At 43.5% G+C, this 288,358-nt stretch overlaps 3 protein-coding genes and 1 non-coding gene across 4 annotated transcripts; 2 read left to right on the top strand and 2 right to left on the bottom strand.

The window, feature by feature from the left end:
• Nucleotides 1–7,822: 7,822 nt before the first annotated feature.
• On the bottom strand, nucleotides 7,823–80,504 carry LOC126187697 (carboxypeptidase B-like). Its single transcript, XM_049928939.1, has 9 exons — nucleotides 80,422–80,504; nucleotides 75,633–75,842; nucleotides 32,650–32,746; nucleotides 29,679–29,984; nucleotides 21,319–21,406; nucleotides 20,818–20,963; nucleotides 15,310–15,366; nucleotides 15,088–15,172; nucleotides 7,823–8,089 (listed from the first exon to the last, which is right to left on the bottom strand). The coding sequence occupies exons 1-9, from the start codon at nucleotides 80,496–80,498 to the stop codon at nucleotides 7,899–7,901; spliced, it is 1,257 nt and encodes a 418-aa protein (XP_049784896.1). The 5' UTR covers nucleotides 80,499–80,504; the 3' UTR covers nucleotides 7,823–7,898.
• On the top strand, nucleotides 68,718–68,791 carry Trnap-ugg (transfer RNA proline (anticodon UGG)). The gene has a single exon. It is a non-coding gene; the product is annotated as a tRNA-Pro (tRNA).
• A 45,802-nt stretch (nucleotides 80,505–126,306) lies between the features above and the next one.
• Nucleotides 126,307–160,012, top strand: LOC126188706 (c-Myc-binding protein-like). The gene is made up of 2 exons (XM_049930314.1): nucleotides 126,307–126,519; nucleotides 159,809–160,012. Exons 1-2 carry the CDS (start codon nucleotides 126,307–126,309, stop codon nucleotides 160,010–160,012), a joined length of 417 nt encoding a protein of 138 aa, XP_049786271.1.
• Nucleotides 160,013–163,137: 3,125 nt separating this feature from the next.
• On the bottom strand, nucleotides 163,138–252,871 carry LOC126187804 (carboxypeptidase B-like). The gene is made up of 9 exons (XM_049929089.1): nucleotides 252,795–252,871; nucleotides 237,087–237,296; nucleotides 227,081–227,177; nucleotides 224,010–224,315; nucleotides 212,280–212,367; nucleotides 200,239–200,384; nucleotides 182,537–182,593; nucleotides 182,366–182,450; nucleotides 163,138–163,447 (listed from the first exon to the last, which is right to left on the bottom strand). The coding sequence occupies exons 1-9, from the start codon at nucleotides 252,869–252,871 to the stop codon at nucleotides 163,257–163,259; spliced, it is 1,257 nt and encodes a 418-aa protein (XP_049785046.1). The 3' UTR covers nucleotides 163,138–163,256.
• Between the last annotated feature and the right edge of the window lie 35,487 nt (nucleotides 252,872–288,358).

The following is a 288,358-nucleotide window of genomic DNA, read 5'->3' as shown; positions in this document are numbered from 1 at the left end:
CATCGGGGATAGGCTACAGCACTGTCTCACTCCCTTCCCTCAACTCTTATAGCTGCCATCTGGTTTCTGTACAAATTGTAAATAGCCTTTCACTCCCTGTATTTTACCCCTGCCACCTTCAGAATTTGAAAGAGAGTATTCCAGTCAACACTGTTAACAGCTTTCTCTAAGTCTACAAATGCTAGAAACGTAGGTTTGCCTTTCCGTAATCTATTTTCCAAGATAAGTCGTAGAGAAGAAAAATAGTATTATAGGAACCGAAAACTTAGTTCAGTATTTAGAATATAGAATACGAGGTAAATTTGTATATGTCTGTTTCATAACAAATTTATAACACATAATGTATGGAACAGATGTAAACATATAAATATCCGAAGAAAAAGTATGGTATGTTTTACACGAAGCACTAGCTAATAGAAATCTATGTATAATATGTTAGCTATTGACCAAAATTAAATCTAAAAATGAATGTGAGGACCATTTTAAAAGGAATGCGATTGATGTTTGTGAGTTTTGTTTCTTTGGATGCTCGACAAACCACATCAAAACGTAACACTAATAAACACTGGGAGTAGAGACTAAAGCCTCTGCACTAAAGGAAAGGCGAAATCATTTTCACCTCTCAGAAGGTTTATGATCAGTACGTCCTGGGATGCAAAAGGACTCTTTTTATTTGTAACGCAGCACAAGATAAAAGGATAACCGATGAATGCTACATAAGTCTTCTAGACTGAATGAAAAACGATCCAGAGAATACACCTGCATTCCAAAGGGAAAAAGTAATATTTAGTTTTTTCTGGTCATCAGCCTTCTGGCTGGTATGATGTGGCCCGCCACCGAATTCCTCTTCTGTGCCAACCTTTTCAACACAGAGTAGCAAATGCTCCTACAGTCTCACTTATTTGCTGGATGTATTCAAATCTCGGTCGTCCCCCGCCCTACAGCACCCACTAGTGTCGTGGAAGATATCCCCTGATGTTTTAACAGATGTTCTATCATTCTCTCCCTTATTCTTGTCAGTGTTTTCCTTTCCTATCCGATTCTGCGGAGAACCTCCTCGTTCCTTACCTAATTGTCAACATTCTTCCGTAGCACCACATCTCAAAGGCTTAGATTCTTTACTGTTCTGGTTTTTCCGCAGTCTATGTCTCACTACCGCATAATGCTGTGCTTATTTCTCAAATCAAGACGTATGATACTAGCAGACTTCTCTTGGTCAGGAATGTCTTTTTCCTGAGTACTAGTCTGCTTTTTATGTCCTCCTTGCTCCGTTCGTAATATCTTATTCTGCTACCTAAGTAGCAGAATTCCTTAACTTCGTCTACCTCGTGATCATCAGCTGTTCACATTATAATTACTTCTCATCACTTTCGTCTCTCTTCGATTTACTCTCAATCCGTATTATGTACTCATTAGACTATTCATTCCATTTGACACATTCTGCAATTTTTCTTCACTTTTACTGCGAATAACCATGTCATCGGCGAATCTTATCACTGATAACCTTTTATCCCGAATTTTAATCCCTCTCTTGTACCTTTATTTCCCTCATTGCTTCTTCGATGTATAGATTGAACGTTAGGGGCGAAAGACTACATCCCTGTCTTACATCCCTTTTAATCTGAACACTTCGTTCCAAGTCTTCCCGTCTTATTCTTCCCTCTTGGTTCTTGGTCATATTGTATATTAGTCGCCTTTCCCTATAGATTACTCGTATTTTTCCCAGAATTTCGACCATCTTTCACCATTTTACGTTGTCGAACGCTTTCTCCAGGTCGACATATCCTATGAACGCATCTCGATTTTTCTTCAGTCTTGCTTTCATTATCAAACGCAACGGCAGAACTGCCTCTCTGGTCCCTTTATCTTTCCTAAAGCCAAACTGAGCGTCAACTAACAGATCCTATGTTTTCTTTTCCATTCTTAATATTTTGTTATGATTGTGAAAGTACAAATTGTTAGAACTTAAGCACCCACCACTTCCAGCATTATCTGACATTTTGAAACGAGAAAATTGAAGGCTGCAGGACAAGAAGCATCATATCTCAGAAGCGAATGTATTCTAATGTTAACGTACATATCCACAAATGCTCGTTTCATCAATTACAGCAACGTCTCTCTTCCTTCGAACAGGTTATGCCTAACATTTTGCCACAAATCAAATGAGACTGTTACCATCATCATGGGACTATTTTTCATGACATATTAGTGAATTAACTGAGAGGTATGGCAAGGAATTATGAGTTACATAAGCGTCCTTGCACTCAGCCAAAGATGAGAGGGGGGTGGCGGGGAGTAAGGGAGGCGAGTTAAGGTGCGGAGTATCTACACAGCATCACGAGAAAAATCCCGCAGAAATTTTTTGATGATCTGGGTGTCATTCTATACACCACGCAATCTCGGTACTCTGTAAGGACGTAACCCTGTCAGCAACTGTTGGATGAGTGACATATGCGATGAAGATAATGCACAGCAACATGTAGTGACGAATGTACCAGCCTTTTTCAAGGAACGATGGTTCCAACCTTCACAATCGCTGACGTGTTTCTCGTCGATGATGGCACAAAGTAGGCAGTTTGCCCACACTGTCCTCCAGTAATCATCACTGTCGTTCTATGGTTGGAGTTCGCATTGTTAATGTCATCTTTGATCCATGTAAGAATTTGATTGCAGCACGTGCCGGCTTTACTCAATACTGAATTCTCAAAGTCAGTGATCACATGGAGTTTTATTAGTGTGATCAATTGTGTATACCAGGAGCGGCCAAGACTTCAGCTCGTTAGCTGTGCCCTGGCACGAGTGACATAGTGTTCAGCCTCGCTGCACACTCCCCCCCCCCCTCCCCGCCACTCCCCCCACCCCACCCCTCCGCCGACGCGACGCCACGCTGACTGGTCGCGAGGAGGGAGAAGAGGGGGAGAAACTGTGAATGGGCCACATTTAAATGCCAGTGCAATCACAATGCATACAACTTGGTATTACATTTCACATTTCTCAAAAACAGATCACAAACAAACCAAATTTTCATTGGTACTTAATTACACTCATATTCATAAGAAAAAAAAAAACAGAACACCTTGAACGATTAGAAATAGTGCGTTCATATTCACGGAACAGACGGCCGCTGGTGGCCGTGTGGTTCAAGGCGATTCAGTCTGGAACCACGCGACCGCTACGGTCGCGGGTTCGAATCCTGCCTCGGGCATGGATGTGTGTGATGTCCTTAGGTTAGTTAGGTTTAAGTAGTTCTAAGTTCTAGGGGACTGATGACCTGAGATGTTAAGTCCCATAGTGCTCAGGATTCGAACCTGCGACCGTAGCGATCGCGCGGTTCCAGACTGTAGCGCCTAGAACAGCTCGGCCACACCTCGCATAGGTCACACTGGTTATATTGTCCTCGACACGCACGAACTGTACCCAGTAGCACCACACACCATAAGGTCTTGAGCTGGCGTTGTGTGTCTTGTGTGAATGCAGTCACTGTGATGCCGCTCCCCTTGTTTGCGGAGAACGAAATTCCGGCCATCATTTTCAAACAAATGGAACCTGGATTCGTCCGAAAACACTATCTGATGTTATTCCTGTCCCCAGTGACGTCGTTCGATGCACCATTGCCGTCTATCACGTTTAAGCACATTCGTCAAAGGTATGCGGAGAAGTGGGCGATGCGCACGTAACCCATGCCGTAATAAACGGCGACGGACTGTTAGTTCTTCCAGTGTACGATGTGTTACGCTGTTCCACTTTTGCGTCAGAGCCGAGGAGGACGCTTATCTGTCCTGCAATGCCATTCGGACGAGGTGTAGATCTTCGGGGGAGGGGGTGAGGGAGGGGGATACGCCCTGGTCCTGGCCCATCTCGTCGTCTTCTACGGCCTTCCGTGAACCACTGTGCTCACACGCAACAGAGTGCCGAAACACTTCGTCCCACACGAGAAGCAAATTCCCGGATGGATACATGACAGTCTCTCATGTCAACAACGCGCCCTCTTTCAAACTCATTGATTCGACTGTACGGTTTGCTCATACGTCTGCGAGGCATCCTGCACGTGTCCAAGTCACACTGATTCATTACTTCAGATTTATAGCGACAACGAGAGTCGCAGTTACGCCGTGATATCGATGTTGACCTTGAACCCATGGGCCTTCGTGGTTCAAATGCTAATCATTTCTGCAGAATATAATAATGTATATATTCTGTGAAAATGAACGTCCTATCTCTGGCCGTTTGAGGTGTTCTGTTTTTTCCTGAACGTGATTTTTGTTGCACTGGAGACACAATATAATTTTTTGCTTCGGACAAACTATCACATACAGGCGGATGCAGAGTGTTTCACTGACGTTGACACATAATCATGACTAATTTAATTTCATAACGAAAAAAGATCTTCCAAGAAAATACGTCGATGGAAATATTTTAGCACCTTCGCAACCTCATTATGGAGACATAGAAACGGCGAAAGCACTGTAGGCGTCCTGGACAGCTGTAACATAAAACGATTTTTCATTGAAACTGGAATTATCTTGCAGATCAATCAGTTACATATGAAAATGCAAAGGTTTGCTTTCAACTGGAAAGGCAAACGGTCTCGGCAACACGCGAAAAGAGATGTGACTTAGCACTGCTTCAAACCGTTTTACAAACGATCCTCGTAATTCTTTCAAGGCCACTATGAATTCTTCAAATCTTTCATTTTCTTTAACAGCAGTGCGTTCAGAGAACTGAACTGTGTTTGTCAGACTGTGTCTCTTCTAGAACGTGACTTTCTTTTTATATGCATCCCCATCAAACCTGAAAGAACTTGTTTCACACCTTGCAATGTCTTACTGTGGGCAGTGTGCAATCAAGTCTAGTTAAAATGCGTTATCTGCAGTCCACTCCGGATGTTCTAATTTTCGATCCTGCAGTCCTATTTCCTTCATAAATCAATAACAACGAGTTTTAAATTGAAGAACCGTTCCAGGTATGTCCCTTCACTTAAACAACCTACAGTGAAATAATTTATAAATTCTCCATACTCTTTGTTCAGTTCCTCGGAAAACAGCTGCAACTGACAATGGAATAATGCGTGCGACTTTAGAAGTTTTACTCTTCACACCACTAATTCCTTCGTGTGCTCCATGTTGGAAATTTGGCACAAAGTGCTTCTTGATGTGTAGAGCAATGAATTCCGTTCTGTCGACCGTAGTAATTTTTTGCTTTTTCATTGTCAACTAAATCCTTAACTTCTCTGTGCACGGTATTGTAACACCGTTTCCTACGGAATTTGCACTACCCGTCGCTACTGTGGCTGCGTAACATATATTGAGAATTCTCATCCCTCTATTCTCTCATACCCAATCATTCTTAAAGGCTTGTGATGATTCATTGTTAGACTACCTCTCTTGTTTCTTTTTGCAATAAGTCGCTACACCTTGAACGTCTTCATACCACGAACAGATGCTGAAGTGAAAACAGTGCTGACAGCAAGATTCTGCCGAACTGAAGAGTGTTCTGCCGACTGAAAGATGCCACAGCGCAGTATTAAACGAAATGTGGCCCTTTACCGTGTACTACCGGGAAGGATCGATACGTGACAGGCCAAGCCTTGGTCCGCACGCAGTCACACCGTAAAATGTGGCACCCCGTTGCCAGCGCTGGTGTATAATTACTTACCTGATCTCTAGAACAGGGTGAGGCAAATGAAAGTGGCCCGAACGAGTGGACACAATTGGACGTGAATGTATGCACATAACCACTCCCCGTCACCATGACACCACGTGTACGTCCTCCACTTGATCCACACTGATTCAGAGCGTAGTGCAGGGTGCGTCAATCTATGGGGGAGCAGTGCAAAAGGGACGTTGGTATCCAATAGTGGCGCAGCTGGTGTTCCTTTTTGAAAAGTTACGTGGCAACTAAGTCTTGGAAACGGTGTGGTCAGCTGTTTGCTGAGAAGTTTAATGGTGTCAAAGTGCCAGCAAAGAGCACCATGCAACGCTTATTCCGAAAATGGCGACATACAGGATCTGTTTCGAACAAGCCAAAAAACATTCTGAAACGTGTCTGCACTCCAAAAAAACGGGCTGCAGTTCACCAGAAAATGCTTCAGAGTCCTACCAAATCAACCTGGCACCTTTTACAAGAGCCCAGCACTTCATGTCCATCATTTATCCTGGAAGTCTTTTATCCGGGCCATTTTTATTTGCCCTAACATGTATAAACCTTTTTTCAGACAGTTTTATCCACCTTGGTGTTACAGTTTTTACAAAAGTTAGTGCAATGTGGTGAATTTACCCTGAGTGGGCGCATTTTCAAGGAAAATATTTGTCATTCATTCACTATTGTATCCTTCTCGCACGTAATGTAACTTATTACTGACTATTTTTCTTTCTAAGTCATCCGTGCATGTATGGGAGGAGACATCTTGCAAAATCGATATGTTTTTTGCGGCTACAAAATGATTATGCCACTTTTAATTCATACTGTTTTTTAACTAATGAGGAAATTATTTACGATGTTATTATAGAACTACAGACATTCGCCATATCTCTTGTTACTAAATGATAAGTGTAGGTGACCAATTTCCTTGTAGCAAGCAGATTATCGGCATTTATTAAGTAAATTGTACTCTATTTGCTAAATGTACTCTATTTGTGCTAGCTTGAGAAACAGGAAGATGGGGGACTTTTGGTTCCATAGGATGTTTGAATACTGTTGGTCAGGTACTGTGGTCGGCGCGTACTTGATTTTCAGTGGCTTTCTATCATCAGTTTACGCTAATACCAAGTTATTCCCACACTTACGTTGTATGGGGGCTTAATTACAAAGAAAGGACTAATATTAATCAATAAATGCAATAATTTGAGTAGCTGTGTGACCGGTTGCGAAGTCTCGTAACCGGTTGGCCCTGACTAGTGTTAGCATGCAATCTGACTGCATAAAATAAAAATAAAGAATGACAAGGAATTTCCGTTAACACAATTGATTAATTAAGTCCCCTGCAACTATACAAGGTACGAAACAGCAAAGCACAAGTGTAACTGTTCTGTATGTGGTAGTGTGACTCAACGTACATGTATCTGGCTCGGATGAGGCAGCATAAGGTGCAATCAAATGAAACGGAACAGATAGAAAAAAGTAAGTGAACTGTTTACTATTTCAAAAGTAATCGCCTAACTGGTAATACATTTATCTCCCACTGTGAGACAAGACAGCCAATGCATTCACGGGAAAGAAAAGTTAGCAGTTGCCTAAGGATTCAAGATTGTAGCCAGGCCAACATGATAGCGATTTCTGTATTTTTGGAGCCCTGAAGAAAGGTATTCGTGGCCGTCGATTTGCTTTAACCGCGGGAGTGCACGCCTGGGTACAAGCATGGTTCTGTAGGCAACCGCAAACGTTTTCCTGTGAAGACACTGATCGTCTTGTCTCAAGTGGGATAAATGTGTTAACTGTTGTGCCAATTACGTTTGAAATAATAAACAAGGTACTTACTTTTTTCCATGTGTCTAATTTTCATTTGATTACCCCTTATAGAATCAAAAGCCAGAAACACCATGGGCAGTTGCAGACTCACGAATGAAAGCGGCCTTACTGAAGGAAAAACAAAATGCGGTACTTCCTTGTTGGTAACCTGTTGTCTGTGGCTCCTTAAAGCAAATGTGTGTTATGAAGCTTAAAAATATTGATAATTCCTGTCAGATTAATACTGTATACTGAAACGTTTTCGAGTCCCTGTGCAGCACACAGTTTTAATCTGTCAGGAAGTTTCAAAACGGTACGCACTCCACTGCAGAGTGAAAAATCCATTTTGGAGATTAAGAACACTAAATTTCCATGCAGTCTTCCTTTATTCAGGACAAATATATCTCAAAGAAACGTAATCAGTGTACATGTCCATCTACATGAGGGAATCTTCATCCAAAGTTGTTACTGACGTACTGGCCGAAGACTCGTATTGCTTCGAAGAATGGCGTCACGATGCCGATGATTTCAGACGCTGGAGGGTCGAAACCCTGGCTGCCACCACCGGGCAGTTCGATGGTGTAGGCGAGCTCCACTCCGCCGACGGCTTTCGTCCAATCGTCGCTGCTGCCGGCTGACGCATCTGTTGAAACAGCACGTCGACCTCATAATTAGATCAGACATTTTCTAGCCATCGAATCATGGAAACAATTGTAATAGAGAGAAAAAAATAAATAATGTTAAAAAAATGAACGACTACCCATCTATCTGTAGTGATTTGCTCCAACGACGAAGCAATCATTTCGAACTGTATGAGTTTGGTTTGGTTTGTGGGGCGCTCAACTGCGCGGTCATCAGAGTCAAATTGTATGAGTTGTTTATTCAAGACCGTATTTTATTAGTTTATATTTTTTCAACCGGACTTCGTATGAAAATTTCCCAGATAACACATCATTAAATATCCTGAATATTTTTTAATAAATAAAAACAGAAATACCAAAATGTCGAGCATCAAATTACCGAAATGAAATTAGTAGCAATAAAATCATAATAAATGATCAACCTATTAATTTAGAGCATTTTAAAAGGCGAGGTAAAGTAAGGAATGGGGAGGGTTTCAGTTATACCCTCTCACTAGCTGTAAAATGGAATGATTTCAGGAGACCGTGGAAAATCCAAATCAGGATTACTGGGAGATGTACAGCAGGCATACAACTGTCGTAATTACTGTCTGACAAACCGGTATAGTTCTCTTAAACTGACTAAAAATGGACCTAATTTGGCTAGCAGAAACCGGGACACCTCTTCAAGCTAGAAAAAAGTGAATTAACTAATGGAAGTATTTAGTATGTGCTGTGATTACTAGAGGCTATGGTTACACAAAAATAAGGGACCTTTGAAAAATCGTCGCCTATTTGTTTGACCGTATCGCGCGCTAACACTGATCTCACAATTGCTGTTGATTTTGTTCTGTCCAGCGTCACATTTTTGCTGCTCCAGAATCATTAAAAAGTGCGGAGCTTAGCGTACAAGTACAGTCCACTAATTTTAAACACATATGATATTTAACTGTATGATAATACTTTGATAATTCTGCTGCTGTTACTAATTTGCTTTTGTAAATGAATTTGAAACAAATTAAGTGTCCATTTTTTAAGTGCTTGCAGAGTACGCGTTGGATTGACGCTTTACACCAGGTAAATAATCTTTAATAATCTGCTGTTCCCCTATTTGGAATGGAAACGTATCACAAATTACACGTTCTACTTCATACCCACTTCTCTGTCGTTTCACGAAGAACCGTTCTTTCTTCAGATTTTTTTTTTTTGAATTAACACTACCCCGTTGGCATTTGAGGTCACTTGAAACAGTCGAACATTTCTATAACAAATTAGCTGCTACACAGAGAAACAGAGAACCACATTAGTGCAAAGCTTAAACTGAATTGACATAAGGGAAGATAACAGAAACTCAGCAGCGTTACTGTGAAAAAATACCCGTTAAGGAATTCAGTCAGCTGCGATAATAAAAGCTTTCGTTATTTAGATTGAGAGCGGGAGCTGAGATATAGATCTACGCAAGACTCTGGACAAAAATTTGTAGTGTGAGAATATTCCTTTGAAATAAAAAATCCGGACCAACTGCCTTCCCGAAAGGAATGATGCCAAACAATGCACTAGGAAAAAAATAAAGAAAACGAGGGTGGTTTGATAAGTCTGGTAAATTTCCGTGAAAAAATTGAACATTTTCATTGCGCCTTCATAACTGTTTGTCGTCTCGTATAAAGAATTTCAACAACATACAGCATACAGTTTATTGTTGTCAGCTGTCTGTATTTGTGTGTCGGCTACGATTGAAAAGGGAAAGAATCGAATTTCGTGCTGTTATTAAACATTTTCATTTGAAGGGCTCGACAGCTGCACAAAACAAAACAGAATTGGACGAAGTTCAGGAGGGCTCTGCACCATCATTAAAGACCATTTATTTTGGATTAATTAATTTAAGCACCTAAGACGATGCGCGTTCCTGCAGTCCAATTGAGGTCACTACAAAGGATGCCAGTGACAAAATCAATCATATTGTAGTGCAAGACCACCGTAAAAAATTTCGTGAGATTACTGAGACCGTAGGCATCTCAACTGAGTTAGTACATGATATTGTGCACACAGAATTGTCTGTGAAGCAACTACGTGCGATGTGGAAGTCAAAGACCATTTTTGTCACCTGGTAAGGTGATGGCCACAGGTTTTTGGGATTCCCAAAGAATAATCCTCGTTGTATACTTGGAAAAAGATAGAACCGTAACTGGATCCTTTTATGCTTCATTGTCGGATCGTCTGAAACTTGCATTGGTTCAAACTGGTACGCAAGAAATTGCTTCTTCACAGGATAATGCGCCATTCCACACATCAGCGATAACAGTAGCGAAGGTGCATGAACTAGTCTTTGGATTGGTCCCTCATCCACTCTATTCAACAGACTTAGCTCCAAGCGACTTTATTCTGTTCCCTAACTCGAAGATTGCCGGGAAGAAATTTTCATCAAATGAGAATATAACAGTTGCAGTCAAGAGTATTTTGCAGAGCTTGACAGAAACTATTTTTCCGATAGGACGAAAAGGTTGGGGGATTGGTGGACGAAGCATACATCCCTAAATGGAGACCATGTCGAGAAATAATGTGAGTTAAAAAAAGGAAAATTTACAGTCTTATAACATCCACATATTTAAAAAATTCTATGCCATATTGCGGCTTGAAACCTGCAAATGATTAACACAAGCTTACGCAGAGTGTTATTCGAGTCAGTAATAACGTCTATTGACTTTTTTATTATCAACGGCGGTCACAATCCAAGAAGTGCGTTGTTATTTTTTACATTTATATTTAACAACAAAGTTGTACGCCTAAAGGTATACCGACCAATGGTGTCCAATAAGAAAGACAAGTCAGCGAATGCGAAAAATATGCAGTTGGGAGGGTACTGAAATACTGCTCAAAGAATAAGGAGCATGCCTGCAACGAGTGGAGCGAACGAAATAGGTGTTGTGGCAGCTGTTGCTCATAATTCACGTGTTAGCTCCAGGGAAATTACGTGTGCTTCTGGAATAGGATAGCCTGAGCGCTTCACATTTTGCTTGGAAACAGTTTCCATCCGTAACACGTTTTATTTCACCAGCACGTCAACCAGCGCAGTTGTAGAAGAATGGAATTTTATCCCTAGATTCTGTTGCGACATATAGACAACGAACTCTATCCTCAGAGAATTCTCTTTTCCGAATCATGGAAAGCTGAATGTAAGAAATATGCATTATTAGCCCGCTGAGAACCAGTACTGGATGAGGCAGTGGAATGCGAACGTTTGGTGCGGTATTATTCGAAATTATGTGGTGGTTGGTCTTTACTTCATTGAAGAAACCTTAATAGGTAAAAGATAGAGAAAATTTCTTCCCGAAGCACAGATTAAATTTATAAAGAGTTGCAATTACGTCTTTTAGATAACTCTTTTACGATACAAATCGGAATTAAAAGAACCTTGAGAAATCCACGACTTTCTTCTCTATCACCCTGCCGTGCTATTCTAGTCAGCTAGTTTTCCTATAATCTTATAGTAATAAACTATCATGTTAATACACATAAACAATAAAGCGCAATAGTATCAATAGTAGATGCTCAGGGTAGCCTTGTTTTGTAACTGCGGAGATTATCTGGTCTGCTATTCCTTAACAGTAATATGGGATTTTATTTACAACCGATTCCTCTTTTGCCTTTAGTAGGATGTCAATAGGATCATTCTATAGCTGTCATCATTCTCTTTTACATCGTAAATCAATTGCTTACGAAATTGTTAGTTATCGTGAATACCTTTGCTAGAATCAATTTACGTGTAATTATTAATTACATTCCTAATATTGGTCCTACATAAGTAGTGACAATTGTACTGCAATCGTCCTTTTATGACGAGATCAATAATGCATTCAGAATCGCTGTAGCTAATTTGTAACTAACTTTACACTTTTTGGCGAATATTTCAAGTATTCGCATTTTTATATTGCAGAGAACATCGTAAACACACAGGCACCGCAATACAGTATTTCATACGAAGACAAGACCGTGACAGTTATCACAAGTCACTTCCTGTGCGGGAATCACAGCAATTGGGCGAGAACCGGACACTGGATGGCGGTGACTCGTGGAAGTTTTGGGCGGTCCAGGAGTCGTGCTAGGATGGCCGAGGCGCCGGCACGGTAGCTCAGCGTGTTCGGTCAGAGGGTTTAGCTTCCCTCTGTAATAAAAAAACTGAGTGAACGGATCAACAAACAACCTGAACGAGTGTCACCGGACGTCCGCCACGAACACATTAAAAAAAAAAAAAAGGCTGGGTCCGAGTCCCTGTTAGGTACAAATTTTCGATGTCACCAACACAGTGTGTAGCTCCAGTCTGATCGTATTCGCAATTGTAAATACATTTCTCGCGTTCACATATCAGCGCTGATATTCTCTCTCCATGCTTGTGTCCCTTGCGAGAAGGCACGCAGACCGCATAGTTAATCGTTATTGCCTTCCAGTTCCCGTGTCTGTCTCTCTCTGTTTCACTTGGGTCTAACTGGAGCGCCCATCAGCCTGGCGTGGCAGCTCCGTGCAACAACACGGGATTCCTCATTGGACAGCAATCGGTTTCACGTTTAAAGCAGATAAACCTGAAGTCCTAAATGTTGTAGTTACGCCAAAGCTACTAATCGGAATATGAAGAGTGAAACGCTGTTGAACGCACCTGTCTTAGAACTACGATGCTAGCAGCGAAAATTAGCTCTCCCTGAAAAAGCGAAGCTAATATCAATATCTCTGTAATTACTACATCTATGAAAAGAGACTTTACGTCATTTAGTGGGCTATTTTTCACATTTAATTGGAGCGAAAGAGAATTACGTTGCTTTAAACGTTCCGTAAATATTTGAGAACAACTTAGCTGAAGCATCCTGTTTATCAGGACGATGTAGAAATGGTAGAAATTTATTGATGCTTTAAAAGAAAATGAAGAAGACCTGGTCATTATTGCTTCTTTAAGAGTAAGTGGATGTCCACATTATCGTAGGCTCCGACAGTATCAATAAAAAGGGGTCGTATGTACTTTTTCCTAATGAAGGCCTCTCTGATTTCAATAGAGCCATGCTATTTTGTGCTGTCACTTTTCCTAAACGCGTATTGAAATTTAGATACTTTATTATTAAATTCGGGCTCAAACGTATAACTGATTTTCGCTATTCTAAGGTACTGCTGTTACATGAAGTTAAAGGAGCTGGACGCAACGCTGAGACCAACTATAAGTCCTATCCTGGCCTCAGAAGATGTATTACGATTTGGATGGTGCAACGCGGAGGCAAAACTTAGCACTATAGTAGGTGAGTCAGGAGAAACGGAACATGCTTTGAGGGGTGATAGAGGAGGTGATCCTCAAACAAAAACGTGTTATGGACATATGCCCTATCCCGAATGGTTTCCGAGATGGAATTCCTTTAATGTCAATTTTGTACATTTTTCTTGAATACCTCGAAAACCACGGCCTCTAGCGAAAACGTGTCCCAGTACAAAATTAAAGTACATTAAATTTACTACAAAAAAGGCCCTATTCGTTTTTTCTCTAGGGCTAATAATTTGAGGGAAGAGAGCGAGAGAATATTCAAAATCTCGCGTGACGCGCATGCACTGTAACTTCGTTAGTTTTTGTAGGACAGTTTGAGGTAATTTCTTGACTTGACAGACCAAAAAGTCTGGCATCGAATTGTTCGTTTTGAATCCCTCTACACTACTTTGACACGTTGTAAACAATGAAAATGTACTGAATAATACAAAAAAACAATGCAGATTAAACGTGTTCTCGGAAACCATTCGGAATAGGGCATATGCCCAAGTGAAATGTTCTGCTCAGAATCACCAATACTATCTCTCCTCAAAGTGTGTACCTTTCTTCCTGACTGACCCTGTAAAATTTTTCAGCAGCAGCGTTTTTAGCTAGGTTAGGGAGCTTGTGAAAAATACGTAGAATACTTCATAAGGACTCTGCGTGGATATGTACAAGAGATTATATTTAAGGCCTCTGCTTGTTCTTATGGTTCGAACTTTCATCCGGATTACGAGGTTCGGGAGGCCTAACTATCATTTGGGCTGTCAAAAATCAAATATCCTTTCCACGCACGGTAGGGTGTAGTCCTTGGCACATACTTCCATACTTCTTTCACAGTTCAATATGCCGCAGAACTCGACCCTACAGTCCTTTATTTTCTTTTTGAAGAAACTAATCTCTTCATCTCTTCTTTTAGATTCTAAGTGAGGAGGTTCTGATTGAGAGTTGCGTCAAGACATTTCCTGTACGATTACTGTTATGAAGCATTCACTGTCCCGCCGTACAGTCTGTCTCCTTCCAAAGAAATTCATCGGCTCTTTCTTTGCGATACATTTTCCATCTTCTTCCTTCATGGGCGACGTCAGACAAATCGATACCTTTGCGTATTTACCAAGCCGTTTGACTCTGTGGATACTAATTCGCTGAATAAATCCCGTCGAGGCTTCTAAATGTTCTCTTCGGCAAAACTAACTTTACATTTGTAGGCGTGGAGTGCGAGAACCCAGAGAAATTTCAGTGCGAAAGTGATTTGATCCCGTGGGATGCGATGAAAATTCCAACTGGATATCAGCGAAAACTCAAGAGCGGACAGCTTTAAACGTGAAATGTAGAGCCGGTGGAGCGGAGTAGGGACTAATGTTGGTATTTAGTAAAACTAAAGCCTACCCAGAAGGATTTCACTCCTAGTTAGCTCAGATCACTTGCTCAAAATCAAGTGCGCAAATGGATGCGAAGATATCATCCTCGCAAGTATGCGACATGTATGGCTTGTGATATTTAATATGCACTTATGAGGTTGATGAGCCCACATCCATTTGCGCACACATGGAACTAGCTAGCTGTCCTTAATAAATTGTTCTGTTAAACGAACAGCCTGATGTAAATGATGTTGCTAGTTAAAATATCTAGCAAGAGGTGAATTACTCGACAATTCTTCAAAGAGGACGCATGTTTGGGCAATCACTGATCGCATACGCGTTCCATTTCTTGAAGGAAACTAAAAGTAAGATGAATACTCACACAGGACGACTGTGGACTCTCCAACCGTGTAGGTGGGACCACCCGCTGCCTCCTGGGCAGCATTGGCTGCGTCACCCAAGGCTTGCTGCGAGGATAAAAAAACAGGACTGTTGTTTAGTATTAAAATACAAAGATGAATGCTCTCGCTGTGAATTTATTTATTTTTATTTACATCTGACATAAGATTTAAAATGAATGATGAACGTAGGAAAAATTGCTCACCAGTGTTTCCCAGTTATCAGGCATCTCAGCAGTGTAGCTCCACGGGTAGAGTATATACTGCAAAGAGAAAAAAATTTGTTTTTTCATTGTTTGGGAAAGTGCACGCAGAATGTGATACTATTGAAAAAGACAAGAGCATCTCTTCAGTCAACTAAGTATCTCGAAAAGGACGCATCGTACAAAAAAAAATTTCTAGATGAAAAGTTAATTTTAGTAAAGGGAACATCGGTGTGGGCTCCACCTGGCCACCTCGTAATCGCCCCTCCTGCGTGGGTTGGGTCAATTTTACATTTTTACTGCATATTTGGATTCTACGCCAAAAAATACGTACAGTGCACTCAATACCATTGTTTTCCATTCGTGGTAGATGGCACTATAGTGGGCGTATACAAAATGTGCCAGTTTTTGCAATTAAGAACCGATGCATTTGGTTCTACACTTCATTTATGATGTGAATGTGAACCTTTGTGCTTTAACGGTTGATATATTTATATTCGAAATGTACTTAAATGTTGCAAATTTGGTCGTACAGTTAGCCGTACCGATGTCTGGTTAAAAACTGCGTTTTGTGTGATCTAGGAACAACAACGGGGATGTAGTAGTTTTCTGTTTCCATCGGGATGCTTGATGTCTGTGAGTCCCCTTGCCTCTCGCCATCGGGATGCTTGATTGCAGTGAGTATCTATGGCAGGTGCGCCTGACATTATCACTTCAAGGACATTTTACGTAATTACTCGTACAATGGTTATGGTTTGTCTTCAGCCGGCAGCCGCGTAGTGGTCATCCCGATGGCGGCGTTCGAGGGCAGCCACAGAAATCAAGCATACCGACGGTTAGGGAAGTCGCCACAATCAACCGAGTAGAATCATGAAACTAAATTACCATACAAGTACCTTATTTGCCAGAAATGTCATTGTCAAGCCACAATATTTGTACTGTACAATAACATTTGCAACACTCAAGTAACGTTTGAACAGCAATATAAACCGTTAGAATACAAAGGTTTACATTTACATCGTAAATAAGATGTGGAATGAAATGCATCGGATCTTAATCGTAAAAACAAGCACATTTGATATTTGTTGATTATAGCGCCATCTACCACGACTGGGAAACAATGATTTGATTAAACAGTAGAATTTCTACTGCTTGCCTGCAACTCGCCTAATCTCTCCCCATTTGAGAACGTTCGGAACATCATGAGCAGGGTCCTCCAACCATCTCGGGATTTTAACGATCTAACGCGGCAGTTGGGTAGAATTTTGCCCGACGTCCCTCAGGTGGCCACCCAACAACCCTGTGCCAAGCCTAGCAACTGCTTGCATAAGGGCCAGAACTTAAACAACGCGTTATTGTTTTGCTGAATTTGTGAAACTCTTTATCTTGAATAAATCATCGACTTTATCTGAAAATTTAACCATTTGTTTGTCACTATATGTACGTCATATCTATCGATTTAAGTCTTATTCGGATAAATGGTTCAAATGGCACTATGGGACTTAACTTCTAAGGTCATCAGTCCCCTAGAACTTAGAACTACTTAAACCTAACTATCCTAAGGACATCACACACATCCATGCCCGAGGCAGGATTCGAACCTGCGACCGTAGCGGTCGCGCGGCTCCAGACTGTAGCGCCTAGAACCGCTCGGCCACTACGGCCGGCTCTTATTCGGATAACTCCTTCGTGGTGCGTCGTTTGTTTTGTGTTACAGTGTACGAGGGTTATTCATTAATTGACCTCCGATTGGCTATTAAGAATAAAATGCTCGTTTTCTGATGGCGCTTGCCTGGTTGGAAAGGGAGACTTTGAAGGTCATCTAACGTCTGTCATCTCTCTGCGTTCGTCAGTGTGTAAACCTCAAGCGATAGTAATGGGCGGTGTTATTGGGTCTCTCGCCATTTGCGACGTGCGTTCTGTTATTCGCTTCCCGCTCAGAGAAGGAGTCAACGACGCCAAGATTTATCGTCTATTGTGGCGTGTGTATGGGGATGGTCCTGAATATGACGGTGTTGTGAAGGGTCGGTCCAGAAAATTCAAGGCTGGTCGCCCAGAGTACATGCTGAAAGTGAGGACGACATTCAGAATTGAATCATGAAGTTGTACAAGATGTTCACGAAATGACGCGTGCATTTATTATTTCCCATCTTTCTGACGATGAACCTTAGACTTCAAGGAAAACCCTCTTTAAAATTGTCTCAGGGAGATTAGGTAACCATAAGTGTTGTGTGCAGTGAGTACAAAAATGTCTAATTGATGTTCCATAAAGCTGAAAGGACGTGTTCGGCCTTGACGTTCCTTCAGCGCTACCACGATGGAAAAGAGGAATTTCGGAACAGAATCGTGTGGGAGAAAGCGGAGGGTGCAGTGTTTCAATTCTGAAACTAATAAATAGTCCAAAAGTGGGTGCACAATTAGCCCTAAAAATTCGAGCACACTGCAAAATACTGGTTACAGTTTTCTTTGTAATCGCCAAGGACTTTTGAGAACAGCTTTCATGAGAGCAACGCGTGGGAATATTGTGATATCACAGGTTTATTGTGAGATTCTTACAAAACTCGGTAGGTCAATTCAAAATCGGTGCAGGATGATTACCGAAGGAATCGTTCTCCTTCATGGCAATCCACAACCCTATGTTGCGAATCGAACAAAGGAAAAACTCGGGCTTTTAGGCTGGGAGATTTTTCAACACCGCTCTTATACGAGTAGCTCGGACTTGGCACCAAGCGACCTTTATCCTTTCTTCAATATGAAAGATGGGCTGACTTCTCAGCACGACCAACGGTGATCTCAAGGACGCTGTCAACAATTGGCTGAAGCACCAGAAGGAACCATTCTTTAATCAAAGCATAAGCTGGTGTCACGGTACGACAAATGTTTGAATAAACAAAAGCCAAACGAAATTAAAATTAGTGTAAGCAGGGCTATGCGCGAAGCGTCCAACGAATGCGAAAGTAAAACTCTAGCTAATAACTTGACGGAAAATCATAAGAAGTTCTGTCTTTAGTTAAATCAGAAAACCGATCGAAGGGATGTGTCCAGTCACTCAACAACGACATTGAAACAAAGAATAACACGGAAAAAGCATCTTTTTTTTAAAAGTTGTATCAGAGAGATCACACTGTGATCCCTTTTTAAATCGTCACACAAACGACAAAATGTCACATATAGAAATAAGTGACCAAGGGAGAGAGAAGTAACTGAAATCGATCATCAGAGGAAAGGCCACTGGACCTGACGGGATACCAATCCGATTTTACGCAGAACTTTCCCCTTTTCTAGTAGCAATGTATCGGAGGTCTCTTGAGGAGCGAAGCGTTCTTAACGATTAGTAAAAAGCGCAGTTCACTCGCGTTTTCAAGAAACTTGTCGAAGAGGCGCACAAAACTATACGCCTACACCTCTGACGTCCGACTGTTGTAGGATTTTGGAACATAACTTATACTAGCGTGTCATGACATTTCTGGAGACCGTGAAGCTCCTCGAAGACAACGAGGGCCCTGTTCATCCACGAGATACAGAAAGCAGCAAACACAGGCACGTACGTTCCTTGATTTCCAGAAGGCGTTCGATACAGTTGTGCACTGTCACCTAACGAATAAAACACGAATGTACGGAATATCAGACCAGCTATGTGATTGAACTGAATAATTGCTAGCAAACACAACACAGCACGTCATTCTGAATGGAGAAAAATCTTCAGAAGTAAAAGTAACTTCGAGCGTGCCCCACGTGAATGTTATAGAACCGTTACTTTTCAGAATATATCTAAATGATTTAGCAGACAATGACGGAAGTTCCATTAGTCTTTTCGCGGATGATACTGTTATGTACAGAGAACTTGAAACACTGGAAAATTGTAACGAAATGCAGACTGGACTGTACAGAGGCTCGACACTTGATGCAGCATAAACAGATGTAACGTACTGTGAATATGTAGACAAAAGGAGCCTTTTTGTATGATTAAAAAATTACGGAACACTCACTGTAAGCAGTTACTTCCATACGTATCTAGGAATATGCGTATTGCAATTTGAAGTGGAACGACCACATAAAATTAATTGTGAGTAAGGCGGAAGAATCTTCAGAAATTGTAGTCCATCAACAAAGGAAATAGCTCACAAAACACTCGCTCAGCCAGTACTTCAATATTAAACTTCCTGGCAGATTAAAACCGTGTGCGAGACTCGAACTCGGGGCCTTTGCCTTTCGCGGGCAAGTGCTCTATCAACTGAGCTACCCAAGCACGACTCACGCCCCGTCCTCACAGCTTTAATTCCGCCAGTTGCACTTGCCCGCAAAAGGCAAAGGTCCCGAGTTCGAGTCTCGGTCCGGCACACAGTTTTAATCTGCCAGGAAGTTTCATATCACCGCACACTCCGCTGTAGAGTGAAAATTTCATTGTAGTACTTTAATATTGTTGATCATTATCCGTACCAAATGGGGCCGATAGGGGAAATAGAGAATATTCAAAGAAGCGGAGCACGTTTTGTTACAGATTCATTTAGCAAGCGCGAAGGCGCACAAAATGCTCAGCAAACTCCGGTGGCAGACGCTGCAACAGTCACTCTGCATCACGTTACGGTCCACAGTTAATGTTCTGAGAGTGTACATTCCTCGAAGACTCAACCAATATATTGCTCCTTACTACGTCTATCCCGCGAAAAGATCATTAAGGCAAAATTAGAGAGACGCGAGCCCACAGGAGGCTTACCAGTATTCATGGTAACGGCTAGCAATGGTAAAAATTTTTGTTGTATTCTGCTTCCATCATTTTGCCTTAGTCTCAGGCAGTGGCATGAGCGGTTACGTAAACTACTCCACGGTACTTGTTGGCGGCTCGCACCTGCTATTAGCTGACGTAGGGACGCCACCACGGTGTTGCTGAGTGAGGGACGCCAACTTCCTGCCACAAACCCGTCAATGGGAGGACTCGATGTTGTCACGTGAGGTACGCAAGAGTGTCGACGAGGTAGCGGCCACAACAGCGGGTCGCTCTCTTGCTTGCCAGCTTCCTTACCCACCAGTCCTTCCTATTGAGGGTGAAATGCTCTTCCCGAACCATGTACGGTTCACTCAGCAGCCGTAGCCAGTTTCCGTGAATACTGTACCCCTTTGCTGCAGTTCTTGGGAATAAAACCCATTTTTCTTTGAATCCCGGCATTTTCTTTGAATCCTAGCATTTTCTACGTGTAGGAAAACCCTCCCGGATGCCCACCTGAGCTCCTGATACTATCTTGACCATGTACACCAGCAGCCTCCCTACCCGCGAACCTTAAGCGATGGAATGGAAAAAGGGGGAAATGACACTGATTCACAAAGTACACTCCGCCACGCACCGTAAGGTTGCTTTCGAAGTGTAGACGTACACGTGAATGTGGAGAAGTAAACATCTAAGTATAGTTTGGATATAAAAATTTGTCAACTTCTCCCTTTTTTATAATCGGAGGTTAATTTACTAATAGCCCTCGTACAGTATTGTTAGATAAGGAAGTTTTGGTCACTTACGGGGCCGTAGCTGTGGAATGAAAGGTAAAGCTGGATGCGGCTGCTGTCTGCCAGGACATGATCCCTCAGGGCCCTGGTTTCAGACTCGGAGAACGCTTCCGGGCCGGCGTACGTCTCACTGCAGGGGATTGAACTGGCACCAACCTCTGAAACATGTGTGACGGATGTCAAGTGAAATTTCACAACGTCGTTTATGTATTGAAAGTCATTGTGTGCATCCATGACAATTTCAGGTAAACGTAGATCATAAACTATCTGCAGATCTCGAAAAATAATCTGTTGAAGCTATATCCGATGAAATAGCACGAACGGAACGTCTAAAGTTGAAATGTAGGATAACAATGAGGCGAGTAACCGCTCATCTACAATATGTCTCCTCAGTGAAGCACTGGAAACTCGATTAGAGGACCCAGATTTTTCAGCAGCAAAGAAAGAAATTTAAGTGATAATTATATAAAATATAAAACAAGCCTAAAATTTTAAACATTATTATCTTCTTACCCATCCAATGGAAATCATAATTTCTGTTGCCATCGACACCTACGCACAGAATCGACTCTGTAGATCGGGTCTTCCTCCACATCCGTTCCTGTAACATTCAGAGCAGTTATGGAAATATATTACAATGACGTAACCTTGAGAACCAAGAATAAATGATAAAAATATACAGAGAGGCTCTTTTTCCACAATGTGCTCTGTTCTGTTGTCCATTGTCTGAAACGTTTGGATGTGTCAAGTAAATTCTTCATACAATATAATTATTTAAAAAGAGATTTACGTTAGGTATTTGCGGAATTCCAGTATGGAGGTTTCAACCTTTCTTACATGTTTACCGCAAACGGGGATAAAATGTGTATTTAGGTATGTAAGCTGCATAGTTTGCAGGACTGCATTCAGATTTCAAGCAAAATGGGTACCGAGTCACTAGCGCAATGCTTTCAAATGACAACAGCTTGTGTCAAAATGTGCAAGCGTTGGAACTACGGAATATGGATACAGTTCTGAATTAAATACAACAGTAATTCGAGAATTTGCTGGATGCTAAGAGGAATGAAATAAACTTAAAAAGAATGTTAAACTGTTGTTTGAGCGATCTTCTTTTACGTGAAGTATTTTTAGTGACTAAATAAAATCATTTTACTTGTTATCAAAACGTCTTCATCTTTATTTTCAAAGCATTCTCACTGTGCAATTTATTGTCTACTACCCTTATGGAACATATTTTCCGTGTTAGTTAATTATCTGATTGAGATTTTAATTTGGGGAAGCGTAGTAAAGGAGTGAGGGACTGCTGCAGCAGAAGGTAAACAGTAGAGACATGAAAACGTAGTTTTTAAGCAATTGTTTCACTTAGTTTTTGCGTCACGGTAGGTTTGTAGATGTTTAAGAACTTGGGGCACTGACGCTCTCCGATTTGTCAAATATTGTTAGTTTCTCTTACGACAAGAGGAGTCTCATAAATGACATAGACCGTGAAGTTAGGATGATGATGTTGCAATTTATTTCCGTCTCTGTGTGTTGTTAAGTTCTGACGTTGTTCTTATCCTCGCCCCTTGCTTTGAACGCTGATTGTTGATTCCCATTCATTTCGTCTTTTCTGATAAATGATGCTTGATACCATGCTAACACTTTTTTCGAATGCTACCTGTTTAATGATAGAGAGTTGTAATGCGCACTCATTGAAATTAAAGGCAATTTTACGCAGATTACCGATCTTCAGCAGCAGACAAGGATCCTTACTAAGCTGCAATCGTTACAGAATGAACATTCACTCTAGAATAATCACTTCCTTAACAGAGTTTTCGTTGTTTCTATTAGCAGTTAGTTAATTACCAGCTGAGAAACCCGTCATTGCCCCGGTATTTATTTATTCCAGTCTTCTATTAGTCCATCGTCTCCTTCCCCTTCACTCTGTATATCTTCTTCCTCCTTTCTTCGTACATTTTCTCCTTTCCCCTCTCTCTGTACACCTGCTCCTTTGCCCTCTTCTCCTCTTTCTCCTTCTCCTCTTGCCACTTTCTTTGTCCATGTCCTCTTGCCCCCCCTTTCTGTCCTTCTCCTCCTGCCCCCTCTATCCATCTTATTCTTCCCCTCTCTTTTTATCCACCTCACCTCCCTCCTATCTCCATCCTCCCCTCCCAGTTCCCTGTTCATCACCACTACCATCCCCTCTCTCTGTCCATCTTCATCATCTTCACCAACCCCTCTCTCCGTCCACGTCCTTCCCTACACCCTATCTCCTATTGCCCCCATCCCCCTCTCTGTCCATTTCCTCTTGCCCCTTCTCTATGTATCTCTACAATGCGTTGTAGTTCTTCTCATCTTCGTTGTACAATTATGTCACGGCTTGTGTTTCATTGCCCGTAATTACGATGTCGACGTCTTCTATCTTCTTCTATCTGAGTAGCATTAAATCGACTTTCGTGTTCTCCAGGTGGCCTTTTGTTAGCTCGAATTGTAGCTTCATAGTCATGAGAAACCATTCGGTCCAGTGCTGTTTTGAATATGTGCATCAGTAGACTGTATTAGTGTAAGGTCATCTGTCCATCTAGAATTACTTCTCGTCTCAGTACATTGATATTTGTGCATTGTTGATCAATTTGTGTTTCTTCATTTCCGATGAAATATACTTGTAAAAATGTATTGCCTTCGTTGCGCAGTGGTAATAATGATCCCATATTGTGACGTATTTGTCCTTGGATGGAAAAAGGCGTAGTACGCTTTTGTATTTAGAAGAAAGTGCTTTGATTCTGGAGGTTCCCCTCTCATTAATGTAAAAATTCCTGTGGAGGTGCTTCCGGTGGCAGTGGTCGAATTTTTCCAATCATGCAACGGAATCCTGGTGTTTCTCTACTGCAGTTTTTCGCGTTGCAAAATTGGCTGACGCTATCCATTTTTACAATTACGACGTGTTTGTGTTTATCTTCTTTCGTCGGGTCGTAGTGAAATGTTTCATTTGTTAGGTTGTACTGTTTACTTGTCCTCGTTAGCGCTTCTCGTAGGGTGATATTTTCATGGCTGGCTTGAGTTCGCAGTCTTCCATTATAAGATAGCCTCTCAATTATTGATCCTTCAATCCGTCTATTTCGTTGTTCTTCGGTTTCTCTGCTTCACACGGTGCTCATTGGGTACTTAAACGTGCTTCGCGCTCTTCGTCTGTTTCGATAGCGATAACAAAGCAACAAAAGGCGTTTTACGATCTCTGTTTCAACTGGTACAGTTAAGTTACAATGGTACGCAACGATTTTCGACGGATCGGACGTGGGCAAAGATATTGCGTTGCCGTTTTGCCCTCCAAGGTCGCCTGGGGTTTCGTTAAAGACTCTGCCTGAGCCCCTTCTGGTGCGACTTTAAGTGAATCGCGACTCAGCGCAGAGTCCGCACTGTATGCTCCCGACATGCTCACAAGGTTATGCCACGAGGATAACTATCTAGAACGAATATTTCACTCTGCAGCGGATTGGGCTCTGATATTAAACTTCCTGCCAGATTAAAATTGTGTGCGGAACTGATAGTGGAACTCGTGACCTTTGCTTTTCGCAGCCAAGTACTCTATCGACGGGTTACCCAAGCACGTCACAGGATCCTCCTCAGAGCTTTACTTCCACCAGCACCTCATTTGTCGCCTTCCGAATTCCGCCGTTCTCATGCGAAACTTGCCGGACTAGCACTCTTGGAAGAAAAGATATTTCGGAGCTATGGCTTAGCCACAGCGTGGAGAATGTGATTTGAGACTTTCTCGGCGTATTCCATTCGTGAAATCTTCTCGGGTGATCAGCCGAGTAAAGGCGTCGTCTTCTCGCAACGTTTCGAAGGGTTTCGTACCCATCATCTTCAAGCGAAGATGATGGGTACGAAACCCTTCGAAACGTTGCGAGAAGACGACGCCTTTATTCGGCTGATCACCCGAGAAGATTTCACGAGCGTGGAGAATGTTTCCAGAGTGAATTTTCACTCTGCAGCGGAGTGTGTGCTGATGTGAAAGGGCAATAAAAGCTTTGACCTAAAGCGTATGTGGTATAGTCAATGCCCACACCGTGGCGCCTGCAGCTGCGTGGCCGCGGTGTTTACGTCACACAGCCAACGGCCGGCACGCCCCGCTTATGCGCAGCTCTGCACAGCTGTACAGCGCAGGCGCGGGCCTCTCACACTGAGTGCCTCCGCACTGTCATGGCAACCTCGGCCGGCTCCTCCCGAGAGATATAGTTACGTGAGGCCGCGACGGCAATCATATCAGGACACGACCAGCGGACTCGGTTACGGCGGTCATACTCCTCCGCCACTCGCCCTATACAGGGTGAGTTATCTAACGTTACCGCTGGATATACAGGGTGATTCAAAAAGAATACCACAACTTTAAAAATGTGTATTTAATGAAAGAAACATAATATAACCTTCTGTTATACATCATTACAAAGAGTATTTAAAAAGGTTTTTTTTTCACTCAAAAACAAGTTCAGAGATGTTCAATATGGCCCCCTCCAGACACTCGAGCAATATCAACCCGATACTCCAACTCGTTCCACACTCTCTGTAGCATATCAGGCGTAACAGTTTGGATAGCTGCTGTTATTTCTCGTTTCAAATCATCAATGGTGGCTGGGAGAGGTGGCCGAAACACCATATCCTTAACATACCCCCAAAAGAAAAAATCGCAGGGGGTAAGATCAGGGCTTCTTGGAGGCCAGTGATGAAGTGCTCTGTCACGGGCTGCCTGGCGGCCGATCCATCGCCTCGGGTAGTTGACGTTCAGGTTTCATAACTAACCTTTTTCGTAGGACTCTCCATACAGTTGATTGTGGAATTTGCAGCTCTCTGCTAGCTCTGCGAGTCGATTTTCCTGGGCTGCGAACAAATGCTTGCTGGATGCGTGCTACATTTTCATCACTCGTTCTCGGCTGTCCAGAACTTTTCCCTTTGCACAAACACCCATTCTCTGTAAACTGTTTATACCAACGTTTAATACACCACCTATCAGGAGGTTTAACACCATACTTCGTTCGAAATGCACGCTGAACAACTGTCGTCGATTCACTTCTGCCGTACTCAATAACACAAAAAGCTTTCTGTTGAGCGGTCGCCATCTTAGCATCAACTGACGCTGACGCCTAGTCAACAGCGCCTCAAGCGAACAAATGTACAACTAAATGAAACTTTATAGCTCCCTTAATTCGCCGACAGATAGTGCTTAGCTCTGCCTTTTGTCGTTGCAGAGTTTTAAATTCCTAAAGTTGTGGTATTCTTTTTGAATCACCCTGTATTTCGTAAACCACATCAAATACTGACGAACCGATTCCACAGACCGAACGTGAGGAGAGGGGCTAGTGTAATTGTTTAAATGCAAACCATACAAAAATGCACGGAAGTATATTTTTTAACACAAACCTACGTTTTTTTTAAATGTAACCACGTTAGTTTTGTTAGCACATCTGAACATATAAACAAATACGTAATCAGTGCCGTTTGTTGCATTGTAAAATGTTAATTACATCCGGAGATATTGTAACCTAAAGTTGACGCTTGAGTACCACTTCTCCGCTGTTCGATCGTGTGTATCGGAGAGCACTGCAACATACATCGCGTTTCTACAGAATGATCTGCCTACGTTGCTCGAAAATGTCCCACTGGAAACGCGTCGACGTATGTGGTATCAGCATGATGGTGCACCTGCACATTCCGCAATTAACACTAGGCTGACCCTTGACAGGATGTTCGACGGGCGTTTCATAGGACGTGGAGGACGCATAAATTGGTCAGCCCGTTCTCCTGATCTTACACCTCTGGACTTCTTTCTGTGGGGTACGTTAAAGGAGAATGTGTACCGTGATGTGCCTACAACCCCAGAGGATATGAAACAACGTATTGTGGCAGCCTGCGGCGACAATACACCAGATGTACTGCGGCGTGTACGACATTCATTACGCCAGAGATTGCAATTGTGTGCAGCAAATGATGGCCACCACATTGAACATCTATTGGCCTGACATGTCGGGACACACTCTATTCCACTCCGTAATTGAAAACGGAAACCACCTGTGTACGTGTACCACACCCCTCATGGTAATGTACATGTGCGTCAGTGAAAAAGACCAATAAAAAGGTGTTAGCATGTGGACGTAATGTGCTGTTCCAGTCTCTTCTGTACCTAAGGTCCATCACCGTTCCCTACGTAATTCGGTGCTCTCCGATACACACGATCGAATAGCGGAGAAGTGGTACTCAAGCATCAACTTTAGGTTACAATATCTCCGGATGTAATTAACATTTTGCAGTGCAACAAACGGCACTGATTACGTATTTGTTTATATGTTCAGATGTGCTAACAAAACTAACGTGGTTACATTTTAAAAAAAACGTAGGTTTGTGTTAAAAAACATACTTCCGTGCATTTTTGTATGGTTTGTATTAAACAATTACACTAGCCCCTCTCCTCACGTTCGGTCTGTGGAATCGGTTCGTCAGTATTTGATGTGGTTTACGAAATATATCCAGCGGTAACGTTAGGTAACTCGCCCTGTATAGCGGCATACACCGCCACGCCTGGCAGGCTGGCTCGCGTTGGGCTACCTCTGCTACGTCGACGTCGCACCCAGGAATGACGCTACACTGTGCTACGACTGTTTACCATACCAGACTTGGACTCTGCAGCCCAGTCGCTGCTCTGGATCAAGCACCAAGTTGTGTTAGTATTTTGGAGCTGATGACAATAAACAGAATTTGGAGCTCACGCCAATCGTTATTTGTTGTTTATCCAATTCCGGATACAACAGCGTAATTGTTATAAGTTCCTCAAGATCGTGTGTGCATGCATGTAAAAGATACACTTTTGTAAAACTGGGTGGTTCTTCTGAAAATAAAAACTCTGTAAGCCTAACTTAATCATAACTTAAAATATACTCCGAGTTTCTTTTATTCATGTAGAAGATACAGTCTTGCGAAATCGGATAAATCTTTTTGAAACAGTGTTTATTTATATGGCCTCTGATTTCTAGTGTGCTGGGTTTCTTAGGCCGTATACACGTTGGCAGGTAGAAAGTCCAGCGCCTGCACAACCACGGAGGGAGGTGCCCCTTGCCTCGTAGATCCACGGTCTGGTCGATGCGAAATTTACTGTTAATAAGAAGCTTGCCTACCCAATACTCACTTTCAAGGCGGAGCAGGCCTAACGACATCTCAGTCACGTGAAACGGCAACAGCGCCATTCGTTGTGGCGACATCTCTCTGTCCTATGCAACAGCTATCTCTAATGCAATGGCTTGTGTGTGCTGTCTCAAACATGGTGTGCAGCAATGGCATCTATGCATTAGTTAGGGGGGGGGGGGGATATGCAGTATTTTAATATTTTGGAAGATGAATGGCGACTCGCAAGTAGCCATGAAAAGCTCCATTTTCGCAGCTGTTAAGAACCTGTGTAATACCGACTTTTAAATCATTTTCTTGAAAGAAAAAAATGTGAATACACTATATTTTTTGCTTTCCCTGAGATCTAGGGGAGAGGCACCAGCCGCCCTTGCCCCCGGGTATAGGTGCTCTTGGTGTACACCGAAGGAGTCCCTGATTTTAAACTTAAGCATCTCGAAAAATAAGATCTATAGACGAGTACAACAAAACATATGTTTATTGTGAAAGCTGTAAAAATTTCATGCAGAAGTTTAGAAAAGCTGCTAACGGATGCCGCTGTACACAGTGCAGGAGTTACAGTATCAGCATGCACAATTCAACTCGTCCTCAGCAGGCAGGCTTTGGAGTCAGATCACAGTCTTTTCGAAAGTCCACCAGTCGCAGTACGGAGGAGGCGCAAACGAACGATGAAATTTGCCACTTCATCCCATAGTGTGTCAATACAAATGGACTCAGATGCCAAACAGATCGCTGATTCAAGGCTAGCCGTGTGGCGACGAATTGATCCAAAATTCTAGCGTTACGTTCACTCGTGATTGCTTCTCGGTTGAAAAAGGGCCAATAATGCCTGCTGCAAACCCCAGCCAAAACAGTAACTTTGGAAGAATGCAGTGATATCTTTACACACAAATGTGAATTTTCGGAACCCCAAAGCCGTCAAAATTTTGTTTATTCACGACTCCACTCATGTGGAAGTGCAGTTGACCTGTGAACCAGTTGCAGCCAACATCATATCCTTCATTATCAAATCATTGTGAGAATCTGGTTCGTAAAGTCATTTACCTGTCACATAGCTCGTACAGTTACGGCCTTGTGGCTTTGGATTTTGAATGGAAATATAAGTAAGCTCTGTCTGAATATATAATCCACGCGGGAATGCTTCATGCCAGACTATGCAGAAATTGTCTCGGATTTTGCTGAATAATTCAAGAAACCACGGCGACATTTTCAGGAGTAACTGCAGTTTGTCTGGGGCCAATATTGCCCGCTAGATCATCAGCCACGCTGCGTGTCCGTTGGAATATGGCGAAGAGATTGCGGATGTTTTTCTTTTGGAACAGTAACTTGTGTTTGAAAACTGCGTTTGTAGTCATATGACTGTGTTCCAACCTGTGGTATTCCACTACCATAAAAACACGTTGTTGGATGGAATACATGATTTCAATCTCTTCCTTTGGTAGGCTAATCTCCTTCCACGGTATAACGGTGGATCTGATCCCTCTGAGCTGCGGGGCGATATTTGTAGGCACGACGTATTGTGAATACACCGACATCTATTGGCAATGTACAACATTTTTACAGCCTTCACAATAAACGTACCGTTTGTTGCACTCGTACGTCGATCTTAGTCTTCGAGGTATTTCATTTTGAAATCAGGGACTCCTTCGCTGGACACCCTGTACAACACCAATTCTAAGGTCAGAAATGCTATAGTCAAAAGTAACAAGTGTTAACATTACCGATGTGAACGTGTACTCGTAACCATCAGGGTTGAGCACGGGTATGATGTGCCAGTCGACGCTGGCTGTGAGCGCGCTCTCGGCTGCATTCTCAACCAGCTGGTTGATGACGTAGAGGGCGGCAGCTGGAGCGATCCACTCCCTGGCGTGGATGCCTGCGTCGATTACGATTACTGGACGGGTGCCGTCGCCACCCGATGAAATCTTGATCATGTCTATTGGCCGACCCTCGAAGCTCTGCCCAATGGTCTCCACGGACACCAGGCTGGGGTAGCTTGAAGCCAGGTCTGACAGGTACTGCCGAATCTGTAAACCAGAGGTACAGCGTAGACATAACTCATTGCTGTAGGCAATTTATTAATTTAATGAATACACCTTGTAAACTCCATAGCAGTATCTACCCCTAAGGTTCATTAAAATTTAAACATATGACTGTTTGAGTAACAGGAGGACTCACATCTATAGATCGCATCTCTTCTTAACAATTTCTGTATGCCCCAACAAATGCAATCACAGCTAGGTTTCCAATCAACATTATCTACATCTACATCTACACCCATACTCCGCAAGCCACCTGACGGTGTGTGGCGGAGGGTACCTTGAGTACCTCTATCGGTTCTCCCTTCTATTCCAGTCTCGTATTGTTCGTGGAAAGAAGGATTGTCGGTACGCCTCTGTGTGGGCTCTGATCTCTCTGATTTTATCCTCATGGTCTCTTCGCGAGATATACGTAGGAGGGAGCAATATACTGCTTGACTCTTCGGTGAAGGTATGTTCTCGAAACTTTGACAAAAGCCCATACCGAGCTACTGAGCGTCTCTCCTGCAGAGTCTTCCACTGGAGTTTATCTATCATCTCCGTAACGCTTTCGCGATTACTAAATGATCCTGTAACGAAGCGCGCTGCTCTCCGTTGGATCTTCTCTATATCTTCTATCAACCCTATCTGGTACGGATCCCACACTGATGAGCAGTATTCAAGCAGTGGGCGAACAAGCGTACTGTAACCTACTTCCTTTGTTTTCGGATTGCATTTCCTTAGGATTCTTCCAATGAATCTCAGTCTGGCATCTGCTTTACCGACGATCAACATTATATGATCATTCCATTTTAAATCACTCCTAATGCGTACTCCCAGATAATTTATGGTATTAACTGCTTCCAGTTGCTGACCTGCTATTTTGTAGCTAAATGATAAAGGATCTATCTTCCTGTGTGTATAATACATTATACAGTATTAGCAAGCACTCTCTACCCTATTTTGCGATATTACAATTAGAGCTGCCATTCTTTGAACTTTTTCGATGTCCTCCGTCAATCCTGTGTGATACGAATCCCACACCTCATAGCAATACTCCAGAAGAGGGAGGACAAGCATAGTGACAGTAATTTCTTCAGTAGATCTGTTGCATTTTCTAAGTGTACTGCCAGTTAATTATAGTCTTTGATTTGCTTTTCCCACGACATTATCTATGTGATATTTCCAATTTAAGTCATTCGTAACAGTAATCCCTAACTATTTAGTTGAATTTATAGCCTTTAGATTTGTGTGATTTATCGTGTAACCGAAATTTAGCGGATTCCTTTCGTCATTCATGTAGATGACTTCACATTATTCATTATTTAGAGTGAACTATATTAGAGAATGATAGCAACTTCTGAGTAGTTCGTACATGGCCCTTATCAGAAAGAGTGTTGGAAATATCTGCATGGTATTCCATTCCAAAAACACTTAACTTGGTTCGAGAGATGCCAATGCATACACAATTTACGCAGTCCCTATACTATAAAACAAAAAATAAATTGTCTTAATTAATTACCACTTTTTTAATGGAGAGGGTGTACGCACGTAGAGTTGGAGGAATATGAAAACATACCGTATCTATAATCCGTTAAGGCTGATTGTACTCAATTGTGACTTGTCTAGTGTTTAAAAGAAATTAAAAACGGCATATACAACACATAATAGTGAAATTTAGAAGACAATTTCACAAAACGTGACGTAGAGATTTCGAAATTTTATCCGAGGAGCTAAAGGTTTATTCAGGATACCTTTGTTGTACCTATTCATAGTTTCATAGACAACGGAAAAAGTGCCTTCGAAATCGTAAACGTGTAGCCATCAGTAGCGATGTTTTGTGATCCTCTGCAAACGGAACAATAAGAACTGATCTGTCATTCTATTTTTAATAATTGGACTAGGTTTGAACTGCGAATTTTGGATTTACATTATTTTTACTGCTGTCCCTCCCGTCTAGGCTCTATTTTGAGCTGTATATTCTCTTTCAACATTACGTACTGGTCAATGAAGGTGGAGTCGCCTTGGTATATCCATATCAGAATTCTTCATCCAGAATGCTCGTGAAAATTGGATGATTCCTTTAAGTCATTGATCACATGTGGTTTTTCCTTCCACACCATTTAAATAGCATTATCTGCAAATTATTGAAGACACTCTTAGCAGTCTGTAACAGCACGAGTTTTATATCTGAGGTGTTTGAACAGACTCAATTTTTGCTGTCGGATACGTCCCTATGTGAGCGACGTTATCAATGTCCATTTCATTACCAATGTGTTTTAAAAATGGGAAGCCTTTCACCGCCTGTCAAAAATATATTTTTCGCAGCTGAATGTTATTGAGATTTTTTATTCATTAATAAATACAAGGTTTTTATATCTTATTCCACTTTAAAAGAATATTAACAAATTATTTCGTTTTTTAGCTTTACATTTTTCTCCCAAAGTCCGTCAGATAAGGGTATCTTAAACTAAGTGGATGCTTCATTATCCATAGAGTCTGAAGCTAGTAACTCAGTAACGTTATTCGCGCTATCAGATCGCTTGGCAACATACTGTAGACTTTTTAGAACTTTCTGTGTTTACGCTAAACCCTCTGAGAATCGCGTCAATTGCAATTGTCACTTTAGGGTCACGGCATTTGTGTAGTTATTTAAATCATGGGAGATACACACCTCGTCGTAAGTTTGGTACTCCGTGAACGATATGCGGGACTCAGGGCGTCGAGGCAGTGCCTTGTGCTGCGTCAAATTCCGCTCCTTCTGGAACACCCTGAAAACCATAAACATCATCATTACAGCACACACATTTGACTGGGACGAAACTTTACACTGCTCACACCACCATCATCATCAGTCATTTGACATTCACTGATGGATAAAGACTTTGGAAAGAGCTTTCCATCCATTACGGGCATCCAAATAATATGGGTTATATACCGTCTTTTGCGACTCTAATGCAATGTGTTATTTAAACCACATGCGTTTCACTTTATGACAACGCATTTCCAGTATCTGGATGTTTGTTTCCTTCTACACATTAGGAATGAAGCAGCAAACAAAATATCGAACCACTGAAGACGTTTGAAATAAAGTGAAATGCATACAGTACCAAAGGATCGCCTGTGACCTACACTGAAGGGCAAAAGAAACAAATGTTCAAACGAAATGTGTGTGAAATCTTATGGGACTTAACTACTAAGGTCATCAGTCCCTAAGCTTACACACTACTTAACCTAAATTATCCTAAGGACAAACACACACATCCATGCCCGAGGGAGGACTCGAACCTCCGCCGGGACCAGCCGCATAGTCCATGACTGCAGCGCCTGAGACCGCTCGTCTAATCCCGCGCGGCGGCAAAAGAAACAGGTATGGGCATGCGTATTCAAATACAGAGATACGTAAACAGGCAGAATACAGTGCTGCGGTCGGCAACGCCTATATAAAACCGCAAGTGTCTGCTGCAGTTGTTACTTCGGTTACTGCTGCTACAGTGGCGGGTTATCAAGATGTAACTGAGTTTGAAGGTGGCGTTATAGCCGGCGCACGATCGATGAGATACAGCATGTCCGAGGTAGCGATGAAGTAGAGATTTCCTGTACGACCATTTCGCGAGTGTACCGTGAATATCAGGAATCCGGTAAAACATCAAATGTCCGACATCGCTGCGGCCGGAAAGAGAATCGTTCAACGTGACGTAAGTACAAAACTTCCGACTCAGATTGCTGCAGATTTCAATGCTGGGCCATCAACAAGTGCCAGCGCACGAACCATTCAACGAAACATCATCGATATGGGCTTTCGGAGCCGAAGGCCCGCTCAAGTACCCTTGATATCTTCACAACACTAAGCTTTACGCCTCTCCTGGGCCCGTCAACAAAGACATTGGACTGTTGATGACTGGAAACATTTTGCCCGGTCGGACGAGTCTCGTTTCAAATTCTATCCAGTGGATGGACGTGTTCGAGTATGGAGACAACCTTATCAATCCATGGACCCTGCATGTCAGCAGGCGGCTGTTCAGTATGGTGGAGGCTCTGTAATGCCGTGGAACGTGTGCAGTTGGAGTGATATTGGACCCCTGATATGTCTACATACGACTCTGACAGGTGACACGTACGTAAGCATCCTGCCTGATCACCTGCATTCATTCATGTCCATTGTGCATTCCGAAGGACTTGGTGAATTCCAGCGGGACAATGTGACATTTCACACGTCCATAATTGCTACAGAGTGGCTCCAGGAACAGTCTTCTGAGTTTAAACAATTCCGCTGGCCACTAGACTCCCCAGACATGAACATTATTGAGCATATCTGGAATGCCATGCAACGTGCTCTTCAGAAGAGATATCCTCCCTCTAGTACTCTTGCGAATTTGTGGACAACCCTGCAGGATTCATGGTGTCACTTCCCTCCAGCACTACTTCAGACATTAATCGAGTCCACGGCATGTTGTGTTGCGGCACTTCAACGTGACCGCAGGGGCCCTACACAATATTAGGCAGGTGTACCAATTTCTTTGGCTCTTCAGTGTATATTACTTGTATAACTGCGACTGAAGAAAACAGGCCTAAAAACAAAAACAACATATACGTACATCCATGTTCTCAGTGCATGTTTTATGAAGTCATCTCCGTCGTTTAAGTCCTTCTCTCCAACACCTACCGTCCATATGCTTGATTCGCTCACTTCCATTTTATTTTAGTTGATCATCCAGTCTTTTATCCTGACACATTTGTTTAAGAATTTAAATAATTTTCAAGAGACACTCTCAACTACTCGCTGATGAACGTTTTGATTATGAACAGTTTTTATTTTGAGATTGTTCATAAACAAAACGTTCCTCAGCGAGTAGTTGAGAGATGTATCGTTATGAACAGTTTTTATATTGAGATTGTCCGCGGCTAGTCGTCTTGCGGTAGCGTTCTTGCTTCCCGCGCACGGGGTCCCGGGTTCGATTCCCGGCGGGTCAGGGATTTTCTCTGCCTCGTGATGACTGGGTGTTGTGTGTTCTTCATCATCATTTCATCATCACTGACTCACGCAAGTCGCTAAAGTGGCGTCAACTAAAAACAACTTGCAATACGGCGGCCGAACTTCCCCGCATGGGACCTCCCGGCCAACAATGCCATACGATCATTTCTTATTGAGATTCCATTTCTTACTTCCAAAGTCATTTTATGATTTCCTTCACAGTCATAAAACCTTAGTTTTGAAATCGATTCTTAATTTATCAGTTTTTGTTCCTCTTAAATTTTTGTTTTTTGTTTTTCCCCACTTGCAGTCGAAAATACGAGGGCATACTGAGAAGTAATGCCTCCGATTTTTAATGTGAAAATTCTTAAGGCCTTTTAAGTATAAGAAACGTCATTAACAATCTACATCTTTCTTGTTCACGTCTGCATATTTATTCCTCAACATAGTCATCCTGGCGACGAATACATTTCTGCCAATAAGAGAACAATTTGTTGATACCATTGCTGTAGAACGTCAGACTTCGTTCCCGGAGCCACAACCTCACCTTTCCTTGCACCGCTTAATCACAGTCAAAGTGAAGTGGCCGAAGGCGTTCTTTAAGTTTGGAAAAACATGAAAATCGGATGGGGCCAAGTCGGGACTGTGTGGAGGATAATCGACGACAGTGGCCCCAAGGCGTCGTATTGTTGCAGATGTCGCAACGCACGTCTGTGGCCTGACACTGTCACGCTGGAGGAGAGGGTGCTCCATGTGTGGCCGAACTCTTCGAATCCGAAACTCGATTACAGCATGCTCTCTCTCACTCACCGGCATAGTTGCTTTGCACATTGCCGTATTACACGCAACAGTTCGGAGCCCTCTAGCGACGAAGAACTGCAAATACGTAGACACGAAGAATAAAGACGTAGAATGTTAATGTTATTTGTTTTACTTAAAAAGTTGCAAGAGTTTTCACATAAAAAATAAGGGGCATTAATTTTCAGCACGCCGTCGTATATACTAGTACAAATACTTTTGCATATTGTTCCACGTAGCCTATCTATTGTAGTTTGCTAAAAGCCCTAATCTTATATTTAATAGATACCTCGTTGCATTTGAGATTTTCTTTTATTTTGCTTTTACCGTAACTGCAAAATTTTTGGCTGTTTTGCATGAGTACCTTAGTTTAAGAATACAGGGTACTTTTCTTACTCAAAATTATGTAAAAATCAACACCTATTTCTTTCAGGCACTATTTGTAATGTATAGGTTTTACAGATTTTTTTGTTGATTTCAGGTAATGCAGCACACTTTCTAAACAAATTAAAAGTATTTTGAATATATTCGAAACTGCTTAGGGTTATTACAAAAATTACAAAGAAATTTACGCAATTTTTTTAAAAATGTTTCCTCAAATTGAGGTACCATTTAATGCACTGTTGTACTTTTGAAGGAGACCAAACGTTTACCGGATATGCATGACATGATGGCTGAGATACTAGACCTATTTAATTCCACCTATCATGCATATAAAAATATCACATCTTACATTTTAATTTTTATAATTTTTTCCTAATAAAAATGTTATTTTTTCTATAATTTAGTTGATTCTGCTATAAAGCTTAGGTCTACTACATATACATACATGGACTATATACATACATGGACTATTGCAAGTTACAGAAAAAGATTACAGCTATGATTTATAAACTTTAGGAAATATTTGCACCTCAATTCTGAAAAGTACAACTTGCGGGAAATTGCAAATGAAGATATGTGTCCAATTAAACCGTGCCTCAGCCGAAGCAAGTCTTCATACTGCAGCATTTCTTCACCTTCAGGCTTCCTCTTGGCACTTCTTTTGGCACTTATTGCTCCTATGGTAACCTGAAGAGCGAATCTTTCAGCTTCCTCCACCCTTTGTCTGTCACACGCAAGCAGTTGATCTTCTGTATTAGAGCCACATTTTATGCCTAAATTTCTCAGGACTTTCAACCTTCCTATCACACTAGCACTGAAACATATGACTCCATCTATTACATCATCTTTTATTGTATTTAGTCCTACAAAAACGTTCTTGGGTAATCTTTTCCATATGCAATGGTTGAAACTTTCAGGTGTATTCTGAGTGCCTTCATGAAGACATTTACGAAGCAAAACAGGGTCACTCAGCTGTCTAAAAATTGGTTTTATTTCATTCATAACAGGCTCAGGAAGAGAATTCTTATGATGGTGTATTTGATCACTTTCTTTTGCTTTTTGGTAACCACACCAAGAATCTGCTCCTTTAGGGCAAAGACCGTGAACTGGGTGGTCATCTGTGGACAACTTATGAAAGTAGGTGTCCCACAGAGCTTTTCCCATTGCTGTAACATCATTCAGAGGTGCAGTACGTCCAATGGCCAGTCCATAATAACTCTGAAGAAGGTCTGTTTCAGTTTCTGTCAATCTGACTCGGCCAGACAGAAATTTTTCATCACATAGCACCTTTCCTTTCTCTTCGTAGGTTCCTCGATCTAGCACCCACCCTCTTTTGCACATGTCCTCAACACTCCAGTTGTGTTACCAAGGTATCACCATAAACATTGAGCTCATTAATTTTATTGAAAGCTTTAGAGTCCCCATCGCCTAGGTACTTCGTATATCTAACGACCTCTTAAATTTTTCTTAGAGGTCCCTCACTCTCCATAACTCCACTGTAACCATCATAATTCTTAGAACACTGCTGTTCAATATGTCCTTCAGTGTTACCATGTCACGTGTGGCAGTACTTAGATAAGCACTCAACACCAACAACTTTTCCATTCTCCAGAAAAGTAGCACTTACAACACCATTCAAGGAACGATCTCCTCGACGTGGCAATGTCCCATGAAGTATAACAGGAATGTCCCTGGTTCCACTAATATTTACAGTTTATTCTACTGCACGTTTCATAGAGCACTTTCTTTTGCTTTTTGGTAACCACACCAAGAATCCGCTCCTTTAGGGCAAAGACCGTGAACTGGGTGGTCATCTGTGGACAACTTATGAAAGTAGGTGTTCCACACTCAACCGTCAACGCACCTAAAAGTATTTTTATGTACGTGCTGAACCTGTTGGGAGGAGGAGGAAGGTCCATCAAACCACAAAACGTTTGAGCAGCCTTTTTTCCTTTTCCATTGCACGCTAACTTCAAATGAATTATGCACAATGTTCGAAGTCATTTTCTTATTGCAGGATCTATGATGATGATGATGAGTCCCATACTTCTTTACAGAGCGTAGGGGAGCGGCGCGGGAGAACCGCGCCGCCTTACTAGACGAGGTCCTAGTGGAGGCGGTTTGCCATTGCATTCCTCCGACCGTAATGGGGATGAATGATGATGATGAAGACGACACAATAACACCCATCATCTCGAGGCAGGAAAAATTCCTGACCCCGCCGGGAATCGAACCCGGGTCCCCCTGCTCGGGAAGCGAGAAGGCTAACGCGAGACCACGAGGGGCGGACGCAGGATCTATACAGAACAACTAATTTTGACGCTAAACACTTCCTGCTACTTTGTTCAGTTATTATTACAGCCTACACCATAGCATTGTTTACATATCGCCACTTCCTTTATCAAAGAAGATAAGATGCCCACATCAACAACAACAAATCCACTACAAACAGCATCATTGTTAACACAAAAATTTGAATCTCTATGGGGCGTGCCATGTGGGAGTTTCTTCCCAGAAGAACTGATACATAGGCTACTTTCAACAGTGTGGCTTGCTTCGTTTGTGAACTGGTCACCACGGAATTTCCTGTTTTTTTAAAATTTCTTGATGCGTCGCACAGTTCGCATTTATCGCACACTAAAAGATATGTACTTCGACTAATATATGTAGCACCTGGGCAACAAACATTCAGTAACACGTGAAGAAACTGCTTCAGCGAAACAAAAGTAATTACTAGCAAAGATAATCATTTACAGACACTAGAAACCTGCACTGTTACCAACATATACAATGAATCATATGTAAAGTCACTGGAAACAGAAAGTTCACAGTGCTTTCCGAAATAATACTGGTTTCTGTAACAGAAATGAAGGGAGCGTGGCAGCATACATGGCCGTAACTTTAAAATCTGGTACATGTAGCTCATCTTTCATTTGAAATCCTATAATATATATATCAATGTAATCAGGAAAAACTATAGAATTTAATAAAGTCATAAAAAAATTCCATTTTTCCACCATTTATAAGTTCTCTGTATCCTTACTAAGTTTTCGTTTTGTCTATGTCTGTACAACCTTTATCTTCCAAGATTTCGTTACCTCTCTGTCTTTGGATAATTTTGGATTCTTTTGATTTATTTCCTGTTTCATTCTAGCTTTATACTTTTTTTTTAAAAATGTGCATCTTACAAATTTATGATTACCTACAATCAGAAAGTAGTTTAGGTGTATCATAGCATATATATCATCATTATTTAATAAAATGTGGTGAACTTAATTTGTTGTTCCATTTGGTCTTCACCAAGTTCATTTTCTATTTATTTCTTTCTGAAAGAAAGCGTAAAGGACAAACTGTTTCAGCAAATTCTTCTAACTTAGATATCGTGCCCAAGGTTTTCCATTGAAGAATCGTCCTTTACATCCTCCTTTCCCAATTAAATTTACAATCAATATCCTGTACTTAGATTTGCTGTTTCTCCTCCGTTTCTGTAATTCTTCGTAGAGATTCAAATAACTGTGTAGCTGAAGCTTGCATCTCTGTTCAAATAATCAGATCGACCCTTACCTTTCACAAATAATACCTAATACTATAACGCATATGCCTTGCCTTTCCTTTCACATCCGATTACATTTCACACGCAAATCATTAAATATGCCATCGAATACATACAAACTGTAAGAAAGCGAATTGTTTCGTTGTTTGTTCTGTATCAGCACATTCCTTCATCTCTTCAGCTCCACTCGCTCTTAAGCCTTTTACTAGTGCAACTTCCGAATAATGAAGTTCGTTACATCATATGTTGTTTCCTTTCATTGCTTTCCCTGACTTTCTGACAATGTTTTCTCCACGTAACACTGAGCTCCAAGCTCCATCCCTCCCGCTCTGTAACGCTCGTTTACCTTCGGACAACTATTCAAACTTCCTTCTCCAAACTACTTTTCTACGGAACGCGCCCTTGATCCGAGTGCAGTGTATCGTCATCGTCTTCATCGTACGTTAGCACTAAGTAAGAGTGGTATAATCGACATCGATGGTCACAGGCGTTTTTCAGTCTCTTCAACATCAATACTCAGTAACTGAAAATATAAATAATTTATTCTTTATAAGCTGAATGGTAAACAGTGTTATTATCAAATGTGTCCAAGCGGATAGAGGAATTTATACTTGCGGCACACGCTCTTCCACAATGGTGAAGGAAATGAATGAAAATGGAGAAAATAAGTAGAAGCATATCTAGTGTGAGAAATGCACGAAAAAACGGTTTATTTGCCAGAAAAACCACGATTTAGCTACATCACAGGTGTATAAAGCGATAGTTAACTTCCTGAGAAATGAAATGAGTGTTACAAAGACAGCCATTTATGTAATTTACGTCTTAACAACCCTGACCGAGGAAGGTATGTATACGTTTTCTGCTGTAGAGGCTATATATGGGGACTGTGAATGTCTGGAATTTGAAAATTAGAATGTATGTTGACATACAAGATGACTAAACCACCATTGTTATTGTTATCTTTGTATCAAGATATAAAATGGAGCTAAATATACAAGCTTTCCTAGTGAGATCAAATTCTGTTACCTTGGATGCAGAGATAAACTAAAAGAAAATTTCCATATTATTCAGATGGTTGAAATTACATTGTTGAACTGTCTGTGTCGCCACTTAATGTTGTTTTCCGTTATTTCCGTTATCAGAATGACTTTCATCGGGAAAGATACGTCGCTATACATATACAACCAAACATTATACTGAGGAGACTGTTGAAGTTTCTGCTTCCATCCTTTGGAGACAGTCGAATGGATGCAGTTTCTCAGAGTTCAAAGGGTTACTAGAGCATTTTCCACAATGTCATTCGTGCATGCTACCTAAAACAATGTAAATAAAAAAACGACTAGTATACATGGAAAGCAAACAAATGAGGGTATTTATAATCTAGAAATTTATCGAAACTTCCTGGCAGATTAAAACTGTGTGCCCGACCGAGACTCGAACTCGGGACCTTTGCCTTTCGCGGGCAAGTGCTCTACCATCTGAGCTACCGAAGCACGACTCACGCCCGGTACTCACAGCTTTACTTCTGCCAGTATCTCGTCTCCTACCTTCCAAACTTTACAGAAGCTCTCCTGCGAAACTTGCAGAACTAGCACTCCTGAAAGAAAGGATATAGCGGAGACATGGCTTAGCCACAGCCTGGGGGATGTTTCCAGAATGAGATTTTCACTCTGCAGCGGAGTGTGCGCTGATATGAAACTTCCTGGCAGATTAAAACTGTGTGCCCGACCGAGACTCGAACTCGGGACCTTTGCCTTTCGCGGGCAAGTGCTCTACCATCTCAGCTACCGAAGCACGACTCACGCCCGGTACTCACAGCTTTACTTCTGCCAGTATCTCGTCTCCTACCTTCCAAACTTTACAGAAGGTCTCCTGCGAAACTTGCAGAACTAGCACTGCTGAAAGAAAGGATATAGCGGAGACATGGCTTAGCCACAGCCTGGGGGATGTTTCCAGAATGAGATTTTCACTCTGCAGCGGAGTGTGCGCTGATATGAAACTTCCTGGCAGATTAAAACTGTGTGCCCGACCGAGACTCGAACTCGGGACCTTTGCCTTTCGCGGGCAAGTGCTCTACCATCTGAGCTACCGAAGCACGACTCACGCCCGGTACTCACAGCTTTACTTCTGCCAGTATCTCGTCTCCTACCTTCCAAACTTTACAGAAGCTCTCCTGCGAAACTTGCAGAACTAGCACTCCTGAAAGAAAGGATATAGCGGAGACATGGCTTAGCCACAGCCTGGGGGATGTTTCCAGAATGAGATTTTCACTCTGCAGCGGAGTGTGCGCTGATATGAAACTTCCTGGCAGATTAAAACTGTGTGCCCGACCGAGACTCGAACTCGGGACCTTTGCCTTTCGCGGGCAAGTGCTCTACCATCTCAGCTACCGAAGCACGACTCACGCCCGGTACTCACAGCTTTACTTCTGCCAGTATCTCGTCTCCTACCTTCCAAACTTTACAGAAGCTCTCCTGCGAAACTTGCTCAGATGGTAGAGCACTTGCCCGCGAAAGGCAAAGGTCCCGAGTTCGAGTCTCGGTCGGGCACACAGTTTTAATCTGCCAGGAAGTTTCATATCAGCGCACACTCCGCTGCAGAGTGAAAATCTCATTCTGGAAACATCCCCCAGGCTGTGGCTAAGCCATGTCTCCGCTATATCCTTTCTTTCAGGAGTGCTAGTTCTGCAAGTTTCGCAGGAGAGCTTCTGTAAAGTTTGGAAGGTAGGAGACGAGATACTGGCAGAAGTAAAGCTGTGAGTACCGGGTGTGAGTCGTGCTTCGGTAGCTCAGATGGTAGAGCACTTGCCCGCGAAAGGCAAAGGTCCCGAGTTCGAGTCTCGGTCGGGCACACAGTTTTAATCTGCCAGGAAGTTTCATATCAGCGCACACTCCGCTGCAGAGTGAAAATCTCATTCTAGAAATTTATCCTTTATTTCCCACTTTTATTCTGTACCACCACAAAACACTTACTATCTGTAGCACACTGAACTACGATGACAATAAGTCAATATTGCCAGAAGTGCAAGTATCTGTATCCTCTTGTGTTGTTCAAGAACGTGTGATGGGACTGTTAAGAGCCCACGATATTTATAAATGACCTGGCAGATAAGGACTACAGCTTTCTGTTCAAAATCGTCAAATGGCTCTGAGCACTATGGAACTTAACTGCTGAGGTCATCAGTCCCCTAGAACGTAGAACTTCTTAAACCTAACTAACCTAAGGACAACACACACATCCATGCCCAAGTCAGGATTCGAACCTGCGACCGTAGCGGTCGCGCAACTCCAGACTGTAGCGCCTAGAACCGCTCGGCCACTCCGGCCGGCGTACAGCTTTCTGTGTTTATTCGCAGACGACGATGTTCTGTAGGAAAGGGCCTACCACCAAAAAATTATTTGATACTACAGGTGATCAGAACTTGGTGCGCAGCCAACGTTCAAAGAAAAAACAGGAATTATTGTTTTTAAGGAAGAATTTTATTTATTCGTCTACATCAATGTTGCCACCTTAAAAATAGTCCACTTTAGGTATTCTACACATTTATAAGCGAAACACTTATGGATCTCGATCTGTAAGGTAACTTTTAACTCTCTCAGTGATGCATTTTTACCCTCATCTATGTTTTTAAAATGACGCCCCTTTAAGATTTTTTTTTATTTTTGCGTACAGACAAATGTGACATGGTAACAAACTGGGCGACCAGGTGACTGGGGCGTCATTACGGTATTGTTTTTGATGGTGCCAAAATCGCAAATTGCTTCAACACAAATCTCCTTGTTTCTTTCTAGTTGTTTCACGGCGTTGAACATGTAAGTAGAACTCCACACTGATGATTGGTACTTGTAACAACAATTCGTGTAACACTATCCTCTTAAAATCTAAGTGCACAGTGATCATAACCTTCAAGCTTGACCAAATTTATCGAGCTTTTTACGGTCTTGGCGATCCAAAATACTTAAATAGGGATGACTGAACGTTAGTTTCAGAGTTATATGTGTAAAACTATGTTTTGCCATGTGTTGCGACACATTTTAATTGTACCGGATCATCGCTGACTTCAACTAGAAGCTGAGCGGCTTACATTTTCCGCTGTTTTAGCTCGAAATTCAACAATTTTGAAACAAATTTTGCTGTCACACATTTAATGCCGAAAACAGAGAAAAACTAGAAGAGACAGTTGATACTCCAACATGATCAGCGATTTCTCTGATAGTGGTTCGCCGTCATTTCAAAACCATTTCTTCCATTTTTTTCAGCGATTTCATCGGTTAATGATGTGCTTGGTCCTCCAGAACGCTTATCAGCTTCTTCGAAACTCTTAGACTATTCGTAAGTCCTTGCTTTGCCCATGATAGACTCACAAAACGCAATATTTAACATTTCTAAAACTCTGCTCACTTCACTCCCTTCTAATGGCAAAAGTTAATACAAATTCTCTCATCCACTTTTGCACAAAACACAAATAATCGTGATATTACCAAAAGCATATGATCATTTTGACAGCTGATGATAGACGTAATATCCAATATGGTGAACACTGTACACATACGTTTCAGACATCTTTACCAAAACAACTACGAAAATTCGCGCGTACTGGACTAATGCAAAACGCAAAATTACAAAATTTTCGCTCCGTTCTCAAGACATTACGTAATTGTAATTCATTGAGCGTAAATATGCGGAAGTATATGCTATCAGTTATTTCAGATCGGCGAAATTATGGGAATTAGTTACGGAAGAGAAGCCAGGAGCAGTATAAAGTGGCATAGCCACATATTTAGCTGTGTGGAAGGCGTTTGCCGTACCGGAGATATAGTGGAAAAGATCCTTTCATGCAACGTCGTTCGACCCGTTCGGGAGAGTTGTTTCCGTTTTGGGACTCTTACCAAATTTTATTAACGAAAGAGAATATGAGGGTCCAAAGCATAGATGTCTCAGGTTTGTGTTGTCTGTGTGTCATAGAGGAAGGTCTTCTCAAAAAATTCAAATGGGCAAGATAAGAAGAAAGGCATTACTGCAGACAGCATGCAACTCATGCACTAATAACGTTCGCAAAAAAATTAAAAATACAGATAAAATGTTTTGTGAAAAGATTCGTATAAAAATAAGAAATACAACAGATGAGAGAAACATTCTACCCTCCTTTGAATGGTATTGGAAAACGTCTACACAAGCTTAGATGCTCAGGCGTCCGACATAAGGAAACCACGGACAAGGAAACAATGAAAACTTGGTCGCATATTTTAAGGGAAAAAAGTACACATGCAAGATCTCAGCCCCAGCAATCGGTCCCGCGCGAAAACTTGTGCCATAATTCTTATACATCACAGTTATGACCTTCTGAATGTACAGCTTTTAAACTTCGTCTGATTTGGCGAGTACAAATGTAAATACAAATCTTATAAAATAAGTTATATTTATGTTGTTCTCAAATTGACTGTGCTTTATTTAATAGCCTCATTACCCACGTCACTGCTTACAGCTCCTCCTCAGACAATAACTGACTAAACACGGTCATCCTATTTTCCAGGGTTTCTAAGCCGCTGTTTCTACATAACAGATTGCCAAATTGGTCGATACGAAATGGTAGCAAGAAATCTCACAACAAAAATGTATTTCGCCAGCAGTTGTAATGGCGCAGCATAATGAGTAATAGATAGTTACTACTTTCGAGCACAGTCAGATTATTTGTAAAAGCAGACACATGGTTGCTCCTTTGGTTTATCAGGGCATCAGATATGACAAAAGCTTGCGCTTGTTTATAGTAAACTTCTTCCCTCTCAAATGCTTCAACTGACCTGGAGAAACTGTGACCTCTGCTGTGCAGTCGTGGGCAAAACGAGCGAGACCCCTCGCCTTTTCGTTATGCTGATCCGCACAGCTTTAAAGTCTGCTACACAGCATAACAGGCAAGGCGACGAAGTGCTACGAACATACTATGTACGTTCGCTCAGCTGATGTGCTGAGATAGCTAGCACTGGAGAAACTAGCGCTTCGAAGATGCCACAGCATCGGCTGCCACCACTTCGTGGGAAACGAAATACCTCAAGTATAAGCCAATGTGTTGTATTCGCATTCTGTTACCTCAAGTATAAGCCAATGTGTTGTATTCGCATATCTGTGACTATGACTTGGATCTAAAGTGTGGTTATGGATAGCATGGATGCTCAGATTGCGAATCTAACATCGTGAATAAAGACAAGGGGAAATGAATTAGGCGTCCTTCCTCTTCCGTAACATCAAATATATTTTAGTTATTCTTTCTTAAATGGACTGCGCAGAAAATCATTCACCAGAAGTGAATAACTTTTTAGTAACACCAGATGATATTAACAGCGTGCTGCCGCGGGTCAGCCATGCGCTCAACGGCGTCATATCGCGGACCGCGCGGCTCCTTGCGCCGTCAGTTGGAATCCTTCCCCGGGCATGGATGTGTGTTAGGTTTGGTAGGTTGAAGTAGTTCTAGGTCTAGGGGGCTGTTGACCTAAGCAGTTTGTTGGCCTAGCTCTTACAGTCATTTTTGAACTTTCGCGTAAATTTTCTTTACATAAACGGCCGTATCTTTAGATTGCGCTGACATAGCTCACTTTTTTACACCACCAAGGGACCGTATACCGCAAGAAGTGCGATAGCTTTCCGCTTATTATGTCCACCCGAACTCGAGGTAAGCGGCTTTTAAGGGTTGAATAGGCAGATAGACGGTCAAGAAAGTAAGACTAGTAGGGTTCCATTTTTACCGATTTACGTGACAAAATCCTAATAACGAAAATAGCTATCACTGTTACTGAAGATGAGGGTCGCATAATCATTCCCCCTACTCTTTATTCGAAATGTTCCAGTTGCAGTCGATACATCAGTATATTAATCATAGCTACGTTTTCGATCCAAATCACGTTTACAGGAATGCAAATGAAATCCATTTGCCTATACACGTGGTAATTCAGATGCCACTATTAATGCCACCGCGTTTTAGACGTGCGAGCATTTCCATTGCTAGCTACCTTAAGGAACACTTCGGCTAATGAAGGTTTTCTGGCTGTGGCACGTCTAATGGAGAATTCAAAACATTGTAGAATACGTTTGGCACCTACTTTGCCGTTTATTTCCTGGGGTGGTGCAGAATTATCCTTCTAAATTTGCTCGCTAATAACAGTTTTTTTGTTATTTCGATAAACATCGCGAATGATTGTCACATAAGCGGTGACATAAAGGTAGACAATTCATGTTTTTGAGTCCAGAAAGCTCTATGCAACAGAAACTGCAGATAATTTTGCCATTTTCATTGCGAAATTGCCGGATTATTCGTGTCTGGTGTAATAATAGAGTGAAAGGTGTTTGCTAGTGCAAGGGAGGTCTGGTTTGTTTTCGGTTCTAATCTCGATGGAGGCAGATAGACAATCAGTAAAAGAATTTCATGAAATTCTCGCTCCCCCAATCCGTTTTATTGCTACCTTTATTCTGTACCGGCGCCCTATGGATGTCGATATGAAACTCTTGTAGAATTTCATACTTGTTACTGCCTACTTTTTCCGCTTCTCTCAATAACTGGATTGACTTAAGTGTGGCACTGAATGACTTTTAACTGAATTTCATTATGAATCTTCACGCATTGCTAAATTTGCACACTTTCATGGTAGGTCAGCAACGGTAATCCAGTATGACTGGTCTGAACTTTGACACAGGCCATTTCGAGGCCGAATGCCCATAATATTTTGCTAATTCGTAACGATCTGGGGTACTTTGTCTTACTAAAAAAGTTATGTTATCTTGATAAGCTGAAATTCGTTTTTATTAGTACAGTTCATACTAATTAGCGTTTCTTCTTTCATTTATATCTTATATTTAGGTGTTGTGGTTAACGCACTAATCAGCATTAATATAGTCTTACACATGACTGAAAACACTCTGACAAATTTCGGAAAGTTTTTCAATTTCACGCCTGTGCATAGTATGTTGATAGCACTTCGTCGCCTTGCCTGTTATGTTGTGTAGCAGGCTTTAAAGCATAACGAAAAGGCGAGGGGTCTCGCTCGTTTTATCCACGACTGTACATGTGTAGACTGAAGCGACGAATGAAAACTTGTACCAAAGGCGGAATTCGAACCCAAATCTCCTGCTCACTACGCATATTCCCTATCCACTGCGCCACCCTGGCGCACTGGCTTTGGACAGCTCAAGGATTACCCTAGACATCTCCCTGCTCAATCCCAACTCACATTCACGGCTCAGCCCACTTGGTAGCCCGCCTAAACTCGGACAGCATTGCTGAGATTCTCCAAGGGGTATTGGCACAGCACCTCAGCATCAAACGAAACGGGAGACCCTGCCTGAAACACAGGAATAGTGTCTCTGGTAGGCTTTCAGTCAGGATCCGCAATTTCGTTTGATGCTGAGGTGCTGTTCCAATACTCCTGGAGAGTCTCAGCAATGCTGTTCGATTTTAGGGGAATACCAAGTGGGCTGAGGCGTGATGTGCCAGGGTGACGTAGTGAATAGCGCATCAGCCTAATGAGCAGGAGAGCTGGATTCGAATCCTAATCTTGATATAGATTTTCATTTGTCGCTTCATTCTGCATATATACATAGTAGATGTTTGAGGCTCTAATAGGTGTCTGAAACCATATAGTTCAATGTGACATCTGATACCACGTTCCATACTACTCAAAGTGCCGAAACGAGAAACAGCGGGAAGATTGGGTTCAGCCACCCTTCTAAGATGAAGAGACCACTGGAGCACAATCTAGGATTGGGGAAGAATGGGAAAGAAAATCAACCATGGGCATTTAAAGGAACCACCTTGGATTTTGCGTTAGCGATTTAGCAAATCAAGAAGAACCTATGCTGAAGAGTCGAAGCAATAAGATCACTACCTACCGAGAGATAGATTGTCACCCGGTGGCATTTTGAGGAAGGTATATAATCGGAGCAGAGACGAATGGGAAATCATTCTGGCGACGATACGGGCCACAATTGAGAAAACCACTGACATAAGCTGGATCTGGAGCAGAGTCAACGATCTGACTGATGCCATAGGTCTTCCATTGGGTTCAGGCTGTGACTTTTGGTTGTGTAGCCCATTACATAAATGTGGCTGTCCACAAAGAAGTACATCACGGAAGCTGGTTTATGAGATGGCGCGTTGTCATGCTGATACAAATAATTGCTGTTCTCTTATTGCTTCTCTGTTGCACGCAGTACACGATGCTGCAAAACGTGTCCTTATCCTTCCGCATTTAGCGTTTTCTTAAATGTAATAAGGGGACCGCACGCGAACCACACGAAATAAAATCACTTCCTCCGTATTGACAGCTGGCACTACACACGATGGCAGGTAATGTTCTCCACGCATTTGCCAAACCCAAGCCCTACCATTGGATTGCCACACGATATAGCATGATGCATCACTTCAGATCACTCGTTTCCAGCATCCAGCGTACAGTTGCGTCGCTGTTTATATCACCTCAACCGTCGCTTAGTGTGTTGGCTACAGAGATATGTGGCTTACGACGAGTCACTCGACCACTGTACCTCGCTCTTTTTACCTCCATAACCACAGTCGTTATGCTAGCTGCACAGCTGGTAGCACTTTTGAACTTACGAACGGTTCCTTCTACTGATTTCATGCGATATTTTACAACCCTACATCGGACACTGTATAACGTAGGTCCGACAGTACATGAGATCTCCCTGCTCTTGATTTAGCTGTGGTTGTTTTTTCGCATTTCGTCTTCACAGTCATCACCAACAGTCGACTTTGGCACCTTTACATGGGTCGAAATGTCGCTGATGGATTGTTACTCAGGTGACATCCAGTTACTACTGCACCATCGAGTCCCTGAGATCTCGTGTCGGGCTTTCTTTGCTGTACTCCTTCTCTCCTGATGACAAAGCCCTCACCGCCTCCTTTCATACTGAAGTGTCTACCTTTCGTGAAATCTAGCGGTCAATTCCACATTACATAAGGGAGCCCGCGTGCTTTTGTTCGGATAGTATACTTAAATACCACTCTGAGACATTTCAGTTGTGGTCGATGCGAGAAGAACGTTTAAATTCCGCCGTGGCCTGTAGGTGTGTCCGAGCGATTCTAGGCGCTTAAGTCGGGAACCGCGCGACCGCTACGGTCGCAGGTTCGAATCCTGCCTCGAGCATGGATGTGTGTGATGTCCTTAGGTTAGTTAGGTTTAAGTAGTTCTAAGTTCTAGGGGACTGATGACCTCATTTGTTAAGTCCGATAGTGCTCAGAGCATTTTGAACCATTTGAAATCCCGCCGTTGTTATCGAACTGATATCGTTTTTATATTGGTTTGGTGCGGCAAGATTTGATAGTAACTATCACGGCAAAATCAGAATGATTAGTACTCTGTACCGAGGTCATTGAGCTCAGTGGAGCTCAGTTCTGTACTATCCAACAGTGCTTACTACCTACTATCCAACAGCGCACAACATTTGGCCAAGGAATGCTTAGTTTTGGCTTCAAGCGGAAGGACATTGATACCATTATTAGGTGAAGAGCAGTTCACATTGGTATCAATAACACGAAGTACCTGTTAAGATTAATACCTTCTCCGAGCTGTCATTATTATGCAGTTAAAGAGGACTACTTAGGTGTTACTGGAGGTAAAACAAATGAAGAGCAAAATACTACACAAAGTTCTCAAAATTGTTAATTACTTCTCACACTGGTTATTTATAACGTGTAAATATATCTGGAAATTCATTAGATTCAGTAAAGCCAATCATTGATGCTAATTTATGGCTTCAATTTCATTTGATTAGTTAATGGTATAAAATTTAAATGACGTAGTGTACGAAGCGTATAGAAATTAAATTTCAATATTTTCATCGTACTCTGTGTCATACCTACGAAATAAACTTAATTCGATCTTGTTACACGTGTTTTATATTTTATGTTTGGTTGAAAGTGCCCTTGTCTGAAGTAATTTAAAACAATAATAGTAATTTAACAACGACAGTATTTCGTTACTGTTTCACTGACGTGTCATGAAGAACATAAATCTTGTCAGTGTGTCTGCAGCACATTTCAAGACAATGAACAACATATCAGAAAACTGTCGAATTTTTTTGGACCACATTTACGAATGTATGGTTTCATCACGCATTTAACTGTGAAGTGTAAGTGTGGCAATAGTGGAGCGATATACTCCGACTGTAATAAAAACTGTGTTGAAACTGATGTGGACCGATAAGATTACTGCCAGTTATCGGATATCAAATACTGTTGTGAAGTGCCAGCATTACAGATATTGTGCAAATACGTATCCTCTAGCCCTTTTCCACGAAAGTTTCAAACTTTTGTTCCACTTTTGGAGAGCTACTGGCTGTTACACAATCAGGCGCAATGCTGCTACCGTAATTATGGTCGGTAACACGTGGCTGCAAACTAAAGACTATCAAGGCCGCAGACTGTTAGATTGCCAGGATTCGTGTGACAAGGGAAGAGGACGTGGTGGGCTGCAGTTCCTGATGATCTACCTGAGGGAACAAAGTTAGGTTCTAAATATTGCGCAGCGTCTCATGGACTGAGCGCATATAACGCTGTTGACGAATGGGGGCGCTATTCTGGGCAGCACCGGTGGTGCTATTCGAGAGGACAATAGCTGGTACAGAACGACAAAGAGACCGACTACTTGTTGTTTACAGGGCAGTTTCCATGGTAATAACCGACTAGAAAATTGGCGTGATCACTCCGTCATGCAGCCGTTAACTGTACCTGTAGTGATTTCTTTCCGTTTTGTGAGACGTATGTATTTTATACGGGAGGATGGCTGCAAATGGCTGCGAAAACGTGCACAACAGTGACAGAACTATTGTGACTGTAAACCGAACTCAGTCCAGCATCTTAACTGGGAAGCTGTGAATGATTTTTAGTAGGGAACTATACTGCTGTAGCCTGTATTAAATGTCAAATATTTCCGCAATATCTCATGAACTGAAGGCGTGTGATACCGTTGACTGTGATCCGTTCTTAGGATTAGGACGTTTAGCCCGGCTGCCGCCTTGATGCTGTTAGAGAGGAGTGGGCTATGTGCCACTCTTCCAGCGTTAGCGGCAACACAAATAAGGGACTACAGTCTCGACGTATTCAGCAACGTCCCTCGCTTCACACAGTCACACTTAAAGACGTGTCGCTAACGCTCTGAAAAGCAAAGGTGGCCGATGAGTGTGTAAAACGCAAACCCGAGTTAGACAGATGAAGCGCTAGGGCATATTCCTGCCGTGTATGCCAAACAACATTTACAATTACCTTTCTCCTTGTTGTTTGTAATACGGAATATGTTACTTGATCTACATAAAAAGCTGTAAAATGAACGACCTGTTATAAAATGTAAGGAAACAAGCCTCTAAATGACCAAGAAACCAAATTCGGAAAATTCAGTTATCCTTCACGTATCCCATGAATAGAATCAAATGCGGTAAGGCCACTGACACATTACATTGATTCCCTACTCGGTAAATCCCGCTTGTATAGGTTGGGGAAATAAAAGAGGCCCAGACGAGTGAATACGATTGGACGTGAATGTATGCATATAACCATATCCCGTGAGGAGGAAGAGAGCTACAATTACTTCCTACAGGCTGGATCAACTGCCCATAGAGACAGCCGAACCTTGACACACATTTACACAGCCTTCACGCCTGATAGAGTTGTTAGCTATCTGATCGCGGCCCTAGCTGGCTACCCAGGTCACCTGATCTGTCAATGTGGGACTACTTTGTGTGAGGTGCCCTCAAGTCTAAGGTGTATGCCAACAACCCTCATAGTCTTCAACAACTGCAGCAGAACATTTTGGATGAGATAGCAGAAATCCCAGCAGTCCCGCTTCGATATGTCTTCAGCAACTTGCTGACCAGAATCCAAAAGTGCCAAGAGATGAATGGCGGTCACTTTTAGCATCTGCTACAGTCACATTAGTACTATATTTCCTTTCCTCTGCTGTGTTTCTTTCTACCCTAGAACTCTGTTCCCTGGGCCACCTTTATTTGCCCCACCCCGTAACAGTGGTTGAGTTTTGATTTTGCCTGACTTCTAGACAGCAATGAGGTGAAAATAACAAAACAAACATTGTAACACAGTTATTTGAGTAAGCAGGAATATAACTACACTCCTGGAAATGGAAAAAAGAACACATTGACACCGGTGTGTCAGACCCACCATACTTGCTCCGGACACTGCGAGAGGGCTGTACAAGCAATGATCACACGCACGGCACAGCGGACACACCAGGAACCGCGGTGTTGGCCGTCGAATGGCGCTAGCTGCGCAGCATTTGTGCACCGCCGCCGTCAGTGTCAGCCAGTTTGCCGTGGCATACGGAGCTCCATCGCAGTCTTTAACACTGGTAGCATGCCGCGACAGCGTGGACGTGAACCGTATGTGCAGTTGACGGACTTTGAGCGAGGGCGTATAGTGGGCATGCGGGAGGCCGGGTGGACGTACCGCCGAATTGCTCAACACGTGGGGCGTGAGGTCTCCACAGTACATCGATGTTGTCGCCAGTGGTCGGCGGAAGGTGCACGTGCCCGTCGACCTGGGACCGGACCGCAGCGACGCACGGATGCACGCCAAGACCGTAGGATCCTACGCAGTGCCGTAGGGGACCGCACCGCCACTTCCCAGCAAATTAGGGACACTGTTGCTCCTGGGGTATCGGCGAGGACCATTCGCAACCGTCTCCATGAAGCTAGGCTACGGTCCCGCACACCGTTAGGCCGTCTTCCGCTCACGCCCCAACATCGTGCAGCCCGCCTCCAGTGGTGTCGCGACAGGCGTGAATGGAGGGACGAATGGAGACGTGTCGTCTTCAGCGATGAGAGTCGCTTCTGCCTTGGTGCCAATGATGGTCGTATGCGTGTTTGGCGCCGTGCAGGTGAGCGCCACAATCAGGACTGCATACGACCGAGGCACACAGGGCCAACACCCGGCATCATGGTGTGGGGAGCGATCTCCTACACTGGCCGTACACCACTGGTGATCGTCGAGGGGACACTGAATAGTGCACGGTACATCCAAACCGTCATCGAAACCATCGTTCTACCATTCCTAGACCGGCAAGGGAACTTGCTGTTCCAACAGGACAATGCACGTCCGCATGTATCCCGTGCCACCCAACGTGCTCTACAAGGTGTAAGTCAACTGCCCTGGCCAGCAAGATCTCCGGATCTGTCCCCCATTGAGCATGTTTGGGACTGGATGAAGCGTCGTCTCACGCGGTCTGCACGTCCAGCACGAACGCTGGTCTAACTGAGGGGCCAGGTGGAAATGGCATGGCAAGCCGTTCCACAGGACTACATCCAGCATCTCTACGATCGTCTTCATGGGAGAATAGCAGTCTACATTGCTGCGAAAGGTGTATATACACTGTACTAGTGCCGACATTGTGCATGCTCTGTTGCCTGTGTCTATGTGCCTGTGGTTCTGTCAGTGTGATCATGTGATGTATCTGACCCCAGGAATGTGTCAATAAAGTTTCCCCTTCCTGGGACAATGAATTCACGGTGTTCTTATTTCAATTTCCAGGAGTGTAATTTTATCTCTCATTAATAAAATAGCTGGTAACCAAAACTGTCTGTAGAAAGAATCAAAATTCATATTTTTTGTTGTACAGCACATATTGTACAACTCTCATTTTTCTTTGTTGAAAATCATTTATATTGACCAATTCAGACAGTATGATTGCTCCCTACTTCTGTTCACACTATCGATTTCTCTGTCCTGATAGTTAGAGAACTGCAGCACGAGTTTGATGTCGTTTGTTACGGTCTCCATGAAACAATTTACGCTCTCTGATCAGGAGTATCCAGACACACCTATGCAACGTGGAGCTGACCTTTCGATGCTACGAGAGGCGGATCCACCAATATAAATGGTGGCGGAGAATATTGTGTTGCCAGCTCAGAAGCAGTAACAGGAGAATGGGTCGGCCTGGAGAACTAAGTGGCTAAGGGTTTGGTCTACATAACAAATCATTCAGGGATGTTTTAACCCTTCTAAAGCTGCCAAAATGTTGGCTATTGGTAATGTGAGTGTAAAATGAAAACGCGAAGGAACAATCACGGCTAAACCAAGACCACACAGACTTCATTACTCATATACAGGGACCGTCAAAGGGTGGTTTTAAAAATCACATGACATCAACGGAAGGAATCACTCATGAGTTACAAGTGCTACCAGCAGTCCAGCTAGCACAATGACTATACGTAGGGACTTAAAAAGTTGTTGATGTTGTTGTTGCGGTCTTCAGTCCAAAGCCTGATTTGGTGCAGCTCTCCATGCTACTCTATCCTGTGCTAGTCTCTTCATCATCGAATAACTACTGCAACCTACGTCCTTCTGAACCTGCTTGCTGTGTTCATCACTTGATCTCCCTTTACGATTTTTTACCCTCGATACTTCCCTCCAGTACTAAATTGGTGATCCCTTGATGTCTAAGACTGTGTCCTTCCTTCTTTTGGTCAAATTGTACCACAAATTTCTTATCTCCCCAAACCTCTTCAGTATTCCTAATTACACTACTGGCCATTAAAATTGCTACACCAAGAAGAAATGCAGATGATAAACGGGTATTCATTGGACAAATATATTATACTAGAACTGACATGTGATTACATTTTCACGCAATTTGGGTGCATAGATCATGAGAAATCAGTACCCAGAACAACCACCTCTGGCCGTAATAACAGCCTTGATACGCCTGGGCATTGAGTCAAACAGAGCATGGATAGCGAGTACAGGTACAGCTGCCCATGCAGCTTCAACACCATACCACAGTTAATCAAGAGTAGAGACTGGCGTATTGTGATGAGCCAGTTGCTCGGCCATCATTGACCAGACGTTTTCAGTTGGTGAGAGATCTGGAGAATGTGCTGGCCAGGGCAGCAGTCGAACATTTTCTGTATCCAGAAAGGCCCGTACAGGACATGCAACATGCCGTCGTGCGTTATCCTGCTGAAACGTAGGGTTTCGCAGGGATCGAATGAATGGTAGAGTCACGGGTCGTAACATATCTGAAATGTAACGTCCACTGTTCAAAGTGCCGTCAATGCGAACAATAGGTGACCGAGACATGTAACCAATGGCACCCCATACTATCACGCCTGGTGATACGCCAGTATGGCGATGACGAATACACGCTTCCAATGAGCGTTCACCGCGATGTCGCCAAACACGGATGCGATCATCATGATGCTGTAAACGGAACCTGGATTCATCCGAAAAAAATGACGTTTTGCCATTCGTGCACCCAAGTTCGTCGTTGAGTACACCATCGCCAGCGCTCTTGTCTGTGATGCAGCGTCAAGGGTAACCGCAGCCATGGTCTCCGAGCTGATAGTCCATGCTGCTGCAAATGTTGTCGAACTGTTCGTGCAGATGGTGGTTGTCTTGCAAACGTCCCCATCTGTTGACTCTTGGCTCGGGACGTGGTTGCACGATCCGTTACAGCCGTGCGGATAAGATGCCTGTCATCTCGACTGCTAGTGATACGAGGCCGTTGGGATCCAGCTTGGCGTTCCGTATTACCCTCCTGAACGCACTGATTCCATATTCTGCTAACAGTCATTGGATCTCGACCAACGCGAGCAGCAATGTCGCGATACGACCAATCGCAATCGCAATAGGCTACAAAACGACCTTTATCAAAGTCGGAAACGTGATGGTACGCATTTCTCCTCCTTACACGGGGCATCACAACAACGTTTCACTAGGCAACGCCGGTCAACTGCTGTTAGTGTATGAGAAATCGGTTGGAAACTTTCCCCATGTCAGCACGTTGTAGGTGTCGCCACCGGCGCCAGCCTTGTGTGAATACTCTGAAAAGCTAATCATTTGCATATCACAGCATCTTCTTCCTATCGGTTAAATCTCGTGTCTATAGCACGTCATCTTCGTGGTGTAGCAATTTTAATAGCCAGTAGTGTAGTTACGTGATCTGCTCATTTAATATTTAGCATTCTTCTTAGCACCACATTTCGAGAGATTCTATTCTCCCATTTGTCTAAATTGTTTATAATCCATGTTTCACTTTAATACATGCCTACATTCCAGACAAATACTGTCAGAAAAAACTTCCTCACAGATAAGTCTATAATCCATGTTCACAAATTTCTGTTCTCCAGATATGCTCTTGTTGCCATTGCCAGTCTACGTTTTATAGCCTGTCTACTTTGGCAACCATCAGTTATTTTGCTGCTCAAATTGCATAACTCATCTATTACTTTATGCATCTCTTTCCTAATGTAATTCCTTCATCATGACCTGATTTAATTCGGCTACATTACTTTATCCTTGTTTTCCGTTTTTTTTATGTTCATTATACATCCTCCTTTCAAGACAAAGTCCATTCCATCCAACTGATCTTCCAAGTCCTTTTCTGTCTCAGACAGAATTACAATGTCATCGACAAATTCAAAGTTTATATTTCTTTCTCCTGAACTTCAATTCGTACTCCAAATTTTTCCATCTACGTCCACTTCCCTTTCTGTAATATTGCCATCATGTTCATCTCCCTTGTATAGACCTCCTATATGCTCTTTCCAACATTTAGCTTTCCCTTCTTTTGGTGGTACTGGTTCCCCATCTGAGCTCTAGTTATTCATATAGCTGCTCCTCTTTTCCCCAAAGCCTCTTTCGTTTTCGTGTAGGCAGTGTCTGTCTTTCCCTTAATAAAATATAATTCTAAATCCTTTTCCTCTAACGATTCCTGTCAATCTGATTTTTTAAACACGTACATTTCATTTTTCCTGCTTCATTTGCTGCATTTTTATATTTTCTCCTTTCATCTGTTAAATTCAACATGTCTTGTGATATCCAAGGATTTCTACTAGGCCTTGTCTTTTTACCTATTTGATCCTCTGCTGGCCTCACTGTTTCATCTCTTAAAGCTACCCAATCGTTTTTCACTGTATTCCTTTCCCTGTTCTAGCCAAATGTTGCTTAATGCTTCCTCCTAAACTCACAGCAAACTCTGGTTCTTTCAAATTATCCAGGTTCCATCTTCTTAATTTCCTAACTTTTTTCAAATTCTTCAGTTTTAATCTCTATTAAAAATTATGGGGTACAACAGTCGCGCTGCTCCTGACACGCCACACATTTCTCTGGGCGGTGCTAAGCGACCATCTATGCTGTGTAAAGAGGGAAGCCTCTGGCGAGTGGATAGCTAGAAACGAGTGATTTGGAGTGATGAATCACACTACACCCTGTGGCAATCCGATGGAAGGGTATGGGTGTGGCCAACGCCTAAATAGCCTTAGCTGCCATCATGTATAGTGCCAACAGTGAAGTATGGAGGATGCAGCGTTATTACATTGTGTCGTGTTTTTCGTGCTTAGGATGTGACCCCCTTATTGCACTTGATTTTATGGCAAATGCAGGAGAGTATCAACACATTTTACAGCATCGTGTACTGAGTTCCATAGAGGAACAGTTCTGAAACGATGATCATCGTATCAGCGTGACAATGCGCACGCTGGCGTAAGGCAACATCAGTGAGGCAATGGTTTGTGGACAACATCCGAAACGAAATGGTCTGCCCTGCTCAGAATATCGACTGAACGCAATGAAACTTCTTTGGGATGAGCTACAACGTCGACGTGATTCAAGAGTTCAGCGACCAAATTTCTCTGGTTACGGCCCTTTAGGAAGAAATGGCTGCCATTCCTCGACAGACATTTAGATGTTTCACTGGAAATGACAGCAGCAGATTTCTGGCCGTCATAAAGGCAAAAGGTGGATAAGTTAATGTGCACTGGTAGGAGTCCGGCTACTGCTGATCAGGTAGTGCTTACACTCGCTGTTGATATATACACCATTTTATTATATTGGAAAATACAGTTTCATGGTTAGGGGAACAGTAGATTTGGGGGCTTCGAGAGTACGTCTACTACATCTATGGCACTCAGCCTCTACATCTGCATCTAACCCTCCCCCCCCCCCCCCTCCCCAGCCCATCCATCCCAAAGCCAAGGTACTGTGTGCTGCAAAAAATTCCCTGCGAACGAATAGATTACTGTCACATTTCCCTCCTCCTCCTTAATTAGGTTCCGGACTACTAAAACGAAGAAAAGCTGTCGGCAGCCCTCTGTATGATTCTACGAGGGTAATCCCAAAAGTAAGGTATTTCTACAATGGTTTACATCTGTTTACAGCTTGAACATTTAGCTATTTTCGACATAATCACCATTTCTATCGATGCATTTTTGTAGACGCTGGGGTAGTTTATGTATGCCCATGTCATGCCAGCTCGCCGCCATACTGTTCAGAAAGTTATGAACCTATTCTTTTACCTCGTCGTCGGAGCTGAATCGCTTTCCGGCCAAATGTTCTTTTAACTTAGGGAACAGTCACTGGGCGCCAAGTCAGGACTGTAGGGTGGGTGGGTGATTATGTCCCACTGAAACTATTGCAGGAGAGCAACGGTTTGCCGAGCGATGTGTGGGCGAGCGTTGTCATGGAGAATGTATACGCCCTTGCTCAACATTCTTCTTCTCCGGTTCTGAATCGCCCGTTTGAGTTTTTTCAGAGTCTCACAGTATCTGTCAGCGTTAATTGTGGTCCCAGTGGGCATAAAGTCGACCAACAATACCCCTTTCCGATCCCAGAAAACGGTTGTCATGACTTTACCGGCAGACTGTGTTTGTTTCAATTTCCGCGGCTTTGGCGATGAAGGATGCCGGCACTGGCGTGATTGTTGCTTGGTCTCAGGTGTAAAGTGGTATGCCCAGGTTTCGTCACCGGTGACAATTGAGTCCAGGAAGTTGTCCTGTTCGGCTGCAAGGCGGTGAAGAAATACGCGGGAAGCACCAACTCGTTGCCGCATGTGGTCCTCAGTCAGCATGCGTCGCATCCATCTTGCGCTCACCTTCCGGTAGTTCAATGTTTCCTTTAAAATTCTGTGAGCAAGAGACTTCGGGAAATCTCAGGAACCAACATGCAGAGATCATCCAGGATGACCCGCCGATCTTCACGCATGCTTTGCTCAGCCTTCAACACTGTCTCCTCACAAATTGACGGTCTCCCGCTCCTTTGTTGGTCGTGAATTTCGGTCCGACAAGCTGAAAACTCTCTAGACCACTTACGAACATTTTTGACATCCATGCACGACTCACCATACACTTCAGTCAATTAGCGATGGACTTCAATCGGTGCATTGCCCTTTGCGTTCAAAAACCGAACAACTGCGCGCAATTCGCACTTGACGGTAACATCCAACTGGAGCTCCATTCTCAACGGCTGAGCGACTCAGTGCGGCGTGCGTATGTTTACACACAGCGCGTGAAGCACTCTTCGTAACAGTGTGACCAACTGCCACGCAAACAGAGTTCTGTACTTATAAAAAAAAATAGAAGACCTTACTTTTGGTATTACCCTCGTAATTCTACCTCCATGGTCAACACGCGAGACTGGTAAAAGTAAAATTTTCTAGGTCCTGAATTTGGTGATTAAGGTTCTGTGCGATACCCCCGCCATTCATGTAGCTTTTCCAGTAGCAGTTTGTTGACTGTGACTCTCATTGTGTGTAAAAAATCCTCTGACGTACCGGGAAGCTCTTCTCCGCGTGCTTTCTACACTGACGAGCCAGAACATTATGACCACCTACTTAATAAATGATGACTAACTGAAACCCTCAGCTGCCGACAGGTGTTGTTAATATACATCGATGTGGACAGCTGAAAATGTGTGCCCCGTCCGGGACTCGAACCCGGGATCTCCTGCTTACATGGCAGACGCTCTATCCATCTTTTTTTTTTTTTTTTTTTTTTTTTTTTATTTTTAAGCTTACACACTATTTAACCTAAATTGTCCTAAGGACAGACACACACTCATGCCCGAGTGAGGACTCGAACCTCCGCCGGATCAGCCGCACAGTCCATGACTGCAGCGCCCTAGACCGCCTTTTTTTTTTTTTTTTTTTTTTTCTTCGTAAAATGAGTCGCCTCCGTCTTATTATTGGCGAAGCAATCGTTTGGAACAAAAAAAAAAATTTTTCAAAGCCAAACTCAAATTGTGAGGAATAAATAAGGAAATTTTTTTTTTTTTTTTTTTTTCAAAAGAAAACAAAGACTCCAATTATACTGGTTTCGCCTTCCAGTAAACAAAAATGAGTCTCCTTCATCTTGTTGGCGAAGAAGCAATCTTTTGGAACAAAAAAAGTTTCTCAAATTCAAAATCAAATTTCTTGTTCCTTTAAGAACAAACTATGAAGAATAAATAAGGAAAAGCGTTTTAAGTCGTCGTGCGACTTGTAGTTAAAGTCCAGTTCTTACAGGAGCTCCTGAAGTGTCCGCCTACAGCATGCCAGCTCGTCCAAACGTGTCTTCTCATGGCGTAGGCGTGGGTTCCGGGTAGCAGATCTATTCAGTTCGGTTCGTTTTATACAGTTTTCAGCTTCTCATGGCTTGGACGTTCCAGCTACTAGGTGGGTCATCGAAAGTGCTCCGTAAGAAATTGGAAAAATATTGTTTATAGCGTGGGTTGCGTATCAGGACGCAGTGTCGTTCGTTGAGATAAGTCCAATATCCTAGCGTAGACTTGTCGCCAGAAGTAAAAAGATAGCGGATCGTGTGGCCACAGATCCAATTCACAGAGTTAGTTTTGGCGGAGGGGTAGAAAGTCTTATCGGGGTGCAAAAGCATGTGGACGTCGATCTGAGCCGGTGTCTGGCGAGTAAGAAACGCCAAAATTCGCCGCGCAAGTGTCCAGACGTCTAGCGCTGTGCCACAGTGGAACCGGTGGACATCCGTGTCATCCACTCCACAGTGGGTGCAGAGGGATGAATCGGCGAGATGGATGCGGTGCAGACGATCTCGGTTAACTTGTTTGCCATTCACGGTGATGTACCACGCTGATTGAACGTCTGATTCGAGAAAACGCGCATGGATCGCCTTCCATATGTGTCTCCACACGTACTGTGGATACTTACGTTCGATGGGGTTGGACGGGCGGCACTGTTGTAACAATTCGGAGACTGTTTTCGTGAGGTACAAACGTGTAAGTGGTAAGGACCGGTAGATATAACTGAACTCTAGGAAAAATCGTTGGATGTAATAAAAGGGGGTTGGAATGGTCGATACCAGTACTGGGGCGGACAAGGAGGCCGGTGCAAGGTTGTGAAGCAGGAGGCTAGTAAGGCTCTGCGGGCAACGATGCCAAAGTTTTAGTTGGGAGCTGACGTATAGTGCCTTGACACGAGTCGGCACGTGGATGAGTCCCAAACCGCCACGATCTCGTGGCAGTGCAAGGGATTCATACTGCACCTTGAATAACATCCCCGAGCTGACGAAGGAACCGAAAGCCATCAACAGTCGTCGCGCCAGGAGATTTGGGACTGGTAGTACTTGAGCCACGTGTGGTATACGGGAAGCATGATACATGTTCACGTATTGCGCGCGTTGGATAATGTCGAGAGCTCGTAGCCGGTGATCTGCGAGATTTGCTCTGATTGTCTGTAGCAAGCGTCTACCATTGATAGTCGCTGAGCGGCGCAGGTCTGCTGTGAAATCAAGTCCAAGACACCGTATGGTGGCGGAGACACTAAGCGGGGCAGCGCATCTCTCCGGCAAGCCCTCACCAATGAGCAGGACCTTGGATTTTGACACGTTGAGGCAGCTCCCCGACGCTTCGCCGTAAGTCGCCACCCATGCCAGTGCTGCTCGTACTTCATCTTCACTGCGCAGATATAGTACTATGTCGTCTGCGTAGGCTGTACAACAAAAACGGTGGCCTTGCACAGCCATGCCTTCCAAACGTTGGCGCATGCCCTGGAGCAGGGGTTCCAAGGCGAAAGCATACAAAATCGTGGAAAGAGGGCATCCTTGTCGTACAGATCGTGCGATGACCAGGGACGGTGTAAGACGACCATTGTACATGATTTTGGAGGTTGCACTACTCAACAGGCGCATAATCACCGTTACAATACCGCCAGGAAAACCCATATGCTGAAGAACTGTCCGTAAATAGAAGTGGTCAACACGGTCGAAAGCCTGGCTAAAGTCCAGTGAAGCCAAGGCGCCAGGGAGACGCTGATGATGCGCTAATGCTATCATGTCTCTGTAACGGCAAAGGGCCATACGGATGTTGTTGTCGCCTCCTAGGGAAGTCTGGTCGCAGGATGTGACGTAACGTGCGACCTTCTTGAGACGCGATGCCAGTAGCCGTGTGAATATTTTCATGTCGCTGTTGAGCAAAGTAATTGGTCGATAGTCCTGGACCCTCGATAACCCACGCGGTTTATGTACGGGGATAATAATTCCTTCTAGAAAGGCGCTCGGGATCACTGTCATCGGTGACATCAGCTCTTGTGCGATTGCCGTCCACGTGGAAGCCAACAAATAGTGAAAACTTTTATAAAATTCGATGGGGATACCGTCAGGTCCAGGAGATCTGTTATCGGAACCCACCTTGATAGCGTCTAGCACTTCATCGGTGGTTACGTCGTCTTGGAGGTCGTGCACTGCATCCTCTGGAAGAGTGGTCGTAGTAAGCTGAGCGACTTCTGTGATCAGTGCTGCAGAATGCGGTACGGCTGCGTATAGCCCGGCAAAATGAGCATGGAGAGCACGACCGATGCTTTGTTGGGTGTCGTGCCGGCGCCCTTCCACATCATTGAGGACTTGGATCAGAGCTCGTCGTCGTCGTTGTCTTTCCTGAAGGAGGTGGTACATCGACGGACGTTCTTGAGGGATTCGATTAGAAGCTCGAGAACGGACTACAGTGCCTTCCAAGTTACGCCGCATGATCATGGAGATCTGCGCCTTCGTGCGATGGACCATCGACTGCCGGGCTGGCGAGAAAGGCATCGTCGTACAGTCACGTAGAATGGTGTAGTAGAAGTGCAGGGTATTAGTTTGCCACGCCTTTAATTCCTTCCCATAACTCATCAGAGTCTTCCGGAGGGTCGGCTTTGCACAGGAGATCCACCATGATAAGGTGGAGGCATAGGCTTCTCGACGATGGTGGCAGCGTGCCCACGCTTCTTCGACCGTACGGCGACAGTCTGAGGAGGTCAGGTGAGCGACATTGAGTTTCCACAGACCACGACTATGCCACACTTGCTGTCGGGCGAGAGTGACGTCACAGATGTACGCATCATGGTCTGAAAAGGCCAAGGGCCAGATTTCCGCATGACGTGTGCCATCAGCAAGGGAGCGGGTAACGTAGATGCGATCTATGCGGCTTGACGAGTGAGAGGTGTAGAATGTATAGCCCGGTTGAAGTCCGTGGAGCTTCCGCCATGTGTCAACAAGTCGGAGACGGTCGATGACCACTGAGAGAGATGCACAAGGGGAATGTCGCGGGAGTTGGTCCGCGGGCTCCTGTGTCGAGTTAAAATCCCCACCGAGTACCAAATCGTCCTGCGGACCAGTGAAAAGGGGCGTGACGCTTTCGGCAAAAAAAGTTTGTCGGTCATGACGGCGGCCAGTGCCGGACGGTGCGTAGATATTAATAATACGCACGCCGAACAGTGTGAGGGCCATACCTCGCGCAGTGGGGAGGTAGATGACGTCCTCTGCAGGGAGGCCGTCGCGTAGCAGGATGGCGACGCCGCTACCGGTATCGGATGCGGGGGAAACATGGGCGTTGTATCCGGTGGGAACTAGGAAGTCAGCCACAAACACCTCTTGTAAGAGTGCTATATCCACATCCGCAGAGTAAATAGTCTCTCTGAACATGGCCAGTTTATGGGGGGCACGAATGGTGGCAAGATTCATCGTGGCGATACGATATTGCTGTGTGCGGCCATCCTCAGTATTTGCAGAACGTGTGGTAGAAGTAGCCGGCAGGTGGAGACCCGCCGGTGGTGCCACAGTGGTGATAATTACTGGCGGGACGCCTGCCCCAGTGTCGCCGAGGTGGACTCCTGTGCAGACACGCTGGCAGTCTGCTCCGCTTCTTCTTCAACGTCATCGGCCCAGGAAGCTGACGACGTGGACATGTGACGGTCACGTACTTCCGGAACGGGTGTTGTGGATTCCGTAACATGAGTGGCAGGGGGATCGCCGTCATCATTCGTTGACAACGGCGAGGACACGTCCCTGGCCGGGAGAGTAGGCGTCACAGGAGGGGCGCCTGTTGCTGCCACATCGCGTGACTGGACGCAATGTGGGAGATCACCGTCAGACATCAGGTCGACATCTCGTGGGGCCGTCTGAGAGAGGGCGTCATCGGAAGGCGTTCGTCGTCGTTTCCTGTGTTTGCGAGGCGACCGCTGTTTCCTGATGTGGCCTTCTGAATCAGAATGTGGTCGCCCGTCGTCTGACGCCGAACCCGTCTGGACAAAGGCAGACGTCGGCACGACACCGAGGTCGACGTCCATGGTTCCAACAGGAACATCGGTTTCGGTCTGCAAACCGGACGGTCCTGAAGCGAGCACTGGAGGCGACGCCGTGCTTGTGTCCTCGGCGCGTTGTGCTGCGGCGGGTGGCGTTGACGAAGCTGCTGGCGCAATCGAGATTGGTACGACGGGGTCCTGTGCAACCTTGGCGTAGGTGATGGGTAAGGACGTGACCGTCGAAGCCTGGGTCTCTTCACGTAACGGCGTCTGTATTAAACGGCGGTGTAAGCATTCGGAACGTACATGTCCCTCCTGGCCACATCCTGCGCACGTTCGTGGCTGTCCATCATACATGACGATGGCCCTCACACCGCCAATCAGCAGGTACGATGGGACATGTTTCGTCAGCTCAATTTTTATTTGCCGGACGCCATTTAATACGGGGTAGGTCGTAAATGTTTGCCACTTCTCCGCGACGTGACCTAAGACGGTGCCATATGGTTGGAAGGCGGCAATGACCACATCCTGAGGCACCTCGAACGGGAGCTCAAACACCCGCAATGTCCGGAGACCGAATCCAGCATGGGCGACTGTCACAGCACCCATATGTCCATCAGAGTGTTTAAATTTCAGTCCGGTGGCATGACGGTGAATTATGTCATTGCAAATTTCCTCCGTCGACATCTTAATGTAGACAACACTTCCAGTGATGGAAAAATGTATGCCGATTACGTCCTGGGGGTTCAAACGTAGATCCTCACGTATAAACTGTTCGACTTCGAAAGCTCTGGGTCGTGGATGTTCGGCCTGAAACGTTACTTTGATCGTTGCACGGCGGTACGAGTGCGCCATGGTGTACGTTAGTACTGGACTCGATAGACACAAACACCGCGACGCGGAAGTAAACACCACCGAGAGCGGAGCGTCGGACGGCGCGCGGAGCAGCTCCGCACGCTAGCACGGCTGAGAGCCGACTGTCCATCTGAGTCACCGAGGAAACAGATGAATAGCGCGACTGCAGGGACTTATCCCTTGCACGCTTCCCGTGCGACTCACATTCCCAACTGTCCACAATTCTACATATGTAATGTACCTTATAGACATTTGCCCATCCACTCATTACTCGCGCACGCTTTGGCGATTCCCGTAAGAGTTTGGGCAACCTGTGCGCATTCGCACAGACGAAGGTCAATGGCTGGATAGCCTTTAACTATATACAGGGTGAGTCACCTAACGTTACCGCTGCATATATTTCGTAAACCACATCAAATACTGACGAACCGATTCCAGAGACCGAACGTGAGGAGAGGGGCTAGTGTAATTGTTTAATACAAACCATACACAAATGCACGGAAGTATGTTTTTTAACACAAACCTACGTTTTTTTAAATGGAACCACGTTAGTTTTGTTAGCACATCTGAACATATAAACAAATACGTAATCAGTGCCGTTTGTTGCCTCGTAAAATGTTAATTACATCCGGAGATATTGTAACTTAAAGTTGACGCTTGAAACCTCTGACGTTCAGTTGCGTGTTGTAACAAACACGGGCCACGGTCGGCGAGCAGCATCTGCATCTGCAGGGACATATTTACGATGACGACCGTGTTTACGAGTGTGGCTGTAGTGCACTGTTGTGGTTTGGTCTAGCTGTCGCAGTGTCCGCATGTAGCGCTTGCTGCTATTGTTATTCTGCATTCGTCTCCGCACGCAGACCAACTGTAGTACACCGTGTTACCAGACGTCTGTGATAGTGTAGTGTTGTAGGAACTGTGACCATGGGGTATTCGAATTCTGAAAAGGCGGAGATGATACTCATCTATGACGAGTGTCGACGAAATGCAGCTGAAGCCTGCAGGGTGTATGCAGAACGGTACCCAGACAGAGAGCATCCAACGTGCCGCACATTGCAAAACATCTACCGCCAACTGTATGCAACAGGTATGGTCGTAGCACGCAAACGGATCCGTAACAGGCCCGTCACAGGAGAAGCGGGTGCAGTTGGCGTGTTAGCTGCTGTTGCCATGAACCCACACATGAGTACACGGGACATTGCGAGATCCGGTGGACTGAGTCAAAGTAGTGTCATGCGCATACTGCATCGTCACCACTTTCACCCGTTTCATGTGTCGCTACATCAGCAATTACATGGTGATGACTTTAATCATCGAGTGAAATTCTGTCAATGGGCATTAACAGAGAATGCGTTGCAGTTCTACCTGTTTACCGATGAAGCGGGTTTCACAAACCACGGGGCAGTGAATCTACGGAACATGCATTACTGGTCCGTGGAGAATCCTCGCTGGCTCAGACAGGTAGAGCGACAGCGACCGTGGACTGTAAATGTATGGTGCGGAATCATTGGCGACCACTCATTGGTCCTCACTTCATTGCAGGGGCCCAAACAGCTGCAACATACATCGCGTTTCTACATAATGATGTGCCAACGTTGCTCGAAAATGTCCCACTGGAAACGCGTCGACGTATGTGGCATCAGCATGATGGTGCACCTGCACATTCCGCAATTAACACTAGAGTGATCCTTGACAGGATGTTCGACGGGCGTTTCATAGGACGTGGAGGAAGCATAAATTGGCCAGCCCGCTCTCCTGATCTTACACCTCTGGACTTCTTTCTGTGGGGTACGTTAAAGGAGAATGTGTACCGTGATGTGCCTACAACCCCAGAGGATATGAAACAACGTATTGTGGCAGCCTGCGGCGACATTACACCAGATGTACTGCGGCGTGAACGACATTCATTACGCCAGAGATTGCAATTGTGTGCAGCAAATGATGGCTACCACATTGAACATCTATTGGCCTGACATGTCGGGACACACTCTATTCCACTCCGTAATTGAAAACGGAAACCACGTGTGTACGTGTACCTCACCCTCATGGTAATGAACGTGTGCGTCAGTGAAAAAGACCAATAAAAAGGTGTTAGCATGTGGACGTAATGTGCTGTTCCAGTCTCTTCTGTACCTAAGGTCCATCACCGTTCCCTTTGGATCCCTACGTAATTCAGTGCTCTCCGATATACACGATCGAACAGCGGAGGAGTGGTACTCAAGCGTCAACTTTAGGTTACAGTATCTCCGGATGTTATTAACATTTTACAATGCAACAAACGGCACTGATTACGTATTTGTTTATATGTTCAGATGTGCTAACAAAACTAACGGGGTTCCATTTCAAAAAACGTAGGTTTGTGTTACAAAACATACTTCCGTGCATTTTTTTATGGTTTGTATTAACCAATTACACTAGCCCCTCTCCTCACGTTCGGTCTGTGGAATCGATTCGTCAGTATTTGATGTGGTTTACGAAATATATCCAGCGGTAATGTTAGGTGACTCACCCTGTATATGAAGACAGTAACTGTTCTCGAAAGAACAGAATACTATTGATGACCGTGCAGCTTTTCCTTGGAATGAATGATGACTAACTGAAACCCTCAGCTGCCGACAGGTGTTGTTGATATACCTCGATGTGGACAGCTGAAAATGTGTGCCACGACCGGGACTCGAACCCGGGATCTCCTGCTTCCATGGCAGACGCTCTATCCATCTGAGCCACCGAGGAAACAGATGAATAGCGCGACTCCAGGGACTTATCCCTTGCACGCTTCCCGTGAGACTCACATTCCCAACTGTCCACAATTCTACAGTTGGGAATGTGAGTCTCACGGGAAGCGTGCAAGGGATAAGTCCCTGCAGTCGCGCTATTCATCTGTTTCCTCGGTGGCTCAGATGGATAGAGCGTCTGCCATGGAAGCAGGAGATCCTGGGTTCGAATCCCGGTCGGGGCACAAATTTTCAGCTGTCCACATCGAGGTATATCAACAACACCTTTCGGCAGCTGAGGGTTTCAGTTAGTCATCATTGATTCTACTTAATAGCTTGTTTGTCCGTCTTTGGAACGAAATAAATCACTGATTCTGCATATCAGGGATCTGACAGTTTGTTGGTAAGATTGTGAAGGTATATGGAATTAGACGTCATAATTCGTATAAATAACGGGCCGCTGATTTGCGTACGCGGTGATGGCGCCCGATGGCGATGGGGTTGGGTTCCATACGATTTACATCAGGTGAACTTGGCCACCAAGACATCAACGTGAGTCAAACCAGTGTAGCACGGTCCTGGAACAGAGACACGGACAGTTATACTGCTGAAAGATGACATCGCCTCGGGTAAGACATCAAGCATGAAGGGATGCAGGTGGTTCGTAGCTGTCAACGTGTCTTCGATTACTATCGCAGCTCCCGTGCAAGTGCAGGTGTATGTATCCCGTAGCATAATACTGCTCCCACCAAGCCGCGTCCGTGGCAAGCTGCACGTTTCGAGCCACCATTCACCTCGATGACGGCGTTTGTGGAGGCGACCATCGACCTAGTGTAGCAAAAGTGTGATTCACCCGAAGAACCGACGGTCGAATCCCGATGGTCCCATGCCCACTGAAATCGCAACTGACAATATCGTTGGGTCAACATGCGACCACGTAAGGGTAGTCTGCTGTAAAACTCCATGTTCAACAATGTACGATGAACGGTGTGCTCCGAAACCCTTATGCGTGCACCAGCGTTGTGCCCTTTTGGCAGAGATGCCACAGACCACAATCTATCCTACTCTACAGAGCAGACAAGCCTCTGAAAACTCGTGGACGTCAAAGCATTTAATGCCTAGTGATAGTTTCACTTTGCTGTCTCTTTCTCTAGTTGCTCACGAGAGTAGCACTTGAAGATTTGACCAGGTTCGCCGTTTTCGAGATACTCTTTCACAGAGCATGAGCAATAATAATCTGCTCTTTGTCAAAATCGCTTATCTCAATGGATTTCCCCATTTGCTGTCCATGTCTTTGTTAGCGCGTCACGTTCCCGCAAAATTACCAGACGCATCCAGTATCGCGGTGGGCAGTCGTCGTAATGTTTTGGCTTATCAGTGTTCATCTTCTGATAATCTAACCTGATGATGGTCCCGTGACAACGAAGGAAGGAAGATTAGAGTTCAGTATTCCATCGGCAGCAAGGTCTTTAGAGACGAAGCACGAGCTCGCATTACAAAAGGGCGGGAAAGGAAATCGGCCGCGCCCTTCTCACAGTGCGCCACCTCGCTCGTTTATCCCAACGAATAATTCTCAAAAATCCATCGAACAAAGATTTCTCCTTCGTGCATGAATTACCCACCCTTATGATTCTTCTAATAAATACGAGTCTGCCACTTGCCTTCCCCTGGCTACATTTATGTGATAGTTCCACTTTAAATCACCCTTCTTCTTCTTCTTCTTCTTCTTCTTGCGTTACGGCCTCTGTAGGACCACGGGTAGCCCCTTCGTGGACTGCATCTTCCTCTTCTTCTCCCAGAACCTCTTCATTCTTTCTCTTCTTCTCTCCCGCTCTTCTTCCGAGATCTTCAGTTTCCGTTTCTCTTGTCGGCTCCACTGGTGACACTCTAATCTTTCCCTTTATTCTTCTCTGTCATTGGTATCCGGCATATTGGTCGGTGTATGTTTGTTCCTCCAATTTTCCTTTCCTTCGACCTTGATCCCCAATTCCAACCAGGCCTTCCGAAGTTCAACAACCCACTTGGTTCCTGTCTTTCCTCTTGTCCTCCCTGTTGTTTCCCACACTCTCTTCGTCATTCTGTCCATACTCGTTCTAACTACATGTCCAGCAAACCTTGCCCTTTTGAGTCTGATTTCCCCGGATATTGTTCTGATGTTCCGGTACAATTCTTACCTATGTCTTCCCATCCACCTCTCTCCACTCTTTTGGTACCTAGTATTTTTCTCAGTATTTTTCTCTCTTCTTTCTCTAATTGTTCTGCCCTATTTCTTCCTAGTGTCATCCCCACAGCAGCATATAATACTGCATTCCTCACCGTTGCCTTGTAGTGGCTTATCTTTGCCTCTGTGGATATATTCTTTTTATTGTACGTCTCTCTCGTCATGCAGAATGTTGACCTCATCTGCTTTATCCTCTTTGTTATTCCCTCCTTGCATCTGTTCCTTCCTGTTAAAAATTCTCCCAAGGTATTTAAATTTCTCCATCATTTGCACAGTGCCTTCCGGTGTTTCCCAATCTGCAGTGGTATTTAATGTCTTTGTCTTGTTATAGGCGATCCTCAGTCCCACCTTTCCTATACCTTACTTAAGTTATCGAGTTGTCTCTTTGCGTCTTCTTCCGTTTCACTTACTATTGCTATGTCATCTGCAAAGGCTAGGCAGTCCACTTGAGCCCTGTTGTTCTTTTTGTCCCTCACATGGGTCTCCCTCACATGGGTCTTTGGTATTCCCATTCCCTCGTTTATTGCTCTCCACTGCCTGATCACTTCGTCCAGTGCTATATTGAACAACAATGGTGACAATCCATCTCCCTGTTTAACACCAGTCTTGGTCTGATTGAATGTTCCTTTTCTTCTACTTACGTTCTCTGAATTACATTTATGTTGACACTTGGTTGCCTGTCTTTAAGTTTGTCTGCGTTTCGTGAAAAATTCCTAATGATTTTACTCACCTGTCTGTATTTGCGTAAGCCGGCCGGTGTGGCTGAGCGGTTCTAGTCACTTCAGTCTGGAACCGCGCGAATGTTACGGTCGAAGGTTCGAATCCTGCCTTGGGCATGGATTTGTGTGATGTCCTTAGTTTAGTTAGGTTTAAGTAGTTCTAAGTTCTAGGGGACTGATGACCTCAGATGTTAAGTCCCATAGTGCTCAGAGCCATTTGAACCATTCTTCTGTGTTTTTTTTTTTTTTTTTTTTTTTGTATTTGTGTAATCTGTGAACAGTTCCAGTTGCCGTCATCTGCATGTCATTTACATTCAACTAGCGATCTTGTGCCACTACTAGGAGATGCGCCAGACGCTTCCGCTTCGTCATCTGTGTTACTAAACTGTTAACACTTAATACGGGACGCATTCCTAACTGTTGACTGCCTACCTAACGGCTTCCAGACGCAATAAAAATTATATTTTCAGTATTTTATACGGTTACTGACCGCGTTTAAAATCTTAGAATGCTGTCATAATTTACTAATTAAGATGTGCATTCTTATGCTAAAGTGTTGACGCAATAAGACGAATAATAGTCAGAAACCGTATAATTATGTCTCTTGAGGCAGCGTAACCCATGAAGCGAAAATTACCCACAGTATATAAGTCCAGTATTTGAAAATGAGAGCACTTAGCGACTTCCAACAAACTTTAAAACATAATTTCAAACCTTTACGAAACCCCTTCGCTGAAAACCCTCCAAAAATGATGGAAGGCAAAGAGTTCATCGCTTACTAAATTTTCGCTGTTCGTGCAGTAAATCTGCAGCATTAGGTATGACATTTTAATTTATTTCTTCTTTACTATTAACTCTGGCAACGGCTTTGCCGCAGTGGATACACCGGTTCCCGTCAGATCACCGAAGTTAGGCGCTGTCGGGCGTGGCCGGCATTTGGATGGGTCACCATCCGGGCCGCCATGCACTGTTGCCATTTTTCGGGGTGCACTCAGCCTCGTGATGCCAATTAAGGAGCTACTCGACCGAACAGTAGCGGCTCCGGTCAAAGGAAGCCACCATAACGACCGAGAGAGCGGCGTGCTGACCACATGCCCCTCCCAACCGCATCCCCAACTGAGGATGACACGGCGGTCGGATGGTCCCGATGGGCCACTTGTGGCCTGAAGACAGAGTGCTTACTATTAACTCTATTAGCAACACCTTTTGCAGGTAGTATCCGCAAATACCACTGAATATACCAGCAAAATTAATATCATAGTTGTGAAATGCATGTAAGACCAGCTTTAGCTTAAAGTGGGGCACAACTTTTTGCAGGCTTTTTCTTACTAACCCGCTTAACATCAAATATTTAACACATTAACTCATTTTTAAACTAATCAGAGGTTTAAAGACGTTTTATATGCTCGAGTTCGATTCTTTAAAAGAACCGTGGATAGTGGGATCCCCGGTTTTCTTTTAAAGGAAAAAGGTTTTGAAGTGATTATGGAAGTCAAGTTGCACTTAATTACAGACGCACTTCTTTCGAATTGCGGCCAACAAAATCACTTCTCACTTGATGTCATCTTCACAATAAGGCAATGTTCACAAACGTAAACAATCATCAACGCTAGTCCTGGTAGTTATCCGAATCACTAATCAAACATACACTGCGTAGCGGTTTGAAGACTGTGTTTGTTCGACAAAGTTTTTATATACTACAGAGTTTCATTCATAAACAGCACCTTACGCCAGTCGTGCGGCGTCCATTCTGTTTAAGTTGTTGGCCACTTGTAACGAAGTCCATGGTGTTGTGGTATACGACATGGTGCTCGCCATGGTCATCCTGTACATCCTTCAGCCTCTTCGAACGTTGAATTCAGTTGTAGAGCACTAAGCCCATGCTTGTTCGAGTCAAAAGTCGTATATATCGATCATCCTGTGCACCTGTCGAACGTGGACAACCTGCGCGGTGTAAGTCCTCAACGCTGCCCGTCACTTGGAACCGATTCCATGACCACACAGTATCACCTTGACTCCTGTGCACACGTTTAGCAACGTCCCTGATTGATGAAACTTCAGCGCGAACATTATGCAGACCCATTCGTAGGTCGCGATTGTCTTTCGTGACGTAATGGACGTTCACTGCACAGAGTGCTACAGAGATGGTAATGAATTGCTGTTTGTTATTGTTTTCGGTGCTGACATACATCTATATCATGGTTTATGAGTCCACTAACACTGTGGAGAAACGAATGGTAATGAGTTCAGCACGACTTCACGGTAAGTTTTTTTACTAACCTTCCCCGCCAAAACCAACAGTTTTAAAGTGGGAGAGACGGCATTTTGAAACTGGCGCATAAAATATAAGCCCCGCTCAGGACGACAATCGTCAAGAGTGGAAACGTGTATTGAGGCCTCAGCATTTGTCGAACGTTCGCCAAAAACTCCATTCGTAAGCCGACACAAGAACTGGGAGTTCCGCACTCGACATTGCAAACACATGTAATAAAGAATTATTTGAAGTTAAAGGCTTTTAAACTTTCGTTTTCAAACGAAATGAGTGTTAATATCATGCAAAAACGTCATCAGGCCTGTTGGCGAATGCTCGACATCATTACAACTCTTCCTACATGGGGAAAACTGTTTTTCTCGGACAAGTGTGTAATATATCTTAGTATAAAGGCAAGAAACATTTATTTCTGGAGTAAGAAGACCCACATTTTTATGAAGGACCTGCACTCAGCCCTTCATCTGGGCTGCAATGTCCGCAACCAAACTGGTAGGTCAATATTTTTTCAATGGTGCTGTGAATCTCATCACGTTACGTGATTTGTTTGAACCACAGCTGCAAAATCGGGAGCTACTCGGTCGTATATGGTTCCAGTAGGTTCGAGCACCAGCCCATTGTGTTATTGCCATTAGAGAATATTTCAAGGAGATATTTCCTGATAAGTGGATCTGACATAGTTCTGTCCACTTTCGTGAACGTTTGGAGTGTGTAGCACGATGTTCTGAGCTGACATCTTGCGACAATGCATTATCGGGGTTGTTTCCAAACGTTACGAGATAGTTGAGGAACTTAAGAACGCTGTTCGACATGTATTTACTGCCTGCCTCCAGGCAAGCAATGTTCAGAATTTCACATCGCGCATAGAGGAGAATCATACTCTGTTTTGAAAGCTACAGTGTACACACAACAATTCGGAGTAAATAATACTGAATAGTGACACTACCTCAAAGTTGTCGCACATTAATACGTTGGAACCATCTGTGAATACGTAGACACGCGATAGCGGGTATTGGGTCTTTGCATTCACTCTGTGCTGTTCCACAGACGTCTTTCACGCACAACCACTGGTGCTTTACTTCCAACTGAAACGCTGCAAACCATCCGAGTGCCACGTGCTTCCCTCCGGTAGCGTTTATAGTAACTGCTTGTATGTTTACAAACAACTTCAGGGGTGATCTTCCGATCGGTACAATAACAACATACCTGCACAACATAACGGCATGATTCAGAACTGGCCGGCCGCTGGTGGCAGAGCGGTTCTAGGCGCTTCAGTCTGGAACCGCGCGACTGCTACGGTCGCAGGTTCGAATCCTGCCTCGGGCATGGATGTGTGTGATGTCCTTAGGTTAGTTAGGTTTAAGTAGTTCTAAGTTCTAGGGGACAGATGACCTCAGATGTTAAGTCCCATAGTGCTCAGAGCCATTGTTTTGATTCAGAACTTTTATTGATGCGTGTTTTTGTCCATTTGCCTGCACTTTTGGCGTAGCTACCTCAATGTCGTGATCTGTCATCTTGTGACACTGCATTATAAGGGTTCATCAAACGGAAGGTGGTTGCCACATGTTACAAGAAAGGCAGATAAAAATAAAGTTTTAATGCTAACTTTCGTAGATCGTTTGAGTTTTTAAACACACTGGTCAAGGGCACAAGAGTAATAAATTAAGCTATAATAAGGGGGAGGAAACCCATTTTTTTCATTTTGGTCTTAATCTGTGTAGAAGAAAGAAATTCATTAAGTTTCGATCGCTGGTATTTCAATATAAAGACGTTACGGATAACAAACTCCTCTCCAGGTCATGTTGACCGAAAGGTAACAGCAGGCTTTATGGAATACATTCGATTATTGTACGTTGATAAGAGGCTGGAATACTTACTCTTCGAGATCGGCAATGAGCAGCTCGTGAGGCACACTGTGGCGGTCGAGGTGTTGACGGAAGGAGTGGAGCAGCTGCGGCGGCACCCTCACGTCCACAGGGTGGCCGGCGAGGTGGGCCCGCGACCAGAAGTCGAGGCCCATTCTGCCCCTCAGAGCCGCCACCGCCGCCAGGTGCTCCTCCGCGGGCTTCAGCCGGTAAACTTGGTGCCTGTCAACAATACGCTACCTCTTAGACCATCCCCATTTCTGCTTCCTCGAGGCAACACTGTGCAGCTCGTAACACGTCCAGATAAAAATAAGTGCACCAGACTTTCGTGTATACATACTGCCCGACAAAAATAATGAAGCAGTCAGAAGACCCAGTCAGCTGTCAACAGAAAGTCGGACACGTACATGGCATCAATGGGTACGTACGAGGGGTGTTCGATTAGTAAAACAGAATTTTTTTCTGAAAGCAGGTTGGTTTTATTCGGGATTCCAGTACACCACATTATTCTCCACTCGTTTGGCTACATAATCTCCGTTCCTTGCAAAAGGCCTTATGCCACGTTACTGGGAGGGCCTGGGTGTCCGCATGGTAGTACTCAACTGGTCGACGTCGGACCAACGGCTTGGTGCGTCAATAACCAAACAATCGTCCATGAACTGCTGCCTGCAGAGTGCATCCTCCATTGGACTAGACAGGTGAAAGCAAAGGCTACAGGGTGGACAAGAAAGAACGGCCCAATGAAGTTTTGTAAGCTCCTCTCGGGTACGCAGACTTGTTTGAGATCTTGCCTTGTCATGGAGATTGGGAAGTTTGTTTGCATTTTTGCAGTGAAGGACAGACACCCTGAAGCTTACCCCAACGTAAAGTCCCGAGCGACTGGAAAGAAGCGCAGGTGACGCCTGTATATAAGAAGGATAGAAGGACGGATCCTCAAAATTACAGACCAGTATCCTTAACATCGGTTTGTTGCAGGATTCTCGAACATATTCTCAGTTCGAATATAATGAATTTCCTTGAGACAGAGAAATTGCTGTCCACGCATCAGCACGGCTGTAGAAAGCATCGCTCCTGCGAAATGCAACTCGCCCTTTTTTCACATGGTATATTGCGAACCATGGATGAAGGGTATCAAACGGATGCCATATTCCATGAATTCCGGAAAGCGTTTGACTCGGTGCCCCACTGCAGACTCCTAACTAAGGTACGAGCATATGGGATTGGTTCCCAAGTATGTGAGTGGCTCGAAGACTTCTTAAGTGAGTGTTTATCGGAGGTGAGGGTATCAACTGGAGTGCCCCAGGGAAGTGTGGTAGGTCCGCTGTTGTTTTCTATCTACATAAATGATCTTTTGGGTAGGGTGGATACTAATGTGCGGCTGTTTGCTGATATTGCTGTGGTGTATGGGAAGGTGTTGTCGTTGAGTGACTGTAGGAGGATACAAGATGACTTGGACAGGACATGTGATTGGTGTAAAGAATGGCAGCTAACTCTAAATAAAGATAAATGTAAATTAATGCAGATGAATAGGAAAAAGAATCCCGTAATGTTTGAATACTCGATTAGTAGTGTACCGCTTGACACAGTCACGTCGATTAAATATTTGGGTGTAGCATTGCAGAGCGATATGAGGTGGGACAAGCATGTAATGGCAGTTGTGGAGAAGGCGGATAGTCGTCTTCGGTTCATTGGTAGAATTTTGGGAAGATGTGGTTCATCTGTAAAGGAGACCGCTTGTAAGACACTAATACGATATATTCTTGAGTACCGCTCGAGCGTTTGGGATCCCTATCAGGTCGGATTGAGGGAGGATATAGAAGCAATTCAGAGGCGGTCTGCTAGATTTGTTACTGGTTGGTTTGATCATCACGCGAGTGTTACGGAAATGCTTCAGGAACTCGGATGGGAGTCTCTGGAGGAAAGGAGGCGATCTTTTCGTGAATCGCTACTGAGGAAATTTAGAGAACCAGCATTTGAGGCTGACTGCAGTACAATTTTACTGCCGCCAACTTACATTTCGCGGAAAGACCACAAAGATAAGAGAGATTAGGGCTCGTACAGATGCATATAGGCAGTCATTTTTCCCTCGTTCTGTTTGGGAGTGGAACAGGGAGACAAGATGCTAGTTGTGGTACGAGGTACCCTCCGCCACGCACCGTATGGTGGATTGCGGAGTATGTGTGTAGATGTAGATGTAGAAGTCGTTTCTTGAGTTTCGTGAGGGTAGCACACTACACTTTAACACTGGTCGTTGCAAAATGAGGGACGACAACGAACAGAATAGCCCGCTCAGAACCAGAAAAGACCGTCGTCACGACTTTACCGGCTTAGGGTGTGGCTTTTTACTTTTTATTCGAAGGAGAGGCAGTGTGGCACCACTCCATGGATTGCCGTTTTGTTTCCGGCTCGAAGTGACGAACCCATGTTTCACCGCGTGCGACGATGTTCGGCAAATAATTGTCACGATCAGCTTCGTAACGCGCGAGCAACTCCACAAGATGGTCCTTTGTTGCTCTTTATTGTTTTTTGTTCCGTGGCGAGGAACACAGCGAGCACACACCCTTGAGTACCCCAATTGGTGGACAAGTGTCAACCCTATCAACAGAGACGTCCAGGTGTGCAGCGAGGTGTTTGTGATCCTTCGATCACTTCAAATGAGAGTGTCTGCACGTTCCAACATTGCACGTGCCACAGCTGTGTGTGGCCGGCCGGCACGCAGGAGATCGGACAGGTTTGCGCGACGTCGATAACAGACGCTTCGTCCAAAGACTCACCTTGCTTTTGTTCACTACCAGGACTTCGTAGACATTCTGCAAGTACCTGTAAATATCTGCGAGGCTATGCTTTTCCGCCAAAATAAGCTTAATGAGAGCCTTCTGTTTGGAATGCACCTCTGTTACAAACGTCATTTTGAAGGCAACGTATAGCGCTGTTCTATTCTATCGCTTGAGCCTTGTCCCGCAGTTGTGCAGGGTCAGCCATTGTTAATCGGATTTGGAATGTTTAAGGGGTGGACGGATGCCCTTCCTGCCGCCACACCGTACCCCCCCCCCCCACCCCCGGGACGGAATTAGTGTCCCCCAACTGTCTGCGTCGAGTTTAATCCATGGAATAGTGCGAAAATGTTCAGAAGTCGGCGAGCCGTGGAACTGAGGCGGAACATGGGGACCAGCCCGGTATTCACCTAGCGGGATGTATAAAACCGCCTAAAAACCACATCCAGGCTGGCCACCACATCGGCCCTCGTCGTTAATCCGCCAGGCGGATTCGATCCGGGGCCGGCGCGCCTACCAGAATCCAGCGTTAGCGCTCTCGGCTACCCTGGGGGGTCACAACGTATAGCGCTGTAACCTATCGGAAATTCATGAAAGTATAGGGGCTGACGCATGAATATTCCACAATGTCCTGCAACAAATTCCGCATTTCTTCAACCGAAATTGGCCGAGAGAACAATGTGTCGCATTACTTATTGAACGCCCCTCGTAAAAGATGAGAGCTGCAAATCTGTGTGACGGGTAGAATGGCCAACAGCGTTGATTAGTGTTGTTCGTGTTTAGTTTTGTTATCAGGCCAGTTAGGGTACGTAAGTTGTGTGAATAGCGTCTGACATCGATTGATCATTGTGAGGAACACTGAGATGCTACGTACACATTTGAGACAGTTCTATCAGCATCTGGCACAGTTTCAAAGGGGCCTCAGTGTGGGTCTGCATTGATCGAGTCGTGCAATTTCCAGAATTGTTTGCTATTTGTATGTGACAGTGCCCCGGAAATGGACTATATGGGATTGTGAAGGCGAGCATACTCGTCTTCAAGGTTCTGCTCGATTACGTCTGATTATCACAAGGGATATTCGCTGTACTGCGTACAAGCACAACGCAGCTGGCTCACATCTGCACCAGGCATCTGAGAAGAAGTAATGGACTCTCTCCAACCTTCTATGTGCTGCCGTTAACACCACAACACAAGTAGCTGCGTTTGGAGTGGTGCCATAATCGGGATTCATGAAGTGCTGAAAACGGCGCCGCATTGTGTCCAGCAATGAGTCACGGTTCTGCAGTACTTCGGATAACAATCGTCGGCTAGTATGACAGCAAGCTGGAGAGAGCTCCAATTCGTCCAATATTTTGGAGAGATACGGCTGTGTTACTCTTGGCGTCATGGTATGGGAAGCAATCGAGCATGACTTCGAGTCAGGGCTAGTAATAGTTGAGGGAGCTGTACATCGCGAACATCCTGCGCCCTCGTATGTGACGTCTCATATGACAGAATCGTGGCGACATTTTTTAACAGCACAGTGCTCACCCATAAATGCCAAACAATGCAATTAAAAAAAAGGAATACAAAGAAAGGAAAAGTAAGAAGGGATAGATGACGAAGGGATAATACTTATGGGTCTACAAGAGTGATGCAAGAAAATTGGGATTTAAATTTTATTGATTAAGGAAATTGCAGTGGCTCATGGAGCACATGGAGCGGAATTTGAGACTGGACGACACTCGGTTAAAAGCATAATGAAACTGAGGAGTTGATTGTTATAGTGGAAGTACTAAAGCTATAGGCTAAAAAACAAGAGAGGTGTAAAGAAGAACTCAAAGAATACCGTATGTGAAGGAAAGAAAGCCATCATACAACGCATTGTATTGGATATTAAACTGCTTACTACGTTTTTGAGACAAACACTTTTACTCTAGGAAGAGAAATTTTTCTTTCAATACTTGCACTAATTGAGAAAGCAGCTGCACCTCCGTTGAGAGATTACCTTTAAATGGACAAATAAGAGCGTGATATTTTTAACTCACCCCCGGTAGGAGACGGCCGCCAGCGCGGAAGCCAGCAGTGCTGCCAACAGCAGCAGACTCAGTCCAGAGGAGCGCATCGTAACGTTTGTCATCCGTGATGGATGCCCGCCTTTATATACGCGACCTTATCAGTTCAAGTGAGTGTTTCCGTGATGCCTGCTTTCTTAACAGTCTCCTGCGAAGGTGCGGTGAAAAAAGTTTTAAGTTTCACTTTGGTTTCGATAACTTCCAATTTCGTCTGCAGTTATTGAATTACTATTCTCCAGAGTGATTCAATATATTTACTTTCCGTGTAAAATTCGGCAGACCGAAATGCCGCCAACAAACGTAGATAATGTTGTCCCAAATGCAATGGATCTAACTAATCAAAGAAAAATAAAACCAAACAAAAATTATAAATGAAAAACATTACGCACGTAGAACACATTCGACGTAAGGACATTTCAGAACGATCCACCCCTTTTCAGCAGACTAAGTCTTCTGCACGAATAAGTATCTGCACGTAGCCTGAATTTTACCTTACATGTCGACAGTAAAAGTTTTCGTGTGTCCTAATTGCAAGTTGCCGATCCATACGGGTGCCGCTGTGTGTCTCCCTTGTAAGCTAGTGTCCTTGAACATTCACTGTTCATGTAATGGTTTACAACGTGCGTCGAGTTAGCGATAGCGCAACAACAGAAGGAGTTTTGCATCTGCCATTTCAACAGGCGCATTTCATTTACAACTGTGTGGCGTGATTTTTGTCGAGAGATACGGTACTGCCCCTTCTGCGGCTCTAAGCATGGTTTATGTAAGACATGTCTGGTCTCGCTACCACGATCCATGGCCATTGCAACCATATTGAATCTTTAACGCGAATGTAACAGTCTGTCCTCGAGTAGCGTTCGGTGAAGACAACACTACAAGCAGTTCACGAACGGAGAAAATCTCCAACCCAGCCGGGAATCGAAATCGGGTCCACTGCATGGGAAGCAAGCGAGTTACCACTTAGCTACGTAGGCGGTCTCAGGTACCAGAAATACCTCATTGAGTGACGTGCAATGTTGTTGATGGTAGTGTGCACCACAGGAAGCACGTTGCACTTGCAGGAGTGCTCTCAGTGCAGCGAGGGCGTGAGGTGAATTACTGCTAGCAGAGACAGGCCTCTACAAAACATAGCGAATCTACTCTGTGGTGGATCCAGGTCAAGTAAAGATTTTGCCTGCTCGCTGCACTCAGTTGTTTTCTGTTGAAGATGATATTTGCGAGACTTAACGTGTTTGGCGATAGATATCTTCTAGCATAAAATCATCATCTTCTGCTGAAACGTAAGCCGTAGGTCGCAACTTCAAGGTATGTTTACAGAAACATTGGCCCGTCCGATGGTACGTCAACTACTCCTCAAGCCTTCTCTGTTACATTCCCGAACAGGGCGTGAGAGGAAAGATTGTTGGCAAATTTCCGTATCAGCCAATTTTTCAGATTTTCCCGTCGTGCCGATCAAGCAAGACGGACGTGGGAGGAAGTAATATGTTGCCTGACTCAACCCTGACAATAGTCACTCGGAAATTCAATAGTAAATGTCTCAGTGCCACACAGTACATCATTTACACACATCAAAAAATAAAATTTGCATCACCCCGGTTCCCAGAACTCCTGAAGATAGACTGTGGATACTGTATCACAGAGAGAGTCCCTTTGACAGTTGAGAGATGTCACTAAACTCGCCCAAAGATGTAAACAACCATGCATGAGCAGCTTCCAGTCATTCCACCAGGAAGGAGATACACGGCTCGTGATGTCTGTAGTTCAACGATGCCTAGACGGTCTACACCGCGGTTCGATCGCGTCCGCATTGTTACTTTGTGCCAGGAAGGGCTCTCAACAAGGGAAGTGTCCAAGCGTCTCGGAGTGAACCAAGGCGATGTTGTTCGGACGTGGAGGAGATACAGACAGACGGGAACTGTCGATGACATGCCTCGCTCAGACCGCCCAAAGGTTACTATTGCAGTAGATGACCGCTACCTATTGATTATGGCTCGGAGGAACGCTGACAGCAACGCCATCATGTTGAATAATGCTTTTCGTGCAGCCACAGGACGTCGTGTTACGACTCAACCTGTGCGCAATAGGCCGCATGATGCTCAACTTTACTCCCGACGCCCATGGCGAGATCCATCTTTCCAACCACGACACCATGCAGCGCGGTACAGATGGGCCCAACAACATGACAAATGGCCCTCTCAGGGTGGGCATCACGTTCTCTTCACCGATGTCACATATACCTTCAACCACACAATCCTTGGAGACATGTTTGGATGCAACCCGGTTAGGATGAACGTTTTAGACACACTGCCCACCGAGTGCAGCGAGGTAGAGGTACGCTGATATTTTGGGGTGGCATTATGTGGGGCCGACGTACGCCGCTGGTGGTCACGGAAGGGGCCGTAATGGTTGTACGATACGTGAATGCCATCCTCCAACCAATAGTGCAACCATATCGGCAGCACAGTGGTGAGGCATTCGTCTTCATGGACGACAATTCGCACCCCCATTATGCACATCTTGTGAATGACTTCCTTCAGGATAACGACATCGCTCAACTAGAGTGGCCAACATGTTCTCCAGACATAAACCGTATCGAATATGCCTGGCTCAAATGGCTCTGAGCACTATGGGACTTAACTTCTAAGGTCATCAGTCCCCTAGAACTTGGAACTACTTAAACCTAACTGACCTACGGACATCACTCACATCCATGCCCGAGGCAGGACTCGAACCTGCGACCGTAGGGGTCTCGTGGTTCCAGACTGTAGGGCCCAGAACCGCACGGCCACCCCGGCCGGCGAACATGCCTGGGATAGACTGAAATTGAAAAGGGCTATTTGTGAACGACATGACCAGCTAACCACTCTGAAGGACAATAAGGACCAACAGTACGTTGATGACTTGTGGACAGTATTCCACAACGAGCACAGGCATGCATCAATGTAAGAGGATATGCTACTGGGTATTAGAGGTACCGGTGTGCACAGCAGTCTGGACTACAACCTCTGAAGGTCTCGTTGCATGGTGGTACAACATCCAATGTGTGGTTTTGATGAGCAATAAAAAGGGCGGAAAAGATGTTTATCACAGAGACAATCCCTTTGACTGTTGAGAGATGTCACTAAACCCGCCCAAAGATATAAACAACCATGCATGAGCAGCGCCTATTATACGGAGGGGGTCCGACAGCCGATCAGTTCCAGTCATTCCACCAGGAAGGAGATACACGGCTCGTGTTGTCTGTAGTTCAACGATGCCTAGACGGTCTACACCGTGGTTCGATCGCGTCCGCATTGTTACTTTGTGCCAGGAAGGGCTCTCAACAAGGGAAGTGTCCAAGCGTCTCGGAGTGAAGTGATCTCTATTCCAATTTTCTTTACAGGTTCCGGAGCTCTCGGATCCGAGGTGATGCAAAACTTTTTTGATGTGTGTAGTTTCCTGTCACCCGCCGTTGATAAATAAACCAAAGAGTGTCTTGTTGGAAAAACAAATTCTTGAAATCGCATGAAACTAGTATCTCTTCCGATTTTTCAATAGGAACATAAGAAACTTATTGAAGCATCATATCAAATTTCTCTTTAATAGCAACAACGGAGAAACCTCATACTTAAATCAAATCTTACATTCTTAAAGGAACCAGAATTGTGTTCGGAGAAAAAAGCGAAAAACTGACGAATACGTCTCTTGTAAAACAGTGTGCAACGTAGGATAGAAGACAGTACAGCTAGTTAAAAGGCTGAAAATGTCTCCACTTTTTACCTTGTAGTGTGACAATTCCAATGATATAGTTCAACAATATTACTTAACAGTATACTGCCGATTTGTGGATGAGAAAAAAATAATGGGAGAACACTCATTTTCTAAAAAATTGGAAACAACATCAAAACATTCTGATGTGCTTTCTGCCGTTAATGAATTTTGGATTGTAAATTATTTGTCTAGGGACAGAGTTATCGGAATTTGTGTTGTCAGAGCACCAGCTTCCTAAGTATTGCCAAAGAAAAAAAATCCTGATCTTACTGGCGCTCACTGTATGATCCGCAGACAGGTCATAGCTTCTAAAACTTTGCTTAAGAAACTGAACACTGCACTAAAAGTGGCTATCAGTGACGTTTATAAAATGACGTCAAGTGCTGTCAATATTAGTTTTTTTCGAGTCCTATGTATCTCAATGCTGAACACCAATCTTTCATACCCAAGTCAACTGACTTTCGGAGGCGATATACTTAGCAGGCTGTATGAACTGAAGTCACAGTTAGAACTGATTCTTTTGAGTCAAGGGAAAGCTGAGCTTCATTACTCCACTGATGACAGTGTCGCCTGGATGCTCCCATTACTAACTTTTCGCCATTTCCACCGATTCAGTGAACATACGGATAGGCAACAGTGCGATGTGAACGAGTGTAGAGTTATCATCAGGGAACACCTAGAACGGCTCTAAGAGGAGTTCAAACTTTATTTTCCCCATTTGTCTTCAGAAGACTGACAGTGCAGATTAGCAAGATCACCCTTCAAATCTGATGTGCTTGCACTTACTGATGTAACACAAGAGGATGCGATTGAAATAAAATAAGATTCGGTTTCTAAGAAGCAGTTTCAAGCAAATATTGTTGCAAGAATTTTGGGCTAGTTTCCTTCAAAAAAAAAAAAAAAAAAAAAGGTTCAAATGGCTCTGAGCACTGTGGGACTTAACATCTGAGGTCATCAGTCCCCTAGAACTTAGAACTACTTAAACCTAACTAACCTAAGGACATCACACGCATCCGTGCCCGAGGCAGGATTCGAACCTGCGACCGTAGCGGTCGCGCGGTTCCAGACTGAAGCGCCTAGAACCGCTCGGCCACTCCGGCCGGCTAGTTTCCTTCCTATTAACCTAGGAGTCGTAAAGGAAGCCTTAAAAGTCCTGGTGCAGTTTTCATCTATGTGAGACTGGATTCTCGACACTAGAGATCATGAATAGGAAACACTGCAATCACCTGAACGTGGAGAATGACCTCAGATTTGCTTTAATTTTGAAACTAAACATTCAGGAACGGCTTAAAGAAAAACAATTTCAACCATCCTACTAATTGGCTTTTCAAATGGCTCTGAGCACATGGGACTTAACTTATGAGGTCATCAGTCCCCTACAACTTAGAACTACTTAAACCTAACTAACCTACGGACATCACACACATCCATGCCCGAGGCATGATTCGAACCTGCGACCGTAGGGGTCGCGCGGTTCCAGACTGTAGCGCCCAGAACCGCTCGGCCACTACGGCCGGCATCCCACTAATATTCTACATTTTTCTCGTGATTTCTACCACATTAAAAAAGGAATGCTGGATGTGAAAATTTTTGCTCAAGTGAAAACAATATAATTAGGTTTTTAAGTAAGACATAAAGACATTTCTATTTCGGCTACTAGTACTCTGAAACACTAGAGTTTATACTAGTCAAATTTGATAGTCCTGACTCACTAAAGTGAGAATTCCAGATTATTGACAAATAAAGTTTTTGGATAGAAGCCAAAAATAAATATATAAATGAAAATAGGAGTGGAGATGAGATATCCCAGGGTTGCAAACACAACACGAGGTGGGGAAGTTTGGGAACCACGGGGCTACGCGATCTCGCGACGAAATGTGCCGCTCTTCGTTGTACCTTCTATGCCTTTCCTATTAATCCAACCTGACAGAGGCTCCAGACTGGCGAGCAATATTCAATAATAGGTAGAACAAGTGTTTTGTAAGACAGTCTTTCGTGGATGAATTACTCGAACATTTCCGTAAGCTTCCTCCAACGAATCTCATCCGGGCATTTACTTTCTGTACAATCTGTTTTGTGTGGTCATTCAACTTTATGTCCCTCCGAATGGTTGCTCCTTGGTGTTTTTCCATTGTTACTGTTTCTACTGATGTGCCGCCAATAGTGTAATCGTACAGTGGTGGATTTCTCCGCATGTATATGCTTAACACATTACATTTATTCACATTTATAGTAAAGTGCCAGTGACTTCAACGATCATCGACCCCTCTGGACGTCCTTCTGCAGTTCTTTATAGTCTTCTGGAGTTACTACTTTACTATACACAGTCGCATCATCTGTGAATAGCCTTATGGAACTTCCGATGTTATCTACTAACTCGTTTTCGCTACTCTCAGAATTTCTAGGAGTATTGATGCAATCACATTTATATCTATCGAGCTTGTTATATTGAGAGCACCTTGTTAAGTTCTGTCTGCAAGGAAGTCACGAAGCCAGTCGCAAATATGATCAAAATCTCGGTGATCTCGTTTCATAATTCTATATATCAGTGCGAAGCATCAACCAGGTCGTCGATGACTACGGCGCTCTGGATCTCATGGAGGAACTGAACAAGTTGAGATTCACAAGATCTGTTTCCGAAATCCAAGCTGATTTTTTTGAGGAGATTTTCTTTCTCCAAGAACATCTTGAAACGTGTTGATAGAACATGGTCCATAATTCTGCAGCAGACAGATGTCAGTGATGTAGATGTTAATACAGATATCGGCCTGTTATTACCTGCATCTGTCCTACGACCCTTCTTTGAAATGGAAATGTTCTGCACTTTTTTAGAGTCTCCAGGTATCTTTAGCTGCTCCAGCGACGTACAATAAACCATTGCTACAAGGGGAACAAGTTTTTTCACATGATCCCTGTACAATTTTCCAAGTTATCTTGTCCAAACCATAAAAAGAATTTTGGAGAGTCGACGAGAATTCAATTTAGAGATACATATAGATTTTATTGACCTCGAAAAACTTTTGAAAGTGTGGAGAAACTATGGGACATGATGATTAAAGCTGATATTCTGGACATCTTATTAAAGCTATAAATTCATTATACAAGAACACAAAAATAATAGTAGAAGTTGGTAATAATAAAACTGAAGCAATCACTATGAATAAGGGCAACCTGTCACCAACTTTACTTAATGTACGTACAAATGATTTGATTATAATCTTCGGTATACAGATCTATAGAAATAAATATTTTAATATCCTTATGTAAGCTGATCCCTCCATCCCCCCCTTCCCCCTTCGCCATGGACCGTGGACCTTGCCGTTGGTGTGGAGGTTTGCATGCCTCAGCGATACAGACAGCCGTACTGTAGGTACAACCACAACGGAGGGGTATTTCTTGAGAGGCCAGATAAACGTATGGTTCCTGAAGAGAGGCAGCAACCTTTTCAGTAGTTGCAGGGGCAATCATCTGGATGATTGACCGAATTGGCCTTGTAACATCAACGAAACGGCTTTGCTGTGCTGGTACTGCGAACGGCTGGAAGAAAGGGGAACTGCAGTTGTAATTTTTTCCGAGGGCATGCAGCTCTACTGTATGGTTAAATGATAATGTCATCCTCTTGGGTAAAATATTCCGGGGATAAAACAGTCCCTCATTCGGATCTCCGGACGGGGATTACTCAGGAGGACGTCATTCTTAGGAGAGACAAAGCTGGCGTTCTATGGGTCGGAGTGTCAGATCCCTTAAACGGGCAGGTAGGTTAGAAAATTTAAAAAAGGGAAATGGACAGGTTAAAGTTAGATATAGTGGGAATTAGGGAAGTTCGCTGGCAGAAGAAACAGGACTTCTGACCTATTGACAGGGGAGGGATAGAGGGGGGGGGGGAGGGAGGTTGTACAATTCTCCACCTACGGCGGAGGTCCAGAAATTCGCATCCGATGTCGTTGCAGAATCGTCTGGCCTTCACGAACTCAGTCAACCGCCTAAAGAAACCGAGGCCGGCACTAGGTATCATTCGTGACACATGAGTTATGATTTTCAGCCTCTTGAAGGTACGTTTTCCTCGGTCTTGGATGAGATAGTGACCAAGATGGACTAAACTGGATAAGACAAGATGAAAGCAATGGTGTTCGCAGATGTCTTTGGAAACGGGGAGGAGCAGGTTCAGGAACAAAAGGAGGCCTGGGAAGAAACACTGAGAGTATGGAACGAAATTTAACCCAAACAAACGTGAGGTCCTGGTAACAACTAGAAAGAAAAGGCATACAGACTAACAGAGTAGGGATTCGAGGTGATCAATTGAAGAAGGTGAAAGTGTCGAATATTTGCAACGTGTGATACAGGAAGGTGGAAGAAATGAGGAAAAGATCAGTGAACGTGGTAGAAAGGCAGAACCATTCCTGCGAAATGTTAGGAACCTGAAGTGAAGACGTCCCACAAAAAGCAAAGAAGTGATACCTAGAAGATAGTACATGTACTGAAAATTGGGTAATAAAGAAAAGAGATGTAAACAGGTTACAAGCAGATGAAATTTAGTTTCTCAGAAGTAGGCTAGGAGTAACAAGGAGAAATAAGACGAGGATTGAAAGGGTAAGGGAAACAGTGAAAGAGGAACCCTTGCAGAAAAGGATAGAAACATCAAACCTAAAATGGTATGGCCATTTTAAGATAATGGTAAACAAGAAAATTCCAAAGAAGGTACTAGAAATGGAGATGCGATGGAAACAATCAAGAGGAAGACAAAGGGACAGATGGCTGAAAGGTGTGGAGAAGTCTGTTGAAAAAAGCGGCGACGAATGGACGAAAATGAACACAGATGGCGAGGCTTATGTTCCAAACAGATCTAGCCTAGGCCTGAAAATTGTTCAAGATGATGATGATGATGATTACCGCGACGATTGTTCAAGATGACTCTGGACGATTAAACATTGAACGATAGTCGTTGGTTACCGTCTGCGATTTATTGATTTTTACTAGTCTCTATTCTCAGTCACATTGCTCTAGCGATGAGCTTAAAGTTCAGTAAGCATAAAAGAATGTTACTTAAATGCCTTTCGATTGATGAGATGTAAAACGAAGAAATACTTTACCAGATGTATAGCTCGAAAAGAGCTGAAATACAGCACATGCTTGAGATAAAAAACGAAGAGGGACAATATCGAACACTGATCATCACCCATACATTAAAAAGTTCTCCGAATTTTTCCTTCTTTCTGTTGGCCAATTTCTTTCGTTCTAGGATTAATAAAGGCTGCATCTACAAAGAATCATACAACAGAGATTTGTATCGTTAACACCGGAAGAAAAACTTGCTACTACCTTGAGGTAAGTGCTACTGTTATTTACACTCTGAAATTCTATTGTGTTGTATTTTCAAAAATTACACATGTGCAATACAAATAAGGATAATAAAAAGCAGTGTATAGCGAAAAAATTAATTGAAAGATAAAGTTCCAAATATCCAAATTGTAGGAAGCAAAATATTCTACATCCATTAATTTATGTAAGAGCTTCATCTCCGACGGGAAAACTTTTTGGAAGTTCAGAAGAAATGTCAGGTTGAGATAAAAGAATTATCTCTGTTAGCGTATCGCTTTGACTTGAATAATTTGCTTCATAATTTGGCGGTAACTACGGAGGTGAAACAGTAGCTCCATAATTACTGCAAAGCTCTGCTATGGGAAATACAGTAGGAGCCAAACTGTGTTGACTTACTCATTTCAGTTTCCAGCCTTGGTATTACGTGTAACGTTTCAGTTTTTACTCTTTGCTGTAGAGCAGGTGTTAATTTTGTTACGGATTAGACACGCTTTTGTAAAATAGGTCAACATCATCCTCACTTTTTCTACAAGCAATGCCGCCAATTTCATTTCGCCGAGACTGCCTCTTTTCTACGAGGGTAAGTCGATTATTATCTGCAAAGTAGTTATAAAATTTTATTGTGATGAAATAGGAAACTTACAAGTATATCATTTTTCCACATAGTCTCCTTGCGTTTCAACGCACTTGGTCCATCGTTGTACAAGTTTTCTGATGCCTCATAAAAGAAGGTTCTCGATTGAGCTGCGAGCCAGGAATGCACAGCTTCTTTCACTCCTTCGTCCGAGGCAAATCGACGGCCCCTTAATGACTGTTTGGGTGGACCAAACAAGTGATAGTCAGAAGGGGCAAGATCGGTACTATATGGAGGATGATCCAGTACTTCAAATTTGAGGTTTTGGATCGTTTCAGCAGTGTGGGCAGCAGTATGCGCACGGGCAATGTTGTGCAACAGCACAACACCTTTTTACAGCAATCCTCGACGTTTGCTTCGAATTGCAGGCTTTAGCCTGACACTAAGCATCTCACTGTAACGTACACTGTTTATTGTTGTGCCCTTTTCCCCGTAATGTTCCAGTACTGGACCTTGTGCTTCCCAAAAACCGTAAGCATCAGTTTTCCTGCGGATGGCTGGGTCTTGAAATTTTTCTTGCACGGCGAATTTGAATGTTTCCATTCCATACTCTGCCGTTTACTCTCCGGCTCGTAATGATGGATCCATGTTCCGTCACCAATAATGATCCTGTCTAAGAAGTTGTCCCCTTCGTTACCACAGCGATCCAAATGTTTTTTTGCAGATGTCCAAGCGCGTTTGTTTATGCAACTGTGTGAGTTGTTTTGGACCCATTTTGCACAAACTTTATGAAACCCAAGTCTGTTGTGGATCATTTCGTAGGCAGAACCGGACTAATTTGCAGATGATGTACTACTTCGTCAATAGTTACTCGTCTGTCTAAGAGAACTATTTCACGTGAACGCTCAATGGTTTCTTCATTTGTGGCGGTAAACGGTCGACCGGCTCCTTCATCGTGCATAACACTTGCGCCACCATTTCGGAATTTTTTAGTCTATTCGTAGACACTCCATTGTGGCTAAACACTGTTCCCGCTCTGTACTGAAAGTCTTTGATGAATTTCGGCCCCTGATACGCCTTCCGACCACAAAAAACGCATCACTGGACGTTGCTCTTCTTTAGTGCAAATAGACAGCGGAGCAGCCATGATTAACAGCACGGCAGCGATAACGAATCTAACCTAGCAGCTTGAAAATTGCAAAGATATAACATCAAATAAACAAAGCATGCGTCGTCAACGTAAAACGATAGTACTACCAAAATAAACAAAAATATAACTAAATTGCGAATAATAATTGACTTACCCCCGTAGACTGTCTGCAATTCTTTCTCTATTGTGTGATATTCTTCCTCTGTGTGTTGTGGTATTACAAGAGTACGTAATCGGAATGGTTTCTGCTGTCGTTGTTGAAGTTTGCGTAAGTTTACCGTTGATGTTGAGGTTTGTATCAGTGAAATTTGCTCTTCACCTGGCGAAAGTGAATCTAACCCATTTTCTTGTGACAGATTGAGACTGGAGAAGTTCCTGAAAGGAAATCTTTTGCAGTAAATGTCATACGTAATAGTTTTAGGATTTATTTATTTTAAAAATTGGCTACTAACCCAAGGTGTATTTATATGTTCTTAGAACTGAGAATTTTTCCTCTAGAGGTCATTTTTTTCCTTTTTTCCTTGGAGCAGCTGCTATGCCGGTGTTCTTTTCTCTCAAAGTTGTCTTTTATGTTCCTCCAGCGTGCTATGCATTGATCAACTGCAAACAAATATATAATAAGTAAACCAACATACATTATTAATTTAGAATGTAGTAACCGATAGTAAATTAGTAAGTGACAATGATTTTCTCGTTATTATTTCCAGGTATTTGGCAACTGGTGATTCCTTTCATTCGCTGCAATTTCAGTTTCGGTTAAGCGTAAGTGAAATTCGTAAAATAGTAAAATACATGTCGGGCAGCATTCAAAGACTTTATTGTCATTAATTTTGCCGCCCCTGGCTCAAGAAGACTTGAAAAGAAAATCAAAAGAATTTGAGTTGAAAAGGGATTCCTGCTACTGTTCAGGAGCCATTGATGGAAAACATATTCGAATTGTATGCCGGACAAATTTCTCTTCTCGTTTTCATAACTAGAAAAGGTTTTTTTTTCAACAGTGCTTCTGCCTATTGTCGACGCAGATTGTAAATCCATTTATATCGGCGTGGGATCCTGTGGAAAGGAAAGTGATCCAGGAATTTTCGAACGCTCTTCTCTGGGAGAATGTTCTATAATCGAGCGCTGCTTCCACGCCCAAGCAAGCTGCCCATCTCCGATCTGGTGTTATCTCACGAGCTCGTCACGATAACGCTTTTCACTTGCTCCAAGACATGCTGGAGCCATAATCACGAGACACCTCGAAAGCTGTGTTTACTTACAGTTTGTGCGGCGTTTGTCGAACTTTTGATAATGCGTTTAGATTATTAGCACAAGTTTTCCTTATTTTCTGTAGCCCAATAAATTTACTGCCCGAAACTATCGACGGAGCTGTAATAATTTCCTGCTGCTCTCACAACGTACTGTTAAATGCCTGTGCCGAAAAAGTGAACTTTTTACTATGGACCAGACACTTCGCAAAATTCACTCAGTGGCAATTTGTATAAAATGCCATATTTAAACCATCAGATGTTTCTATTTTAAACTCAAATTCTACCGGTTTGGTCATAGACAACATTCACAGATGAAGTGTTAAAATGGTTGAAACCAAGACTGAAGACCGAAAACAATAGAATTTGGGTTTAGAATAAAAACAGCTGGTGCTTCGAATATGCACTTTACATATTACTTAACGGCTGTTGGCAGTCATCATCCAAAAATGTTTTAGAGACGATTTGATCAGTTTGGCAGGTGCTCGTGCGTAAGCAAATGTTGAAGGATTTAAGTAAGAGATTCATTTGCTACACATTTCACCAGCGACGGGAGGCTGGGCTGGTAAGATCAACAAGTTAATTGAACCGATGGAAATTAATTATCGGTACGGTACTATTATTTTCTTCCATGTATTACTGCTATCTGAAAAACCTTGCTCTATTGATCTCAGTTACGAACAAAATGTCACGAACGTTTAATACTGAAGTTTTATTATTATTAAGAGTGTGGCTATTATAATCATCCTTATTATTTTTTCTAAGTTTTTACACGAATTGCACAACATTATGTAATGTAGTTACTGAGTATATTAAAATTTTCTGTAAAATGAAAGACCATCCAAAGTTACAAATTTCACTTCTTTTGTTCGCTCAATAACTAATTTCAGGCCATCTTCAAATCTTCGTAACGTAGTCAAAAATGTGCAAACGAACAGTTACAGCGCTGTTTTCACATTTTTGACACGATTACATCTTTGGAAACACCATTTTTGACTATGTTAAGATGATCTGAAAATGGCTCCCGGCCCGAAACTAGTCATCGAGCGAACAAAAGAAGAGAAATTTGTAACTTTGCCTGGTTTTTTTGTTTTACCGATTAACAGAAGTTGCTGACCCACAATTATTCCAGCATGCTGGATGTTCGTATTAAAACTTTGCTCATTACGTAGTGCCTTTTCGTCCGCAAATTTTACATTGCAAATTATTTAAGGTAAATACCTGTACTTAAACAACAAAGAATAATTTACTTGATTTTCCATCTTCGTTGGCAGTCTGAGCCCATATATTGTCCTTGACCCTTTGATCCTTGCAGGACACATTTGACAGCTGCCACAGTGACGAAAGATTCGCTGCTTCTTCGACAGGATTTTCATCATCTGCGACAGGGAACGAAGGAGCCATCATGCCAGTGGTCTTTTATAATAGAAATCAGCAGAGACTGAAGCCTAGTCATCTTTCTCCCGTACTACTATTCGAGACGTACTGTCGTCGTTAACGACTGTCATCAGACACTCGAAGTAAAACAGCTCCATAAGAAAAGCAAAGCAACAGTGTTCTACGATTATTGTTACACGATCATTGTTCAAGGATAATAGTGATAGTTGCATCGAGGAAAACGTGTCTTAAAGGTTTTTCCAACCCTCCCGCTTTTTGACTTTTTGTTCTTGAAGACATTTTTAGCCTCTACTCAGATTTGATTAAGCTTAATAAGATTTTTCTGCGTAACTTGCTGTTCGTATTGTTTATGAGAATTTCTTCTTTCGATGACGGTTGTACTGCGGTTTTTGTCCCACCACGAAGTAGATATTCTCTGGGCAAATGTATGGTTTATGTAAAGGAACAGATGTCCATGGTGCATGTCCAATACATACTACGTAACTAGTGTAGCTCCTTGTGGGGTCCCACGTTACGGTCGAACTCTCAATTTTGTGCGCCTCATTCTCCCTATAATCCACTCCAGTTTCCTCTCTTTATAATCCACTTTATGTTGACTGGACTGAGTTGCTGTCGCTATCGTTGTTTCACACGAACGTATTAGAAGAAGCAGATGGTCCGAAGCAAGAGGCTCCTGAACCTTTCTTTATTCAAGTAATGGATTGTGCAGCAATGGGATTGGCAAAACATATGCCTACCACTCTGCTGATTTTCAGTAACCGGTTTGTTTTGGTCAGTGATCCGTCATTAGGTATTATTTTCTTCCTTTATTACCTCAGTTATTGCTTTTTCTAGCCTGTTCTCACTTAGGTTATCCCAGTTTGGACAACGAGCTCTGACGTTCTCCACAATCAACTTGCTTTTAACAATTGACCTTGACATCTGATATGAGGGGGCTCTGTATGCAGACAGTATAATCATCGTGAGGTTTTTCCAGCGTATTGTGGTCCCACTGCTTGTAAATACGTTTCTTCGAGGACGTAGTCAATTTGTTTGTACTATACACAGTGCATAAAAAGTATCGCAGTGCCTCCATACCCGTCAAACCTATCCGTGCACAATACTTAGTGACCAGGTACATTAAAATATGTTTGTGGCCGCAGACAAGGTTATCAATCACAAAGAGTGATATACAGTGTACACCCAAAAATACGAAGCTTTTTTGTTTTTTACAGAGAGAGAATCCCAAAACACTATTTCGCTCAGGAGTGGTTGCCTACTTATTAGTTACACACATAGAAATAGATGTTACGTATAATAAAGTTTAAATTAAAGGTGAACCTAATAATTTCATTATTATGTTTTCTGTTAGTTGTCTGAGAGAACTTGTTTCTTTGTTCTCACATCGTCAGTTTGGGTTTCCTTATTCGTCGGTAAGACCGCTCACATTTGCTTTACTGCGTCTTTGATATTGTCAGGTAGTTCCCAGGCGCTGTTCTAAGTGGAGGAGGAAATAATCTCCATAATATTATCCCAGATCACATAGTTCAGAACAACAAAGCCCTCAAAATTGCTTTCCACGAAGCAAATACATCCTCGTGCTTAAGCAAAGTCACATCTCAGAGACAGAAAACACTTCAAGACAGAATTGTTGGAAATTTTTAAGGAAAATGAACGTAATCATGTGCACATCGTTGACGGGATTTATTTCAAAAAAGGATTTTTCTTTTCTACGATTATGTCTCTATGGTCGAGTAAATTTAATCCAACAGCTTTAGAATGTAATTTAAGAAAAGTTACGAGCAAGAAGTCGTTGCTTTCATTGAAAGCAATGTAGGGACTGGCAGAAAGCTGCATAAAACAAGTAACTGTAAAAGAATGGGTGAAACCTTATCCACACGTTAAAATCATTGAAAGGTGACGATTCAATATGGCAGGACCTTGAAACGGTTTTAACACGGGTTTTATCTGAAAGGAGTGACCAGGACAGCTAAACCGCCAGTCCAAAAAATTCCAAGACTGATTTTATTAGTGACGTCTGAGTGATGTCACCGCAGTAACTATGATGACAGTTTGAACTAACAATTCTAAACAATAGTCAGTTGTGAGCAGACAGGGAAATAGCGGTCATGAGGCCGTACCGTGCCGACATTGTTGCTTAACAAATCATAGAGAAGTATAATCTCCAAATCGAGGGTTCAAGACATTCTCCAGAATGTTTTGAAGAAGATGAAGTGTGTGCAAAGTTAGCCCCGCACAGGTTGACTCCGAAAAAAAGAAAAACGTCTTGTGGATGTCTGCTGCGACTTCATTGAAGAACGCATACAATCCTTTCAGCTCAAGGCACAGTGGCGCACAAGTTGAACAATATACCAGAGAAAGACTTTTCCGACAGTGTCACAAGGTTTTATTGTAGTGTCACAAGGTTTTGTTGTAGACCTAAACCTAAAGGATTAAAACCATGATCTGAAATTTTTTTTTTATTAATCAACTCTAGAAACTTTTTGAATGTTGCCTCAGCCAGATAATCGGAAGGAAGTTGCATCATTTGGCCACGGACTCTGATAAATCTGATGAAATCACGCTTTAAAGACACTGTATTACTGTATATACAGAATTTACGATTGGGTACAGTACTCAATAAGAAGCTCTGTGCGTGAGCAATACGTTTCTGTATAGGACTTACTAGCGTGCTACGTATACAGCTGGTAAACTTCCGTGAGAGAATTGAACATTTTTGTTGCGCCTTCGTCGTTGGTAAAGATCTCAACGATGTAAAGCGTACAGTTCACTGTTGACCACCGACTGAATTGGCCGGTGTGTCGACTAAGATTGAAAATGAGAAATCTGAGTTTCGTGCTGTTTTTACTTTCGTTTGAGTGATTAGACTGCAATTGTATGACGTTCAGGGGTGACTTTGCACCATCATTGAAGAAGATTTGTTTTTTGATTAATTAATTTAAACGCGGTCGGATAAGTACCGAAGACGAATCGCACTCCGGCCATCCAACTGAGATCATCATAAAGGAACCACTGACAGAATCCATGGTATGGCAACGCAAGACCACCGAATAAAAACTTGTGAGATTGGTACATCTACATCTACATTTATACTCCGCAAGCCACCCAACGGTGTGTGGCGGAGGGCATTTTACGTGCCACTCTCATTACCTCCATTTCCTGTTCCAGTCGCGTATGATTCGCGGGAAGAACGACTGCCGGAAAGCCTCCGTGCGCGCTCGAATCTCTCTAATTTTACATTCGTGATCTCCTCGGAGGTATAAGTAGGGGGAAGCAATATATTCGACACCTCATCTAGAAATGCACCCTCTCGAAATCTGGACAGCAAGCTACACCGCGATGCAGAGTCTGCCACTTGAGTTTGCTAAACATCTCCGTAACGCTATCACGCTTTCCAAATAACCCTGTGACGAAACGCGCCGCTCTTCTTTCGATCTTCTCTATCTCCTCTATCAACTCGACCTGGTACCGATCCCACACTGATAAGCAATACTCAAGTATAGGTCGAATGAGTGTTTTGTAATCCACCTCCTTTGATGATGGACTACATTTTCTAAAGACTCTCCCAATGAATCTCAACCTGACACCCGCCTTACCAACAATTAATTTTATATGATCATTCCACTTCAAATGTTCCTTACGCATACTCCCAGATAATTTACAGAAGTATCTGCTACCAGTGGTTGTTCCGCTATCATATAATCATACAACAAAGGATCCTTCTTTCTATGTATTATCAATACATTTCATTTGTCTACGTTAAGGGTCAGTTGCCACTGCCTGCACCAAGTGCCTATCCGCTGCAGATCTTCCTGCATTTCGCTGCGAATTTCTAATGCTGCAACTTCTCTGTATACTGCAGCATCATCCGCGAAAAGCCCCATGGAACTTCCGACACTATCTGCTAGGTCATTTATATATATTGTGAAAAGCAATGGTCCCATAACACTCCCCCGTGGTACGCCAGAGGTTACTTTAACGTCTGTAGACGTCTCTCCATTGAGAACAACATGCTGTGTTCTGTTTGCTGAATACTCTTCAATACAGCCACACAGCTGGTCTGATACTCCGTAGGCTGTTACTTTGTTTATCAGGCGACAGTGCGGAACTGTATCTAACGCCTTATGGAAGTGAAGGAAAATTGTATCAACCTGGGAAGCTATATCTAATACTTTCTGGGTCTCATCAGCAAATAAAACGAGTTGGGTCTCACACGATCTCTGTTTGTGGAATCCACGTTGATTCCTACAGAGTAGATTCTGGGTTACCAGAAATGACATGATACGCGAGCAAGAAACATGTTCTAAAATTCTACAACAGATCGATGTCAGAGATATAGGCCTATAGTTTTGCACATCTGCTCGACGACCCTTCTTGAAAACTGGAACTACCTGTGCTCTTTTCCAATCATTTGGAACCTTCCGTTCCTCTAGAGACTTGCGGTACACGGCCGTTAGAAGGGGGGCAAGTTCTTTCACGTACTCTGTGTAGAATCGAATTGGCATCCCGTCAGGTACAGTGGACTTTCCTCTGTTGAGTGATTTCAGTTGCTTTTCTATTCCTTGGACACTTATTTCGATGTTAGCCATTTTTTCGTTCATGTGTGGATTTAGAGATGGAACTGCAGTGCGGTTTTCCTCTGTGAAACAGCTTTGGAAAATGGTGTTAAATATTTCAGCTTTACGCGTGTCATCCTCTGTTTCAATGCCATTATCATCCCAGAGTGTCTGAATATGCTGTTTCGATCCACTTACTGATTTAACGTAAGATCAGAACTTCTTAGGATTTTCTGTCAAGTCGTTACATAGAATTTTACTTTCGAATGCACTGAACTCTTCACGCATAGCCCTCCTCACGCTAACTTTGACATCGTTTAGCTTCTGTTTGAGAGGTTTTGGGTGCGTTAAAATTTGCAGTGAAGCTCTCTTTGCTTTCGCAGTAGTTTCCTAACTCTGTTTTTGAACCACGGCGGGTTTTCCCCGTCCCTCACAGTTTTACTCGGCACGTACCTGTCTAAAACGCATTTTACGATTGCCTTGAACTTTTTCCATAAACACTCAACATTGTCAGTGTCGGAACAGAAATTTTCGTTTTGATCTGTTAGGTAGTCTGAAATCTGCTTTCTATTACCCTTGCTAAACAGATAAACCTTCCTCCCTTTTTTTATATTCCTATTTACTTCCATATTCAGGGATGCTGCAACGGCCTTATGATCACTGATTCGCTGTTCTGCGCTTACAGAGTCGAAAAGTTCGGGTCTGTTTGTCATCAGTAGGTCCAAGATAAGACCCTAAGCATCTCAACTGAGTGAGGTGCATAGTATTTTGCACCGAGAATTGGCTCTGAAGAAGCTGCGTGTGAGATGGATGCTGCGACTTCATACAGTCGACCAGAATCGCATCCGACACATTTCAACACAATGTCTGGCAACGTTTAATTGTAGAAGATTTTGTACCGATTTTTGACTGTTGATGGAACCTCGATCGATCATTACACACCATAGTCAAAAACAGCAGTCAAAACAATGGAGAAAGGGTGGTGAAAGTGCACTGAATAAGGAAAGGAACATTTTGTCTACTGATAAGGTGACGGCTACTGTTTTTTGGGATTCAGAAGCAATAAATCTCACAGATTACTTGGAAAAGTCATAACCATAACTGGAATCTATTGTATCTCATTGTTGGGACGTTTAAAACTTGACTTGGCTGAAGAAAGGCCAAGATTGTCACGCAAAAACCTACTCTTCCATCGGGATAATGTACGATCCCACGCATCAGCCATAACAATGGCAAAAGTGCATTAATTGTGCTTTGAATTGATTCCTCATCCACCAATTCATCTTTTTCCTGTTCCCCAGCTTGAATCTTTAGTTTGCTGGGAAGAAATTTTCATCATATGAGGAAGTGATAGTTACAGACAATGAGTATTTTACAGACTTTGACAGAATCTGTTTTAACGACGGGATAGAAAGCTGGAGGATCGCAAGAGCTAGTGGATATCTTTCAGAGGAGGCTACTTCAAGAAGTAAGGTGAGTTGTTTACGAAAAAAAAAGTTTCTTTCATTTTTAAGAGACTTATAAAACTACCCTCATACACTTACATTTAGGAAAAGTCGACACCTGCAGTGACCCACCATCAACTCCCATCCCTCAACCAACTGCCTCAGCAGTGTTGCCATGTCAGCAAACACCAGTGCCCTCGCTACGCATGATTTACGTCAGCCAAGAAATAAAAAGCTTTTTTGTTTCGCAACACGTCAAATATACTCCAAGTTCGTTTCCGCAGACAAACTTAAGTGGCATAAGTAAGCTGACACGTCCGGGCAGGATCATTTTAGAAACATCTTGATTATCACTGCCCGAAAATCATGCATAATAAGCATGTCATGATGAACGATGTCCAAAGCGAAGCACGATGGACGACAGCACCTTTGAAGCATTTGATGATGAATTCAGTGAATTAACTAACAGTATTTGAACCAACATTTGCCATGAGGATGAGTTCGAAAGTTTGACTGCTTCACTGTGTATCTGGTGTTACGGAGATTCTGCTTTCAGAGCTCTTTAATTTCATAAAGAGGCTGAAAGTTCATTTTTGTTTGTTGGTGGAGTTACACAATTTGTTATTTGATTTATTCGATAGGCGGATATCATCATGGAGTGCCACTCGTAACCACTTGAGCTCCACCACTGAAATGAAAGATCCAGCCAGATCAAAAGTCACTCTGATAACATCGGTGTACAGTGTACGTTATTCAGACCACTTTTTAAAACCTAGACTACTGTGCTTTCTGGCCTTAGTATTAGCTTTTCAGCTATGCTGGGTGTTCCAATATGAATATTGTGGTTTTAAGGCTTTGTAGCATTTATTTCATTTAACTTAAAATTCTAATTAATACATCAAAAGAAAGAACAACTCAAAAAGTTTTTCTTAGGAGTGTTTAGTGTGAACACCATTCCTCACAGGGCCCACAAGAGTCACCGAAGAACGTGATGAGCAAGTGAGAGGGTCTTCCACGAATGGCTCCAAGAAATCAGTTCGGAAGGCTAGTGTAACATGTACTGCGGCCATAGAATAACAAAGGGTGGAAACGACTGATTGAGTCATGGCTGCATTAACAGAAACCAAACAATTAGCAAATTATTAAAGCTGAAACCATGATAATTTTTCACTACAGGAACCCAGAAATAAGCAAATAATCAACATTGCTCAAAGAAATAAACTTGGCACCTATTCTGGAACCTAGCAGATCCACGGGAATTAAAATTTATTGAAATTACTTTAGAGGGATCAGAATGGAAGACGTATTCACAGAAAAACCACAGTTGTACAGAACTCTTTAGACTTTAATTAACTCACAAATAAACATTCGAAATGACTTTGTATAGCATCCACTATTAAACGTATAATAGAAGTAATATTTGGAACGGTTCCTTTCTTTGTGCGTAGCTTTCTTACATTCGAGACGCTGCACCGCTATATGCAGCACTTATATCATGAACCTTGGAGTTCTTTCATAAGACGGATAGAAGTCAATATATCATAGCGTATTTGAAACAGGCCAGTGTTAGAAACAATCACTACAAAGTTTCATTGAAGCATGCGCCCTGCACAAGAGTTTTATGAACTAAACAAGCATACACTATACACATTTTAATGAAATATGTATAATACTACACACAGAAGCGGGTGCTAAAATGGTTCAAATGGCTCTGAGCACTATGGAACTTACTGCTGAGGTCATCAGTTCCCTAGAACTTAGAAGTACTTAAACCTAACTAACCTAAGGACATCACATACATCCATGCCCGAGGCAGGATTCGAACCTGCGATCGTAGCGGTCGCGCGGTTCCAGAATGTAGCGCCTAGAACCGCACGGTCACTCCGGCCGGCGAAGCGGGTGCTACTGAGTAGTTTAAATCAGGCAAATACCTCTACAATAATGTTTTGTACCCGAAAGTGTTGACTCTCTACAGTCAGGTAGCACGTGAAATATACACGATTGGTTTCGTGAGCAAATTAAATATATCATAAGATTGAGAAATCATGAAGTGGCGAGACAACCAACAGTACACAGTACCCGAAGGAACTGAATGTTCCACACACAGGAGACACAAAGTTTCTTTGCGTCCGGCTTATTCACACGCAGTAAGCACACAGCGCTTTCGTGCCCAGCATACACAATGACTCCGTGCGACAGACCACGGTTCCTTCCGGTTAGACAGAGCCAAGTAAACAAACCGTTTATCCGCGTCGGGTGTGACTTCACGCTCAGCGACAACTTTCGGTCTACTCGCAGTATTGATTCCAACTTACCGTCGCTATCAGCCCCTTTGCATGCTGCGTGGAAGCGTCGATAGGGAGTGTGGTCAATCTAGAACAACAGTTCGTGTGTGGTCAACCAAGGTCATAGTGTCAAACGCGACACCCTAGTCATGAATTACCTGTTCCAGTGACGTCTTTAAGAAGACGCTTACAACTGCGTCGTTATCAATTGGTTCAAATGGCTCTAAGCACTATGGGACTTAACATCTGAGGTCATCAGTCCCCTAGACTTAGAACTATCTAAACCTAACTAACCTAAGGACATCACACACATCCAGGATTCGAACCTGCGACCGTAGCAGCAGCGCGGTTCCGGACTGAAGCGCCTAGAATCGCTCGGTCAAGGCGGCCAGCTGCGTCGTTGTCGTTTGCAGTTTTTGCTGGCTTTACAGTCTACAGACTACGGTTTACGTGCTAACTTTGCAAACGAAATATTGCTGCATGACGATTCAGATTTTCTGGATGGTGTCGTGTTCGGCATTGAATCGATATTTCACCTAAGTGGAAATGTGAACACAAATAATATGCGCATCTGGGGGGTCAGCAAATCCCCAAGAGATGGTGGAGTTCCAACGAGACTTCTCTATAATGAATTTTTCTTGTGTCACATATCGGGGGAAAGTTTGTGGGTGTTTCTTATTTGGTGAAGCAACGGTAATTGGTGTTCCTTATCCTGATGCGCTAGAACTATGGCTCTTTCCTCAGTTGGAAGAAGCTGTAACACAGAACTTTATTTGGTAGCAAGATTGTGGACCACCTCACTGGCTTTAGTCGGTATGCAGCTGGTTAATGTACATTGTACTCGGAATGAAATATTCACTCTTCAGCGGCGTGTGCACTGTTATGAAACTCCATGGAAAATTAAAACTGTGTGTCGGACCCAGACTCTGCCTTTCGCGGGGAACTGCTCTACAAACATTTTTTTTAAATTGTCGTGACCAGGATTCGAACGTAGGTTGTTGTGGCCACTTTTTCTTACATTGCTTACCTCTTTTTCTTTCTCCTTCAGTTTCCTGATTATTAAGAAACCTATAAAAAAGGGCTCTATTTGCCACCGCCACTTTGACCCTAAAAAGGAAAATGTCTGCACCACTCCAGGCGTTGGCCTCTAACTGCATCTGTCCCAACATCACTTCTACCTAAACTAAGAAAGAAGGGGACGAAAGGAGGGAGAGGGTAACAAACGTATTTAACAAAGAAAAAGTGTTTTTTTTCCTCGGACCTATTGCGTGAAGTACGTGAAAGCCCCCCCCCCCCCCCCACAGCTGTGGAGAAATCGATAGACTCCTTCTCGAAATACGGGAATACCGTTGGGGATCGTAATAGCAAAAATTAAAAATTGTGCACCAGATGAACTGCTCATTGCGGGGACATTCCAACTGCAAGGCGGGTCGTAGAAGGCACTCCAAAGGAAGCTGTAAAAGTATTGCTTGTATTTCGGATTATGGAGAATGGCACAATGCCGTTCGTTAGCGTAAGTCCAAAAATCGAGAATACTATGCTCGCCAGTGCAAAAAATAACGAACTGCAAGGTCGCGGAACCAATTCACACAGTGAGTCTTCGTCTGCGGATAGCAGTCGTCATCCGGCAACAACATTGATTGCGTTGTTGTCCGGTCAGGAGTGACACGTGTGAGGAGTGTCAGAATTCGCTGGACAAAGGGCCAGACGTCTACTGCTGGACCACAAAACAATCGATGACCGTCAGTATCCGGCACCCCGCACGCGACGCAAAGTGGAGAGTCGGTGAGGCTAATTTGGTGGAGTCGAGAACGATTCGTTTATTTCCCGTTGGTGGTGACGTACCACGCGGAGCGTGCAGCAGTGTCAAGAAAAAGAGCGCTCAGCGACCGTTATATGTTGTACCACCTGCAGTGCGGGTACTTCTGTTCTGTCACATTGAGAGCATGGGGTAGCTGGACCTCAGTGTAGGCTGGCTTCGTTTACAACAAGCGCACAGGCGGCAAAGGGCATAATGGCAGCTGTGCTCGAGAAAAAAAGAATTTGGGATGTCCGACAACGTCATCAGAGGAGCCGACGAGGTTGGCACATATGCATCAAGCAGTAAGCTGGTAAAGCACGTCGGACAACGCCACCACACCGTCGTCTGTTAACTGACAAAAAGAGCCCAAGCTCCACCCAGAACATGGTAGAGGCCCACACCCCCTCGAGCCTGGGGAAGGTGAAGGACTCAGCGGGCGTTGGAGATCTTCTTCCCCTGGCTAACAAAGAAATCCATCGCAGCCAACAAGCGGCAAGTCAGTTTGTGTGGGACCAGAAGAGTTTATGCCATGTGAAGGATCTGCGACACTATGTAGTTGTTGACATAGCGCTTACGTTGCAAGGGGTCATGGGAGCGGAGGCGATGTTCAGCGAGTTCAAACCTGATCCGCTGCAACAGGCGTCTGCAATTGAGGGCCATAGAGCACTGCGGGTCAGCCATAAAATAGATACGAAGGCAGGCCTGTACCGATATACATAGCTCGTGATTTACGTACATTAAAAAAGCTACCCGACGCCTCACTGTTACTCGCCATCGACGCAAGTACCGCCAGGGTTTCATCGGCACCAAATCGTCCTCATAGGCGGTGCAACAAAATTGATATCTACCTAGCGACCTCCCGATCGGTTGTTGCCGTAGTCCACATGACAATGATTCTAGGGAAAAGATGTACAGCAGCGCCAACGGGGACCATCCCAGTCATACTGAACACGTGATCAGGATCGGTTTTGTTAGCCTATCATTATATGGCACCCAGGATGACACGCCATGCAGGGGACGTATGATCACCTCGCCAATAGTTTCTGGGTATCCCATACGACGGAGGCCAGCCGTAAGAAAAGAATGATCGACCTGATAAAACACCTGGCTCAAGTCTAAGGATGCCAAAACTGAGGCCAAATGTTGAGCTCGGCGAGTGCAATCAAATCCTTGTAGCGGCAGAACACTATCTGAATGTTATATGCTTCCCTAGCGACGCCTGATCGTAGGACAAGACATGATGGGCCGTCCTCTTAAGTCGCGCTGCCAAAACGCGTGTAAAGACCATGTCGCTGTTTAACGGGGTCAACAGGCGTTACCCTCCGATGTGTGGACAAATGGTTCAAATGGCTCTGAGCACTATGGGACTTAACATCTGAGGTCATCAGTCCCCTAGAACTTAGAACTACTTAAACTTAACTAACCTAAGGACATCACACACATCCATGCCCGAGGCAGGATTCGAACTTGCGACTGTAGCGGTCGCGCGGTTCCAGACTGAAGCGCCTAGAACCGCTCGGCCACATCGGCCGACGATGTGTGGACACCTATGCGGTTTGTGAATAGAGACAATGAGGCCCTCAGGAACCCTCAACGGGTGGAAGGGGGGGGGGCATCAGTTCTCCACAGATAACAGTAGCTTGTTCACAGTTCCCACTCGGATAGCAATGAGGACTTCGTCTTCTGCTACTGGTGCCTTCAATGATAATGTCGCGTCTTTTAGTATTGGGCAGAACGTGAGCTGAGATTCTTCTTCAATGAAGAATGCCTAGCACAATGGACATGAAGAGCCGTATTAGATGTCATGTTGTCTGCCATTGTCATCAGTTATTTTTCGTATCAGGCCTAGTGACGTTGTCTCATGTCTGCTATATGGTGGTACATCGACAGATTTTCCAAAGCCATATGGGCACAAGTGCCGGCTTGGACCGCAGTCCCTTCAAAACAATTTTAATCTTCCAGGAAGTTTCATATCAGCGTACACTCCGCTGCAGAATGAAAATTTCATTCAGGAAATGTCCCCGAGGCTATGGCTAAGCCACGTCTCCGCAATATCCTTTCCTCCAGAAGTGCTAGTCCCGCAAGTTTCACAGGAGAACTTTTGTGTAGTTTGAAAGATGGGAGACGAGTTATTGGCGGAAGTATAGCTGTGAGGTCGGGTCGTGAATGGTGCTTGGGTAGCTTAGCTGGCCGCAATCGGCTCAAGCCGTGACATGAGTCAGACGTGCTCGGTGCTCTGAGCAGCGCTCCGCAGGCGTGTTTCTGTTTTCATGTTAGCGCGCGGTGCTTTAACTTCTGACCTGCAATGGCGTTATCACACTGCCGTGTGAATATAAAAAGCACCTTTAAAGGGGAACGTGTACAACATCGAGCGCAAGGAATGGAACAGTTCATACGACGAACTTCATTTTGCACGTCAAGATATCGTAGGATTTCACTTTTTCACCATCACGAGTAGCGTCATTTATATCAAACTGCGGACGGAAGAGGTTTGCGCTGATGTTTTGTGACGCTGCACCCAGGGACTGAGATTCAAACATCCTGATGGACGTGTCGGAGCTGTTTCAGTTTATCTTGGAGCTTTCAGCCTCCACACAGTGTGTGTTTTCGAACTTTATTTTGAGGCACTGCAAGACGTGGTTGTATTTGCCTTTCGATGTTACAGAAGCGTCATCAGCCACGTCGCGGAAAAATGGTAGATCTTCGAGACCTACCACATCTTAAATGGAGTGCGTCAGATCAAACTTGAACTGACAAAGCACATGTCTTGTTGTAAATAGTCTTCACGGGTTTGCCGCCGGATCACGTTGTGCAAATTCCACAATATTTCCTCGGTACAACTGTCCGTCATCTTCAGGTGATTCAACCTTGCTGGTGGCTAGGTACGTACCTGAGTGATTTTAATTCTACCCTCTGCTCCAAAGATCAGCTGCCGCGTCGTTTGTCTGTGCAGAGCTTGCCACGATCGTCGACTGTCTCCAACTTGCGGCTCAAATGGTTCAAATGGCTCTAAGCACTATGGGACTTAACATTTGAGCTCATCAGTCCCCTAGACTTAGAGCTACTTAAACCTAACTAACCTAAGGACATCACACACATCCATGTCCGAGGCAGGATTTGAACTAGCGACCGAAGCAGCAGCGCAGTTCCAGACTGAAGCGTCTAGAACCACTGGGTCACAGCGGCCGGCTCCAACTTGCGGACATGTCGAAACACTTTCGTTGTGACTGCTCTGGTTTCACTACACATTCTTCCAGTCACTACGATCGCTTTCATCTCTCACGCTCGCTGGTGGGAGGAACCCGACTGGCTGAGATTTAGCCTGAAGTTTTTTCCGACCATGCAGAGTATGTCTGCACCATCACACTCGACTGCCAGACGGTGTAACATGGTTGGGTGTTTGGAAGCTGCATGTGGCCCTTTTGGCGTCTCCTTAATATCGGAAACTAACCAAGGTGACATGGTAATCACCGCTGCCGTGGTGCTTACACGTCTACGTCGTCGTGGTGACTGTCCCGTGAAGCCTGCCCTGCGCCAGGCCATATTGGCGAATGACTGAGATTCGGCAATTTGGAGGAGGCAGTCCCTGAACTTATATTACCAAGTATTGAGGGACTTCTGTACGACGCCCTTTCCGCCTGAAAGATGTACAACTGTGAACTGCGTCAAAGCACAGATCACAGCACTCATGCGCCGTCACCTTGAAGGGACGGTCGTGCGAGCCCGCACTTGTCACCATATGGCCTTACACGAACAAGTGCTCTACCAATTGAGCTACCGAAGCACGACTCATGACCGTCCCTACAGCTTTACATTGTCCTCGTCCGCTGGTTTGGTCACAAGGGGCTGGATGAGAAGGCTTGTTTCGCGTGGCCTCCACGTTCACCCGATCTGACGTTATACGATTTTTACCTTTGGGGAGTTCGAAAAGGATCATTTGTATGCGCCTCCGTTACTAATTGATCTACCCGTCTTCAGAAACAGGGTTGAAGCAGTTGTTGCAGCTATTATTCCAGACACACTGTTCAAGGTTTTGCCGGCCGGAGTTGCCGTGCGGTTCTAGGTGCTACAGTCTGGAACCGAGCGACCCTTACGGTCGCAGGTTCGAATCCTGCCTCGGGCATGGATGTGTGTGATGTCCTTAGGTTAGTTAGGTTTAATTAGTTCTAAGTTCTAGGTGACTGATGACCTCAGAAGTTAAGTCGCATAGTACTCAGAGCCATTTTTTTGTTCAAGGTTTGGGAAGAACTCGTCATAGATTCGATGTGTGCCCTGTGGCAAACGGTGTTCACTTCGGACACTTGTAATAGCTATTTGAGTTGCTCTTTCATTTGTTTCATTATTTATGATTGTAGGTTGAATGTAATAAATGCTACAAAGGCTTAAAACCCTGACATATCCATTTAGAAACACCTGACATAACATAGTTCTATTAGGGAACATTTTCCGGTGCTGGGTAACTCTCAAACTGTGTATTTGCTCCATACGGGTCTATCTCTGGCTGCTAATGTCTCCTAGATGGAATGTTGTCCTATTAATCTGTTCAAGAAACGACAGCGTTTCTTGTGGCGTTTAACGTAACGGAGGATCTCACGAAAATAATTTCATTATTTGAGAAAGATATGTAAGGAACAGTTGTGCAAGATAAGTGGTAAGGGAAATTTTTTTCAGAGTGTTTGTTAGGCTTTACAGGAACATACAGTAATGTCAGTTGTAGGTAATACACATAGTACAACGTACGAAACAAAATCGTGCAAGAATGTTTCATTATGGTGGTGGAAGTATTATTGGGTGCTCTTACATGACTTGTACAGTGTATACCAGTGAACGATGATGTCTGAAATTCATTAGTCATTTCGCAACACTCACTGGTGAACGATGAGAAACAACCTTCTCTACACGAGTCGCATGGAACCGGATTTGGATGAAGCATTCAGAGGGCAGTCAAGGCAATGGTATTCCACTAATCGCACTGCTTTGCGGTTAGAACAGGAATCATACAATGACCACGGAACCGCTGAACGCAAAATATCAATACAAGATCAAAACGATACAGCTGGAAGAGGGTCGTAAACTGAGTATTTTGAAATAATAAATAACGATTGGAAAAGAATATTTAGTGTTTTAGTTGCATAAACGATTTACTTTATACTACCAACTTAATTTCAGAGCAACTGAGCAACTGTTCAAAGTGTCAACCGTTCGTTCCAAAGCAAACTTCATTGCAGCGGATAAATTTGTCCACACTCTCTCAAATGTTCCTGCTGTCTGTTGGACAATGAGACGACCAGCTGGGATCGTACCAACCAGTTGCTCTTAGGTTTCCGGCGGGGTGTCATACAGCGAAGATTCATGTAATCCCACATGAGTGAGATGTAACAACTATACGCCGGCCATGGAACAGGACTACACCTTCCAGTCGAAAGGCTGGCTATTACCAGTAGCCCCAATTCACGTAAAAGAGCTGTAAGCTACTAGCGTGAAAAAGTGTAGAAAAGATTTGAAATCATGTTTAATCTGTTGGAAGTCGTGAAGTACTCTCAGCATCGTTTACCGGATGAGTGCAGTCTGTGTAATTTGCGCTCCGTTTTAAGAAAAGCTAGTTTTTCACGCACCTCATGTTATGGCGTCATATCTCCTGAACTTTGTGTCGTACATTGATGTAGTATTTCAGGTACGTTCAGTAGTACGAGTATATATGGATACTGACTGCAAAACGTGTTGCGAATAGATTCAGTAATAAAGAAGTTTTCAAAGGTAGGAATTATACAGCCAACCGTTTGCAAATACCTGTTTGATGCAATTGACCTATTTTTCAACACTTACTAAGGGTGTCTTCATTAGAATGAAATTTTGAGGAATCTTAAAATTACATTGCGAGAAAGCAACGGTCAGAATATAGAGCAGCAACGCTCGAGTCAAAATTAAAATAAAACACGTTCCTTGAGAAGGCTGGAAGGTATTTTATTTTATTTTTGACTTGATCGTAGCTGCTCTAAATTCTGACCATTGCTTTCTCTCAATGTAATTTCACGATTTCTCAAAATTTCGTTCTGACGAAGACACACTTAGTAGGTGTCGAAATCTAGGTCAATTGTACCAAACAGTTATTTGCAACCGGTAGGCTATATAATTCCTATGTTTGAAAATTGTGTAGGATTGCTGAGAATCAGTCCTGTTTAAAACTGTAAAAAAGAAGTAATAAATTAATATGTGTTCCGTGATGCTGACGTTTTACTGCATGAACAGTGAAAATGTAGTAATTCATAAACTTTTTTTTCCTTTCGTCATTTTCTGCTGGGCGTCGGCAAGAAAAAGTTTTGTAGAGGATTCCTATTACGTGTAGAGTTTATTGGAAGTCGTTATGTGCTCTCGTTTCAAATATCAGACGAATGAAGTGTGGGTCATATGTGCGGCAACAGAAACTGAGAGACCATTTTAGCGGTACGGTAATATAAAGGAGAGGACAAAAATATGGAATATCAAAAACACAACACATTACCGTGCCCAATTCAGTTCAGGAAAACCGTTGGCATTCATAATAACTTCCATTCACCTCAGAATGGGTAAATGTAGGTCATATGTGGTTTTCAGAGGAATCTTATACCGTTCCTCCTGCAAAGTAGTGGCAAGTTCGGGTAACGATGACTGAAGTGGACAGATATCACGCACCTTCTCTCTGCAGTAGACCACAAAAGTTCGATGATGTTGAGATCTGGTGATTGTGGTGCCAAGGAGAGATGCGACAGTTCATCCTCGTGCTCTCAATACCAGTGCTGGAGATGTGAACTTTGTGAACAGGGGCCCTGCCGTCTTGGAACACAACATCACCATTGAGGGTCAAACACTGTACCATGGGATGAGCCTGATCAGCCAAAATGGTCACATAATCCCTGAGAGTCATACGATCTCTCAGATTAGTCATAGAGCCGATGGAATGCTACGATATGGCTGCCCAAATCGTCACCGAACCACTGCCATATCTTAGGACGAAAACTCGACCAGAAGTTGGAAATAATGTGAAACGAGACACATCCGACCAAATGACTCTCTTCCACCGCCCCACAGTCTAGTTTTCCTGTTACGGTCATTTAAATAACTGATGTCTGGTTTTGGAATTCCAACTCACCTTGCAATTCCGTGCTTATGGCGCTCCCTTCGAGTTGTTTTGGTGCTGACAGTATTCGCGAGTGCGACGTTCATTTCAGCAGTCACTTTTGCAGCTGTCTCCTCATAAACTTCGTCACAGTTCCTTTCAAAGACCCTGTCACTATTATCAATACACACTTGTGTCCCCATTGTGACTTTGTGGATGATGTTTCTACGCTTTCTCTTCTGCGGTATAAATCTTCTATACGGTACATCGTGAAACACCAAACACTTTCGGTCCCTTGGCTACGGAAATACCCACCATACGAGCACCAATAATTTACCCACGTTAGAATTCCTTTAGCGCCGACATAATACACTCATAGCAACGCCAAACAGTGCTCAGACCGAAACCGACATTTGCAACTATTGAGGATATTGCCCAAGTGCCGTTCGTGGTCAAATAAAACAGCGCAACCTGTAGGCTTGCTAGCATCGCCATTCATGCACAATAAAATTCTTCTGCCTATGTGCTGACTGATTCTAGACAACACCCTGAAGAAGGCCACTTGCAACAGTGGCCGAAACGTTAGAGAAATATATACACTGACAATGCGGTCATGTACCTAGAAGAATTCTATTGACAGCGAGAAAGGCTGCGGAAGCCTACGCTTACATCTGTATTTATGTTCAAGCATGCATTTCTCGCGGTGTTCCCAGCGTTTTGTCCAACCACTATAGATGTTGTTGAAGTGTTCTCGGATATTAATATCGAGATGATGGGACAAGTTCAAATGGCTGTAAGCACTATGGGACTTAACATCTGAGGTCATCAGTCCCCTTGACTTAGAACTCATTTAACCTAAGGACATCACACACATCCATGCCCTAGGCAGGATTCGAACCTGCGACCGTAGCAGCAGCGCGATTCCAGACTGAAGCGTCTAGAACCGCTCGGCCACAGCGGCCGGCGTGGGATAAGTGCATCGTTGTGTTGAAATCACACACTAAGGGGGGAGAACAAGATACACTGTGGACAATTTGCCTGTTGGCTTGTGTCTCGGGTTCTTCGGCGGACGTTTGTCAGTTGATTTTTCTGACGTTTCGCCGGCGGGAGTCAGTGGGATTGTGAGTCATTCACCATTGCTAGTGGCTTTCAAATGCAAACCACTCGCGCTGATTAAACGGCAGAAAAATCATTGGATGAACGTCAGCCGAAGAACCCGAGACAGAAGCCAACGGGCAAATTGTCAATAAGTGATCACGTAAGACTGAACAATTTTGTAAGGAATATTGTCTCCAGAAACTGCGGCAACACTTCGGAAACTAACCCCGGGTAGTGTTACTATTCAAGCGGGGGAGCAACATATTGGTTATGTTAGTTGATCTTCTAGGACTCCAGTCCACAAGTTGCCTGATACTCTGGGATGAGCATGGCGTATAGATTTTCATCACTTCAGACATGGCATGTCGCGCCAATTGAAATGACAGTTACTGATGAAGAAGGCCCCATTTGCGAAAAATACGTACTGCATGAAGTTCCGTGCTTTGGCACTGCTCTGGACAATAAATTGCACAGATTACACATTTCCCGTAAATTACGGCCCGTTGGTGCTGGGCTGACGTTCGGCAGAGTCCCATATCTGTTCCATCGGGTTCCAGTTAGACGAATTTGGTGGCCAAGACGTCAGCATGAGTTTACTATCACGCTCCTCAAATCACTGTCGCACGATTCTGACGCTGTGACACGGACGGTTGTCTTAATGGGAGATATCATTACCGTTGGGGAAGACATCAGGCACGGAGGTATGCTGCTGGTGCACAAGGATGTGCATGTAGTCCATTGGTTTCATGGTACCTGCGTCCGTGGCGCGGTGCATGTATCAAGGTGCCGTTTGGCTGGTTGACGACTTTTGACCAGGAGACACGTTCACTGGTCCTTCGTCCAGTCTGGATAGTCTCTTGCCCGCTGCAGTTGTAATTGACGTTGGTGGTTGCGTCAGCACGGAAACATGTAGGAGTCATCTGCTGTGGAACACGACGTTCAGCATTGTGTGTTAAACGGTGGGCTCGGAAATACTTGTGCCTGCACTAGCATTATATTCTATCATCAAGTTTGCGCAGATCGACTCCTGTCCTACATTACACAGCGGGCACGCCTCCGAACTCTGTGTCTGTCATGAGGCATGTCCGAACGACACCTTTCCGCCTACTATTGATTTCATCATCCTTCAACGTAGATAGTGGCACATGAATAGCTGAACAGCTACGTCGTCTCGGAGATTCACAGGCGCCGGCCGTAGCTATCTATTAGGGGACTGATGAACTCAGATGTTAAGTCCCATAGTGCTCAGAGCCATTTGTAGCTATCTACCCTTCCCTCAAAGACGCTTATGTTAGTGGATTTCTCCCATTTGGGACCTGTACCGCCATTAGAATGATCCCCCGTTCTTCTCCGCCACCCCTACAACCTTTCCTTACCGTGCCCGCAATGACATCAGGCAACTTTCAGTCTCGTGGTGCGCGGTGGTCAGTATATTTTAGCTCATCACTGTGTGCTACACACTATTTCGCATAATACACACTTCAAAAAAAGTTTTGCATCACCTCGGTGCCGGGGGTTCCGGAACCTGTAAAGAAAATTAGAATAGAGATCAACATAAAAATTATTTCCGCCCTTCTTCTTACTCATGAAAACCACACATTGCATATAGTACCACCATATAACGAGATCTTCAGAGGTGGTGGTCCAGATTGCTCTACACCCCGGTACCTCTGATACCCAGTAGCACGTCTTCTTGCATCGATGCATGCCAGTACTCGTCGTGGCATACCATCCACAAGTTCATGAAGGCACTGTTGGTCCAGATTGTCCCACTCCTCAATGGCGATCCGGCTTATATCCCACAGAGTAGTTGGTGGGTCACGTCGTCCATAAACAGCCCTTTTCAAACCATCCCAGGCGTGTTAGATAGGATTTATGTCTGGAGAACATGCTGGCCACTCTAGTCGAGCGATGTCGTTATCCTGAAGGAAGTCATTCACAAGGTGTGCACGATGGGGGCACGAATTGTCGTCCATGAAGACGAATGCCCCGCCAATATGCTGCCGATATAGTTGCACTATCGGTCAGAGGATGGCATTCACGTATCGTACAGCCGTAACAGCGCCTTCCATGACCACCAGCGGCGTACTTCGGCTCACATAACGCCACCCAAAAACATCAGGGAACCTCCACCTTGCTGCACTCGGTGGGCAGTGTGTCTAAGGCGTTCAGCCTAACTGGGTTGCATCCAAACATGTCTCCAACGAATGTGTGGTTGAAGGTATATGTGACATCGGTGAAGAGTACGTGATGCCCATCCTGAGAGGGCCATTTGTCATGTTGTTGGGCCCATCTGTGCCGCGCTGCATGGTGTCGTGGTTGCAAAGATGGACCTCTCCATGGACGTCGGGAGTGAAGTTGCGCATCATGCAGCCTATTGCGCACAGTTTGAGTCGTAACACGACGTCCTGTGGCTGCACGAAAAGCATTATTCAACATGGTGGCGTTGCTGTCAGGATTACTCCGAGCCATAATCCGTAGGTAGCGGTCGTCCACTGCAATAGTAGCCCTTGGGCGGCGTGAACGATGCATGCCATCGACCGTTTCCGTCTCTTTGTATCTCTTCCATGCCCGAACAACGTCGCTTTGGTCACTCCGAGACGCCTGGACACTTCCCTTGTTGAGAGCCCTTCCTGGCACAAAGCAACAATACGGACGCTATCGAACAGAGGTATTGACCGTCTAGGCGTGGTTGAACTACAGGCAACATGAGCCGTGTACCTCCTTCCTGGTGGAATTACTGGAACTGATCGGCTGTCGGACTGCCTCCGTTCAATAGGCGCTGCTCATGCATGGTTGTTTACATCTTTGGGCGGGTTTTTACATCTTTGGGCGGGTTTAGTGATATCACTGAACTGTCAAAAATAGCTCTGAGCACTATGGGACTTAACATCTATGGTCATCAGTCCCCTAGAACTTAGAACTACTTAAACCTAACTAATCTAAGGACAGCACACAACACCCAGTCATCACGAGGCAGAGAATATCCCTGACCCCGCCGGGAATCGAACCCGGGAACCCGGGCGTGGGAAGCGAGAACGCTACCGCACGGCCACGAGCTGCGGACTCTCTGAACTGTCAAAAGAACTGTGTCTGTGATACAATATCCACAGTCAACGTCTGTCCTCAGTAGTTCTGGGAACCGGGGTGATGCAAAACTTTTTCTGTTGCGGGTATTATAGTTTTCATTTAATCACTGCATATACCGTATGTTATTGTGGTGTCCTCCAGAGAGCCAGGTGCCAAAGCAAGAGAATACAGTCGCTGCAAGTCGTATCGACGAATGAGCGACACCGGCTTAGTCAAACCTGTAAGAGTTTCGCTGCGCCGCTGCAACTGCTCTTCTACTTACTGCCGACCACATGAAAAAAAAAAATGGTTCAAATGGCTCTGAGCACTATGGGACTTAACAGCTCAGGTCATCAGTCCCCTAGAACTTAGAACTACTTAAACCTAACTAACCTAAGGACATCACACACATCCATGCCCGAGGCAGGATTCGAACCTGCGACCGTAGCGGTCGCGCGGTTCCAGACTGACGCGCCTAGAACCGCGCGGCCACACTGGCCGGCCCGACCACATGACCCGATCATCGAGTAACACGACCACATCATCATCTTGCAGGTCAGTTGTATGATCAATGTGTTTGGCAGAACTCTACGTGAGAGTTATTTTAAATGTACTCTGAGTGAGAGACTTGTAAAGTGTCTGTATCAAGTGATACGTTAACGTTCAGAGTCAGTTGTAAATAATCGTAACATTCCTGTAGAGATTTTCAAAGCGATGTGAGGTGGAACTAGGAAGTCAGAATTGTGGTAATGATGGCGAATGGTCGACTTCGGTTTATTGGGAGAATTTTAGGGAAGTGTGGTTCACCTGTAAAGGTGACCGCATGAAGGACGCTGGTGCGACTTATTATTGAGTACTGCTCTAGTTTTGGGATCCATATCACGTCGGGTTGAAGGAAGAGATCGAAACAATTCAGAGGCGGGCTGTTAGATTTGATACCTGTTGGTATGATCAACATGCAAGTGTTACGGAGATTCTACGCGAACTCAAATGGGAATCGCTGGAGGGAAGGCAGCGTTCTTTTCGAGAAAAACTACTCAGAAAATTTAGAGGACCGGCATTTGAAGTTGACAGGCGAAGGGTTCTACAACCGTCAACAAACACTATGCGTAAGGATGACGAAGATAAGGTACGAAAAATTAGTACTCATACGCAGGCATATAGCCAGTCGTTTCTTCCTCTCTCTATTTGTGGAACAGTGAGGGACATGGCAAGTAGTGGTACAGGATACCATCCGCCACCCACCGTACGATGGCTTGCAGAGTATCTATGTAGATGTAGATACAGATGTAGAAATGGACTATACAAAGCTAAATAATTCTTCTTATTTATGTTATTATAAAGTGGACTAATATTTTATGTGTTACGGTATCTACGCAGTCTCCTCCTAGAACAAAGTAACTATTGAATATTTTTGTCCTGCACAACATTTATATTCCTAATCAGAGGAACAAATAAATATTTTGGGTAACGTTTTCTCTAATTCAGACTTTCAGTAATTCAAACTGAGACTTGCACCAGTTACTCCAAATTAGTGAGGTTTCACTGTATTTCTGCTACAGGAAGCACTTCGTATCTGACTGATCTGAGTGGCTCTACAACACGCCGACAGAAAGCAGTTCAGCTACAATAAACTAGACTTGTGCAGGAAGCGGCTCATTGCGTCTAAATGCACAACCTAGTGTGCGTAAGAAGCTTAAAAATCATCCACGTCGACACTTCGACACTGTCTGTGCGCCGGCCGAGGTGGCCGAGCGGCTCTAGGCACTACAGTCGCAGGTTCGAATACTGCCTCAGGCATGGATGTGTGTGATGTCCTTAGGTTAGTTAGGTTTAAGTAGTTCTAAGTTATAGGGGACTGATGACCTCAGAAGTTAAGCCCCATAGTGCTCAGAGCCATTTCTGAACTGTCTGTGCAAGAACAACAGTTAATTTGTATGGTAGTCTCCGTGAATGATTTTTTAAAAAGATACAGTTACTTCTGTAGCAGTAGTTTGTAGTAATCTTAAAATTTTTCCTACTACATAGTTCCAAGGATAAGATCCTGTTCCTATATCCTGATTGTATTCAATTAGTGAATGAGGATACTGATGTAACTGATGCATGAAGAAAGCATCTTTGGCGTGCAGTTTTCTTAAATCACTTCAAATGCATCTACATCTATATTTCGCAAGCCACTTTATGGTGCGTGTCAGAGGCTATACTGTGTACTACTGCCACTTCCCCTTTTCTGTTACAATCGTGAATGACCCGTGGGAAGGACGATTGTTGCTAAATCTAAATTGCTAAATTCAAGTATATCTTCATTTTCTTGTTTGACTCTTCTAGGAATTTATGCTCGTAGAATGTTAATCCTAAATCACACGGTAAAGCTGGCCACTGGAGTTCGATGAGAATCAGTGGGATGCTTTCCCGCTTACTTCGTGACCCTGTAAAGAAATGCGCTGTTCTTTGAATCTTCTGTATTTCCTCCATGAGTCCTGTCTGAGACGGATCCCAGACTGACGAGCAAATTTATAATATTGATGGAACGCGATTCTTGTTAACTAACTCCTTTGTGGGTGTGCTACACTTCCTTAAAGTTCGCCCGCGATTGGTTTTATGGCTTGGTTCCACTTCAAATCGCTATGCACGCATTCTCTTAAATATTAAACGATTGTGGCTTAGAGCTGTAAAACCACTGTAGGCTACTGTAGACTTCTAAAACTATGCATAGACTGCGGCAGTTTTGCTAGCAGCTTTGGTCAGTTAAGATGCTACCTGCGTTACCTGTTCATTAGGCGTGTTGCGTAACTATCGGACGTTTCCTCACAAAGATAGCTTTCTTACTACGTAGAAACAGTGTGAGGCTATATAAAGGACCGCGTAACCTACGGGACATTCTCGTTCTGTATAGTTATCCTCCTGTCTGCTACATCAAAGTGAACAGAATTTGTACCAAAATAAAAACTGTCAATATTTAATTCAAGTTTTATTCGTAAATAGTTGATTTGAAACGTGAAACTGATGGAAGCTGTAGTAAAAATAAAGAAAACAGTACAAATGTATCATATAGCGATAGAAAACGCAGTTTTTTCAACAAAAAGGCAAAATAAAAGAAATCACAAAACAAAAATATATCAACCATCTCTTCAACACTTTGTCAACTTTGTAGAACATGTCTGTGTTATTCATAAACAGCTTTACTTTATTTTATCAATAATAACAGGAAACTCTGGCCTCTGAGCACGACGAAGAACGTTTTATTGAGTTGCAAATAACAGCAATGTATACATTTTTGTTACTTATAAAATGCAATTTAAATTGTGTACGTTCATAAAATAGACAGTGATGTGAGATTCTAATTACGTTCAAAACAAACAACCAAATAACTAAAAAAAAACGAAGAGAAGTGGTCGGCTGCTAGTTTCTCTCTTACATATTCATTTGCTTTACTTTCACTACCAATGCTCTCTGTACTACCGTTAATTCTACCATTTACTACGTCATTTATGTGGTGTAGCAAAAACTAACGAACCGTAATTTTGGTAGAGTGCAACTCTAGCGTGAGTGCTTCCAGTGCTCGTTCTGTAATCGTATAATCATTCAGTAATTGTTCTTTCTGCCTGTTTATGCTCAATACATCAAATTTTATTACGTTGAACGTCAACTGCCACATCCTGTAGCATGTGTCGATCCTCTGCAACTGTAGTCACTGAAAGATTGTTCAAGAAACAACAATAGATCTTCGGCGTGAAGACTATTTGAATAACTACGCGCATTTTGAGAAAAACTGAACGATTAAAAAATTGCTTCTGACAGATTTAAGGAAAGAAATTATTTATGTTTTCCATATCGTGTGGTTATACCGTACTCGCCGGCGTCGGCTTGGTGTGCAGCATTACGGCGGTTATATCTTTTGTCAGCGTTTGTGGACGAAAATTGATGCAAGATAATATTTAAATCTGTTTTCAGTTTAGATCAGTGCAATCTTTAAAGATAAGTCTTAATGTGTTGTGAAACAATTACAGTGTCGTGTGTGAGAACTCCAGCGATAACTGTGCAGTTGCTTAAGTACATGTGTTCTTCTAAACTGCAAGTCGAAGCGATTTACTTTGTGTAGACTTATAATTCTACTACAGGCAGGAAGCTTTTGTATGATACACGCGCGTAATATACGCATGTCCTCATGTTACATGATTTATGATGTAATAACCACTTGGTTAAAATATGAAGTTCATCCGTAAAAAACCGGAGGTCGTATTACGCTTATTCAATTTCTTTGATAAACTATTTTTGTTAGCATTTGAAACCGTATTTATATTTGTAGGGATCTGGATTAGTAATTATATTCCTAATCATCCTACCAGTGAAGAAGTACTGTCATGTTAGAAGTAAGTTTTACACGCTCACCAAGACTATTAGGTTTACTTCGGAAACGACGCCTTTTTCCCGATCTTATTAGGTTAACTATCATGCCACCACGTAATTTACCAGTCGGAGTATGGGATATATTGTAAGGTCCACGGGAGATCTTTATCACAAGAAAGTACAAGTTAGCGAACGTATACTAAATGTAACAAGACATCTAGGAGTATTTAATGTTGCACTGAAGGAATTAGTAGTTGGGATAATATAGCGGCAGCAAATATTATGTATGACAGACAGGTTACCCAGAACGTTTGATTTAGTAACATGTGCAATGTGTCTTACTACTCCTCGTACCTCTACGTCAAAGCAGTATGCGACTCTCTACGCACAATCTGTGTGGTATCTGCACTATTGGTAGCACTTTGGAACTCACAAGTGACTCCTTCCGCTGATTTGATGCGATTTTATACAACCACATGCCTCAGTGCTAGGCGGCCCCTCTTCGTATGTACATGAGTTCTAGCTGGCCGTCGTTTAGCTGTGGTATATGACTCGCGTCTCCACTTGACGATCATATCACCCACAGGTGACTTGGGGTGCTTTAGAATGGTTGAAATGTCACTGGTGCACTTGTTACTCAGATGACAACCATTGACTAGTCCGTGTTCGAAATCATGAGTTCTCCTGACCGAGCCATTCTACCGGCAGCGCAATGCTCGCGTCTTCTTGTAACTGACTGGTTCGCTTCTCATGATTTCTAGGTGCCAATTACATGTTACACGGGGGTGTCCGGATACCTTTGTTCAGATTGTGTTTCGCAGACTGAATATTGGAGTAGATACCGGGTGGTCATAATGAAAGTGCAGTTACTTTGGGATGTCCAGTGTGGGCTATAACTGTCGCAAAACTTGGTAGATGATGATATTTGGTTCGTGGGGCGCTCAACTGCGCGATTATCGGCGCCCGTACAAATTCCCAACCTTTGCTCAGTCCAATCTTGCCACTTTCATGAATGATGATGAAATGATGAGGACAACACAAACACCCAGTCATCTCGAGGCAGGTGAAAATCCCTGACCCCGCCGGGTGAACGCGACCGCGAGACCACGAGCTGCGGACAGAACTTGGTAGAAATGCCAATGCATTAATGCGGAACCGATTAACGCTGGAAAATATTAGTTCCAATTTTGGCAACCAGATGCAAATCTGGTCCTGTAGAGCATCTCGTCGACGTATCTGGTGCTCATATTGAACAAATTGTGTAAGCAACAGTTAACAGTAAAATCAACTTGAAGCCTTTCTCACTTGCTTTATCTTTTCTGTTCACACCCCGTGCCTGATCCATAAGATACGGAAACATTACTATACATCTCTCTTGCATTCACAGCGCCAGATTTGTATCTTGTGGCCAAAATTGGAACTAATTATTTCCAAAAAATGGTTCAAATGGCTCTGAGCACTATGGGACTCAACATCTTAGGCCATAAGTCCCCTAGAACGTAGAACTACTTAAACCTAACTAACCTAAGGACATTACACACACCCATGCCCGAGGCAGGATTCGAACCTGCGACCGTAGCAGTCCCGCGGTTCCGGACTGCAGCGCCAGAACCGCTAGACCACCGCGGCCGTCTAATTATTTCCAGCGTAAATCGTTTCCACAAGAACGAATTAGAATACCTGCCACGTTTTGCTGCTTTATTGTAATTAAAGCATACTCTGCACCTCTCAGTAGCGGCACTTCAATTATAACCACCCGGTACATACTTGAAGCGCTCAGTAAGAAATGCGACACATTTTTTCTCGGCCAATTTCCGTTGAAAATATTTGGAATTTGTTGTGGGACGTAGAAGAATATTCCCGCTTCAGCCCCTGTAATTTCATGAAGTTCTGATAGGTAGCGGAGCTGTACATAGCCTTCAAAATGGCGTCTGTAACGGATGTGCCTTCCATGCAGAGATCTGTCATTTAGTTTCTTTTAGCGGAAAACCAGCGTATCGCAGATATTCAGAGGTGCTTGTAGAATGTCCACAGAGACCTGCCAGTGATCAAATGCACGGTGAGTCGTTGGGCGAGGCGTCTGTCACATCGCAAACAGGTTCTGCAAATCCTCATCCACCTCACAGTCCACATCTCGCACATTCTAACTTCCACCTGTTTGGCCCAATGAAGGAAGCACTCCTCGGTAAGAAGCAGAACGTGGTTAATGCGGAGCAAGACGTGGGTTCCGACATCGAGCAGTGGAGTGGTACCATGAGAGCATACGGGCCCTCCCAGTACTGTGGCGTAAGACCGTCGCATCCAACGGGGATTATGTTGAAAAATAGGCTTTTGTAGCTAAAAGAGTAGGAAAAATATGGTGTACTGAAATCCTGAATAAAAGCACCCAACTATCAGAAAAAAAACGTGTTGCAGTACTTACGTAATGTCCCTCATGTATGCACTATGTATCCAGTGGATCTGTATGTGCACCATCGTACCGTGTTCGGGGATGTATGTGACTTCATATCCTCCTTGACGTGTTGTTAACGTAACATGTCTGACGTGGTAAAGCCCTGTCTTGTTTGATGGAGATTTCAGATAGGCTGGAGGTTTTGCTGAACCACGTCCTGTCCAGCTGCCTCGAAATTGTTCATGAAGGAACTCACGTGCCTGAGTAGCAAAGTGTGCAGCAACTCCGTCCTGCTGTACTTACACACTTGGTCCATGATTCCCTCAGCTCAAAAGCTGAGGTATCAACCAGGTTTGCATAGTGCCCAAACGAGAATTTCCACCTACGCACCCCTCAAAAAACTGTGGTCCTAACCAGCATCGCGATGAGATCTTGGTTCCTACCGTAACATGAGCAGCATTACTTTCCAACTCTTGCACACCATCGGGATGGTTCTTAGACAAGAAAACGACATTCCTCCTGTGTGAACTGCGGCGTATTGCACATTAGTCGGAAAACAGCACTCTTGAGCGAGACATGGCAAATGGAAATCGTGCAACTCACTGCTCCACCTCGTTGTTGGATAACTCATTCAAAACATCTGTCTAAATCCATTCATTCTGAAATCTTTTTTTTGTGTGTGATCATGCACTGTACTTTGGATTCAGTGTATTTCATTGGTGAATGCTCAACTGATTCCCTTTTTCTTACGTCCACTACGCTGTATATATTTCACACTGCCTGAAAAAAGTACGTTACTCACAATCACGCAGGCCTGCTTTACGGTCTGAGACTTTGCCAAAGCGACCTCTAAAACAACTCACTGTCCTTGTCATTGTTTGTCCTGTCTGTGGACGCTGGTGCAGCTTCAGACACATCTCTAATCCCCCCTAAACACTGTTTACTGAGTCAGATCACATCAGCCAAGGCACAACTAGAACAACGCAATACTGAAACAAAACAATGCAATACAGTCAACAATGTTCTTTGTCAGCTTCAAAGCAGGGATCACAATAAAACAACTACACGACACTTAAAAAGGTCATAAAAGACTTTTAGAAAATTGTTACAGATAAATGATCAAGAATGACGTATCAAATGGCACAGAATATGAAAGACAGGCTCTCAAATTTTCTTTTACAGCGTGTAAAAGGGTTATGTGTGCCCACCCTTCATCACACGGCACACATCTCATCGGTAGTCCAGTTCTGCGCACATTCGACCCAGCATATCAGGTGTGGTGATAAGAACTGCTGCCTTGATGAGATGTCGAAAGTCTTCAAGGTTCGCAGTAGAGGTGGAACATAAATGCCATCCTTGATGTAGCCCCACAAGAAATAAAAAAAGCAAAAAAACCGCAAGGCGTCAAGTCTGGAGGCCGCTGGAGTAGCGGCACTCTAGTAGCATCAGGGCAGCGGCCGCTACTGTGGTCGGCGACGTCCCTGCAGGCGAGTACCTAACTTGCCGGCACCATGTTAAAGAAAACCTGAGCGTTTGTCTTTCGCTTTATGTCATATTTAACCGTGTACCTATACCAGTTTTTAAACTGTTCCATTGACTTTATACGAGGGGTGTTCAACAAGCAATGCAACACATCTTTTTCTCGGCCACTATAGATTGAAACAACGCAGAATTCGTTGTGAGACATTGTGGCTCCCATAATCTCATGAAGTTCAGATAGATTGTGGCTCTATACGTAGTCTTCAAAATACCCTCTATAACAGAGGTTAAGTTCCAAGCAGAGAACTGTCATTGAATTTCTTTTGGAGGAAATTCATAGCATCGCTGACATTTATACGTGCTTGCAGAATGTCTACGAAGACCTGGCAGTGAACAAAAGCACGGTGAGTCGTCGGGCGAGTGTGCAGATTTTTATATATATATATATATATATATATATATATATATATATATATATATATATATATAATTAAACAAATTGATTGTATACTATTGACATATTTGGTTTTTAATGAGCTTTTGCAGGGAATAAATTGTTATCGCGTTTAATTCACATATCCCGTAAATTGTGGGCCTGTGGTGTCGTGAACTTACGTGTTGTCCTTGGTTATATTCATCTCCTTCCGCCATAAGTATTTATCTGTTGACCGTGTGTATAACAGTTCTTAATCGGGTTTCTTTTTCCGATGCAGACCGCTTGTGGACCTGACACTGGTGCGCGGAAGAAAAGAAAACTTTCGTGGTTTTGCACAAAAAGGGAATTTTTAGACTTAATATTTTCATAGGATTATTATTCAGACAACATTTTGATTCACAAGGAAAAAAACGTCTTCTCTCCACGAGAACTAAAGACAGAATCTCTCTATTAATTGACAAAAAAATTGAATGAGGTTTCTCTCATTTGTTACCGCCTTCCGTCATAGTAAAATAAATCTTTTGCTGACGCTTACACCGGTCGCGCTAATGCTTTTTGTCAGTGCTTTTCTTACGTACCAATAGACGAGGCGTCTGTCATCGCGTCCGCAGCGCGTGGTCGTGCGGTAGCGTTCTCGCTTCCCACGCCCGGGTTCCCGGGTTCGATTCCCGGCGGGGTCAGGGATTTTCTCTGCTTCGTGATGACTGGGTGTTGTGTGCTGTCCTTAGGTTAGATATGTTTAAGTAGTTCTAAGTTCTAGGGGACTGATGACCATAGATGTTAAGTCCCATAGTGCTCAGAGCCATTTGAACCATTTGAATCTGTCATCGCAACAAGGCTGCGCAACCCTATCCGAGCTCCCGCGTGCCTGCCAGCGGCAAACAGTTGTGACTCCTACAACGTTGGAACGTTGCGGTCACTCTCATTTGATGTGACTGGCGGATTACAATCAAACATCTCGCTGTTCGACTGGGTGTCTCTGTTGTAGCGATGACACACTCGTCCTCCATCTGGGGTACTCAATGGTGTGTGGCCGTTGCGTTTATCGCCGCCTAATAGAAGACCATAAAGTACAACATCTGTGCGGAATTACTTGCACGTTACAAGGGTGTTCGTCACAATTTTTTGTCGAATATCGTCACAGGCGATGACACACGGATCCTTCGCTAAGAACCGGGAACAAAACGGCAACCCATGGGGTGGCGCCACATCACGTCTCCTCCAAAAAAAAAAAAAAAAACGTTAAAGATGCACCATCAGCCGGTAAAGTAATGGCGACGGTCTTCTGTGGCTCTGAAAGGTTTACTCTGTTTGATGTCCTCGCTCATGGTGCAGTGATCACATCTGACGTGTATTTTGATACACTAAGGAAAATTAATAGGGGATTTCAGCTTGTTCGTCGCCACACAAGTGCAAACGAACTTCTCCTTCTCCAGGACAACGTAAGGCCTCTCACAGGTCTGGGCACCCGAGAGGAGCTTAAACACTTCATTGGATTGTTCCTTATCATCCACCACATAGCAGGGATCCCGCACATTCGATCTTCCATCTGTTTGGCCCAATGAAAGACGCACTCCGTGGGAAGCAGTTCTTAGATGATGGAGAGGTTACTGATGCAGCAAGACGTTGGTTCCTACATCGACCAGTAGAATGGTACCATGCGGGCATACCGGCCCTTCCAGTAAAGTGGCGTAGGAGTGTTGAACTGAGCAGAGATGTCGTTGAAAATTAGGATTTTGAAGCCAAAAAAATGGGGAGTTATATGGAATATTGCAATCATGAATGAAACCACCCTGCTTTCAGAAAGACTTGCCGCAGTGGATACGTCGGTTCCCGTCAGATCACGATACGCCGGTTCCCGTCAGATCACCGAATTAAGTGCTGTCTGGAGTGGTCAGCACTTGGGTAGGTGACCATCCGGGCCATCATGCGCTGTTGCCATTTTTGTGGGTGCACTCAGCCTCGTGATGCCAATTGAGGAGCTACTCGACCGAACAGCAGCGGCTGCGGTCAAAGAAAACCATCATAACGACTGGGAGATCGGTGTGCTGACTACACGCCCCTCCTGTCCGCATCCTCATCTGAGGATGACATGGCGGTCGGATGTTCCCGATGGGCCACTTGTGGCCTGAAGAGGGAGTGCATAGTGCATAGTGCATAGCTTTCAGAAAGAAACATGTTGCGTTACTTATTGAACGCCCCTCGTAATTACCCTGTATTTGTTTCCCAAACGCGGACATGTTGTAGAGGTAAGCACAAACAGTTAAGCGATAAATTACGGCACTAAACCAGTGGAATCGAAGTTGACTGTGTGTCACGTAAAACAGGGTCATTGTTTTGGCGGTGATCAACAGAGACGGCAGTTGCCTAGCAACTAAAGGTTCCGGAGGCGCTTTAGGTCGGCGCGTGGCCAATGGCTTCGATCCGGGAGGTGGTGGACGAGAAGCGCGAGGAGTTCCGTCAGTACCTGGAGCGCGGCAACGTCATGATGTCGGTGACGAGAGCACTTGTCTCGCTCTACGACGAGTACGAGAAACCAGAAGACCCCGTGGAGTACGTGCGCAAAGCGCTGGGCGACATCCGGCCCACAGCCGCCGAAATGGAGAGCGTGCGCGAACGCCTCAAGGTGAGGCCTGCCTCTGAGACTGGTGGCTCGCTTCCTAGACATTTTATTTCCCTGTTACCAGCCTTCTGACTGGCTTGACCTGGTCCATCACGACTTCCTCTCCTCTTCCAATTCCTTTTTCTCAGAACAGTGCTCAATCTCAACATAGGGGACACTGTTGTAGCTTGGAACACTTAATAGACTTTCGTTTCTAGCCAGCTTCATAACAGAAGTTTAACATATTTTCTTACTCACTTTTTAAATGGGGTAACATTCAGTTTCTGTGTGATGCAGTCTTTTTCATACTGCGGAAAAATAAGGTTTTCAAAATGTGAAAAAGCCTTCCAAGGAACAACACGACCATGTGCCTAGGAACATACAAAGACAGGGAAATCGGTAATTTACAAGAATGGTGCCTATCGAAGTCGCGGAGTCCAAACGACACATATCGAACGTGCGATTGTAAATCGATCATACGAGTTTCGTGGCGGGCTTTAAGATCAATTACTTTTTTATGTTTTCCGTCGTTCCTTTGGTTGCTCTAAATTACATTCCTCCGCGCTTGGGAAACCCAGACGATTTCAGTCGATAGTGAGTGTGATGTCTGGTCTTCCTGAAGGCGGATTCTCTCACATGGAAAAATATAATTCCATACTTATCCAGAGTAGAAAATTGTTTGACAAAAGGAGGGGCTGTATGGATTATGGTGGTGCGAAGTGTGTAAAACTTCGTTAGAGGAGTTTCGATGCCGAAATAAACTTCCAATGTCATTGAGGAAAGTGCAGAAAACGAACGAGTTTCAGGAAGAATACATGGTTCGACTCTTCCAAATTATCCATCCAGACCAGCGTAATTGTTCTATATTGCTGGATTCGAGACTACACGTTGCAGCCGGCCGAAGTGGCCGAGCGGTTCTAGGCGCTACAGTCTGGAACCGCGCGACCGCTACGGTCGCAGGTTCGAATCCTACCTCGGGCATGGATGTGTGTGATGTCCTTAGGTTAGTTAGGTTTAAGTAGTTCTAAGTTCTAGGGGACTGATGAACTCAGAAGTTAAGTCCCATAGTGCTCAGAGCCATCTGAACCACTTTTAGACATTACAAGCAACAGCATCGGAAACTGAGTTATCTGCTAATACCGTGTGTGACTCTTTCGGGTATTGCAGAGAAGTCTGTTATGTGGTAGTGAAAAACGACAGAACACCAATTGGTGGAGCGAGTAAAGTTGTGGAAGTGGGCGGATCTCATATAGCTAGAAGAAAGAACCAAAGAGGTCGACCTTCAAAGAGTGGAATAGATCATATTTGGGTATTCGGTGGAATAGAAAGAGAGTCCCGGAAGTGTATCGTTGTGAGAGTATTCTCCGGAGACAAAGTCACATTAGTGGGTCTGAAAAGGCCCTTAATGCTGCCTGGTACTAAAGTGATTACAGTTGTATTTCAGTCCTACAAGACTCTGAAAACTGAAGGATTCGACCACTAGTTCGTGAACCCTCTGTAGAGTTCGTGTCTTTGGATGATGCTAGTGTGAACACGCAGAATATGGAGCGGCTTTGCAAATTTTGAAGTCTTCCATTAAAAGAGAAGGGCGTCCAGGACAAAGAGACGAACTGTACTTGTTTCAATATATCTATTTCCACAAGTTGCGTATGCAGGGAAAAGTTAACACATGTTACACTCTGCCGATATTCTTGCGTGATATTGGCGGACTTTACCCAGGCTATGGAAAAGAGGAAACTGTCCCTGTAGCGTACACAACGCATGCAATTTCACATGGCGACAAGACCGACGAAGGGTAAGGTAAGTCGTCTTCTTTTTCATTACCAGTATTTTTTTAACGCTCTTCTTTTGTGGTTGCGGTAGTGACCACCGTAAACATACTCATAACGCCCGCGACGAGAGTCACACGATCGTTTACAATCGCACGTTCGATATGTGCCGTTTGGACCCTGCGACTTCGATAGGCAATCATTCTTGGAAATTACCGGGTCCCAGCAACAAGAAGGAGCTGCGCGACATAAACAAAAGTTGGTAGTCTTGTTTCTACATCTGAAAGATAATGTCTATTTAAATTTTGCGCCAGTCGCATAACTATAGCGTTAGTAGCTCCAGTATGAGAATGCAAATTAGTTTTGCTTTAAATACATGCTGTAACTGTCGTGAATGTTAGTTGTCTTTGTGACTGAATTGGTTAGTTGATATTAGGCCAGAATACTATTAAGGTGGCAAAGACGCCATTATCTACAACTCACTGATTCTAAACTAGGTTGTGGAATAGGGCTACGAGAACCTGGTTGTACCTTCTGCGGTGTTGCAGAAAGACTTGGCTCGAGCCGGCCGCAGTGGCCGTGCGCTTCTAGGCGCTACAGTCTGGAGCCGAACGACCGCTACGGTCACAGGTTCGAATTCTGCCTCGGGCATGGATGTGTGTGATGTCCTTACGTTAGTTAGGTTTAAGTAGTTCTAAGTTCTAGGCAACTCATGACCTCAGAAGTTAAGTCGCATAGTGCTCACAGCCATTTGAACCAACCTGGCTCGAATGTAGCAGCTGTACATGCTTGCTGACAGCGGTGGTCACGTGAATGTACTGTTGCAAGATAACTCTGCTCTGGACAGCCAGGTGGCACTATCGAGATGGAAAACCATTGTGTTCGGCCTATGGCTCTGGCACGTCGTACTGAATCTGCAGCAGCCATTTGGGCAGCTGTTGGCACCACAGAGACACATATAAATGTTAGGAATCGGTTACTTCAAGGACGGAAGACCTGTAGCGTGCATTCCACTGATCCCAGACCACCGTTATCTGCTGCTTCAGTTGTGGCAATCGTGAGTTCATTACAGGACAGAGTTGAGGTCTGTTTCGTTTTCTGATGAAATCTGGTTCTGCCTCTGTGTCAGTGATGAGCCTGTGTTGGCTAGGAGGAGCCCAGTTGAGCGCCTGTAACCAACCTGTCTGCGTTCTAGATACGAGGGTCACTCCAAAAGAAATGCACACTATTTTTGTAAAAATTCTGTTTTCATTCTGCATGTGTGAATGTTTTACAGTGTATAGATACATCCTTCCCACTTGTTTTCAAACTTAGTTCAACCTGTTGCCGTGCGTGGCGTCGTCACAGAATGTCTTCAATATGGCTGTTACACTTGACGTTCGTCAGAAGCAACGTGCTGTCATTGAATTCCTGTGCTGTGAAAACGAGACAGTGGGAAACATCCACAAGAGGTTGAAAAAGGTGTGTGGAGATGCTGCTGTCGATCGCAGTACAGTTAGTCTGTGGGCAAACAGGTTACGTGATGAAAGTGGGCACGGCAATATTGAGGATTGTCCTCGCTGCGGCAGGCCTCGTACTACACACACTCCAGACAATGTGCAGAGAGTTAACGAATTGGTGACTGCTGACAGATGCATCACAGTGAACGAATTGTCACGCTACGTTGGGATAGGGGAAGGAAGTGTTTGCAAAATACTGAAAGTGTTGGCGTTAAAAAAAGTTTGTGGCAGGTGGGTTCCCAGGATGTTGACAGTGGCTCACAAAGAAACACGGAAAACCGTATGTAGCGAACTTTTGGAACAGTAAGAGAATGGTGGAGATGAATTTCTTGGAAGAATAGTGACAGGTGATGAATGTTGCACGACAATGCACGGCCACATGTCAGTCAAAAAACCATGGAAGCGATCACAAAACTCGGATGGACAACACTGAAACACCCGCCTTACAGTCCCGACCTGGCTCCATGTGACTATCATCTCTTTGGGAAACTTAAAGACTGTCTTCGTGGAACAAGGTTTGAACATGATGACTCCCTTGTGAACGCTACCAAACAGTGGCTCCAACAGGTTGGTCCAGAATTTTACCGTGCGGGTATAAGGCGCTGATTCCAAGGTGGCGTAAGGCAATTGAGAGGGATGGGAATTATGCGGAGAAGTGAAAATATTGTTCCTAAAGGATGTATCTACACACTGTAAAACTTTCAAACATGTAGAATAAAAGATGGATTAAAAAAATAGTGTGCATTTCTTTTGGAGTGACCCTAGTACAATGGACCTGTAGCTGGAATTTGGTCTGGGGTGTGATTTCATATTACAGCTGGAGCATCTTGTGGCTATTCCACGCACCGTGACTGCAAATTTGTACGTCAGTCTGGTGATTCAAGCTGTTGTGGTGCTATTCATGAACAATATTCCAGTGGTTGTTTTCCAACAGGATAATGCTCTCTCATATATCGCTGTTGCCCCACAACATGCCGTACAGAGTGTCGTCATGTTGCCTTGGCCCGCTGGATCTCCAGCTCAGTTTCCAATCGAGAACACATGGGACATCACGAGTCGACGGTCTAGTGTCATCCACAAACAGCATCAACTGTCCCTGTACTGACTGACCAAGTTCAACAGGCATGTAACTCCATCCCGTACACTGACATCCGGCACCTGTACAAAGACAATCCATGCACGTTTGAATACATGCATTCAACATTCTGGCGGCTACATCGGTTATGAATGTACTAGCATTTCACATTTGCAATGACTGTGTGCAAATGTGTGTGAAATCTTATGGGACTTAACTGCTAAGGTCATCAGTCCCTAATCTTACACACTACTTAACCTAAATTACCCTAAGGACAAACACACACACACACACACACACACACATACGCACACACACACACACACACACACACACACACACACACACATGACCGAGGGAGGACTCGAACCTCCGCCGGGACCAGTCGTTGCAGTGGCTTATCTGGCCTTTTACTCCTATTGACATGCGACCTTACAATGTTAATGACTCACATATGTTATCTAGACAAATGTATTCCCGAAATTACATTGCCGGCCGCGGTGGTCTAGCGGTTCTAGGCGCTCAGTCCGGAGCCGCACGATTGCTACGGTCGCAGGTTCGAATCCTGCCTCGGGCATGGATGTGTGTGATGTCCTTAGGTTAGTTGGGTTTAAGTAGTTCTACGTTCTAGGGAACTGATGACCTCCGATGTTAAGTCCCATAGTGCTCATAGCCATTTGAACCATCTGAAATTACATTACTCTACAGTAATTATTTTTTAGTGTTGAAATTTTTTCCCTCCCTGTATATTCAATTGAAATTTAAATGTGTTGCACCCAAAAAATTCTATCTCTATTGTATTTAGATATCTGTCCATTACATTACTACTCTCCTATATACAAATAATTGGTAAGTGAAATCAAATTAAGTGGAAGTATTAATAAAAACCAGTTACAAGTTAATACCTGACTGCACTCCGCGCTCGTCCTCGCAACAAAAAATAGTCATTGGTAGTACCTGAAATTGAACCTCGGTCTGCCGAGTGAGAGTCAGAGACGCTGACCACACGGCTACAAAGGCCGGCTTGTATCAGTCTTACTTAATTTTACGAATCTTTCTGTAACTTCACATATCGCACGGTTCAGTTCTTCTGTTTTTCCTGTTTTATGACAGCCCACGATTCACCACTATACAGTACCGAGCTCCAGACATACAGGTTGTTTATAAATTAGGTATACAAAAGTAACCTTTTATTAAGAAAAAGGTAAATAACTTACAGAAGTGTTTGATATAACACTGAATGCAGTATACCTTCCAGTTTTATTTACAAATATTCAGTGTTATCTTTTGTAACAAGACAAATATTCTATATATAAACAGTTTTCTGCAAAGTTCTACGAAGCAGGTATCGATGTATGGTGGCAACTGCCTGTGTTATGAGTTGTCGCTGCTCGCCGACGTTTCTCGGAAGCGAAGGACCAGACACTTTCTCTTTAATGTAACCCCGTACAGAAAAGTACACTAGGATTAAATTATAAGATCGTGGTGAGAGGATATTGTTCCACCACGTCCAATCGAAGGCGGCACACTTCTACGAATATACATGACATCTTCACGATGATAATGTGGAGTGGAGTGTCGTGTCAGCTTTCTGAAAAGTAAAATCTGTGTCCATATCATGCTGTAATTGAGGCATTAGATAATGTTAGAGCAGGTCCCAGTACGATATGACAGCTACAGTTGACTCGCCAACAAAGAAAGGACCCACGAGGCATTGTCACTGAACACAGTTTTATTAAGAAAATCATCTTCAGTCAGCATTTGCTAAACATTTCTACGAGGTGCTCTCAATAAGTAATACATTTTTTCTCTACCAATTTCGGTTAAAAATATAGAATTTGTTGTGGGACATCGTGGAGCATTCCCTCTTCAGCACGTAGAGTTTGATAAATTTCCGATAGTTGACGGCGCTATATGCAGCCTTCAAAATGGCGTCTGTAACGGAGGTGTGTTCCAAGCAGGGAGCTGTAACTGTGTTTCTTTTGGCGTAAAACCAGAGTGTGACAGATATTCGTCGGCGTTTGCAGAACGTCTACGGTGAACTGGCAGTCAACAAAAGCACGGTGAGTCGTTTGGTGAGGCGTCTGTCATCATAACAACGAAGTCGCGCAAACCTGTCCAATCTCTCGTGTGCCAGCTGGCCCCACACAGCTGTGATTCCTGAAATGTTGGAATGTACGGGCAGTGTCATTCGAGATGATCGACGGATCGCATTCAGACACCTCTCTGGTCAAGTGGACATCTTTGTTTTATAGTGCTGGCATAATCGTCGACCAGTTGGGGTACTCAAAGGTTTGTTCCCACTGGGTTCCTCGCCGCCTAATAGAAGAGTTCCATCTGTTTGGCCCAATGAAGGACGCCCTCTGCTGGGAAAAATGGTTCAAATGGCTCTGTGCACTATGGGACTTAACATCTGAGGTCATCAGTCCCCTAGAACGTAGAAATACTTAAACCTAACTAACCTAAGGACATCACACACATCCATGCCTGAGGCAGGATTCGAAGCTGCGACTGTGGCGGTCGCGCGGTTCCAGACTGTAGTGCTCGGCCACCCCGGCCGGCTCTCTGCTGGAAACTGTTCGAGGATGATGAAGAGGTTATGCAGCCAGACGTTGGCTCTGAGGTCGACTAGTTGAGTGGTACCATGCTGGCATACAGGCCCTGCAGTAAGGTCGCGTAAGGCCGTCGCATTGAAAGGAAATTATACTGAAAAATGGGGTTTTGTAGACAAAAAAGTGGGAATATTTGATTTATTGGAATCCTGAATAAAACCAAGCTGCTCTCAGGAAACCGGCTGTTGTGGCTGAGCGGTTCTAGGCGCTTCAGTCTGGAACATCGCGACCGCTGCGGTTGCAGGTTCGAATCCTGCCTCAGGCATGGATGTATGTGATGTCCTTAGGCTAGTTAAGTTTAAGTAGTTCAAAGTCTAGGGGACTGATGACCTCAGATGTTAAGTCCCATAGTGCTCAGAGCCATTTTTTTTGCTCTCAGGAAAGAAATGTGCAGTGTATTTGAATGCCTCTCATATAAAACTCAGCTCATTTTTTTTGTCACTTTCTCTTAAATCCTGCAACAATTCCAATTTCTAAGGTTTGAGTGATGATCGTTTTCGTAATACCTTTCACAACGTAACACTAGACGTATTTAACTGAAATTTGGAGCACGTCTCGTTGATTTACCCAGTGTAGGAATGTAAGATTGTTCAACTGCTGCGTCAGAGACTGCCGGCCGACCCTGATACACAGCTAGTTTCGGTGAGACGATTGTAACAGTAATTAATAACAGTTTTCCTTTGAGGTGGTGACTTGCGATATTTGGACCCGAATTGTCTCTGAACTGTAGTAACGGATTTGGATTCATGAAATGATGAACAACACTGCGCACGCTCTGCACCGTCATACGACACCATGATGACTGTTCTACTAACTCATTCGAGGATTTCACCTAGCGGTAATGTCGGGAACTAACAGTGTTAGGCGGGAATAAAATTGAAGATATGGTTCAAATGGCTCTGAGCACTATGGGACTTAACTTCTAAGGTCATCCGTCCCCTAGAACTTAGAACTACTTAAACCTAACCAACCTAAGGACATCACACATATCCATGCCCGAAGCAGGATTCGAACCTGCGACCGTAGCGGTCGCGCGGTTCCAGACTGTAGCGCTTAGAACCGCTCGGCCACCCCGGCCGGCGAAGATATGCTGCCTGCAGTACTGTATCAAAAATTTCTGTAAGTTTTTACCCTTATCACAGTTTAAGATTACTTTTATATAACTAATTTATAGACAACCTCTACATTGTCAGAAATTTTTTCCTGAAATCAAGATCTATATGTAATAGTAGTTGACTTCTATTAACGAGGGATCCTCTCTTTCTCTGTGATAATCCGCTACATGCATGATTTTCTTTCCAAAATAGCAGAATTCCTTGACTTCATCTACCACGTGATTCCCAGTTTTTATGTTGACAGTGTCGCTATTCCCATTTCTGCTACTTCTCATTCCTTTCGCTTTTTTCAGGTTTTCTCTCAACCCATATTCTACAGTCAGTAGAATGTTCATTCCTTTCTATAGATTCTGTAATTGTTCCTCAGTTTCAGTGAGGTTAGAAATGTCATCGGCAAATTTTATTGATATCATTTCACCAGGATATTTAACGCCACTCCTGAACGTGTCTTATGCTTCCGTTATGGCTCTTTCGATGTATAGGCTGAACGATATGGAGAAGTTGGCATTCCTGCCTTACGCCATTTTCTGTCGAGCACTTTCCATGCACTTGACTAACTGATTAAATGTAATCAGACAGCCTTATGAAATGTAGAACTGGCCACCAGATGTCACAAGATGCGGACCCGCCAGTATAAAAGGAGGTGCATCGTGCTGTCACTAGAGAAGCAGTAACAGCGTAATGGGCGGGTCAGGGGACCTCAGTGACTTGGAACGTGCACTAATCGTTGAATGTGGAATGTAACGCGCTTGCCGTTATTCAGGCGATATATAGAGGTGGACTTTCTAAAGGTTTTTTTGGTCGCCGTTACTTATCTGTCGTTACTTATCTATATTATCTGCCTGACCGTGTTGCCATATCTTGAGGCATCAGCCTTTCTCGAAGAAGCAAAGTTCATACCAGCTGGGAATCTGAAACAGCAATTACTAATTCACGTGCTGCTTCTTTAGGACACGTGTATTTCACCTCCATTACAAACACTCTATTTTATATTTTACTACATCATGTGACTTTAACAAAATTCACAATACAGATTGGTCTTTCTCATTTGCACACTGTACGCCCTCTCTGGGTTTCCCTCGACAAGTGAAGTCCTGACCGTTGTCCGTGTTCGGCGAGGTCCCGTGGTTCGCAGCGAATCTCGGAGATGAGACAGCGCTTTCATAGAATCATTGCCTCGATCAGTAGGTGTCTCCAAGAGCAGGAATCCCAAATGCTCATCGTCCCTGCCTTGCAGATATACGCTGCGTCCACTTTTTCTCTCGTGACATGTGCAAAAGAAATAGAAAATTTTCGCACATATGCGGGTCAAAGACGATTCAATGTTGTGTCCCACCTACCCTTCACCTCTACACCCTTCATCTCCTTTCCCAAGGTGGCTTCCGTCGACTCCCCCTCCTGGATGATATTCCCTTCTCCCTCCATTTATCCCTGCAATCAACTCTGATCCTCACCTCTCCCTCCCTTCCTCTGTCCTTTCCTCGGGCTCCCTCTCCCCCCTTTCCATCCTGTTTTTTTCCCCACCTTCCCCTTCTCTGCCTCCTTTCTCTCCCCCGAAGCCTTTTTGCTCTCCCCTCCCCTGCCTTTCCCACTCCTTCTGGCGTCCGCCCCCCCTTTTTCTATGTACCCTCCATCGGCTCCCCCTTTTTTTCTTCTCTCTCCTCCCCTCTTTTCCCCCTCATAGGTCCGGGTCCCCTCTCCCCTCATCTAACGCCTTGTCACCTGTATAGTGCTGTTATGAGTGAGTGTTCAGTGTTGTGCATCCCCTGTCAGTGTTGCAAACAGCCACCATACTGAAACTTCCTGGCAGATTAAAACTGTGTGCCGGACCGAGACTCGAATTCGGAACCTTTGCCTTTTTCGGGGAAGTGCGCTACCAACTGAGCTACCCAAGCACGACTCACGCCCCGTCCTCACAGCTTTACTTCCGCCAGTACCTCGTCTCCTACTTTCCAAACTTCACAGAAGCTCTCCTGCAAACCTTGCAGAACTAGCATTCCTGGAAGAAAGGATATTGTTGAGACATGACTTAGTCACAGCCTGGGGGATGTTGCCAGAATGAGATTTTCGCTCTGCAGCAGAGTTTGCGCTGATGTGAAACTTCCTGGCAGATTCAAACTGTGTGCCAGACTGAGACTCGAACTCGAGACCTTTGCCTTTCGCAGGCAAGTGCTCTACCAACTGAGCGACCCAAGCACGACTCACGCCCCGTCTTCACAGCTTTACTTCCACCTGTACCTCGTCTCCTACTTTACAAACTTCACAGAAGCTCTCCTGCGAACCTGCCACCATACGGTCGCTCATTATGTTTTTTATCTCATGCGAATAGAAACCAGACTGTCGCCGTGTTTTTTAATTGTGCCTGTCTCCTTCTTGTGTATGTTCATCTGCATCGTCACTGCAGTGTTTTTATATTTTAAATTCCAGAACTTTCCGCTATTTTACAGTTTTCCACAGTGTCACCGTTCTGTCGCTTGTTTTTCTTGTTTGCTTATATTCTCATTACGTTTTTTAACTTTTCTGTAGGCTGTAGAGCAGCATATTAATCTGCTGCCAGCCCGCCCCCCCCCCCCCCCCCCCGTCTGGGGAGGAATTGAAATCCAACAAAGGAAAAAAATCAAAGACGAACACTCACTATAAGAGCAAGATGCTTGCTCAAGGTTATGACTACCCTTGGTCAGGTTAGAGAGATAGTGGGAACAACAGATCATTATCTGCAAATTGATAGGTTACACCTCAGGTGTCACCTGAGTAAGAAATCCACAGTAAGGCACACTACAACCCTTCTAAAACTGAACAAGTCGACTCTTGGTGCTGTGATACTAACGAACAACCACAGCTAATTCAAGACCAGGGAGACCTCATGTACTGACGAACAGGGACCGTCGAGAATTGTGGGGTATGCTTGTAAAACTTTGCATGAAATCACCAGAAGGAATAACTCGTGAGTTACAAAGGGCTACTGGCAATGCAGCTATCAGGATGACTGTGCGTAGGGAGTTACAAAGAATGGGTTAAAATGGTAGAGCTGCACATTTCTGTGGCCGGTGCTAAGTTATGCTTGAGGTGATGTAAAGAGCGACACCAAAAATGGTTCAAATGACTCTGAGCACTATGGGACTTAACATGTGAGGTCATTAGTCCCCCAGAACTTAAGGGGATACGGAATCACCTATCCCCGCAATGTTAATATATGCCTACTATAGGGAACATTTTCTCACAAACTACTGGAGACAGAGAGGTAAAAATTTTACTGTATGTGCGTTCATATGTTACAACAATACTGAAACAACAGTTTATTGTCAAAGTATTTTCTTACAGAGATATTGTACATTTATTTTTAAGTAAATTTTTTCCATCGCTTTTTACTAGACTATCACCCCTAAGTCTTTTGTAAATCAAGTAATTAAAAAATCGTTGTTTCAGTATGTAATAGGGACCTATGTCACTACGTCATAAAAATTTCAGACTTCTAGGTTGACCAGTACCTGAGATAATGTTCCTAGATGAAGTAAAAAGTAAACTTACGGGAAACGGAGAAAGAAGATTAAAACATTCCTGATCCGTAGCTAATACCCCCTTCACAGTCTTCATAATCATCTTCAAGTCTTCTTTTGGCACCCCTCTGCACCTGTCTTGCTTTTTTCACTAATGTCTTGATTATATTATCAGCAAGCCTTAGTCTGTGCTGATCTAAAAAGAACATAGCACGTACCGTACGGGAACCAACACACATACCCAACTTTTGAAGGACCTGGCATTTAGTTATATTTCCAAGATTGAAGGTTGCCACAGCATCATACACACCAAAATGTAGTGTATTAATTCCGACAAACACTGTTTTTGGGAGACGATGCCATATCACACTATTCAAGCACTCGTTGGGGTTCTGCGATTTTCCGTGAAGACATTTCATCAGAAGACTTCTGTCAGCCAGATCTCTGAAAATGGGCTTTATTTCTGCCATGATGGCTGATGGTAGACTGTGGTGGTGAATGTATTTCTCTCCTGTTGTTAGTCCCCTATTGTATTTACACCAGCTGTTTTCACCTTTGGGGCACAAACCATGTTGTGGATGCTCATCCGTGGATGCGGTGTGGAAATATAAAGCCCATATAGCTCTCCTCATTTCTTCAAGATTGCCTGTATTTTGCCTGATTGCAAGGCCATAGCAGTTCTGAATGTGGTCTATTATGGAATCAGTCAATCTTCCTCTGCCATCCAAGGTTTTCCCATCATCTAGTTTTTTCCCTTTCATAACTGATTTTAACCTTCTCAGCCTGGCACCCATTCTCTTCTGCACATGTCCTATACATTCAAGTTTGCTTATATTTACACTGTTCCCATATGGTTTGCTTTCCAAAACTTCTTTGAATGCTTTAGAGTCACCATCTCCCAGATATTTGACATAGCGAACATTATACCACTGTGAAGAGCGATGAAAAATTTTCTTCACCCCAGCAACCTCCATGCCACCACTACTACCATAATAATTAGCAATACAGTCATCACTGTGTTCATTTTTCAGCCTGCCTGTGCACCTACAGTATTTAGACATTATTGCAACATCAATAACCTTGCCAGTATCAACACTAGTTGCTGTTACAACACCATTGTTGGAGGTGTGGCCCCTTTTCTGCCACTGTGAGGTCACGACTGCCGTCATTTTCTTCCACTGCTTCTTCCACAGCAACCTGCATTGACTTCTGTGCTACATCTTCAACTGCAGATCCTAGTACATAATTGTAAGCTTCAAACTTTGAAGGTGCACTTGGAAGATTTAGAACACCACATAGCATATCACCAGCTGCTTTGCCCTTACCAATTGCTCGCAATCCATAAACTAACCTAATATTTACACTATAAAGTTCAGTTTTCTTGTATTCATTATTTACAGTTACTGAAACCGAACTTGGAAACTTACAGCTGTATTTACAAACACTGCATATTAAATTAAACTGGGCAGCCAGGCCAACATGGGATTCTACTTTCAGAGAAACGTTTCCATGACATTTTTTGCAGCACAAACTGTTTTCAAGAGCTTCACACAATATATTCGTATCAATGAGTTCAAAAACTTCATTCCCTCTATCAAGTAAATTATATTTCTCTTCCAAATCTCTTAGTTTTTTATGAGAAGCACTGTTTTCATTTGGTGTAAGTTCGTTCGGCAAATCAGTAATAAGTGGATTCACATTTTCCAACAGTGATGATGATGAACTGCTTTGCTTTGCTAATGAATCATTATTTCTTTTCTTTTGCCAGTTCACACGCTTTTTAAATACTTTTGCTTTAGCTCTAGGCATTTTCACTGCGAAAAATGAAGCACTAAATACGAAATAACTCAACAACAACTACTTTCTTATATCACACTGTTTACAAAACAGTCCCGCCACAAAGTCAAAGAGTAACTTGAGGAAACCAGAGAGAAACATTTTCGGGCAACTAGTGTATAAATAGTCGCTGGAAACCGGGATATTTGAATTCATGTCACTTTAAAGGTACTGCCAAAAAGTTCATGGTCAGCCACGAGAGACGTGTATAACTAAAGCGCAATACCCGATCTCACAAATATATAAAAATAAAATAGTTATAATTGTAGTAGAGCTATGTATGATACGTCATTTTAAAGAGGAAACATGGCAGAATATAATACGCCAATAAAAAAAAATTCGATTTTTTAACCCAAAATCCGATTCCGTATCCCCTTAAAACTACTTAAACCTGACTAACCTAAGGACATCACACACATCCATGCCCGAGGTAGGATTTGAACCTGCGACCGTAGAGGTTACGCGGACGCGGTTCCGGACTGAATCGCCTGGAACCGCTCGGCCACAGCGGCCGAAAGAGCGTCACCACTGGGCAGTGATTGACTGGAAACGAGCGATCTAGAGTGATGATGAATCACGCTATATCCTGTAGCAATCGGATGGGAAACTTCGGGATCTGCGAATGTCTGGAGAACAATACCAGCCATGATGTGCAGTGCCAAAAGTGAAGTGCGTAGTAGGTAGTATAAGGAAATGTGGTTGTTTTTCGTGGTTAGGTTGTTGTCTCCGTATTCTCCTTAACACAACACTAAATGTGAATTGATGTGAATACATTTTACAGAATTGTATTGTGCGTACAGTAGAGCAACAGTTCGGAGATGATGATTTTTGTATCAGCATGAAAATACTCCCTGTCACCAAGATGCAACTATGAGGCCGTTGTTTGTCAACAATAACATTCCTGAAATGGGCTCGCCTGCCGAGAGTCCGGACCGGAACCCAACTGATTATCTTTGGGATGAATCAGAACGTTAACTTCGTTCTAGATCCTGGCTTGCAACATCTCTACCTTCTCTTCTTTCGCCTCTTGAGGATTCCTTCCATAGATACGCAGACACTTAATTGAAAGCATCCCCAACAGAGATCAAGCAGTTATAAAGCCGAAGGGTGGACACATTCCACATTAATGTCCACTTATAGGTTGTTGTTGTTGTGGTCTTCAGTCCAGAGACTGGTTTGATGCAGCTCTCCATGCTACTCTATCCTGTGCAAGCTTCTTCATCTCCCAGTACCTACTGCAACCTACATCCTTCTGAATCTGTTTAGTGTATTCATCTCGTGGTCTCCCTCTGCGATTTTTACCCTCCACGCTGCCCACCAATACTAAGTTGGTGATCCCTTGATGCCTCATAACATGCCCTATCAACCGATCCCTTCTTCTAGTCAAGTTGTGCCACAAACTCCTCTGCTCTCCAATTCTATTCAATACCTCCTCATTAGTTATGTGATCTACCCATCAAATCTTCAGCATTATTCTATAGCACCACATTTCTAAAGCTTCTATTCTCTTCTTGTGTAAACTATTTATCGTCCATGTTTCACTTCCATACATGGCTACACTCCATACAAATACTTTCAGAAACGACTTCCTGACGCTTAAATCTATACTCGATGTTAACAAATTTCTCTTCTTCAGAAATGCTTCCCTTCCCATTGCCAGTATACATTTTATATCCTCTTCACTTCGACCATCATCAGTTATTTTGCTCCCCAAATAGCAAAACTCATTTACTACTTTAAGCGTCTCATTTCCTAATCTAATTCCCTCAGCATCACCCAATTAATTCGACTACATTTCATTACTCTCGTTTTGCTTTTGTTGATGTTCATCTTATATCCTCCTTTCAAGACCATGTCCATTCCGTTCAGCTGCTCTTCCAGGTCCTTTGCTTTCTCTGACAGAATTACAATGTCATCGGCAAACCTCAAAGTTTTTATTTCTTCTCCATGGATTTTAATTCCTAATCCAAATTTTTCTTTTGTTTCCTTTACTGCTTGTTCAATATACAAATTGAATAACATCGGGGAGAGGCTACAACCCTGTCTCACATCCTTCCCAACCACTGCTTCCCTTTCATGCCCCTCGACTCTTTTGAATGCCATCTGGTTTCTGTACAAATTGTAAATAGCCTTTCGCTCCCTGTATTTTACCCCTGCCACCTTCAGAATTTGAAAGAGGGTATTCCAGTCACCATTGTCTTTCTCTAAGTCTACAAATGCTAGAAACGTAGGTTTGCCTTTCCTTGATCTATTTTTAAGATAAGTCGTAGGGTCAGTATTGCCTAACGTGTTCCAACATTTCTAAGGAGTCCAAACTGATCTTCCGCGAGGTCGGCTTCTACCAGTTTTTCCATTCGTCTGTAAAGAATTCATATTAGTATTTTGCAGCAGTGGCTTATGAAACGGATAGTTTGGTAATTTTCCCATCAGTCAAGACCTGCTTTCTTTGGGATTGGAATTATTACATTCTTCTTGAAGTCTGAGGGTATTTCGCCTGTCTCATACATCTTGCTCACCAGATGGTAGAGTTTTGTTAGGCCTGGCTCTCCCAAGGCTGTCAGTAGCTCTAATGGAATGTTGTCTACTCCCGGGGTCTTGTTTCGACTTAGGTCTAAAAAATGGTTCAAATGGCTCTGAGCACTATGGGACTTAACATCTATGGTCATCAGTCCCCTAGAACTTAGAACTACTTAAACCTAACTAACCTGAGGACAGCACACAACACCCAGCCATCACGAGGCAGAGAAAATCCCTGACCCCGCTGGGAATCGAACCCGGGAACCCCGACTTAGGTTTTTCAGTGCTCTGTCAAACTTTTCACGCAGTATCATGTCTCCCATTTCATGTTCATCTACATTCTTTTACATTTCTATAATATTGTCCTGAAGAACATCGCCCTTGTATAGACCCTCTATATACTCCTTCCACCTTTCTGGTTTCCCTTCTTTGCTTAGATTTGGGTTTCCATTTGAACTCTTGATATTCATAAAGTGGCTCTCTTTTCTCCAAAGGTCTGTAGGCAATGTCTATCTTACCCCTAGTGAGATAAGCCTCTACATCCTCACATTTGTCCTCTAGCCATCCCTGCTTAGTCATTTTACACTTCCTGCACTAATAGGTATCGGGATAATTTCGATCAGATACTGTACATTTTACTGCTCTTACACGGCGTGTGTCTAGGTTTTTGCGTAGTTGATGGAATCGCGTCTACCTATGATCTTTGTGACAGTACAAGACCAGGCCTCCTAATGCAAACACAAAGGAAGGTGGCGCAGAGCTTGAGACACTGGATTTATTTTCCGCAATATCGGGATAAAATTTCCACGTTACTTCTCTCACAATTAGCTTTTCCTATTTTTCTCTAAAACATTTTAACCGGATTGCGGGCTATTAACTGAAAGAAGGCGACGAATGATTTCCTTCCTCCTGTTTATTTGAGATTGTGGTCAGTCTTCCTTAATCTCATTATCTATGACTTTAAATTAAAGTAAATCTACTTTCCTCATGATCTCGAAATATGAGGCAAAGAAGAGGAGTCAATTTTTTTTCACTAAGCCATCACCTTTTTTTACTGTACTTGTAACAGAATGAGAAGGCTCAGAAGGTGGGAGAGGGGTACTGGTATGAGTAAAGCTGTGTATATAGCTCAGTGGATCTTTACACCTGTACAGTGCATCCCTGTAATTTGCACCCTTTGCTCATGGAACAGCTCATAAGAAAACACTGAAATCCTAGAATGAATCTTTCTTTCCGCTGTGAAGCGTTCGCTCTAACGGAACTTCTTAGGATAAAACGATCGTTACTCGGACAAGAACGCTTGCGCCCATACCAACTAATTCGAGTACCATTACAACGCTACCCGTAACTACAGCCCTCCAGTATCTCTTACCTTCTTGTGTAATTCCACGGATGTTCCCCTCCATACCTTAGTCGACTGCGTTCCGGGGGCAAGGATGTAGCGGGGAATGGCGCAGCTACAATCTGTAGATTGTTCATAATGATTATTTGAAACAGTTTAAAGATATGTCCCGAGCGGTCTAAGGCGTTGCAGTCATGGACTGTGCGGCTGGTCCTGGCGGAGGTTCGAGTCCTCCCTCGGGCATGGGTGTGTTTGTCCTTAGGATAATGTAGGTTAAGTAGTGTCTAAGCTTAGGGACTGATGACCTTAGCAGCTAAGTCCCATAGGATTTCACACACATTTGAACATTGTTTTAGGATATGTCAGCGGTCTCATAAAAAGGCACAAAGATATAATAAAAACAGTCTAGACGGCATAAAATATTTTATTTAAAAAACGGTGACCAGTTTCGATCAATGTCTGGTCATCCTCAGACCGTTAAATATTCTGTAAGTGGAGTAACATGAAATTTATTAGAGGACACATGGAGATAACTACAATAGTGACATTCTTCCTACGTATGTAGTGTATCCATTACTTTTGCTGTATATAATAATAATATTATGTTGTATATACTGTTTTGAACCAAAGTTGTAATAACAAGCCAACGCTTTGTACCTTTGTATCGGAACATACCGATCTTCATGCTGTTACCATGGGTACTGTTGGAGTCTTGAATGAGTCATCTCTGCCTTACCTAGCGTTACATGTAAGTCCTCTCAAGAGGGTACATTGTGCGTAATTTTAATGTCAATGGCTTATTATCTCATTGTTATGGCGTGCTTATAAGCCATCTTTTATCTACAAACGTTCCTTGCAAGTCCCCAGAGAGGACTTTGCGTCTAATTTTAATCAGGGGCGATTCTAGAAGTCGGTCAAGGGGGGTGGGGCGAATTGCGGAGAGGGGGGGAGGGGGGTTCGGGAAAATGGGATATCGCTTAACAAAAGGAGAGTTGGGGTCCTCCACCGACAAATTGGTAAAATTTGTCTTTGCTTAAAGTAGTTTTTGCTAACTGTTTTGGAGTTCAGGGTGAAATCGTGTCTACAGAATGTGTGTGCCCAGGAAAATAATACGATTTGACCCAGATGTCCGGCGATTTCGGAGTTTTTGTCTGGGGTCAGCAATTTAAGTGTTGGTAGGCATACCCGGCATATTTAGCTTTCTTGATTATTGTAAGTGGTACTCGTACATTAATATACATCCAGCGTATATTAATAAATAATAAGACATCCATTTTAAGTTAAATGATATTTATTGGTTTACATAGTAATCTACTTGTCGCGCTTATTCTTTTGTTAAAATGTGTTTGAAATACATTGAACCTACATTGCTACATAATTATAAAAAAATGATTGTATCTGTTGAAGTAATATATTCGTTGATTTCTGAAGTTATTTTATCCATTGTAATTTGATACCCCACTGGGGGCCGGGGAGGCGAGGGATTATAGCCCCATCCCCCTTGCCGCCGCTCTTGATTTTAATGTCAATAGTTTATTGTCTTACTGTTTTTTGGTACTTACTTCGTATTTTTTAGCGTCATTGATATCGTTTCTATTGTATCTAATGTACTTATTGCCTCAGAGTCAAAAATTGTAAGCCATACTTCTGTAACTTTGACTCGAAATCGGAACATATCGATCTTAATACCGTTATTATGGTTACTGGTGTAAGTAATGTTTCCACAACGTACATCCGCACAAATTCCCAGAGACGGCACTTCGGGTCTAGTTCGAATGTTACTGGTTTATTTTTACTTCGCTTCTTGTATATGTTCTTTTATTACATAGGGAGGCTCAGTTAGAAACAGTCCACCACCCGTTTGAATGCGAATTCAGGATTTCGACTTCTGAAATAGAATAAACTGTTAGGCGAATGGACAGTTTTATGCTGTAAACGACTGTTGGCATTTTTCTGTAAACATTTCAGTTTGTTTCACCTTTCTCTTTGCGGTCTGCAAAATGACTTTCTCGATAGAAGAAAGAATTGAAACTGCGAGAGCGTATGCGAAAACAAGCTCGATTAAGGAAACTCGCGAAGTCTTCGATGTGAAATATCCAGACAGAGGACTACTAACAAACAGAGCAATACAAAGTCTGTATAAAATTTGGCGCTTCTACGTCTGTGCAAAGTGTAAAACGACCAACGATTCCTTCAGTTCGCATACCAGAAGGTATTGCAGACATTCGCCGAAGAATTATTCAGAGCCCTGGAAAGTCTCCACGTAAATTGGCCCAACACGAGCATGTAAGCAGGATGAGTTGGCAGCGGATATTGACTGCTCTTAATTTGAAGTCATATCGTGTGATGGTTGTGCACTAATTACTGGAGGATGAGTGTCAAAAGCTGTAGATTACTGTACGTAAGTTTTGAAAAACATCAACGGTGGTTTGTTAGACCATTTCCAGTACGCCATGACGGGTGAAGCATGGTTTCATCTTTCCGGGCCGCGCGGGTTAGCAGCGCGATCTGAGGCGTCTTGTCACGGTCCGTGCGGCTCCCCCGCGTCGGAGGTTCGAGTCGTCCCTCGGCATGAGTGTGTGTGTTGTCCATAGAGGAAGTTAGTTTATGTTACCTTAAGTACAGGGCTATTACAAATGATTGTAGCGATTTCATAAATTCACTGTAGCTCCATTCATTGAGATATGGTCACGACACACTACAGATACGTAGAAAAACTCATAAAGTTTTGTTCGGCTGAAGCCGCACTTCAGGTTTCTGCCTCCAGAGCGCTCGAGAGCGCAGTGAGACAAAATGGCGACAGGAGCCGAGAAAGCGTATGTCGTGCTTGAAATGCACTCACATCAGTCAGTCGTAACAGTGCAACGACACTTCAGGACGAAGTTCAACAAACACTGCTAACTCCATTCGGCGATGGTATGCGTAGTTTAAAGCTTCTGGATGCCTCTGTAAGGGGAAATCAACGGGTCGGCCTGCAGTGAGCGAAGAAACGGTTGAACGCGTGCGGGCAAGTTTCACGCGTAGCCCGCGGAAGTCGACGAATAAAGAAAGCAGGGAGCTAAACGTACCACAGCCGACGGTTTGGAAAATCTTACGGAATAGGCTAAAGCAGAAGCCTTACCGTTTACAATTGCTACAAGCCCTGACACCCGATGACAAAGTCAAACGCTTTGAATTTTCGGCACGATTGCAACAGCTCATGGAAGAGGATGCGTTCAGTGCGAAACTTGTTTTCAGTGATGAAGCAACTTTTTTTCTTAATGGTGAAGTGAACAGACACAATGTGCGAATCTGGGCGGTAGAGAATCCTCACGCATTCGTGCAGCAAATTCGCAATTCACCAAAAGTTAACGCGTTTTGTGCAATCTCACGGTTTAAAGTTTACGGCCCCTTTTTCTTCTGCGAAAAAAACGTTACAGGACACGTGTATCTGGACATGCTGGAAAATTGGCTCATGCCACAACTGGAGACCGACAGCGCCGACATCATCTTTCAACAGGATGGTACTCCACCGCACTTCCATCATGATGTTCGGCATTTCTTAAACAGGAAGTTGGAAAAGCGATGGATCGGTCGTGGTGGAGATCATGATCAGCAATGCATGTCATGGCCTCCACGCTCTCCCGACTTAACCCCGTGCAATTTCTTTCTGTCGGGTTATGTGAAAGATTCAGTGTTTAAACCTCCTCTACCAAGAAACGTGCCAGAACTGCGAGCTCGCATCAACGATGCTTTCGAACTCATTGATGGGGACATGCTGCGCCGAGTGTGGGAGGAACTTGATTATCGGCTTGATGTCTGCCGAATCACTAAAGGGGCACATATCGAACATTTGTGAATGCCTAAAAAAACTTTTTGAGTTTTTGTATGCGTGTGCAAAGCATTGTGAAAATATCTCAAATAATAAAGTTATTGTAGAGCTGTGAAATCGCTTCAATCATTTGTAATAACCCTGTAGTGTGTATGCTTAGCGACCGATGACATCTACAATTTGGTCCGATAAGACCTTACCACAAATTTCCAATTTTTATCTTTCCGAGCATGAGAATTCATAGAACACGAGGTACCGGGCAACGGAGAACCCTAACATTGTGTGTCAGCAACTACTCCCCATGACGAAGAAATCAGTTTTTGGTGCGTTGTAAGAACAACGCGCATCATTGAACCGATCTTTTTTGAGACAACCCTCAACATTGTTACATAAATGGGGATTTTTGATACGTTTTGTGTTGAACTCTCTCAATATGAAAGACAATACTGCTTCATCCAGCAAGATGGAATAACAAACCACACATCTCAGATATCCCTGGAACAGTGGATGACGTCTTCACTGAGGAATGAACCGTCAGTTAACATTTATGGACACCACGTCCGCCATATCTAACAACATGTGTTTTTTCCTATAGGGACACTAGAAGAGCAAGGTCTCTTAAACAAATCCACAAACAATACAGGAACAGATAGAAAAACAGCCGTGAAGTTGCTGCCATTGATATCCGAACTTTATGCCGGGTGTGTATGAATACGCTTGGACGTGCACAGCCGTGTACTGATGGGTGTCTTTCAACAGCTTCTATAAATGCATTCTTCACTGTATTTCTCATTTTAAATAAATTATAGTTCCATTTCAGCTCTCCGTTTCTGTAACTTCACTGTATTTCCTTTGTACTTACACAGGATACTTTTATCTGCGCCATCCTGTATTTTCTGTAAGCCAGCTTCATGTTCACTGTGATCGTGATCCAGTTATTTTATACCACAATTGTATTTTTACTGATTTTATTCGTATTTGACGGCCACTAGCTATCACTGATTTAATGCTGGAGGCGGTGGGCGGAGCTTTCGCTATTTATGTGACCGCAATTGCACTTCATGCAGCGGTCGCTTTACACACCAGCCTGGAGCAGTCAGTAGTCCATCCCGCCAGCTCCAGCACTCAGCAATGCTACCTATTCTTCTACCTGCATTCCAGTTATATAGTTTTTTACTGTTGTTTTACTTTCATGTGTCCTTCAATAACTATCTTGTTACTCCATTTATAGAGCATGTAACGGTCTGAGGATGGTCAAACATCGATCGAAGGGGGACACTGTTTTTTAAAATTAAAGATTTTTTGTGTTCTAGACTCTTTTATTATATTTTTAATGTTCTTAATGAATCATTGGCGCTTCACTGATTTGTTTGACAAAGTGAAATTTACCGACACATATATCCCACAACGTGTCAGAAAGGTATAGAGGGAGTTTTTGTATAATTAGGAATAACAACAGTAGATTTAATCGTCTGGCCAGGTCGTGAGAGTGTACGGTTGCCTTACTCGCCAATGTCAATACCTGAGAGTGCAAATATTGTATTCAGGTCTCAGTCTGGCTTGAATCCTAATCTGAACGTCTAACTAGTAACCTACCTAATGGACACACTACGATTTTGATCGGCTTTTAATACGTTGTCGTACAGAGCAAAATAAGAGACACACACGTATTTTATACGCGCCCATACTGCCGTTTAGGGTGTGAAGCACCCCATTGAAAAAACTGAGTTTGATATTTCTGAATGAATAGCTTTGAAACGGTAACAGATATAAGAAAGCTTCAAACAAAAGTTCTTGGATTTTTATGCACGTTACAACGCTGCACCCAGATTTTTCCCAAAAATCATTTTTTACAAAATACCATATTCCCCATTATTTTGTTTTTCATTTCGAAATTCGACTAATAATAAAACGTATAGCATCCTTAATACCAGATTGAGTCATATATGCTGAAGTGGTATACCAAACATGCATTTGTCAGAAATAAGCTAATAAGCTAGGAATACCTCTACATCACGGTACGTGCTCCCGATATGTATCCGCTTCAATGTCAATTGTCATGTTGGGTTGTTTAATAAGTTTTTCCCCATAGCTATATTCTAAATGTATATTCTCCATATATTGTTCTGTATGTATACATATTTTCTTTTAATTTTATGAAATATAAAATAAATTGTGTTGCATTTGTGTTTCCGTTTTTCATTAGGTGACCGGTATATATATGTTTTTCGTTTTCAAATTGTAGCATTTTCGGGGTTAATTATGTTCTATTTTAAATTACTTGTACGTTATTGTTGTAATACTGTAAATCTGTACAATAATGACGAAGCACAGAACTGTTACGATAAAAAATTCTGAATGCACTTTTTTTTTTTTTGCGGACCAAGCACATCGGACAGTTGCAACTTCATGACAGGAGTCACAAACGGGATCACAGTTTTTAAAGCAATAGTGAACTGGATTCTCACATTTGGGTGGTTTCTGCTCAATATAAGCACCCTTGCACAATGCGTATTTAAAAAGGTTGTCGAATCTGGGAGAAGAAAACTGATTGTGATTGACAGATTGGATTTTTAGAATATTATTTCTTAAATGCAAGTTAACACCGTAATTATATAATTAAATCTGAAGAACGTTTCGAGGCTTTTTCCACGGCCAAAATGTATACATGTCTTGTGGCTGAATCACGCCAGTGGTTTCGCCAGAAATCTTTAAAATGTTTACCTGTTTTCCATGTTTATCAGTGGTGTTAAATATGTTTTCCATTTTGCCCGGCCCATGCATCTAAGCGCAAGACAAATTGTTCAGTCATGTTAGGTATGTGAACCAGTGAACCAGTTCAGAGAATTTCCTTACGAGCTACGCTTCCAATTTATCTGACGTAGGAGCAAATACAAGGATAATATCTGCTGTGTATAAATCTTTTTGGACTTTAAGCCCGAACTTGCCATCTTTTCTTTTTTTTCAGTACTATGAGCAAGTGGGACATAAAATTTCCGCCTGCAAATATAATGGACCGTATTGTATAAGTATGTGTTTAGGCATTCAGAGATTTTGCTAGAATTTCAACTTCTGATGTTCCTCTGCAGGAGAGTTTTCGTCCTGCATGCATTTCCAAATTGATACCTGACTTGTCAGAATTATACACATTGGCCTTTCCAATCATATGCTTTTCGATTTCACCGTCTCCACAAATTTGTAAGCTTTTCCGCTCAGTTCTTCTTCATTCGCTAACTGAGCTAGAGTGATGAATTTATTGAGTTTTTTTGAAACAGTCCGGTGCCTTACTTTAAAATTATGAATACATTTTGAGGAAGCTTTGTACAAATGTTGTGATAAATTTTACAGTCATGCATTGACTGTAAAGCACACCTCTTTACAGCCAGATAATGTATTGTTACTGATTCTCAGTTTGAAATGTGTCTAATCATACATGGAAATATCTGATAACTTTTCATTTCTCGTTCAACTTACAACAATTTGTACCTCCCATTTTTACAGATATTCTCTCTTTGTGTCCTTTCTATATCTGTGTTTTACACTTTCAAATTAGTTTTTACCAGAGTCTCAATCTGTAATGGTTTTTTGTTTTTCCTCAAGATCTATGTCAAGTTTTGCTTTTTTAGCGTATTTTACCGTTCCTTCATAATCTTCTTTGAAATGTTCTTCATTTATAACAGTATTTGAAATTGCAGTTTCAACTTAAAATATTAAAGTAGTGTGCTTTTCATAATTACGTCATTACAATAGAATCTTTAATCACATCTTATAACTGTGATACAAAAGTTATTTATTTGCTAGTAATCATAGTTTCAACATTATATTTCGACTGATCAAACTTTTTACATAGTAAATGCAAAAATGTCCCCAGTTCGCTGCCCGTGCGCTGGGGAACGTTGGTGCTGTGATAGAGAGCGGATTTCGTTTCTTCCCTTCCGCTCCTGTCGTAAAATTGCAATTGTCTGATGTGCTTGGTGCGCAAAGTCAAAGTGCATTCAGTATTTTTTCCACTCAAACAAAATTCTGCACTTCCTCATTGTTGTACAGATTTACATTAATGTTACAACAGTATTGCTTAAACTGTTTAAAATAAAACGTAATTATGTCTGAAAAGATTACGACTTTAAAAAAAGAAAAGAGAAAAAAAACTGTATGTAAAAAGAAAGTCCAAATAGAACACAAGAAAATTTGTATTTTAAAAAATTAAAGGAATAATATAGTACAATACCTGTAGAATATATATTCAGCGTACATTTATCTGAGAAACGGTTATTAAACAACCCAACATGACAACTGACTTTGAAGAGGACACATATTGGGAGCATGCACAGCAATCTAGAGGTATTTCTGGCTTATTAGCTTATTTCTGAGAAATGCGTATTTGGTATATCATTTCATCATATATGACTGAATTTGGAATTCATGATGCAATACGTTTTACTGTCGAAAGCCGACCAATATCGTAATGTGATGTAGGTTTACTTGTAAGTAGAGCACCGACGCTAGGCAATGTCGCTGGAGCTGGGCTTAATTGCCAGCACAGGCGGGAGTTTGTCGCTGTGTGTCGGGAACCGTGTTTGTAGTAAGACAGTGGCGTATCGCAACTTAAACTGCGTGGTGCTGAACGTAGCAATGTTTCTGCTAGTGTTAAAACGTTTTATTGAAATGTGATTTGAATGTTATGAAGAGTCGAGTGGAAGCAGGGTGAGGCAGTGAAACGGCACGATTTCGATAGTGGTTGTCGGGCGCGGAGGGGGGTTGCGAGAGTGGGGGAAGTGACCTTGGGCGTCTAGAGTGGTGGAAGTTTCAGTAGCCATGGAGCGTTGGTCGAGTGCGCAACGTGCATATGCCGTAAAGGCATATTACAAAAACGCGGATAGTGTGGTTGGTGCTCAACGCGCCTTTCGTCGTGAATTCAACCTGCCGCCACGGGCTCCCGTGCCATCAAGGAAAGCCATTCTCCTTTGGGTTAAAACCTTTGAAGCTACTGCTAGCACAACAAAGAAAAGAGGCGGCAGCACAAAAACAATCCGAACACCCGAGAACATTAATCGTGTGCGCGAAGCGTTGGGACGAAGTCCGCGAAAATCCGCGAGACGGCACAGCGCAGAACTTGGTCTCAGCAATCGATCAGTAAGACGGATTTTGAAGAGTGACCTTCACTATCATCCATACAAAATTCAGGTAGTGCAAGCCCTTAAACGTAATGACTACAATAACCGTATACGCTTTTGCCAGTCAATGCTTAACGTTATTGAACGAAACGAAGAAAGAGTGCATAACTTATGGATGAGTGATGAAGCCCACTTTCATCTTAGTGGGTACGTAAATAAGCAAAACTTCAGATATTGGTCCTCAGATAACCCGCACGAACTTCATGAAAAACCTCTCCATTCTGAAAAAGTAACAGTCTGGTGCGCAATGTCATCTCGTGGAATCGTGGGGCCCTATTTTTTTGAAGATGAAGATGGCAACACAGTGACGGTAAACTCTGGACGTTATGCTGACATGTTGACCATTTTTGGTCTGCCTGGAATTGATCGACATGATCCAGATGCTGAAACACTCTTCCAGCAAGATGGTGCAACAAGCCATACTGCTAATGTCTCAATGGAATTGCTCAGACTTGCATTTCCACGACGTCTAATCAGCAGGAATGGCGATTTCCCCTGGCCTGCCCGTTCACCAGATCTGACGGCACCAGACTTTTTTCTTTGGGGCTACCTCAAGTGCAAAGTCTTCCAGGAAAATCCACCAAGAACAAAAGAAGACCTGAAGGAGCGAATTCGACAGGAAATTAACAACATTCCAGTACAGATGCTACGAAACGTCATGGGACAATTTCATCTCCTCCAGTGGAATCGTTCTGCAGTCAGCTGGAAATACCTGTTCTGTAAATTTTCTTCATAGTGTATCTTCTCTCTAACAGTTCCCATTTGCTTTCACGAAGGATCTCCATAGCACTCGCGTGTCGGTAGAACCTACTGGTAACAAAGCTAGCAGCACGCCTCTGAACTGTTTTGATGTCTTCCTTTAGTCTGACCTTGTGGGATTCCCAAGCACCGGGGCAGTTCTATAGAATGGGTCATACAACCTGATAAAGTCTGCTTGGGAAGCTATTGGGCGCCATCTGCGCGCCCATAAGCCACCATTGTGCGTTAAGGAACTTGTCAAATCCTTGTTAAGTTCAGTCTCACGGTATATTATAAGGGCATGCTGAGAACTAATGCCTCCTAATAGATTTATGCTAAAGCGTTTTAAATAAAACAAACTTTATGAACATTCTACATCTTTAATCTCCTGTTCTACAGATTTATTTCTCAGCGTAGTCACCCTGGTGACGAACACATTTTTTCCAACGAGACTTCACTTTATACTGTCATTGTAAAATATTTTACTATGATGAGAGAGCCACGACCTCATGTCTGTTTGCACCACTTCACCACTGTGAAAGTGGAGTCCTCGAAAGTGCTCTTTAAGTTTTGGAAATAGATGAGAATCGGGCGGGTCCAATTCGGGACAGTGTGTAGGAATATCGCTGACAGGGAACCCAAGGCGCCGGATTGTTGCAAATGTCGCACCGCTCGTGTGTCGTCTGGCATTGTCATGCAGAAGAAGAGAGTGATCCATGTGTGGACGAACTCTTCGAATTCGTGCTTTCAGTTTCCTGAGGACTTCGCAGTACCTTGCAGAGTTCATGGTGGTGTCTTTAGGCACGAATTCCAAATGCACCACACTTTGAACAACGCAGTACAACGTGAGCATGACTTTGACTGCTGATGGTGTGTTCTTGATCTGTTTTTTCCGTCGGTGATCCTTTGTGGCGGATCTCCGTAGCTGCTCTCATGTTTGCGGTCAAAATGGGGAACCCAGCTTTCCTCATCTGTCACTAAGATGTTGAAGAATCAATCACTCTGAGGCTTAAAACGTGAAAGAAATTGTTGACAGATTTGCAGTCTCCTCTGTTTTAGGTCAGGAGTGAGTATTCGAGACACACACAGTGCACACGGTTTTCTGTACCTCAGTTACGCAGTGATGGCCTGTACACGCTCTCGTCATAAGCCACACTTTCCTGAGAGCTGCCGGCCTCTGTTGCCGAGCGGTCCTAGGCGCTAGAGTCTGGAACCACCCAACGGCTACGGTCCCAGGTTCGAATCCTGCCTCAGGCATGTATAGGTGTGATGTCCTTAGGTTAGTTTGGTTCACGTAGTTCTAAGTTCTAGGGGACTGATGACCTCGGATGTTAAGTTCCATAGCGCTCAGAGCCATTTTATTTTGAACCTGAGAGCTGTGCCTGTTACCCGACGATTTTCTCTGATGAGTTCCTTGACCCGATTCCGATGAGTCTCGTCGGTTGCTTTCCGCGGTCGTCCACGCCGGACCCAGACACACAAGTTGCGTTTAGCACCACCGTTTCCTTCATTACGAGCACGAACATCCCAACGTAGCACATTACTGATGTTAATACAATCATCACCGTACACAGCTTTCACTGTTCTACGGACTTCACTTGGAGGCAAGTTTTCTTCGATTAGAAACTCGATTGCAGCATTCTGTTTCTCACGCACCGACATGTTTACGTTTCACATCGCCATGTTATAGGTATCAATTCATCGCCCTCTAGTGGCAGAGGACTGATATTTTCATCAGCGTAGTAGGATAGCTTTTTTATTTTCTTTATTGTATCTGATTTCCCTCGCCCCATATGGGCGGAGGTGGGCTGTCAGCGGTTAGAAGTCGCTGCTCTTCAGCGATATGAGAGTAAAAAGTTTAAAATATATTATAAAAGTTAACACAGCAATTGACAAAATGAATAACTGACATAATAAAAAGCCATGGATTTAGTTGCATTTATTTAAAATATAAAAATCGGGTTTGTTGATTAATTAAAAGATTGACACAGATGAAATTGCAAATAAATATTTCACGAAAGATAAAAGACAGAGGGGCAGTTGTAGAAGTTAAAAAATTAAGAAGCTAGTGCTTTGACCGATTAAAACAGATACGTAGATGAGTGAAGTCATGAAGGGGCATATACTGCCTCGAAGAGGGGTATCATGGGAGTATAGCAATTAGGCTAGAGCGTAAGAGAGTGTTAGTGCAGGTGGACGTTTAGAGGAGGAATTCGGGAGAGTGGAGACGGATGCCATTCCGGACCAAGGCTTAGGATGTCGGCGAAGACGAGTGGAAAGGAAGGGAGCCCTGATTGTGGGAGGTGGGGTGGGTTCTGTTTTTATCTGTTAGGACGGGTATATATCAGGTTAGATTTAATTGTCGGGTAAAGTTTCGTTAGGAGAGGATGTGTAGAGTGTGGAGAGGTAGCGTTTGCGGAATGTGGTGGAAGAGGTGCGGCAGAGAGAGTACCCGGAGTAGTGAACAGGGGGGGGGGGGGGGGGTGGTTAGTGTCGAGCTTGCAGATAACAGAGGATACTCAGACGTGCTCAAGATGGAAGAGGATGGAGCGGAATTTTATAAGTTGGTAGAGGATGCGGGTGGGGGAGGGTATGTGGATTCGAAGGGCTAGACGGAGTACATGGCGTTCGAGGATAAAGCGAGGGAGGAGTGGACGTCCGTAACACATATGCATAGCAGAAGACGTGTCGGATCAAGGATTTATAGGTGTGGAGGATTGTGGAAGGGTGCAATCACCATGTTCAGCCAGTTAGTAGTTTCAGTAATTTTAGTCTATTGTGGGCTTTCTATCGAATGATTAGTAGATTGGGCTTCAATGTTAGTCGATGATCAAGTCTTAACCCGAGGTATTTTAATGCCTTAGTTAACTGGATAGGACAGTCGTAAATGGTAAGATAAAAGTAGTGGTGACGGAAGCTGTGGGTGATTCACAGGTGGTCGACCTAATAATATACTGGGTGGTTATAATTAAACTTTCCCTATTTAAAACGTCGTAACACGCAAACTAATTACTGAGTGAGGACCAGATTTCGTAGCATTAACGTGAAGGGCATGGAGAAGAGAAATAATGCGGAATGAGTTCAGCTGAAACACTTTTAATGTGCTGCTTTGGTACATCACACTATTACCTACTGATACCATTACTTCTACAAAGGGGGCTCAATATGGCATCCATCAGTCTCCAGAAGAGTCTGTAGGCGCAGGATTGCGTTCGGCATGTCAGAAAGAGGCATGTCTGTAAGTATGCTGGCTACCTCTCTTAATATGCTGCGCTGCAGATCAGCATGTGTGAATGTTCCCCTGCAAAACCCTGTGCTTCAGGTAGCCCCACAACAAGAAATCACAGGGAGTGAGATCAGGTGATCGTGCCAGCCAAGCATTTGGAAACGATCGGCTGATAATTCGATTGTTTCCAAATGTGTTTTAGAGAAGCTGGTGACCTTCACGAGCAATGTGCGGTGGAGCCCCATCTTGCTTGAAAACTGTTGAGTTCAATGAGTCTGTCTCCTGTAGGGCGGGTATGACATTCTGGCGAAGCATATCGCAATAACGCTGGCCGTTCACATTGCACGCCTTTGGTTCTTGAGTGCCAACCTGTTCCAAAAAGAGTGGGCCAATGATGAATGTAGCAGTGAAGCCACAACATACGCTTAAATGTTCACCATACAGAGGAACTTCATGCATAGTAACTGGAGATGAAGATCCCCACTGGCCGAGCGGTTCTAGGTGCTACAGTCTGGAACCGCGCGACCGCTACGATCGCAGGTTCGAATCCTTCCTCGGGCATGGATGTGTGTGATGTCCTTAGGTTTTTTTAGCTTTAAGTAATTCTAAGTTCTAGGGGACTGATGACCTCAGAAATTAAGTCCCATAGTGCTCAGAACCATTTCAACCATTTTTTTGAAGATCCTCACGATCAGCAGTTCTGCCGGTTCATCTCAACAAACATAGAAAAATGAGCTTCGTCTATCCATAGGAATGGTCCAGAGCCAGCCCTCGTCAACTTCCATCATTGTGAGAAAGTGCCGAGCGGAATTAACACGTCGTTGTACGTCCTGTGGTGCAAGCTGATATACGATATGGATCTTGTATGGTTACCACCTGAGAATGATTCGAAGCACCTTCCATACAGTGGCCCACCGGACGTTCAACTGTCATGACACAACATGCACACTGCCTGACGATTGGTAACTGTGTGGAGGGGTGTCTGTCATAGCAACAGTGATTTCATCAACCAGCTGTGGTGCAACTGTGCTTCCCGGAGAGACGCCCAGTGCTACAGTTGATTTGAACTTCTGCATCATGCTCTGAATAGCAGGTGGAGACAGAAGACCCTATCATAATCTTTCAGCTGGCGATATTCTCGAAGTACAGCTGCAGCATTATTTTGTTTTGATAATAGAGCTTCACCAATAATGACCTACTCTTTTGTCCAAGCTCTTGTTGACAGGTCAACAAGTACACTGCGACTGGCCAGATGGTGGGGGAAGGTACTAAACAGCGACTTGTCATCGGTCCTATTGGGTTAGGTAAGGACGGGAAAGGAAGTTGCCCATGTCCTTACAAGGGAACTGTCCTGGCATTTGCCTGAAGCGATTTTGGATAATCACAGAAAACCTAAATCAGGAAGGCGAGACTCGGATTTGAACTGTTGTCCTCCCGAATGTGAGTCCAATGCGCTGGTCAGGTCTGTGAGACTATGAATCACAATGACTGATCATGGCACCTGGTAACCACAGTTGGAAATGAATGGTGGTGCTGTTACGCATGGAAGTCATGCACCCAATACTCTGAACATTAATGCTACCAAGTTTGGTACTAATACAGCGATTAGTTTTTGTGCTAGAATGTGTTAAATAGGGAAAGTATAATTATAACCACCTGGTACATGTAATACCTCAACCGCCGGCCGGGGGTTCCGAGCGGTTCTAGGCGCTACAGTCTGGAACCGCGCGACCGCTACAGTCGCAGGTTCGAGTCCTGCCTTGGGCATGGATGTGTGTAATGTCCTTAGGTTAGTTAGCTTTAAGTAGTTCTAAGTCCTAGGGGACTGAGGACCTCAGAAGTTAAGTCGCATAGTGCTCAGAGCCATTTGAACCATTTATGCGTCAGTAGTGTTTCCAGAGTGCGGCTGATGTCGGCCGCTGTGGTGCATCTTGGAGAGTGGATAACTGTGTGTTATCACTCCACACCTACAACTCCCTCATCTGTCCTACCCTCTGTTATGCAAGCATTGCCTGGATCTCTGCTCCCCCTCCCCCCTACTTTTATAAGGCCCTCCAAATCCTCAAACGCCACGTGCTCTGCCTTGCGTTCTGTATCCGCTTTCCTTCCCCCACATGACTCCTGTGTGACCTCATCCCCTTCCCCCAACTCCTCTTTTCCTCCAACATCTCCGCATCCTTTACACTGTCAGCATGCTTGGTCCCCCCCACCCCCTGGTTTCCTCCTTCCTCGCCATCCCCCACCCATTGCCACCCCTCTGTCACTGCATCCTTCCCTCTCTCCACCTCCACACCCTCCATCTCCTTCATCATGGCAATTTCCAGCACCCACACCCCTCCCAGATGTTGAACTTCGCCATGACATCTACCCTTCCTTCCAACTGTAACCTGTCCTTGTTCGCCCCCCCCCCCCTATTTTTCCTCTCCTCTCCTTCTCCTAGAGCGGATTTCCCTCCTTCCCCCTGAGTCCCTGCACCCCCTCCTCTGCTGTTTTCCTCTCTGTCCCTTCCCTCCCCAGCACTCCTTCAGAGTGCCCCCCCCCCCACCTGATCCCCCTTTCTCTCCCCACCTCCTTGCCTCCTTTTCCCTCCTCCCTTGTCTGCCCCCCTGGAAGATCCTCCCAGGTTTTTATTTATAATCAGCATGCTGCGTTAGTGTTGTGTTTCGGTGCCATTATACAGTGTCCTCTAGTGATGTGGTTTTAATTGTGTGCTCGACCTGTTTATCGTCCATGATTTTTCTGTGCTATGCCGTCCATCACGTGGCTGCTTTAATCGTCCTGTGACTTTTTATGCTTTGGCCGTACTTTGGCTGGTGCCTTTTAATGTAGCGTGTGTTTTTTGTGGAAATTACGTTTTTACATTTTTACCTCCGTTTTACTGTCACCGCTTCGTATACTTTCTTTCTTATGTTCCACCTTTTTTGTTTCTATATTCTGCCATATTTTCTTCTTTATATTGTTTTAAATATCTTGGTGCCTGCTTATGTCTCTCGGCTGGAGAGTAGCGCTTATGCTGCTGCTAGCCTGCCCCTGATGGGAAGTGGAAATTACGATTAAGGGAAAAAAAAGAAGCGCATTATCAGCATGTACTGCTGTGGACAGGAAACCGAGATGACACTGGAGGAACTGCGCCAGAGGAATGACGTGCTCCGAGGCCGGCTGCTGAAGCTCGACCCAGACAGCGAGCTGCTGGCTCATCCGAGGGCAGGGGACGACCTGCTAGATGCAGACGCCGTCGCCGCCTACCACAGTGGCCACGACGAGGTCGTTCTGGCGCCTCCTCCCACGCCGACGGTTATACACTGAAACCTCGCAGCCGACCCATTCCGTGCACTCCACATGTGGCCACCGTTGCTACTCAAATTCCTTGGTAATAAAATAAATGCGAATGCGACGCATCACTGTACAGAGTTTATTATTGAAGTGGCTTTCACGAAATTAGACACCTCAATGTCACATCCTCTTCCTGCAGTCCGCCTGTGCTAAGTGCTGTGATTCACCCACCTCACACTTTTCTTGCCACATATACCTTTTAACAGTAGGTCAGCGCCAGGTAAATGCTCAGTGTTTCCGTGTGTCCACATGTAGTTGCATTCTTACGTGGACTCGAACACTGACGCTTATTTGGTAGTGAGCCTAATGCAGGAGCAAGAGCTAAGCATGGCAGGTATCGTTGAAACAATTGGTTCTCGGTTATATCGTTTTTTTTTTCACGCCAGTTTAATGTGAGTGTTAAAAATATACGTTCGAAATAACCGATTTTCGGTTTCCTTCTTATTATTTACTGTAATAGATGTAGGAATTGAACAAACATTGAAAAAGTTTGACTTTCTCAGTTTCATGATACGTAGAATCATAATATTAAAGCACACTGCACGTATACGTGTACATTAAGCCACCACACACGGCAACAGGGACATTATTGTCTCAGTAATGCTGTACCAATTCTTATGCCATGCGTTTGTTGCTTGTTTCTGTCGGCATTATTAAAAGAATAGCACTGATCGCTTTTCACATTTTCATGTTTCAAACCATTGCAACTTTCGCGAATAAAAATTACACATTTTTAAAAAGAGATTTATTTAAAAACGAAATATTTTAGTACTGCTGCTATGGCTAATTAATACTTCGGCTTTTTACTTGGTTATTAGTAAAAAAATAATAAAAAATACCTCCTATTACGAAGACCAAATCAAATCTAAAAATACCTGTTATTCAGAACTACAATACCCGTATCGGTATTAACCGGTCGCATTTTCCCATGGTTAGCAAGACTTACACCGGTCGGTGTACTTGAAAGGCAAGTCATTCGAAAACAATTGAGTTTGTCATATGGAACGTTCTTAACATATTCTACTCATTTGGTCAACAGTGTGGAAGCTAGGAATAATATAAATTTTTCGCAATTTCATAAAATGAGAACAAAACGTTGTTGTATATCCGAATCGACTGTATTCCTCATTAACAGTGCAGTAACATCGGCAGAATCATTAGGGGTGACCATATGTTTTGGTTCTGTAAGAATGGTATGTAAATGGAAACGGAAACTACGGAAGTTGACGATTTTTACAAAAAGTTGTACTTTGATAGTGTGGCGGAGGAGAGTATCCGACCGATCCCCGTGAAAACATCTGAGTGCTGAGGAGAATTGTCTTGTAGCATACTTCGCTAAAACTTGGGTTTCACAAAACCACACACAAAAACATATTTTGATTGACTTCAACAGTATTACTGTACTGAAAGTACGTACAGCTACTTTTTTACAGCGTATATCGGCAGTTTGGGTGATTGGTGTAGCGATGAAGAGTCGACAAGAGTTGCAAATAAAATATTTTCGGGAGACAGAATATTCTCGATCGTATTAAGACGAGTCATCGGATCTAAATTCCTCGCGGCGGCATACAAGTATTCGCGTGTTGTCGGAGCCTCTCACGTTCATACGTGACACGATATAATAACGATGTCTCAGATATTACCAAAATTAATTGCATAATTTTCTTAACAGCTTTCTCGCTGAAAGTTTCTTCAAGAATCAACAGAACGCAAATTCATCAGCGACGACATTTTTCGTTACACAAGTGGAACACCTGCACACTTCTGACGATATTTTATTTTTTATCTCGGAATACTTCTACGTTTCCAGGATAAGATGTGTATCACATGCATCTATAAACTTTGAGACAATTCATGGATTATTTTCAGTCCAAATACGTCAGTGTTCTCTTTTCCCTATAGGTTGAAGTAGAGCAAAATTAGTTTTTTTTTCGTAACAGCTGGCAAGAATTTTCTTTTGGAAAGTACACCATCAGAAGTTTTTTCGGAATTTTTACTAACATTTGAAATGAGAACTGACTGGCAATGCTGTGTAGGACGCTGAGATGACCTCAGGGTGTCTATTATCGTGACGGCCGCTATAGCCTGTGGGACACGACTTTGAAACAACGGTATTTACACATTTGTCACTATGATCTATTGATCTGATGAAATTACAATTGACTTGATACATACGAGTCTCAACTTTCTTTTCAGTAATGACAAAAGCTGAAGAAATAAATTAAAATTTGTGCTATTCCCGGGACTTGAACCTGCTTACTTTTTTTAATTTTTTTCCCACTAGACGTCTTCCATTTCAGCTGTTGCCCGTCACTTCAGCTGTCTTAAGCACCTTGCCACGTTTCACGCGGCTCACCCAGTCGGAGGTTCGAGTCCTCCATCGGGCATGGGCGTGTGTGTTGTCCAAGCTACATTAAGCAATGTGTAAGCCTAGGGACCGATGACCTCAGCAATTTGCCCTCATAGGAACTTAACACCACAATCACCAAGCTTAGTGATTCTATTGTTTTCTTTACGTTGAACATGATCAGCGACAAGAATCGTAAGTATTTCCACATTTCATTTAGAGCTTCTTACGATCTAGGAGTGATTATCCCACTATACATTGTGAGAAATTTAATTTCAGACCGTTCAATTTGTCTTATTTGCTCAAACGTTGGACCCCAGCTTTAGCTTCATACAACAATAACAGTAGAGCAACGGTCGGTTTTCCTTTCGAACCTTACGTTTAAAAGTTCGTTGCATTTTTCCACAAAAATGCCTAAATCTTTCAAACTTTATTTCAGCATCATCTGATTTTTTATGCTTAAGCCAATAAATACCTCAGATATTTAAATCCACTTATTTTTTTCCCTTAATTACAAATAGTTGCTCCGATTGACGATTTGAGCTCGGTCAGACTGACCATGATAACGAGACTCACGAAACAAGTAGTGACCGTTAACACAACTTTTTGTACGTTGAATAGATGCTATATAACAGTTAACTTATCAACTAATATCTCGGACCCATAATACAGATAATGTTTATATACCTTTACTTAGCTTGCTAACTAGGGTGAGTAAGGAGAAATGTGTTACACTGTAGACGGGGTGGCAAAGGTGCGTATAATTTATTATTTGCCTTTACACTGACAACGAGAATATAAAACAGGAAATTGTATTTATTATAAAGAATCATATCTCACTCATAGAAACTGCTTCAGATCCGATCTTCATCATCCATAGTTGTCAGCAATATATTGGCCGAAGACGCGTATTGCCTCAAAGAACGGTGTCACAATGCTGAGGATGTCGGATGCTGGAGGATCGAAACCCTCCTCCCCGCCACCAGGCAGTTCAAGGGTGAAGGAGAGGTTCACCCCAGCCACACCTTTCACCCAGTCGCTGCTCACGCCAGACGCCGTGTCTGCAAAAACACGGGTAGTCCCATCGCTTAGGAACATATATGCCAGTCCACGAGAATGGAGAACAAAATCCTAGAAATGAAAAAAAAAGGATAGTCTTAAAAATCGCGAGGCTCGTAGGACTCTCGTGTTCAACTACACACATCAAAAAAAAATTTGCATCACCACAGTTCTCAGAACTCCTGAAGATAAGCGTTGACTGTGGATGTTGTATCACAGACACAGTCACTTTGACTGTTCAGAGATGTCACTAAACCCGCCCAAAAATGTAAACAACCGTGCATGAGCAGCGCCTATTAGACGGAGAGGATCCGACAGCCGATCAGTTGCAGTCATTCCACAAGGAGAGAGGTACACGGCTCATGTTGTCTGTAGTTCAACGATGCCTATAAGGTCAATACCGCGGTTTGATCGCGTCCGCATTGTTACTTTGTGCCAGGAAAGGCTCTCAACAAGGGAAGTGTCCAACCGCCTTGGAGTGAACCAAAGCGATGTTGTTCTGACATGGAGGAGATACAGAGAGACAGGAACTGTCGATGACATGCCCCATTCAGGCTGCCCAAAGGCTACTACTGCGGTGGATGACCACTACCTAGGGATTATGGCTCAGAGGAACCCTGACAGCAACGCCACAACCACAACGCCACAATGTTGAATAATGCTTTTCGTGCAGCCACAGGACGTCGTGTTACGACTCAAATTGTGTACAATAGGCTGCATGATGTGCAACTTCACTCCAGACGTCCATGGCGGGGTCCATCATTGCAACGACGACGAAACCATGCAGCGTGGTGAAGATGAGCCGAGCAACATGCTGATTGGACCAGTCAGGATTAGCATCACATTCTTTTCACAGATGAGTGTTGCATGTGCCTTCAACTAGATAATCGTCGGAGACTTGTTTGGCGGCAGCCCGGTCAGGCTGAACGCCTCAGTCACACTGCCCAGCGAGTGCAGCAAGGTGGAGATTTCCTGCTGTTTTGGGGTGCCATTATTTGGGGCGACGTATGCCGCTGGTGGTTATGGAAGGCGCCGTAACGGCTGTTCGATACGTGAATGCCATCCTCCGACCGATAGTGCAACCATATCGGCAGCATATTGGCGAGGCATTCGTCTTCATGGAAGACAATTCGCGCCCTCGCCGTGCACATCTTGTGACTGACTTCCTTCAGGATAACTACATCGCTCGTCTAGAGTGGCCAGCATGAAACCTATCGAACTATTGACCATATCTGCGGTCGATTGAAAAAGGCTGTTTATGGACGACGTGACCCACCAACCACTCAGAGGGATCTATGCCGAATCACCGTTGAGGAGTGGGACAATCTGGACCAACAGTGCCTTGATAAACTTAAGGATAGTATGGCACGGCGAATATAGACATGCATCAATGCAAGAGGACGTGCTACTAGGTATTAGAGGTACCGGTGTGTACAGTAATGGTACAACATGCAATGTGTGGTTTTCATGAGCAATAAAAAGGGCGAAAATGATGTTTATATTGATCTCTCTTCCAATTTTCTGTGTAAGTTCCGGAACTCTCGGAACAGAAGTGATGCAAAACTTTTTTTGATTCGTGTATTACGTAATAAATCAGCTTTCATTCCTATCTGCTTCTTGATCTACGTTTACTTATACTCCATAAGCCACTGCACCGTATTAAAGACTCTTACTTTACTGGCAAATGGGGGCCGTGAAAAATACGAAGGTTAGTTATAAAGTTTTAATTACGACGTCCGAAAAATAAAGGTACATTTACTTTTTAGTTGCAGCTACATCCTTAGAGTCCTGGTACACTTTGAAATCCCTGTGCTATAGTACCGTACTATACTGCTAGAGGGACAAAATAAAATGGCCCAGGGCATTGATAAAGTGTATTATCGTTTGGCAATTTGTTTCCTGCATTGTAAGTGGAACAAGGCCACAGCAACCCATGCTAAGTTGATGAAAGTATGCAGCAGGAACTGTTGGGATAAGTCAGATGATAGATAACTTACGAGTTTTAAGTAAGTATTTTGAAAAAGTGGGTCATACTATGACAATGGATGGGACTGAAAACAGTTTGAACTGGGATATGGTATATGTAGTAGGTGACGATCTGGACAAGATAGTTTCCCTGATTCGTGACATCAACGTTCACTTTCTGAGCTGTTCCGACGTCATGGTCGGTCACGCCTTAATGGATTAATGGCAAATTAATGAGTTAGAAATTGCGCTGTTGGCAACCGTCATTGCGCATATTACTCTGGTAACAGTCGGAACTATCGGTAGATGGGATTTAACAAGTCACAGCCTACCCCTAAACTGGACTGGGAAGGGAATATTGGTACGGCTGATTCATGGGAGTGTACGGGGTGGATCTCGGGCCATGCGTAGCCAATACCTGTTGTCATTGGTAGCAGAAGTAGGTCCTTTATAGGATAAATTCAGATAACAGGTTACTCTGCCTGAAGGGTATCTTCATCATCTTTAAAAATTCTGCGATAAGCACTTACCATATAGATCCTAACACACCAAATGGCATACATACTATGTGTAATAAAGGAAAAGGAATTACTGGAAAAAGTAATGGGAACATTTCATAGAGTTAGCAACTTGTCATCAAAATATACAGTCAATAAAAAAATTATATATAGCAATGTATAGTTGACATCCAATGCAAAGAAGAAATTCAATGCACTCTGTGATGTCATGAGACAGTAAACAGAGGGATATAAACGACACATGATAACATACTGATGAGGATGGGGATAAAGAAATAAGTGATCCATACCTCCTAGCAAATTATGTGACTGACCATTTTTCAAGTATTACAGAGGAATTACAACAAAATTCCCAAAAACAATTACAAACCCTATAAGTGCAATGGAGTTATTACCAAACACAGTTTACAAGGAGTTTACACGGTCTCTTAACAAACATGATAAATGAGTAATTCACACCAGGGAAATTTCCAGAGTAATCAAAACAGGAAATAGTCATGCTCTTGCTAAAGAAAGATATCTCAGAAGCTTTCAGTGGCTCGGCATTCGTTTGCTGGGTATGAGTTGGTGACGCTGGTCCTCTGTCACTATAGGCTCTGGGCATGCTTCAGCGATCACTGTACGGTGCGGCGGTGGAGTATTGTGTGTTTCTTTGAACAGGGAGCTTGGCTTGACTGGCCGGATCGCGAGGATGGCAAAAACCTCTATGAAACCCTCAATCTCAAGGTGCACTGTGAGCCGATGAGATGAGGTGGAAAGTTGTTAGCCGGCAAAATCTGGGGAAACTGCCCGACCTCAGTTGTATAAGCCTGACGCACGCAAACGGGGCTGTGTCTCAGTGGACCCTTATTTCCCTACCTACTCGTGGAACAGAGTTGGAACACTCGAAATTTTTTCCTCCGTCTCCCGGTGGAAAGTCGAGCCACAGGTATGTAACAACACCCGGTCTCCCAAGAGGCTTCCAGATTTTATATTTATTCAGTGTAGCTCAGTATTTAATAACAGAATACATGCTGTGGGCCAGAATGTGTTTTTAATATTTGAATGAAGGGAGGCAAGCATTGAGAAAGTTTCCTCATTCTACATTCTAAATGGTTTACAGGACATAGCAGCTACATTAAAATCCATCAAGGATTTGCGTAATGGGAGACGGTTGGTGGAACCCCTAGTTCCCAAAAAACGACAAACCTACAGAACGCCAAAATCCTTAGTGAATATGTCACTGGAACTAAGTTATACACAACCATGAACAACAGCAAAGGTGGTGTGTGATGTAGGATTGTGGTGGACATTCCAAAAGACGAACTGAAAACTGAGTGCTCCCAAGACGGCATTGTTGATGTGCAGAATATCATCAAAAGCGTGGACGGCGATCTGATCAAATTCGACTCGTTCATATTCACTTTTCATAGCACGAAGCTACCAGAACATGACAATGCAGGTTTTTTCCTTTAAATGTGCGGTCTTATGGCCCCAACCCAGTGAGCTGTTTTAAACGCCAGCGCTTTGAGTGTAAGGGAGAGACCTCTTGTGGTAAATGTGGTAAGGACGCCCATGAAGGGCTCATTTGTTCCTTTCCTTTGAAATGCGTGAATTGCTCTGGGGATCACCCTGTTTGGAGTAGGGAATGCAGAGTATACATTGATGAGCAGGGGATACGAGAGCTTGTAACTGCGAAGCGCAACCCATATGGTGGGGCTAAAATATATGAATAAGGCCATGCCGCCTCCCACGTTCGCTAACTCCTTTGCTTCAGTTCTTAAGAAGCCTGTTCAGAAAACCGATGCTCCCCATTTTTCCTTTCCTCTCCCCCCTTTTCCCCCTTATTGGTCCGGGTCCCCCCCCCCCCCCTTATCTGCCGTCGTGTCACCTGTATAGTGCTGTTATAAGTGAGTGTTCAGTGTTGTGCGTCCCATGTCAGTGTTGCGAACAGCCGCCAAGCCGCCATACTGTCGCTAGTTGTGTTTTTTATCTCGTGCGAACAGAAACCAGACGGTCGCCGTGTTTTTTAATTGTGCCTGTCTACTCCTTGTGTGTCTTCATCAGCATCGTCTCCGCAGTGTTTTTATATTTTAAATTCCTCAACTTACCGCTATTTTACAGTTTTTTACAATGTCACCGTTTTATCGCCAGTTTTTTTCTTTTGGTTTCTATTCTCATTATGTTTTTCAACTTTTCTGTAGACTGTAGAGCAGCATATTACGCTGCTGCCAGCCCGCCCTCCCCCCTCTGGGGGGGGGGAATTGAAATCCAGTAAAGAAAAAAAAACCGATGCTGCTACACAAACAGAGTTTGCTAGTGTCAGTTCTAGTACCAGCGTTTGTCAATGGGCGGGTGCGGCTGCAATTTTTTCGAAGCACTTTACTCCCCTCAGAACATCAGAAAAGGAGATCCACGCTACGGAGATCCACGTCCCTCCAAACGTTCTGTCTGCTTCTACCACTGCTGGAGGTGTTGCTCTGAAGCCTCTCAAGGCCAAAAAGTTAAAGACGTCAACAGCTGATGGAGATGGGAAGTGAACAATTTGACGATGCCGACATCCTTCTCTCTGACGACTCATGACTTTTCATCTTAGCTGGTGGAACTCGCTGTCGGTCTAGGGCACTCATTTCGCCACAAGACTGAGACTACATCGACTGCAGGCCCCCCTCCCCAACAGAGAGACCAGGTGAAAGTGCAACCCCTGTCATAAATGGCTCCCATTTTGTAGTGTAGTGTTAATGAGTTCCTCACGTGGAGGAAATGAAACTCGTAGCACAGAAATGCCCCCTGTGCTTGTGCTTGCAGGGAACACATTACAAAGCATATGATGCCCCTTTACTATTGGGGTGTACCCTCGATCACAAGGATGACCTGCCTGAGGAAAGGGTCAAGGAAGATGTCGCTGTGTTTTTTCATCACGCGCATCACTCCACTGCTCTCCTCCCTTGTTACTGACCTACATACAGTTGCAGTTAAAATTCACTTGTGTCAGAGAATCATCGTTTGTTCACTTTATTTATCCCCGTAAGACGCGATAGACTGTGAGCCTCTCAGAGATCTTGTAGAACAACTCCCCAGATTATTTCTCCTACTGGGAGACTTCAATGCCCATCACGTATCGTGGGGCTCGGCGCCTGCTTGCCCTTGGGGTCGTGTTTTGAGAGTCTCATGACGTCCCACGATATGTACATCCTAAGTACAATCTCCCCTTCTCATTTATGTGCATACTGGATCATCCTTAGCATCGACCACTCTTTGTACTCTCCATCCCTTGGCATCCCTGTTCAGTGGGTCACTGGGGTCACTGATGACCTTCATTCGAGTGACCACGCCTCACACCAGATTCACCTACTGGATGGAGCTCTCCCTCGACCTATACAGTCATGATGGATGGTTAACAGAGTCAACTGGACCTTGTTCATCCAGCCAGTTGTGTTTGGACGCCGCAATAGCGCCCAGTAGTGGATGGACCACATCACTCGAGTGGCATACTTGTGATATGACACCTGCTGATGACTAAATCCGGTACAGTATGCTGCTGACTTCTCCATCTCGAAGTACTCAGGTCGTCATGGGAGACAACCTGTCCCCTAGTGGACCAATGAGTGCCGTTTAGTAACTCGGGTCTGGTGTGCGGGTCTGTGACGGTTTAAGTGCCGCTGTACGACGGAAAACCTCGCACTCATTCGATTAGCGAGGATCAAGGCTCGACACGTAATTAAGGAGACTAAGAATAGGTCATGGCAAGTGTTCATGGATTCTCTAAATCGCTCGATTTGTTCTACGAAAGTATGGGAAACCATCAGGAGGATTTCCAGTAAAGGCAGTGGTTTACCTATAACGGCGTTGTTGGATCAGGGGTGTCTCAAAACAACTCCTGAAGACATCGTGCAGACATCAGCAGAGCATGCTGACTACTGCCACTGCCATCCAGGCTCCAGTATTCTGTCGTTACCGTGCCACCATGCAGAGTGTCGAGTCAGACTTCTGGTCCATCAGGTAGGAGTCCTACAACTGCCCATCCTCGCTATGAGGGCTGTATTCGGCACTGTCCGACGCTCGTAATGTGGCACCTGGTCACGAGTAAATCTGGTACAGCATGCTGCAATTTTTGCATTCGGTGTCAAAGGACACAATATTTTAATTCAGTAGGGCTGTCAGGTGAATTTCCCGACTCGTGGCGAGGGGCAATTTTGATACCTCTTCTCAAACCAGGAAAGGACCGAACATATCCCAGTAGTTGCCGGAGCATCGTCTTAACAAGGCTGTGTGGGAAGGATTGCAAAGTACCTGGTCATCCATTGTCAAGTCTGGATATTGAAAACCAGGCAGATCCTCAGTATGAATTCAGGTGATGTTGATCAACTGTCGATGTCCTGGCCCTGCAAGAGGCTAAAACCCAGCAGGCTTTCCTACGTGTCCCGGCGGAGGTTCGAGTCCTCCCTCGGGCATGGGTCTGTGTGTGTGTGTGTGTGTGTGTGTGTGTGTGTGTGTGTGTGTGTGTGTGTGTGTGTGTGTTTGTCCTTAGGATAATTTAGGTTAAGTAGTGTGTAAGCTTAGGGACTGATGACCTTAGCAGTTAAGTCCCGTAAGATTTATCACACATTTTTTTTCTTTCCTACGTAAGCACCGTTGTTCAGGGGTATTTTTTGAGTTCAGTAAGGAGTATGATACTACTTGGAGGCTCAATATTCTCAGACAGCTACACCAATGGGGCTTTCGTGGTCACCGTCTCATCTTCATTCGGCCTTTCCTCTCAAGATGTCTTTTTAGGTACAACTTTACTGATACACGGTCAGATAGTTTTGCTTAGGAAATTGTGTTCCACAAGACAGTGTTTTAATGTCACCCTCTTTGCCATAGGTATTAACAGTGCAACATCCGCTGAAGACTTCCTGTCCAATGCTTCTTATTTGTGGACGAGTTTGTAGTCTTTTGCTCACCCTCTAGTATCGAAGTAATTTGTCATCGATTGCAACTTACGGTAAAGAAGTTGGAGGTATCGTTCTCATAGTCATTTTACCTTACCTGAATTACGTATGTTGGACACCGTTCTTCCTTTTAAAGATACTGCGAGGTCTCTGGGCTTTATTTTTGACTCTGTCGTGGTTACCGGTCCTAAAAGACCTGAAGGCAATTGCCCAGAAGGAACTGTATTTCTTGATGTGTCTTAGCCACAGGTCTTGGGGAAAGGACAGGGCATTCTGCTCCAGTTTTATAGGGCCTTCTTGTGATCGCAGTTGGACTATGAGTGCACAGTGTACAGATTAGCGAGGCATTCTTACCAGACAATCATTGATGATATATACCATGAGGGGATCAGACTGGCCATAATCGCTTTCAGGACCAGCCCCATACCCAGTCTCTGTGCCGAGGCTGTTGATGCACCACTTACAGTCCTACAGCAACTGCCCATGGTGAGTCTACGTGCAAGTTCCTCGCTACCCTCAATTCGCCAGCATACGTGACTGTTGCTCGTCTCTTTACCATTCGTCCATGAGCAACGAGATCATTTGGGATCTGCATGAAGTGTGTGATGGAGTCCCTTGGTGTGAATCACAAGATACATCACAAGACATCCCAAATCCAAGGTTTCAATGCCTGCCATCCTGGTTACTGTAGAGACCCTGGGTAATTTTAGATTTAGTGCACTACAGCTAAGGTTGCACTTCTGCATACGTATTTAATAAATTCCTTTATAACATTTTAACTGAGCACTGAAACTCTGTAAATTGTATTTACAGATGGTTCATAATAGGAGGCTTCGTTGGTTGCTCTCCCTTTTTTCCCGTGATCGTGTCCTCAAGATCCGACTGCCTCCAGACTTTAGTGCCGTCGACGCAGAATTATTCGCGCGAACTTACAGGCACTGGAGGAGATGGAGTGTGGTTAGAGTCCTAAATTCGTTCTCTGTTCCTATTCCCTTCATTCTCTAAAATGCTTGTACCAAGCAGATAAGGTAATCCAGAACATCCAGAACGTCCTCCTCCAGCTCCAAACGCTGGGGAAGAAGGTACCTTTTTGTTGCGTATCGGGTCACTCGGCTACTGCAGGGAACGAAAGGACAGATGTGGCAGCCAAGGAAGCCTGTCGCGATCCTCAGTTAGTTCAGTGTGCTATCCGCGTGCATACTATCATCTCACTGTTGAATTGCCGAGTCATGTGTGGGCGGCAAGCGGAGTGACTGGAAGTGACAGATCCGTCTGGTAACGCCTACATCGCGGCCATGGCGTAAATCCTTCCAGCCGCGCTGTCGAGATGAGCTTCTTTTCACTCATCTTCGTATAGGGCACAGATCTTGTTCTGGCGAGAGCGCCCTTCGATGTGTGGTTCTTGTGCCATACAAATCACTGTGCGCCACATTTCGCTACACTGTGTTTTATTTTCGATCCAGAGGTACAACGGCAGATTTGCCCACTGATCTGCCCTCTGTTTTAAGTGACATTCAGAGAAATGTGATTAGAGCTTTTGTAAGTAGTCAGCCAATGACATTTCCCTGTGCTGTTATTTTAGATCCTCTGTCATTTTACTTACAAAACGCTTGTTCGTCCGATTCTTGAGTATTGCTCATCAGTATGGGACCCTTACCAGGTTGGATTAATAGAAGAGATAGACATGATCCAGCGAAAAGCAGCGCGATTCGTCATGGGAACATTTAGTCAGCGCGAGAGCGTTACGGAGATGCTGAACAAGCTCCAGTGGCGGACACTTCAAGAAAGGCGTTACGCAATACGGAGAGGTTTATTATCGAAATTACGAGAGAGCACATTCCGGGAAGAGATGGGCAACATATTACTACCGCCCACATATATCTCGCGTAATGATCACAACGAAAAGATCCGAGAAATTAGAGCAAATACGGAGACTTACAAGCAGTCGTTCTTCCCACGCACAATTCGTGAATTGAACAGGGAAGGGGGGATCAGATAGTGGTACAATAAGTACCCTCCGCCACACACCGTAAGGTGGCTCGCGGAGTATAGATGTAGATGTAGATGTAATCCCACGTTTAACACCATTCACTCCTACTCTTGCCGAAGATGAGTGTGTGAAAGGCATATTTCTAGAGCTTTCTAAGGCTTCTGGTACTGCTCACTGTAAAATTTTACAAGTAAGCTAGAATCATTAGGAATAAGAGGCGTAGAGTGCTTGTGTGGGTCAACACGAGGGAGGTGGCAGTGAGTGAGTAACTATCATTTTGCTAGTTTACTCCTAACTGTATGACAACTTTTTTACCCATTTTCTCCATATTCATTTCTTTTCACATTTGTAGGGGCGCTGATAACCTCGCCGTTGAGCGTAGGTAAACAGCACACACACACACACACACACACGCACACACACACACACACACACACACACACACACACACACACATATATATATATATATATATATATATATATATATATATATATATATATATATAGGGAAAAGATTGGCCAATTTCCCTACTGCCATCAGTCTCAAAAATAATGGAATCAGTTACGAAAGACAGGTTAATGAATTGCTTGTCAGCAAATCAAATTTTAGTTTCTGGAGCGGTAAAATTGCAGAATTAGTTGTAGTAAAATTCACAAAAGTGGTTCTTGATGCTCTTGTCGAAGAAGAGCATGTCACAGCGGCATTTATAGATCTTCGACCATAAGATTCTACTAAATAAGTTAGAATCATTAGGAGTAAGGGTAGTAGCTAATGACTGGTAACTATTAGATATAGAACAAATAGTAGAGAAAACGCATACCTCAAATAAGACTACAGTTTCAGTGAAACACTTATCAGAACCACAATACCTTAATATCAATTGCTAAGGGTAGCATATTAGGACTAATACTGTTGTTGATACATATCAACGACTTTACCTACAGTGAGAGTCACGGGGAAAAATTCTCATTGCTGATGACAGCAATATTATAATCATTAATAAAACTGGAGAAGTCCTTGCAGTGAAAGCAAATGAAACCCTCGAGGAAGTTTATGGTTTGTGTATATGCAGTAACTTGACACTGAAGAAAAAAAAACAAATGACAGGAATTTCAGTTTGAAGAAGGGAAACGACACTGTTCAATGAAATGTAGGTGGACCTCTGTAGAACATGTACCAAAGATAAAATTTCAGGAAATGAATATTGATTCTCAGTTGAAGTGGTGTGAACACACTAAGATGACCTCAAACAAATGTCATAATTAAGTTATGGAGTTAGATTCCTCTTATCAGGGTATAACAATTACTGTGTTTTAATTACATACTACTAATATGTATGCTCAATTCTTAGCTAGGGAAGGTTTTCCTGGTGAACAAGTGCACAAAATACGAAGAAAGTTTTCAAGCTACACAGAAGGATCAAAAGAATTATAACCAATAGTAGCAGTCGAGCTAGTGTAAAGATTCGTTCAAGAAACTGGGGATTTCAGCTTCACAATTTGAGTAAATTTATCAATTATTTGTGCACATAAAAAATAACATTGACAGTTACTGAACAAGCAGCTCTGTCCATAGCAATGGAACATGAACTAGACTGAACTTACATTCACCAAAAAAGATTAAAAATAAAACCCAAACAGCCTTTTTACCATGGAAAAAAACTGTACTATAAATTGTCCAAAGGGATTAAAGAGATTGCTAATAAGAAATTCTTTAATATGGCTGATAAAAAGTACCTGTTAAGCAGTGCATTGAATAAACTCAAGGATTACTTAGACAACACAGAGTAGTGATTCGATAAAAAACGTAACATAAATAAATAAATAATAATAATAATATTAATAATTAGAAAACATCAAACAACATGTACAACAAATACTGTAACAAATTAATGTGCAATCAGAAGAAGAAGAAAATACACTAATGGACTCAAACATCCCAGGGCAAACAAACAAAGAACAACATGCATCAATTAAACAATCAGAAGAAAACGAAATCTTATGACAGCCACCAGAACAAGCACAAATAGAACACAAAGTGACACACATGTTAGATATAGAAGAAAAATTTCAGCTGACATATATATAATACAAAGACACAAATATAGGCATTAGACCATTCTTGCATAGACCAACAAATAACCCACAAGTCGAAACAACAATAACAACTATCAACACAATCATACACAGCAAAATAAATGAAAACACAACTATGGAAGAGTTACAACTACTGGTTTATATAGGAGCACTCACTACACTAAATATACACATTAGGCAGAGATCAGAACCAACCAACACACAGAAGAAACCCACAAAACCAGCATGGCAACACAGGCTACGTATCAGAATAGAAAAACTGAGAAAAGACATCAGACAGCTAACACAATTTATAAGAAATGCAATATCAGACAAAAAACGAAAAAGGTTAGGTAAAATCTCACAACAAGAAGCGATAGAGCAATTAGATGAAAAGAAGCAGAAATTACAAGCATTGGCCAAACGACTTAGAAGATACAAAAAAAGTGAAAATAGAAGGAAAAAAACCAAACATTCAACACAAACCAAAAGAAATTTTACCAGACAACAGATAACACACCCATTAGAATAGACAATCCACCAAACATAACAGAGAAGGAACACTTCTGGAGCAACATACGGTCAAACCCGGTACAACATAACAGACATGCATGGTGGATACAAGCAGAAACAAACACATACAAGATGATACCACAAATGCCTGAAGTGATAATTTTGCAACATGAAGTCACCTGAGCAATTAATTCTATGCACAATTGGAAAGCCCCTGGAAAAGATAAAATAGCAAATTTCTGGCTAAAGAAGTTCACCTCAACACATTCACATCTAACTAAATTATTTAACAGGTACATTGCAGACCCATACACAGTCCCTGATACACTTACACAAGGAATAACTTATGTGAAACCTAAAGATCAAGCAGACACAGCAAACCCAGCTAAATATCGCCCCTTAACATGCCTACCAACAATATACAAAATATTAACTTCAGTCATTATACAGAAATTAATGACACATACAACACAGAACAAAATTATAAATGAAGAACAAAAAGGCTGCTGCAAAGGAGCACAAGAATGTAAAGAGCAACTGATAATAGTTGCAGAGGTGATATATCAAGCTAAAACTAAACAAAGATCACTACACTATGCATATATTGATTACCAAAAAGCTTTTGATAGTGTACCCCACTCATGGTTACTACAAATATTGGAAATATACAAAGTAGATCCTAAATTGATACAGTTCCTAAACGTAGTAATGAAAAATTGGAAAACCACACTTAATATCCAAACAAATTCAAATAATTTCACATCACAGCCAATACAGATTAAGCGTGGAATATACCAAGGAGACTCATTAAGTCTTTCTGGTTCTGCCTTGCTCTGAACCCACTATCCAACATGCTAAACAATACAAATTATGGATATAATATCACTGGATCATACCAACACAAAATCACATATTTGCTATACATGGATGATCTAAAACTACTGGCAGCAACAAATCAACAATTCAACCAACTACTAAAGATAACACAAATGACATAAATATGGCTTATGGAACAGACAAATGTAAGAAAAATAGCATAGTCAAGGGAAAAACACTAAACAAGAAGATTACATATTGGATAACCACAGCGACTGCATAGAAGCGATGGAAAAAACAGATGCCCATAAATATCTAGGATACAGACAAAAATAGGAATAGATAATACAAATATTAAAGAACAACTAAAAGAAAAATATAGACAAAGACTAACAAAAATACTGAAAATAGAACTGACAGCAAGAAACAAGACAGAAGCTATAAATACTTATGCTATACCAATATTGACCTACTCATTTGGAGTAGTGAAATGGAGTAACGCAGACCTAGAAGCACTCAATACACTTACACAATCACAATGCCACAAATATAGAATAAATCACATACACCCAGGGACAGAAAGATTCACATTAAGCAGAAAGGAAGGAGGAAGGGGATTTATCGACGTAAAAAAGTCTACATTATGGACAGGTAGACAATTTAAGAAAATCCTTTATAGAACAAGCAGAAACTAGCAAAATATACAAAGCAATCACTCATATAAATACATCGGCTACACCATTGCAATTTCATAACCACTTCTACAACCCTTTAGATCACATAACATCAACAGATCCGAAGAAAGTAAATTGGAAAAAGAAAACACTACATGGCAAGCACCTGTATCATCTAACACAGCCACACATCGATCAAGACGCATCCAACACATGGCTAAAAAAAGGCAATATATATAGTGACATGGAAAGATTCATGATTGGAATACAGGATCAAACAATAAACACCAGATATTACAGCAAGCATATTATTAAAGATCCCAATTCCACAACAGATAAATGCAGATTTTGCAAACAACAAATAAAAAGAGTAGAACACATCACAAGCGGATGTACAATACTAGCAAATACAGAATACATCAGAAGACATGACAATGTAGCAAAAATAACACATCAACAACTTGCCATACTACATAAACTAATACAACAACATGTTCCCACATACAAGTATGCACCACAGAATGGACTGGAGAATGATGAATACAAATTATACTGGAACAGAACCATTATAACAGATAAAACAACACCACATAACAAACCTGACATCATACTCACAATAAAAAGAAGAAATTAACACAACTATTCGAAATATCCATACCCAATACAACAAATATACATAAGAAAAAAGGAAAAAAAATTGACAATTACATCCAGCTGCCTGAGGAAGTCAAAGACATGTGGCATCAGGATAAAGTTGACATTATACTAATTATACTATCAACTACAGGAGTCATACCACACAATATCCATCAGTACATCAACGCAATACAGCTACATCCAAACGTATATATACAACTACAGAAACCTGTAATTATTGATACATGTTCAATTACCCGAAAGTTCCTAAATGCAATGTAACATATACCGTACAGTTAAAAGGAAGTCACGCTTGATCAAGTTCCGCGTCACTTTCCATTTTTAACCAGACATAACATCTGAGAAAGGAAAGAAATAATAATATAACGATAATCATACATTTCACATAACGCTTTCACATTACGACGATTGTTTTCTCTTATCTTTGAAACCATACCCCCAAACCTATGCAATGTATCGAGATGTTTTCCACGTCAAAACGCATTTTGAACAATCATACTCCAGACTTCTACAAACAACTCTTGTGTTGTTGGGAAGAAGCAAGTGTCCCATTGAAAGTTCAGTACGTAAAGAGAAAGTAACACCATTACCATGTTTCACGATTTGAGCTTTTTTTTGTTTGAAGTGAGAATTACAATTTCATGACTACCCTTCGTAGATCACCTGTGGGATGCTGCACGAAAGCGTATGGACGTTTTTTAATAGTGGAGTAGATACCAGTATCGTTCGCCGGTGACAGATGATGGCAGAAATATACAATGGTCTGCTAATCTTAAGGAAGAAAGTGACTTTCGCATGGTGTGTCATTGCTAAGTAACATAGTTCGAAGAAACTTCATCCATACGTAGAAATAACTGCTAGGGCGTATTACAGAAGGTAACTGAAACAAAAATGCAATGAGACGAACAGGAATGGCACGTTTATTCGAAGACAATAATTACACTCAAGTCATCGTGATTCGTGATGGTTCCCTGTGCATTAGAAAAGGCGGGACGTGGTTGTCAATAGGATATGTGATTACCACGGACGACAATGCATACTCTGCAACTTGCTACAATGGTGACCAAAAGGTTGTTAAGAAGTTCTTGTGGTAGGGCGTTACATTCCTCCATCATCTACATCTACATCTACATCTACATTTATACTCCGCAAGCCACCCAACGGTGTGTGGCGGAGGGCTCTTTACGTGCCACTGTAATTACCTCCCTTTTCTGTTCCAGTCGCGTATGGTTCGCGGGAACAACGACTGCCGGAAAGCCTTCGTGCGCGCTCGAATCTCTCTAATTTTACATTCGTGATCTCCTCGGGAGGTATAAGTAGGGGGAAGCAATATATTCGATACCTCATCCAGAAACGCACCCTCTCAAAACCTGGACAGCAAGATACACGGCGATGCAGAGCGCCTCTCTTGCAGAGTCTGCCACTTGAGTTTGCTAAACATCTCCGTAACGCTATCACGCTTACCAAATAACCCTGTGACGAAACGCTCCGCTCTTCTTTGGTTCTTCTCTATCTCCTCTGTCAACCCGACCTGGTATGGATCCCGCACCGACGAGCAATACTCAAGTATATGTCGAACGAGTGTTTTGTAAGCCACCTCCTTTGTTGATGGACTACATTTTCTAAGGACTCTGCCAATAAATCTCAACCTGGCACCCGCCTTACCAACAATTAATTTTATATGATCATTCCACTCAAATCGTTCCGTACGCCACTCCCAGATATTTTGCAGAAGTAACTGCTACCAGTGTTTGTTCCGCTATCATATAATCACACAATAAAGGATCCTTCTTTCTATGTATTCGCAATACATTACATTTGTCAATGTTAAGGGTCAGTTGCCACTCCTTGCACCAAGTGCCTATCCGCTGCAGATCTTCCTGCATTTCGCTGCAATTTTCTAATGGTGCAACTTCTCTGTATACTATAGCATCATCCGCGAAAAGCCGCATGGAACTTCCGACACTATCTACTAGGTCATTTATATATATTGTGAAAAGCAATGGTCCCATAACACTCCCCCGTGGCACGCGAGAGGTTACTTTAACATTTGTAGACGTCTCTCCATTGAGAACAACATGCTGTGTTCTGTTTGCTACAAACTCTTCAATCCAGCCACACAGCTGGTCTGATATTCCGTAGGCTCTTACTTTGTTCATCAGGCGACGGTGCGGAACTGTATCGAACGCCTTCCGGAAGTAAAGGAAAATGGCATCTACCTGGGAGCCTGAATCTAATATTTTCTGGGTCTCATGAACAAATAAAGCGAGTTGGGTCTCACACGATCGCTGTTTCCGGAATCCATGTTGATTCCTACAGAGTAGATTCTGGGTTTCCAGAAATGACATGATACGCGAGCAAAAAACATGTTGTAAAATTCTACAACAGATAGATGTCAGAGATATAGGCCTATAGTTCTGCGCATCTGCTCGACGACCCTTCTTGGACACTGGAACTACCTGTGCGTGGTTGACAACTGATGGATGGTCAATGGTGCACGTGGACGTGCTTCAGTACGTGTCCCCAAAGCATCCCACACGTGTTCGATGGAATTTAAGAGGGAGGAACAGGCAGGCCAGTCCATTCGCTGAACATCCTCTCCATCTAATAACTCCTCCATCTGCGCTGTTTGATGTTGTCACTCACTGCCATCCACAAAGATGAAAAGCAGACACGTATTCCGTGGTCATCAGGACTCAACTCGATGTGAAGGGCATAACTGGAAGCAAATCTATTCAATTCAATGGGATTCCAGGCCCAAGACGTATCAGAAGATCCTCGCAGAGTGTTGGAATACCAACCTGACTGTCGCCCACCATATGGCTCGACAACGAGGAGTGACAGTTGACACGTAACAGTCTAATAGAAACATATTAAACACGTAAATTTTAACTATAAACAGTAATTTCTGACGTAGAGTTGAATGGAAATATGTACTTGTGAGAAAGTTACGAAGAAAACAAATACGGAATCTTAATTACACTAATGTGTAGAAGTCCGTTAATTGGTAGGAACATTTTATATGATATGAATCTTCTATAATTAGTGTAGTGTTAACATTTGACACCAAAGCATTTATACACGATACAATTAGTATATAGACTAGAGTTCACTCGTGTGTTTAATATACTGTATAAGAATCTAGGTAATCATTGAAATGTGTCATTTGTTTTAGGATGAGAGTTTTAATTGTTAATTAATGAAATAATAATTTTAAACAATGCCGAGGATTGTTCGGGATTGTTCAGAAAGTATAAATAGTTACACCCATGTTGGCAAAGGAAGTCAGTCTGGTTTTGATTTTTGAGCAGTGAGCATGTAGCTGCTCCTTTTGTGTTGGAAGTATTGTTTGCCTTTGTATTTATACTTCAGTTTTGTTTTGAAAGTATAATAAAAATGAAGTAACTTAACACAAGATTAAACTGAATTAACTCTCCAGTAGTTAAGTTACAGTGGCTGACAATGTACTCAGGACGACGGCTGGGGCAGATCATGAGTAACTATGAACACCCCCATCATTACGAGTTAGGACAAGTCATATAGTCTTGGGTGCCATTTCTTTTCATAGCATGACCGCTTTGGTTGTCATCCGTTGCACCCTAACAGTATAGCGATACGTCGACGATATTCTACACCGTGTTCCGTTCACCTTCAGGGCAAGCCATCCTGTACTTACATTTTAGCAAGGTGATGGCCGCCAGCACACGACGAGAGCCTCTACTGTTGTCTTCAAGCTTACCAAACCCTACCTTGGCCAACCAGGTCGTAAGTTCTCTCTTTAATTGAGAACATTTGGCCGACCGCTGTGACCGAGCCGTTCTACGCGCTTCAGTCCAGAACCGCGCTGCTGCTACGGTCGCAGGTTCGAATCCTGTATCCGGCATGGATGTGTGTGATGTTCGTTGGTTAGTTAGGTAGAAGTAGTTCTAAGTCTAGGGGAATGATGACCTCAGATGTTAGGTTCCATAGTACTTGGAGCCATTTGAACCATTTTGAGAACATCTGAACCATTACGGTCAGAGCCCTCCAAGCAGCTCGCCATTTTGACGACGTAACACGCTAATTGGACAGAATTTGGCATGTTATCCCTCAGGAGGACATCCGGCAACTCTGTCAACCAATGCAAGTCGAATAAAGGATTGAATAAGGGCCAGAGGTGGACCAACACGTTACTGACTTGCTCAATTTGTGAAGCTCTTTGCCTTGAATAAATCATCCACTTCTTCTGAAATTGTAATAATTTGTTTGTCTGAACGTCTGTGTCACATCTGCCGATTTCCGTCCCATTCGGATAATTTTGCCTTGGTGTGTCTTTTTTGTGTGTTAAAGCGCAAATGGGGCCCTCCCGAATGTCAACTCCGTCTCACTGCGAGTATCCAGAATATCAAGGAGCAGTTACACAAGCTGTGGACCAGTTTGACTTAGGAGAGGATGCTACGGAATCACCGAATCAGTACGTGCATCCAGGCCAGATAGGGTGCAACGTCAGACTGATAGTTGGACACATATGGCAAAGCTCGTTGTATATTTTATTCAATTTTGTTATCACTGAAGTGATATCACATACCCTCTCAAGCAGTGAAGTTTCATTCAGTTTTCTCCTCTCCTTCTGGATGTTTCCTTTCTCTGTAAGGCAATGTATTAGTGCGCTGGTGCTGGGTGTGATGTACAGTGTTTCAACCTGACCGTAGTAGTGAAACATCGAGACAGAAAGTTACACATAAAAAGACTCTCACGAGTAGCTCAAGTTTCCTAAATCTGCGCTGTCTGAAAATGACGGCTGTAGGTCTACTCACACAAGACGTTGTTGAAGCTGCCGATGGTGTACTCGGGGCCTCCCGCTGCCATCTGGGCTGCATTTGCTTCTTGGGCCAAGGCGTCCTGTGGAAGTAACGGAATTTAACATCTCTGTTCACGAAATCATTTAAAACAACTACTGCTTAAAAAGAACGGTAAGTTTAGCTTACCAGAGTTTCCCAGTCGTCAGGTAAGTCGCCGGTGTAGCCCCAGGGATAAAGTACGTACTGAAAAGAAATTACGCGTTCATTATTAATCTCTACTGAAGACACAGAGTGTATTGACACTCTGATAGTACTTTAAAATAAACGTAATGTGGAAGCAAGAACTATATTAATCACCAGAATGAGATTTGCACTTTGCAGCGGAGTGTGCGCTGATATGACACTTCCTGGCAGATTAAAACAGTTTGCCGGGCCGAGACTCGAACTCGGGATCTTTGCCTTTCGTGGGTAAGTGCTCTCCCATCTTTTTTTTAAATCTTATTTTGTTCGCTTTTGTTCGTTGCATCTGCTCGGGGCGGACGTCTTAAGACATCCATTGAAGTTCGTCGTTGATCGATTAACTCAGTTTTTTTATTACAGAGGGCACGCAACCCTCTGACCGAACACGCTGAGCTACCGTGCCGGGCCCGCATCTCGTGGTCATGCGGTAGCGTTCTCGCTTCCCACGCCCGGGTTGCCGGGTTCGATTACCGGCGGGGTCAGGGATTTTCTCTGCCTCGTGATGGCTGGGTGTTGTGTGTTATCCTTAGGTTAGTTAGGTTTCAGTAGTTCTAAGTTCTAGGGGACTGATGACCATAGATGTTAAGTCCCATAGTGCTCAGAGCCATTTTTGAACTACCGTGCCGGCAACTAGCACTCCTGAAAGAAAGGATCTTTGTTGATCTCATTTTGCTCTATTTTGTTCGTTGCATATATTAGGCGCGGACGTCTCATGACATCCGTTCAGGTAGTTCGTTGATCCGTTCACTCAGTTTTTTTTTTATTATTACGGAGGACAGCTAACCCTCTGACCGAACACGCTGAGCTACCCTGCCGGCGCCATCTGAGCTACCCAAGCACGACTCACGCCCCGTCCTCACAGCTTTACTTCTGCCAGTACCTCGCCTCCTACCTTCCGCACTTCACAGAAACTCTCCTGCGAACCCTGCAGAACTAGCACTCCTGAAAGAAAGGATATTGCGCAGACATGGCTTAGCCACAGCCTGGGGGATGTTTCCAGAATGCGATTTTCACTCTGCAGCAATATCCTTTCTTTCAGTAGTGCTAGTTCTGCAGGGTTCGCAGGAGAGTTTCTGTAAAGTTTGGAACGTAGGAGGCGGGGTACTGGCAAAAGTAAAGCTGCGAGGACGGGGCGTGAGTCGTGCTTGGGTAGCTCAGTTGGTAGAGCACTTTCCCCCTGAGTCTCGGCCCGGCACACAGTTTTGATCTGCCAGGAAGTTTCATATCAGCGCACACTCCGCTGCGGAGTGAAAATCTCATTCTGGAAACATCCCCCAGGCTGTGGCTAAGCCATGTCTCCGCAATATCGCCGGCCGCGGTGGTCTAGCGGTTCTAGGCGCTCAGTCCGGAACCGCGCGACTGCTACGGTCGCAGGTTCGAATCCTGCCTCGGGCATGGATGTGTGTGATGTCCTTAGGTTAGTTAGGTTTAAGTAGTTCTAAGTTCTAGGGGACTGATGACCTCAGCAGTTAAGTCCCATAGTGCTCAGAGCCATTTGAACCATTTTTTTCCGCAATATCCTTTCTTTCAGGAGTGCTAGTTCTGCAGGGTTCACAGGAGAGCTTCTGTAAAGTTTGGAAGGTAGGAGGCGAGGTACTGGCAGAAGTAAAGCTGTGACGACGGGCGCTCACTCGTGTTTGGGTAGCTCAGTTGGCAGAGCACTTGCCCGCTAATGGCCAAGGTCCCGGGTTCGAGTCTCGGCGCGGCACACAGTTTTAATCTGCCAGGAAGTTTTTTATATTAATGACATTTTTCTAAACACAACATGTAATTGGGTCTCAGTAATTTGCAGATAAATATTGTCTAAATATAACGTCACTGATTAGCAGGAGCTCTCGTCCCCCACACAGTGAGGGTAATCTCTGCTAAAACCTGACGTGTCTTCTCTAATTTACACCCACGACCACACTTACACACGCAAACATACGACTACCGAAGTGTAAAAAAATCCATTCACAAGGTTGGCAATATAACCTACGAAGTAAAAGACTGAATGAATCAAAATACTGTGCTGACTGCGGAACACGTGAAACTACAGTGTTATTTCTCTTGTGAAGTATACAAGAGTAAAGTAAAGTGGAAAAAACGCAAATGCAGAATAAGAAAAAGCATGTTCATACATGTCGAAAAAATAGTTGAAAGTCAATGTGCAACCACGTTCGAACTCCACCTCCGCTAACGACGAGGGAAAAAGCAATGCACTTCAGAACATGTAAACAAGAAGGTAAAACCCCCTAATTGTACGCCAAGTTTAAGGAAAAAAACTGTTTTAAATCTATAAATACACTACTGGCCATTAAAAGTGATACACCAAGAAGAAATGCAGATGATAAACGGGTATTCATTGGACAATTATGTCATACTAGAACTGACATGTGATTACATTTTCACGCAATTTGGGCGCATAGATTCTGAGAAATCAGTACCCAGAACAACCACCTCTGGCCGTAATAACGACCTTGATACGCCTGGGCATTGAGTCAAACAGAGCTTGGATGGCGTGTACAGGTACAGCTGCCCATGCAGCTTCAACATGGTACCACAGTTCATCAAGAGTAGTGACTGGCGTATTGTCACGAGCCAGTTGCTCCGTCACCATTGACCAGACGTTTTTTTCAATTGGTGAGAGAACTGGAGAATGTGCTGGCCAGGGCAGCAGTCGAACATTTTCTGTATCCAGAAAAGCCCGTACAGGACCTGCAACATGCGGCGGTGCATTATCCTGCTGAAAAGTAGGGTTTCGCAGGGATCGAACGATGGGTAGAGCCACGGGTCGTAACACATCTGAAATGTAACGTCCACTGTTTAAAGTGCCGCCAATGCGAACAATAGGTGACCGAGACGTGTAACCAATGGCACCCCATACCATCACGCCGGGTGATACGCCAGTATGGCGATGACGAATACACGCTTCCAATGTGCGTTCACCGCGATGTCGCCAAACACGGATGTGACCATCATGATGCTGTAAACAGAACCTGGATTCATCCGAAAAAATGACGTTTTGCCATTCGTGCACCAAGGTTCGTCGTTGAGTGCACCATTACAGGCGCTCCTTTCTGTGATGCAGCGTCAAGGATAACCGCAGCCATGGTCTCTGAGCTTATAGTCCATGCTGCCGCAAACGTCGTCGAACTGTTCGTGCAGACGGTTGTTGTCTTGCAAACGTCCCCATCTGTTGGCTCAGGGATCGAGACGTGGCTGCACGATCCGTTACAGCCATGCGGATAAGATGACTGTCATCTCGACTGCTAGTGACACGAGGCCGTTGGGATCCACCACGGCGTTCCGTATTACCCTCCTGAACCCACCGACTCCATATTCTGCTAACAGTCATTGGATCTTCACCAACGCGAGCAGCAATGTCGCGATTCGATAAACCACAATCGCGATAGGCTACAATCCGACCTTTATCAAAGTCGGAACCGTGATGGTATGCATTTCTCCTCCTTACACGAGGCATCACAACAACGTTTCACCAGGCAACGCTGGTCAACTGCTGTTTGTGTATGAGAAATTGGTTGGAAACTTTCTCATGTCAGCACGTTGTAGGTGTCACCACCGGCGCCAACCTCGTGTGAATGCTCTGAAAAGCTAATCATTTGCATTTCGCAGCATCTTCTTCCTGCCGGTTAAATTTTGCGACTGTATCACATCATCTTTGTGGTGTAGCAATGTTAATGGCCAGTAGTGTAGCAAAATTTAGAGGTATATTTTGTATACCATTTCCAGAATCATCACTGGTATTCTACTGATATTCCTTATAAGAGGGGCAGGGCCATGATATGGCAACTATGCTATACCGTGCGGATGTGTGCTATCACCGTAATCGCAGTTAATATACTCGAAAGCGGGGCGCAAACACTACCGAAATCAAAGGGAGGATTGCGATCGCACTAGAAGATGACTTCTTACCAGTTCCTGAATCATTCAGTGTGAGAATGACAGTGTTACATGATGGATCCTGCCGCACCACCCTACTCACTCGACCTCAGACCAGAAAACCATTGCGTGGGAGCGGTTTGCAAACAGGGCGAACGTCCTCACAGCATTTCGGCGACAGGTGGCACTCTCTGGTGGTATTCAACGCCTTCTGCATCTTTGGCAACATTGTGTATGTACACTGGAGGACTATTCTGAAGCGCAGTTGTTGATTTTGAACCATTTTTGTTCCGTTTGCGCTCGTGCACAGTAACTTTACACAAACTTCCAATGCGTGTGATTCATTTCAGCCTTTACCACAACCTATTTTATGTTAGCACTTACATACACATGACCGTACCGGTTCAATACCCATCTCCGAATCCTCATGTTGACACACTATTGCATGATATAACATAGTTGCCACGACTTTGGGAATGACCCTCGTAAATACAAGCGAAACGCGTCTGATGAAGAACACACGTAAGTTCTGTAAACTAAAGATGAAGAAACCAGTAATTACTGATAATAATTATGTTTATCATGTAAATAAGAAAAAATTGTCTTTTGCAACTAAATGTTTGTTTTGTTTTTAACAAAATATGCTCGCCTAGTCATACTTGACATCACCAGTGGTCCAAAACGTAAGGAAAATTATTTGCTTATACATATTTTGTTAGAAGTTCTGTAGTGTTTCCTGGCAGTACATTTAAATTATCTAAATATTTATAAACATATGGTTGTGATAAGTGCCTTACTTTCAGTTTTATGTTCCTTTCGTGTGTCCACTGGTTCCTCGGAAGGCACCATAGGCACGCACTATAGAATTTCAATTGGCACTTCCTCTCATTTATACATTTCACTACACACAACCTTTTCTACCGCGCAATGCACATGCTGCAAAGTTGAGTGAGGGATCGTTGGAGCTGGGACAGTTACTGCCAGGTATTTTACAGTAGTTGTCGTTTCCAGTGCTCTCTCGTCAGTAGTGTAATCGAACAGTAGTGGACCTCATTGGCCGCCATTCCATGCTCCAATAATCAATCTTCTGTAGCTCTCCCTGCAATTCGCTATAGACTTCTGCCACAGTTACCTTCATACAGACAACTGCATCGTCTGCGAATTGACTCGCGGGGCCTTCGAGACTGTCCGCGCCTCAGTACACTACCATCGTTTAATATACACTTCAGGCCATTAAAATTGCTACACCAAGAAGAAATGCAGATGGACAAATATATTATACTAGAACTGACATGTGATTACATTTTCACGCAATTTGGGTGCATAGATCTTGAGAAATCAGTACCCAGAACAACCACCTCTGGCCGTAATAACGGCCTTGATTCACCTGGGCATTGAGTCAAACACAGCTTGGATGGCGTGTACAGGTACAGCTGCCCATGCAGCTTCAACACGATACCACAGTTCATTAAGAGTAGTGACTGGCGTATTGTCACGAGCCAGTTGCTCGGCCACCATTTAGCAGACGTTTTCAATTGGTGAGAGATCTGGAAAGTGTGCTGGCCAGGGCAGCAGTCGAACATTTTCTGTATCCAGAAAGGCCCGTGCAGGACCTGCAACATGCGGTCGTGCATTACCCTGCTGAAATGTAGGGTTTCGCAGGGATCGAATGAAGGGTATAGCCACGGGTCGTAACATATCTGAAATGTAACGTCCACTGTTCAAAGTGCCGCCAATGTGAACAACAGGTGAACGAGACGTGTAACAAATGACACCCCATACCATCACGCCGGGTGATACGCCAGAATGGCGATGACGAATACACGCTTCCAATGTGCGTTCACCGCGATGTCGCCAAACCCGTATGCGACCATCATGATGCTGTAAACAGAACCTGGATTCATCCGAGAAAATGGCGTTTTGCCATTCGTGCACCCAGGTTCGTCGTTGAGTACACCATCGCAGGCGCTCCTGTCTGTGATGCAGCGTCAGGGGTAACCGCAGCCATGATCTCCGAGCTGATAGTCCATGCTGCTGCAAACGTCGTCGAACTGTTCGTACAGATGGTTGTTGACTTGCAAACGTCCCATCTGTTGACTCAGGGATCGAGACGTGGCTGCACGATCCGTTACAGCCATGCGGATAAGATGCCTGTCATCTCGACTACTAGTGATACGAGGCCGTTGGGATCCAGCACGGCGTTCCGTATTACCCTCCTGAACCCACCGATTCCATATTCTGCTAACATTCATTGGATCTCGACCGACACGAGCAGTAATGTCGCGATACGGTAAACCGCAATCGCGATAGGCTACAATCCGACCTTTATCAAATTCGGAAACGTGATGGTGCGCATTTCTCCTCCTTACATGAGGCATCACAACAACGTTTCACCAGGGAACGCCGGTCAACTGCTGTTTGTGTGTGAAGAATCGATTGGAAACATTCCTCATGTCAACACGTTGTAGGTGTCGCCACCGGCGCCAACCTTGTGTGAATGCTCTGAAAAGCTAATCATTTGCATATCACAGCATCTTCTTCCTGTCGATTAAATTTCGCATCTGTAGCACGTCATCTTTGTGGTGCAGCAATTTTAATGGCCAGTAGTTTATATTATAATACCTTCTTTATTTTGGCAATTATAAAACTGAGTTTCCTCTTGTATGTTTTCAACCATTTTATCATGAATATCATCCCGTTTCATTCAAAATTAATGTGAGTTACTGGCAGACAGAACCAGTACTCTGTGAGAAATTTATGTAAAATAAATTATATAATACTATCTTAGCGCCGGATGCTTCGCTAGCTTAGACTACATTGCCTGCAGAATTTTTTTGTTTTTGTTTAGTTGAATTTTTATGTTGCTCACAAATTGCAACATCTAAGCTTTTCATGGTAATTAAGGTCAGTAAGCATGGCCTTTTCTGCATGTATTTGCGAACAAAATACGACTCTGGTAGCTGGGGTCCAAAGTTTTTGTTAATCATGCCCTCTGCATTCTAGTGGAGATACTTCCACAACAAGTTTCATACTCCAACAAATATTTATTTATATCTAACAGAAAAGTGAAATACCAATGTTCGTAAATTTAGCTTTCAAATACTTTCTTAAAAATTTTCATCCCTTAGTGCACTCCCTTAGGGGCTAAATTTCCAGTAACACTGAAACACGTATGTTTTTACTTCTTACCCAGAAGCCAGAGCCCAATTTTCATAGATGTAGCCCTAAAAGTCCTTTAGAAGTTGATTAGCAATTATTTATTTTCAAAAAAACTTTCACCCTCTATTTTAACCCATTAGTGGATGAATTTCGAAAAATGCTGAAATACGGATTTTTTATTTTCTAACTGAGAAACCAAATACCAGTTTTTGTAGTTGTAGCTTCAAAATCCCCTTTTTAGCGACACACTTTCAAAAAGCCATTCATCACTTCTTTCACGCCCTTAGGAGTGGAATTTCGGACAATCCCTTCGTAAATTGAAGCCTACAGTATGAGATCCACACCGTCTCCAAACTTCAAATTTCTACCCTTAGCAGTTTGGGGTGGGCGATGATGAGTCAGTGAATCAGTCTGACCCTATTTCAACCCGTTAGGAGTTGAATTTACAAAATCAGTGAAAAACATATTTTTTCACCTCTAACCGAGCAGCAAAGCTCCGATTTTCAAACATTTAGCTGTAAAAATGCTTTGACAATGAAATAATTGCATAAAACATTTCACCCCTATTTCACCACATTATGGGTTGAATTTCCAAAAACAGTGACATGCATATATTTTACTTCTAACAGAATAACCAAATAAAAGTTTTCATAGATTCAGCTACAAAAATGCTTGCACATTGAAATATGACCACATAAACTTTCATCCCCCGTTTCACTCCCAAAGGGGTTGAATTTCCAAAATGGTGGAACACGTATTTTTTTTATTTGTAAGTGAGAAGCCAAATTTAAATTTTCATAGATTTAGCTTTTTTTGGCTCTGAGCACTATGGGACTTAAATTCTGAGGTCACCAGTCCCCTAGAACTTAGAACTACTTAAACCTTACTAATCTAAGACCATCACACACATCGATGCCCGAGGCAGGATTCGAACCTGCGACCGTAGCGGTGGCGCGGTACCAGATTGTAGTTCCTAGAAGCGCTTGGCCACTTAGGCCGGTCAGATTTAGCTTTAAAAAGGCTTCCATAAAAAAATATTTTCATAAAGAACTTCATCCCCAGTTTCACTTTCTTAGGAGTTCAATTTCCAAAAACACTGAAACACGCATTTTGTTTTTTGTTTCTGTTTTTTGTAACCGAGAAGTCAAATACCATTGTTCATGGATGTAGCTTCAAAAATACTTCAGTAGTTCATTAACAATGACATATTTAAAAAAAAGCTTTCGCCCACTATTTCACCTCCATAGGGTTAAATTTTCAAAAACGCTGAAAAATGTATGGACCAAGTAACCACATAAACCAAATACCAATTTTAGTAGGTCTAACTTCAAAATTGCCTTAACAGCAACAGTTTTCAAAAAAGAAAAAAGCTTCATCCTCTGCTTCAATCCCTTAGGGTTGGAATTTCGAAAAATCCCTTTTTAACGATGCTTAAAATATAACATCCACACCTTCTCCAAATTTAAAGTTTCTATCCTTAGCGGTTTGGGCTGGGCGATGATGACTCACTCAGTCAATCAGGACATTGCAACGCATGTATTTCGGAAATGGAATGCACTATCGATACCCAGTTTCACAGAAGTGAACTGTAGTCAAGAGCGCGAATTTGCAACCAATACACAGATTTTGAGACATTGACAGATATGCTGTTATTTACATGAGTTACGGATTTTTAAATAGGACAGTGCCTACTGACAGTAAAATTATAAAAGTAGTGTAAATGGGAATGCCAGTGGTGTTTATTGCGGAAAACTAGTGCAAGTGGTTTACGAGTTATCATACTGTGAACATTGTAAACACCGAGAGCTGTTTGTTTCATTTCACTGCTTATAAGCAAGGCGATGACGTTCAGTTTGTTTACATTCTGTTGTGTGTGCACTGCAATTGCACTGCGACTGCCCTGTTAGTTACTGTGAAAGAATCGACATAAGTATGACGTGTTTGTAAGACGCTATCTCCCAGAGCGACAAAAATGTTGGACATACTCATGCTTTGTGGTGAGTGTAAGAAGTATGCTTTTCATTCGTGTACCATGTACTCCAAAAGAAATGCCAGCAGACGTCAATCTCTTAATCTTTTCAAACAATGCAGATGATGTGATTCGGCTTATTACTGCTGCCTGCTTTGCAATTACTGCTGATATGCTAGAATCTGTAAAGCAGTCGTTGCTTGCCAGAATGCGGGCTTATACTGCCGCTGGTGGTCGTCATTTTGAGCACAGGCTTTGAGGCTACGTTGGTTTTTTCGTGTCAGTCCTCACGGAGGTAGTGTATTCACATTTGTTTGTCTTTCTTTTGGCCTAGGCAGTGCCCTGTTTAACAAAACGACACAATTGGAGACGTATGAGCATCTGTTTAGGGCTGCACATATGCAGCCTTGTGAAATTCACATTCGTTTGTGCTACCACCTGGGCCGGCCGTTGTGGCCGAGCGTCTCTAGGCGCTACAGTCGTGAACCGCGCGACCGCTACGGTCGCAGGTTTGCATCCTGCCTCGGGCATGGATGTGTGTGCTGTCCGTAGGTTATTTATGTTTAATTAGTTCTAAGTTCTAGGGGACTGATGACCTCAGAAGTTAAGTCCCATAGTGCTCAGAGCCATTTGAACCATTTTTTTGCAATCACCTGGAACAAACAACTTTCGCTGTTTACAGTCTTCAAGCTGCGATATCTAGTAAACCACTTGCACTAGACTCCTGCAACAGACACTATTGACATTCTAATTTAGTTTACTGTTATTGTGCTACTGTCAATGGGTATTGTTCCACTGAAATATCTGTACCTTTGCTAAATAAAAACACGTTCGAAACTTGTAACACTCTGTTTAAGAGCTGCAGAGATGGGTCCCTGGTCACATTCCAATCTGTGAAATCCGCATATCATCAGCTACTTCTTCCATTATCAAAATAATTGCAGTGCAAATTTTAAGTGATAAAAGACACTTCGGACCAGTATCTGACAACGTCAAAGGTAAGTTCATGCACACTGCGTGGCGACGCTGTTCTTCATTCCTGGAAATCAAACCAATAGCTGTGTTCCACAGGTCTTTTTTTTTATTTTTTTATTTTTTTGGAACGAGATGTTTAGCTGGACATGTCACAAGAGTATCACTAATTTACATTCGATGAATCTAGCAGTCCATACTGCTGCTTTTTGCTTTTCATAAGTAATCGTTGGGATAAATATTCCCAAGGGAACCACTGTATATTTGTTTCAGTCTAGTATATTTTTCATCGGCATCCTGCACTATCCTGCAATATGTTCTATGTTATGTGGATGAATGAGCAATTACAAACTGAATGGTAACTAAAGGATCAGGTATCTTCACTTATTATTTCTTTGTAAAGGTGCAGTAATGTTCGGTTGGCCTCTGTTTCGGACATGGCGTATGGCCTGGACTGAACACTGCCTACGCAGCATCTCGCTTCTTAAGAAGTACGAGCAGTAATTAGCCGACTTAAAAAGAGCGGAGGTTTTTGAGAAAAGTCCCACTGAGTCATGCATCGCTTAAACTGTCCACCGATAACTCACATATTATAGTTGAATAGTGTGACCAACACCTAAAGTTCCTTCATGTATTCATATATCCTCTCAGTCTAATCAATAGTATATCTCAAAAGCAGTTCAAATAATAATAAGTCCCACTCTACCCACTCACTGAAGTCAGAATCTCAAATGGCTGCCAGATTCTACGTTCAACCCACTTGTCAGTAGCGAATTTTACTAAGTTCCTGAAAATGACAAAGTATCGTACAGCCACATGCCGTCCTATATCTATCACTCTGCAACTTCAGGTCAGCCTGAACAAACCTTCGAGTCCAATGGCTCCTAATGGCTCCAAACACAATGACCCTGAATGCCCAGATGCAGTCCTTTGTATGCCTCTTTTAGCCAGCCAAAATGTGTTATTTGAACAAGTTGGAGTACCATTTAAAATACACACAGCTGACAGGTGATATGTACATATTGAGAAGAGTGCCTCAGTCGTTGGTCCTTCTCAGGCCACACACATTGTTTTAGGCCGAATAGTTTAGTCACAAATAATTTAAGTACAAATTATGTGCACCTGTACTCAACATTCACAACAGAGATAACATCACAAATAATCAGTTAACAGTAAACACAGCGTGTTCATAAGAAGCACCTTTTGGAGCTCTGTCCAATGATGGCGTAAGAATTTACATATGTAGCATATGTACATGTATAATTTGCCAGATCGTGGATGATGGAGTGTAAGAAAATAGGTTTGTGTCCTGCTATACGCTAATAATGTTTTCATCTTATCGTTTGTAACATATTTTGGGACTTTATTTTATGAAACATCATGATTATCAGCGAGACGAGTATTTAATTAATTAATCAATAAATCAGTCTAAAAACTATACATACAGTATGTTGAAAGTGGGGAATTATTCAGGGTACAACATGCTACTTTCGTATTGAGTATTATGTAGAGGAATCGATCTTCTGACAGATTTGTGTATTTACAATAATTGAAACGTGATATAAGAAAGTGTGTAAAACAGTGATGTGTGATCTTCTGCGATGGTAGCTGGCATGCCCAACTATCGTCAAACACCTAGACTCTAAATATCGCTCGAAGTGTTTGTGAGATATTTATTTTTAAAGGTTTAAGTATTATTGTTTATATGTTGTTCTGGCATAAAAATGGTTCAAATGGTTCTGAGCACTATGGGACTTAACATCTGAGTTCATCAGTCCAATAGAACTTAGAACTACGTAAACCTAACTAACCTAAGGACATCACACACATCCATGACCGAGGCAGGATTCGAACCTGGGACCGTAGCAGCCGCGTGGTTACGGACTGAAGCACCTACAACCGCTCGGCCACAGCAGCCGGCTGTTCTGGCATAAGTTACATAATTTTACAATATAATTACTGTTAAAACAGTTTCCTGATCACCAGGATTTACTTATATTTTTGTTACGACGTTTCTGTGAATTACTACACAATTTCATAGTATTCTGTTGTAGCCATTGACATACTGTGATCTCTGCTATCTTTGACGTCTGCACCCTTTGTGCACTATGCTAACCATTTCACTTCACTTGTAGCATTCTGGGTAAATCAGGAGTTCTTATATACTCAACATACAATTCTTCCCCACCAAGCAAGCTCGCTGTGCTACTAGCCATTGAGCAGCTACTCTCGCAAAGAGATTCTGTAGCAAGAACTTCTGTGTACCAGGAGAAGCTAGCGCTACACTCGGCTTGTTAGGAAGTGACTTCAGAATGACATGTCACTCGATCAATCCATGCGACAGACGCCAAACCGATTTGTCGTATTCCGCAGTTTTGGTACTATAGCTTGCAGAGTGCCATATCAAGACAATGGAGCATTGAAGATTTCTCACAAAAACGTCACCATCAGCTGGATTTCTTACAATTAAATGGCAATAATAAGGCACCATCAGCAAAAGCCTCAAGAGACTCGAAGATAAACAATACTGATGTTCCAATTTGCAAATCCCCGACGTAGCGTGTCAGCAATTTGTCAGATTGTGAATGATGGACTGTAAGGAAGTAGGTTTTTGTCCTGCTTAGCCTAATATTTTTTTCATCTTAGCGTTTGTAACACATTTTGGGACATTCTTTCATTTGTTTAATAGATGTATGAATTGCAGTGTTCTATGTTATTTATATCTAAGGGTGTGCTCTCTCAGGAATGAATTACCCCTATTTTGTGACTTCTGTCTGATTAGTAAACAAAGAATGAAATCGCTTCGGGTGGAACGACCAGCAATGATATTCCCATTCTGGGTTGTCACAAATACTTGGCCGACTTTTTACAATATGTCGCGACTCCTGAGGGAAGGAAGGGTTAAGATGCGCTTGATGCACGATATGTATACCTGCCCTCATTCTTCCAACCAGTCCAACATCTAGTTGCTGTCGTGACTGAATTTCCCACAGATCTGGATATTACGCGATTTAACGAGCCTGCCAAATGATCCTTTTAATCTCTATCAGGTGCTGATAATGCTGTCTCACTTGAGTTTGGGGCATTTCCCTGTTCTTCACAGTGATCACTCAGTATCTGATGCTGTTCACGCCCCTCATATACCCCACCAGCCCTGGTAACAACACTTATGCACTGTGGTGGCCATTCTACGTGTCACTGGGAATTGCATCTCTACTCAGTTGCATTCCCTCCAGTAGTGTGTACATGTTCGAAATCACATTGCCATCTGACCATGTATTCTGGCTGCTTCCTTTTTTTTCTTTGTCAGACAGTATATATGGAAAGCTTTCTTTACTTTCCGAATACGCCTCGTATTTTATATTACTTTAGTTTCGTCCCTCTTCATCAACAAGGACCAGCCGTCGGACGTCCACAGCGGCTCTTCAGAGAACCGCTTTGTTCAGAACGAAAAAAAAGAGGCAGGTGGACACCAGCCATGACTAGGTTGAAATGAAAAATGAAAATGTGGACAGCTGTTTATGGACATAACCATCTTCGTCTTATCAGTACGAACCTACCACAAAAGAACAAGGTGCAGAAATTCTCACGAAGTTACAGGTTCAAATGGCTCTGAGCACTATGGGACTTAACTTCTAAGGTCATCAGTCCCATAGAACTTAGAACTATTTAAACCAACCTAACCTAAGGACATCACACACGCCCATGCCCGAGGCAGGATTCGAACGTGCGACCGTAGTGGTCGCGCGGTTCCAGACTGTAGCGCCTAGAACCGCTCGGCCACCGCGCCCGGCGAAATTACAGGGTCTCATGACGTAACCAACGTGTAAGCGAGTGTGACACATGAGTTGAACAATATCTCAAAGAAGGTCTTATCTGGTATTTCAAATCGATGTATGAATGTTCGATACGTTGTTCTCAGGTGACGGGAAGTTATGTAGAACACCTGAAGCATTAAAACCATTATCTTCGATTTTCTCTATTTTTTATTAATCCAGTTACTTATTTTAAGTTTTGCACTGATGGGGTATGGTGAGCTGCTTCATATATTCTGTGTCAGCTACAGGCTTTGGAAATTCAGTGATATTGTAGAAACAAAACTGAGTGTAATGAAATAAATTTTGTCAAGTTGTTAAATTAAACACAGTACGTCGACTTAATACTTCATGGCTATCTGACAATAACCGACTTGTACACGATTGAAACATTGTAGTAACTTACAGCTTTTGACAGGTCTGGGAACTCGAGCAAAATGTGGGTGGGAAACAGAGGTTTCTAGTTTGGCTAATACACGGCTGTCAGTGGTGGGAGGTAGATGGAGCATACATCATGCACTTTGGGACTGTTTGCGATACTTTTGTCCTAAATGCATGTGCTAGATAGCGGATATTTCGTCGCTTTTTGAATCACAGTGTTCCAAGTCGAAATACAATTACACGATAGGTTACAACTTTCAGAATAATAGGAAACAAAGTCGCCAGGACGCGACAAAATATCGTGAAGAAGGGGAAATGTCGCCATTGTGAGAGAGGCAAACATCATTTTCCCAGAACCCTGCACACGTCAACATGTACACTGTCCTTGGATAATGAGCTGTGATTCTTGAGAAAAATGTTACCTTTGAATTTGTAAATGTTGAAGTCTTCTAATATAAAAACTTTATTTACCAAGATCGCAACTATTTGTAGAATGGTGACTAGTCTGGCAAATTTTAACTGCCATTTTCAAATCTGAAAAGCATAATATGTAAGCTAAAAGAGAATGTTCAACATGACTATGTAATATTACTTGACAGAGAAAGAAGTAAAAGAAATACACACCATATTACTAGAAGCAGTAGCTTCTACATTCAAGTCGAATATTCACTAGCATGTTATATCTTATGAATCTACATATTTGAAAACGGCAATTCAAATTTGCTGAAAATAGTCATCACTGTAAAAACAATTGCGATCTTGGCAAATGAAGTTTGCGTATTAGAAGACTTCAACATTTACAGATACAGATCGCCTCCTACAAGGCTGATTACGTTAGGTATTGAAATTTGAATTTGTGTTGTAGGAAGTCTCCAAGATACGAGTGCACAAGAACGCCCCACCCCCCGCCCCCATTGTCACCCAAAATCACCCTGGACTAATGTGGTATTCTGCCGTGCACCCAAAATAAAGTACATCCTATTCCTACCATAATTCACTCCCACTCCCAGTCCCTTGGCACAAGGATCATTTCCCTGTGACAGACTAAGGTACAAAACATGTCCAATCCACCCACCCAGCACTTGCTATACCAGTCGCGTCCCAGGCTTATCCTACCCCCTCCCAGGATGGGCTGCCTGTGAGAGCTGCCATGTCATATACCAGCTCTGCTGTAAACAGTGCACAGGTTTGTCAGTGTCACTACCAACCAGCTATCCACCAGTATGAATGTCCAATTTGTTACAAGGAATAAAGATGATCACCCAGTGGCACAACATGCAACTGAACATAGCACGCTCAATTTCGATGGATGCTTCACTGCATGGACCATCTTAATCCTTCTCTCCACCACCAACTTCTCTGAAATATGCAGGTGGGTGTTATCCTTACAGAATTGTGGATGTGCCTGATGCACACAGAACTTTCTGTTTTCAAAAGGTGTAAGATGGCAAGAACTATGCCCCTTACATGAAGTCATTAAAGATCACCTAACTCGCGTTGAGCGAACAGTAGGACTGAACAAAAACGACTGACAAGGCACAATGCATCTTGTAGAGGGTATAGTATGGACGTATTGAAATAATTAATGTCGGGTGATGGTTTAAAGTAATTCACATGACATGAAAACTTTGTGGAAACGCGTCGATTTACTCAAAATTGACCGTGGCCGCCGGGGGAGCAGCGAAGGGAAGCGACAATAGGCAGTTTAGGGCGGCTCAGGCTCTGAGAAAGTGGTAACGGGGTGCGGCTTCCAGCCGCCTTAAGATGAGTGACAGTGAGTGGGTGTTTGACCCCATGCTGGTGTACCAGGAAGCAGACGGAGAACTTGTACGCCTGTTGATAAATGTCCGTTGTCCCGTTTTCAGTGAAACATGCGAGAAAGCCGCGCAAAGCTACAGTGGAGCGGTCAACAGAGGTCAAAATATGCGTGTTCGTGACTATAGCAACTTCTTGCTGAATTCACGGTCCACAGAGTCTGAAGTAAATCAGGTGAAGGGCGACAGAATGAAATACACCAGCCTCCGATGGGAATGTAGGACCAAGGAATTTGAAGTACTCTTCTGGGTGTCAGAATTCGGGAAAAACTGGTGTTTGTGCAGACGCTAACTTTGATGGGTGGCGTGGGAGGAGCTAAATAGCAGAAGTTGAGAGGAAGGGAAATTTTGTGGGAATTTGTTCACTTCCCAGAGCAGGCATTGGTCGGCGCTGGGAAGCGACGCATAATTAACGCGACTTGCGCTGGAATTGGCGTAAGTCATTTTGCTGGAGGGGAAACCGAGGCGAAGAGTGGACGGGGAGAAGTCTCCGTAGAGGACTTCCGTTCCCAGCTTGCCCTACAGACGTGGCGTTCTTTACTCAGCTTTCCTGAGAAAGAGTGAGCATCTCTGCAGTTTAGGACTTAGCAAATGGAATGATTGAGCTTGGAGATAGAAAGTTTTGGTTCAGTTATGTACTTTCAAGATAGCTAGGAGTGAATAGACGAGCGCAGCCTTGCAGCACCACGAGGCCGGCCGACGTTCTCACAATGACGCGAACCCGCCACGCTGAATTCTGTGATATTGCACCCGCTCCGGCTGATTAATTTGTTGGATCACGTGGCAAAGTTTCTTCTCGCACTTCGCATTACGCCTGGGTCAGTCGATAGGAATTAATTTTGATTTATCGCGCTTTACTCCACGCAAACGCAATTTATTACCACTGCCTGAGAGAAGAGTCATGCAATGTGATGATTGAAGGTCGGGAGTTAAAATAAATTTGTGCTAATCGACTGCATCTGTTTTCAACCAAGTAGTTGAAATCCCAAGTCATTTTCTTAATTAATTTTGTGTTCAACATTTGCATCTGGTGTTCAATAGCTAAATATAACATCAATGTGCACCCCTTCTTAATTAAAAGTGATCAATTCTGAATCAATTAATGTCAACACTGCCACCGCAGTTCAATCAGGAGTCACAGGGCCTTATTACTTTCTTTGTGTTATCTGATATTGCTGCAGTTTTGCACTCTCTGTTGATCTGTTAGTCAATTAGCTGGGGTGAACACACGCCAAAACCAGATAAGTGACGGGTGGGGTGTTACAAAGGATGATGCAACATAACAGACTTCAAATGCATCCATGGCAATTGTGAGTAACATTTTCCCTGAACTCTTCATTACTTGTTTAGGTGAATCCAATTGTGGCTTGTTCTTTTGGGGGTATTTGAAATGGTTTGTCTGTGTTCACAAATCCAAAGTTTAGTGAAACTAAAATCCAGTATTAAAAGAAGTGGTGTGTTAGATTGATGAATGATTCTTTGCTTGCGTTGTGAGCAACTTATGACAGAGAATTGAAAATTGTATTCAGGATAACAGTTGACACTTCATCGACATAACATAAAGACTGTGTGCATTTATTCAGTATTAAATTAAAAATACTGTTAACTAAATGATTCGTTACATGCCTTTTGAAGAGTAGTGCATTGATTACTTACGGCACCATAGCTGTGGAATGTAAGGTAGAGCTTGATACGATCGATGTTCCTGTTGATGTGGTTCCTCAGATAACTGGTCTCCACCTCGGAGAAATCCATAGGCCCGGCATAAGTGTCAGAACAGGGGTCGCTGCTGGAGCCCGTCTCTGAAAGAACGGAAATGTACAGCTCACAGATTAATACATATCATTCCCTGTGGTCCACAGCCTAAGTCACCAAGGTTATCTATGGACCTAGCTCTGAGCTGGGAGTACACTAGCTTGAAACCTGCTGTGGAAGAAAATGTAGTCAGCAGTAAATGGCCAGGACCACTCAAAGAATAGAGGGAAGATTTATGCATATGTGTACATACGAGAAGTTCAAATGGCTCAAATTGCTCTGAGCACTATGGGACTTAACAGCTATGGTCATCAGTCCCATAGAACTTAGAACTACTTAAACCTAACTAACCTAAGGACAGCACACAACACCAGCCATCACGAGGCAGAGAAAATCCCTGGCCCCGCCGGGAATCGAACGAGATGCGGGCATACGAGAAGTAGCCACACGGCTTTCATTATTGCTCAAAAAAAGGTCATGTATTCATCTTTCCCATGTTGATGCTCTTCTTTCTTTTTGTGCTTGCTCAGAAAAACTAGAGAGATATTGAACGTTATGAAGACAGTGTTTGTTTAGTTTTACTTTACCTAAACATAGTTCAGCATCTTTGTGCTATCTACAGTGAATTTTTTTATTTCTCAACCAGAAAATTATTGTGATATGATAACATTTGCACTTCAGCTTAAATTTACTCGTATTTTTATATGTAAAGGAGTGATAACTAGGCATCAGTTTCTTGCATTGATTTACAGATACAATTTATGACACACGTTACATAACTAAGACAAGGAATATTACATGTTTATGCTGTGGCGAAAACTAAGTCTACAATTCTAGAATGAACAACAAATATTTACACATTTTCATTCATCCCTTACATAATGACAACAAGTTATTTTGGGTTGATAGCTGCACAACTACCATAAACAACAAATCGTTTTCTATTCTTCTACTCCAAAATTCGTTTCCTTCCGAAAATCACGTTATTTAACATTTTCCATATGTTTTCGGATTCTGTAGACTTGTCTTCCCTTATTTTGGATCTCTTAATATACTTATTGCCTCTGCTACTGGAAGTTTTGCTGGTTACACATGCGTTTTTGTTCATTATGTCACAAAAACACAAGATTTCAATATACACTTAACATGTTAGTATGTCTGTATGATGCTTATTTGTTTCATCGTGCACTTATTAGTTGGCTCGCGCGTTGGTTTCTAAGTATTGTTATTATTCAGGGTACTTACTGTATGTGTGTTTGTGTATGTATGATGTGGATCGTTGAGGTGGGAAGATGAGGTTCTTTATATAGTTCTTCTGTTCCAGAAAATACTGTTTTACTACATTACAGAATGATATTTATTCATTCTGTATGTTTTTCTAAGGATCATGCTCTTCTGCTGTTAATTTTTGGAGTAACTTATTGCTAGCATTAAGAATTTTCAGATCTGTTTCTATGATTTTAGGGTAGTGATTCTGTGCCATTAGGTGCTTTGCAAATGTTGGGTGAGAGCTGTTAATTTTTAATGATCTTAGATGTTGTGTCCATCTGGTTCTGAAGTTCGTACATGTTTCGCGCATGTATACAGAATGACAATAGTAGCAGGTTAATTGATAGAGACCAGACTGACTATCTTTATCACTGTTAGTGGTTTGTCTTCCAAGATTGTTCTGTAATGTGCTGCTAGTTGTATATGCTATGATGACCCCTCTATGTTTAGTATGTTTCCTACCTAGTATGTGATTTGGTTCTTGTTTGTCATTACGTGCCATTTGTAGCTTACTGTGTGCTAATATGTTGCAGATTGTTTTGTGTCTGTCTGAGTGCGTGTTTCATGATCAAATGTTATCCGTTTATGTACTTTGTTGTTTACTTTATCTACTGTTTTCGTATCATTGCTACTCTCTAGTACTCTCTGATGCTGGGCTATTAAAATGTTTTGAGTGACTAGATGGTTTGTGTACAGTTCTGTCAAAGATTTTTTTTATGATCCATAAATATGCTGAATCTTTGAATGGGCGTTGGAATGTACGCCCTGCAACAAACGTCGGAAGGGTGTAGCCTGAAGCGCATTCTTTGGTTAATTTCGTCATTCTGGAAGGCACAATGGATCAATACAATTATGTATCTATCCTTTGGCAACATGTCCACCTATACATGTAGTTTGGTTTTTCTTGGCACGATAGCACCTACCGGCAGAACAATGCAACTTGTCATACAGTTTACAGTGTACGTATGTGGTTCGAAGAGCGGCAGGATAAGGTTACTGAACTTCCACAGCGAGTAAACTCGCCAGATTTGAACCTAATTTAGAATCTATAGGACCAGCTCCATCGGGCTGTTCACGCAATGGATGCTCAACCGCGAAAACCAGAGCAGCTAGTCACAGGCCTGGAGTCGCCATGGCCCCACATCCCTGTCAGTACCTTCCAGAACCTCACAGACTCTCTTCCTGCACATCTCGTAGCAGTCCGTGCTGCAAAATGTGGTTATTCAGGCTTCTGACTGGACATTTTATACGAAAGTTACAGCTACCAATAGCAATCAGCTGTCCTCCACTCGGGAAACAAAGACGGAAAACTGAGTCTTTTAGAAACCCCAGGAGATCAGTAAACATTTGGCACACAGTCCTTGATTATCTAATTCTTCCCACACTGTCTCCTAATTACTAGTCCTCTATTTTCCCTACTTTTATTAAAATGTGATTGTCTATGTGCTCCATATACTCTGTTGTTTGATTATATGTACATGTTCCCTACAGTAAGATTAATTATTCAAACCACTGAGACATGGTTTAGATTAAGTATTTCCTGTCAATATTTTTAGTTACACCTCTTACTCTGTTTCAACTCCATCTTCCATAAATAAAACTTGTTCAAGCTATTTCTCAGTACTCTTAATTTGTATTTATTTTATTTTATGTTATTGAAATGGTTAATTCCCTTTAATTTTCATATAGACGAATAGGCTGTTTAATCACGTCTATATCAAGTCTTCTTCTGTTGACCATAATGCTTTGCTCATGTTGTCCTCTTTTCTCCCACCTCATCATCTCTCTCTCTCACTCTCCCTCTCTCTCTCTCTCTCACACACACACACCTATATACACTCCTGGAAATTGAAATAAGAACACCGTGAATTCATTGTCCAGGAAGGGGAAACTTTATTGACACATTCCTGGGGTCAGATTCATCACATGATCACACTGACAGAACCACAGGCACATAGACACAGGCAACAGAGCATGCACAATGTCGGCACTAGTACAGTGTATATCCAGCTTTCGCAGCAATGCAGGCTGCTATTCTCCAATGGAGACGATCGTAGAGATGCTGGATGTAGTCCTGTGGAATGGCTTGTCATGCCATTTCCACCTGGCGCCTCAGTTGGACCAGCGTTCGTGCTGGACGTGCAGACCGCGTGAGACGACGCTTCATCCAGTCCCAAACATGCTCAATGGGGGACAGATCCGGAGATCTTGCTGACTTACACCTTCTAGAGCACGTTGGGTGGCACGGGATACATGCGGACGTGCATTGTCCTGTTGGAACAGCAAGTTCCCTTGCCGGTCTAGGAATGGTAGAACGATGGGTTCGATGACGGTTTGGATGTACCGTGCACTATTCAGTGTCCCCTCGACGATCACCAGTGGTGTACGGCCAGTGTAGGAGATCGCTCCCCACACCATGATGCCGGGTGTTGGCCCTGTGTGCCTCGGTCGTATGCAGTCCTGATTGTGGCGCTCACCTGCACGGCGCCAAACACGCATACGACCATCATTGGCACCAAGGCAGAAGCGACTCTCATCGCTGAAGACGACACCTCTCCATTCGTCCCCCCATTCACGCCTGTCGCGACACCACTGGAGGCGGGCTGCACGATGTTGGGGCGTGAGCGGAAGACGGCCTAACGGTGTGCGGGGCCGTAGCCCAGCTTCATGGAGACGGTTGCGAATGGTCCTCGCCGATACCCCAGGAGCAACAGTGTCCCTAATTTGCTGGGAAGTGGCGGTGCGGTCCCCTACGGCACTGCGTAGGATCCTACGGTCTTGGCGTGCATCCGTGCGTCGCTGCGGTCCGGTCCCAGGTCGACGGGCACGTGCACCTTCCGCCGACCACTGGTGACAACATCGATGTACTGTGGAGACCTCACGCCCCACGTGTTGAGCAATTCGGCGGTACGTCCACCCGGCCTCCCGCATGCCCACTATACGCCCTCGCTCAAAGTCCGTCAACTGCACATACGGTTCACGTCCACGCTGTCGCGGCATGCTACCAGTGTTAAAGACTGCGATGGAGCTCCGTATGCCACGGCAAACTGGCTGACACTGACGGCGGCGGTGCACAAATGTTGCGCAGCTAGCGCCATTCGACGGCCAACACCGCGGTTTCTGGTGTGTCCGCTGTGCCGTGCGTGTGATCATTGCTTGTACAGCCCTCTCGCAGTGTCCGGAGCAAGTATGGTGGGTCTGACACACCGGTTTCAATGTGTTCTTTTTTCCATTTCCAGGAGTGTATATAGTTTTTGCTTTCGATGCTTATTTCGTGCGATATGTGGGCTGGTCACTATCAATCGACCACCCTGTATATATATAGGGTGGTCGATATATATATATATATATATATATATATATATATATATATATATATATATATAGGGTGGTCGATTGATAGTGACCATCCCACATATCGCACCAAATAAGCATCGAAAGCAAAAACTACAAACAACGAAACTCGTCTAGCTTGAAGGGGGAAACCAGATGGCGTTATGGTTGGCCCGCTAGATGGCGCTGCCATAGGTCAAACGGATATCAGCTGCGTTTTTTTTTAAATAGGAACCCCGTTTTTTATTACATATTTGTGTAGTACGTAAAGAAATATTAATGTTTTAGTTTGACCACTTTTTTCGCTTTCTGATAGATGGTGCTGTAATAGTCACAAACGTATAAATACGTGGTATCACGTAACATTCCGTCAGTGCGGACGGTATTTGCTTCGTGATACATTACTCGTATTAAAATGGACCGTTTACCAATTGCGAAAAAGGTAGATATCGTGTTGATGTATGGCTATTGTGATCAAAATGCCCAACGGGCGTGTGCTATGTATGCTGCTCGGTATCCTGCACGACATCATCCAAGTGTCCGGACCGTTCACCGGATAGTTACGTTATTTAAGGAAAGAGGAAGTGTTCAGCCACATGTGAAACATCAACCACGACCTGCAACAAATGATGATGCCCAAGCAGGTGTTTTAGCTGCTGTCGAGGCTAATCCGCACATCAGTAGCAGACAAATTGCGCGAGAATCGGGAATCTCAAAAATGTCGGTGTTGAGAATGCTACATCAACATCGACTGCACCCGTACCATATTTCTATGCACCAGGAATTGCATGGCGACGACTTTGAACGTCGTGCACAGGTCTGCCACTGCGCACAAGAGGAATTACGGGACGATGACAGATTTTTTGCACGCGTTCTATTTAGCGACGAAGCGTCATTCACCAACAGCGGTAACGTAAACCAGCATAATATGCACTATTGGGCAACGGAAAATCCACGATGGCTGCGACAAGTAGAACATCAAAGACCTTGGTGGGTTAATGTATGGTGCGGCATTATGGGAGGAAAGATAATTGGCCCCCATTTTATCGATGGCAATCTAAATACTCCAATGTATGCTGATTTCCTACGTAATGTTCTACCGATGTTACTACAAGATGTTTCACTGCATGACAGAATGGCGATGAACTTAAGACATGATGGATGTCCGGCACATAGGTCACGTGCGTTTGAAGCGGTACCGAATAGCATATTTCATGACAGATGGATTGGTCGTCGAAGCACCATTCCATGGCCCGCACGTTCACCGGATCTGACGTCCCCGGATTTCTTTCTGTGGGGAAACTTGAAGGATATTTGCTACCGTGATCCGCCTATAACGCTGACAACATGCGTCAGCGCATTGTCAATGCATGTGCGAACATTACTGAAGGCGAACTACTCGCTGTTGAGAGGAATGTCGTTATACGTATTGCCAAATGCATTGAGGTTGACGGACATCATTTTGAGCATTTATTGCATTAATGTGGTATTTACAGGTAATCACGCTGCAACAGCATCCGTTCTCAGAAATGATACGTTCACAAAGGTACATGTATTACATTGGAACAACCGAAATAGATTGTTCAAACGTACCTACGTTCTGTATTTTAATTTAAAAACCTACCTCTTACCAACTGTTCGTCTAAAATTGTGAGCCATATGTTTGTGACTATTACAGCGCCATCTATCACAAAGCGAAGAAAGTGGTCCAACTAAAACATTCATATTTCTTTACGTACTACACGAATATGTAATAAAAAATGGAGGTTCCTATTTTAAAAAACGCAATTAATATCCGTTTGACCAACGGTAGCGCCATCTAGCGGGCCAACCATAGAGCCATCTGGTTTCCCCCTTCAAGCTAGACAAGTTTCGTTCTTTGTAGGTTTTTCGTTTTATACTTATTTCGTGAGATATTTGGCCCGGTCACGATCAATGGACCACCCTGTATATACTTTCTTATTTTTGGTCTTAATGTTTTCCGTGTACACTTTCTTTATGTTTACAAAATATCTAGCTTTAAAATTTTCAGTTAAGTCACGATTCCACCACCAAAGAAGAGATTTACTTTGTATTTGTAGCTCACTCTGTAAGTGTAATATATATTTTTGAATGTTGGTGGGGAGGCTTGCGTGCCTCAGCGATACAGATAGCCGTACCGTAGGTACAACCACAACGGAGGGGTATCTGTTGAGAGGCCAGACAAACGAGTGGTTCCTGAAGAGGGGCAGCAGCCTTTTCAGTAGTTGCAAGGGCAACAGTCTGGATGATTGACTGATCTGGCCTTGTAACAATAACCAAAACGGCCTTACTGTGCTGGTACGGCGAACGGCTGAAAGCAAGGGGAAACTACGGCCGTAATTTTTCCCGAGGGCATGCAGCTTTACTGTATGATTAAATGATGATGGCGTCTTCTTGGGTAAAATATTCCGGAGGTAAAATAATCCCCCATTCGGATCTCCGGGCGGGGACTACTCAAGAGGATGTCGTTATCAGGAGAAAGACCGAGCGAGGTGGCGCTGTGGTTAGCACACTGGCTGGACTCGCATTCGGGAGGACGACGGTTCAATCCCGTCTCCGGCCATCCTGATTTAGGTTTTCCGTGATTTCCCTAAATCGCTTGAGGCAAATGCCGGGATGGTTCCTTTGAAAGGGCACGGCCGATTTCCTTCCCCATCCTTCCCTCACCCGAGCTTGCGCTCCGTCTCTAATGACCTCGTTGTCGACGGGACGTTAAACACCAATATCCTCCTCCTCCTCCTCCTCAGGAGAAAGAAAACTGGCGTTCTACGGATCGGAGCGTGGAATGTCAGATCCCTTAATCGGGCAGGTAGGTTAGAAAATTTAAAAAGGGAAATGGATAGGTTAAAGTGAGATATAGTGGGAATTAGTGAAGTTCGGTGGCAGGAGGAACAAGACTTCTGGTCAGGTGACTACAGGGTTATAAACACAAAGTCAGATAGGGGTAATGCAGGAGTAGGTTTAATAATGAATAGGAAAATAGGAATGCGGGTAAGCTACTACAAACAGCATAGTGAACGCATTATTGTGGCCAAGATAGATACGAAGCCCAGACCTACTACAGTAGTACAAGTTTATATGCCAACTAGCTCTGCAGATGACGAAGAAATTGAAGAAATGTAGGATGAAATAAAAGAAATTATTCAGATAGTGAAGGGAGACGAAAATTTAATAGTCATGGGTGATTGGAATTCGAGTGTAGGAAAAGGGAGAAAAGGAAACGTTGTAGGTGAATATGGGTTGGGGCTAAGAAATGAAAGAGGAAGCCGCCTGGTAGAATTTTGCACAGGGCACGACTTAATCATAGCTAACACTTGGTTTAAGAATCATGATAGAAGGTTGTATACGTGGAAGAACCCTGGAGATACTAAAAGGTATCAGATAGATTATATAATGGTAAGACAGAGATTTAGGAACCAGGTTTTAAATTGTAAGACATTTCCAGGGGCTGATGTGGACTCTGACCACAATCTATTGGTTATGACCTGTAGATTAAAACTGAAGAAACGGCAAAAAGGTGGGAATTTAAGGAGATGGGACCTGGATAAACTGACTAAACCAGAGGTTGTACAGAGTTTCAGGGAGAGCATAAGTGAACAATTGTCACAAATTGGGGAAAGAAATACAGTAGAAGAAGAATGGGTAGCTTTGAGGGATGAAGTAGTGAAGGCGGCAGAGGATCAAGTAGGTAAAAAGACGAGGGCTAGTAGAAATCCTTCGGTAACAGAAGAAATATTGAATTTAATTGATGAAAGGAGAAAATATAAAAATGCAGTAAATGAAGCAGGCAAAAAGGAATACAAACGTCTCACAAATGAGATCGACAGGAAGTGCAAAATGGCTAAGCAGGGATGGCTAGAGGACAAATGTAAGGATGTAGAGGCTTATCTCACTAGGGGTAAGATAGATACTGCCTACAGGAAAATTAAAGAGACCTTTGGAGAAAAGAGAACCACTTGTATGAACATCAAGAGCTCAGATGGAAACCCAGTTCTAAGCAAAGACAGGAAAGCAGAAAGGCGGAAGGAGTATATAGAGGGTCTATACAAGGGCGATGTACTTGAGGACAATATTATGGAAATGGAAGAGGATGTAGATGAAGATGAAATGGGAGATACGATACTGCGTGAAGAGTTTGACAGAGCACTGAAAGACCTGACTCGAAACAAGGCCCCCGGAGTAGACACCATTCCATTGGAACTACTGACGGCCTTGGGAGAGCCAGTCCTGACAAAACTCTACCATCTGGTGAGCACGATGTATGAAACAGGCGAAATACCATCAGACTTCAAGAAGAATATAATAATTCCAATCCCAAAGAAAGCAGACAGCTGCAGAATACTAACACGAATTCTTTACAGACGAATGGAAAAACTAGTAGAAGCCGACCTCGGGGAAGATCAGTTTGGATTCCGTAGAAATACTGGAACACGTGAGGCAATACTGACCTTACGACTTATCTTAGAAGAAAGATTAAGGAAAGGCAAACCTACGTTTCTAGCATTTGTAGACTTAGAGAAAGCTTTTGACAATGTTGACTGGAATACTCTCTTTCAAATTCTAAAGGTGGCAGGGGTAAAATACAGGGAGCGAAAGGCTATTTACAATTTGTACAGAAACCAGACGGCAGTTATAAGAGTAGAGGGACATTAAAGGGAAGCAGTGGTTGGGAAGGGAGTGAGACAGGGTTGTAGCCTCTTCCCGATGTTATTCAATCTGTATATTGAGCAAGCAGTAAAGGAAACAAAAGAAAAATCCGGAGTAGGTATTAAAATCCATTGAGAAGAAATAAAAACTTTGAGGTTCGCTGATGACCTTGTAATTCTGTCAGAGACAGCAAAGGACTTGGAAGAGCAGTTGAACGGAATGGATGGTGTCTTGAGGGGAGGATATAAGATGAACATCAACAAAAGCAAAACGAGGATAATGGAATGTAGTCGAATTAAGTCTGATGATGTTGAGGTTATTAGATTAGGAAATGTGACACTTAAAGTAGTAAAGGAGTTTTGCTATTTGGGGAGCAAAATGACTGATGACGGTCGAAGTAGAGAGGATATAAAATGTAGACTGGCAATGGTAAGGAAAGCGTTTCTGAAGAAGAGAAATTTGTTAACATCTTGTATAGATTTAAGTGTCAGGAAGTCATTTCTGAAAGTATTTGTATGGAGTGTAGCCATGTATGGAAGTGAAACATGGACGGTAAATAGTTTGGACAAGAAGAGAATAGAAGCTTTCGAAATGTGGTGCTACAGAAGAATGCTGAATATTAGGTGGGTAGACCACATAACTAATGAGGAAGTATTGAATAGGATTGGGGAGAAGTTTGTGGCACTACTTGACTAGAAGAAGGGATCGGTTGGTAGGACATGTTCTGAGGCATCAAGGTATCACCAATTTAGTATTGGAGGGCAGCGTGGAGGGTAAAAATCGTAGGGGGAGACCAAGAGATGAATACACTAAGCAGATTCAGAAGGATGTAGGTTGCAGTAGGTACTGGGAGATGAAGAAGCTTGCATAGGATAGAGTAGCATGGAGAGCTGCATCAAACCAGTCTCAGGACTGAAGACCCCAACAACAACAACATATTTCTGTATGTAATACACACTATGTAATCAAAAGTATCCGAAGACCCCCAAAAACACATGTTTTTCATATTAGGTGCATTGTGCTGCTACCTACTCGCAGATACTCCATATCAGCTACCTCAGTAGTCATTAGACATTGTGAGAGAGCAGAATGGGGATCTCGGCGAGACTCACAGACTTCGAACGTGGTCAGGTGATTGGTTGTCACTTGTCTCATACGTCCGTACGAGAGATTTCCACACTAATAAACATCCCTAGGTCCACGGTTTCCGATGTGATTTGTAAATTTGTGGTAAGATCGCATGCGACCAAACTGCTTAGGTCATCGGTCCTTAAGCTTACACACTACTTAATCTAACTTAACACTGATTTACGCTATGTACGACACACACACTTATGCCCGAGGGTGGACTACAACCTCTGAAACGTCCCCTTAGAACAATTATACAAGACTGTGCTTAAACTGTCACACAATATTTTTAGCGCAACGCAATCTGACTTTCAAAAATCATAGCCTACTTACACCTCCGATGTGATAGTGAAGTGGGAACGTGAAGGGACACGTACTGCACAAAAACGTATAGGCCGATCTCGTCTGTTGACTGACAGAGACCGCCGACAGTTCAAGAGGGTCGTAATGTGTAATAGGCAGACATCTATGCAGACCATCACACAGGAATTCCAAACTGAATCAGGATCCACTGCAAGTACTACGACAGTTAGGCGGGAGGTGAGAAAACTTGGATTTCATGGTCGCGCGGCTGCTCATGTGCCACACATCACGCCGTTAAATGACAAACGACGCCTCGCTTGGTGTAAGAAGAGTAAACATTGGACGATTGAGCAGTGGAAAAACGTTGTGTAGCGTGACGAATCACGGTACACAATGTGGCGATCCGATGGTAGGGTGTGGGTATTGCGAATACCCAGTGAACGTTATCTGCCAGCGTGTGTAATGCCAACAGTAAAATTCGGAGGCGGTGGTGTTATGGTGTGGTCGTGTTTTTCATGGAGGGGGCTTGCACCCCTTGTTGTTTTGCGTGGCACTATCGCAGCACAGGCGTACATTGATGTTTTAAGCACCTTCTTGCTTCCCACTGTTGAAGAGCAAATCGGGGATGGCGATTGCGTCTTTAACACGATCGAGCACCTGTTCATAATGCACGGCCTGTTGTGGAGTGGTTACACGACAATAACATCCCTATAATGGACTGGCCTGCACACAGTCCTGACCTGAACCCTATAGAGCACCTTTGGGATGTTTTGGAACGCCGACTTCGTGCCCGGCCTCACCGACCGACATCGATACCTCTCCTCAGTGCAGCACTCCGTGAAGAATGGGCTGCCATTCCTCAGCACCTATTTGAACGTATGCCTGCGAGAGTGGAAGCTGTCATCAAGGCTTAGGGTGGGCCAACACCAAACTGAATTCCAGCGTTACCGATGGAGGGTGCCAAGAACTTGTATGTCATTTTTAGCCATGTGTCAGGATACTTCAGCTCACATAGTGTATCTTGTTTGACGATGACTGCTAGTTAACCTCTGACAGTCGTTTTGTAAGTGGAAAACAGGTTAACGCAATAAATTAATCCTGTACATCATCCACAATTTTGTGCTTTTCATTTGTAAAGCTAACAAAGAGTGCCCCCTACGGTCCATAGAACTAGTGTTTAGTGAGTTTGAGTAGTAGGCAATAAAATGAAAATTCCATATGCTGTGTGAAATTTCTCTTACCATTCCAGTGAAAATTAAAGTTCCTGTTACCGTCCACTCCAACGCATGTTGCAATTTCGGTAGATCGGGTCTTCCTCCACATACGCTCCTGCGACAATAAAAATGCAAGTAAGCAGAGATACATATATAAGTCTACGAGGCTTGAGTAAAAGCAGTTGCGCTCCCTAATGGGGAAATGCAGTAGCAGCCCTTTTTTATGATTGCAGCGTGCACAAGGTGTGCTACTTATGTAAGTAAACAAGGTTACTAAATGTGATTGCTTGCTGTTTTCTTCTTTTCAAGAATGAACTTGTGTTTTGTACACAGCCATTTTCTCAGAAAAGTGGTTTTGACAAAAGAAGACGTTTTGATAGCAAATGCTATTGATACTGAAGTCCTCCTTCTTTGTGATAGTACAATTATAGAAATATAGCACTAGGTTTTTAACAAATAGAACTGTAGTCAACAAAAGCCACTTTTGTCTTAAAAATTGCACTCCATAGGGAAGCTCAGTTTGACACGAAGACCATGAGCTAGACTAAGGCATGTTTCAATGGCTTTCTCCATGGTTTGGCACATGGGTCAAGTCTAGAAACATGCAACAGTTTTCCGAGAGCACAATAGCGCTGAAAACGCATAAAAAAGGCACTTAGAATTTTTTTCGTTTCTACTCTCCATATGTATACAGATAACCATACAAACAAACTTGGTGGAACAAGATTATGGTGCCAGCGACCGCCCCATTATCTGAATTGTCAGCGCATCTAACTGCAATGCAGCTGGCCCAGGTTGGATTCCCGACCAAGTCGGAGATTTTCTCCGCTGGGAGACTACGTGTTTTGTTGCCCTCATGGTCATGTCATCATCATCGACAAGAAAATCGTCCTTGTGGCGTCAACTGAAAAGACTTGCAACTCGGCTGCCTAACTTCTCAAGGTGGAGACTCTTGACCATCAATGCCAAACGATCATTTCATAGTTTAGTGTTGTGCTAAGAAGATTGTCTATCCTTCAGGGTCAAAATTATAAAGACGCTAGAGAACCCTAAACTGAGAATTTTCATACCGGAAGTCAATAGTTTGAAATTAATATTTGGATATGACGTCTTGAATGACGAATGCATATGAGACACGAGCATGCAAAATGTGTAATTTTATAATAAACACCTCCCTGCTTCATCGACGTTCTAGTTGGTCGTACTGTTTAGTAAAATAGTAGTCAGGAATCTGCGATGGAGATCTACACTAGCGACTGGTTTTAGAAGACTCGTTACAGAAATCTGTAGCAGGGGTTGTAGCACCAAGAAAACAGCAGGAAAGTGTTTTATAACAAGTATCGTCCTAATTATAAAAAAAATTCTCTCCATTGAATCTGAGTCAGTCGAGATAAGGAGAACTCACTTCGTTCTTTTTTCGTCAGTCTAGTGTGCTAACCTCTTCACGTCAGAGTAGTACTTGCAGCCTACGTCGTCAATTATTTGCTGGATGTATTCCAATCTCTGACATCCTTTACAGTTTTTGCCCTCTACAACTCCCTCTAGTATCATGGAAGTCATTCCCTTATGTCGTACAGGTGTCCTATCATCCTGTCCCTTCTCCTTATTAGAGCTTTCCACATATTCCTTTCCTCTCCGATTCTGCCCCGAACCTCGTCATTCCTTCCCTTATCGGTCCATCTAATTTTCAACATTCGCCCGTAGCACCACATCTCAAATACTTCGATTGTCTTCTGTTCCTGTTTGTCGGCAGTCCATGCTTCACTACCATACAATGCTGTACTGCAAAGGTACATTATCAGAAATTTCCTCCTCAAATTAAGGCCGATATTAGATAGTAGTAGACTTCTCTTGGCCAGGAATGCCCCTTTTTCCATTGCTAGCCTGCTTTTGATGTCCTCCTTGCTCCGTCCGTCATTAGTTATTTTACTGCCTAGATATCAGAATTCTTTAACTTCATCTACTTCGTGACCATCAATCTTCATGTTAAGCTTCTCGCTGACTCATTTCTACAACTTCACATCACCTTCGTCTTTCTTTACTCTAAAGCCTTACTCTGTGCTCGTTTGACTGTTCATTCCGTTCATCAGATCATGTAACTTTTCTTCACATACACTCAGGATAGCAATGTCATCAGCGAATCGTATCACTGATATCCTTTCACCTTGAATTTTAATTCCACTTCTGAACCTTTCTTTTATTTCCCTCATTGCTTCCTCGATGTACAGGTTGAACAGCACGGGCGAAAGGCCACATCATTGTCTTACACCCTTTTTAACACGAGCACTTCGTTCTTGGTCGTCCACCTTATTATTCCCTCTTGGCTGTTGTACATATTGTATATGACCCGTCTCTCCCTATAGCTTACCCCTACTTTTTTCAATATTTCGAGCACCTTGTACCATTTTACGTAGTCTAAGGCTTTTTCCAGGTCGATAAATCCTATGAACGTGTCTTGATTTTTCGTTAGTCTTGCTTCCATTATTAACCGCAAAGTCAGAATTGCCTCTCTCGTGTCTTTGCCTTTCCTAAAGTCAGACTGATCGTCATCTAGCGCATCTTTAATTTTCTTTTCCATTCTTATGTATATTATTCTTGTAAGCAAATTGGATGCATGAGCTGTTAAGCTGATAGTGCGATAATTCTCGGACTTGTCAGCTCTTGCCATCTTCGGAACTGTGTGGATGATGATACTCTTCCAAAAGTCAGGTGGTATGTCGCCAGCCTCATACGTTCTACACATCAACGTGAATAGTCGTTTTGCTGCCACTTTCCCCAATGATTTTAGACATTCTGATGGAATGTTATCTATTTATTCTGCTTTATTTGATCTTAAGTCCTCCAAAGCTCTTTTAAATTCTGATTCTAATACTGGATCCACTGTCTCTTCTAAATCGCCTCCTGTTTCTTCTTCTATCAAGGAAGACAAATCTTCCCCCTCACAGAGGCTTTCAGTGTATTCTTTCCACTCATCAGCTGTCTCCCCTGCATTTAACGGTGAATTCCCGTTGCACTCTTAATTTTATCACCCTTGTTTTTAATGTCATCGAAGGTTGTTTTGACTTTCCTGTTTTCTGAGTCTGTCCTTCCGTAAATAATTTCTTTTTAGATGTCTTCACATTTTTCCTGCAGCCATTTCGTCTTAGCTTTGCTGCACTTCCTATTCATTTCATTCCTCAGTGACTTATATTTCTCTATTCCTGAGTTTCCCGGAACATTTTTGTAGTTTGTCCTTTCATCGATCAATTGAAGTATTTCCTCTGTTACCCATGGTTTCTTCGCAGTTACCATGTCTGTATCTATGTTTTCCTCCCAACTTCTGTGATGGCCCTTTTTAGAGGTGTCCATTACTGTTCAACTGTACTGCCTACTGAGTTATTCCTTGTTGCTGTATCTGTAGTCTCAGAAAACTGCAACCGTATCTCGTCATTCTTTAATATCTCCGTAATCCACTTCTTTGCGTATTGATTCTTCCTGAGTAATGTCTTAAACTTCAGCCTACTCTTCATCACTACTATATTGTGATTTGAGTGTATATCTGCTCCTGAGTACACCTTACAATCCAGTATCTGATTTGGGAATCTGACCATGATGTCACCTAACTGAAATATTCCCGTATCACCCGGCCTTTTCCAAGCATATCCCCACTTATTGTGATTCTTGAACAGGGTATTCGCTATTACTAGCTGAAACTTGTTACAGAACTAAATTAGTCTTTCCCCTCACTCATTCCTTGTCCAAGCCCATATTCTCCTGTAACATTTCCTTCTACCCCTTCCCCTACAACTACATTCCAGTCCCCCATGACTATTAGATTTTCATTCCCCTTTACATACTGTATTATCCTTTCAATATCCTCATACACTTATTGTCTCTTCATCTTCAGCTTGCGCCGTCGGTATGTATACCTGAACTATCGTTGTCGGTGTTGGTTTGCTGTCGATTCTGATAAGAAGAACACTGTAACTGAACTGTTCATAGTAACACACTTTCCGCCCTACCTTCGTATTCAAAACTAATCCTACCCCCCCTTATACCATTTCGTGTTGCTGTTGATGTGACCCGTTACTCATCTGACCAGAAATCCTTGTCTTCTTTCTACTTCTCTTCACTGACCCCTTCTATATATGAGCCTTAGCATTTTCCTTTTCAGATTTTCTAGTTTCCCTACCACGTTCAAACTTGTGACATTCCTCTTCCCGGCTCGTAGAATGTTATCCTTTCGTTGATTATTCAATCTTTTTCTCATGGTAACCTCACCCTTGGCAGTCTCCTTCAGGACATCCAAATGGGGGACTATTCCGGAATCTTCTTCAATTACAGGTCACGTGTCCTGTGGATACACGTTACGTATCTTTAAGGCGATGGTTGCCATTGCATTCTGCATCCTCAAGCCGTTGATCATTGCTGATTTTCCGCTTTTAGGGGCAGTTTCCCACCCTCGGGACAAAAAAGTGCCCTGAAGGTCCGTCCGCTCCTCCACCCTGTTTGACAAGGCCGTTGGCAGAATGAGGGAGACTTCTCAATGCTGGACATCTTCGGTCGCCAATGCTGATTATTAATCAATTTTTAAGCAGCGACAGGATTCGAACCCGGGACCGAAGACGTTTCGATTATGAGTCAAAGACATTACCCCTAGACCACATAATTTTTCGTACAGTATTATTTAAGACGGTGTCGCATCGCGTGGAAGAAGATTCATTAACAGCACCCATCGAAAAATAGAACCGAGCGAGGTGGCGCAGCGTCAGCACACTGGACTCTCATTCGGAAGGATGACTGTTCAAATCCCCGACCTTCCACCCGGATTTAGGTTTCCCGTGATTTCCATAAATATCTACAGGCAAATGCAGTGACGACTCGTTTGAAAAGGGCACAGCAGGTTTCCTTTTGTAGCCTGAACTTGTGTTCCTCCTATAATGACCGGGTTGTCGACGCTGCGTTAAACTCAGTCTTCCTTCCTTTCCGCCCGGCGGATTAGTGTCGAGGTCCGGTGTGCCGGCCAGCCTGTTGATGGTTTTTAAGGCGGTTTTCAATCTGCCTCTGCGAATGCGATCTGTTTCCCCTTAGGCCGGCCGGAATGGCCGAGCGGTTCTAGGCGCTACAGTCTGGAACCGTGCGACCGCTGCGGTCGCAGGTTCTAATCATGCCCCGGGCATGGATGTGTGTGATGTCCTTAGGTTAGTTAGGTTTAAGTAGTTGTAAGTTCTAGAGGACTGATGACCTGAGCAGTTAAGTCCCATAGTGCTCAGAGCCATTTGAACCATTTATTTGTTTCGCCTTATTCCGTTTCAGTTACACTATGTCAGCGATCGCTGAGCAAACACTGTCTCCACGTACTCGTACACCATAATTATTCTACAACGCAAACATTTGGGGTTACACTCGTCTGGTATGAGACGTTCCCCCGGGGGGGGGGGGGGGGGGGGAGGAGGGTACACTGGGGCCGTACCGCAAAATAACCCTGGGTTCGATGTGGGGCGCGAGTGGGGTGGGTGGACTGCTGTATCGTGTTGTGGGTTTGTGAATCACTGACAGCTACGGCGGGACGAAGCCTCTCTGTTATCTCTGGGTCCCCGGTTTAAATACACAAGAATAATGGTGTAGCAGCTACACCCTGTCATTAACACCTACAACCACACATTTACATACATATTCTGAAAGCCACTGTGAAGTGCATGCCGGAGAGTACTTAGCTTGGCACTACACTGATGAGCCGGAACATTATGACCACGTACTTAATAGCTTGTTTATCAATCTTTGGAACGAAATACGTCACTCATTGGTCTGACTGTTTGGTGGTAAGTTTGTAGAGATATGTGACATTACCCACAGGTCACGTAATTCGCGTAAATGACGAGCCGCTGATTTGCGCACTTGGTGATGGCAGTGGATAGCAACCCAGAAGCGTGTCATAGGATTTACATCAGGCGAATTTGTTCGCCGAGACATCCACGTGAGTTCATTACAACGCTCCTCAAGCCACTGTAGCATAGTCTCTGGCTCCGAGACACGGACGGTTATACTGCTGAAAGATGACATCGCCGCCAACGAAGACATCAAGCATGAAGGCATTCTGGTGGTTCGCATTTGCCAGCGTGTCTTCGACTATACCACAGGTCGCATGCAGGCGTAGGAGAATGTCTTCCACAGCATAATGCTGATTTCAACAGCCTGCGTCCGTGACGCGCTGCACGTTTGGAGCCGCCGTTCTCCTCGATGACGGCGTTTGTGGAGACGGCCAGCGACCTAGTGTAGCAAAAATGTGATTTACCAGAAGAGCTGACACGTTTTCATTGACTGACAGTCGAATCCCAATGGTCCCTTGCCAACTGCATTCATACCTAACGATGTCGTTAGCTCACCATGTGTGCAGAGAGCTCCATGTTCAACAACGTACGATGAACGGTGTGTTCCGAAACACTTGTGTGTGCACCAGCTTTGTGCTCTTTTGGCAGAGATGCCACGGGTCATCATCTGTCCTGCTTTACAGAGCAGACAAGCCTTGGATACCACTTTCTGTGAAGAGTCGTGGAAGTCTACATCTACGTGATTACTCTGCTATTCACAATAAAGTGCCTGGCAGAGGGTTCAATGAACCACCATTTAGCGCCTAGTGGTAGTTTCACTGTCCTCCTATCCCTTTCCATAGATAATCACGACAGTAGCACGTTAACATTCCACTAGCTTCGCCGTTTTCGAGATACTCGTTCCAGGCTTTGCGTTACTCGTTCCAGGCTCTGCGTAATGATAATCTTCCCTTTTTCGGAGTCGTTTGTTTTAATGGATTTCCCCATTGCAGCCCATACCTTTGCTAGGGTTATCCACCGTCCGTGTCACCTCCGCTTACATGTTTTTGTGTCACGATCCCTCAACGTCGCGATGTGCAGTGGTCGAAATGTTTTGTGTCATCAGTGTCTGTGCTTTGGTTCCTTCCCGTTGCTGTCGTGCTTATGAGCGTGGTAAGGATGACTGTTTAAATGCCTCTGGGTGTACTGTAAGAGGTCTTACCTTGTCTTCACGGGAGCGATAAGTAGGGGATAAAGAGATAACCTGTAATTTTCGCTCAGCACTATTTTTTGAAACTTTTTAAATAGACGTTCGCGGGAAAATTTGAGTCTTTCTTCAAGCGTGTGCCAATTCAGATTTTCCAAAGTTTCCGTGACGTTCTATCGCTATTCAAGCAAACGATTCATGTCGCCGTTATTTGCATACTTGTAATATTTCCTGTTTGTCCTATATAGTAAGGGTTCCACGTACTTGACGAATACCCTAAGATCGGACGCACAATTGATTTGTAAGTGTATTGCAAATGAAACAGAGTCTGACACGTCGTTTACATGCAATTAAGCCTATGTGTTTGATCCATTTCATATCCATACGAACCCTTTCCCCCCCAGTTATTTACATGGGCTGTGATATATTGATATTATAAACACGTGATACCGCACTCTAACACAATAAATAAATAAATAAATGAAAGAATTTTTTGAAGGATATCAAATTCGCCGTTGACTGTGGAATCTATTATTATCACAATTGCCATTTCGGCCTTTAGGCCATTTTCAAGTCGAAGTGCAAAAGAGTTTGCTTCACCACTTGACAGACCTATCCTATATAGTAACATCGGGCGAGTATTTCCACAGGGAAAAGCTTTTTTTGACGATGACATGTATACATGACAGAGGCTTTTAAAGTTTGCCATATGCTGAAGCAAAATATTTTGCAGTACCACTTGAAAATGGCGCAAAGGCCGAAATTCCGATTGTGAAATAAATAATTTCTACAATCAACGGCGAATATTATGTCCTTTAAAATATTCTACAGGACTTTGAACGGCGACCATGAGAAGTTAAAAAAGACGATTTTCGGCAGTATGTACCATCTGACCGATTTACGTCATGCCGCATTGGCAATAGATCTGAAAATCAGACTAATCACAGTGTGCACAGAGGGGCTTTAGCAGTCATTTCTCCCGAACATAGTTGTTGTTGTTGTGGTCTTCAGTCCTGAGACTGGTTTGATGCAGCTCTCCATGCTACTCTATCCTGTGCAAGCTGCTTCATCTCCCAGTACATACTGCAACGTACATCCTTCTGAATCTGCTTGGTGTATTCATCTCTTGGTCTCCCTCTACGATTTTTACCCTCCACGCTGCCCTCCAATACTAAATTGGTGATCCCTTGATGCCTCAGAACATGTCCTACTAACCGATCCCTTCTTCTAGTCAAGTTGTGCCACAAACTTCTCCCCAATCCTATTCAATACCTCCTCATTAGTTATGTGATCTACCCATCTAATCTTCAGCATTCTTCTGTAGCACCACATTTCGAAAGCTTCTATTCTCTTCTTGTCCAAACTAGTTATCGTCCATGTTTCACTTCCATACATGGCTACACTCCATACAAATACTTTCAGAAACGACTTCCTGACACTTAAATCTATACTCGATGTTAACAAATTTCTCTTCTTCAGAAACGCTTTCCTTGCCATTGCCAGTCTACATTTTATATCCTCTCTACTTCGACCATCATCAGTCATTTTGCTCCCCAAATAGCAAAACTCCTTTACTACTTTAAGTGTCTCATTTCCTAATCTAATACCCTCAACATCACCCGACTTAATTCCACTACATTCCATTATCCGCGTTTTGCTTTTGTTGATGTTCATCCTATATCCTCCCTTGAAGACACTATCCATTCCGTTCAACTGCTCTTCCAAGTCCTTTGCTGTCTCTGACAGAATTACAATGTCATCGGCGAACCTCAAAGGTTTTTTTTTCTCGATGGATTTTAATACCTACTCCGAATTTTTCTTTTGTTTCCTTCACTGCTTGCTCAATATACAGATTGAATAACATCGGGGAGAGGCTACAACCCTGTCTCACTCCCTTCCCAACCACTGTTTCTCTTTCATGCCCCTCAACACTTATAACTGCCATTTGGTTTCAATACAAATTGAAAATAGCCTTTCGCTCCCTGTATTTCACCCCTGCCACCTTCAGAATTTGAAAGAGAGTATTCCAGTCAACATTGTCAATAGCTTTCTCTAAGTCTACAATGCTAGAATCGTAGGTTTGCCATTCCTTAATCTAGCTTCTAAGATAAGCCTATTGCCTCACGTCTTCCAATATTTATACGGAATCCAAACTGATCTTCCCCAAGTCGGCTTCTACTAGTTTTTCCATTCGTCTGTAAAGAATTCGCATTAGTATTTTGCAGCCGTGACTTATTAAACTGATAGTTCGGTAATTTTCACATCTGTCAATACCTGCTTTCTTTGGGATTGGAATTATTATATTCTTCCTGAAGTCTGAGGGTATTTCGCCTGTCTCATACATCTTGCTCACCAGACGGTAGAGTTTTGTCAGGACTGGCTCTCCCAAGGCCGTCAGTAGTTCTAATGGAATGGTGTCTACTCCCGGGGCCTTGTTTCGACTCAGGTCTTTCAGTGCTGTGTCAAACTCTTCACGCAGTATCATATCTCCCATTTCATCTTCATCTACATCCTCTTCCATTTCCATAATATTGTCCTCAAGTACATCGCCCTTGTATAGACCTTCTATATGCTCCTTCCACCTTTCTGCTTTCCCTTCTTTGCTTAGAACTGGGTTTCCATCTGAGCTCTTGATATTCATATAAGTGGTTCTCTTTTCTCCAAAGGTCTCTTTAAATTTCCTGTAGGCAGTATCTATCTTACCCCTAGTGAGATAAGCCTCTAAATCCTTACATTTTTCCTCTAGCCATGCCTGCTTAGCCATTTTGCACTTCCTGTCGATCTCATTTATGAGACGTTTGTATTCATTTTTGCCTGCTTCATTTACTGGATTTTTATATTTTCTCCTTTCATCAATTAAATTCAATATTTCTTCTGTTACCGAAGAATTTCTACTAGCCCTCGTCTTTTTACTTACTTGACCCTCTGCTGCCTTCACTACTTCATCCATCAAAGCTACCCATTCTTCTTCTACTGTATTTCTTACCCCCATTCCTGCCATTTGTTCCCTTACGCTCTCCCTGAAACTCTGTACAACCTCTGGTTTAGTCAGTTTATCCAGGTCCCATCTCCTTAAATTCCCACCTTTTTGCCGTTTCTTCAGTTTTAATCTACAGTTCATAACCAATAGATTGTGGTCAGAGTCCACATCTGCCCCTGGAAATGTCTTACAATTTAAAACCTGGTTCCTAAATCTCTGTCTTACCATTATATAATCTATCTGATACCTTCTAGTATCTCCAGGATTCTTCCATGTATACAACCTTCTTTTTGATTCTTGAACCAAGTGTTAGCTATGATTAACTTATACTCTGTGCAAAATTCTACCAGGCGGCTTCCTCTTTCATTTCTTACCCCCAATCCATATTTACCTACTACGTTTCCTTCTCTCCCTTTTCCTACTACCGAATTCCAGTCACCCATGACTATTAAATTTTCGTCTCCCTTCACTATCTGAATAGCACATACGCACATAATACTCAGTTGGAATACGAAGAAAGCATAACATGTTAATTACCCTCTTCGATCCACTTAACAGTGTTTTACGGAGTGAGCATGGAGACGTAGGTACAAATTTCATTCCTAATGGAATCTTATAGGGAAATGATCATCTGGGAAGACACTCTTTTCTGAACAGTTTTTATAATGGGAAAACCACAAATTTCACAGTAATTGCACTAAACAAACACTGATTATCTACTATGCACCACCGTCTACGAAACTTAAAAAAAGATAAGAAAGAAAGAAAGAAAGTCCACGCACCACCAAGGAATTATCCGGATGGGACGGAAATCGGTTGATGTGATGTATTTGCACAGAAAACAAATGAAAACAGATTCAAAAAAATTGGATGATTTATTCAGTTTATACAAAAGAAAGAGCTTCACAAATAGAGCAAGTTAATAACGGATTGGACAACGTCTGTACCTTACGCAAGCATTGATTCGGCTTGATGATGACTGACATGAAGTCAACGGATGACCTCTTGAGGGACACCGTGACAAAGTCGGAACAATTTGAGCGTTAGATGATCAAAATCCCGAGATGGTTGAAGAGCTTTGCCCATAATGATTCAAACGTTCTCAATTGGGGTAAGATTTGGCACCTTGCTGGCCAATGTAGGGTTGTAGAAGCACGAAGACAAGCAGTAAAAACGCTCACCGTGTGTGCGCAGACATTATCTTGCTGAAATGCACGTGCAGCATGTTTTGACACGAAGGGCAACAAAACGTAGCACAGAATATCGTCGACATACCGCTGCACTGTAAGGCTGCGAGTGACAACCAACAGGATTTTGCTATGAAAAAAAAAAGGTCACACTAAATCATTATTCCTGATTGTTGGGCTCTGTGTGGGCGACATTCAGGTTGGTACACCACCGCTGACTGTGGCGTCTCCAGAAACGGCTTTGCTGTTTATAGCAGGTCCCTCCAGCCACCTCGAGGTTTGACTCTCTAAAGTACCATTTCGACAGGATTTGGCACGATACCCCTCAAGAGGACAGTCAACAACTCTATCAATCAATGCCAAGCCGTGTAACCGGTTGCGTAAGGGTCAGAGATGGCCCACGCGTTATTGACTTGCGAAATTTGTGTAACCCTTTCTCTTCAATAAATGGTCCAGATTTTCCGAAATTGTATTCATTTGTTTGTCTGTGCACGTGAATCACATCTACCGATTTCTGCTCCATCGGGATAATTTCTTCGTGATGCCACTTCTGTGTATAAATATAAGTTCTCCAACAGTTTCTGGAGTCTTTACCTCTTTGAAGGTGTACTCGTAACCATCAGGGTTGATCACGGGGACGATGTGCCAGTCGACGCTCTCTGTGAGGGCGCTCTCTTCAGCGTTCTCGACCAGCTGGTTGATGACGTAGAGGGCGGCAGCAGGCGCGATCCACTCCCTGGCGTGGATGCCCGCGTCGATCAGGATTATCGGTCTGGTGTCGTCACCTCCGGAGGATACCTTGATGATACCCAGGTCGCGGCCCGCATAGCTATTCCCGATGGACTCTACTGTCACCGTGTCGGAGTAGTTGGAAGCCAGATCCGACAGGTATTGTAGAATCTGTAAAAGCATGGTGCAGAACCGTACCACACAGTGTTAAATTAGAGTTTAATATCTGATTAAAGAAGTGTTGTTTGACAGTAATTATGCCGTTATGAAACTTCCTGGCAGATTAAAACTGTGTGCCCGACCGAGACTCGAACTCGGGACCTTTGCCTTCCGCGGGCAAGTGCTCTACCATCTGAGCTACCGAAGCACGACTCAGGGCCGGTCCTCACAGCTTTACTTCTGCCAGTACCTCGTCTCCTACCTTCCAAACTTTACAGAAGCTCTCCTGCGAACCTTCCAGAACTAGCACTCCTGAAAGAAAGGATATTGCGGAGACATGGTAGAGCACTTGCCCGCGAAAGGCAAAGGTCCCGAGTTCGAGTCTCGGTCGGGCACACAGTTTTAATCTGCCAGGAAGTTTCATATCAGCGCACACTCCGCTGCAGAGTGAAAATCTCATTCTGGAAACATATTAAGCTATCTGTGTAACCGGTCGGTTATCAGTGGCATATTTCCTGAATGGTTGAAATATGCTGAAGTTAAGCCACTGTTTAAGAAGGGAGATAAAGAAATAGCATCAAATTTCCATCCAATTTCACTTTTGCCAGCATTCTCAAAAATTTTAGAAAAAGTAATGTACAATCGGCTTTATAACCACCTTATCTCAAATAACATACTGTCAAAGTCGCAGTTCGGATTTCTAAAGGGTTCTGATACTGAGAAGGCTGTCTACACTTGCAGTGAAAATGTGCTTAATTCATTAGACAAAAAATTGCAGGCATATTTTGTGATTTGTCAAAGGCATTTGATTGTGTAAATCACAATATCCTTTTAAGTAAATTAGAATATTATGGTGTAACATAAATGATGCAAAATGATTCAAATATTATATCTCTGGCAGGAAACAATGGGTGTTATTAGGAAAGAGACATGTATTAAGCTATCAGGCATCATCCAACTAGGAACTAATTACATGTGGGGTCCCATAAGGTTCCATTTTAGGGCCCTTACTTTTTCTTGTGTATATCAATGACCTTTCGTCAGCAACATTACCAGATGCGAAGTTCGTTTTGTTTGCCGATGGTACAAACATTGCAATAAATAGCAAGTGTAGTCTTAGAAAGATCGCCTAATAAAATGTTTATTGACATTAATCACTGGTTCCTAGACAATTCTTTGTCACTAAACTTTGAAAAAAAAAAAAAACACACTACATGCAGTTCAGAACTTGTAAGGGGTGTCCCCACGAGTATATGCCTAAGATACGATGACAAGCAGAAAGAAGTGGACAGTGTTAACTTCTTGGGATTACAGCCTGATAATAAATTCAACTGGGAGGAGCACACCGCAGAACTGCTGAAGCATCTTAACAGATCTCTATTTACAATGCGAATTGTTTCAGACATATGGGATATAAAAATGAAAAAGCTGCTTACTTTCATTCCATAATGTCATATGGGATTATGTTTTGGGGTAATTCATCAAGCCAAGATAAAGTTTTCCAGGGACAAAAACGTGCAGTAAGAGTTATATGTGGTGTGAACCCAAGAACATCCTGCAGAAGCCTGTTTAGGGAACCAGGGATACTAACTATTGCTTCCCAATATCTTTACTCCTTAATGAAAAAACATTAAAATATATCACTTTTTCAAACCAACAGCTCAATTCAAGGAATCAATACTAGAAATAAGAATAATCTTCACAAGGATTTGAAGTCACTTACTCTTGTACAAAAAGGTGTGCATTATTCAGGAAAAAGGTGTGCATTATTCAGGAACACACATTTTCAATAACTTGCCAGCAGCCATAAAAAACTTAACAACCAATGAAATTCAGTTTAAGTGAAGCCTAAAGGATTTATTGGTTGCCAACTCCTTCTACTCCACTGATATAAATATATATATATAACTTCTGCACAATTTCAGTGCAGTAATGCGTTCATTGTAAATAAGTGCGTGTATGTGTGTGTGTGTGTGTGTAAGTACAATCTAACTTCTGTACCATTTCAGTGCAGTAATGTGTTTATTGTAAATAAGTATTATAGTAGTTCTATTACATTTTTCCTACCTTATAAATAAAAAAAACTTTTTATTTTAAATTCAGTGCATTAGTGTTTGTAAAATGCTTTTTCATATAATGGTCATTAAAAAAATGACAATCATTTCACTTGGGACCTGTGGAATGGTATATTAGCTTATTTGTTTTAGTTGTAAATATTTGTCACGTGTTATTGTTTTTTTAACATGTTCTACATCCTGGAGGACCTTCTCACTATGGATCAACTGGAATGAAAGTAAATTTAATCTAATCTAATCTAATGTATATAGGGCCTGAAGATGGCATAATGAAATGCTGAAACTGGTAGCGTTCAAAATAAAATAAAATAACATCTTAAGTAACACAACTGCTGATAAATTTCATTGACATTGACAGTTACATTAGTAGTTGGTCAGCTTGCTTCAGGAAAAATACGACGGCTTTATGACACATTTCCCAACTGAATCAGTGCACGCATCCAGCTGGATGGGGAGCAACATCATTCTGATAAGAGGACTTATATTGCCATATTCTTTGTACAATACACTCGATTTCGTGATCACTCATTAAAATCACATACCTTTTTCTCCAGGGAAGATTCATTACGTTTTTTCCTATGTTTCCGGGTGCATCACTGCTTTGTCAAGTAGAGTAATTTAAGTTACCCACGTTAACGTAGCGGCACACCACTGCGTAAACTTATGATTGTGAATTTGCACTTTTGCCTTGTGGTAACGTACCTCATCATACTGAAGGTACTCGGTGAATGATATGCGAGACTCGGGGTTTTTAGAGACTGCTCTGGTCTGCGCCTGTTGTCGCTCCTTTTCGAAGACCCTGCAAACCGACACTGAAATGTTATACACAGACTACAAATAGTTTGATGCAAAAATTGCATCGAAAATGATAATAAATTAATCATAACGTCTACGATACTTATATAGAAACACCACAGCCCTGAGCTGACGATTATACATAGAGGACACTGGTCATAAACATCCAAATTCGAGGTGAAAATTTCCTGTTAAAGCATTATAGGTCTAGTCTTTGCCAATCTTGAAGTTCCAGTCTGGGCTGCAGGGAAATTATCCTACTGAAGGGAAGACAATGCCTGACGTACAATTGGTTGGTTGGTTTGGGGGAGGGGTCCAAGCAGCGAGGTCATCGGTCCCATTGGCATAGGGAAGGATGGCGAAGGAAACCGGCTGTGCCCTTTCAAAGGAACTATTCCGGCATTTGCCTGAAGCCACTTAGAGAATTCACGGAAAACCTAAATCAATGTGGCCGGACGCGGGTTTGAACCGCCGTCCTCCCGACTGTGCTGACCACTGCACCGCCTCACTCGGTCCTTACGTACGATCGGCAGCAACGCTGTTACGTGACCTAGCTCCATGACGCTTCACAAATAGATTTTCAGTTTAATGATGGTCATGGATGCATGTACTAGTCATCAGGGACACCATTGCCCTGTCTGGCGAAATTACGTTGAAGAAAATGTTATCAACCACCGAGGTACCGGTCTCCCGGTTAAAGAATTGGCCTAAATAGTGGAACACTAAAACCAGCTAAATCTATCTGCCAATGAGAATACTGTTCTCTGGAATCGTCAACATAGTCTGCGGAAGTATAGCTAGTAATGGCATTGACTCACTAGTCCGGAAATAGTGAAATTTGCTAGGTCACTCAGTCGCCATGTTTCAGAACACTATTAATATGGGTGAGAAGCAAACTATCCTTAAGGATACATTATGGTTTTTGCGATTAAATCATTATCTAGACTATCGCAATAATTCTGAAATATGCAATATGTATATGAGCTGAATTAAATATATTATTAGTATGACAACAATATAATACAGCATCTAGTACAATCGCTTTTGAAACGTATAAATGTCCGTAACAGTCATTTCACCCTCTATCATATTTCGTAATTGCACAAAGAACTGGAAGACCAGTTGAACGGAATGAAGTCTCTCCATCTATCGCTCCCGCATGGATCGAGAGGATCAGATCAGATTAATTACAGCGCACACAGAGGCATTTGAACGTTCTTGTATGTGAATGGAACGGGAGGAAGACCTAACATCTGGTACAACGGGAAGTATCCTCTGTCATTCATTTCACAGTGGTTTGCACGGCATGCATGTAGAGGTAGATCTAAATCAAAAGTAATGGAATGTAGTCGAATATAATCTGGTGAAGGTGAGTGAATTAGATCAGAAACTGAGATACTAGAAGTAGCAGGCGAGGTTCGCTACTTGAGCATCAAAATAGGTGACAATAGCAGACGAGGAGAGGACGTAAAACGTAGAATTCCTAGAGCAAGAAAAGAGTTTCAGAACGAAAAAGAGACATTTGTTCACACCGAATGCCAATTTAAGTGTTTCTTCGTCATTTCTAAAGGCATTTGTCTGAAATGCAGCCTTATACGGAAGTGAAAGGCGAACGACAAGCAATTCAGACAATAAGGAAATAGAAGCATTTAAAATGTGATGCCACAGAAGAGTGGAAAATGTCAGATGCGTAGATCGAGTAACTAAGGAGGAGGTACTTATTCGAATTGGGCGGGAAAAGAAATTTATGGAACAACGTGAACAAAAACGGGGATCAGTTGATAGGATACATATTGATGCATCAAGTATTCGTCAATTTGGAAATGGAGGAAAGTGTGTGCGGGAGAGGGGTAAAAATTTCAGTCGGAAACCAAGGCTAGACTAGAGTAAACACCTCTCCAGCAGTTATACAGAGATGGGGAGGCTTCCACAGCGTAGACTAGCGTGGAGAGCTACATCAATCGTATTTTCAGACACAGAACGACACCAACAACACTTCTACAATCTAAAGAATATAGATAACTAGATTGTTGAGTCTAACATCCACGAAGCGTTTTTAACGCAATGAAGAAGGTGTAGTAATTCCTATATACGGCTGGGCAGATAATAAAAAGGATGGTTGTTTAATAACGGAAGCGTATCAGCTCAATTATTATAAACGTATTTACATTCCATTAGCCTGAAGAAATGGGAAACGAACATACAGTAAGCTTCCTTCGTCTGTTTCTTCCGCTGAGAAAAGGAAATTAGTGTAGGAACGGACGCATTAATAAAATTGCCATCGGAATTGTGTAACGAATATACCTGAGAAACTTTTTTTAAAAATTATCTTAGGGGTGGTGTGTGTGTGTGTGTGTGTGTGTATTGAACCGGGGGCCTAGAAACGACAGAGAGGCTCTGTCCCACCATAGCCCGCAGTGGTTCACAACCCCACAACAGGCCACAGCAGTCCACCCACCCCATCGCGCCATACCGAACCCAGGGTTATTGTGTGGTTCGGCCCCCAGTGGACTCCCCCCCCCTCCCCCCGTCTCCCCTATCCCCCCCCCCACCTCCCGGGAACCTCACATAACAGAAGAGTGTAACCCCGAATGTTTGCGTGGTAGAGTAATTATGGTGTACGCGTATGTGGAGACAGTGTTTGCACAGCAATCGCCGACATAGTGTATCTGAGGCGGAATAAGGGGAATCAACCCGAATTCGCCGAGGCAGATGGAAAACCACCTTAAAAACCATCAACAGGATGGCCGCCACACTGGACCTCGACACTAATCCGCCGGGCGGATTCGTGCTGGGGATCGGCACGCCTTCCCGCTCGGTAAGCAGCGCGCTAGACCGCGTGGCTAGCCGGGCGGACTATTATCTGAGTTACTTCATATTCCGCTAAAGTCAGTTCGACTGGTTTAAAGATCTTCGAGACAACCACGAAGATTGTGAAGCATAGGGACGAAATATTAAAAAAAAGTTGTGCATTTATGACAGTGAAAAGACACTTATTATCAGATTTGTCACTTATAGTAATTATACTCTGGCATTGTCTTTCTAATCTAGCTCCGCTTGTTTGAATGTATGCACTGCATAGCCTAATGTTTGTGTCATGCACCTGCGTTTGATCAGCGTCGTCAATTTGTTATTTATAAGACTTATTTCCTTAGATGAGTTGTTCCACTGTAGCACCATTCCCTGTGTATCTAACGCTTGTTTAACGCCCACGAATTTGAACAGGTTCGAAAATGTGAATTACGTGATATGATTAATGGTCTACATGTGTGGGAACGAGAAGACGTTGTACTTAAATATGGAGAACAAGGTATCCATTAAATTGGATATAGCTACTCCGCCGATCTGATTGCATCTATAAACACGTAATTAAGAGCTATTCACTACGACAAGACCAATTTTAAGGTGTTCCCCAGATATACCAGTATATGAAGTTCAACACAATCGGCACATATTGTACAAACCGTGCAACTAATGTTTAGGACAGGGCTCGTTTGCACAATTTTAAACTGTACACGTACGATAAACGAAGCTAATTTCGTTTTTTCATAGTCTAACATGTCTTAGCAGCAAAAGGAAATGCTTAAAATTAACGATTTATTTATTAAGAATGTAGGAAGGTAGGAAAGAGTTTATATTTGTAGACTACCACCACCGACGCTGCCTAGGAGGGAGTAACTAAGAAAAAAAAAAAAAAAAGACATTGAGACTCTCGCTCCTGGGCAGCAACTGCCCGATCTGCTACAGCTTCTCGCTGTTCTAGAGCGAGGATCTCTGGTAGCGCGCTCCCCCATCTAGGTTAGTTATGTTGTCGAAATGCTGTACCAAGAAGGCAGTCGGGCAACTTAGGTGAGTGTCGTTTATGTAGGATGACCCGTGGGATCTTCTATATTAATATTACGGCTGATCGCATGCAAAGCGAAAATTTTTATCTTCACATGCGATTTAGATGATGTACATTCTCACAAGTCAATATTTTCAAATATGTTTCATTGCTGCAAATAAACCGAAGTACGCACCTTATATGTTGTTAACTATATGAGGGTAAACAGATTACATTCTCTTCTATGGCTCATTTCTGGAACAGACTATACTTGATGAACCAGTGCACGCCAGGATATACACAGCCCAGCATAAAATGTTAAGCACCCAGAAGATTCGGTCGGCAGTCGATGTAACTTCGAACACGTACTCACCATCGGCGGATATGTACATGATTAGAGTTGCAAGTCTCTGTGACAGACAGAACGGGCACCAGAGTGAACTAACGTTGTTCGTGTTTCGCGTTGTTACCAGACCTGGGAAGAGGTGTAAAGATGTATAAGGGTCGGGAAAAACATCAGACGTTTTGATCACTGTGAAGGATAGGGAGACATCGCGTACCCGTGAGAGACTGTGTTATCAGTATCTGACAGAGTTGGAATGGGGCCTTATTGTGGGTCTTTGTTTGGCCGGCTGGTAGAATCGTGCAATATCCAGATTTATGGGACTTTCGTATGTGGCACTGGCCTGATGGTGAATTGTATGGAACTTGAGGGCAGGTATAATCGGGGTCACGATTCCAATCGTTCACCACCACAAGACAGGATCGCCTTGTTGTGCACAAAGCACAAGGTATTCCTCTGACGTCTGCGCCTGACATCCAAGAAGAAGTAATAGAGTCCCAGAGAGATTCTGGGTTATCCTGCACCATTGGCCGGAGACTAGAGGCAGCCAGACTAGAGAATAACTGTGACACCTGTTGGCTGCTGTAAACTCAACACAAACAGCTGTGGTTGGAGTGGTGTCATGATCGGGACCCAAAGACTGCTGATACATAGCGTCGCACCATGTTAAGCGATGGATCGACGTTCTTGCATACCCGAGATAGCCGTTTGTGAGTATGACGGCAATCTGTGGAGGGGTCCCAGGGGTCCAATGTTTTGAAGAGGCGAGGAAGCATAGCAGTGTTTCTTCAGGTGCCATGGTGACTACAGGTCGCTATTGGTAGTGACTGGGGTATGGTAACTCATTGATACCATGTGTCCTCATTTATTGCCTTTCACGCGACAGTATCTTTGTGCCATTTTTCAACAGGAAAATACTCGTCCACACATGGCACGTATCTGTCTGAACTATCTGTGTGACTTTGGGGTACTTCTGTGGCCAGCAAGGTGGACAGTCTGTCTCCAACAGAACATGACACAAAAGCAGTAGGATTGGCGATCTTTTACAGAGCTCAAAGTTCAGTTCGGGCTTAAATGCAAGATTTTTATAATACACTCCTGGAAATGGAAAAAAGAACACATTGACACCGGTGTGTCAGACCCACCATACTTGCTCCGGACACTGCGAGAGGGCTGTACAAGCAATGATCACACGCACGGCACAGCGGACACACCAGGAACCGCGGTTTTGGCCGTCGAATGGCGCTAGCTGCGCAGCATTTGTGCACCGCCGCCGTCAGTGTCAGCCAGTTTGCCGTGGCATACGGAGCTCCATCGCAGTCTTTAACACTGGTAGCATGCCGCGACAGCGTGGACGTGAACCGTATGTGCAGGTGACGGACTTTGAGCGAGGGCGTATAGTGGCCATGCGGGAGGCCGGGTGGACGTACCGCCGAATTGCTCAACACGTGGGGCGTGAGGTCTCCACAGTACATCGATGTTGTCGCCAGTGGTCGGCGGAAGGTGCACGTGCCCGTCGACCTGGGACCGGACCGCAGCGACGCACGGATGCACGCCAAGACCGTAGGATCCTACGCAGTGCCGTAGGGGACCGCACCGCCACTTCCCAGCAAATTAGGGACATTGTTGCTCCTGGGGTATCGGCGAGGACCATTCGCAACCGTCTCCATGAAGCTGGGCTACGGTCCCGCACACCGTTAGGCCGTCTTCCGCTCACGCCCCAACATCGTGCAGCCCGCCTCCAGTGGTGTCGCGACAGGCGTGAATGGAGGGACGAATGGAGACGTGTCGTCTTCAGCGATGAGAGTCGCTTCTGCCTTGGTGCCAATGATGGTCGTATGCGTGTTTGGCGCCGTGCAGGTGAGCGCCACAATCAGGACTGCATACGACCAAGGCACACAGGGCCAACACCCGGCATCATGGTGTGGGGAGCGATCTCCTACACTGGCCGTACACCACTGGTGATCGTCGAGGGGACACTGAATAGTGCACGGTACATCCAAACCGTCATCGAACCCATCGTTCTACCATTCCTAGACCGGCAAGGGAACTTGCTGTTCCAACAGGACAATGCACGTCCGCATGTATCCCGTGCCACCCAACGTGCTCTAGAAGGTGTAAGTCTACTACCCTGGCCAGCAAGATCTCCGGATCTGTCCCCCATTGAGCATGTTTGGGACTGGATGAAGCGTCGTCTCACGCGGTCTGCACGTCCAGCACGAACGCTGGTCCAACTGAGGCGCCAGGTGGAAATGGCACGGCAAGCCGTTCCACAGGACTACATCCAGCATCTCTACGATCGTCTCCATGGGAGAATAGCAGCCTGCATTGCTGCGAAAGGTGGATATACACTGTACTAGTGCCGACATTGTGCATGCTCTGTTGCCTGTGTCTATGTGCCTGTGGTTCTGTCAGTGTGATCATGTGATGTATCTGACCCCAGGAATGTGTCAATAAAGTTTCCCCTTCCTGGGACAATGAATTCACGGTGTTCTTATTTCAATTTCCAGGAGTGTAGTTCCCACAACGGAACTTTGTCTCGACACCAGACAGAAAATTGAAAGAAATTATGGTCATATGTAAAGTATACTAGTGGCAAGACGCAACCAATGTCCTCTCTGCGTGACAGGAATAGGAATAGTATCGATGACAGTACTGCTAAAGCAGAGTTACTAACTACAGATTTCCTTCACCAAAGAAAATGAAGGAAATACTCCAGAATCCGAATCAAGAACAGCTGCCAACAGTACTAACTTAGAACTTGATATCCTTGGAGTAGTGAAGCAACTTAAATCAATTAATGAAAGCCAGCCTTCTGATCCAGACTGTATACCCATTAGGTTCCTTTCAGAGTATGCTGATGCAATAGCTCCGTACTTAACAATCATATTCAACCGTTCGCTTGATGAAAGATCCGTATCCAAAGATTGGAAAGTTGCACAGGTCACACCAATATTCAAGGAAGTCAACAGGAGTAATCCACTAAATTACAGGTCCATATCATTAAAGTCAATATGCAGCAGCATTTTGGTACGTATTTTGTGTTGGAAAATTATGACTTACCTCGAAGAGAACGGTCTTTGACAGCCTGTCAACGCGAATTTAGAAAACATCGTTCTTGTGAAACGCAACTAGCTTTTTACTTTCACGAACTGTTGAGTGCTATTGGCAAGGGATTTCAAATTGATTCCGTGTTCTAGATTTCGAAAAGCCTTTTGCACTGTATATCACTAGCGACTTGTAATCAAATTGGGTTTTTATGGAATATCGTCTCTATTATGCGACTGGATTCGTGACTTTCTGTGAGAGAGGTCACGATTGAAGTAACTGATGTTAAGTCATCGAGTAAAACAGAAGTGATTTCTCGCGGTTCGCAGGGTAGTGTTATAGGCCCTCTGCGCTCCTTATCTATGTAAACGATTTAGGAGATAATCTAAGCAGTCGGATGATACTGTCGTTTGTTGTGTAGACAAGTCATCAGAAGATCATAACAAATTGCAAAACGATTTAGAGAAGCTATCTGTACGGTGTGAAAATTGGCAATTGACCTTAAATAATAAAAAGTATGAGGTCATGCAAATGAATGTTAAAAGGAATCCGCTAAACTTCGGATACACGATAAATCAATCAAACTTTAAGGCCGTAAATTCAAGTAGATTCTTAGGAATTAAAATTACGAACATATTAAATAGGAAAGATAGCATAGAAAATGCAATGGAGAAAGTGAACCAAAGAGTGAGATTTATTGGCAGAACACTTAGAAGATGCAACAGATGTGCTAAAGAGACAGCCCACACTACGCTTGTCCGTCCTGTTTGGAGTACTGCTGTTCGGTGTTGGATCCTTACCAGACAGAATTAACGGAGTACATCGAGAAAGTTCAAAGAAGAGCAGCGCGTTTTGTATTATTGAGAAATAGGGGGGAGGAATTTGGGTGGACATCATTAAAACAAAAGCGTTCCTTGTTGCGGCCAAATGTTATCGCGAAAAATCAATCACCAACTTCCTCTTCCGAGTGTGAAAATTTTCTGTTGACGCCGAACTACATAGGCAGAAACGATCATCGTAATAAAATAAGGGAAATTAGAGCTCGCGCGGAATGACATAGGTGTTTGTTTTTTTATCGTGCTATTCGAAACTGGAATAATAGAGAATTAATATGAAGGTGATTAGATGAACTCTCTGCCAGGCACTTAAATGTGATTTGCAGACTATCCGCGTAGATGTCGATGTAGATGTGTGGAACCAGCTCGAAAATGAACTCCGTCCCAAGACCGATATCCAGGATACCAAGGACCAGTTACAACAGTTGTGGGCCAGGTTGCTTCAGTAACAGGGCCACACAAACGACATATTACTTGATGTTCCGTACTCTCCCAGTTTTCCAAACAACCAATATCTCATGAATTTTATCCATAGTGGATGCTGTCGAACTCCGTGACTGTTCCTTTATAGGGTCTAGAAAATATCCGCTACCAGTCACAATAAAAGGTTATTTATTTGTTTCACGATCGGTTTCGGGCTTTCGCCCGTCCTCAGGTGTTTATACATTCATGTACATGTTTATACTGCTGGAGATCACTGTATAACTACAAAAAAAATATTTGTTGGTGACTAAGCAGATACAAGTCGGACAACTGTGAGATCTAAGTTCTCCGACAAAAATGTGGATCAAAAAATTTCATAATGTGTATCAAAAAACTTCGCCATCTATAATAGCTTTTTAAGTTTCTATATGTGCAACACCCTTGCACTTCCTATGGCTATGTTCTCTGACCATAACCTATATGTTTCTATATGAGCAACAACTTTACATCTGCTACGTCTAAGTTATTTGACCACAGACCACATGTTTGTATGTACATATAGTGTATTTCACGAGTGCACATCGTAATAGTGAAATATGCAGCTTGGTAAGACTGAAATATGGACGTGATAATGATAATATGTGTGTAACTAACTGACAAAACTGTCACCACAGCGTAACTATAATAATGGTGCTTCATCTTTATGTAAGTACAGATATATTTTCGTTAAATGCTGCCTTGCCACTCACAATTGTCCCACTTGTATCCGGTTAGTCGCCAGCAAATAATTTTTTTGTATTTATACAGTGATCTCCAGAAGTATAAACATATACATGAATGTATAAACACCTGAGGACGGGCGCAAGCCCTAAACCGGTCGTGTGACAAATAAATAACCTTTTATTGTGACTGGTAGCGGATATTTTTCTACACCCTACAACCGATATTTCACCCATACCTTACTTGCCGTACTCTGCGCTCTTGGTGAGAAATTTAAAAAGTATCATAACCTTACTGAGCAAAGAGATGCGTTGTTTTCGCTGCTAATTACGATACAGATCGTGTACAAATTATGTACGATGGGCGCCTTTGGCACTCCTCTCATCCTGGCTCCCCAAGCGGCTAGCTGTATTGCTTGGCCCTTAAACCTTCTCTGCTTAGGTGAGGATGTACCGACTTCGTGACTCCCTTTGAAACCGAATGCATGCGTCCAGGCCAGAATGGGGTACAACGTTACACTGATAAGTGGGCTCTTGCTGCCAAATTCTTTGAAAATTTGATTCTATTTTGCAATCACTGAAATAACTTCACATGGCCACTTAACCTGTGAATTTTAATTCCTTCCTCCCCTTCTGGGTGTTTCACGTTTTGTGACGGGAAGTGTTGTGAACAGTCTCAATCTGTCGGATGAGAGCGAGTGTGAGAGAAAGGAAAACTCACTGTTCGAGGTCGTCGATCAGCAGCTGGTGCTCCACTCCGTGGCGGTCGAGGTTTGCCCGGAATTCTCGCTGCAAGTGTGGAGGGACCCTCACGTCCACAGGGTGGCCGGCGAGGTGCGCCTGCGACCAGAAGTCAAAGCCAGGGCGCTGCCGCCACTCTGCCACGACGGGCAGCTGCTCCTCCGTGGGCACCAGTCGGTACACTTTGTGTCTGTGCGAAGAATACAGCCATTAGAACAACGCCCAAACGCTAAGCACAATGAAGAACAGCTAAGAGAGACAAGGTAATCATAGCAAAACGTAAATATGGTGTAACACCGCGTCTAGCCTGACCACAAGGAACATACTCCACAAGTTTTTTCAGGTATACCATTTCCATTTGAAGCCAAAGAATCATTACTAGAATCAGTGACGCTGCCAAATTGTTGTAATATTGGTTGCTACGTTTCACTCGCTGTTCCAAATAGCCCCCGACGTTTTCTGTGGGATTGAGATCAGATGATTTAGCGGGGCTGTCGAGTTGCGAGAGGGTGCCTGAATGTCAATCAAACCGTGAACGTATAGGTGCTGCTCTTTAACACTCATGTTGTCGTCTTGGAACATCGTACGGTCCACAGCTTACTCGCCACGTGGATGTGGAAGTAAAGACAGCATTTGGTCACCTGGAAAGGTGGGTGAGTAGGACCAAGTCACGGTAGGAAAAATCACCCCAAAATGTCACTTTAACAACTCCGGTCAGACCAACACACATACACACTGCAGGTTGAATTTATCTTTCATGGTCGATACTTTCCACGTCTTGCATCTCTTGAAGAGGAAAGTCGTCAGACCAGACTATGGGGCATGTTTTTTAAGTAAGGTCCATTTGAACGTAAGTACAAAATGATAGGTTATTTCAAAAAAGTAAATTTATTTTCAGAAAGTACATACTTCACTCAATTTTTCGACATAGTTGTCAAGTATGTTCAAACAAGTATCATACCTCTCAACCAACTTTAAAATACCCTCTTCATAAAAACTTGCCACCTGCTCCGATAATCAAGAGTTCACTGCAGTTTTCATGTCGTCGTCATCATTTTAACAGTTGCCAATGAGGTGTTGGTTGAGGTGGAGGAACAGATGGTAATCGCTCGGCGCAAAATTAGAACTGTAGGGTGGGTGGTCTAAAACTTCCCAGCCAAAACTGTCCAACAAATCGCGGGTCTGACCTGCAGTGTGACGTCTTACATTGTGATGGAGAAGAACAAATCCCTTTGTCAGCATGCCGCGTCTTTTGTTTTGAATCGCTCTGCGTAGCTTTCTCAGGGTTTGACAGTATTCTTCTGCATTGATAGTGGTTCCTCGTTGCATGAAGTCGACCAACAAAACACCATGCCTATTCCAAAACACCGACGGTTCAATCCCGTCTCCGGCCATCCTGATTTAGGTTTTCCGTGATTTCCCTAAATCGTTTCAGGCAAATGCCGGGATGGTTCCTTTGAAAGGGCACGGCCGATTTCCTTCCCAATCCTTCCCTAACCCGAGCTTGCGCTCCGTCTCTAATGACCTCGTTGTCGACGGGACGTTAAACACTAACTACCACCACCACCACCAAAACACCGACACCATGATTGTGCACTGGGACAGAGTCTGTTTCGCCTTCACCTTTACAGGTGAGTGTGTGCGTCTTCATTCCATGCTCTGTTGCTTCGATTCGGACGTCGTATGAAAAACTCATGTTTCGTCTCCAGTTACGATCTGACTCAAGAAGCCGTCACCTTCTTTATGATAACAAGTCAAGAACTTCATCGCACACTCAGAACTTTGGTTTTTGTGTTCCTCTGTTAGGCGTTTCGGGCCCCAATTGGAGCACAGTTTCCTAAAGTTTAGGTGTTCAGAAGCAATGTTGTAAAGCACTGATCTCTACACGTCAGGAAATTCGTTTGAGAGACCTATTAATGTGAAGCACCTGTTCTAAGGAATCCTCGATTCAGCTGAAGCCACCAAATCGTTTGTAATGAAAGAAGGGCGAGTGGAGCAGTCCTCGTCATGGACGTTGTCACGGCCATCTTTGAATTCTCGTACCCACTTACGCACTTTGCTTTCACTCATAACAGTATCAACGTACACTTCTCAAATCTGTCTATGAATTTCTGCAGCAGACAGGTTCCTTGGTGACAAAAACCGTTTCACCGACCGAACCTCGCACGCGGCGGGCGAGTTGATATTCTTAAACATTTTTAAAACACAGAACAGAACCGTACAGGTTACCTACAGAGCTGAAACTGAGCACAGTTGTTCCCGAGGCATGCCGGTACACGATCGACGCTCTCGTTGCGGTATGAGCGCGAACTACTAGTGTCTGCAACAAAACGGACCTTACTTAAGAAGCACGGCTCGTACATGCCAGTAGCTAGCTACTGTCCAGTTGATGCGTTGTCTGTTTCCGCCGAGCCGATGGGAATGGGTAATGTGATTAAAAAGAAAGAAACACGCAACAATTGCCCTCTTGGAAAGTCACACATAGGGCTGCGGACCTCATACATGTAACTCCGTTCGTTAACCCCTTTCCTTCAACCACCACCTAAGCTGGGAGTCGCCGGACGTCGATCCGTCTCGATGCTCCTTTACACCAGGACTCTAACATCACCAAACTACAATCTTTCAACGGTATTAAGGCGTACCAGGTGGTATGTAACTTTGATTCCTGTCTCAGTCATCACGAATCATATGTCAGGGATAGTTCTGTGATTTGGTTGCTCACTGTGCTCAAGAAACTTTCATGGAAGGTCTATAAGCTTTACAGCAACATCGTCTCCATGACAGAGTCAAATGAGAATTATGATTTGTACAAGAATACTGTTGACTGTAAATTTGTGGGTTAACATTAGACTGGAAAGCGGAAACTCCCCATAAGGACCATTGGCACTTAACGGCCGCTACGGTGCAGTTCACAATGCATGCAACCTGAAGTATCAATTACAACGACACATACCAGTTTTCTTCGATAATTTGAGTGGGTATGATGCTCCATTTATTGTTGAGTACTTTACTGATTTCGGTATGAAAAGTGATTTGGTTAGTGTCATACCCAACTGCATCAAGAAATATGTATTATTCTCCAAACGAATGACGTCTAGGATTATGCTGTACTTCCTCGAGTCGCTACTTTTTATGCAGGCAACACTCCAGAAACTTGTTGAAACAATGTATAAAGGTGACATGCATATGATCCAATGTGCATTTCCCTATGATACAAAGTTTCAGCTTGCGACTAGGAAGGGGATTTTCCCTTATGAGTATCTGGATAGTATGGCAAAATTCGATGAAACAAGACTATCTGGTATAATTATATTCTCCAGTAATCTCACTGGTAATTTCATAACGGATGCAGAGTATGAGCATGCTGTGAATGTCTGGAAGGAATTTAGTATCTCAACTCTGCGTGAATATGCAAAGCTGTGCATGGCCACAGACGTACATTTGCTTGTGAATGTTTTTCTTAATTTGCGGACTGTATGCATGACCACATCCAAAATCGAATTTACCTTTTGTTACACAGAACTGAGGTTGTCTTGAGATGTAATGCTCAAGAAAACGAAGAAAACCATCAGACTATTGATCGATATGGACATGTTTCTTTGCTTTGACCGACGGATCCACGGGGGGCTTTGCCAATGTGTCCATAGGCACGACAAAAGAAAAAAAAATGGGTGAGATGTTCAGTGCATCCATGGAGTATAGTTATATCATGTATTTGGATGCGAATAACTTAAATGGGCGCGCCATGCAACAATCGCTGCCAATTGGTAGGTTTCAATGGGTGCCTGAAGAAGATCTCAGTGGATTAGGTGATATATTTGGCACGTCAGATGATATAGGGCATGTTACGGACGCAGACCTCGCATACCCTGTTAGTACGCACGATGCACATGCTGATTTGCCTCTGTGTCCAGGGTGACTAGTTCTGTGAAGCACATGTTCCATCCCTAAGCTGATGACAACGCTGGAGAACATGCAGAGGTATGTTATTCATTACTGTAACCTTCAGCAGTGTCTTCGGTTATGGATGGTTCTGGCTGGAATTAGATATGTTAACTCCTTCAAACAGTGACCCTGGCTGAAGGAGTGATGATGAAGAGGTCCCATACTCCGAGGAGCGTAGGGGACGGTGCGGGAGACCCGCACCGCCGACTAGGCAACGTCCTAGCGGAGGTGGTTTGCCATTGCTTTCCTCCGATCATAATAGGGATGAATGATGATGATGATGATGAAGACGACACAGCAACACCCAGTCATCTTGAGGCAGGGAAAATCCCTGACCCCGCAGGGAATCGAACCCAGGACCCTGTGTGCAGGAAGCGAGAACGCTACCGCAAGACCACGAGCTGCGGAAGGAGTACGTTGATCTAATTACCACACCGAGGGCTTCCGTGGCGTATGATTTTGAAAAAGACTTTTTTAAATCAATGAAAATGCAGTTTTTGGCAAAACTGTGGAGAATTTAAGAAATCACTGAGATATTCTTATTAGGACCACTTGGGAAGGGCGTTATGGCGTAAGGGAATACATCGCCAGACCAAATTTCAAATGGGTCAACATATTCAATAAGATCTTTTTTTCTGTGGAGATGTCGAAGGTTGCTGTAGAGTTCAAAAAACTTATCTGTGTGGTAATGTGCATACTGGACCTATCAAAACCCCACGTGTACCGTTCTCATTATGAGTTTGCGAAAACTCATTAAGATAGTCTGAAATTATTTTATACGGATACATCTATTGGATGAAGAACAGCAATCCATATGAAGTAATTATGTACCACGTCAATGAATTCGACACATTCTTACACACAGCTGATAAACATTATGGTATTGTTCCATGGAACAAGAAGGTTATCAGACTAATGAAAGGAATTTTATAAACGATCGGGTTTACACATCGATAAATTCTACATAGAACAAACCAGTAGAAACTCCAACATAAGATATAAGGAGCACACCAAAGAAAGTGAAAACAACCCACCCACATTATTTCAATATTTACAAACAGAAAAACACAACATAAAATCCATAAACGAAACACTAGAAATTCTCCATAATAAAGAAAAGGGGGTCATTATCAACATCCTCGAGGAAATAGAGACATATTCAAACGCATACAGCAACCCCATATATTTACTGAACGAAAAAACTGACATAAAGAACAGAAAGTTCACAGAAAACTTTATTCACATTATAAAGTAAGAAAGTGGGTAAAGTAATAAATCAGAGACACTAAATAATACATCCCCATACTAACAGCGATAACAGCATGAATAGTATACGACGAAGACATAACAGTAAGAAAACATTACAAATCATAGACAGTCACAAAATTATTACAGAAAAATAAAAATATAATACAAAAATCTCAGCTAAATCTAAAACAAATTCCAGGAAAGACGTAATTAGAACAAAACATGTAAAAATTATAAAAAAACAACCAATATCCACACACCACTTACTTACAATGGTAACTATATAAACATGTAATACCACTGATCCACTGTCATCCAAGTTGTCAAAAGAAAAATAACATACATAAAAACCGACTAAAGTGAGATATGCATCTCCAACGTACATCTGAGCAGAAACTAAAAATTCTACAGAAAGGCAGTACATAGCAGCAACGATATTACATGTAAGGTAAAAACACCAAACGAAAGTTGTATAATAATAATTATGTCTTTAGAGGACTTATTTTGCACTGCAGGCCCCAAAGAACAGGTCTTTTTCTTGAGTCGATGTAGAGCAAGGTACACGTGGAATTCCACATTTTGAATAGCATCAAACATGAAGATTCAACGCATCCACATTACCTCCTCGCCTTTGACATAGCTGAGGGTTTTCGTGTGGTCAAATAATCGAAGCATTGCCACCATATATTTTTAGGGTATATCATGATCATCCCAGGGAGTTCCATGGTAGAAATGTTTTAACCACTTTGCACTCCTCCATATCTTAACACACTTCACATCGCCGCCACGCGGAGTGGCCCCGCGGTTTGAGGAGCTATGTTACAGATTGCACGGCCTCTCCCGCCGGAGGTTCGAGTCCTCCTTAGGACATGGGTGTGTGTGTTGTCCTTAGCGTAAATCAGTTTAGGCTAGTTTAAATAGTGTGTAAATCTGGGGACCGATGTCCCAGCAGTTTGTTCCCTTAGGATTTCACACACATTTGAACATTAGAACTTCACATCCTTGAAAGACCTCGGTGATGGAATGCATGCTGAGAATGTCTCTGTTATACCAGCATCTTCTGCGCACACTACGAATGAAACATCTGTAAATATGAACTGTCCATTGTCTTCATCACAGAAAGTCTTAAAGTCCTCACTGATGTCTACATCTTGAGATGCCATGGTGTAATGCTTCAGGTATGATACAGAACTTGCTCATTTATACAGCTCATTGCATAGCACCATTGAGTGGGCAACAGTTAATCATGCTCTTCTCTGGTCTGGCAGAATTTTTCACCTGTTACCATTGATACATTTCAGTTTCCAAATGTGACTAACGTCACCGAAACCTTTGAACAACGACTGATTTATCAGCCACCACATCTGCCACCTGCAGACTCTGTGTATGATAAGACAAACTCTCAAGAGCTAAGTGAACTTTAGGGAAACTCGAGGTTTATATAACTGTGTTCAATAATTCCAATCCTTATTTCGAACACTTATTTGCAGTCAGAAGTTGAACATGTTTTCAACTCTGGTAACAGATGCACGCACATATCCTTCTGTAGTATTTTAGATCTCTATGAACTAACCCACGCCAGTCACAGTATAGTCTCCGCAAATTTAAATGATTTGGTCACTTATGCATCAACATCGAATAACCAATCCAAATCCTTTATGCTGGTATGTCAGTATCTTAGTTAATTGATTTCAGTTATTGTTAAACTTGTTTCTTGAGAGATCTGAATACTTCCAAATAATAAAGTGATGTAATTGGTCTTTGTCTGATTTACTGGTCAGATTCATTCCTTAATCATTGATTTGATGAGTGATAGTGTACTGCTACTAAATATTGTAGGGCCACATTCAGTCATTTAATTAAAGTATCCACTTAAAGAACTCCACCCACTCATAGGCAAAGACAACAACCCATGTACATTTACACCAGCATTTACCTAATTCTGTAAAAAGGCGACATAATTACCAAAATGAATAAAGATATTTTTTTAAAAAAGGCACCTTTGTGTTTCTCATGTAACTATCGACCTGTTTTAAATGTCACAAGACCTCCACTTGAAAATTACGAGATAGACCCAAAATGGTGGCTTCCAAAGTAGTCGCCATTTTGGCAATATAGACTCACAGTTGTTTGGATTTCAGGTCCGCTTGTTATGCAGACAACTCTTTTATTTATCAAAACCCAAACATTTCTCAGGACGTTTATACTATAGTCAGATGGTTCTATTTATTCAGTTATGTAAAATGTACTAATGTTTTAAACAGTAATTATTCTAACGAAAGAAGATAATAGAATATGTGGAGAGCATGCGATGCCGAAACTGCCATGCAATGACGTCTGAACAAACGGTCACAATGGCCACTACTTGTGATCACAAGCAGCTGTCCACCATGCCACCAGTTCCAGCCAAATGGAGACCACAATCTGAAGGTGGCCCATTAAATGTTCCCAAGTCGGTCATTTTAATAAGTGAGATATTATGCGATCTTGACTGTTTTTCCTAGATGATTCACTTGTGTTATCTTTTTATTTAAAATGCTGCATCGATGGCAGGTTTAGTAGTCTGCAGTCAAACTATAGAGATAATAGTTATCATTTCCTGAGAACCTGTTATCAGGACGAATACGGCAATTAACAGCATTATTGAGTACAGCTTCTTACAGCTGGCCTACAGCATCATTTAATAGGTTTCGAGGACAATTACAACAATGACTTGGTTATAGCAACTTTTGCTCTTTGTGAGCAATGAGACCCGTGGTCTAGGGTTAGCGTCTTTGACATCCTCGGCCACGGGTTCGCACCTTAACACTGCTTAAATTTTGAATAAAAATCATCAGCAATGGCGGCCAAAGACTTCCGGCTTAAGAAGTCGCCGCTATTCTGTCAACGGCACGGCAAAGAGGGTGGAGGAGCGGACCGAGGTTCAGGAAAGGCTCTTGCCCTTGGGGTGAGAAACTGACCCTAAAAGGCAGAAAAATCAGCAACGATCAATGGCATGAGGATGCAGAAGGCAATGGAAACACTGCATTAAATTCGCATAATGTGTATTTACAGGACATGTGGCCTGTAACTGAAAAAGTGTCACAAAATGTTATGGAGTAGTCGCCCATTCGGATGTCTGAGAGGGGTTGCCAAACGGGAGGTGATCATGAGAAAAAGTTCGAATAACCACCGAAAGGATAACGTTCTACGAGTCGCGGCATGGAAGAAGTTGAAGGTGGTAGAGACTCTAGAAAACGTGAAAAGGGAATTGTTAATGCTCAATCTATACATAGCGGGGATCACTGAAGTGAAATGGAAAGAAAACATGGACCTCTGGTCACATGAGTATACAGTGATATCAATAGCAGCAGAAAAAGATATAACAGGAGTAGGATTAGTTGTGAACAAGAAGATAGGGCAGAGAGTGGGTTATCAGAATCGACAGCAAACCAACACTGACGGCAATAGTTCAGGTTTAAATGCCAGTGTCGCAAGCAAAAGATGAAGAGACGGGGAAAGTAAACTAAAATATTGCACGGGTAGTTCAGTCCGTAAAGGGATATGAAAATATGATAGTCAAGGGGGGTTGGGTTGTGGAAGAATATAGGTTGATAGTAGGAATGAGAGAAGAGAAAGACTAATTAGGTTCCGTAATAAGAATATTGCACGGGTAGTTCAGTCCGTAAAGGGATATGAAAATATAATAGTCAAGGGGATTGGGTTGTGGAAGAATATAGGTTGATAGTAGGAATGAGAGAAGAGAAAGACTAATTAGGTTCCGTAATAAATTTCAGATAGTAGTAGCGAATACTCTGTTCAAGAATGACTATGGGAGGAGGAATACTTGGAAAAGGCCAGGATATACGGGGAGAGTTCAGTTCGATTAGGCATACATTCAGGTCAAGCAGCGATTCAGAACTCACATACTGTATTCAAAAGCGTTCCCAGGAGCAGATTACGGCACAGATCACAATTTAGTAATAATGAAGAGTATGCTGAGGTTTAAGAGACTAGTCAGAAATGGTCAATGCTCAAAGCAGTGGGATACGGAACTACTAAAGAATGAGGAGAAGCGCGTGAAGTGTATATACAGCGATAGTGAATATTTCCTTAGGCAGTCCAATTGGAGCGGAATGGACGTCTCTAAAAGAGCAATCACAGAAGTAGGAAAGAAGAACTTAGGTACGAGGAAGGTAACTGAGAAGAAACCATGGGCAACAGAAGAAATGCTTCACTTCATCGATGAAAGAAGAATGTTCAAAAATGTACAGGGAAATTCAGGAATACAGAAATACAAGTCACTATGGAATGAAACAAACAGGAAGTGCAGGGAAGCTAAGGCGAAATGGCTGCATGAAAAATTTGAACTCGAAATGGAAATAATTATCGAAAGGACTGTCTCAGCATATAGATAGGAGAAGAAACAGCAGTCGGTAGGGTAGAGGCAGTCGATCTATTATTAGAACCAGAATTTAAAAAAGGTTTGGAAGACTTAAGGGTAAATGAGGAACAAGTGACAGATAACATTCCGTCGGAATTTGTGAAATCACGGGGAAGTGACAACAAAACGACTATTCATTTGATGTGTAGAATGTGTGAGACTGGCGATATACCATCAGACTTTCGGAAAAGCATCATTCTCTCCATTCAGAGTATTGCAAGAGACGACAAATGCGAGGATTATCGCACAATTAGCTTTGTAACTCATGCATCCAAGCTGCTGAGAACAATAATATGCAGAAGAAAGGAAAAGAATATTGAGGATCTGCAAGATGACTATCAGTTTGGGTTTAGGAAAGGTAGTTCTGACGTTGAGGTTGGTAATGGAAGCAAGAATGAAATAAAATGAAGACACGTTCATTGAATTTGTCGACCTGGAAAAAGCTTTCGACAATGTGAAGTGGAGGAAGATGTTCGAAATACCGAGAAGAATAAGGGTAAGCTATAGGGAAAGACGGATAATATGCCGTATGTACAAGAAGCGAGAGAGAACAATAAACCTCGATGATCAAGAACGAAGTGCTCAGTTTAAAAAGATTGTAAGACACGGATGCAGTCTTTCGGCACTACTCTTGAGTCTATACTTCTACGAAGCTATTATGGAAATAAAAGCAAAGGTCAATAATGCGATTAAAAACGGAGATGTAGGGTCATGTATGATAAGATTTGCTGATAATATTGCTATCCTCAGTGAAAATGAAGAAGAATTACAGGATCTTTTGAATGAAATGAACAGTCTAATGAGCACAAAATATGGACTGAGAGGTAATCGAAGTAAAACAAAGGTAATGAGTAGTATCAGAAATAAAAATACCGAGAAACTTAACATCAGAATTGGTGGTCACGAAGTAGGCGAAATTACGGGATTCTGCTACCTAGGCAGCAAAACAACTCGTGACTGACAGAACAAGGAGAACACAAAAAGCAGACTAGTACTAGGAAAAAAGGGCACAAAGGGCAGTCCTGGCCAAGAGAAGTCTGTTAGTATCAAACATAGGCCTTAATTTTGGAATGTACGTTTGGAGCACAGCATTGTACGGCAGTGAAACGTGGACATGGACTATAGGAAAACAGGAACATAAGAGAATTGAAGGATTCGAAATGTGGTACGACAGAAGACTGTTGAACATTAGGGGGCTGTCATAGGTAAGGAATGAGGAGGTTCTCTGCAGAATCCTCGAGGAAAGGAACGTATGGAAAACACTGACAAGAAGAAGTGTCAGGTTGACAGGACATGCGTTAAGGAGTCATGGAATAACCTCCATGGTACTGGAGGGAACTGTAGAGGGTAAAAACTGTAGAGGGAGACTGAGATTTGAATACATACAGCAAATAATTGAGGACGTAGTTTGCAAGTGCTGCTCGTAGATGAAGGTTGACACGGGGAGAATAATATTGACGGAGCTAGTTCTAAGATGTGCCTTAGAAATACAACCAACGACCCAGTAAGGCTGAATCACCTTCACTTGTTTCGTATGATTTGCTAGCTTCGACCACAGTAGTATGACACATGTTCTATTCAACCTGTACTCAGTTACGAGATTGAAATACTGCTACTCCATTCTTCATATACATCCCCTGGCACAAGTATGATAACCGTTGCATCTTTGTGGTTCTCCACAGTTGTAAGAGACACTGTTAGCTTGAAGGCCGTCAGTTTGGCTAGACAGTTTGCTCGTGCTGCTATTGAAACTCTCTCGTATAACGAGAGATGGAAAAGTTTTCGGTGCGACGAACGTAACCGAACTGTTAGAATAGCGGTGCGGTTGAAGCTGAAAAGTATACTTGTCATGCCACACCCTCAAGATCTGTCTTTATAAACATCATAAAAATATTTCAAGAAACTCAAAGAGTGAAGACTAAAGTATCCCAACAAAAAAGAACATCAACAGGTGAGAGAAATACGGCTCACCTTTTAGCAGCGATAACACACAGCCTGCATGTCGCTTCGAGGAAACATAATGTGCTAGTGGGATCAGGCATGTGAGTGTTCTGTGAATACTACACTCCACTGAATTTCATCGCATCCACATTTCGCTCCATACAAAGCTCCGTGATAGTGAACTTCTAAACCCGTTACAGTTCTCCGTTTGCCGTCTACGACAAATGCAAAGTGATGCAGCGTTCCTATATTAGATTTTTTTGCGCATGAGGCATTGCGTACAAACCATGATCATATGAATATTCAGGTCAGTTGAAAGTGGCTTAGAGAAGTGGGTAAACAATGACCTCAGAGCGTTAACGTGTAATATAAGTTTTTGAATAGGTGGTTCCTTATTTCATTGACGGGACTCTAAATAACGACAAGTAACTTCAGGTCGTAACAGACACGCTGCTGCAGTATTGGAAGACATCCACTGTGCGTAAGGCAATCCTTGAGGTAGAAGTATCTAAGATGGCTCATGCATTACGAGCAGATAATTAGAGATCATACGTAGAACGTTTTGACATCGATCGGTCCATCGTTCTGGAAACACAAAATGGCCTACACTTCTGGACTTCTACATGTGAGAAAACCTAACAGATCTAGAAGGAAACGTAGACGACTTCCAATGATGTGAAATATGGTGAAACACTGCTGTGATCCGCGAGTATTGTCTGTCCGAAATCGCTTTCAGAGGTTATTAATGATCAAGATCAATAACTTGAGCTTTTGATGTGTCAGTCTACATCTACATCTACATCCATACTCCGCAAGGCACCTGACGGTGTGTGGCGGAGGGTACCTTGAGTACCTCTATCGGTTCTCCCTTCTATTCCAGTCTCGTATTGTTCGTGGAAAGAAGGATTGTCGGTATGCTTCTGTGCGGGCTCTAATATCTCTGATTTTATCCTCACGGTCTCTTCGCGAGATATACGTAGGAGGGAGCAATATACTGCTTGACTCTTCGGTGAAGGTATGTTCTCGAAACTTCAACAAAAACCCGTACCGAGCTACTGAGCGTCTCTCCTGCAGAGTCTTCCACTGGAGTTTATCTATCATCTCCGTAACGCTTTCGCGATTACTAAATGATCCTGTAACGAATCGCGCTGCTCTCCGTTGGATCTTCTCTATCTCTTCTATCAACCCTATCTGGTACGGATCCCACACTGATGAGCAGTATTCAAGCAGTGGGCGAACAAGTGTACTGTAACCTACTTCCTTTGTTTTCGGATTGCATTTCCTTAGGATTCTTCAAATGAATCTCAGTCTGGCATCTGTTTTACCGACGATCAACTTTATATGATCGTTCCATTTTAAATCGCTCCTATTGCCTACTCCCAGATAATTTATGGAATTAACTGCTTCCAGTTGCTGACCTGCTATATGGTAACTAAATGCTAAGGGATCTTTCTTTCTATGTATTCGCAGCACATTACACTTGTCTACATTGAGATTCAATTGCCATTCCCTGCACCATGCGTCAATTCGCTGCAGATCCTCCTGCATTTCAGTACCATTTTCCATTGTTACAACCTCTCGATATGCCACAGCATCATCCGCAAAATATTGTGAACAGCAACGGTCCTACGACGCTACCCTGCGGCACACCTGAAATCACTCTTACTTCGGAAGACTTCTCACCATTGAGAATGACATGCTGCGTTCTGTTATCTAGGAACTCTTCAATCCAATCAGACAATTGGTCTGATAGTCCATATCCTCTTACTTTGTTCATTAAACGACTGTGGGAACTGTATTGAACGCCTCGCGGAAGTCAAGAAACACGGCATCTACCTGGGAACCCGTGTCTATGGCCCTCTGAGTCTCGTGGACAAATACCTGATTTCACATTGAGAACAGCAGCACAGATTTTTGTGAGACAATTTTTGCTGACAATGAGACAGGGCTGTGGCACTATTACCTTGCTGCTATTCAGTCAAAATATAGACATAGTAGGCCCTTAACTCCTCTTCGAAGGCTCCTACCAGTGCAACAGAAAACGTATACAGTTCCATTAAAGAAGTTGAGCTCCTACTTCGGCCGCTATAAATTCGCGATACTGTCCGCTGTAGGTTATCTAAAACAACAGCTAAACATATTTAATCGTTCTGGATGTGTTTTGAGAGTCTATCTTAGTTGCATTAACATACGAGTACTTCTTCTTTGACCCATTGTGCGCAGAACGCATCACTTAGCTGCCCTGTTAGGTGGATACGTTTCTGGTCACCTCGAGTGCGGAAGCAACAGAACGCGAAGCGTATAGTTGAAAATTTTCTCGTAAATGTCTTTCGTGAGTAATGGGGACGATATGTGTGTTTCATGTTGCGTTAGTGATCACCCGCTTGTAACCAGACCCAGAATCTCATCGTTATAAAGTGTTTCGGAACCGTTGGTTTACTCCCTTCAACAACGCGAAAGAACTAGAACTGGAAGTGTGCAAAGCAAGGAAAAAGTGGCAATTAATATAGCAGTTATATTAAGCATATTACACGGAAGCACTCGGAATGAAGTTTCTGGAGGAAAACGTGATTTATTGTTTAAGAAATGCATGAAACTCTTTCACACAATAACCTCATTTTTAAACAGCATGGGTATATCTCTTCTGTTTGCACATTACAACGATCTCGTTGCGATAGCTGATAGCAGTATCTGAATTGAAAGAAATCAAACGATATCAATCGGTGTCGACTTGTCCCTGATCGTTGTCACCGTTGAATAGCAGAAGATGCTGGGTTTAAGGTGTCTGTAACTACTAAACCAAAGGAGGATGACAGACTTAACGACCACCGAAATGTTGTGAGCAGTTGACTAATTGATTTATTCACACGTTCGGTCCCAGGAAACGCTGTGTCGTCTGTTAGCTAAATTTGTCAGGTAGCGAAAAGCAATCAAAGTTAGTCGATTTGAATCGATTCAAGAACTCCCATCAGTCACTTGGCTGAGAATATTCTTTGAATGTACGAATAGCAACGAAGTGTGTGTTAAGGCAGTTTTACGAGAGCGACTTCCTGGCTAAACTCAACTCGCAGTGCGTGCGCCTTTCTTGCTTCGAGTAAATCGGAAACCAACCACGACGAGAATGTGTCTGTGACCTCAACGAACTATAGATTGTACCGAGTGTGGAGTTCTAAATTTTCGAGTATGCTGCACGCTGCGCATGCGCAGAGACAAGGGACTATGCCGGCGTCTGCTAACATCGAAGTTATAACGTATTCTGGTAGAGCTCACGCCTATTATGGAAATGGATTTTATGCTTTTTGGTCTCCTTAATTTTTATTGTGTTGTGTGCCGCGTTTTCGTGGCACATTGAAAATTTACACATGTTCCTATTTTTTTTTTTTTTCCTGCGAGTGTTCTTTCTACAAGAGTGGCGACGTATCTGGAAACAATTTTACTTGCGTTTTACAGAGAAAGAAACCTACATTACGCATAAATAAGAACGTAAACAGATATAGATGTTAATGAAAATTATTTTGACAGCGAGAAAGTTAGTTACTGGACGAGAAAAATAATTTTCGTTGTTATTTGGCACTTAGCCGGAAAACATGATACAAAAGTTAAAGCAAAAACGTGCTACTTAGTGCATTCTAGATATTATCTGATGTGTTTGTAAGAATATATATTTTCTCGAGTAAGAAAGTGTATATGTTCTGAAATGTTTGGATGACACTTAGCCTATTATTTCAGTTCTCAGGAGAGTGAACAATTCACCAAACAATCTTTGACAAGAACTTCTACTACGAATTCTTCTTTGGCCATTAATAAATTCTATTGGCATTGCTTGTTCCTACATTTTATTTCTATGTTTAGATTTTTCCGTAATAAGATAGCTCCTCATAACCTCACTTACACCATTCCATTTCCAAAGTGCGCAGCAGACAGCTCTCGCACTATCGGCCACTTTGGTGCAGACGTGTAAAAGAAACTGACTACTCAAAACAGACGAGGTTCAGTAGAGGAATAAAACGCCAGGGGCGCTGCAGTAGACGCACTTCTCTCGAGAAGTCAACTGAGATAAGAAAGTCGATAGTGTAGAAGGGGCTTTAGACGGACCGCCACGGCAGATAGCGTAACTCTTGCGAGACTCACCCACTGTAGGAGACGGCTGCCAGCGCAGGTGCTAGAAGTACAGCCAGCGGCAGCAGACACAGTGCAGAAGCGCGCATCCTGTCGTGTGGTAACCTCGCGGCCCGCCCTCAGCGTATATACCCATCCTTATCTCGTTCCTAGCCTCTAATTATCCACTTCATTTAGTGTCATATTTAAGAACTCTCAACAACTGATGCAAACCCTCTTCATATTTTCTATATACCGATGAGCCTTCTGTCCGCAGCTCGTGGTTGTGCGGTAGCTTTCTCGCTTCCCACGCCCGGGTTCCCGGGTTCGATTCCCGGCGGGGTCAGGCATTTTCTCTGCCTCGTGATGACTGGGTGTTGTGTGATGTCCTTAGGTTAGTTAGGTTTAAGTAGTTCTAAGTTCTAGGGGACTGATGACCATAGCTGTTAAGTCCCATAGTGCTCAGAGCCATTTGAACCATAAAAGCCGATGAGCCGAAGCATTATAATCACTTTTCAACGCGAAACTGCTGACACGCATGGGGAATTCCACTGACCAATGGTTATGACCACCGCTTGGAAACGAGCACCTGGCTACGAAGAATCTGTTCCGCTGTTTGTGTGCTACAGTCTTAAGGTTCTGTGGAAAATGGATGAAGGACCGTGAAACCATTAGTAGCTCACAAAATGTCTGACTTCCAAGCCTCATCACAGACCGTGGATGTCGGAGACTTGCCCGCTCTCTGAAGAAGGATGGGCGGCGTTTGTGGCAGATCTGCCGGCAGAGTAGAATTTTGGTGCAGTCACGTTTCAGAGAAAACCGCACAGCGCACATGAACATGAATCTACGCAGCAAACGACTAATAAGTGTTCCCATGCTCACCCAGCGACGTCCTCAGTGAGGATCACAGTGGTCGCAGGATCATCGAGAGTGGGCCACGAATCAATGAAAACATGTCGCCTGGTAGGATAAACCATATATATAGTTATACCAAATTCATGGTCGCAACCGGACACTGCGTCTTTCAGCTGAATGGTTTCTTGAGACAATATATCGTGGCACAGACACACGCTGTTGGGGGTGAGAAAAGTGATGGGATAGTGATATGCACATATACAGATAGCGGTAATATCGCGTACACAAGGTATAAAAGGGCAGTGCATTGGCAGAGCTGTCATTTCGGCTCAGGTGATTCATATAAAAATGTCCGACATGATGATGGTCGCTGGACGTGAATTAACAGACTTTCAAAGCGGGATTGGAAGTTGGAGCTAGACACATGGGACATTCCACTTCGCAGCGTTAGGAAATTCAATATTCCGAGAATACTAAATGCCGAGGATACTAAATTTCAGGCATTACCTCTAACCACGGAGAAAACAGTGGCCGACAGCCTTCACTTAACGACCGAGAGCAGCGGCGTTTCGTACAGTTTTCAGTGCTAACAGACAAAAACACTGCGTGAAATAACCGCAGAAATCAATGTGGGACGCACAACGAACGTGTATGTTGTGACAATGTGGAGAAATTTGGCGTTAATGGGCCGTGGCAACAGACGACCGATGCGAATGCACGACATCGCCTGCAGCATCTCTCCTGAGCTCCCGACTGTATCGGTTGGAGCATAGAATATTGGAAAACCGTTGCCTGGTCAGACGAGTCCCCATTACAGTCGGTATGAGCTGATGGAAACGTTCGAGTGAGGCGCAAACGCCACAAAGCCATGGCTCTATGCAAGCTGGTGGTGGCTCCATGATGGAGTGGGCTGTGTTTACAGGGAATGGACTGGGTCCTGCTCGGCTCCTTGGAGACCATTTGTAGCCATTTATGGACGTCATGTTAGAAAACAGTTATGGGATTTTTATGGACGGCAGTGCTCCATATCATTGGGCACAGTTGTTTGCAGTTGGTTTTAAGAACATTACGGACAATTCGGGCGACTGGTTTGGCCCCGAGATAGTCCGTCATAAAGCCAATCAACTTTTATGGGGCATAACTGAGGGGTTAGTTCGCGCACAAAATCCTGCACCGATAACAGTTTCGCAACCATGGACGGCTGTAGAGGCACGATAGTTTAATATTTCTCCAGGGAACTTCCAGTGACTTTTTGAGTATATGCTACGTCGAGCTGCTGCACTACGCCGGACAAAAGGAGGTCTGCCACGATATTAGGAGGTATCCCGTGACATTTGTCACCCCAGTGATACGCTGTCATCCAGCTGAACGGCTGCCTGAGACAAACACTATGTGACCAAAAGTATCTGGACACACCCAAAAACATATGTTTTTCATATTAGGTGCATTTTGATGCCACCTACTGCCAGGTACTTCATATCAGCGACCTCAGTAGTCATTAGACATCGTGATGGAGGAGAATGGGGCACTCCGCAGAACTCACGGAATTCGAATGTGGTCAAGTTATTAGGATGTCACTTGTGTCATACATCTGTAAGCGAGATTTACACACTCCTAAACATCCCTAGGTCCACTGTTTCCGGTGTGATAATGACGTCGAAACGTGAAGGGACACGTACAGCACAAAAGCGTACAGGCCGACTTCGTTTGTTGACTAACAGAGACCGCTGACAGTTGAAGAGGGTCGTAATGGGTAATAGGCAGACATCTATCCAGACCATCACACAGGAATTCCAAACTGCATCAGGATCCACCGCAAGTACTATGACAGTTAAGCGGAGGGTGAGAAAACTTGGATTTCATGGTCGAGCGGCTGCTCACAAGCCACACACCACGCGCCGGTAAAGGCCAAACGACGCCTCGCTCGGTGTAAGCAGCGTAAACAGTGGACAACTGAACAGTGAGAAAACGTTGTGTGGAGTGAGGAATCACGGTATACAATGTGGCTATCCGATGGCAGGGAGTGGGTATGGCGAATGCCCGGTGAACGTCGTCTGCCAGCATGTGCAGAACCGACAGTAAAATTCGGAGGCGGTGGTGTTATGGTGCCGACGTGTCTTTCATGGAGGGGGCGTCCACCCCTTGTTGTTTTGCGTGGCACTATCACAGCACAGGCCTACATTGATGTTCTAAGCACCTTCTTGCTCCACACTGTTGAAGAGCACTCAGGGATGGTGACTGCATCTTTCAACACCTGTTCATAATGCACGGCCTGTGGCCGAGTGGTTACACGGCAATAACGTCCCTGTGATGGACTGACCTGCACATAGTCCTCACCTCTATCCTATAGAACACCTTTGGGATGTTTTGGAACGCCGACTTCGGGCCAGGCCTCACCGATCGACATCGATATCTCTCCTCAGTGCAGCACTCCGTGAAGAATGGTTTGCCATTCCCGAAGAAACCTTCCAGCACCTGATTGAACGTATGCCTTCGAAAGTGGAAGCTTTCATGGAGGATAAGGGTGGGCCAACACCATACTGAATTCCAGCATTACGGATGGAGTGCACCATGAACTTGTAAGTCATTTTCAGCCAGGTGTCCGGATACTTCTGATCACATAGTTTATATCGTGCCACAGAAACTTGCAGATGAGGCACCGTTTACTATGTGGGGCAGTTACATGGACTTCCGGGGATCCTGTGGTAGTAATCGAAGGCGCTATGAAAGATGAGAAGCGTGTAAACACTACTGCGGACCACCTGCATCCCTTTACGCTTGATGTCTCCCTCGACGGTGATGACATCTTCCAGCAGGGTAACTGTCAGTGACACGAGGCCAGAGTCGCGCTACATTGCTTTGAGGCTTATGATGACTAAGTAGCGTTGTTATCCTGGCCACCAGACTGGCCTGATCTTTAAGCTCTGGAATAGATCTTGGACGCCATCAAGAAATGGTGTGACCTGTGCGGAGACATGTGACGCCGCGTACCTCCCTAAACCTGTCAAGGAGTTGTCGAACTCTTGCCCGTAGAATCGCTGTTTTACAAAGTTGGATATACACGCTATTATAACCCTTTGACTACCAATGGGACGTTTGATCCCCTACGATAAGTTTCTAGAGAACCAACTGGAATCTGTTGCATTTTATTGCTAGGTATGTGTCCCACTTTTAAAGGGAAACCTACTATTTGTTAGCAGAGTTTTTATAGTTACAGATTGCACCTGTAGGCTGCGCTGTTCTCAAGTGCCATTATTCAAAATGTTCAAATGTGTGTGAAATCTTATGGGACTTAACTGCTAAGGTCATCAGTCCCGAAACTTATACACTACTTAACCTAAATTATCCTACGGAGAAACACACACACCCATACCCGACGGCGTACTCGAACCTCCGCCGGGAACAGCCGCACAGTCCAGGACTGCAGTGCCTCAGACCGCTCGACTAATCCCGCGCGGCTGCCATTGTTAATCCTCCCCATCGTATCATCACCTCGAATCATCGAATTAGTTCGCACCTGCAGATAAGCAACCCAATTACCAGATTCGCAAAGGGGACTGCATTCGCGTCTTCACGGACGCATCGTGTTAGACGTCGTGGGGTTGGCAGCCAACTCTCATTACAGATAACGGACGTCGTAGGCTGGGCAGATTCGTTAAACAGAACAGTAGGCGACCTGTGGCGGAACTAACATCAAAGATTAATTCTGGGCGGTATACAGCTGTGCCCGAATACACAGTGCACCGAATACTCCTCACGATGGGCCTTCAGATCCATGTACTCCCAATGTTAACACCACGACACCGGCTACTGCGACTGAAATGGGCACGTGGCCATCGGCACTTTACGTTGGTGCAGTGGCAGAGCTCTGCATGGTCTGATGAATCGCGATACCCTCTTCATCATGCCAACGGGAGGAGGCGAATCCGTCGCCTTCCTGGGTAACAGCTCCTTGACACCTGTACCGCGGGACGGAGAAAACTTGGCAGCAGCTACATTATGCTCTGGGGAAAATTCATGCGGTGGACATCCACTGGTCCAGTGGCGCTCATGCAGAGGACCATGGCAGCCAAGGAGTATCGTACACTGGTTGCAGGCCACGTACACCACTTCATGACGGTCAAGTTTCGCACTAGCAATGGTATTTTTCAACAACATAAAAAGATAATGCGTCATGTCACACACCTAGGAGTGTGATAGAGTGGTTCGAGGAACACAGTGGCGAGTTCAAATTATGTGCTAGTCCCCCAAACTCGCCAGATCTGGACCCAATGGAACACATCTGGGATGTGGTTGAACGTAGCATCAGAGTTCATCGCCCCCATCTCCGGAATTTATGTGCATTAGGTGATTTATGTGTGAAGATGTGATGACGACTCCATCCAGTGAGCTACCAAGGCCACATCTCTTCATGCCATGACGTGTCATCGCTGTTATCCGTGCCAATGGTGGACAAACCGGGTTTGGGTAGGTGGTCATAATGTTCTGGCTGGTGTCTTGCAGTTACTATTAATCAATTACGCTGAGGAAACCTCAGCACACGAGTCATCAGTACACAGAAACTGTCTGAAAATAAAAAAAAGGACAAATAATGTGTGTGTGGGTTGAGTTCTGAAAGAAGTGATTACAGAGTTCACCTTCAGCTAGCATGCATCCAGTTTCAAATTTGTACTGGAGGTGAGCATACAGTCAAACGTCCGACGCGTGATATTAACGGGACGCATATTAGAATGTTACATCGAAAAGTAAGTACGGGAAGAATGCTTCATCATATCGTCTGATATGGCTAACAATCATCTCTCGTGTTAGACTTCGCCCTCCTATGCGACAGACACATTAATGATAAGGCTGTAGAAGAAGTAAAGAAGTTCAAGGCTCTAAATAATGCTATTAACGGCACATAGAATGCTAACTCATATCTCTACGTCAGACGATGCCTTTGGTTAAATATTTGGTAATTTGAAGAAACCTTTATCTCAACTATCAAGCAAAATTACATACGAGCTAGTTTTTACTGAGAGCAACAGAACAAAGCGGTGTACGAGCAGCTCGCATACTGAATTCATTACTTATGAAGTTTTTACAGTGTGAAGCGACTTTGCTTTCAACATATGAGGAGTATTTTTACTGATGGAAATCAAGAATAATGACTAACTGCATCTTTTACTTTAAGCAGTTTAAGGTTTGAACTACAAATCAGACAAAAACATGTGTTTACTAACATCGATCACAGATATATTGGTATGTGCACCGCGCCTTTTTTTAATGTAATTGCGTCCACAACGATCTTTTGAGGGCGTTACCCCTCTGCTCCCTTGATATTGCTACGATTAAGCGAGATTTGAATGTACTTTGTTCATCGTTGCCATAATACTGACATAAACATTGCGCTATTTATTCTTCGGCGTTTTGCGTTATCTGTGTTATTTACTTCCCGCGGAGCGTAAGCCATACCATGAAGAGTGAAGTCAATAACAATAGTGTCCTTTCCAAATTATGCAAGCTCTGTATCATGCAAGGTATGTGAGAACTTTCTACCACCTACTTCTCTATTGCAATTTCTTGAACAATCTTCTGAAAGCAAGGGAAATATTCCAATATCCCCTTTTGTAAAGATGTTGATCGTAATCAAAGTTTTGCGAGGAAACCGTTTATTTTTTCTTGGCCGTTATAATCTTTTCTTCCTTCCCTTGGAGGCTTTCGTTTAAAATACTTAGGTGGTTAAGAAGAGTAGCTATAAATGCTAATTTTAGTAGTCAAACAGGGTAACAAAAATAATTCGTATGTCCTGATTTAGAATATTGTAAGGACATTAACATTTCAGCTTTTAGCTCCAGAACACGTGTTAATATCATTTCTTTGGAAAGCCACCGGACCTCTAAGTGATAAAGGAGGTTTTGATGGAACGAATCTGTGTCTTCGCAAATGATACTAAACAAATGAGTTTGATAAGCTTTACCTGTAATAGAGTTCAGAGCTTTTATCGATTCTTAAAGCACATCATTTAAAGCAGAAGCTAATACCGTGGCTGACAGAGCTTATCGATGAAATCGATGAAGAAAGCAGTTTGTCCATGAAACGTCTGATATTGATTTACGTTTCGCAACGAGCCCACTTTCATTGCCAGTCATAGCTTTAGCACAATAACTTCAAATCACTATACATCTTTTCCAATCATTATCGCAGTTGCGTGTGCTTTCTAAATACATGTCGTAATTATACTGACCGGTAGTGTTCGCAGGAAGTGTGTTGTAAAATAAAATGTCATCCATGATACTTTCATCTGCTTCAAAGAGAACAAAAACCATGAATAGCTCATAATCTGAAACATTAGTACATTAAACAAACTGTGAAGCAAATTGTGGACAGTTTTTATTTTTTCTACTAATTGTTCTCGGATGTCATCAGCGACATCGTTTATTATGCGTTAGTGGTGTTATGAGAAAATGGTATGCTTTTAAGCTTGTTTGCCGCCTGCTTACCTAAGATAATTTCAACTGTACCCAGAGCTTCTGGCAAAATAAGATTCTCTGCACCTGTATGCGGATTCCCTGTTTTAGCGACTCGGTGTGCGTCTTAGTCTCTAGCTGATAACGCATTCTCGCTGACGCTGGATACATAAAATCTGATAAAAAAGACTGTTAAATCGCAGAAACAAAAAAAGTAACAAATATTATTTTTAATCAAAGAAATACAATACAAATTTATTACCTGAACCACTGAAGTTTCTCGATAGTAATGCGTTTTCAGTTTTCTTTCGAGGAAATCCAGCGGTTTATCAACTTCCTTGCAATGTTTAGTTGGGAAGTGACACATGAACTTCGGTGGTTTCATACTCTCACGTGAAGATACTTCGTCGAAAATTACAAATTGAGGATTATTATCCATGACAGTAAAACCATCCTACAGTTAACTGACGTACATTTTTCCGGTTTCGATTCGCTTCCGGCACTGCCACTTATGCCACACGTCGAGAACTACGAAAATCTTTTAAGAAATTTCTCCATTGTATTTTCGATCTGGGCGAAGGGCAAAGACACAATAATCATTCGGTACTCTCTGAGATATTCGGGAAAACGAATGAAGCGAGGGAAAACATGCTCCTATTCCACCGCTGACACCTTCTAGCCTCCACGCCTCCGTCGCGGTGAAGAATATATCTACATACGTGGTACCTGTCCTTTCGGAAATGTCCGGAAGAATAGACACCATTTTTGATCCAGCAGCCATTATGAATTAAGACACAAATGGATTACGGACATTGGCTGCAAACGAGCATAGACTGAAATCAGTGGGAAAAGCTGAAAGTTTGTGCCGCAGGGGGATTCGAACCAGACCTCCTGCTTACTAGGCAGATGCTCTGACTAGTAAGCCATCCGGACACTGTGGTCACCGCAACATCGCGGACAACCATAGCAAGCCTCCCGTTAGACCCAAATTCTCAACTTATCCGCCGGCCGTAGTGGCCGTGCGGTTCTAGGCGCTACAGTCTGGAGCTGAGAGACCGCTACGGTCGCAGGTTCGAACCCTGCCCCGGGCATGGATGTGTGTGATGTCCTTAGGTTAGTTAGGTTTAATTAGTTCTAAGTTCTAGGCGACTGATGACCTCAGTAGTTAAGTCGCACAGTGCTCAGAGCCATTTGAACCATTTTGAATCAACTTATCCACACACTACTAACGTTGTGTCCTCCGCCCATTATCCTCATTACTCGCGGCCTTTCGGCGATTACGATAAGAATTCGAGCCTGGTGTGCAACTGCGCTGAAGAAATTAAGGCACAAAGCAATTATAGCCATGAGCTGTGAACGGCTATAGACTGAGATCAATGGGCAAAGGTGAATATTTGTGTCACATCAGGATTCTAACCCGGGTCTCATGCTTATTAGGCACTTGCTCTGATCACTTTTTTCTTTTTTCATTTTGTCCGTTATTATTCGTTGCGTTTGGTCATGGCGGACGTCACATAACACCCACTGAGATTCAGTGTTGATCCATTCACTCGGTTTTTTCTGTTATAGAGAACACACTGAGATACCGCGCCGGCAACCACTAAGTCATCCAGACACAGTGTTCATTGGAAATGTACAGACTACCCTAGCTCGCCTCCCGTCAGACCCGAAGTTTCAACCCATCCACACACTACTAACGTAGTGCTCCTTGCCCATTATCCTCATTACTCGCGGATTTCGCAATTCCCGTAAGACTCCCGAAAGAACGGACACAACACACACACACACACACACACACACACACACACACACACACACACCACGCATTTTACGTAGTCGAATGCTTTTTCCAGATCGACAAATCCTATGAATGTGTCTTGACTCTTCCTCAGTCCTATTTCCATTATCAACTGCAACGTTCAAACTGCCAAACTGATGCCTTTACCTTACCAAAAGCCAAACGGACCCTCATCCAACAAATCGGCAGTAATCTTTTCCATTCTTCCGTATATTTCATTTGTCAGCAACTTGGGAGCCTGAGCTGTTAAACTGATTAGGTAATGGTTCTTGCACTTGTCTGCCTTTACTGTCTTCAGGATTGTGAGAACGATATTTACCTGAAAATCTGATTGTGTCTGTCAAGACTGATAGATTCTACAAATCAACTTGAATTGTCGTTTGGTTGCTGATCTTCTCCTCCCCCCCCCCCCCCCCCCAACGATTTTAGAAATTCCAAAGGTTTGTAATCTCTTATAAGTCAATAAAACTATTCTGGATTTGTGACCGCATTGTCAACTACAAAATTCCGACGTTTCGGCGACTATTGCGAGACGCCTTCCTCAGAGTGTATTGCAATACACCCTGAGGAAACGTCGGAATTTTATATTTGACAATGCGGTCCCCAACCAAGAAGAATTTTATTGACTCTGACAATGGCGGCGGGAGCCTACGTTTACATATGTCTTACAACTTGTTTGCCCGCAGATCTTGTCCGCAGCTCGTGGTCGTGCGGTAGCATTCTCGCTTCCCGCGCCCGGGTTCCCGGGTTCGATTCCCGGCGGGGTCAGGGATTTTCTCTGCCTCGTGATGGCTGCGTGTTGTGTGCTGTCCTCGGGTTAGTTAGGTTTAAGTAGTTCTAAGTTCTAGGGGACTGATGACCATAGCTGTTAAGTCCCACAGTGCTCAGAGCCATTTGAACCATTTTTGAACCCGCAGATCTTGAAATGCTCTGTTAAACTATAACTCTAATACTGTATTCCCTAGCGTTTTCGTGTTGACTCTCATTTATTTTTCCATCACGTCATAATACAGTGGAATTCCTCCTGCACTCTTAATATTCATGCCTTTATTTTTAATTTCGAAAAGGTGGTTGTGGCTTTTCTGCATGGGGTCATTCCATGCCTACGGACATTGCATTTGTGCAATGGACACTGAAGTATCAACATTAGATTTAGAAAGAAAACCGATAGACCTAAACACGGAAATATACGGCGAAGGTTAGATGGTGCGAATTGTATTCATTTGATAGCAAACAAAGGAACAGGAAGTGATACAGATGTAGCAAAATCTTCACTTTTCATGGAATGGCGTGAGATGGTTGACTCCTTCCTACGAAAAACTTGTTTTCGATTTCTTTGAATTTTTCCTGCAGCCATTTCGCCTTGGCTTCTCTGAACTTCTTATTTCATTCCTAAGTTACATATTGCCTATTTCCTGTCTTTACCTGAGCATTTCTGTACTTCCTTCTCTATCCGCCCAACTTATTTGACTATCCTTGTAATCGATGTTTGTTCTCCTTCAACAGAACTACCTATTGTGGTATTCATTATCTCAATATCTAAAGCATTAGAGTTTTCTGGTCCTGGAGTACGTGTTACAATTCAGTAACTGGTTTCGAAATCTCTGTTTGATCTCTCTGTAATCCAGGTATTACCTTCTCGTGTCAGTTTGTTGCCATGGACACATCTTCCTCTTGTGGTTTTTGAACAGTGCGTTCACTATTACTACCTGCAATGTCTTACAGAACTAAATTAGTATCCATCCTCTGTCATTTCTTCTACTCCGGTAACTCCGTCTCTTGATCCATCCCCTACTAAAATTTGAAAATTTGTGGTAAGGTCTTATGGGACCAAACTGCTGAGGTCATCGGTTCCTATGCCTACACACTGTTTAATCTAACTTAAGCCAACTGACACTATGGACAACAAACACACCCACGCCCGAGGGAGGGCTTGAATCTCCGACGGGGACAACCGCACGGACCGTGACAAGGCGCCCTAGACCACGCGGCTCATGACCTACTACAGCGTTCGAATTACACGCCAGTCTTAGACTTCCATCTCTCATAATTTACTGACTTTTACGTTTAGATTCCTCGAATACTTTGTTTGTCTCTTCATCTTCTGCTACTGGTTTTAACGTGCAAACCTGAACTATTGTTGTTAGCGTTTGTTTACTGTTGATTCTGATAATAATAACCCTATCCATGAACTTTTCACTGTAACTCACTCTCTGCCATATTTTTCTCTTCATGATGAACCCTACACCGCTAAACCATTTTCTGCTGTTTTTGCTATTACTCTTTATTCGTCTGACCATAAATTCTTATCTTCTCTCCATTTCACTTTACTGACCCCCCACTGTATCCAGACCAAGCTTTTGTATTCTCTGCTACATTCAGATTTCCGAGATTCATCCCCCGACACGTAGAATACTATCGTTTTGTTTCGTATTCAAACTTGTTCTTAACGGTCACCTCGCCATCGGCAGTCCTGTCCTTGTGATGCGAATGGCGTGCTGTTGCGGAATCTTTTGCCAACAGAGATATCAACATGACACTTTTTCAATTACAGGCCACACTGTGGGTACATACTATTCGTCTTCAATGCAGAGGTTTTCAATGCCTTCTGCACCCTCATGCCTTTGATCATTGGAGAATCTTCCACCTTATGGCCCTAAGAGCAAGAGTGTGACCCCCTTCTGCTTCTCCGTCCTCTTTGGCTAGTCCTTTGGTAGAATGGGGGTGTTCTTTATACTGAATGTCTTCAGTCGTCGTTGCAGATGATCTTTTTCCGTTTTGTTTACGGATTACAGATAACCACACAATAGAATAGTATTCGCTTCCAACTGGCCTGGCAATTATCCCATACATCTACCATCCTTCCGCAACAAATCTCTCCTATTCTCTCCTGCCTACTCGTCTCCCTGTTATTCAGTGTTCCTCTTTATATCCTTACCTCACTATATCATACGTAGTACTTACAACCAACATAGCTATAATCTGTCACCAAACTCATATCTACAGCACACCTCAACCTCAAAAGCAAGGAAATTCCATTTCTCAGAAATCTCTTCCCCCTGGTAGTCACAAGACCATGCACCATTGTCATCACGAACAACCCTGAACTCAATTAAAGACGTGAATTTCCATCTAAATATATTTCATAAACATCAAAGTAATAGGCTTTCCACATTTAAAAATATCAAAGATTATATGTGATTTTTTGGGTTTCATACCTCTCACGGTAAAAACGGAACCCATGTAGGATAACTTCGTCATCCGTCCGTCTGTCTCTCTGTCTGTCTCTCTCTCCGACTGTCAAACACCATTTTTCTCAGGGACGGGTAGACGTAATAAGTTTCAGTTTAAGCCGTATACTAATGTCTACGGTCCATTGACGCTGTAATAAATGTAAGCCTCTAAGTCAATGCAATCAAAAGATACGGCCAATCATGTCACGTATTGTGATACTTGAAAACTCACTCATCAAAACCCATCGGCCTACAGTCTAAAATTTGGCAAGAAGCAAGGATTCACAGTAAAAGTAAAGGGAAAAATTCGAAAATTGATAATTTTTATTATCTCGCATGAAACAATATTTTTTCTGCTGTTTGTAATCCGACTGTTTGTCCATCCATCTGCTAAGACCCCTTTTTCTCAGAAACGGGTAGACGTACTAAGCTCAAATTTATTTCAGATACTAAGGTCTGCAGTCTCTTGGTGACGTCAAAGATTGAAGTTTCTAAGCCAATGAAATCGAAAGACACGGCCATTTATCTCTCATATTTTGATACCCGCAGACTCACTTATTAAAACCTATGCGACACCACTCTTGACCTAGAATCATTACATTTGGCAGGAAAGGAAATTTCATGGTACAAATGAAACAAAAAATCAGAAAGTTGTTAATTTATAATGATATCACACAAAAATATTTTTTTCGTTAATTGTCATCCGACTTACAATTAAAACACTCTCGAAAGTTGTGGAATTGCCGGAGTTAGTATCTTGCCAGCATCAGTATCAATAACAGGCGAAAAGCATCGAGGAAACTGTCTACATACATAATTACGTTTGGACCGTACGGTAAAGGCGCGATTCCTCGTCGCACCATGCCAGTTTGTTATTTACAGAAACCTCAAGTACTACAACGTCTTTTAATATATTTAAATCGCTTTAATTTGTTTCAAAAAGATTTGATAGAAACAGAGCAGACGGTACTGCTGCCGATAACTGTCCACTCGTCGTCCTTGTGGAACGAGTGGTAACCGAAGAATAGTAAACTGAAAAAAAAACCTAGTTTCCACAAGGGTAACTTCTGAGCGTTCCTCTAGCCCTGGGTAGTCATTCCGACTGGATAGCTCGTACCTTTAAAGCAGCCAGTCCAAACTTCTGATACAAAATATCTTTAATTATTATCTAAAAGAACGTGTAAATCACATTCTCTTAAATGTACAACAACATTTCATTTATTAACTTTATTTCATTTTTCTTCTATTGCTGGCAAACATAATGATATACAATGTTGCAAGTAAATGGTAGTTAATGGTAAACTGTTTATTTGCTTCAACTCTATTATTCATTACCGATACAAAAAGTTAGCAAATCAAGAAGATGGGACCTGGATAAGTTCAAAGGACTAGAGGGTGTTGAGAGTTCCATGGACAGCAACACACACAGACTGACTGAAATAGGGAGAAGGAATATAGTAGAGAAGAATGGGTAGCTTTGAGAGATGAAATGCAGGAGAGGATCAAGTAGGAAAAAAGCCAAGCCCTAGTAGAGATGCTTGAATATCACAGGAAATACTGAACATAATTGATGAAATGACAAAATATAAAAATGCAGCAAATTAAGCAGGCCAAAGGGAATACAAACGTCTAAAAAACGAGATAGGCAGGAAATGCAAAATGGCTAAGCAAAAATGGCTAGAGGACAAATTTATACATAACTATGGGAAAGATGGATACCGCCCACAGGAAAGTTAGTGAGATGTTCGGAGAAAAAAAGCAGTTATATGAATATCAAGGGCTTAGATGGAAACCCAGTAGTAAGCAAAGAAGGGAAAGTTGAAAGGTGGAAGGAGTATATAGAATGCCTATGCAAGGGAAACGTATCTGAAGGTAATATTATGGAAAGAGTAGTGCACATATATATGAAGATAAGTTACGAGATGTGGTGGTGTGAGAAGAATTTGACAGAGAATGAGAGACTTAAGTCGAATCAAGACCCCTGGAGTAGACGACTTTCCCTAAAAACTATTGACAGTCCTGGAAGAGCCAGCCATAACAAAAGTATTCCACCTAGTATGCAAGTTTTATGAGACACGCGAAATGCCCTCAGTCTTCAAGAAGAATCTAATAATTCCAGTTCCAAGGCAAGCAGCTGAGAGGGGAAAGTGGTCGAAGCAGACATCGGACAATATCACTTTCTATTTTTGAAAATAGCAGAGCTAAAGTACAGGGAGCGAAAGGTTATACACGACTTATACAGAAACCAGACGGCAGTTATAAGAATTAAAGGGCATGAAAAGGGAAGTAGTGGTCGAGAGGGGAGTGAGACAGATTTGAAGCCTATCCCAGATGTTATTCAATCTGTACATTCAGTATGCAGTAAACGAAGCCAAAAATAAATTTGTAGAGAAATTAAAGTTCGGGTGAAGAAATGAAAACGTTAAGATTAGCCGATGACACTGTAATTCTGTCAGAGACAGTAAACAAGTTGGAAAAGCATTTGAATGGAATAAACAGTTTTTTGAAAAATGATGTAAGATGAACATCAGAAAAATCAAAACAAGGGTAATTGGTGTAGTCGAATAAATTCATGCGATGCTAGGGTAAATACATTAGGATACGAAACACTAAACGTAGTTGAGTTTTTCTACTGTCCAGTTTGAGGGTTCGTTTGTGCTAACTCTGAGAGATACAGACATTCTAGACATGATATGGGATCAATTACTGTTTACAATGGGTATGTTAGAGATACTTGGTGATTTCTACGTTGCAGAAATAAAACGCCACTCGTCTTCCTTAGAACGATTGTCACTAGCCGGTAAGTTCGTTTGACTGGTAGAAGGAAATCACATGAGTGTTGGGCAAACCACAGAAATTTAATCTTTGTTTGCATTTCTTATCACTAGTATAGAAAATAGTAGTCTAAAGTTACATTTAATTACTAGAGCGGAAATAATAGTAAACTGATAAGACTACTCGGTGTATTGATAATGAGTAATTCATTTCTGAGGCTATCCTCTGCCTGACAGACGTTATCTTTTCGGAGAGACGACTGCTTCAGACATCTTGACTTTTTCAGAGCCACGTTTGGCTTAAGTATATTCCATACTTACTAGCATAAAGTCAATGTGAACAAAAGCAAAATTTCTCGGAACCTGAATTATAATCGTATGATGACTTCTATTAACAGTAATTTATCTGGGAGCACAATTTTGTAAAGTTGTGTCACCAGTCTTACGTGTGTCATTGAATATTATGGCAAAGTGATTTTGGTGGATCCTAAAGTGGTAATGTGGTTTCCGTGGACAATTACTTATCTCCATTCCATAATTGTCTTACGCTCTATGAGCGAGATCGCAATATTTCTTGTGAGTCTCTATCTGCCGAGTTGCAGAGTGTTAAGCCACTGAGAGAATAGAGGTTCAAATCCTTTTCCGGCCAGTCACGTTTAAGCTTCCCATGTTTCCCTAAACCGCTTGAGACAAGTGTAAGTTTGTGTAGCCTTGAATAGAACACGACTTATTTCCTCCTCTAATCCGGACTTGTGCTCCAATGACTTCATCGTCAACAGTATTACTGGCAAACGATACTCGGGTTTGGACTTGATATGTCCCCATACGTTACAGGTACGGTATCGAGCGCTGCTTGAACAGTCGCGTGACATCCCCAACGAATGTCGACTGACCGCCGTGGCGTCATGCGGATGCGGTATTGGAGGGTCATGTGGTCACGACACCCGCTCTCCTGGCCGTTTTGCCGACTTTCCAGACATTTTAACCCGTTACTTCTCAATCATGCAGCTTCTCAATTCGTATCACGAGGCTGAGTGTCAACCCTCCCACAAAGTAAAAGAATCCCGGAAATACACTCCTGGAAATGGAAAAAAGAACACATTGACACCGGTGTGTCAGACCCACCATACTTGCTCCGGACACTGCGAGAGGGCTGTACAAGCAATGATCACACGCAAGGCACAGCGGACACACCAGGAACCGCGGTGTTGGCCGTCGAATGGCGCTAGCTGCGCAGCATTTGTGCACCGCCGCCGTCACTGTCAGCCAGTTTGCCGTGGCATACGGAGCTCCATCGCAGTCTTTACCACTGGTAGCATGCCGCGACAGCGTGGACGTGAACCGTATGTGCAGTTGACGGACTTTGAGCGAGGGCGTATAGTGGGCATGCGGGAGGCCGGGTGGACGTACCGCCGAATTGCTCAACACGTGGGGCGTGAGGTCTCCACAGTACATCGATGTTGTCGCCAGTGGTCGGCGGAAGGTGCACGTGCCCGTCGACCTGGGACCGGACCGCAGCGACGCACGGATGCACGCCAAGACCGTAGGATCCTACGCAGTGCCGTAGGGGACCGCACTGCCACTTCCCAGCAAATTAGGGACACTGTTGCTCCTGGGGTATCGGCGAGGACCATTCGCAACCGTCTCCATGAAGCTGGGCTACGGTCCCGCACACCGTTAGGCCGTCTTCCGCTCACGCCCCAACATCGTGCAGCCCGCCTCCAGTGGTGTCGCGACAGGCGTGAATGGAGGGACGAATGGAGACGTGTCGTCTTCAGCGATGAGAGTCGCTTCTGCCTTGGTGCCAATGATGGTCGTATGCGTGTTTGGCGCCGTGCAGGTGAGCGCCACAATCAGGACTGCATACGACCGAGGCACACAGGGCCAACACCCGGCATCATGGTGTGGGGAGCGATCTCCTACACTGGCCGTACACCACTGGTGATCGTCGAGGGGACACTGAATAGTGCACGGTACATCCAAACCGTCATCGAACCCATCGTTCTACCATTCCTAGACCGGCAAGGGAACTTGCTGTTCCAACAGGACAATGCACGTCCGCATGTATCCCGTGCCACCCAACGTGCTCTAGAAGGTGTAAGTCAACTACCCTGGCCAGCAAGATCTCCGGATCTGTCCCCCATTGAGCATGTTTGGGACTGGATGAAGCGTCGTCTCACGCGGTCTGCACGTCCAGCACGAACGCTGGTCCAACTGAGGCGCCAGGTGGAAATGGCATGGCAAGCCGTTCCACAGGACTACATCCAGCATCTCTACGATCGTGTCCATGGGAGAATAGCAGCCTGCATTGCTGCGAAAGGTGGATATACACTGTACTAGTGCCGACATTGTGCATGCTCTGTTGCCTGTGTCTATGTGCCTGTGGTTCTGTCAGTGTGATCATGTGATGTATCTGACCCCAGGAATGTGTGAATAAAGTTCCCCTTCCTGGGACAATGAATTCACGGTGTTCTTATTTCAATTTCCAGGAGTGTAGAACCAAAGATCTCTACACAGCAGACGTCTACGCTGACCACTCAGCTATTGAAGCATTTGTGGTAATTTTTATGATAAATTAACGGTGGAAAGACACTATTTGATTGCGAACCTTGGATAGAATTTTATTTGATTTCCAGAGACTATAAAGCTTTACCAAGAAGGTTGCTAATGACCATCTCTAATTCTGCTCACGTAGTAAAATAACGGATAAGAAAGTTATAATTTTCTTTATCCACTTTATCATGAAACAATGTAGAAAATTAATCAAGAGTTGAATGCCTCGTAAACGAAATAAATCATGTTATACTGACTGTAATATTACAATCGCGAGAATAAATTACAGCGGCAAGTTCCTTTGTGGAGACTAGCTCACGCGACAGTCGGAACCTCGAGAAGGGCCCAAGATTTTTCGAGCTGTGACGAAAACTGCTCGAGCCATTCGATGCGTGCTCGATAGGATGAAAAACCGCAATATTTCTTCTTTTTCATTTTGTGGGCTTTTATATTTCTTTTCCTTATCAGCCACTACCAGTCGAAAGTATGCTTCATGTGGCTGCAGCGTTAGACGTAGAAGTCTTTTTGTCAGTCACATAGTGACTGGGGCTCGTGGGATATAGTGAAATACCGGGGTGGCGTCTCTATTCTTCCCTCAACCTAAGGGAACATGAGCAAGTTTGTGACACGTGGTTGAATGTGGTGAGTCTCTACGTTAGTATCGTCAGTAAAGGATATTTAAAAAAATACTATATTCTCTCCAAGGAGAAAAGTGACTGACAAGCATTATAAAATTCTTTTTACTTTTCCTAGATATAATCACAGTAATATCTATTTAAGCCTGACCAGTTTCGGTCATTCATTGGCCGCCTGGAGAAACCATAACTCTTGAAACAGCATATAGTGGAAGAGATATACACAGCATGAGTAGTTCACCTCACGTTCATCTTGACCACACCAAGAATGGCCGAAATCAGTCACAATTGGCACTGCGATAAGAAGAAATAAAAAAAATGTATAATTACCGAGAACGACAAGTACTGAAGGATGAAATGAGCTGTTGGATTTATGCACCGTGAAGATCGCCCACATTTAACAGAGGAATTGTCATGAATACCGAATAACGTACTCACATCAGAAGCCACTGTACAGTATTTTCGGAATTAACACGCATAAAATCACAGGACGTGTACCATATCACTTCTGTTCTTTATGGTCAAATTTTGCCAAGAAGCTTCAGACACCAAAAGGTTACAGTCTCCGAACTTGAGGTTCAGTGCCGCGCGGGGTAGCCACGTGGTCTTACACATCCTGGCACGGTTCGCGCGGCTTACCTCGTCGGAGGTTCGAGTCCTCCCTCGGACATGGGTGTGTGTCTGTTGTCCTTAGCGTAAGTTAGTTTAAGTTAGATTAAGTAGTAGTGCGTAAGCGTAGGGACCGATGACCTCAGCAGTTTGGGCCCATAGGTCCTTACCACAAATTTCCAAAAATTTCAGGTTCAGTGCTAGTGCAATAGCGTTTCACACATGATACATTTCTCACCAATGGAAACAGTTCATCTCCGTCTCTTTTGCGTACTCTTCAAACTTTCCTCACATAGCACCTTCATCCCTTGTAAGAGAACAGGACTGAATTATGCTACCTGCCAGGACTGACGCTTCAATGAGAGGGGTGCAGAATTATTCCTCAAGTCTGGAGAGAGAACGAGTTGGGGCATGCGCCAGTCTTTTCGTAATGTTGTCATTACATTGACGATGTACTGAAGGCATGGCGTGGCGGGAGACTAAAGGCGAAATGGCTGAGACAGTTGAAACTACTACCATGCACGCATGCACTTCCACTCAACGTGGACTGTAGTTTCCAACTCTGGTCCGCCACAAACAGATGGAGAAGGATGTACATGTGGTCTGGCACTAGCTGTCACTGTATCAGAGCGCTTACATTTATGCCCACTCAGTTCTTGGATGTGCTCAGAAATAGATCAAAAGGAGGCGCCATTGCTGCTAACAAGATGAGACGTCACAGATGATGGGTATCATCTTCACGAGCAATGGTGGTCACCACAACTGGAGAAGCGACATAAACTTTCGTGAATTAGAACACGACCACCAAAATGTGTGTCTAACTTCCTAGAAGTATTGGTCATAGCAATGGGCTTTGTTTAATTCCGCAACACAGCCGGGCAAGCTTGTTTACTATGGAACGAGGAATAGTACTGACAAGGGAACCTCCCCAACGCACCCCCCTCAGATTTAGTTATAAGTTGGCACTGTGAATAGGCCTTGAAAAACTGAACACAGATCAATCGAGAAAACAGGAAGAAGTTGTGTGGAACTATGAAAAAAATAAGCAAAATATAGAAACTGAGTAGTCCATGCGCAAGATAGGCAACATCAAGGATAGTCTGAGCTCGGGAGCGTCGTGGTCCCGTGGTTAGTGTAAGCAGCTGCGGAACGAGAGGTCCTAGGTTCAAGTCTTTCCTCGAGTGAAAAGTTTAATTTTTTGTTTTGAGACAATTATTATCTGTCTGTCCGTCCGTCCGATGCGAGGTAACTGCGCCGTAGTATGGAGACGCTACACCTAAACAAACATCGAAACACACGACGTCAGTCGACTACAGCGCACGGAAGACAGAGTATTCCTGCTAACGAGGCTCCTTGGCTGGCAGTTGACTGTTCGCTACTCTGGACGAGAGTGCATTAAATACGTGAGATGTATTCCGTGGGCAATATGAATCCAGCAAATATAGCTCGCGACTTCAATAACAAGGTCAATGAATATTTTCCTGCGGTGAAATCGGTTGACCTATGACCTTGCGATCAAATGTTTTCGGTTTCCATTGGAGAGGCACGTCCTTTCGTCTACTAATCGCACGGTTTTGCGGTGCGGTCGCAAGACACAGACACTAAACTTATTACAGTGAACAGAGACGTCAATGAACGAACGGACAGATCATAACTTTGCCAAAATAAGGAAACTTTTCACTCGAGGGTAGACTTGAACCAAGGACCTCCCGTTCCGCAGTTGCTCACGCTAACCACGGGACCACTGCGCTCCTGAGCTTACACTATCCTTGATGTTACCCATCTTGCACATGGACTACTCAGTTCGTATATTTTTCTTATTTTTTGATAGTTCCACACAACTTCTTCCTGTTTTCTCGATTGATCTGTGTTCAGTTTTTCAAGGCCTATCCACTGTGCCAACTTATAACTAAATCTGAGGGGGGTGCGATGGGAAGGTTCCCTTGTGAGACCTTAAGAGCCGAGTACAGAAGACGATGTACTAAAGGCGTGGCGTGGCGGGAGACTAGAGGCGAAACGGCTGAGGCAGTTGAAACTACCATAGGAGAACATCATTCAGCCAGCGAGAACTACAGTGTAGTGTTCAAATTGAGCCATCCCTCCAACTTTATTTCGAGTAATGTCCTTCATTAAAACCCTAGTACAGCCCTGTGAAATTAGGCTGCGAGTTCCATTAAAGAAAAAGTGCACCGCAAAGAAAATGTTGTTTACGTTTTTTTGAGAAAAGCGATTCTAGCTTGTGCCAATAGTATGACGGGGTACACGCAGATGCAATTATGTGAGTGATAGATATATCGTCGGTTTATAGAGAGTTTGACTCTTAATGATTCAGTTTCTTTATTCCTGTGTGTTTTGGCCGATTAATGTGTTACAAACTTTGCCTATGGGCACTTCAGTTTTTCATAATTCATGTATGCTTTTGTGAGTATCATGTCAAACATCTTGCAAGTGGGCGATTCAGTTTCATAGTTCATATCTGTTCCTGTGAGCGTCTTGTCTTAGACTTTGCCACTAATTAACTTAATTTTTCATGATTCATGTATCTTTTCTGAGTGTGTCATAAACTTACTAGTGGGCGATTAAATTTCATAATCCATGTATGTGTTTTTGAGTAACATGTTACGAGCTTTGCCAGCGGGAAATTCAATTTTTTTTAAACTATGTACATTCTGTGATTCATATATTGCGAACTTTGCTTGTAATCAATTCGGCTGTCTTTAGTTACGTGTCCCGCTAAATATTTCGAGCTCGTGCTGAGCAACATTTATTCAAATACTACGAGTTTTGCCTTTTAAGTGTTTGTCTTTGTTCTTATTTATGTGTCTGCAGCTCTTGAGTCAGGGATTTTCACCTGCCCCGGGATAATTGGGTGTCTGTGTTGTCTTCATCATTTCATCATCATTCATGAAAGCTGCGAGATTGGACTGAGCAAAGGTTGGGACTTTGTACAGGCGCTGATAACCGCGCAGTTGAGCGCCCCACAAACCAAACATCATTATCTTATTTATGTGCCACAAGATGTGGATTTCGCCATAGGACAGTTCGTGTTTTCATGTCTTTTCTCAGTAAGTGTTCACTGAAAACGAACAAGAAAAATGCGTATCAACATGGAGAGATCATTAACTTTCCCATGTTTTAATGTTTTGCTTGGACAACCAATTGTAATGTTAATTGTTCTTGTGTGATATAGATATAAATGTGAGACAATGATGTCCACTGCACTGAAGTGAAAATATATATTTTTGAAGCAAACATCGGGCGATGGACCATTCTTCTCTTAGTAACCAAGTTGTGACGCGTTGTTTATTGATTGTGTACGGATGACTGCTAGATAACAGCCCCGTCCTTATTATTCGTACTTCAAAAAATGATTAGGGCTGCCCTTCCATTGGAAGGACAGTCCTGATCCATTTTCTCCTGAGACACTGGTTGATGAAACAGATCGATGATTACCTTTTTTATTATGATTACAATCTTTATTGGAGGCTGCATATTTGTCACACTGGTTTTCGTGGGGCCGATTTGTTCACTTATTTATTGGTACATACCTCTTCCTGTCCTCGTGTTCCCTTTCTGCACTCATGACTTAATGAAAACGAAAGTATAGTAAGTTTGAATGTTTATGCTGGTGATCACAGAAGGATGAGTGGAGTAGATCCGTTGCCAACATAACTTCAGGAGATCGAGGAATATGAGAGGAGTCAGAGGTATACATCAGGTTATAACTTCGTTCTGTGATAGCTGGTCAGACCCAAAAGGTTATTTTAGCCCACCACTCTTTTGAAAATGGTACCACTCTGTCTCTGGCGTGGTAAGACGACAGAGATCGTGTAGGACTGTCTTGTCTAAAGGCATCTGCGTTATTTAGCTGTAGAATCACATAACTATTTTTCTATGAGCAGTATTTATGTTAGGGAAGTGAGTCAAGGTTTTCTACTTTTGATACTTTTATTAAATTTCGCTGCAGAGTGTAGTATGACGGTCAGTGTTTCATCTGAAGATGAACCCTCAAAAGGGCCAAAGTTTCTCATGCTTTAATTGTGCATTTCGTGGCTGGCTAATATTTTGCTCGCAGATAGCTCGCATAGAAATTCGGACGAAATTTATCTCAATTTAGTTCTCGTTTCTTCAATGTCACTATGAAGATCTTTGTTCACCCCTCTACCCCAACCCCCACGCAGATTTTCATGATTTTAGGGCTAGTAGAAATTATGTGTTTCTGTGTGTAGTACATCAAAATCCTTATACAATGAATACCTGCATGCCACAAGAATTTTCACTGGTGACTTATTTGCTGACTATCTGAGATTATCGTTGATGATAATGTACACTCCTGGAAATTGAAATAAGAACACCGTGAATTCATTGTCCCAGGAAGGGGAAACTTTATTGACACATTCCTGGGGTCAGATACATCACATGATCACACTGACAGAACCACAGGCACATAGACACAGGCAACAGAGCATGCACAATGTCGGCACTAGTACAGTGTATATCCACCTTTCGCAGCAATGCAGGCTGCTATTCTCCCATGGAGACGATCGTAGAGATGCTGGATGTAGTCCTGTGGAACGGCTTGCCATGCCATTTCCACCTGGCGCCTCAGTTGGACCAGCGTTCGTGCTGGACGTGCAGACCGCGTGAGACGACGCTTCATCCAGTCCCAAACATGCTCAATGGGGGACAGATCCGGAGATCTTGCTGGCCAGGGTAGCTGCCTTACACCTTCTAGAGCACGTTGGGTGGCACGGGATACATGCGGACGTGCATTGTCCTGTTGGAACAGCAAGTTCCCTTGCCGGTCTAGGAATGGTAGAACGATGGGTTCGATGACGGTTTGGATGTACCGTGCACTATTCAGTGTCCCCTCGACGATCACCAGTGGTGTACGGCCAGTGTAGGAGATCGTTCCCCACACCATGATGCCGGGTGTTGGCCCTGTGTGCCTCGGTCGTATGCAGTCCTGATTGTGGCGCTCACCTGCACGGCGCCAAACACGCATACAACCATCATTGGCACCAAGGCAGAAGCGACTCTCATCGCTGAAGACGACACGTCTCCATTCGTCCCTCCATTCACGCCTGTCGCGACACCACTGGAGGCGGGCTGCACGATGTTGGGGCGTGAGCGGAAGACGGCCTAACGATGTGCGGGACCGTAGCCCAGCTTCATTGAGACGGTTGCGAATGGTCCTCGCCGATACCCCAGGAGCAACAGTGTCCCTAATTTGCTGGGAAGTGGCGGTGCGGTCCCCTACGGCACTGCGTAGGATCCTACGGTCTTGGCGTGCATCCGTGCGTCGCTGCGGTCCGGTCCCAGGTCGACGGGCACGTGCACCTTCCGCCGACCACTGGCGACAACATCGATGTACTGTGGAGACCTCACGCCCCACGTGTTGAGCAATTCGGCGGTACGTCCACCCGGCCTCCCGCATGCCCACTATACGCCCTCGCTCAAAGTCCGTCAACTGCACATACGGTTTACGTCCACGCTGTCGCGGCATGCTACCAGTGTTAAATACTGCGATGGAGCTCCGTATGCCACGGCAAACTGGCTGACACTGACGGCGGCGGTGCACAAATGCTGCGCAGCTAGCGCCATTCGACGGCCAACACCGCGGTTCCTGGTGTGTCCGCTGTGCCGTGCGTGTGATCATTGCTTGTACAGCCCTCTCGCAGTGTCCGGAGCAAGTATGGTGGGTCTGACACACCGGTGTCAATGTGTTCTTTTTTCCATTTCCAGGAGTGTAGTATGGGAGTTACCCACCACCCACTTCACTCACCACCCATTGTGTCTACTCCTTTGTTTGGTGCACTAGTAAACGTGTGAGCGTTTGGATATATCTAAATAATTGTTTTCTGTGAATATTGCATCATTCTTTATATGCTACCACCACTTGCCACACCATGTGTTCATAGTTTCACAGCTAATGAGATATAGTATCTTACACAGTGTAGGACATATATATCTGAGTAGAACGACTACCTATATGGAGCCGAAATTACTTTTTGTCACAGTTTTTTCTATTATTTTGGTCTTTGTCAATATGCACGTATCTTTGATATAGGCTTCCTTCATCATCTGATGTATTCCTCCTTTTCTCAACTTGTTCTCAGTACACTGAACTTGACACACTTATTTGCCTTTGTTAATTGCATGAGTGCATGTGTGATTTTCGCATTACCATCATCCAATCGTGATTAATAATTTCCATTTCCCACCACAACAAGTGTCCCCGGATAATTCTGTATCAACCATCCATGAAGGGACTGCCTATTTCAGTATGATTTTACCCAAGTGTTTATGTGTCAAATATATTAAATGTATTCCTTAGTCATTTTCGCCAAGTCTTGGGCTTTAAGTAATTAAATATCTATTATTAATGAGAAAGGATTATTTTTAATTATGTAAATGATTTGCCATTGTCCAAATCATTGGCCGTTAGATTTTGATACTTTTACTCCACTAGATCAATATGATTGCAATGCTGAGGATGAATAGAAGTGGAGAAATGAAAGGAAAGAGAAATATGTAATATAACAGAACATGGAGTGGCCTTCCCTGACTTACTCGTATCAACTGGCGTTACCTGTTGTGCTAAGAATAAATATAATTCGGTTATTGTATAAGATTAATATTGTATCAAAACAAGTCTTGTAGTCAGCGAATGTTATATATTCGGAAGAGCGTTTACAATTTTCACAAAAGACATTAGACCCACTTGAATCTTCCTGGCAGTTTAAAATTGTGTGCCGGACTGAGACTCGAAGACAGGACCCTTGCCTTTTGCGAGTAAGAGCTTTATCGAACTTTTTTCTTTCTTTAATGACCCGAGAGGAAGATCGGGAGCGAAGGAGGCAGGGGCATCGTCTTTCTTAGGCCTAGCCTTGATGTTCAATTCCCGTTCTCCCAGAGCCAAGGAAGGAAAGGGGTCTTACAGGATCAAGAGAGCTATATTTGATCAAATTAATTAATTTATGTTATGTATAAATAGTTTTTCATTTTTATTTTTATATTTTTTAAATTAATATTAATGTTTTTAACTGGATCCTAGTACCGCCACCAGAAGCTTCCGAGACGTCTTCGCGTAATGAGTGGCGGGGGGCTCCCTCTAAACCGTTTCCTCAGAGGATCAATCATATGCCGTGAATCATCTTCAAGTATCCTCGAATAATGTGCCTAAATAACTCGATAGTCGTGTTCAGTACAATGCATGGCGGCGGAATGCCTCATAAGTCGTCGTTGAGTTGGCATCCCTTCGCTCCCAGCTTCAGGCAGTGTTGGTTTCGGTCACACAGCTTGAGGCTGTTGCCAATGGGCATCACTGTGGGGGTCCGGATAGGGGTTTGTCGCGGACGGCCAGCTCGTCCCACGCATCCCCCGATCGGACTACGACTGTGGTTGCCCAGGATACTGCCCGCATTGAGGCTGATCCCTCACCTGTGGTAGAGTGGGAGGTCGTCTCAAGGTGTGGCAGGGAGCGAAAGACATTCCGGAGGGCTGAACGGAAGGCCTCTCCAGTTTGTCTGACGAACCAGTTTCAGGCTCTGTCTCAGGCTGATACTGATCTTCGGCCTGACATGGCTGCTTGTCCTGTTCCAGAGGTTGCCCCTCAGTCTGCAAGATCCGGGCGGTCGCAGAGGGTGGGCTTACTGGTAGTTGGGAGCTCCAACGTCAGGCGCGTAATGGGGCCCCTTAGGGATATGGCAGCAAGAGTGGGGAAGAAAACCAATGTGCACTCCGTGTGCATACCGGGGGGAGTCATTCCAGATGTGGAAAGGGTCCTTCCGGATGCCATGAAGGGTACAGGGTGCACCCATCTGCAGGTGGTCGCTCATGTCGGCACCAATGATGTGTGTCGCTATGGATCGGAGGAAATCCTCTCTGGCTTCCGGCGGCTATCTGATTTGGTGAAGACTGCCAGTCTCGCTAGCGGGATGAAAGCAGAGCTCACCATCTGCAGCATCGTCGACAGGACTGAATGCGGACCTTTGGTACAGAGCCGAGTGGAGGGTCTGAATCAGAGGCTGAGACGGTTCTGCGACCTTGTGGGCTGCAGATTCCTCGACTTGCGCCATAGGGTGGTGGGGTTTCGGGTTCCGCTGGATAGGTCAGGAGTCCACTACACGCAACAAGCGGCTACACGGGTAGCAGGGGTTGTGTGGCGTGGGCTGGGCGGTTTTTTAGGTTAGATGGCCTTGGGCAAGTACAGAAAGGGCAACAGCCTCTATGGGTGCGGGGAAAAGTCAGGACATGCGGGGACCAAGCAGCAATCGGTATTGTAATTGTAAACTGTCGAAGCTGTGTTGGTAAAGTACCGGAACTTCAAGCGCTGATAGAAAGCACCGAAGCTGAAATCGTTATAGGTACAGGTAGGGAATCAGTGATCATAAGGTACAGAAAGCTGGCTGAAGCCAGAGATAAATTCTGCTGAAATTTTTACAAAGGCACAGACGGTGTTTAGAAAGGATAGATTGCATGCAACCGGTGGTGGAGTATTCGTCGCTGTTAGTAGTAGTTTATCCTGTTGTGAAGTAGAAGTGGATAGTTCCTGTGAATTATTATGGGTGGAGGTTACACTCAACAACCGAGCTAGGCTAATAATTGGCTCCTTTTACCGACCTCCCGACTCAGCAGCATTAAGGCAGAAGAACTGAGAGAAAATTAGGAATACATTTCACATAAATTTTCTCAGCATGTTATAGTCTTAGGTGGAGATTTCAATTTACCAGATATAGAATGGGACACTCAGATGTTTAGGACGGGTGGTAGGGACAGAGCATCGAGTGACATTATACTGAGTGCACTATCCGAAAATTACCTCGAGCAATTAAACAGAGAACCGACTCGTGGAGATAACATCTTGGACCTACTGATAACAAACAGACCCGAACTTTTCGACTCTGTATGTGCAGAACAGGGAATCAGTGATCATAAGGCCGTTGCAGCATCCCTGAATATGGAGGTTAATAGGAATATAAAAAAAGGGAGGAAGGTTTATCTGTTTAGCAAGAGTAATAGACGGCAGAGTTCAGACTACCTAACAGATCAAAACGAAAATTTCTGTTCCGGCACTGGCAATGTTGAGTGTTTATGGAAAAATTTCAAGGCAATCGTAAAATGCGTTTTAGACAGGTACGTGCCGAGTAAAACTGTGAGGGACGGGAAAAACCCACCGTGGTACAACAACAAAGTTAGGAAACTACTGCGAAAGCAAAGAGAGCTTCACTGCAAGTTTAACCGCAGCCAAAACCTCTCAGACAAACAGAAGCTAAACGATGTCAAAGTTTGCGTAAGGAGGGCTATGCGTGAAGCGTTCAGTGAATTCGAAAGTAAAATTCTATGTATCGACTTGACAGAAATTCCTTTGAAGTTCTGGTCTTACGTTAAATCAGTAAGTGGCTCGAAACAGCATATCCAGACACTCCGGGATGATGAAGGCATTGAAACAGAGGATGACACGCGTAAAGCTGAAATACTAAACACCTTTTTCCAAAGCTGTTTCACAGAGGAGGACCGCACTGCAGTTCCTTCTCTAAATCCTCGCACAAACGAAAAAATGGCTGACATCGAAATAAGTGTCCAAGGAATAGAAAAGCAACTGGAATCACTTAACAGAGGAAAGTCCGCTGTACCTGACGGGATACCAATTCGATTCTACACAGAGTACGCGAAAGAACTTGCCCCCCTTCTAACAGCCGTGTACCGCAAGTCTCTAGAGGAACGGAAGGTTCCAAATGATTGGAAAAGAGCACAGGTAGTCCCAGTCTTCAAGAAGGTTCGTCGAGCAGATGCGCAAAACTATAGACCTATATCTCTGACGTCGATCTGTTGTTAGAATTTTAGAACATGTTTTTTGTTCGAGTATCATGTAGTTTTTGGAAACCCAGAATCTACTATGTAGGAATCAACATGGATTCCGGAAACAGCGATCGTGTGAGACCCAACTCGCTTTATTTGTTCATGAGACCCAGAAAATATTAGATACAGGCTCCCAGGTAGATGCTATTTTTCTTGACTTCCGGAAGGCGTTCGATACAGTTCCGCACTGTCGCCTGATAAACAAAGTAAGAGCCTATGGAATATCAGACCAGCTGTGTGGCTGGATTGAAGAGTTTTTAGCAAACAGAACACAGCATGTTGTTATCAATGGAGAGACGTCTACAGTCGTTAAAGTAACCTCTGGCGTGCCACAGGGGAGTGTTATGGGACCATTGCTTTTCACAATATATATAAATGGCCTAGTAGAGAGCGTCGGAAGTTCCATGCGGCTTTTCGCGGATGATGCTGTAGTATACAGAGAAGTTGCAGCATTACAAAATTGTAGCGAAATCCAGGAAGATCTGCAGCGGATAGGCACTTGGTGCAGGGAGTGGCAACTGACCCTTAACATAGACAAATGTAATGTATTGCGAATACATAGAAAGAAGGATCCTTTATTGTATGATTATATGATAGCGGAACAAACACTGGTAGCAGTTAAATCTGTAAAATATCTGGGAGTATGCGTGCGGAACGATTTGAAGTGGAATGATCATATAAAATTAATTGTTGGCAAGGCGGGTACTAGGTTGAGATTCATTGGGAGAGTCCTTAGAAAATGTAGTCCATCAACAAAGGAGGTGGCTTACAAAACACTCGTTCGACCTATACTTGAGTATTGCTCATCAGTGTGGGATCCGTACCAGATTGGGTTGACGGAGGAGATAGAGAAGATCCAAAGAAGAGCGGCGGGTTTCGTCACAGGGTTATTTGGTAACCGTGATAGCGTTACGGAGATGTTTCACAAACTTAAGTGGCAGACTCTGCAAGAGAGGCGCTCTGCATCGCGGTGTAGCTTGCTCGCCAGGTTTCGAGAGGGTGCGTTTCTGGATGAGGTATCGAATATATTGCTTCCCCCTACTTATACCTCCCGAGGAGATCACGAATGTAAAATTAGAGAGATTAGAGCGCGCACGGAGGCTTTCAGACAGTCGTTTTTCCCGCGAACTATACGCGACTGGAACAGGAAAGGGAGGTAATGACAGTGGCACGTAAAGTGCCCTCCGCCACACACCGTTGGGTGGCTTGCGGAGTATAAATGTAGATGTAGATGTAGATGTCAGGTGGAACCACAAGTCGAGGGGACTTTCGGACGCGGCTTGCAAAATACAATACAGCACCATGCCTTTCAGCCAGTTGACGGTGTCCGTTGTGGTAGTGGGCAAGTAAACAGTATCTGGACATTGCAGTTCCTCTGGCGTGATACATTCTGATTGTCATCGCAACAGGAGCGCCAGCATACGTTGTATAAGATCCCGGCAGCTGCCCGTCACAGCATATGTCAAGCAGTGTGTGTCCGAATCGACGACTGCACAGTGCGGCCACAAAGGGTCATCAGTGAGACAGCTGGAATGAATGCGCTAGCGTGCGGATAATTTGCCGTTCATCACCATATATTACAAAGAACTAGCGTACGTGGGCAGGTATGGGTAGTCGACAGCTCGCCACACTTTGGTGCAGCGGATGGTCGGGTGATGCTCTACGACGTTGTTGCGGGGTTGTCGTGCCTGACAGATGCGATAGTAGTCTCTCGTGCTCGGTCCAACTGAGCTATGTAAGCACGATCCACGACCTCTTCTCACAGCTTCACTTCAGCCAGTACCTCAACACATACCTTCCATACTTCACAGAGGCTCTCCTGCAAAACTTGCAAGACTTGCACTCCTGTAAGGAAGGATATTAAGGAGATACGGATTAGCCACAGTCTCGAGGAGAATGAAGTTTCCCCCCGAAGCTGTGAGGATTGGTCGTGAGTCATGCTTGAGTAGCTCAGTCGGACAGTCGGCTTTCGGCCATGGTCGCGTGCGGACCGGCTCCGTGCGCGGTATTTGTGTTGTGTGGCGTCCATCAATATTGTACCTCATGGCGCGCTCTTACCAACAAGCGACACTTAAAGTAACATTCCAAGCCAAAAACACACTACCACACGTTTATGAAAACAAACAATTCGTTCGCGAAGAGCTACGTCTGGACCCAGTAGCCGGCCGGAGTGGCCGAGCGGTTCTAGACGCTACAGTCTGGAACCGCGAGACCGCTACGGTCGCAGGTTCGAATCCTGCTTCGGGCATGGATGTGTGTGATGTCCATAGGTTAGTTAGGTTTAAGTAGTTCTGAGTTCTGGGGGACTGATGACCACAGCAGTTAAGTCCCGTAGTGCTCAGAGCCATTTGGACCCAGTAGAAGTGATAGGCATTCACTTCTCTATCACTGGTAGTATCATCTACATTAAAATGACGACGGAGGAGGAATGTGCTGATGTAGTTCGACGACACACACACGGACTAAAGTTTAAGCATTCTGATGGGCATGTTGGGGAGGTTTGAGTAGACCACACTGGTTTCCACCTTAGAAAAATTTGGGTGTTTGAGCTCCCTTTCGAAGTGCCACAAGACGTGATCATTGAAGCCCTGAGATTCTACGGCAACGTTGTAGGCCACGTAGCCGAAAAAGACAGACGTTCACGACATACCACATGTTGAATGGTGTATGACAGATCAAGATCTAACTGTCCAAACACGTACCATCCTATTTGCTGATACGAGGTGTGTGACCCATCGTCATGTATGATGGCTACCCACGTGGAGGATGTGAACAAGAGGGCCATGTCAGGTCCGGCTGTCTCCGTCGCCGTTTGCTGCAGACCCCGACCAGTGATGCAGCTCCCAACGCACCGGTCCTTTCTTTAACAGATATTTACGCCGCGGTCACGTGCAACTCAGATGTGTCACTTGAGGAAGCGCCTGTTCACTGGCCGGCACTCCCCCTTCGGAACGATGGCGTCTCCCCAGTATAATCTCCTCCTACGACGACGAGACCATCAGCTCTCCAGAGCTCGATGAATGGCCGCCTGCTGCTATGGACGTCCAACTGAGAGCAGTGCCTATCTCTTCTTTCCCTCAGAGGGGCACGACTTCGGACAACAATCAACCACATTTTAACATGAAACAGAATTTCCGAAAGCAGCAGTCGCCCTGAAAATGGAAGAAGCGAAGTCGAACGTCCTCCAATGACACACTTATTTACACCACCTGCTATCCCGTGGAGGGAGGTTCTCTGAATCCCACTGCGGTAGCGTCACAGCCCCTAGCCCTCCATGGGCGCGACAGTCGCCATCCAGCAGTTCCAATCTCCTTGACTGATGATATCGATAGCAGAGCAGATCGGAATGCTGGTCCATCAATCGGGGAATGCACCTGACCCAGCTTCCACCCAGTGATTGCAGCCACAGTGGCTGCACCGGATGTTGCAGGACATCTTTGCAGGACCCTCTGTGCCAATAGTGGGAGCATATTCACAGCATTAGTGCATCGCAGCAATGAATTTGGGAACCATTCGGGCTGGAAATGTTCAGAGACACCATTTACGCTGCTGATGTTGATATTGCCCTCCTCCAAGAAATGATCATCGCTAATTTCAAAGCCCACACCAGCTACACATTCCACATCACCCATACCTCCGACAGTGGCAGTGCAGTGGCCATCCTCCCTCATGCAAGGGTCCCTACTGAAGATCTAGTGTACCTGCCTAATGCTAGGGGTATGGCTCTCACGCTGTAAGGGTGTCCACATTCTAAATGTCTATGCACTGTCTGGCTCCAGTCGACGTTGTGAACGACACACCCTCTTTGCTGACGAGGTTTTGCCGCTTTTTGAGGGTCCCCTGGATAAAATGGTCCTTGGTGGCGACATCAAGCTCACACAGGGACCTACTGATCAACCTCCACGACATTCCCCATGTGCAGCCCTCTCTGTAGCCATCGACTTACTTCACGTTATTGACACATGGACGAAGGTTCATGGAAGCCACGCAGGTTTCACTTACTATATGGCGCACTAGTCCAGTCCCCTCGACTGTGTATACCTCACACGTTCTCTTGCTGGCGACACTCGACTTGCTGAAATTCGGCCTCAGGCTTTCTCCAATTATCAGGCCTACATCTGCGATACCGCCCTCAGCCACGAACAGATGTGGCACAGTCGCGGCTAGTGGAAATTAAATGTTTCCCACCTGACTGTCTATCATTGCTGCCGAATCATTGAGTATGCATGGTACCTCTTTCATCGACGTCACCCCACCTACATGTCCACCCTATCCTGATGGCTATCCTGCGCAAAATCGACTCTACGTAGGGCAGTGATGGGATATGCCAAAGACGTCAAGGCTTGACATGCAAGGACCGTGGACTTTTATTAAGTGATCCACATGACTGTACTTGGATGGCATTTCGTCTCGTCCGTTAGATGACAGTGCATCGTGCTAAAGCGTGGGCCACCTCAACCACATGATAACGCTTGGAAGGGACCCTTGTCAGGTGCCACACCCAAGACCATATGCCTCAAGAAATGCCATCGATGTACCACCTCCTCACAGAACGCCGACGACGTCGTCGAGCCCTCATACACAGCCTCACTGACGCAGAAGGACGACAATGTACCACTCAATGCACCATTGGTCACGCTTTGCATTCCTATTTCACCTGGTTGTATGCTGCCATCCTACATTATCCAACCTTAATTGAGGATGTAGTGGTACTCACTATCAACACCATGCTGGAGGACGTGGCAAAAGAAATTCAGGAATACATGACCACCGATGAAGTCCTAGAAGCTATCAAGGGTGGGGGTAGGGGGGGGGGGGCTGCCAATAACTCCCCAGGACCTGACGGCCTCCCTCTCGAATTTTACAAGTGTTTTAGCTCTCTGTTGGTATCTGCTTCGACGTTCATCTGTCATGAACTGATGTCCTCAACAACGAAAATTCCAGCCACCTTCCTTGAAAGGGTTATCATCCCAGCCACTAAGCCACAAGGGCAATCACAGATCTGTCCCCGTTACTCTACTCAACCGATACATGAAAATTTTCACCCATTTCTTGGCATCAAGAGGCAGCAAGATATGTGAAGTCCCTTGATCGGACTTCGCTGGCTGGTGACAACAATAACCGTATCTCCCACTGTCGTTACAGGGACATGATCGCACTCGCCAGGTCGCGACATCTACCGGGTGCATTGGAATCGCTTCACTTCAGTCAGGCATTTGACCATGTCGACCACGCCTGTTTGAAGACGGTCCTCCAGTACATGGGTTTGCTTCAAATGGCTCTGAGCACTATGGGACTTAACTTCTGAGGTCATCACTCCCCTAGAACATAAAACTACTTAAAACTAACCAACCTAAGGACATCACACATATCCATCCCGGATTAGGATTCGAACCTGCGACCGTAGCGGTCGCGCTCTTCCAGACTGTAGCGCCTAGAACCGCTCGGCCGCTCCAGCCGGCCTACATGGGTTTTCCAGCTCATATAATAACAGTGGTAATTCGTCTCTTGGGCGGCGCTTCTTCAAGAATATTCTACACATGGTCGCCTCACAGTGCCCCTAGTGATCGAGCTCTCTGTCCGACAGGGTTGGCCACTTTCCACGATATAATATGCTTAGGCGTTTGAACCCCTGCTCCAGGGACTTCGCCAAGGCCTGGTGGACCTGACATTGCATGCCACCGCTTCTGTTGTACGGCGTATGCTGACGATTTTGTCCTCTGCTTACGCAGCGAAGATGGCAGGCATCTGGCAGTTCCCTTGACGTTTCCAAATCGCAGGTTCTGTTCATTGGTTGGGCCTACCTGAGAGATATGTCGCTCCTCTAAGTGTGGCCATGAGCGTCCGCTGTTTAGGTATTGATTCTATGGATTATCTCCGTCGTGCGGTGGCAAAAAGAACAGCAGACGTCTCCTCCAAACGATCAGTGCTCGCCTCGTGGATCACCAGCTTAGATCCCCCTACAATATACAGGGTGCGCAATACGCGAATGTCTATCACACCTCTCGCTTCCCTCATGTGGCACAGGTGTTCCCGGTTCCGACCACAATCGCCCATCGTAAGCTGTTGGAGATGGGATCCTTTGTCTCCAGAAATATATACGGCACATTTTGTTAGCTCCCAACTAAAAGTCTGGCGCCACTGCTTGACACGCCTTACTGGACAGCTTTTACATGATTATGCGCCGGTCCCAGTGTCAGCCCCAGTCATGATAACAGACATTCCAACGCCTTTTTACCAAAAAAATGGTTCAAATGGCTCTGAGCTCTATGGGACTTAACTTCTGAGGTCATCAGTCTCCTAGAACTTAGAACTACTTAAATCTAACCAACCTAAGGACGTCACACACACCCATACCCGAGGCAGGATTCGAACCTACGACCATAGCGGTCTCGCGGTTCCAGAATGAAGCGCGTAGAACCGCCCGGCCACACCGGCCGGCCCCTTTTATAACTTTCGGCATTTCTTTCTGGAATTAAGTTACTTCCTCCACTACTTATCACTTCCTCGAATACTCCATATAAAGACCTTACGCGACACATTACAATCCGATAGAATAGAAGTTTCCCCAGATCATATGGCGTTGTGTGTGGAAAGCAGTCCAGTCCACCTGGTATATCACCGTCAATGGCAAACAAGTCAACCAGTTTCATTTGCACGGCATCCGCCTCAATTACACAACTTTTGTGTTCACTGCGGTGTGGGCGACAGAGACGCCCACTAATTCTCATGCAGTGCGTTGTCTCACGTCCGGAGGCCAGCGCATCATACCTTGGCTGTCCTTACCCGACAGACACCCGCTCAGATCACTTTCCAGACACTTTTAT

The sequence above is a fragment of the Schistocerca cancellata genome, chromosome 5 (assembly GCF_023864275.1).
Source record: "Schistocerca cancellata isolate TAMUIC-IGC-003103 chromosome 5, iqSchCanc2.1, whole genome shotgun sequence".
NCBI classification, from domain to species: Eukaryota; Metazoa; Arthropoda; class Insecta; order Orthoptera; family Acrididae; genus Schistocerca; species Schistocerca cancellata.
The sequence above is the reverse complement of the archived record's forward strand: the minus strand, read 5'-3'. Positions and strand labels throughout refer to the sequence as shown.

Excerpts from the sequence above, each read along its gene's own strand:
- LOC126187697 (XM_049928939.1), bottom strand. The coding sequence starts at position 80,498 with ATGCGCTCCTCTGGACTGAGTCTGCTGCTGTTGGCAGCACTGCTGGCT. Across the intron at positions 15,173-15,309 it reads CTGATAACTGGGAAACACTG|CAAGCCTTGGGTGACGCAGC; the intron begins GTGAGCAATTTT and ends TTATCCTCGCAG. Across the intron at positions 8,090-15,087 it reads AGAGTCCACAGTCGTCCTGT|ATGCGTCAGCCGGCAGCAGC; the intron begins GTGAGTATTCAT and ends CTGTTTCAACAG.
- LOC126188706 (XM_049930314.1), top strand. The coding sequence starts at position 126,307 with ATGGCTTCGATCCGGGAGGTGGTGGACGAGAAGCGCGAGGAGTTCCGT. Across the intron at positions 126,520-159,808 it reads GCGTGCGCGAACGCCTCAAG|GAAACCGAGATGACACTGGA; the intron begins GTGAGGCCTGCC and ends TGCTGTGGACAG.
- LOC126187804 (XM_049929089.1), bottom strand. The coding sequence starts at position 252,871 with ATGCGCGCTTCTGCACTGTGTCTGCTGCCGCTGGCTGTACTTCTAGCA. Across the intron at positions 200,385-212,279 it reads CTTTAATTTTCACTGGAATG|AGACGGGCTCCAGCAGCGAC; the intron begins GTAAGAGAAATT and ends CCGTTCTTTCAG. Across the intron at positions 182,451-182,536 it reads CTGACGACTGGGAAACTCTG|GACGCCTTGGCCCAAGAAGC; the intron begins GTAAGCTAAACT and ends TTACTTCCACAG.